General features: G+C 36.3%; 2 protein-coding genes across 6 annotated transcripts in view; one reads left to right on the top strand and one right to left on the bottom strand.

The window, feature by feature from the left end:
- Window positions 1-90,682: 90,682 nt before the first annotated feature.
- CNGB3 (cyclic nucleotide gated channel subunit beta 3) lies at window positions 90,683-238,749 on the top strand. The gene is made up of 18 exons (XM_025922889.2): window positions 90,683-90,861; window positions 94,384-94,465; window positions 103,746-103,872; window positions 148,342-148,487; window positions 150,504-150,656; window positions 151,720-151,928; window positions 158,144-158,194; window positions 160,966-161,052; window positions 164,565-164,629; window positions 165,614-165,736; window positions 179,083-179,224; window positions 183,692-183,851; window positions 185,098-185,195; window positions 200,260-200,343; window positions 211,883-212,001; window positions 235,374-235,520; window positions 235,959-236,133; window positions 238,432-238,749. Exons 1-18 carry the CDS (start codon window positions 90,751-90,753, stop codon window positions 238,690-238,692), a joined length of 2,340 nt encoding a protein of 779 aa, XP_025778674.1. The 5' UTR covers window positions 90,683-90,750; the 3' UTR covers window positions 238,693-238,749.
- Window positions 238,750-267,478: 28,729 nt separating this feature from the next.
- Window positions 267,479-288,358, bottom strand: part of CPNE3 (copine 3) — a 47,981-nt gene continuing 27,101 nt past the window's right edge. For all 5 annotated transcript variants that reach the window (XM_086695616.1, XM_025923039.2, XM_086695613.1 and 2 more), the window contains 9 exons: window positions 285,069-285,167; window positions 283,094-283,180; window positions 282,267-282,326; window positions 281,649-281,782; window positions 277,383-277,437; window positions 277,251-277,302; window positions 273,950-274,083; window positions 272,376-272,612; window positions 267,479-270,579 (listed from right to left, as the gene is read on the bottom strand). In XM_086695616.1, coding sequence (XP_086551742.1) covers window positions 270,469-270,579; window positions 272,376-272,612; window positions 273,950-274,083; window positions 277,251-277,302; window positions 277,383-277,437; window positions 281,649-281,782; window positions 282,267-282,326; window positions 283,094-283,180; window positions 285,069-285,167 — 969 coding nt within the window. In that variant the 3' untranslated portion in view covers window positions 267,479-270,468. The remainder of the gene's footprint in view (window positions 270,580-272,375; window positions 272,613-273,949; window positions 274,084-277,250; window positions 277,303-277,382; window positions 277,438-281,648; window positions 281,783-282,266; window positions 282,327-283,093; window positions 283,181-285,068; window positions 285,168-288,358) is intronic.

Below are 288,358 nucleotides of genomic sequence, written 5' to 3' on the forward strand. Positions count from 1 at the left end.
CATACTACCAAAGCAATCTACACATTTAATGCAATACCCATCAAAATACCACCAGCATTTTTCACAGAGCTAGAACAAACAGTCTTAAAATTTGTGTGAAGTCACAAAAGACCCCAAATATCCAAAGCAATCTTGAAAAAGAAAAGCAAATGTGGAGGCATCACAATTCGAGACTTCAAGCTATATTACAAAGCTGTAGTTATGAAGACAGTATGGTACAGGCACAAAAAACAGATACATATAGAAAACTCAGAAATGGACCCACAACTACATGGTCAACTACTCTTTCACAAAGCAGGAAAGAATATGCAATGGAAAAGACAGTCTCTTCAACAAATTGTATTGGGAAAACTGGACAGCAACCTGCAAAAGAATGAATCTGGAACACTATCTTACAGCATACACAAAAGTAAATTCAAAATAGATGTGAGACAGGAAACCATCAAAATCCTAGAGGAGAACACAGGCAGCACCTCTTTAACATCAGCCGTAGCAACTTGTTACCAGATATGCCTCTGAGGCAATAGAAACAAATAAAAACTGAACTATTGGGACTCGATCAAGAGAAAGCTTATCTTGAAGGGTAAGTAAAGGAAACAGTCAACAAAACTAAAAGGCAACCTTCAGAATGGAAGAAGGTATTTACAAATGACATGTCTGATAAAGGGTTACCGTCCAAAATATATAAAGAACTTATCAAACTCAACACCCAAAAAAAAATAATCCAGTTACAAATGGGCAGAAGACATGAATAGAAGACATTTTTAAAATTTTTTTTAATGTTTTATTTATTTTTGAGAGAGAGAGAGAGAGAGAGACAGAGCATGAGCAGGAGAGGGGTAGAGAGAGAGGGAGACACAGAATCCAAAGCAGGCTCCAGGCTCCGAACTGTCAGCACAGAGTCTGATGCAGGGCTCAAACTCACGAACAGTGAGATCATGACCTGAGCTGAAGTCAGATGCTTAACCAACTGAGCCACCCAGGCCTCCCCATGAATAGACATCTTTTCCAAAGAAGACCAGCAGATGGCCAACAGACACATGAAAAGATGCTCAACATCACTCATCATCAGGGAAGTACAAATCAAAACTACAATGAGATACCATCTCATACCTTCAGAATGGCTAAAATTAACATAGGACACAAAAGATGTTGGTGAGGATGTGGAGAAACTGGAACCCTCTAACACTGCTGCTAGGAATGCAAACTGGTGCAGCCACTCTGGAAAACAGTATAGAGTTTCCTCAGAAAGTTCAAAATAGAACTACCCTATGACCCAGTAACTGTATTACTAGATATTTACCCAAAGGATACATATTGGTTTGAAGGTGCACATACACCCCCAGTATTTATAACAGCATTATCAGCAATAGCCAAATTATGGAAAAAGCCCAAATGTCCATTCAACTGATGAATGTATAAAGAAGATGTGGCAGGGGCACCTGGGTGGCTCAGTCGGTTTAGCATCCGACTTCAGCTCAAGTCATGATCTCCTGGTTCGTGGGTTTGAGCCCCACATTGGGCTCTGCACCGTCAGGCTGACAGTGTGAAGCCTGCTTGGGATTTTCCCTCTTTCTCTCTCTCTGTCACAGCCCTTGCCCAACTCGTGCCTTCTCTCTCTTTCAAAATAAATAAACTGTCTTTAGAAAAGTTGATATTTAAAAGAAAAAGAAGATGTGGCATATATATACAATGGGATATTACTCAGTCATCAAAAGAATGAAATCTTGTCATTTGCAATGACATGGATGGAGCTAGAGTGTATTATGCTAAGCGAAATAAGTCAGAGAAAGACAAATATATGATTTCTCTAATGTGTTTAAGAAACAAAACAGGTGAACATAGAGGAAGAGAAAAAAGGGAGGGAGGGAAACCGTAAGAGACTATTAACCATAGAGAACAAACAAAGGGTTGCTGGAGGGGAGGTAGGTGGAAGATGGGCTAAATAGGTGATTGGTATTACCAAGGGCACTTGGAGGGTAGAGCACTGGTGTTATATGTAAGTGATGAATCACTAAATTCTACTCCTGAGACTAATATTACACATATGTTAACTTACTAGAATTTAAATTAAAACTTGAAATAGGGGCATCTGGGTGGCTCAGTCTGTTAAGCCTCTGACTTCAGCTCAGGTCATGATCACGGCTCGTGGGTTTGAGTCCCATGTCGGGCTCTGTGCTGAAAGCTCAGACCTTGGAGCCCACTTCAGATTCTGTGTCTCCCTCTCTTTCTGCACCTCCACTGCTCATACTCACTCTCTCTCTCAAAAATAAACATTAAAAAAAAACTTGAAACAAAAAAATAAATCTAAATAAAATAAAATAGTTCCAAGTATTAAGCCCCACCGCTCATGAAGTTAATTTCCTCTGGTTTTCAAAGCCAAATGTGAGAGATTTGTGTTCCCAGTGTGCATCCCCTGTGCCTGGGATGCCTGGTGTGGGATCTGTTCCTCTCCCCTGTCTGCGTATCACTCCCTCCTGCAGACTGTCCAGGGGATGAGATTGGCTCCCAGCCCTGACTCTGCGCTTTCTGATCTCTTTGTCATGGGCTCTTTTCTACATTTAGCTGTGGAGAATCTGTTAAACCAGTCTTCAGATCCTCTGTTTGGATTATTTACACTGATATGGGTGTTATCTAGGTATATCCTTGAGACAAAGTGAGCCTAGGATCCTCCTACTCCGCCATCTTCCCCAGAAGACCAAAGGGAACTTTTATTTTATTTTATTTTTTTTTTTAATTTTTTTAATGTTTATTCATTTTTGACAGAGAGAGAGAGCTCACACGCATGCACACACATGCACGTGCACAAGCAGGGGAGGGGCAGAGAGAGATGGAGACACAGAATCTGAACAGGCTCCAGGCTCTGAGCTGTCAGCATAGAGCCAGATGCAGGGCTCAAACTCATGAACTGTGAGATCATGACCTGAGCCGAAGGCAGACACTTAACTGACTGAGCCACCCAGGCACTCCGTAAAGGGAACTTATTTTTTTTTTTTATTTATATATGAAATTTATTGTCAAATTGGTTTCCATACAACACCCAGTGCTCATCCCAAAAGGTGCCCTCCTCAATACCCATCACCCACCCTCTCCTCCCTCCCACCCCCCATCAACCCTCAGTTTGTTCTCAGTTCTCAACAGTCTCTTATGCTTTGGCTCTCTCCCACTCTAACCTCTTTTTTTTTTTTTTCCTTCCCCTCCCCCATGGGTTCCTGTTAAGTTTCTCAGGATCCACATAAGAGTGAAACCATATGGTATCTGTCTTTCTCTGTATGGCTTATTTCACTTAGCATCACACTCTCCAGTTCCATCCACGTTGCTACAAAAGGCCATATTTCATTTCTTCTCATTGCCACGTAGTATTCCATTGTGTATATAAACCACAATTTCTTTATCCATTCATCAGTTGATGGACATTTAGGCTCTTTCCATAATTTGGCTATTGTTGAGAGTGCTGCTATGAACATTGGGGTACAAGTGCCCCTATGCATCAGTACTCCTGTGTCCCTTGGATAAATTCCTAGCAGTGCTATTGCTGGGTCATAGGGTAGGTCTATTTTTAATTTTCTGAGGAACCTCCACACTGCTTTCCAGAGCGGCTGCACCAATTTGCATTCCCACCAACAGTTGTTTTATGCAATTTAGTAACCAAAAATAATTTAAGTATACTACATCACTTCATCTTGACACTTTGGCTCCAAAGAAACACTCATGACAAAGTTATCAGCAATAAAATTATTAAGTAGGCAATATGCTATAATTGGACATTATATACAGTACTTAATTCTCCATATAGTTTTATCAAAGGAAAGTTCTGAAAATAATGTAAGTTTAAGCTGAAAACTTAAATTCACATTCAGATTTGTTGCCTCTGCCATTTGTTGTCCCATAATCTATTTTTAGCCTTTTCTGTCTGTCATTCTTGTTCATTTTCTCTCCAATGGGGTTACTTGGAGGGCATTTTCCCCCCATTTTGAAATAGGATTTTTCATTCCTGGCAACTTCATGGTGCTGTAGTGACAGGCATCAGTAGAGATCAGAATATGAGCTTGACCAGTTGATAAATCAGATAATGGATTTGAACCATCATGCTGTTATATTTTAAAAGCTGTGAAAAGAAAGTTAGCTTTTTCACAGATTGTTTTTCATGCACTGTTTTCACACTTAAGCATAAATTCACCTGGTAGTGGAAATGGATGTAATAAATTTGAGAGAACTAATTGTGATGATAGTGCAGTTACTGGCATTGAATTCACCTCCAACCCTCATTTCATCTGCAGAAAGATAGAGATGTTTATGTCATCTGTACAGCATTAAACTAAGGCAATTAGAAATGCATTCTGTTTAGCATGTGATTCCCTTTCCATGCCTTTTTTCTCACATGCTTTTCTATTTCATTATTGAATCCATAGTAACACTGTAAAGAATAATTAAGCAAAAACTTGCAAAATAACAGATGAAAAAACATGTCTTCCATTCCAAAATACCCTTGGAAATTTTATGAGTATAACTGATACTGGATGACATTGTATTTGAACAAGAAAAAATTGAGGTGCCAGGCAAGGTATAAACTCCTTTCTGGGAGATGGTGGCAAGCTGGAGCAAGGCAGAGGGAGCCTGCAAAGATTGTGTCCACCAGCCTCCATTCCCTAAGAGCACCTCTTTAGGCCCCTAGTTGAATGACAAACCAGAAATCTGCCCTCACGCCAAAGTTCTTCAATAAGCAAATAGGCCTCTTTCCTAGAAAGACAGGAGGTATGTTTCAGTCAGCTATCTGTGCAATGCCCTGCAGGTGGTAGTCTACCAAGAACCGTCTCTCCAACTATTACTGGCTCGTAGGATCCAGGATCCCAAGTTCCTCTGGCCTTTACAACTAGGTGATTAAGGGGTGTCCTCTGGGCAATAGCCACAAAGCCGAGGGCACAAGATGTATATAAAAGCTCCCCTCTGGAAGATACTGGTGCTCTGGAGCACTGCAGAGGGAGAGCTTAAAAATGGCACCCACCAACTAGAGTGAGGCAGAGAAAGAGCTTACAGATACCATCCACCCGGAGAAGGGAAAAATTTTTTTAATTTAAAAAAGAAGATGGCCCCTGCTGGCTAGAGCACAAAGATGACACACACCAGCCGGAAAGAGGCAGAGGGGGGAGTGTATAGATGGTGACCACAGGAAAAAAAAGAGGAAAACAGAGATGACACACACTGAGAGAGACAGAGAGAGAGCATGAGATGGTACCCACCAGCCAACATGCCCCTTGAATATGAGAATGTGTGCTAAATTAGATGCTTGCCTCCCACGCCAAACTTTAAGATTACCAAATGAGCCTCAATCACATAAAGTATGGGCATCTCTTGATCAGCTGTTTCTGTGCTGGGCCCTGAGGCAGGTGAGTCCAAGTACACAAACCCTTTAAAGAGTCATTTCTCAGGTTGTCATAACTTTGTGTGTCTCATGGATATGAGTCTAGTTGTTTTTCAAAGCTAGATGTTTTGGGTCTCATCTCTCAGGTGCTAGGTGTTAAAAATAGGATGCCCAGTGTGGGGTTCAAACTACTTCGATGTGGGCCTTCTCATTCTCTAGATGTTTATGGGTTGCTCAGACAGTTTTTAGGATTTTTCAGAGGAAGTTGTTCCATATATAGCAGCACATTCAGTGTGTTCATGGAAAGAGGTGTTCTCTGGACCCTCTACATCATCTTGAGCTGTAACCTCTCCAAATCCAAATGGTTCTGAAAGAAAAGGACAAACTTACTGTAATTATAAACTCCATGGAAAAATCTTTCTCTGACTTCTTCAAATGGTTTGAGAAACAGAAGGAAGTGATTAAAGGCTACCACATAAGTAATGAATCACTGAAGGTATGTACTGAGGATTAAATAATAATAATTGAAAAGGAAGGCCAGAAATACCAAGTGCTAAAGACCCACACAGAAAAGAAACTCACACTGCCAAATGAGGACATCACTCAGGTCTGGAGCAAGGCCCAAAATGAGGCCTTGGCTTCTCAGGTAAGCCTGAGGAAGGAGCAGATGCACATCCGTTCTCTAAAGAAGACCACTGAGGAGAAGACTAAAAAAAAATTGACCTCATTGTGGCAACCTCATTTCTAAGATGGAGAAGATCTGACACAGAAGTCTTTCCCCAGTGCTCATCCTCCCTCCTTTCTGTTTTTCTGTATGAGTTTGTCTGTTAGAATAGTTCATGTTCTTTCTTCTCAACCTCCACTCATTTTTAGACTAGATTGGTTTGAAAAGAAGACTAAATAAAGTTTACTTTAAGAGAGAAAGAAAGAGAGGGCACTTCTGTGCAAGTGCTCTGGTCAACAGCCTCAGCTGAGACCCACCTATATACATTCCAGACTAGGTTCCTGAAACATGAGTAAAGAAGTCTCCAGAAGATCTCAGTCCCTAGCCTTTCAAATATTCCCAGATAATACATTAGACCTTATGAAGACAAGCTGTTCTCACTCTGACTTCTCCACATTCCTCATACACAACCAGGGAGCATGATAAAATAATAGTTCCTTTAGGGGCGCCTGGGTGGGGCAGTCGGTTAAGCGTCCGACTTCAGCCAGGTCACGATCTCACGTCCATGAGTTCAAGCCCCGCGTCAGGCTCTGGGCTGATGGCTCAGAGCCTGGAGCCTGTTTCCGATTCTGTGTCTCCCTCTCTCTGCCCCTCCCCCGTTCATGCTCTGTCTCTCTCTGTCCCAAAAATAAATGTTGGAAAAAAAAATAATAGTTCCTTTAAACCACAGAATTTTGAGGCAGTTTGTTATGTAGTAAGAGATAACTGGAATGTTTCCCCATCTTTCCCATCCCATTTTCCATTTTCCAAATGTCCCCAGTTCATTTGGGGTCCATGTCATTTGAGACAACTAAATTCTCCCACAGCTCCAAGGGTGAAATACATTGATACAAGGTAATCCAATTGTCAGTGCTATTCCTCTAGCAACAAAGACTAGTACATGCAAGTGCACATGAACTAAGCCAGACTCTAGTATTCAGGTTGACCATTAAAAGCTATGCTTGGAATTTACTGTAACAGGTGTTTTTCTTTTCTCCTCTTTTCTTTTCTCTTTTCTTTTCTTTTCTTTTCTTTTCTTTTCTTTTCTTTTCTTTTCTTTTGCCTGAACAATTTAGACTTACAAGAATTATTTGTTTTAATCAGCAGGAAGCCAATCTGAAAATAAAGGCAACACATGGAGGAAAAGAGAGTTGAGAACCTCAAAAACTCATACCTGGGGCCCTGATGACATCATAAACTTTTTTTTAATGTTATTTTATTTTTGAGAGAGAGAGAGAGAGCGCGCATGAGTGGGGGAGGGACAGAGAGGGAGACACAGAATTCAAAGCAGGTTCCAGGCTCCAAGCTGTCAGCACAGAGCCCGACATGGGGCTTGAACTCATGGACTGTGAGATCATGACCTGAGCCAAAGTCAGACGCTCAACCGACTGAGCTACCCAGGCACCCCAACATCATAAACTTTTCAATTAAACTCTTCCCTTAAATTTGTTCTTCTGGATATTTTAGTTACATACTCTTCCTTTATTATTTAATCCAGTTTGTGTTGAGCTTTCTATTGCATCCAAAAGCATTATAAATTTTCTATGCATAAACCTAAAAACTTTCCGGAAAGACTCATATCAGTGGCTACCATGGATGAAAGAACTGAGAAGGAGGAAACCTTTTATTTTTCATCTTATAATTTTCTCTGTGTTTGAATTATCTAACAATATGGACCAATTACTTTTTTTCCACATTGACAGGAATCATCTCAGTGGTGAAATAGGCCATTTTTTGGTGTTGCTAATCATATTTTTCTGTATGATATCCAACCACTCTCACATGATCCATAAGTTACTCCTTCCTATAATACAAAAAGATATCAAGTAGTTAGTATGCTGGGTAATTTCACAGTAAGTCCAGTGTTTAACCCATGCTATCCCCGAGCAGAGTAGGAAAATAAAGCTGAGAGCTATTCAAGAATTTCCCAAAGGTGACAAAACAAGTTAAGTAGTCAAATTAGTATTTAACTAGTGGTAAATCAAAGTCTGCCTGATACCATAGTCAGTGCTCATAACTGTCTTACCATCAATTATTCAAGTGCTTGTCCAACTAGTATTTGAACATTCAATCCCATGATAAAGATAAGTCTGTCAACCTTTCTTTATGTTGAAAAACAACAAAAATTAGTTATCTCTCTGTTAATTCCACCTGAGAAAAGTTTTTTTTGTTTGTTTGTTTTTTGTTTCTTTTTTTTTCCTGACTATGCTGAACAACCTAATCTCTCATCCAGGTACTTTTCTTTTAAATATTTGAAGAAAGTTATGGCTCCCCCTTAGTAGCTCCCTACATGTACCCACCATATCCACTCTCACATGCAAATACATACGTACCCAACATACACACACACACACACACACGCACACACACACACTCACATACACAAAAACCATTCCTTTTCTAAATGTCTTTAAATCCTATAAAATAATCTATCAAACCTTCCTTAAAGCCACCTTGTCCATTTTCTCACTGTTGTGATCCCATTTTCTCACCACTATCTTGTACCTTCTCACCCTTTTAAAACTAAAGACTGCAAAGTGTAATTGATTTTCCCAAGGACACAATGCTAACTATTGATTGAATACAAGATGTCTGAATACTACTTTCTTATGCATCAATATCAAATACTCCTCATCAGGCATAGCCCACACAATTCTATGTAGTGGTATTTATGTGTTTATTCCCATTCAGACAGACAGACAGATAGGTAGATAGATAGGCAAACAGATCATTACTCTGATATACCACTAATACATTAACAACTTTGGATGAAAATCCAACTAGGAAAGGCAAGGCTGAATATTTCAGACCAGAGAGTAAGAATTTAGAATGCTTACCGATGTGATAGAATAAATAACAATTGAGATTTTTTAAGTGCTATGACAGACATTCAAAGAAGCAGTGTATCTAAATCAGCCTGTATTTAGTTGTGAGTTGGAAACAATTCCTGGCTAAGAACATATGCCCAGTTTAGAATTATGCATTTCTCTTCCAGAGAGAGCATTTCACAAGAAAGTTTTCTCATGCCCATCATCAGAGTCTATGAAAAAAATGGTATCTGGGAAAATTGCACAGATGCCAATAAAAAGGCAACAACATAAGCCCATATTCAGTCTCCGGCTCCATGCACAAAGAGGAATTTTGCATTGGAAAAAGAAAGATTAGGGGCGCCTGGGTGGCTCAGTCGGTTAAGCATCCGACTTCGGCTCAGGTTGTGATCTCCTGGTCCGTGAGTTCGAGCCCCGCGTTGGGCTCTGTGCGGACAGCTCAGAGCCTGGAGCCTGTTTCAGATTCTATGTCTCCCTCTCTCTGACCCTCCCCCGTTCATGCTCTGTCTCTCTCTGTCTCAAAAATAAATAAACGTTAAAAAAAAAAATTAAAAAAAAAAAAGAAAAAGAAAGATTATCACATAACATCTACCATAGCTCTCCTTTGCTTCCAGACAATGCGGATAACATATGTACCATAGTACCCACCTTCCAACCTCCATTCCCTGTTCCTTGTAATCCTCCAATTTCCTATATATACTATTGAACCCTATAGACACACCTTATATATAAACGTGTGGGAATTTTACCCATTCATCCACAACTATCTCTATGATTCCTAAGTACAAGTCTTCTCACAATTTGCATTGTGTTCATTAGGTGTGATAGGAGAGCATTAACCAATGAAAGGACCAGGCGACCCCCCTAAATTGTTTTTGCTTCTTTCTCTAGTCCTCCCTGAATTACTATCTTTAGGATAAGGTTGCAGGACAATGATATACATAATGCATTCCCTCAGGCCATCCCCCTTTAAACAGGCTTCCATTAAAGGGTTCTATCTTCCAGATTCCTTTAATCATCCCTACACCAATCTGTATTTCCTTACAAGGTCCCAAATCATTTCCCTTTAATTTTTTCCTTGATCACATTCTAGACTTCACTTCTAAAAAAACAGGTTATTATTCTGCTCCAATCTTAATGTCTTGATTATACTTAAAAAAATGCACTTAAAAATACTTTATTAGCATGTGCCATAAAGAGTAATGTTGCTGCTCTAATTGGTACTGCAGGGATTTTCCTCTTCCAGTCACTTAAAATATTACGTCTTAAACAGAAATATTCTTACTGTGACTCTGAGCAGAAAAACTGTTTCTTTATTTCCCAAAGATTATCCAGAGCCTACCTTATTTCCTACCTAAGTCCTTGAAAGACTTGTGAACTTTGTCATCTCATTAAGTATAAATTCTTTGTTTTATGAAAACATTTCCCTATAGTTGGTGATAGTAGCTTCCTTACGTAAAGTTCTGTAAGTTCTGTACATTACCTTGGAGTTATGCACAGCAACATAAAAGCCCAGACTGACTTGAACATACTGACTAATTTACTTGGTCTTATTCTGACTCACCACACGTCATTGTTTACGTCAAAGTTCATAAATCTTCACTTGAGGGGCGCCTGGGTGGCTTAGTCGGTTAAGCATTGGACTTCAGCTCGGGTCATGATCTCGCAGTCTGTGAGTTTGAGCCCTGTGTCAGACTCTGTGCTGACAGCTCATAGCCTGGAGCCTGCTTCAGATTCTGTGTCTCCCTCTCCCTCTCCGCCCCTTCCCACTTCCTCTCTCTCTCTCTCTCTCTCTCTCTCTCAAAAATAAATAAACATTAAAAATTTTTTTTCAATAAATAAACCTTCACTTGGAAAGGGTGATTCATATACAAGTCTCAACTGTTGAATAAAAACTAAGCTTGTGTACAATATAGTAAAGAACAAAAGTGCATGTGTTTTTGTTATATACATTTTCTTTTGATGGTAGTAAACTACTACAAGTGGGTTTTCATGTTTCAACTTAATAAATTCCGCAGCTCATTATTGTGTAAATTAAGACAAGGCCATTGTGAAAGAGCAGTTAAAACTACACTATGAAACAGCCCTATATTTTTGAGACCCCAAATACTCTGTGTTAAGTTTAAACTCAGGAGAGTAATATTTGCCCATCTTTAACCCTGAAGCTCAGAAAAACTTCATTTAGTTAAGCTTTAGGGTATATGCCTCATCAATAAAGTAAACCCAGGGGTGCCCGGGTGGCTCAGTCAGTTAAGCCTCCAGCTCTTGGTTTTGGCTCAGGTCATGATTTCATGGTTTTGTGAGTTCAAGCCCCGCATCAAGCTCTGCACTGTCAGCGTGGAGTCTGCTTGGGGTTCTCTGTCTCTCTATCTCTCTCTGCCCCCTCCCACACTTGCATTGTCTCTGCTGCTCTCAAAATAAATAAACTTAAAAAAAAAAGTAAATCCAAATCACCTAATGTACACTGAGTATGTACTATAAGACACCTATGTAGAACATCCAATCGTGATCTAAACAGACTGTTAAGACTGGCCAGGTAGTTTTTCTCACATGAACAGTCATTATTCCACTTTGCTTATGATTAGATCCTATCTGTTTGACCCTACATGTTTCTAGTTCTAGAATTGTCTCAATAATTGAAGTATTGTTAATTTGACAGAATAGCTTAAATTAGATTGAGTCTTCCAAGATGAGGAGTACATCATTAGTGTCAAGTATAGAAAAGTCTAGTGCTGGGGCGCCTGGGTGGCGCAGTCAGTTAAGCGTCCGACTTCAGCCAGGTCACGATCTCGCGGTCCGGGAGTTCGATCCCCGCGTCAGGCTCTGGGCTGATGGCTCAGAGCCTGGAGCCTGTTTCCGATTCTGTGTCTCCCTCTCTCTCTGCCCCTCCCCCGTTCATGCTCTGTCTCTCTCTGTCCCAAAAATAAATAAACATTGAAAAAAAAATTTAAAAAAAGAAAAGTCTAGTGCTGAATTGATTAAGAAAAACCTAAAACAAAGAATTTTAATCCATTAAAGTGAGGCCACAAGATTAAATAAAGAGAAATTCTCAGTACAGGTATAAACATATGTGACAATACTGGACAGATGTTTAAATGTTACGTGGCTTCCTTGAACAGATGCATCATTCACTGTTCTATTTCAGTAAGCAGGGAACATCATAATGAAATAAACAGACACATTTGGCAACAAGAGATCATCATTTTTATGAATTATATTTTTTGAAGATGGGACATTTTAAAGGATTTTGCTTCCATATATCATCATACCTGGTGTAAATTTATAATGTGTCCTGTTTTTCAAAACTAAATCAAATCAAGTTTCAGGGAGATGAAATGAACTGATGAAAAGCTGTTTTTGAATCTTTGACAGGGTTTCAGCTTTTTTTTTTATCAAGGCAAATCTGTCTTGTAGCATGTTAATGTAAATTATGGTAGTGAATGTCATATCTCCATCTGCTCCAACAATCTGTTAAAACACACAATTCTTTTCTAGGGAAGAGTTTATAATCTTCTAGCATATTGCTATCAATACCCCTCCTGAATAATCTGTGTCTTGGCAAAATCTATTCTTCACCAATGACCTAATTCCCTGCCCTGGCAGAATTTCTTGGTGATATCCCCAGAAGCATATAAATATTTCTTCTCTATTCCTAGAGAGAGTTTTATCAGCTCTTGATACCATCCTCTGTCCTGTGTGCATCTGTCCACATCAATGCAGCAGACACTTCATTTAGAAATCACTATGGGAGCTAGTTCTTCACATCAGAATATTCACTTTGGAAAACAGGGAAAGAAGTCAAAGGGAAAAACAGAGCTTTTAATTACAGCAAGTGTGGACTTAGAACATCCTTAGAGTTCAGTTTTCCAAATCACCAGCATTGATTTGATGGAAAGAGCCTATCCCAAGAATCAGGTTTGGTGGCTCTGATGTTTTGAGATCTTGTGCAAGTTACTTAACATTCAAAGTGTCATTCCCCTCGTGTATAACAATATCTACATCAATGAACAAGTGAAATCTTTTGTGAAAGTATCATAAAATTCTATAACTGTATTAGTTATTTAAGGTAAGACAGCCTTACTTCTCTTTTTCCTGTAAACATTAAGAATACAAATCTGTGTTGTAGACTCTTAAGTCTAAAGTTCTCTCTTGGCCAGCAAGATAGCGGGATGCAGGATTAAAGTGAGAGATGGCTAATATCCGGGAAAAGACAAGAGCCCAGAATAAGGATCATTGCCCCGTATTTATTAAGATCAGAAGGCTACAAATGTGATAGATGTGCACAAAGAGACAATGAATCTGTGGAAATTAACTCATGGGCATGAGGGAAAGGGGGTTTTGAAGATACACAATGTTCAGGGTTTGGGTCAATATAAAACAAAATCCTGGCACCAGGCAGATGGGCAGATGGTTGTTAGCAGCAGACAGGAGGCACCATGTCTGTTTATCTTGTTAGCCTAGGGGATAAGACAGATAGGGCAAATAACCTCAGGGTTAACAAGGCACCTTTTCTTTTGCTTGTCATTTCTGCTCTGGGCAGTATCACCCACAGTGCAGCGCGGTGGTCTGTAGCCCCATTTACCTGCTTACCTAATTTGGTCCTTACTTCCTGTGAAAGCAGCTTTCTGTTATAGTACTAAATTGGGGGGCGCCTGGGTGGCTCAGTCGGTTGGGCGTCCGTCTTTGGCTCAGGTCATGATCTCGCGGTCCGTGAGTTCGAGCCCCGCGTCGGGCTCTGTGCTGACAGCTCAGAGCCTGGAGCCTGTTTCAGATTCTCTGTCTCCCTCTCTCTCTGACCTTCCCCCATTCATGCTCTGTCTCTCTCTGTCTCAAAAATTAATAAACGTTAAAAAAATTTAAAAAAAAATAGTACTAAATTGGGGGGGGGGGGGCGTTTTGCCCTGAATGCCTTATCTTGCTTACTTCATATACCTATGTATTGGGGTCCTTTGCCCTCCTCTCTATTCTGGGTGCCTTTACACCCCCTCTCTATTCTGGGTGCCTCTACACCCCCTGTATATTCTGGGGGCATTTGCACTCCCCTCTCTATCATGGGTGCCTTTGCATCCCCCTCTCTCTTGGGGTCCTAATCTTGTTTACCCAAACTCGTGTGAGCATCCTATGGCTTTGTAATTCTCTGTCCCTTGTTAACCCATTGGTGTAAGCCCAGGAAATTTCTAAGCTTATTCCCCACAAATCTGTACATTATTTTCACATGCTGTGTTTTTAACTCCTAATTTAAGTTTCACAAAATAAATAAAACATGATAACTAGCATCTTAGAATATTAACTTGGAAGATATCTTAAATAGCATTTATTTTAATTCCCTCATCTTAAAGAACTTTTTAAAAATGATTATCAGAAAAGTTAAATGCTTTGACACTGATCTTAGTGCTGTGATTATTTAAAACTGTGCTAAAATATTTTATTATAAAACCATATTAAGGTCAGAATTTTTTGCTTTTAACAAAAGAACACTTTATTTTATACATATTTGTATATTGCATGTATACTTACATGTAATTTAAGATTTTACTGAGACAGTGTTGGGCTATTCAGGGTAAGACTCAGCTAGATGACATTAGGACAGGTACTGAGAAAAATAAGCACACTCTCTGTCTTCAAGGTACTATAATCTATAAAGGGAAGAAAACAAACAAAAAATTACTGGGTTTTTTATGTTTATTTATTTTTGACAGAGAGAGAGAGAGAGACAGAGCATGAGTGGGAGAGGGGCAGAGAGAGAGGGAGACACAGAATCCGAAGCAGGCTCCAGGCATCAGGCTCTAGGCTCTGAGCTGTCAGCACAGGACCCGAAGCGGGGCTCGAACTCACAGACTGCAAGATCATGACCTGAGCCAAAGTCGGATGCTCAACTGACTGAACCACCCAGGCACCCCCAAAAATTACTGTCTTTTATAAAACTAAACATACTCTTACCTAGTAGTCCAGCAATCACAATCCTTTTTAATTATTTGAAGGAGCTGAAAACTTATGTCCACACAAAAGCCTGCACACAAATGTTAATAGCAACTTTATTCAAATTACCAAAACTGGAAGCAACCAGTGGGTGAATGGATAAATAATGGCCCATCCAGACAATGGAATTTTATTAAGTACTGAATAGAAATGACCTATCAAGCCATGAAAACAACCCATGAAACATGGATGAAACGTAAAAGCATATTACCAAATGAAGCAAGTCAATCTGGAAAGGCTACATACTGTATGATTTTGATTATGTAACATTCTGTAAAAGGCAAGACTGTGGAGAGATGGAAAAGAGCAGTAGTTGATAGGTGTTAGGGAAAAGGGAGAGCTTATTAGGTAGAGCACAGAGAATTTTTAGGTCAGTGAAACTACCCTATGATATGGTACTGACATGATACCATAATGACATGATACAATGATATGATACTGCATGATATGATAATGATGTGTGCACATTTCTATACATTTGTCCAAACCTACAGAATGTATAACAGAAGTGAACCACAATGTAAACTATGGTGATAACAACATGTCAGTGTAGATTCATAAATTGTAACAAAGTACCACTCCGGTGGAGGATGCTAATAATGGAGGCGTATTTGCATGTGTGCGGGCAGTGCAATGTGGGAAATCTCTGTACCATTGTTGTATACCTAAAACTGCTATTAAAAAAATACTTTAAAAAATATTAAGTCATGGGCAAAGGCAAAGACCATAATAAATATGTATAACACACTAATGTTTACAAGAAGAGAAACAGCTCACATCCCAATCTATTATTTCTCAATTGTTAGTAGTAACCGTTGACAACCCATTCCTTGTAAATTTGAGTAGACCGTTTTGTATCTCCTCTCTTGTGGACCTAATTGGTCTTTGATTCACATTTAGTTAGTTAGTTAGTTAGTCAGTTAGTTAGTTAGTTAGTTAGTTTTCATGGCTATGAATTGCTAAGCCATTTCATGACACACACCTTCTTCCAGTCTCCGTTCATTATTTTTTAAATTTGTTTTAAGTTTATTTATGTATTTGAGAGAGAGAGCACGCATGCAACACATGCATTGGGGAGGGGCAGAGACAAAGGGAGAGAGAGAATCCCAAGCAGACTCTGTGCTGTCAGCACAGAGCCTGATGCAGGGCTCAATATCATGAACTGTGAAATCATGACCTGATCCGAAATCAAAAGTCAAGCTTAACCGACTGAGCTATCCAGGCGCCCCTGATTCACTTTTAAATGATTATGGATATACAACTTTTTCGGGACAAACTTCTTAAATGAATTCTCTCTTCTCTCCCCCAGGTAGAAGTCACTAATGGAATTCTGGGCATATTACTATTACAGCACTTATTACTGGGAGCATATGGCAACTCTTGGTTTATTCATGTCTCCCCTCTATAATCTGAGATCCATGAAAAGGGAAAAGATTGTCTTCTCCAGCTGAGGATTTCCTCATGCTGCCATCCCTTCCTTGCTCCCTATGCAAGTGGCATGGAGTCTGTAACCAAGAGACTCCAGGAAACGTTTGTCCAATCAGTGTAAGTGCTTTAAAGTGACAGTGAAACAAAAGGGTTGAAACTGCCTTCTACAAAGAAACACAATTTAATAATTAAAGTAGTCAAAGTTGCTCTGCTGTGGGAAGACAGTTTTGACTACATCAATCAAAGACTGTAGTAAGTTCCAAGCTTCCAATGCCCTCAAGCATTGTAGGAACAATGTCATAAACAGAGTACAAACCAAGTGAAAATGGAACCAAGGAACTTGAAAATTCAAAGTTAAAGTGAGGGGATGAAGAATTTGTTCTGCGTGGGAAAATTAAACATATAGGTCTATTTTTCCACATTGACTTAGTCAACAGTGTCACTTCCTATGTTAGATTATACATCTGTTCATTGATTGCTACATGCCAACAAAACCTTGAATTAAAAACAAAAAAATACCCTTGAATTTGCTTATTCAATGATGATTTTTAAAGATTGAAAATTTTAGACATGAACAGACATTTCTCCAGAGAAGGTATATAGATGACCAACAGACACCTGAAAGGATGCTCAACATCAGGGAAATTCAAATCAAAACCATGATGAAATATTACCTCACACCTATCAGAATGGCTAAAATCAAAAATTCAAGAAATAAGTGTTGGCAAGGATGAAGAGAAAAAGGAACCATTATGCATTGTTGGTGGGAATAAAAACTGGTGTAGCCACTGTGAAAGACAGTATGGTGATTCCTCAAAAAATTAACAGTAGAACTACCTTACCATCCAGGAATCGCACTACCAAGTATTTATCCAAAGAGTATTAAAACACTAATTTGAAGAGATATATGTACCCTTATTGCATTGTGAATGTACATTATTCACAATACCCAAACTATAAAAACAACCTAAATATCCATCAAGAGATGAATGGATAAAGATGTAGTATATATACAATGGAATATTATTCAGCCATAAAAAATAATGAAATCTTGCTATTTGCAACAACATGAATGGATCTAGAGAATATAATGCTGAGCTAAATAAACCAGTCACAGAAAGACAAATATCATTATTTCATTCATCTGTGGAATTAAAGAAGCAAAACAACAAAGAAAAAGAGACAAACCAAAAAAAAAAAAAAAAACAAAAAACAAAAAAGACTCTTAACTACAGAGAACAAATTATCTGTTTGTTCTCTGTAGCTAAGATGAGAGACGTGGGAGAGTGGGTGAAATGACTGAAGGGGACTAAGAGTACACTTACCTTGATAAGCATTGAGTAATATATGAAATTGTTGAATCACTATATTGTACATCTGAAACTGATATAACACTGTATGTTAACAACACTGGAATTTTTCTTTTAAGTTAAAAATAAATAAATAAATAAATAAATAAATAAATAAATAAATAAATAAATATTTTGGAAAAAATGAAATAAAAATTGAAAACTTTAAGAAGAAGCATTAAAACATTTTCATGCTCACATTTCTATTGATAAAAATTTTAAAGACACTATTATATCAAGACTTGAAAATATGCATTTTGGGAATTTGTTTACTCTTCATTTTAAGGACATTTTAAAGTGTATTTGCCCACAAATTTGCACTATACTTTAAGAATAGAGCTCACATGTAACATAAATATTGAAGATTTAAAAGAATATGTGTCACAAGAAAAATGACAATCATTACATATAAGCCAATGCAAGCTGTCATGAGGACGTATACATGGTTTTAGGTACATTACAGCAAGGTTTTACTCTGAAAACATGATGGATCTGCCTGCATTGCTGAGAACTGGTGTGTCAATGGGCATTAAGAGACACTTTTGGAGATTTGCTGCACAACAAAGCATGTAAGTGCACATTCAGAAAGAAAAGCTTTCTGGAAACATTATAAATCCTCTCCTAGAGTTTTGATGTTTTCAGAAATAGTATGGCTTTTTGATCTTTACCAAAAAAAGTGTATTTTGAATCTTTGCCCCTAAATCCACCTAACTTGTATAATAAACTCTATTCATTTTAAAAAAGCAAAAGAAAACACATTCTTGAAGCTTAGAATATTTCTCACCTTTTCCTAGTGATTTTGTGTTGTATATTCTTACAGAAACTCTTCCCAGGGAAAGAAATGCTAAGTTGGATTATTCAAATGTATTATTTAGAATTTTTAAGAAATATGTATCAGGGTCTTTGCTTAAACTTGAATACAAACTTCACTTTTTAAATTCACTATTGAAAGATTCCAGAAAAATTAAAAATCAAAAGAAATCATAAAATCTAAACACTAAATACATAACAGGATTTTAACCATGACTGAATACCATAGTGGAAAAAAAGGAATTACTGTGTTTTTCTCCATGTCCATAAGTTCATGAAGGGATATTTTAATTGAGATCAGAGAAAGTTTGACAGCTGTGGCCTGACTGCAGAAAGCCTATCTTTTTGGCTTCCTAAAATGTGAAACTGCAGCCATTAACTGCATAGACATTATCCTCCTTGCTTAGGTACACTTGGAGAGAAAGAGGAACTTTAGCATTAATAGGAGCCTCACTTTGAGCAGACCTTCATCAGCAAAATCCCAACACCCAATTAGGGTTCATGGTGTTTGCCTGATATTTAGGAACTGAAGATGTTCTCAAGATACATAACTCATACAAAAAAAATTCTTTGGACCACATACATACAATCTTAAGGAATCAAGATGATTTAAAGAAATCTGAACAGACTGTAGTCTTTAAAAACAACGCCTGTTTCATTACAGTTTTACAGAAGTGACCCAAATTATTCTGGATGGCTATTTGGAATAGCTGGTGCCAATATGGACTGCATATGTAAAAATGTTATAATGTGCTTCCTAAGTTATTTTCTTATTCCAAAGTTGCCAGGTTCCTTGATTAACAGAAGCTAAAAATGCTAATCAAAATAATATAAAATCTCCATTCAAAAAATACATATATATATAATAGACTTTTTTATGTTACATGAGCAAAGGATGGATATGAGAAGATGATAGGTTATATAGATAAATTAAACAGATAGATGAGAGAGAGAAAGAGACAAGACATGAGAGGTATATGTATCACTCATGAATTTATTTTTTTTCTCATTTCCATTTAAAAAAAATTTTAATTCCAGTATAGTTAACGTACAGTGTTATACTATTTTAAGGTGTACAATATAATGACTCAGCAATTCCATATATCACTCAGTGCTCATCAAGGTAAGTGTACTCTTAACCCTTTATTACTTCACCCCCTCCTCTGGAAATCCTTTGTTTTTATAGTTAAGAGGCTGGGTTTTGTTTTTGGGTTTTTTTGTCTCTTGTTTTTCCTTTGCTCATTTGTTTTGTTTCTTAAATTCCACATATGAGTGAAATCATATGGTGTTTGTCTTTCTCTGACTGACTTATTTTGCATAGCTTTATACTCTCCAGATCCATCCATGTTACAAATGGCAAGATTTCTTCTTTTTTATGGCTGAATAAATATCCCATTGTGTGTGTGTGTGTGTGTGTGTGTGTGTGTGTATACACCACATTTTCTATATGCATTCATGTATCAGTGGACACTTGGGATGGATTTAAATTTAAATATATATATACACACATATATCAAGAAATATAAATCAAGATATATATATCAAGAAATATGTAGTAGGATATGAACATTCATCTTATTCTAATATGTAAACTTAACTTTTAATTTTTCTTTTTATGTCTACTGCATTAGAAACATAAAGTACAATAATTTATCTTCACCTCCTGACAGAGTTGAAAGATTTTGCCCCTCTTGACCTCTAGTTTTCATTTGCTAATAATTCATAGTTAATGGATTCTCAGTATCCATTGGGAAAAAATGAAAAGAGTATGAAAGGATTGGAGTGACAGGTGGTTGGGGGAGGAAATAGAGTGATCAAGAAGGTTTAAGGGAAGAATTGAAGGAGAAAGGAACAAGTTTACTTTTAGGGTTTACCAAATAGTGTCTTGTAAATCACAGAACTCATCCCAGAGAACTTGTCCCAAAGGAAGAAGGCTTACTACCAAAGTAGAGTCTAATTTTTGGACCAAGAAACAGTCATCTTATTTTAATTGCTCAGTCTTTACCTGTTACCCCCTTCTTAGTCAGAACTTCCCACCACCTGCTCCCTCTGGATCTAGACCAGGATTTTCAACCATCAGTACTCGAGAGGACTTGCCTCTGTATGTAAGCATCACCTCACTTATTGGCTGCCCATCGGATAATACCATACATGACAAGACTTCATTTCATTTCATAATTATGCCATACGGACAGTCCTCATAATGCCCTAAAACATTGTTAAACCCAAAAGTGCAAGGCATCTGGAAACCTAGTCAAGTCCCCATGCAGGCACCAGAAGGGGCTTAACTTAAGTCCAGTTTCCCTAAGCTGAGACATGATTATTGTTGCTACCTTTATAAATATCAATGTGAAAATTAAATTAAATAGCCTTTAAACTTTCCTTAATGAGACAGATGACACTTCAGAAACTTCTAATCAACACTTCCACAAATATGTATTAACTACTTAGTTTCATTATGGCACCGTAGAAGATGCTGGATAATACAAACCCTCCTTTGAAAGATGAAAGACAACAAATACACTTGAGAATGTTAAACTGCTCCAACCAGTTTATTATGTGTTAATTGACCACCAACAAAAAAGTTTTTAAAGTCTAGAGAGCTTTAGGGATTAGAGTATTTAAGACAGACTTGAGGAAATGATGGAGTTTTAACTGGGCCTTGAAGAATTAACTCACATTTGAGAATGTAGTGAGAAGGAAAATGTTGTTAGAAGGTAAGAAAAGATGAGAATACTTTGTCTCATCATGAATCTAGATTGCATATCAAGGAAAGTATCTTAAATGAAGGCTTCAAGTTATAAGTCAAGTTGTATACCAGATGACTTCAAATGACTCTAATGAACTAGTAGTAATGGGTCATAATGATCATCTACTATGGGCAGGCATCATACAAGTCCCCTACTTTTTGCCAAGTACACTGCTCACCACTGTGAGCAAAACTGAAACTGTGAGCAAAAATGGCCGTATTTCCACTGTTGGCATAATGAAGACAACAAGCTTTAATCAGAGATACTCACAAGAATACAAGTTGATGCAGCCACTGTGGAAAACAGTATGGAGGTTCCTCAGGAAATTAAAAATAGAGGGGCATCTGTGTGGCTCACTCAGTTAAGCATCCAACTATGGCTCAGGTCATGATCTCACAGTTTGTGAGTTTGAGCCCCACGTTGGGCTCTGTGCTGTCAGCTCAGAGCCTGGAGCCTGCTTCAGATTCTGTGTCTCTCTTTCTCCCCTCCCTCCAACCCCCCATCTCTCTCACTCTCTTTCAAAAATAAACATTTAAAATTTTTTTAAGAAATTAAAAATAGAGGGGCACCTGGATGGCTCAGTCGGTTAAGCGTCTGTCTTCAGCTCAGGTCATGATCTCACGGTTTGTGAGTTAAAGCCCCACATTGGGCTCTGTGCTGATGGTTCAGAGCCTGGAGACTGCTTCAGATTCTGTGTCTCCTCCTCTCTCTGCCCCTCCCCTGCTCATCCTCTGTCTCTCTGTATCTCTCAATAATAATAAATAAACATTAAAAATGTAAAATAAAATAAAATTAAATAAAATTAAATTAAATTAAATTAAATTAAATTAAATTAAATTAAATTAAAAATAGAAATAACAGGGGTGCCTGGGTGGCTCAGTTGGTTAAGCATTGGACTCTTAATTTCAGCTCATGTCATGATCTCACAGTTTATGAGATCAAGCCCTGCATCTTGCTCTGCCTTGACATTGTGGAGCCTGCTTGGGATTCTCTCTCCCTTTCTCTGCCCCTCCCCTGTTCTTTCTCTATCTCTCTCTCTCAATATAAATAAATAACTTTTTTTAAAGAATATAAAAAAAAATAAATGCCATACTATCCAGTTAATTCCACAACTGGGTATTTACCCACAGTAAATGAAAACAATAATTGAAAAAGACATATGTACCCATGTGTTTATTGCAGCATTATTTACAATAGCCAAGATAGGGAAGCAACCTAACTGTGCACTGATAGATGAATGGAAAAAGAAGAAGTGGTATGGTGTATATACACAGTGGGATATTACTCAACTATAAAAAAAAGAATGAGATCTTGTATGTTGTTGCCAGATTTTGCAACAACATTTTTGGACCTAGAGAGTATTATGCTAAGTAAAATAAGTCAGACCAGAGACAGACACATACCATATTATATCACTTATATATGGAATCTAAAGAAAAAAACAAATGAACAAATAGACACACAAACAAAAGCAGAAACAGACCCATAAATACAGAGAACAAACTGGTGGTTTCCAGAGGAGAGGAGAATGGGGAATGGGAAAATGGGTGAAGAGGAGTGGGAGAAACAGGCTTTCAGTGATGGAATGAATAAGTTATGGGGATGAAAGAGAATAGAGTCATTGGTATTGTAATAGCATTGTATAGTGACAGATGGTAGCTATACTTCTGGTGAGAATAGCATAACATACAGATTTGTTGTATTCCTGACACTAATGTTAACATTATGTGTCAACTATACTTTAATAACAATAAGATACAGGTTCATATGAGACTGAGAAAGATCAACAACCTGTTATACCACAAGTGAACAGAGCAGAGAGTATATTAATTCAGGACCAGGTGACCCAAAGCTCATGTTCACTACACAACAATGTCTCTTGTGAAAGTGGAAAAGTGATTGTACTTGAGGTAGCAGAGGAGGAAAAGATTGGTTACAAATGTTTAATGAATATGGACATGAACTTTAGTTCAATGGGTTTCTATACAAATGCCCCAAATTAGCCTGACCTTCTTTTCAGTTGGAAATTTAATCAAAGACTGAATTGCTGCATACCTACAATAGTGTAAGGAGAATTCTTGCACTGGAAGTCCCTTTCAACTTTATATTTCTTTTTATTTTTCTTACTTTTTTATGAATATAATTTATTGTCAGATTGGCTTATATACAATACCCTGTGCTCATCCCAATAAGTGCCCTCCTCAATGCCCATCACCCATTTTCCCCTCTCCCCCAACCCCCATCCACCCTCAGTTTGTTCTCTGTATTTAAGAGTCTCTTGTACTTTGTCTCCCTCCCTCTCTGTAACTCTTTTTTTCCCCTTCTTTTCCCCCATGGCCTTCTGTTAAGTTTCTCAAGATTCACATATGAGTGAAAACATGGTATCTGTCCTCTGACTTATTTCACTCAGCATAATACCTTCCAGTTCCATCCACATTGCTACAAATGGCAAGGATTTCATTCTTTCTCATTGCCAACTAGTATTCCATTGTATATATAAACCACATCTTCTTTATCCATTCATCAGTTGATGGACATTTAGGCTCTTTCTGTAATTTGGCTATTGTTGAGAGCGCTGCTATAAACGTTGTTGTATACATGCCCCTATGCACCAGCACTCCTGTATCCCTTGGGTAAATTCCTAGTAGTGCTATTGCTGGGTCATAGGGTAGGTCTATTTTTAATTTTTTGAGGAACCTCCACACTGTTTTCCAGAGTGGCTGCACCAGTTCATGTTCCCACCAGTGATACAAGAGGGTTACTATTTCTCCACATCCTCTCCAGCATCTATAGTCTCCTGATTTGTTCATTTTGGCCACTCTGACTGGCGTGAAGTGATATCTCAGTGTGGTTTTGATTTGTATTTCCCTGATGATGAGTGATATTGAACATCTTTTCATGTGTCTGTTGACCTTCTGGATGTCTTCTTTGGAAAAGTGTCTATTCATGTCTTCTTCCCATTTCTTCACTGGATTATTTGTTTTTCAGGTGTGGAGTTTGGTGAGTTCTTTATCGATTTTGGATACTAGCCCTTTATTCGATATGTCATTTGCAAAGATCTTTTCCCATTGCGTTGGTTGCCATTTAGTTTTGTTGATTGTTTCCTTTGCAGTGCAGAAGCTTTTTATCTTGGTGAGGTCCCAGTATTTCATTTGTACTTTTAATTCCCTTGCCTTTGGAGATGTGTCCAGTAAGAAATTGCTGCGGCCAAGGTCAAAGAGGTTGTTGCCTTCTTTCTCCTCTAGGGTTTTGATGGTTTCCTGTCTCACATTTAGGTCTTTCATCCATTGTGAGTTTATTTTTGTGTATGGTGTAAGAAAAGTGGTCTGGTTTCATTCTTCTGCATGTTGCTGTCCAGTTCTCCCAACACCATTTGCTAAAGAGACTCTCTTTTTTCTATTGGATGCTCTTTCCTGCTTTGTCAAAGATTAGTTGGCTATACATTTGTGGGTCCAATTCTGGGTTCTCTATTCTATTCCATTGGTCTATGTGTTTGTTTTTGTGCCAATACCATACTGTCTTGATGATTACAGTTTTATAGTACAGGCTAAAGTCTGGGATTGTGATGCCTTATGCTTTGGTTTTCTTCTTCAATGTTACTTTGGCTAATTTGGGTTTTTTTGTGGTTCCATACAAATTTTATGATTGTTTGTTCTAGTTTTGAGAAGAATGCCAGAGCAATTTTGAAAACCATGATTTTCTTCTATATGTAATATAATTCCTGAACTAACAATAAACATTGATCATCCCTATACAAAGAGATGCATGATAATTTTTTTAATAATTATATCATCTCTAAAAGGATTGGATGTTCATCTAATATCATTGGTCTTTTCATTGATTATTATTTCTAAAGTCTTCCTACCAATTCTCACCTGAAAGCTTTTCTGTTGATTATTCCACTTCAACATTATCAAATCACAGGGAAATTTGAAACATTTGGCTTTCTTAAGCAGCTTTTAAATGCTTAGCATAGTCTATATCAAATTAGTATTCAACAGCATTTCTTCAAAACCTTAAATTAAGACTTGATTTTAATTACCTCTCAATTACATCTTGCACCACTCCTCTGAGTTAGCTACTTTGAAGGAAGTGAAGCTGCCTGTAAGAATTAGATTTTAAAATGCAATATGACTACTTTAGATTTAACTGCTGTTGCAATTATGAAATGGTTTTCCAAAACAAGGCAACTTCATGTATTTTTTTATTGCATACCTCTCACTTGTCACCTCAGATTTCCACATGTATCTGTGTCTTTTTCAAACACAATATGTAGAAGACAATAGGGAAACATTGACTGTCAGATATATGCCTCACATAGAACTAGACAAAGCCCAAGACACAAGGACCTCTGCATTACTGTGTATGCATAGTTGCAAAGAACTAAAAATAGAAAAAAAAATATTAACCATTTAGATATTTATTTAGATATTTTATTTTATTATTTTATTTTGTTTAGGTTTTCATGTAGATTTTTATGGATTTATAACCCCCTTTAACTGGCTTCAAAATTGTTCCCAGTAAACAGAGGTGTCTATTAAATTTAAACTTATTCTTAATGAAGTAAACATACATAACAATAGTGAAAATAATGATGACAATGGTGGTGGTGATAACAGCTACATTTATCAAATAACTTCTATGTTCCAAGCACAGTTATAAGTACTTTATATGTATTAGTTAATTTAATCTTCACAACAACTCTATAAGAAAGATTCTATTCTTTTTCACTATTTTATAGATGAGGAAACTGAGGTACATAGATTTCATAGCCAGACTATTAGATAAACTAATCAAGTAAGGAAAGAGAAAAAGGAGCACATAAAAGCACAAAATGAGAAATCATTAACAGGAAAAGACTCAAAGATGAGATGCTATTTCCCTTGTATGTATTTAAAATCCTGTACAAAGTGGATGATGTTCTAGGGAATTATAAATTAATGAAACTAATCTCAATGTGGTATCTTCAGGATATTGGCAGCTGAATGCATTCAACACCAAGTCACTAACAAGCCTCTCTTTAAAAAAAAAAAAAAAAAAAAAAAAAAAAACAACTAAAAATTTAATGCTACACATGTTACAAAGCCTGCATTCCAGAAATTTACAAAGTAACCAGTCTCCAACACCAGGCAGTTAGTTATCTCAGGCAAAATAATAATTCCAAGATAAAACCCTTAATTTTGTCAAACACCCCAGCAGACATTCAGGAGCATTTGAGGGAAGGTTAGCAGCTACAGATTATCTTGCTTTCCACCTTGCCAAAATGCCAATTGTTCAGAATCTAAGAACTGTGACTTAGATTCAACTGGGAGAAGCTCTCAGCAGTTTAATTTAGACCCTAAATATTTACCATGCTATATTCACTATGTGTATTGACACTTCTCTCAAAGACTGGTATTTGAAATATTAGCATCTTCTTATAACACTGGAGAAATTCACAGTGTTGTAATTCGTATATTTCATTACCTGCTCTTATTTGAGGTTCCTTTCTTTCATAGCCAGTATATCCAAAACAATCAATTCTACTACCCTTGGCAATAGGATTGTCAGGCACTGACAACTAAACCTAAAATCTCACTAGTGCTTGGTAAGGCATGAAAATTCAGCTGTCTTATGGGTTTGCAGTTGCACATTTGTTATTTTTCCTTTTGTCTGAATATGCTTTCCTAACCATTAGCAGAAATGGAAGGAGCTTATACTCTGGCAACCTGAACAGCTGAAGAGCAGACAGTAAGTAGATACTTCTGGTTTTACGAAAGAAACAAAATAGGGGTGCCTGGGTGGCGCAGTCGGTTAAGCGTCCGACTTCAGCCAGGTCACGATCTCGCGGTCCGTGAGTTCGAGCCCCGCGTCAGGCTCTGGGCTGATGGCTCGGAGCTTGGAGCCTGTTTCCGATGCTGTATCTCCCTCTCTCTCTGCCCCTCCCCCGTTTATGCTCTGTTTCTCTCTGTCCCAAAAATAAAATAAAAAACGTTGAAAAAAAAATAAAAAAAAAAAAAGAAACAAAATAATGTCCTTTAGTCATTTCTATATACTCAGCCTCCAGCATCCCACCAATTTGCTTGTCATTCATTCCTCACCTCCCTTCTCCTCACCTCTTTCCTACTCCTAAATTTGAGTTTTGTAAGTGTTAAGTGTGTTCAGATGAAGATAACATTGAAAAGAAGAGACTTGTGGGAAAGCAAAGAATGTAAGCTTCTGGAAGGTAGAGATCGTTGTCTGTTTTTTTTCACTGGATAGTTCACAATGCCATGCCTAGAACATCCCTGGTATATAGTAGGGGCTTAGTAAATATTTATTGGATTATGAATAAAATTGAGTGAGAAAGAGGTAGATGGTATAAATAAAGTGATTTCCAGTTCAACAAATTTCTCTCCAACTCCAAAGTAATCAAAGAGAGAAGGGAAATTATAAACATTTCAAATCCTAAATGGGGTATTTCTAAAAATATTCACATTTATAATATAAATCTTTGGTTTAACATTTTATGGTGTCATTGTAAGGCTGGTAGAAAAAATTCAAAAAGTATCCCACTGTAACCAATGTCCCAGTAAAATATGTTTGGATATTATTGAAAGCTCATTTTAAATTTTATGGACATTTAACATTCATCCCTTATAGATAACCACACTTATCAGTGATCATAGGTATTCCTTCAGCTTGCTCTTTTTTCCCCTCAAGAAAATACTCTTTTTTCTCTATGTAATGAATAGTACTCATGAAAGAAATGAACATAGATAAAAATGTAATCGTTTTCTGCCTATATAGTTTATCTTAAGCTGTTAATAAAATATAGCATCTTCATAATTTGTCCTTTAATACCATGTTGGACATTTGCAACCTCTTAACATGTTACTGAACATAATTTCAGACTTCAACTCATCCTATTTGATTACTACCAGGGAAAAATTTGTTGAGCTTACTACATATGAGTTAACTTTATTTTTTTCCACCAAATCTTAAGAGTTAACTTAAAAAGAGTTATTAATTATCTTGCTAGATATAAATATTTTGTGTATAAAAATTATAATTTATCTTAAAAAATATCAATAAAGGGAGTCTTGATAGCAATCTTCAATTGTTCTATATTAGTTTTAGTTGTAAATTACCTTTTTATGTACCTTTTTAAGATAGACTTAGAATTTCTTTTTATTTTAATTCCAGAATAGTTAACATAGTGTTATATTTGTTTCAGGTATAACTTAGAGTTTTTTTGAATGAAGCTTTAATCTTGAGCAAACCCCCTTCTATAGCATAAGAGATATCCTGTTCTTTCTTCAATAGACTTGGGAAGTACATTGTTTTAGGCATTTAAAAAGCGGGGGTGAGGGGGTGGTTCCTGGGTGGCTCAGTGGATTAAACATCCAACTCTTGATTTGGGCTTAGTTCATGATCTCACAGTTTGTGAGATCAAGCCCTCCATCAGGCCCCACGCTGACAGCACAGGACCTAGTTGGGATTCTCTTTCTCCCTTTCTCTCTCTGCCCCTCCCCTGCTCTTACTCTCTCTCTCTCAAATTAATTAAAAAAAAAAAAAAGAGTTTTCCCTTGTTTAATATTTGTCCTCATCTGCTCTCCAAAAACTTAATAAAAAAGATTTACTTTCATAGGCATAATGCTTTATGAATGATACAATTTAAAATTTTCCTAAATTTAAGACCATCAAATGTCTTAAAACAGTAGTCATTATTTCTTTGCCAACATAATAAAGTTTTTTTAAAGGTGTTTTCTTTCATCAGAGAAGCTTTCTCCAGCTAAGTCTGTCTAGCTATAGTTGCATCAAACCAAGGCTGAAACATTTGGTTTGTATGATTGCCATTATAATAAGACACATAAGGAACAATAGAAAATCAAAAAGGCCTCCTGTGTTCTTATTTGTGCCTGGTTATGCTCATCCATCTCAAGAAGCCTAAACTTGACCCATGACATAATCATTTTTCCTTAAAATAAATGTTCAATTAAATAATCTCTTTAATTGCTATTAATCTTTTTTTTCTATTTTTTAGTATCCATATTTCCAAATTTTTACAATGAATGTATATTATTTTTAATGAAAAAGTTTTAAGATCAATAAAGTTAATACTATGTGATTTATCTAATATGAATTAAAATATAATAGGTTTTAAATACCACTAAATTTCAAATCAGTTTTAAAGTTATAATTTCATGTGACATAAAATGAAAAATAAGGTAATTGGGATAAAGTGAAATGTTTCAAATGGATGCTAAGTTCTTTTCAAACAATTCTTTAGAAACTAAAATTTTCTTCCTTAAAGATGCAATGAAACAACTTATTTTTAAAGTGCTTATAAAGTTGGTTCACAATATATTCAAGATGTGGCCTTTGTAAATACCATAAATTTTAGAAAATGTTCATATTGTTTTGGTAACTAATTTTAAAGTACCTGAAATTGTGAAAATAAACAAACATTTCCAGAGGCAAAACAAGTAATGAAATAGAAGTTTCGAAAATATATTGGACACACAAACTGATTTATATCCAAATAAGAAAAAAAAATCTCTTACAGCACAGGCTCTGAAAAGCAGACTTTGTGATTATTTCTATTTTTTTTTCATCACGAGGCACATAAGGAGAAAATATTTTTGTAACTTCTTTGTATTGCTGCTAGTATATAAATTAAGGAATGGCTTAGAAAAAGGTAGATCCAAAATTGTTAAACCGGATCTATGATTATACAGACAAAACTGAAGAAATATGCATGAGACTTTTTTAAACAATCTAACTAGAAGTAAATTTTCAACTCAGTTATTTTAGAAGAGTTCTTCAAATTGGGTTCTTCTTAATTATAGAAATAGACTTTTACATCCATGTTGCAACATAATATGTCCATCCCAAAAATTACCTGTTAAAGCATGTAATGAAAAATATATACTTGCATAAGCAGTATATTTAGAGCTAAATAAGAATATTTTTGACTTCTAATAGTTTATGATATGATGTGTACATTACCAAATTATTGAAACTTTCAATATATCAGAAATATATATAGTAAATAATGTTCAATTAATAATGGTGAAAATATCTCATATATAAATATTCTTCTATTCAGAAGAAACTAACCAACCAGAAATCCCAATTTTCAAAAATTGTAATAATCAAAAGGAAACATATAATAATACTCCATAATTCCATGTAACTAGGATGTTAATAAATTAGATAAAACTAAAAGAAGACTTACTGAAAGTTTCTAGTCAATGGTAAAAATCACTCCATAAAATTTATGTTTCAAAAAAATGAGTACTGTTGATTTGGACAATGAAGACTAACAAGTTATTAATGATTAAAAAGAGTGTGATCAAAATCTATAATATCATAAAGGAAATGGGTAGAGTAATTGTTAACTTTTTCACCAGATTCAGATGTACTCCAACCCCAGTAAACTCTCCTCCCCTAGCCCCTACCCAAAGACTGGGAAAAATAAATAAATAAATAAAATAAATAAATAACTTTTGATAAAACTTAATCAAGTGAAACCATTTTTACCAAAATTTGATTCAATCTAAAAATTTACCAATAAGAATTTACAGGCTAAATCTTTGTGGATTATTAAGGAAAACAAGAAGTGTTTGGAGTCAAATCTTACCTTCCTACTGAAAAAAAAAATAAAAGATAAAAATTCCTCTCCAACAAAGTGTCTTTTGTAACAAACATCTCTCTTCTGTTAATAGTATCTTTTCTCCTCTAAGTCAGGGTTATCAAAGATGAAATCAAAATATATCACTAGTCACTGAATAGCCTTATCCAGGACTATTCAGTAAGGTTCATAATTTCAAAGTATCATTTAAAATAAACATTTAAACATTTCAAGCATAGGGTTTTTTTTAGGTTTATTTATTTATTGTTTTGAGAGAGAGACAGAGAGAGCGAGTGGGGGAGGGCAGAGAGGGAGGGAAAAAGAGAATCCCAAGCAGGCTCTGCACTGTCTTCACAGAGCCCCATGTGGGCCTCAAACTCGTTAACCATGAGATCATGACCTGAGCCAAAACCAAGTCAGACACTTAACTGACTGAGCCACCCAGGTGCCCCTCAACCATGTTTTTAAAGGTTAGGGATCATGTACTTGGCACAGAGAAAGAGCTAAAGTTTTATTATAAGAGATCTTATAAACCTATAGTTTCATTTCCCCATCCAAAACATCTAGACTTAAAATAATTTCTGCATAGCACTTTTATATTATAAATTATTCTAAGTCTGTATTCTAAAATATCTTTAATCTTAGACTAAAAATATTTTTATGTAAATCTACCTCCTTTTTTAGTGTGCTTAAAAGGGAAATCTGATTCTGTTTACATAAATTCTCTCAGAGTCTGTTCTTCCAAGAAGGGCATCCCTACACAGACTATACATTTTTTTTTCCTCATCAGATGTGAGGTAGGAAAAAAAAACGTGAGGTGGGTATGCAAAGTATTATAATACTTGCTTCCTCATTTGTATCTCCATTTTTATTTAGGTACAATGAAATATAGATAATTTCTATTTCCATGTGATTCTTTTAACAAATGGATCTCCTACTATTTAGAAACAACTTATTAATACAAGCTCAGTTATCCAAACTAATATATTTCTGGAACAAATAGAGTCAAATTTTGGCCTTAACAGTTAAATCCACATTTTTCCTGCTGTTTCTAAAAATTAAACAACTAAAGATTTTCATTCACGACTCTTCAATCATAAAATTTCTGTGCCAATCATGAAAAGGCTGAACTCTCTTTTTTTAAAAGATGCTCTTTGCTAATGGAAATCTGTAGAAAAAGATAGCGGTTCCCAACTTATACTTCTTGGGACTCCTCTGACAATGAATAGAGCTAGTATTTTTTCCATCTAATCTCTGCTTATTACTACTTTAACTATTAATGAATTCGCTATTAAAATAGGGGTTTAAAATTTTAATTAGAAGTTAACACTTGTATCTTTCCTCATTTTATCTATTATTTTTTCTTTTCTATCTCTCTCTTTTCTGTTCCCTCCTTAATCTTCTTTTCAATATGACATATTGGTAAGAAATAATTAAGTGATTAAATTGTAAAAGGCCACAGCCTTCAATTGGTTTACAGAAAAGTTAATCATCATCATTTTCCTCTCTCTCTTTTTTTTCTCTGAAATACACACAATGTATGGGTTAAGGCCTTAGCAGGAGGCAGATGATACATTCAGAAAGTATAAATAATTCTCAAAGGAACTCACTGCCATATTGTAATAGTGATGTATTGGGACAGATGGTAGCTACACTAGTGGTGAACATAGCATAATGTATAAACTTGTCAAATCAGTGTGTTGTGCACCTGAAACTAGTATAACATTGTGTGTTAACTATATTCAAATAAGAAGAAAAGGGAGGGACTCATTGACAGTATGTAGGCAGGGTTAGGGAACCCAAGGACCAGCAACAGAAAAAAGCCATTATCCAGAGTCCTGAAGGAGCAAAAAGAGAATTCATGTTATTTGAAGTGGATGAGATCCATTACCATACATATGAGACTAATAGAAGCAATGTCCCAGAAGTAAAGGAAGAAAGCCACAGAGACTACAGGATGAGAATAGAGTGAAGAAGAAATTAATACTTCAAACTTTCTCTTTTTCCATTCTTCCAGTCTTGCCAGTGGAAGACCCTTGGCTGAACCAAATAAAAGCTACAGGGCAAAAGAGCTCAGGAGAGGTGGTGCTTGAGGTTTAGGCTACACAGATTCTATATCAGTCAGGAAAAGAGTAGAAAATCCTTAGAGGAGAGGGCAATGGCCAAACTGAGAAATTCTAACACTCACAGACATGCACATAAACTCACACACTCTTTTTTCCCGTTCATATAGTTCATACATTCAATTTGTAAGTTACCACAGATTGGTGGAGTCACTGAACTGGCTAGATATTTTAGAGAAAAGAAAGTGCAGCTTTGTTTCAAATAACATACTGACATCAAATTCCATTTCCATGGTCTTTGTTCATAATCTAGGGATGTAAAATACCTTCCTTCTTGCATACAGAGATGACCTGTGTTGTAGAAGTGTTTCCTTTGCCTAAAAGTTTATTTTTTATTTTTTTTAATTTTTCTTTTTAATTTACATCCAAGTTAGTTAGCATATAGTGCAACAATGACTTCAGGAGTAGATTCCTTTGTGCCCCTTACCCATTTAGCCCATCCCTCATCCCACAACCCCTCCAGTAACCCTCTGTTTGTTCTCTTTGCCTAGCAGTTTTTAAAATATTATTCTATATTGATGATTTAGTATCCCAGTGTCCAGGAAAATGTCAGAACTTTGCCAGTTGTTCTTTATGTCATTGTTACTGTATTAATAACTACAATTTTATTAACTATCTTCTTTCCCAGGCAGCATATTTCTAAATTTGCATGTTTTACCTAATACAGAATTTAAGCAGTTCTACAAGGGAAAGAGGAATTTTTAGGATTTTTTTTCTTCTAGAGAGAGAGAGAAAAAACCAAAAGCATGCACGCATGGGATGAGGGTCAGAGGGAGAGGGAGAGAGAAATCCTTAAGCAGACTCCACGCCCAGCGCAGAGCCCAATGTGGGACCCAATTCTGCAACCATGAGATGGTGACCTGACCTGAAGTCTAAAGTAGATGCTCAACTGACTGAGCCACCGAGGTGCCCCAGGACATATTTTTAGGAAAAAAAAGTTTGGGTGGAAGAATCGACATTCAAAAGTTAAGTAATTCTTCCCAGGTCATTGTGCTAATAATGGTGGAGCAGGTGATTCAAACTCCAGTCTTTCCAAACCCAAAGCCTGTTTGCTTCTTACTATAGCGTACTGTCTCTTTCTTCTTGGATCTCAACTTATCTTCTTAGTTTATATCTTAATTTAAGAGACCTAACATTCAAGCAACACCCAAAGTGCTCTGGGGCGAAGTGAAGGGGATGTTCTTAATGTTAGAACTCTTATTTAGAGTAATCTCCATTTATATGCTTTTGCACATACTTACCAATTTACACAGAAAGTCATTCATTCTAAATTCTTCACCAGCACATTAGCAAATTAATATTTAACTTATTTTTACCAAAGCAATCATTCACACAGTTATTCTTAGTAACTCACATTACTAAGGCTCCTTATTTTATCTTATTGGAATGTCCATTAGTAGTTATGCTAATAATCATCCACTGATATTAATGACAAATGATGTACACCATAGAGAAGAGAAGAATATGATGGAAGGGAAGCCTAGTAGAAGGCTACTGCAAGGGTCTGGATAAGAAAGATGCCAATAATTGCAGTAGAAAGAAAGGATGGATATAAGCAGGGCTGGGGGACATCCCAGTGTAAATAGAAAATGTGGGGCCAACTTGTTCAAAAAAGCAGGGGGAAATGTTAATAAAGTATATTTAAGGTGCTAAAACATAAAACTTTCTTTTCTTCCATAGTTTCTCTTTGATTCTGTCATAGTTGGTTTTATTGTATGTACCATCACTTTACATGCATTTAATATCCACAGTAACTGCATAACTTAGGTAAACTATGATTATTCCAAATTTTTTTTGCCTTTTGCAAAAGAGAACCTACTGAGGCTTTGGTCTGATGCAGAGGTCAATGCTATTTGCAACTTCTGATTCCAATAGCCATTTGGAAACTCTTACCGCTTTCCATGAAAATTCTCTTTTTTTTTTTTCAACGTTTATTTATTTTTGGGGGGACAGAGAGAGACAGAGCATGAACGGGGGAGGGGCAGAGAGAGAGGGAGACACAGAATCGGAAACAGGCTCCAGGCTCTGAGCTGTCACCACAGAGCCCGACGCGGGGCTCGAACTCACGGACTGCAAGATCGTGACCTGGCTGAAGTCGGACGCTTAACCGACTGCGCCACCCAGGCGCCCCGAAAATTCTCTTTTAATATATATTTCTTCTATGTAATACCACTTAGTATTGCTATTTCTCAAAGGATTGTGGGTTATTTTATTCAAAGTAAAGGATAGATAGATTCAAAGTAAATGAAAGGTGTATTGAAAGAATGATAGAGAAGGTAGGGGTTGCATGTGTATGTATTTCAAATATAAACTTAGTACATTTTGCTTTCCTTATAAAACACTTCATAAATAATAAGTGAGAATTTCACAAGTATGTCTCATGAGCGAAATGAATTAGGAGAACTCTACACTTCACAGTTGAAAAACCCCAGCTTATCTTACTGCACACTCTAATGAAGCTGATTTGAGTGGGGAGTTGTTTTTGAAGTTCATGGAAATATTTAGGGCAGAATGCCAATTATAAAATCTGTCCTAAGTTTAGTCATTGGAGTCTAGACAATCAGACTAAAAATATTGGCAATTAATTACTTATTTGTAGGGTACCAGTGACTTTTCTATATCCATGATTACAAACTTGAACGCAATTTCCCAATCCATTAGTAGAGAGCCAATTTGCTCTCTTATGGAATATGGATTGGGACAGCAGAGGGATTGAGATAAAAGTGTTTCCCTCTCATGCAGTGGTTTCTAAAACTTCTTCGATGATCATAGTAACATGAGTGGGTTGTAGGGAGAGGTTCATAGTAACAACTATAATGTTTCTGCCCAGATGTTTTCCCAGTTACAGAGCCACATCAGTGGCAACCTAAGCCATTCTAAAAGCTGGGTAAATCTAAAAGCACATAGATAGAATTCTGGAAGACCTATTGTCACCTTCAGTTTATATGTGTGTGTGTGTGTGTATATATGTTTTAATTTTAGAGAGACAGCATGTGAGCAGGGGAGAGGCAGAGGGAGGGAAAGAGAGAATCTCAAGCAGGCTCAATGCTCAGCACAGAGCCCTATACGGGGCTTGATCCCACGACCCTGGAACCATGACCTGAGCCAAAATCAAGAGCCAGATGCTCAACCGACTGAGCCACCCAGGCTCCCCTGTGTTTTTATTTTTCTAATAATAATGGTGATGAAGATGATGTGAGCAGTCATTTACTAAACACCCATTATGTGCTAGAGACCCTGCTAGGTGTTTTATTACTTTATTTAATTTACATAACAATATTAAAAATCATATCTTTCATTCTGCAATGAAGACAGGGATGCCAAGGCTTAGAAAGGTTAAGTAAATTTTCAAAGTTGTGAAATGGAAGAGAAAGAAGAGAGTCAGCAAAGTAAATCTTTGCAACCCAGGAAACATATTGGAAAATTCTTATCCTCTCTTTGGCTGCTGAAATTTTGTACACTGTCCCCTCAGCCTAAAATGTTCTCCAACTAGCTTTTCCTACAGAGGAGTCTTTCTCATTGTTGAGAAATGTCTTTCTGCACAGAGTTCTTTCTTTTCCTGTAGTGTCCTCTTCTGCTGTATCTAATCACCTTGCTTATCGCCCATAGTGTACTTATCAGAGTCTGTGATTATCTCAGTGCTTTTTACTTGTGAAATATCTATTTCTCCCTCTTGAATTAAAGCTTCATGAAGCCTGGGACATTATGTTTCTTTTTTTCTATTGTATTTCCAGAACTGAGTATACTTCTTGATACATAATCAATGCTCAATAAATGTTTCTTAAATGAATGACTGAGTCCTGACAGAAAAATATCTAAGAGTACATATGGCCTTTAAAGCTAAGACAATGAGAGCCTTTACCCAGGATTTCAAACTCATTCGTTATTCACAGACAAGTTGAAACATACAAAGTAAAGAAGATGGCTGAACAAAAAGCTGGGTTTTTTGAGAGAAAGAGAGTGTGAGAATGAGTGGGGGAGAGGGGTAAAGGGAGAGAGAGAACCCCAAGCAGGCTCCACACTCAGCACAGAGCCAGAAGCGGGGCTCAAACCCACAAACCCTGAGATCATGACCCGAGCTGAAATCAAGAGTCAGATGCTCAACCAGTTGAGCCACACAGGCACCCCAAAAGCTGGTTTTCTGAAACTACCTGATCAACTAGCTTGATGTTCATGGAAGGCAATCTCTTGTTTGTAGGACTATCTAACCATGTAAACATGAGATGAGCAGCCCCTAAAATTTTCATGCCACAAGAAAGACTTGTTCATTGCATGAACATTTATTCCCCCAAATTAAGCCCACATGTCAAGATAAATAGCAGTTGAGCAGATGAGTGAGTAGCAAGCAAAAATTCTCTTACTCTCCCAGGCTCATTCCTACCTGTATTTTATCTCCCAATTACAAGCTTCATGAGCTCACCTGTTTGAGCCATCACCCATGTGGTTCAATTCAGGAGCATTGAGCAGTACAGTACAGGGGCACCTGGATGGCTCAGTTGGTTAAGTGCCCTATTCTTGATTTCAGCTCAAGTCATGATCTCACAGTTTGTGGATTCAAGTCCCGTGTTGGGCTCTGCACTGACTGCATGGAGCCTGCTTGGGATTCTCTCTCTCCCTCTCTCTCTGCCCCACCTTTTTGTGCTCTCTCAAAAATAAATAAATAAGCATTTTTGAAAAACCATATAAAGAAGTACAGTCTAAACAGGCAAATAATAATATGCTAATATTAATAAAGCAGAATTTCAGTCTTTTTACTCATGTCTTTCAAATGACACTAAAGGAATGCAGGTCATATCTCACACTAATCCTTTTTATTCTCCCCTTTTTCACCCTCCCCACACACTGTTCAGTTTATCAATTCCTCTCCCTCCCAAACATTTTCCTACTCTGCCTAGACCACCTATGTAGTATTTACGAATACCTTCTCCCTATCCTGTAGCTAACAATATGGGTCAGTGAAGGCAGTAGACTATGATCAGCATAGCATCAATAAATTGTATCCTATTACACCACAAAAGTACAATTTTTCCCTCCCACGGCAACAGTGGAAGAATATTGTTTTTTTATTTCCCTCACTATTTATAGATAGCTATATATGTAATCTATCAGTTTTTTTCTTCTCTCTTCCTAAATCCACTAAGAAATGATATTTTCTCTGCAAAATTAAACATGTTTAACTTTCACATGTTGATAGCTTTGAAATGTGTAGATTGTTAAATATTTGCAAATGAAGGTAATGATCAAAGGCAAGAAAATAGTATTATTTATACAAAAAGAAATTTTACTTTCCCTCAAGTGTCAGTAGTTCCGTATTTGCTACCATAAAGATTTTTGAGGTGTGTGTTCTATTTAGATAACTATCATTGGCACAAGCAAAGAAAAATCATACATCTGTAAGTTACATGAGTAAGCTATTTCAAAGTTCTGATCCCTAAATTTAATTAGTCTCTTCCCAAAGCAAATGGAATAGTTTTTTTAAATGATTTGCATTCATCATACTTCCCTTGCAAAAATAAAACTCTTTCAAGCCAAAATATTTCCCTGAGGTGGGTTTTTGTCAGAGTATAGCCATAGCATTTCTTTATTTGAATAATTTTTTCAATGGTCCAAATACCATGTTCTCTCCTACAAGATATTCTGATGAATAATTCCTCAAACTACTCTTGTTGGAAAAATCAAAACTGTATTTTGCATATATGAGTTACATACCCAAACCACCAGATAAATAAATGAATAAAAGACTCAGGATGATTTTATTAAATTAACAGAATCTAAAATAATTGGTGAAAGCAAAGGAATTTAAAGCTTTGGAAATTGTTATGTACTAGATTGCCTTTAGAATCTTGGCACCATTTCTACCTACCTGCCCCATGCTGTCCTTGCTATTGCAGAAGCTAGAAGCCTGGAAGCTACATTCCTAAAAATTTCTATCAGCAGGATTCCAGGTTAGAATGTGCCAGCCAGAAGGCACTTATCTGAGATTTGAAAGGAAAACAGATGCAGAAACCATACTATAATTTCTCCATTGGAGACAGACAAAACCACAGATGTATGCTATGAGCTTCAGAAAAAGGGATGTTTTGCATGTGCCTCTGAGTGTTTCACCTAGCTCAGTTTTGGAGGCAGCTATGAACATAGCCAGAATTTCCTATACTCTAGAGACTTTGAAAACTACAATACCTGAGAGTAAATGGCACTATTTTGACTTTCATTTTTCCAACCCTGCCAATGGTTTCATAAGCATCTCATTATCTTATTAACTAATTTGTTGAATTAGTCATCTAATTTATTGAATCCTTTTCTTCTTTTTTTTTTTTAATTTTTTTTTTCAACGTTTATTTTTGGGACAGAGAGAGACAGAGCATGAACGGGGGAGGGCCAGAGAGAGAGGGAGACACAGAATCGGAAACAGGCTCCAGGCTCTGAGCCATCAGCCCAGAGCCTGACGCGGGGCTCGAACTCATGGACCGCGAGATCGTGATCTGAGCTGAAGTCGGACGCTTAACCGACTGCGCCACCCAGGCGCCCCGAATCCTTTTCTTCTTGATAGTTCTTGAGTGGTTTTGTTTTCCTGACCAAACTTTGGACAATACATGCTGTAATTTCTTATGATGGCATGTAGCTTTTAGCAGATTTTATAACATTGAAGAAAACTTAATGGAAATGTGTCCTTAATTTTATGACTTGGTTAGGTCACAGAATTGTGCTAAGCTTGGGTAGCAGTATTATGTGTTCTGCTTCTTGTTCAATTGAAATGCTACTCAAATATGATATATTGGCACTTTTTATATTCATTATGCTCTTCTTTTTCTGCCAAATAAACAGAAAAAGGAGAAAATGTCATGGTCCTTGCCCTCCAGATGCACAAAACCTAATAAAGGAAGTAATAGAAATATACATTAAAAATATTAACCAAAACAAGACAGAACATCCCATTTCAGAGAAAATTTGATTTACCTTTCCTCCTTTTCACCCATCTATCCCATCTTATACCATCCTGTTTATTAGTAAATGAGCTAGGTGGCAGTCTGTAAGGAAAGCTTTTAGTGGGATAGCAGTTTTTCTAAAGGCAAAGAGGAACAAGCCAAAGCACAAGGAACATGGTAAGAAAGTGGATGGGGGGGGGGGGGGGAAGCCAACAGGAAAAGCCAGATATGTGGATTGAAACTTTTATCCTTGATGTCTAAAAAAGCCCCAGTATTGCAAAATATCAGAAATGGCATTAACCTGGGACTCTGGAAGCCTGATTTTTATATCATTTCTGCTACTAAATCTGACTTTTTATCTCTTCCCCTCATTGAGCCTTCAATTTTTTGTTAGTAAAATTATGGCATGGGTTTGATTATCTCAAGATCCATTCCAGCTCTAACATTGAGCCATTAGAACAACAACCCATCCAGGGTGTGTAGGATCTTTCTGCCACTTCTACCAATACATTCCAGGCAGTCCCAGAATTCCCCTGGCACCTAGCAATGTCCCATCAGGCATTGATTTTTAAAGGCTAAATAGACATGTCAATTTTCATAATTCAGATATTCAACATTTGAATTATCATGTGCAATCAAAAAGAATAAATTATTTTTGTGCATCTGAGGCAAAAATCATCCTAATCCACACTCCATCTGACTTAAGAGAAAACTCCCTCACCGTTAACTTACTATCTTTTAAATGTACAGAAAGCAGGAAAGACATCTTTCATAGCTCTCTCAGAGCTCCACCATGGGGATAAGGATTAACTGTATCTCCTTATAAAAAATATGAACATACCCTTATCTTTAAATATGCAACCATCTAAATTTGGGGACTTTTTCTCATGAATATTTAAGTAATCAGTAAGTAGTAGTAATCATTTTCATTTTATAATTAAGGTAGATGGGTCTTGTTTTTAATTTAGGGTGCCTTTTTTTCCTCCTCTGTTAGGCAATCACAGAAATTCTTGATGAATGCGTGCTTTATCTGGTAAGAAATGTCTACTAAAATAAGAAGTCACTCTGCTTTAGGGAAAAAAAATAGTGGATTAAATTATGCAAAAATTTTTGACTGGTATAATTAAGATGATGTATAATTTTTTTAAATTTCTGTACTACAGATATACAAGCCAAAATATGTAATATTAGCATACACACCTGCATGAATTCAATTAAGTGAAAATATAAATATTAAATTGTCTTGCATTCATGAAAGAACCCATTCCTGAATCCAAGTCTACCTTGACTTTCACTGCATTTCCCACTCACTCCAAATCTTGTTCTTAGGCACTCTACCTGCACATTGAACATTTAAATGAATATACACTCTTTTCTATATGCATCCATTCTAACCTGCAACAGGAAGGGCAGAGATTTACATTAATTTATATTTATCTTTTAAGCACTTGAGCAGATGAACTAGTAATGACTTTTTTCTGTTCTAAACCGACTATTTTAAAATCCAGGAAAATGGCCTCTTGGGTAAGCTGTACTTGATACTTAGAAGCAGATGATTGGTAGAGGGAACATCAGTCCTTCCTACTCTTTGATTCTGTGCCTGTTGGCTTGGCATCAAGGGACGACTTCTTTCAGCACATCTTTAATATTAAGTTCCATCATTTACTTTGTCTGCTATTCAGTGCTTAGCATACCATATTGTACTTAAATACCTGACTCTCCCACAAGGTGTTGTCCTTGAGAACAGACACCATACCTAACACATTTGTCTCCTCAACACTAGTATAGCTCTTTGCACATGGTGGTATTCTAGAATAAATAACTTTTCTTTATCAATACAAAGATTGCCTAAAATTTGGCTCAAAATAAACCACCCCATCTGCCACTGCTTTTTCTCTGCTTCCCTGAATTTCTCAGATATACCATTTAAAATGAAGCATTTGTCAGGTCTTCCAGGCACAGGAGATGAATTGTTTTTGTTAACCATCTCCTTGTCATTAACAGTTACTGGATGGCATGGAATAGTTATGTTGGAGAGTTAAGGGACATGTAGCTGAAAAGGTATATTGGAGTGAATACAAGTTAAAAGCAATGATAAAGCCATGTTCCCCCTAATCCTTTGGTTGGTTTTGTCAAGTAGTTTCCTTGAAATATGTTGTATGATTTGTTTCTTTTTCAATTATTTCTCCAATTCTTTTGGTCTCATAAATATATTCTGAATGTAAAGTGCCATCGTAAAAATGTCCCGGATTTCACATTCCAAAATGCCTTGGATCAACTCAATCTCAGCCACTTACATCCATTCATTAAATATACCTCCTTTGACTATCTGCTAGGAGCTTGGCCCTGAGCTAATCATCAGGCAAACAATCATCATTAGAACACAATTCTTGTCTTCAAGAAGCTTGAAATCTAGAAAGGATGGAAGAGGCATAAAAATGTAAAAGCAATACATAAGTGCTACAAAGGGAAAGGACATGAAAATGTAGAAACATATAGGAGATGCATTAAATATGTGGGGATTCAATGACGCAATATATGGGATGTGCTTTGTAAACTAAAAGTTTCATACAAAGATGAGTCATTGTAGTTCTATCCGTAGTTTAATAACATAGGACATGGTATAAAGTGGAGGTAACCAGAGGAAGAATCTGGAGATGGTGCAAATATCTTCCTTGTACCCAAATAATATTTTTTAAATTTTTTTAATGTTTACTTTTGAGAGAGAGAGAACATGGGGGAAGAGCAGAGAGAGAGGGAGACACAGAATCTGAAGCAGGCTCCAGGCTTTGAGGTGTCAGCACAGAGCCCAACCCATGAGATCGAACGCATGAACCATGTGATCATGACCTGAGCTGAAGTGCTTAAGCTCAGATGCTTAACCAACTGAGCCACCCAGGTGCCCCACTGTATCCAAATAATGTTGAAGAGTATTTGAAAGACTCTTACACTTTGTTTACAAAATCTGCCAGTGCTTACCAACTAGGAATCTTTGACTTTATTCAGAAACTATGAGTACTAAATACACTATGAATATCATACCTAATATAAATCATTGAATAATTGATTTATTTGTCTTAGCTACCCAAATAAAATGTTTTAAGACAATAATTGACGCTAATGTTTCCATTTGTTTTCCAACAATTTTTTTTAAATATCTGTGGAGGAAAACAAATTATAAAACATGTATTAAATAAAATATTCTTCCCAAGAAAATGTTGGGTATAGCAATCAGGAGTCAGGTCAGAAATACAGAAGTCAGTGTAGGTAGTACATGCAGAAATAAATTTAATAAAATGAATAAGAGGCCAAAAAATCCAGTTTGAGGTGTGGGGCAACACACGTCAGGGCAAGATTCTGCTGGTTTTGGGGAAATCATGAAGTACAAGCTTACAGACTACCACCACCACCACCACCAGTGAGCTCAGCTGCCTACAGCCTCGAAGTGGGTGATTCACAAGAGGATGCTGGGAAATTGCTGGCAGCATTTCACATGTGCCCATCTGCTGAAGCCCATGAACCTGCCTGCAGGAGCAATAATGGCTTCTGCTTCTCTTCTGCCTTCCAAATCTTGCACAAGAGCCTCTCCTGGGTGAAATCTAATCCAGAACCCTGCTGGCACAGATTCGGAAAAATGTTGTTACCAAGAATTCAGGGAAAAGCAGAGGAGGGGGAAACTAGTGCTGAGTTTCCATCAGACCATCTGGCACACATCTCTTAAATTTCAACACTCTCACTTATTAAGAATAATTTTCCCAAGTTCATATTTTTAGTAATTTATAAAATTAGCCCTTGCCCTGTTTCTCATTCCATGACACCCTATGAAGCCTAGGCACATAAGCTACTCCTTTCTTTTCTCTCATTATTTGGGGGAAAAAAAGAATAGTCAAGTTAAAAATACATTTCCAATGAATGCACCAGAATGGATTTTTAACTGCTCTAACAACCTGACCTAGACAAATTAATAAATGCTCAGTAAATTTGCCCTTTCCAATAATTTTATCCAAAAACTCCTAATAAAGCTTTCAATAATATTAAAATTAATTTAAGTAAATAATTTGTTATGTTTTGTACAAATTTTAAAAGTCAAATTTTAAAAGTTAATAGCCAATTGTAATATATATTATTTTTTAACATCCTACAGTAATATTGAAAAATAAAAATACAATGTGACACATGGATAAGAACTGCTTTCTAAAGTCACATTTTTGGGGCGCCTGGGTGGCTCAGTTGGTTAAGCATCCGACTTCGACTCAGGTCATGATCTCGTGGTTTGTGAGTTCAAGCCCTGCATCAGGCTCTGTGCTGACAGCTCAGAGCCTGGAGCCTGTTTCAGATTCTGTGTCTCCCTCTCTCTCTCTCTGACCCTCCCCCGTTCATGCTCTGTCTCTCTCTGTCTCAAAAATAAATAAACGTTTAAAAAAAAAATAAAGCCACATTATCTAGTTTCAGACCCATTTCTAATACTACTAGTTGTGTGAGATTGGCAAGTTACCTGTCCTCTCCATGCCTTAGTTTTCTCATCTGTAATATTGAAAGGATGAAATAAATTAATATATTTAGAGTTTTCAGAACAGTGTGTGGCTCATAGAAAGCATTCAATAAATACTTCCTATGTGATTCACAGAAGCATATTTGCCATATCATTTCTTAGATCCTTTCATTTAACAAATGTTTATTGAGATTTCTATATGCCAGACACTGTTGTAATGATAAGATGGAATTGAAGACAAAGACTCTACCATTCTAGTAGAAACAAATTGAAAAAAAAAAAAAAAACAACAATAATATGATGTCAAGAACAGTAAGCACTAGTTGGAAAAAATAAAACAGGGTAAGGAAGTAAAAAATGATGGAGGATGCCACTTCAAATAGAATCATCAAGAAGGCTTTTCAGAGGTGATATTTGACCATGATTTAAATGAAGTTGGGAATTATGTCATTCCAACATATAGGGGAAGAATATTCCAGAGCTCTGAAGCAATAGCAAATGCAAAGTCACTGAAGCAGGAATGTGCTCAGCATGCTCAAGAAGCAACTATCAGTCAGGTTAGAGTAGTGTGAGAACTAGAGAAAGACCTAGCAGATTGAGTTTGGAGACACACTGGAAAGAGCCGGTCAAGGATGAGGCAAGTGAGGCTTCAGAATTCAGGAACCTAAGAGTAAATGCCTAAATGTGTCCCTAATCTCCCTCTAGTCCCTGCCCTAAACCTGAGAGGCCCGATCATGAAGAATCTTCTAAGCCATTTTAAGACTTTCAAACTTTAAGTTCAAAGCCTTTACCATGCCTGCAGTTTACTGCGTGATCTGGCTACTCCTCCAAAGGTATCTTCTGCTGCTTTTCTTTTTTTTTATTTTTTTAAAAATCTTTATTTTTGAGAGAGAGAGAGAGAGAGAGAGCACAAGCAGGGGAGGGGCAGAAAGATAGCAATCTGAAGCAGGCTCCAGGCTCTGAGCTGTCAGCACAGAGCCCAACATGGGGCTCGAACCCATGAACTGTAAGATCATGACCTGAGCCGAAAGCTGAACACTTAACTGTCTGAGCCACCCAGGCACCTCTCTTCTGCTGCTTTTCTTCTCTCACTTCATTCCAATCACCCTGGCCTTCCTCCAGATTTTCAAACATACCAACCAAACTCATCTGCACTTGCTACTTCTACATGAAGAGAGCCACAGGGCTCACCTTCTCTCTTCCCTCAGGTCTCATTTCAAATGCTATCTTCAGAGAAATCTTCCCACCATTCCATCTAAAATAGCAGTCTCTTGCTTCTACTTTCATTCTCTATCCACTCTTCTGGTCTATTTTTCTCCATGGCAGTTACTATCATTCAATATTCTATTGTATTTTTAATTTGTTTTCTGAATCCCTGAACCCCCAATGTTAGCTTGTGGTGACACCTGGTCTGTTTTGTTCCCTGTGGTATCCTCAGTGCTCAGCACCTCCCTAGCACTTAGCAAGTATACCATATTTGTGCAGTGAAGCAATGTGAAAAGAGGAGCTAAGTGACTATTTTGAAGCATAAAAAGATAATCAGTCTGGCTATAATCACTAAGAAGACATGTTTGCTGAGATTAAGAGATACAGCCAACATAATTTGTTGAGGTGCCCAATGGATTCAATTGATAAGTTTATTTCAAGTCAGAATTAGTCTCAGACTTTCAGAATAAGGTCAAGTCAGTAATATACTATGTTCCAGACATACACAGATATACTACATTAGGCATATGTGGAAATAAGGAGTCAGCTCACATCACCCCCCACCCAGACCCATAAATGGCTTATGCAGACCTTGCTGTTTGGACTAGAAAACAAATAACATACTGGAGACAGCAATCGTTGCAGTTGAAATATTTAGATTTCAACTTGAATTCTGCCATATCCTACCTGTGTGGTCAGCTAGGACAACCTCCCTTCCTTCCTCCTCTCCTTGTTTTTCTTCCCTTCCTTCATTTGACTTATATTTATGGAATTCTCACTTTGAACCAGGAGCCAGGAGCAAAGAGGGTGCACAGAGTGAAGAAGGGAAGGAACACTGAGCAAAGGGTTTTGAAGGGAAGGGCATTACATGCTGAGAGAGGATAAACAATGTTAGGAAAGCGAGAAAGAACAGAGCCTCTGAGAAGTATAACTACCAGATCTCTATATCTTGCCAAGAACTAGTACTTCAGGAGTATATGTTCAAGTCCAAAAGGAGAACATTAAGAGTGAGAAAAGAGGAAATAATGCTAACAGTTAAGGTAAAGGAATAGCAGGGGATGTCCCCAAGAGAAACGAGTAAGCAACACTCAGAGAGCAGTGAGGAAAACTAGGAGTTCATGGTGTCAAAGAGCAAGCAATTAGAGGGGGAAAGGAGAGACAAAAGAGTACAAATATACCTAGTAACAGTTGGACTGAAAAATATCCACCAGATAAGATAACTAAGAACTACAGAAGAATAAAGGAAGCAGAAGTATGATTGCATTAAGGTGAAGGAGAAAGACACAAGATTTCCTTGAGCAACAGTTATTCATCTATTAAATATGAAAGAAGAATACTCTTCATGTAGGGATTCTGTGGTTCTTGGAGTATAAATAGATGATTATTAGATAGATAGATAGGTAGATAGATAGATAGATAGATAGATAGATAGATAGATAAGGGAAGGGAAAGGAGGAGGGAAGGAAGGAAGGAAGGAAGGAAGGAAGGAAGGAAGGAAGGAAGGAAAGAAGGAAGGAGAAAAAGAAAGAAAGAGAAAGAAAGAAAGAAAAAGAAAGAAAGAAAAAGATTGTAGAGACATACAGACTTAGTACACAAACATCTAATATATAGAAATATTAAAAATATTATCCCTTTTATGGAGATTGAATTCATTTTAAACATGCCATTGTTCTGACTCCATGCTTACCAAGTAACTTGTTTAACCCTCAGCTCATTTATACATTGGTCTGAGCAAGGTCCCTCTTTATTCTTGCTGTATTTATTAGCTTTAGTTTTCGTTCCTATTGCCCTCATTTTTCATAGGTATACAATCTAATATGCTTGATGCTTATCTTTTTATTTGGCTATGTAAAACATGCAGTACCCCTTCCCTTTTCTCTTTCACAGTTGGCTTTCTTATTCCTAAATCTTATTGTTGCATGTAAATTTGAGAATATGATTATCTTGTTCCTCAAAAAAAAAGATCAATTTTGATTAGGATTGCATTCAATGTATACTTTAACAAGAAAATATGTATCTTTCTAATATTGAGCCACCCCACTAAGGATATAAAAACCTTTCTTTTTATTCAGGTCTTTTTAATATAGTTTAATACTACATTTAAATCCCCTTCATAGATGTCTTGTGAATTTCTTGATATATTTATTCCTATAAACTTTATGGATTTTGTTTCTGTTGTGAATATTTTATCTGTGATTTTATTTTCTAGATACAGTGTAGAGAAATGTTATTGATGGTTAAATGTTGATTTATGTTTATGATTATGTTGATTTATTGATTGTTAAGTATTGACAATCTTGCTGAAATTTCATATTCATTCTGATTTTACCTTGTGATTTTGTTGGAGTATTGATTCTACACAGATGTAGTGCATTAAATAGTATCCCCCCAAAATTTATGTCTATCCAGAATCATAAGACCTTATTTAGAAATAGGGTCTTTACATTAATTAAAAGAGGTCATACTGGATTAAGATGTGCCCCAAATCCAATGACTAGTGTTGTTATATGAAGGCCATGTGAATACGTGCTGATGAAGAAAAAGGCCATGGAAACCAAAATTGGAGCAATGCAACTATAAGCCCAGGTATGTCAGGGATTTCTGGCAGTCACCAGAAGCTAGGAGAGAGACATGGAACAGATTCTCCCTCAAATTATCTAGAGAGAACCATGTTGTTGATTTTGGACTTGATTTTGGATTTCTGGACTGCTGAACTGTAATAGAATAAGTTTCTGCTGTTTTAAGTCACCCAGTTTGTATAGTTTTGCCAGCCCTAAGGAAATAATACAGTAGATAATCATAATTTCTATAAATGATGACAGATGCATTTCTCTCCTACCAATCTTTTAACTAATTTATTTTGCTTTTGCTTTATTTATGGTATTTGTCAGAGTATCCAATATTGTTTAAGTAGCAACAGTTATAATAGGAATTTTCATTTTGTTCCTGATTTTTAAAAGAATATGTTTATTTTTTTCCATCAAGTATGCTTACAATAAGAATTTGGTATATAACCTCTCCAAATTAAAAAAAAAATTCTCTTTGGGGCACATAGGTGGTTCAGTAGGTTGAGTGACTAACTCTTGATTTCAGCTCAGACCATGATTCATGGTTCATAGGACTGAGCCCCACTGTCAGTGCAGAACCTGCTTGGGATTTTCTCTCTCCCTCTCTCTCTGCCCTTCCTTTGCTCACACTCTCTCTCTGTCTCTCTCAAAAAAAATAAATAAACTTTAAAAATCGTTTTTGTTTTCTATTCCTTGTCTTTTAAGGATATTATAATAGAATTTATCAATATGTCTTTCTGCAATTTTAAGATTACTGTGATTTGTTACATTTTATCAAGTAATGGGTAAATTAAATTTTTAGGTTTTTTGTATGTTGAGACATTCATGTGTTCCTAGATAAATTTTGCTTAATAATGTATTATTTTTATATACTTTTGAGTTCAGATGGCTAATGTTTTATTAAGGAGTTTTGTATCTGTATTTGTAAGTAAAGTGGACATCTGTCATTACCCAATTTTAGAATCAAGCTGAGTAAGTATATAAAATAGATTTGGCAGATTTTGCTACTTTTTATATTTTCAAAAAAAAAATTATAAGTTTGGAATTAACAGCTTCTTGGAAGATTGGTACAGTTTTGGTCCAGGAGTCTTTGAATACCATTTCAATTTTGTTATAGGTTTATTAGTTTATTCAGTTTTTATTTCTTCTACTTGTGTGCCCTTCTATGTTTTTTCAAATATATATTTGAAATCCAGTATTTAAATATTATATTTAAAATCCAGCATGAAATATTGAAATATGTTTTATATTGGATTTTAAATTGGAATATAGCTATTTTAATGTTCTTTAATTTTTAATTTGTTGGGATTATAACTTTTCCCTTTTCATTCTGTATTTTATTTGCATGTCATTTTCTTTCTTTCCTCTTTTTTTCCTGTATCAGTCTAGCCAGAGGTCTTCATATCTTATTAATCATTTCAAAAGCCTGTTTTGGATTTAGTTAATCTTCACTGTTGTTCTTGCTGGTGTTATTTTTGTACTGTATTTCATGGATCTCTGCCCTTTATTATTTATTTCCTTCTTGCATATTCAAGTTTACTATATTGCTCTATTTCTAACTTCATGAGTTGAACACTTAACTGGTTTGTTTGTAATCTTTCTCATTTTCTGGTAAAATTTTTAAAGCTATAAATCTCTCACTCTCCACTGCTGCTTTAGCTATTTCTTACAAGGGCGGGTGGCAGGGGAATGGTGTAATGTAAAGCTCTATGTGGAGCTTGCCTCTGGGCAGAGGATGTGCCAGTGAGGGGCTGACAGTATGCAAGACACCTCCCAGACCACTCATCAATTATCAAATATCATTAATGTAAGTTATAGGAGAACATGAACTAGAGAATGGAAAAGTGAAAATGATTAGGTTTACCCATCTAGGTTGGTGGATAAATGGGGAAAAAAGCAAGCCAGAGACAAATCTAATAAGTATCAGATCAGTTTTCCATTCTGTATCAGCATCAGTATTCTGTCTTCTAGATACTAGGATTTTGGTCAATGGGACACCTAGCTCTTATGGTATAGTTCTTCTTTTTGCTATAGGTTCAGTTAGTTGTTTCATTGGTCTATCTACTTTCTTTTCCTCCCATTCCATGATCACCAAGTGTCTTCTGATTCCTAATGTAATTCAGTGAGCCTTTCCTTTATGCCAGGCATTGTGTTGGGCACTGGGGAAATAATAGTGTAAAAAGATTAATAGAGTCCTTGCCCTCAAATTGTTCAGTCATCTTAAAGCACCAGCTATCCTTTCTTAAATATCTTATTTCTGATAAAACATTTGAATTCTTGTTAATCTTCCATATTAAAAAAAAAAAAAAAAAAAAAACCCTCTCTCTGGTTCTTACAATAAGCCCCAAAAGGTTTTAACACTACATTGTGTGGGATTCCGTCCCTCAAAACCAAGTGAATGGTTAGGTGTTTTAGTAGGGTGGGAAGTGCTAACTTTCTGACTCAGGCAACAGGTGGATCAGGGTGCCAGTCACTGCAAAAGAAAATATATAAAAAGGAGTGATTTGGGGGAAGAAAACAGGTTTTTACACTTGAGTTTGTGATTTTATAAGATGAAATCCAAATAGAATATAAAAGAATAGGTCACTAGACATATAGGTCTGAACCTCAGAGGAAATTTTTAAGCTGGAGAAAAAGACTTTGTAGTCACATTCCAATAGACATCCATTAAGGACATAGGAATTAATCCTCTCACCCAGGAGAACTATAGAGAATAAGAGCACAATGCTAACACTCTCTGCTCTTCCAAGGTAACGATACTAGTAGTCACTTTCCATTTCCTACAAATTTGGTAGATGATTAGACAGTACTTGTTTATTCTGTCTCATCTCTTTCTATACTTCCTTCTGCCTTAAGCTAATTAAAATTGATGTATTGAAAGATCATCAGTGTTTTAATCTCCAATTAAAGTGACCATATTGTTTAACTTCTTTTTAGTGTACAAACTAATCATTCTTTCTTGGTATTCCAAAATCTGCAATCCCTTGGCTTTTGTTTATTTATTTTTATAGTGAGTCTTTACTGAGGCCTCACTATATGCCTAGCACTATTCTAGATATTAGAAATACAGCAGCAAAAAGAAAAAAGAAAAACAGGTAATGTCTCTGCCCTAGTGGAGCTTACTATCTCCCTACTTTCTGATCTCTCCTCCATTTAGTCTCTGGATTTGCTTCATCATCAAAATGTAGATGTAATACATAGATCTTTTATCCTTTTTTTTCTTCTAACAACTTCTGTTGATAAACCAACTGTCATTATATATTCCCAAATCTTCCTCTAGTTTTCACCTTGTTTCAAAAATCTCTGGACCGAAGTCAAGCAAAAGCATTAACTCTAATTCTGTGAAGCATTTCACTGTTTACAAAAAAAAAAAAAAATGAAAACAAAAACACCGACACAAATTTTATGAATATGATCATCTTTATTTTAAAATTAAGAAACTGGGGTTTTAAGAGGTTTGTAACTTCCATAAAATAACACTTATGTTAACTAGAAGAGCCAAGTAATAAGCATAAGTTTTCTGTCTTTAAAATCGGTGTTAGTACCATTATTCTGTGGTAAAAAGATTGCCCCATAGGAGTATAAAACTATGACATTTATGTATCTATCTATCTATCTATCTATCTATCTATCTATCTATCTATGATATTTAAACCACATGTATTGAGTCCACCCTTTGTAATGTTTCTCCTATGAACATCAGAGCCATTTTCATACTTTCCCCTCCCTCACACTACATCAAACTATATAAAATTCTTTAAATGTTCTACAGTCTCATATCTATGCCCTCCATCTGACTTCACTGGTATTGTCCTAGCTCATGCCCTCATTATCTTTCTTGGTGCCACCCACTCATAGAAACAAACCCATCTGATCAACACCTATCACTGATTGCCTAATGAACAATCCCACAAACTTTGTCACCATTTTCCTAGCTTGCCTAGCATACACACCTCTATATCTTTGTCCAAGTTGACCTTTCTTTCATTTCTTCCACGTATTCACTGAAGGCCTATAATGTTCCAAGCCCTGCATCCTAGGTGCTGGAGTTTGGATTGTAGTAATAGTCATTGTTGAAATTTCCCAAATGTTTGTCTGGCACAAATGTTATCCCACTAATCTTCCCCAAATCCTGTAAGTTAGATAGTATTAGTACTATTCTTCTATTCTTTAGATAAAGAGACTGACATTTTGAGAATTTATGGACTTGGACCATGATCAGAACAGAAAAAGCCCAAATCTGAACCAAGTCTGTCTAAATCCAACATCCTCACTCTTAATCTTATGCTATAAAACCTCTCCTGATACTTCTTTTATCTGTTACTAGAGTCTTATTCTTCCTTTATAGCTCAAATCTTGACTTATCCAAGAAATCTTTCTTAATCAAAACTAAATTCATCTTATCCCATCAGTACTTCCAGAACACTTTCTTAAATTTTTCTCCATTATAAACTGCTTTTTATTAGTGTTTTGTTATATCCACATGACTATAACCTTATTGCATAAATGATAAGACTCTGCAGAAAAATGACCATGTTCTGTTTATATTTATACTAAAGCAACAAGTTGAAAAATGTATATATAGTACCAGCTAAATAGGTGGAAGGGTTATACACACACACATACACACACATTCACACACACTCATAAAGAACATGCAAGAAGAATCCATACACCTTTAGATGGGGAAATATTTCACAGTATACTTAAATCCAGTCATTTCAAAATGTGTTATTAAAATAACAAATGTAGGATATTTGTTAAAACTGGAAATTATTATCTTGAGAAAAATAATATCCTTCAATGAGTACAGAAGTTCAGAATGAAAAAAAAAGCATTTTACCATTGACTTATGCCATACCACAATTGCTATGGTATGAACCAGATATTTGTCAATAATTCCATACGATTATATAGTTTCAAGATTGAACAACTTTTAAAATCTTATCTTTATTCTTTGGTCCTAACACAACCTTTTCAAGTTTAAACATCAAGTTTAGAATGGTTAATAGCTCCACATTACCAAATATACACAGCAGGTATGTTTCAGAATCCTGTCCAATTGAGAATTTCAGCTTTGTGGCAAGAGTCTTTGGGTCACTTTCCTTAAATCTGTATTAGTGGTGAAGAAGACTGTATCCCATTTTATATTATTATTACTGTCATCACACTTTAACCTAAAAGTTGAACGTAATTTATTTTCTACCATGTCTTGCATACAGGCAACCACAATTCATCCCTGAACGCTTTTTTTCTCCACACTTTTTAATCCCTCATTTGTGCTCACACAATCCAATAATCAAAGTTCAAGATGTCTAGGACTTGTTTTTTTTACTTTAAATTTTTTTTTATGTTTTTATTTTTATTTTTGAGAGACAGACAGAGTGTGAGTGGGGGAGGGGCAGAGAGAGAGGGACACACAGAATCTGAAGCTGGCTCCAGGTTCTGAGCTGTCAGCAAGAGCCCAATGTGGGGCTTGAACTCACAGACTGTGAGATCATGACCCGAGCTGAAGTCAGTCGTCCAACCGACTGAGCCACCCAGGTGCCCCTGTCTAGGACTTGTTTTAGTAAGTTTCCATTTCATGGGAAATTGTGTAAAATTAAGAAATTTATTTAATTAATTTGTTAAATCCACACAATAAATAGAGCATTAGAAATAAGGTTATAGACACAGAATTCCTGACATGTTATTACTAAATAAAAAAGCAGTAAAGCATGGACACTGGGATCTCAAGTATTATAGCTATATCTCAATAGATATCTATATTCATATCTATTCATATGGGGAGAGGGAGATTTAAAACTAAAGTTTGTACAGCAATTGTCTCTATTCTTTCTTTTGGGGTGAATTCCTTCATTTTGTCATTTTGGAGGAAGAAAAAAATAAAATAAAAACTAAAAATTAAAAATTAAAAACAAAAAAAATCAAAGAAAGCTAGATTCTAGGTGTGTTTTGGTCTGGTTGTTGAAAGAAACTTGATAGAATAGAGAAAAAAGGAAAGAACAGAAAAGAAAAAAAGTAAGAAAACATTTAAAAATTAAAACAAATGTGTACAATAAAATACAATAAAATGAAATGAAGAAAGTAAAATAGAATAAAAAATTTACAAAAAAAATAAAAATATAGTAAAATTTTTTAATTTTTATATAAAAACAAAATAAAAAGTATTTCTCTTTCTGTATCCAAGAATAAGAAAAGAAAAAGAAATGAATAGATGGACCAGCAAATAGGGTGAAATCCGAATGAAATTATATCCAAATGAAATTTTCCCCTAGAACTCAAAACTATGAAGCACTTTACAGGGTGCCTGGGTGACTCAGTCGGTTAAGCATCCAACTTTAGCTCAGGTCATGATCTCACAGTCCATGAGTTCAAGCCCCACGTCAGGCTCTGCACAGACAGCTCAGAGCCTGGAGCCTGCTTCAGATTCTGTCTCTCTCTCTCTCTTTTTCTCTCTCTGTCTCTCTTCTCTTCTGCTTGCACTCTCTCTCTCAAAAATAAAAAAAATAAAAATAAAAACATAAAAAATTTTTTTTTTTTATTTATATATGAAATTTATTGTCAAATTGGTTTCCATACAACACCCAGTGCTCATCCCAAAAGGTGCCCTCCTCAATACCCATCACCCACCCTCTCCTCCCTCCCACCCCCCATCAACCCTTAGTTTGTTCTCAGTTCTCAACAGTCTCTTATGCTTTGGCTCTCTCCCACTCTAACCTCTTTTTTTTTTTTTTTTTTTTTGTTCCCCTCCCCCATGGGTTTCTCTTAAGTTTCTCAGGATCCACATAAGAGTGAAACCATATGGTATCTGTCTTTCTCTGTATGGCTTATTTCACTTAGCATCACACTCTCCAGTTCCATCCACGTTGCTACAAAAGGCCCTATTTCATTTTTTCTCATTGCCACGTTGTACTCCATTGTGTATATAAACCACAATTTCTTTATCCATTCATCAGTTGATGGACATTTAGGCTCTTTCCATAATTTGGCTATTGTTGAGAGTGCTGCTATGAACATTGGGGTACAAGTGCCCCTATGCATCAGTACTCCTGTGTCCCTTGGATAAATTCCTAGCAGTGCTATTGCTGGGTCATAGGGTAGGTCTATTTTTAATTTTCTGAGGAACCTCCACACTGCTTTCCAGAGCGGCTGCACAATTTGCATTTTTTTTAACTATTAAGCGCTTTATAGTCCATACACTAAACACAACACTTGTGGTGGTCCTCTATGGCTTGGTTGGTGCAGTTGGACGTGGCCCCTCCTATACAGCAATTGTTTCTAAAGAGTAGAAGCAAAGTTAGTTATAGCCCTTTCTATTTGTCTGTGTTTCTAATATTCACATGTATTTCTGTACTAAACACCTTACATACTGTTCACTTAAAAAGTCCTGTTGCACTTTGTACCTTGTGAACAACTATCATTTTTTGAATATTACTTTAATTCCAAAATACAGCATTGAAACAGAAGTAAAAGTGTATTTTTGGCATTATGCCAAAATCTCAGAAAGGCTTGGTGTCCTGTAACTTGTACAACAGACACATTTCACAGACACATTTCCAGAGAATCAGGTGAATGCAATAGTGTAACATTACACTACATTAAGGTAAGCAAATTACATCCAAAAAGGAATCCTGTGATACTCAGATATCTAAGATTTCATACAAATATTTCAAAAGAATAATGATTTGGACTAAAATAATGCTGCCTAACTCTTTAATGAATATAATTACAATAAATCCATACTTTTCAAATTATGAATTTCACATATGACTACATGATTGTTTTGTTTTTTTAATTTTTAACTATTCCAGTTCTGCCCTCTAAAATATTTGATATTCAAGTTGTACCTAGAAATACCTAATATGATTTTTATAGTGACAGGCTTTAAATATTCATGATAAAAGAACAGGAGTCTCAGGGCGCCTGGGTGGCTCAATCGGTTGAGCATCTGACTCTTGATTTTGGCTGGATCTCATGGTTCCTGAAAGTGAGCCCTGCGTCAGGCTCTGTGCTGACAGTGCAGAGCCTGCTTGAGATTCCCTCTCTCCCTCTATCTCTGCTGCTCCCCCTGCTCAAAATAAATAAATAAACATTAAATTAAAAAAAAAAAAAAAAACAGCAGGAGTATCAGTGCCAATGCAGAATAAAGGAGTATTGGCAAAATCCAAACAATGTGAGGGCTTAAAGGCATACATCTCTTTGATATCATGGCACATTTTAGCTTCCCAAGGAGGTATAGGTTACTCACGGTAGATGCAAGCAACTTTACTCTCTACTGAAAGAAAAAACACACTCTTTCTTTGATGTGTAAGAGCCCTGAGGCTTATAGGACCTTGTACATAAAATGGGTGTAGATTCCCCCCCTCCCCAGTAATTGATTACTTTAAAAATAAAAATATCTGAAGAGATGGGGCACCTGGGTGGCTCAGTCAGTTGAGCATCTGACTTCGGCTCAAGTCAAGATCTCTCAGTTTGTGAGTTTGAGCCCCACGTTGGGCTCTGTGCTAACAGCTCAGAGCCTGGAGCCTGTTTCAGATTCTGTGTCTCCCTCTCTCTACCCCTTTCCCGCTCATGCTCTGTCTCTCTCTGCCTCTCAAAAATGAATAAACGTTAAATAAAAAAAAATTTTTAATCTGAAGAGCAAAATTAATTATCAGGAATTATACATTCAATTCAGGAAAAATAAATCTGGTAAATAGTACAGGCATACTTTGGAGATATTGCAGGTTCAGTTCCAGACCACTGCAGTAAAATGATTAAAATAAGACAACAATGGGGGCACCTGTGTGGCTCAGTCATTTAAGCATCTGACTCTTGGTTTTGGCTCAGGTCAGGATCTCATGGTTCGTGAGTCCAAGCCCCATGTTAGGCTCTGTACTCAGCACAGAGCCTGCTTGTGATTCTCTGTCTCCCTCTCTCTCTGCCCCTCCCTTCCTTGCTCTCTTTCTCTCTCCCTCTCAAAAATAAATAAATAAATGTTAAAAAAAAAAAAAAGGACCACAATGAAGTTCGCTACATTCTACCCACAGTAGAACTTCTTTCAAAATTGAAGCCTATCTTCTCAAACCCTGCCATTGCTTTATCAACTAAGCTTATGTAATATTCTAAATCCTTTATTTTTGTTTCAATAATCTTCACAGCACCTTCACCAGAAGTAGATTCCATTTCAAGAAACCACTTTCTCTGTTCATCCATAAGAAGCAACTCTTCATCCATTTAGTTTATCATGATATTCCACCAATTCAGTCACATCTTCAGGCTCTACTCCTCATTCTGGTTCTTTTTCTATTTCTACCACATCTACAGTTACTTCCTCTACTGAACTTTTGAACCCCTCAAAGTCATCCATAATGTTCGGAATCAACTTCTTCCAAACTCCTGTTTGTGTTGATATTTTTACTTCTTCCCATGAATCCGGAATGTTTTTAGGGACACCTGAGTGCTCAGTGGGTTAAGCATCAGACTCTTGATTTCAGCTCAGGTCATGATCTCATGGTTCATGGGTTTGAGCCCCACATCTCTGTGCTGACATTGTGGAACCTGCTCAGGATTCTCTCTCTCTCCCTCTCTCTCTGCCCTGCCCCACTGGCTTGTGCTCTCTCTCTCTTTCTCTCTCTCTCTCTCAAAATAAATAAAACTTAACAAAAGAATGTTTTTCATGGGATCTAGAATGGTGACTCATTTCCAGAAGGTTTTCAGTTTACTGTGCCCAGATCCATCAGAAGAATAATTAGCTATAGCAACTATATAGCCTTATGAAATGTATATCTCAAATAATAACTCTAATAATAATCATTATAATAATAAATAATGCAAAGTCAAAGTTACTCCTTGTTCCATGGGCTGCAGAATGGATGTTGCTAGGCATAAAAACAACATCAATCTTGAGGCGCCTGGTGGCTCAATCAGTTAAGTGTCTGACTCTTGATTTTGGCTCAAGTCATGATCTCACAGTTCATGAGATCAGGTCCTGTTTCAAGCTCTATCCTGACAGCATGGGCTCTGTGCTGACAGCAAGAGTCTGCTTGAGATTCTCTCTCTCCCTCTTTCTGTGCCACTCCTCCACACATGTTCTCTCTCTCTCTCATGCTTTCTCTCTTTCTCTCTCTCAAAATAAATAAATAAACTTTTTTTAAAAAGGGAAAAAAGGGGCACCTGGGTGGCTCAGTCAGTTAAGCAACTGACTTTGGCTCAGGTCATGATCTCATGGTTCGTGGGTTCAAGCCCTCCGTCGGGCTCTGTGCTGACAGCTCAGAGCCTGGAGCCTGCTTCAGATTCTGTGTCTCCCTCTCTCTCTGTTCCTTCCCTGCTTGTTCATTCTCTGTCTCTTTGTCTCTCAAAAATAAATAAACATTGAAAAAGGGGGTAAAGGGGGCGCCTGTGTAGCTCAGTTGGTTAAGTGTCAGACTTTGGCTCAGGTCATGATTTCACGGTTTGTGAGTTCAAGCCCCACATGGGGCTCTGTGCTAACAGCTCAGAGCCTGGACCCTGCTTCGGATTCTGTGTCTCCTCCTCTCTCTCTGTCCTTCCCATGCTCATGCTCTGTCTCTGTCTCTTAATAATAAATAAACGTTAAAAAAAATTTAATAAGAAAAAAAGGGAAAAAAACATCAGTCTCCTTCTACTTCATCAGAGCTCTTGGATGACCAGGCACATTGTCAATGAGCATTAATATTTTGAAAGGAATCATTTTTTTCTATATGGAAGGACTCAACATGGGCAAACCCATGTTGTAAAAAGATGTGCTGCCATCCAGGCTTTGTTGTTCCATTTATAGTGCACAGGCAGTGTAGATCTAGCATAATTCTTCAGGGCCCTAGGATTTTCAGAATGGTCAATGAGCAATGGCTTCAACTTAAAGTCATCAGCTACATTAGCCCCCAACAAGAGAGTCAGCCTATCCTTTGACACTTTAAAACTAGGCATTGACTTCTCCTACATAGCTATGAAAATCCTAGATGGGATCTTCTTCCAATATTTGGCTGTTTCATCTAAAATTGAAAATATGTTGCTTAATGTAGCCACTTTCATTAATTATCTTAGCTAGATCTTCTGGATAATTTACTGTAGCTTCTATATTAGCACTTGCTGCTTCACCTTGCACTTTTATGTTATGGAGATGGCTTCTTTCTTTAAACCTCACAAATCAACTTCTGTTAGTTTCACACTTTTCTTCTACAACTTCCTCACCTCTCTCAGCCTTCTTAGAATTGAAGAGAGTTAGAGCTTGCTCTGAATTAGGCTTTGGTTTAAGGGAAGGTTTTGTGTTTTGCTTTCTCATCATTTGTGTGTTCACTGGAGTAGCATTTTTAATTTCCTTCAAGAATTTTTCTTTTGCATTCACATCTTGGCTAACTGTTTGGCACAAGATGCCTACCATTCTCTTTATCTCAGTTTTCAACATGCCTTTTTCATTGAGATTAATCATTCCTAGCTTTTATTTTAAGTGAAAGACATTCAACTCTTCCCTTCACTTGAACACTTAGAGGCCATTGTTAGGTTACTAATTGGCCTGATTTCAATATTGTTGTGTCTCAATAGACACAATAGGGAGGCCCTGAGAGAGAAAGAGAGATAGAGAATGGGTGGTCTATGCAGCAGTCAGAACACACTCAATATTTATTAAGTTTGCCACCTTATATGGGCCCAGTTCATAGCACCCCAAAACAATTAAAATAGTAACATCAAAGATTACTGATCACAAATCACCATAACCAATATAATAATAATGAAATATTTTCAATATTGTGAGAATTACCAAAATGTGACACAGAGACATGAAATGAGCAAATGCTTTTGGAAAAATGGCACCTATAGACTTGTCCTAAATAAGGTTGCCACAACCTTCAATTTGTAAAGAAAGGAGTATGTATGAAGTACAGTAATGCAAAGCTCAATAAAATGAGCTATGGTTATATATGGGTTGTTTTTCAGCATGAATATTATCCTAAAGATTTTGAAAGACATACTAAAGTTCAGAAGGGTATATTTCTCATCAATGAATGACTATAGGTTAAGTTTTCCCAGGAATATTACAGAATTTCAATGAGCAAGGCATTTGGTAAGACAGGGGGGAAAATGACTATATTAAAATTAAATATGGGGGCATTTAATATCTGAAAGCTTTCATGTGGATCAACTTGGGTTGCCCTATACTTAATATTCCAGCTCTTTAATGCCTCGACTGTACAACAGCCCCAGACCATTTGAGAATTTACCAAGAAAAACAAAATGCAATAGAGTGAGAAATGCAATAGTTCTGGACTAGGCTAAATTCATATCCCTATTTACTCCAGCCATATTAATTTAACCAGGTTTTTATCTCTGGCCATAGACCCTGAGTCACTCTATGGGACAAGCACCTGACAATACCTGATAGAATTGATGACAATGCAAATAACAAATGTAAGAAGCTCACCCAAGAAGCCATGGAGATTCTAGAGGAGTAAGATGTATGACTACAGAAAAGTAGGGGAACTTGTTATTGCTGTGTTGAGGATGAATTACTAAAAGAGATACCTTTACAAAATGAGATCGCTTGCTCTGAAGACATAGTCTTGGTCTGTTATCCTGAAGTCTCCTCTCCAGTTCTGTTCCCTATTCCTACCTCTGCAGAGTTCAAGAGCTCTCATCCTCTAAACATAAGTCTAAATTTGTAATCTCAACCCCATTCCCATCTCCTTTGTTTCAGGACAGAAGGAATGGAGAAGCAAAGGGTAGGAAAGAGCCTAGTGTTTAACAAAATCCTCTATTTCATTAATCCTAAAGCACACTTATCTTGATCATATTTTGTATCTCTGAAAGTGAGATATGTCATTTTATAATCAATATAGGTCAGGGAACATGAACATAATTGTTCATTTGTTCGTACAGTTATTGCTTCAATTGAATTATGTGTACTATTGGTAGCAGAAGTATAAAGTGTCTTCAAAAAATTAGACTATAATTCATCCTTGAAACTAAGTTATTATGTGAATAGAAAGAGTAATTAGGGAAAATGATTAAGTAAATAATCATTGTTGGAGAAATGATTTCAAGTCCATATTTTCTTGCAAAAGAGCAACCAACAACAGTATAACAATTAAAAAAGGAAAAATCCCACAAGTGGATAAAGCCATGATGCACGGTAATGCCTCCCTAACTTGAATCACCTAGGGATCTTGTTAAACATGCAGACTCTGATTCAGTGAAGCTGGGGTGGGGTGAGATACCTTGCATTTCTAACAGTCTCCCAGATGATACTATCGTATGCTGAAGAATTACCTCTACTTGCCACAAGCAATGCAACCAAAGGTGGGATAAATTGCCAAATAAGTGGAAAAAAACTCAAAGCAATTAGAGGCCGGCATGATCAATCTGTATGTTGCATACAACTACCATTAGTCAGAAACTTCTTGCTGACTTTAAAGAGAAGCCCTTACCTTCCAGCTACCTGTGATTCAATGGAGGAAAGTATGAGTATAGTCAATTAGGAAAAGACTAGAATCAAAACTTATAAAATGGCTATCAATAGAGCACTTTTATAAAAACACTGCATCCTCAATGCTTTTGATGGCACTAATGGTGATATTATATTGAAAACATGCCTGTTAATGGCTCTAAGTTGAAAAATGATTTAAGAGAATAGGATTCTATATATGAAGACATTTAAAATATTTTAATCAGTTTATGTTTCTTATTATTTCCTTTTTAGGTATGGATAAGAATGATTTAATTTTTTTTTAATTTGGGGCGCCTGGGAGGCGCAGTCACTTAAACATCCAACTCTTGATCTCAGCTCAGGTCATGATCTCACAGTTCATGGGATCAAGCCCTAAGTGAGGCTCTGCACTGAGAGCACAGAACCTATTTGGGATTCTCTTCCTCTCTCTTTCATTAACATGTAATAAATTAGAATGATTTTCTATAAAAACAATAATAATTTACCCTAAAAATCTATAAACTGGTGCCTGGGGAGTCTGATAAATTTTAGATTGCATTCACTAAGATTATATAGCCTCTGCAGACAAGGACTACTAGAATATATAATTAAATAAATTTCATTGTCTCTAACATGGTGGAAAAAAAATATATGAACAAAAAAGGAATGACCTAGAGAAAGGATAGTCAGGGTTCTCTAACAAGAAAGCATCCAAGACAGTCCAGAGGAGGGCATATCCTAATTTTAGAAATAAGTATCCAATCTCTTTCACAAATACTCCCCAAGTGAAGATCAATGTAATAGACATTTTAATCATTTATTTTATTTCCCCTGACTGGCTCCATGTTCACCAAACATCCTTGTGTTTATAATTTGTCTTTCTTTTGCTGAGAGGAAAGAGAGTTCACCCATACCAGTACAAACATTCCACTCTACCTAAAAGTTAAATATTTAAAATGATGAGTTAATAAGTTAGAACTCTGGACAACACATTAGTCTCTTAGAGATTTGGTCTGGTAAGAATGCCCACAGGATGTCACCTAAGGGCAAGCTTGAAAAATTAATTTCTGGGCCTGCAGAGCTGAGAACCAGACTCAGTAACGTGATGACCTTATCAAATAATGATTCTGACCTTGTCTAAGCTGCCAGCTGGCTTCCCAAGTGTTTACTTCCCTAACTGCAACAATTACTATAATTCACATAACAAAAAAAAAATTCAGAAAAGTAATAGGAGACTAGATTTTATATACACCACATTTTAACTCCTGATTTATTCCCCAAGAATATTTTATTAATCAAAATCTATTCTGTTTTCCAACATTTTAGGTTTATTAACCAAAATACTGGATGCATATTGGTAGATGATAAATTATTCATAATTTCCATGTGAATTTCATTGAAAGAAAATGCAGCATAAAGCTTTACTATGCAGCTTATCTGAACCAAATCCATTAGTGTGGATTTACAAGAGACATATTGAGAATTTATCTAATAATGTTGGCCTAAGTAAAACAGGGAAATATAAAGTATAGCATACCAATACTAGTTTTCAAAACAGGTAAGAAAACATTTAGGCAATCTAATATTTAACCACAATGACTTCAAGGGGACATACCCCAAACTAATTAAATCAGAATTTCTAAGGGGTAGAGCGCCATATTTCGTGCTTTAAAAAAATTGATTAGGGGCACCTGGGTGGCTCAGTTGGTTAAGCTTCCGATTCTTGATTTCAGCTCAGGTCATGATCTGACAGTTTGTGGGATCCAGCCCATGTCAGGTGCCAAGTTGATAGTGCAGAGCCTGCTTGAGATTTTCTCTCTCCCTCGCTTTCTGCCTCTCTCACTCTCTCAAAATAAATAGACCTAAAAAATTTTTAATAAAAGCTCAGTTTGCAGGGTTTAAGTAAAAGTGATGGGTATACTCCAGACCTGAGTCCATCATTGGATGCTACATTGTCACTGCAACACAGGAATTAACAGCACAGACATGGGGTCACAGTGCCTTGATTCAGACCTCACTTCACCCTTCTGTGCCTCAGACGTACTTCATCTGTAAAATAATAATACCTACCTTATAAAGTGGTATGGAAATTAAATGACTATATATATATATATATATATATATACATATATATATATCTACACACACACACACACACACACACACACACACACACACACACACACATATATGATCTAGCAAAGTCCCTGGCATGTGGTAAATGCCAAATAAATATTTGCTATTATTATCTTCTCAACTGTGTGTAACTCTCAAGAGCCCTCTCTAGTGTCACAGCAGCATCTTGGCCTAGCTCAAAGTGCCTCCACCAATCTCTAATTGTCCCAAAAGTAGCACATCATAATCAATGCTGTTAGCACAGCTAGTTCACCCTACTTCCCCCTTGTAAGTTATCCCCTGCTCTGGCTTCCTCTTTGTCCATGTGTACTACCCTCAGTACTGCTTATTTCTTATTACTGCCTCACTCTGCTGTTGCAGTTCTTGACAACTGCACTGTCCATGCCCCAGACATGGGTGGACTGTGGATTCTCAAGGTAAGCAAATTCATATGTGGAGTCATGTAGACTTTATTCCATGGATCCCAGCATAGCCCTGTTTGTTTCAGAGTCTGACAGAGCATCCTGCACAGAGTAGATTCTGTCCCTCCCAGTCAACAGATGATCACTTCCGCTCTATAGGGCCAGACCAAGAGGCATTTGAATATCTTCCCCATTTTCCTTTCTCTTTTTCCTTTATTACTGGGGAGATTTCCTTCAACCAAAATCTCTTTTTATTCAGTGAAAAAATAAAACCTCTCATGCATCCTCTTATGCATCTGAATAAGTTAGCTAACTCTTGGCAAGGGTTATGGTTGGGGATGGGGATTGACATGATGTCTACATGAGTTAAAGTTAGTCTCAGAGCTTGATAACTTTTCTTTTGTTAACTGTTATTTCATAATCATTATAAGATTATAAATAATACTTAATAATAATATCTACCTTGGGGCACTTGGGTGGCTTAGTCATTTAAGTGTTGGACTCTTGATTTCGTCTCGGGTCATGACCTCATGGTTGTAAGATCGAGCCTCCCATATGCTGTCAGTGCAGAGCTTGCTTGGGATTTTCTCTCTCCCTTTCTCTCTGCCCCTTCCCGTTCTCTCTCTCTCTCTCTCTTTCTCTTTCTCTCTCTCAAAATAAATAAATGAACATGTGAAAAATAATAATAATACCTACCTTTTTATTATCTAGTTCCCATTTTATGAGAGCTGAGGGTAAGCAAACAAACCCTACCAAAGGAATTTGACTAGGAATGGTGACTAAGGTATTGAAAGTACTTCCTTGGAAGTACTGAAAAATAGCTGACAAATGACAAGAAATTACAGACCAAGGTTGAAGAGAAAATAGGATTGTGAAAGAGTAAACACACTCAGAAGATACGATTGCCTTAGAAGCATTTGTTGGTATCAGAAAACTTGAAATTTCATTTTGATGGCTTCTATAAGCAGTCAAGGTCAGAACCCAGGAACCACACAGGATTTAGTCATGTAGGAGCCACAATAAACTGGTATACAAGGAAACTGTGCCCTTGGTATAAGGGTGCACTGTTAGGGAAGAAATTCTAACACTTCAGAACAGTAAGGCAGATGTTATTCAGGGGGGCTATCATAATAGGCATAGGTTTTGCAGTAATGGAAAAAGATTGGGCTCAACTCCAAATACAACAAGAAAAAATGGGATTTTATACCCAAGGAGCAGAGTAGGGTCTTGATGAACAGAGAATTACTGAGAGTGTAGGATAATTCTTGCTAACTGACCTAACAGGAGTATTGCCAAAGGCAGGCAAGAATGATCAGATATTTCCCGGGAAACAGTGAGAGATGAAAAAGATAATCAGTTATACAGGGTGGGGGATTCTGACTACTCTGACTTTGAGCTCTTGCTGAAACTGGGTTCTTGAAAACATGCCTAAGAATAGCCTAGTTGAAAAAGAGCTCAGAGGAGCCTAAAATTTGGTCAGGAGAGAGTCTTTGTCAGTCTCAGAAGTGGAGCCGCTCATGTCCAGAATTTTAGCTCAGGCTCCAATCATTAGAGTCATCCAAAAAACCCAAGCTTTGAGCTCAGTTAGAGATGGTCCAGGACAGCATGCAAAGCAAGAGCAAATCCTTTCTAAAAGAATGTAACTTCATCAGGTGCTGAAATTATTCCTGCAAAGTATTGTTCAAATACAGTGAACAGCATACAGGTAACCAAGAATAGCACAAAGATAATGATAAAACTAGATTCCATGAGCAAGAAGTAGCAAAAATCAAGAAACAACAAACAGACCCACAAAGACTTCAGGCATGGACTATGTGTAGAAGGTAGTTAACAGAAGGCCTGACTGCTATTCTTTGAAAGGCCTGCTTACTGGGTTGGTTCTTGGCTAGTTTCTGGGAATTTGAATTTCAGAAGGGTTCCCACCAACAGTAATTGATAAGAGTGCCTTCTTTGCTACACTGTGCAAACAATATGGTTTATGCTAAACTCTTGTTCCTTCTGGGAGTCTGGGTATGTGCCTGGCACAGAGAGTGTCCATGTGATCAGCACTCAATAAAAGCCCTAAACACTTAATCTCTAATGAGCCTCTCTGGTTGGCAATATTCCATATGTTGTCATAACTCATTGCTGGGGGAATTAAGCTCATCTTGTGTTTCTCTGGAAGCTTATTTTCCTCTGGACTACCTCTATGCACCTTTTCCTTTTGCTAATGTTGCTCTCAAAAATTTCACTGTAATAAAGCTTAGCCATGAATACAAGTAAGTGATGAAATCTGAGAGTCCTCCTAGGAAATCACTGACCCAGAGGGTGGTCTTGGGGAACTTCCAACACAGACTATAAAACACTTGTGCTTGTCCATTGTGTATATAAACCACAATTTCTTTATCCATTCATCAGTTGATGGACATTTAGGCTCTTTCCATAATTTGGCTATTGTTGAGAGTGCTACATGGCAATGAGAAAGAACGAAATATGGCCCTTTGTAGCAACGTGGATGGAACTGGAGAGTGTGATGCTAAGTGAAATAAGCCATACAGAGAAAGACAGATACCATATGTTTTCACTCTTATGTGGATCCTGAGAAACTTAACAGAAACCCATGGAGGAGGGGAAGGAAAAAAAAAAAAGAGGTTAGAGTGGGAGAGAGCCAAAGCATAAGAGACTCTTAAAAACTGAGAACAAATTGAGGGTTGATGGGGGGTGGGAGGGAGGGGAGGGTGGGTGATGGATATTGAGGAGGGCACCTTTTGGGATTAGCACTGGGTGTTGTATGGAAACCAATTTGACAATAAATTTCATATATTGAAAAAAAAACACTTGTGCTTGTAATGATAACATAAATACAAATTTTAAGACATCTACAGAGAAAAGGAAAATATAAAAAGTGATCTTAGGAGGCTTGAAAAAATAATTTTGAACTTCTTAAATTAAAATTCAGTAAGCAAAATTAAAATGGTGGTGGTTCACTTTAAACACAGAAAAGACACAGCTGAAAATGGAATTTACAAACTGATGATGCCACACTTAATTGGTTTTAAAACAAATATTTTCCACTTTAGTATCTTCTGAAATTGTATTCATTTTACATCAATATGATAAGAAAAAATTTTGTCATAATTTATTTCTTTTAAAAATCAATGGTGTCAGCCTGAAACTAATGTTAAATGTCATTCGTATCTCAATAAAAAAAATCAGTGGTGTCAGATTTGATGAGATACAGTATATCAGAAGAAATGATCTAGAATGCAATATAAGACAAAATGAAATGGAAAATACAGAGGTAAGGAAACTTTGATTTTTTTTAATGAGAAGGATCAAAAGAGGTAAAAGAATAGAGCAAAACAGAGACAATATTAGAAATTATATGGTTGGGAGTTTTCCAGACATGATGAAAATCACTATATTAATTACATAGTGCTGCATAAAAAATTACCCTAAAACATGGCTTAAACAACAAAATCCACTGTTTTACAAAAACAAGATCAGGAATCCAGAAGTGACTTAGTTGGGTAGTTCTAGCACAGAGCTTTACATGAGGTTGCAATTAAGACATCTGCTGGGACTGGAATCATCTGAAAGCTTGATGGGGCTGGAGTATCTCCTTCCAAGATCAGTTGCACGGCTGCACGGCTGTTGGCAGGAAGTTTCTGTTCCTCATTACATGGGCCTATCAAAAGGGCTGCTCACAATACAGCCCAATATGGCATTTTCCCCAGAGAAAATGATTCAAGAGAGAAAATGGGTGATGGAGAGAGGAGCCAAGACCCAGGCTTGGAAGTGGCATACAGTCACTTCTGCCATGTTCTACTGGCTTCATGAACCAACCCTGGTAAATGTGGGAGAAGACTACATAAGGACATGAATGCCAGGAGGCAGCAATCACTGGGAGCTAGTCTGTCACCGACACTAATTCAGATTCAAAATACCCAACAAATCTCAAACAAATAAATGAAAAAAAGTACACACCTAAGCACCCAATGGTAATGTTACAGAAAACCAGTGGAAGATAGGAGATCTTTAAAACATGCAAAGAGAAAAGATTATCTTCAAAGGAGCAAGCTTTTTAGATTGAGAGCTAACTTTTCAACAGCAATATTAGAATCCAGAAGATGATGATCTTTCAATCCACTGAAAGAATATACCTAGAAAAACTTCTCAAGAATGAAAGTGAAATAAAGACATTTTCAAATAAAAAATGAGAGGATTTTCTCAGTACTTCTCATAACTCTCAATAAAGGTACTTCAGGCAAAGAGAAAATTATGTCAGATGACAGTTTTAAGATGCAGGAAGAAATGAAGGGCCAAATATGATGAACTATGCCTGTAAACCAAAAAGAACTTTGATTATATAAAATAAAAATGAGACTAACGTTTCATTGGGTTTTTGTAAGAAGATAAGAGATCAAACAATAATAACTTTTATGTCAAGAAGAGGGTAATTGAAGGTAAGTGCTCTGAAGTCTTTGTGTTGTCTTAGAGAGGAGTGAAGGTATAGTGTATCAAAGTTTTACAGATTAAAGGTAAATGTAGGGATTATTAGAGTAACCACAAATGAATAGAAACAAAGGAGATATCATCCGAATCATTTGTGGGAAACAAAGGAAGTAATAAAAAACAGTATTAAAGAAGATAAGAAGGTATATGATTGTAATAAGGAGGAAGTGGTGATAGGAGTAGTCAGACCCTTATAGGTAATAAGACAGGTACATTGTCTTTAGAGAATTAAAAATAATAATAAGGAAGATTAACCCACCACTCTCCTTCTTCTTGGCCAAAAATTAATAAATGAATAAACAGAACAAGCACTAAAAACAGAAAGCACAAAGTAAGATGACACATTTAAACCTAATATAGTGATAAAATTTTTTAATGTTTATTTTTAAAATAGAGACAGAGCATGAGCAGGGGAGGGGCAGAGAGAGGGACACACAGAATCTGAAGCAGGCTCCAGGCTCTGAATTGTCAGCACAGAGACCGACACAGGGCTCGAACCCACAAACTGTGAGATTATGACTTGAGCTGAAGTCAGATGCTTAACTGACTGAGCCACCCAGATGCCCCTAAACCTAGTATGTTGATAATTTATGTTAAATAAAATGCACTAAATGGTACAGGTGAAAATTGTTGGACTGACTAAAAAATAATACTCAACTACTGTATATGCTGTTTATAGGAGATACATCTAAAACATAATGATACAGATAGTTGGAAGTATAAAAAAGGAAAATATATACTATGCAAAGGAAAAAACAGAAAAGAAAGCTAGTGTAGCAATGTTAATATCAGACAAAATATACTTTAAAGCAAAAGCATTAGCAGAAATAGATAGATACTAAGGAAAATTTTTTAATTCACCATAAGATAAAATTTTAATATGTCCATACCTAATTAATATTAGATCAAAATACAGAAACCATAAATTAACAGGCCTACAATGGCTAATAACCAAAATAACAGACCTACAATGACTAATAAGAATCATAGTGGGAGGTTTTATGTATTTGTTTTTTTTTAATGGTAAGATATAGAAGATTTGAACATGAGTAAAGTTGACCTAATAGATGTATAGAATACTATGCTCAATAAATGAATATATGGTTTCATACAACATACCATGTTGTTTATATAATGTTCAAATATAGCAAAATTATGATTTAGAAATTCATACAAATGTGGGAAAACTGAAAAAAATTAGAAAAGGATTGTGACAAGTCAGGTAAAATGGTGGAGGAGTAGAGGGGTATCTAGAAGGGACAAATGGGTAAGATCTGGGTTCTGCAGTATTGTATTCAGAACATTGTCGATGTTGATCTTGGTAGTGGTTTTCATAGATGTTTATAATTATGTGCCAGATTTTTTATGCATTTTATATATATTTCACATATATGTGTGATTTACATTAAAGAAGACAAGGAAATATGGAGGCCAAGAAAATAAAAGTAATTTGCTAAAGACCAATGCTTATTGAATTAGGATTTTAACCTAGACATTCTCATTCTCAAACTCCTTTTTTTACACTTTTTCCTGAAGTAAAACCATAAAAATATTTCCCGTAGGGCCAAACTTTTTTTTAACAGTCTCTGCCAGTCATTTTGCCCAAAGTAGCCATATGAAAACGTGCCTGCCTTCTCCTTGTTTGGCTTGAAGCAATTAATGAAATTCAAAGCACAACTAAAGCAACTTCTCTGTAGACACCAAGGGGCAGACTGTGCAAAGGCAATTGTCTCCCTTCTCCTGTATATTTCTTTAGTCTTTGTTTTATAATGAAGTATAGTTGACATATTTGTTTCATGTGTACAGCACAGTCAGTGGACACTTATATACATTACAAAATGCTCACCTCAATAAGTGTAGTTACCATTTGTCAACATACAGAGTCCCCTCTCCCATATAGATTCCAAATTCCTTCTATTTCTCAGACCAACCTGCACTCACAAAGTCAAAGTACCATATTAAAACAAGATCAACCAGTTGGAAAAGTGATTAAAGTTGTTCTTTTTGCGACAGATTAGTGACTATGTTTTAGATGTACAAAGGGTTAAAATAATCTGCCAGCATAAAATCAGACTGAGGGGCAGAAGATCATTGTAGCAAATTAAAATTTTCTCTTTCTATGGAGCATAAGACTATGATGAAATAAAGAGGCTGAGTGAATAAGGTTGCTGGTCAAATTGTATTGAATAATTTTGATGTTGGTACATATAAAAAATAGCTCATCTATATATAGAGCATTTTATCTGAGAATTATTATATAGGTGTATATACCCCCTTGTAGATGGTTCTTTCTCTTATTATAACTAGAAGTGGTTGTTGTTTTTTTAATAGACCATTTAGGGATATAGAGAACCACTGCTCATTGTAGAACTGTAATTAATTGTTAGTAATCTTATGTTTCTTAAAATAATCATGCCAGGGATGGCAAATTCTGGGCACTGAAGCCACAACCCCTCTCTTTCCAAACACAAGACATACGTCACTCATCTGCGCCAGAATCCTCAAACAAGTACTCTGAGCAGCCACCATCCATCTATTGGAGTTGGCACAAGAGTTAAAATCTATTCAACAACTATTCGAACTGTTTCTTAAAGAACATGCCGTGCACAATAATGTGTGGAGATACAGGATACGACTTTATTAAAATATAGTATAAGGGTATAGAAGAAAAAGAAGGGGCTTCGGAGTCTAAGAGCCCTGGATGTGAATCCTGGCTCTGTCTTTAATTTACCCTGTGGCTTTGGCAAACCACACCTCCTTTTCAAAAAAGTAGTGATCACTGTCTTTGTAAAAAAAAAAAAAAAAAAAAAAAATAGAAATAATTTTTATTTGTTTGTAGAGAAACTTTAAGTTTATTTATTCATTTTGATAGAGAGAGAGAGAGTGCAAACAGGGAAGGGGCAGAGAGAGAGGGAGAGAGAGAATCCCAAGCAGAATTCACACTGTCGGCACAGAGCTTGACACAGGGATCTGTGCCGTGAGATCATGATCTGAGCCAAAGTCAAAAGTCGGTCGCTTAACCAAATGAGCCACTCAGGTGACTCAGTAATAATTTTTAAGTGCAGACACGTAATAGGGGTCCTTCACATGGTGACTATTAACTCTTATAGTGAAAAGAGCACAGGTTTTGAATCAGGCAGACTTAAATTCAAATTCTGACTCCTCCTTTACTGTGACTTTAGATAAATTATTTACTCTTAGCCTGTTTTTTTCCTCAGGCAAAAACAGAAATAATAACTGCCTTGATGAGTTTTTTTTTTAAGAATCAGTGCTAATATGTGGAAATTGCCTCAAAATTGATCAAAATGGAATGATGGCTTTTATTTTTCTAACACCACAGTTGCTATTATTCTTCCCTCCCCTCCAAAACAAACTATGTAAAATAATTGAGGGAAAGGGTACCAAACTGTTGATAGGGTGAGGATGAAGATGGGGAGGAAGAGAATTTAGAAAGCTCTGAATATCTATAATTTATACATTGTTTGAATTTTCCAGCTCTTAATTTCTATCCGAAATGAAAAAAAAAAACAGTATAATATTAAAACTTTTAAAAATGTGAAATGCTTATTAACTGTCCATACAGAATTTTCAAATACTGATTCAACCATAATAAAATATAGCTCCAAATGATTGGGACACAGCTATAATATTTGCCATCATTGTATAGTTTTCATGTTACATTATTAGGTAAGTTTAAACCTCAACAAAGTACACACACACACACACACACACACACACACACACATACACACACACACACGCAGTTTACCTAGATTGAGATAGGAACCTTTCTTTACTCCCTCTTTCCTCCTAAATTTAGAATAAAATGTGATCTATATTTTGCTTATTTTAAATGTATTTTTTAAAGCGTCAAGATAGATAACTAATCATCATTTTCATATGATAGAGCATATGTTAGACAAAACTTTGAGACCTTCCTCATTATTCCTCAGCATTTCATTAAAGAAAATTTAATTAATTAGTTTAATTTAATTGTAGCCCCAAACTGACCTATCTTTACAACTATTGAAACTGGGTTGAACATATGACTTGCACAATGCAATATTACCAAAAGTGTTGCAAAAGACAGAGAAAAGCTTGCATATAGAGGCTTGATTTCTTGCTGCACTTGGTATCCTGAGACCATCATGTAAAAGAGCCTAAACAAGGTGGAGAATGAGAGGCCAAATGAAAGAAAATCAGGAAATCTAGATCAACATCCTACCAACAACAAGACTGAGTGGGGGCATTCAGAATTGACTGGCTACTAGTATTAGCTGCCGGGCCTGCTGACAACGGATCATGAGAGAGCCCAGAGATCAGCCAACCTGCTCCACAGAATTGTGAGATAAATTAAGTGGGTGTGGTTTTAAGGCACTAACTGTTAAGGTAATTTTTTAATGCAGGAATAGATAACTAATGCAGAGATTTAAGCTGCATTAATTATTATTATTTTAGACAGAGAGAGAGTGAAAGTGGGGAAGAGGGGCAGAGGGAGAGAGAGCTGTTTTCTTTAATTTGACCAAAAAACAAACATAAAACAGTGCAAAAGAGCAAATTCTAAAGGATAAACCAAGCTTCATTTAAATTCAGCTCAGTCTCGGGGGGCGCCTGGGTGGCTCAGCCGGTTAAGTGGCCGACTTCGGCTCGGGTCATGATCTCGCGGTCCGTGAGTTCGAGACCCGTGTAGGTCTCTGTGCTGACAGCTCGGAGCCTGGAGCCTGTTTCGGATTCTGTGTCTCCCTCTCTCTGACCCTCCCCTGTTCATGCTCTGTCTCTCTCTGTCTCAAAAATGAATAAACGTTAAAAATTTTTTTTAAATAAATTAAATAAATAAATAAATAAATTCAGCTCAGTCTCTTAAAATTTACAATCATCTTTCCACTGCCTAGAATGCTTCTGCTGAACACCCTCATGCACATGAGCCCCTCCATCGTTTGTATTTGATTTCCCCACAAGTGTCTACTTAGCCTTCAAAAATCAGCTTCTGGGAAGACTTCTGAAAACATCATGCAACAAATAAATAAATTTTTCCATCCCTTGTGCTATTCCTTTACAGTGTACATACCTCTATCATAGTATTAGTGTAATTGTCTATCTATTCCAACTTTCTTACTCTTCACCTCCATTAGGATGTGATCCTGTCAAGTCCAGGACTTATCTGATTAATCCAGATATAGAATGATGCCTTAAAGTAGAAAGCACTCAAGATACATATGGCTCACAGTACTTTATTGAATTATAATTAATATACAATAAAATACATAAAGTAATGTTAACTGCATTAAATTTTAATAAATATAATACAGACACGGAAGCATCACCAAGATCAAGATATAGTACGTAGAGTATTTCCATCATTTCAGAAAGCTCCCTCCTGATCCTTTGCAGTCAACTCTTCCCATACTTTCAAACCCACCCCACCACCTAGAGGCAATGATATTCCATTTTTTTAAAATTTTTAATGTTTATTTATGTTTTTTTAATATGAAATTTATTGTCAAATTGGTTTCCATACAACACCCAGTTCTCATCCCAACAGGCGCCCTCCTCAATGCCCATCACCCACTATCCCCTCCCTCCCACCCCCCATCAATCCTCAGTTTATTCTCAGTTTTTAAGAGTCTCTTATGGTTTGCCTCCTTCCCTCTCTATAACTTTTTTCCCCCTCCCTTCTCCCTCCCCCATGGTCTTCTGTTAAGTTTCTAAACATCCACATAAGAGTGAAAACATACAGTATCTCTCTTTCTCTGTATGACTTATTTCACTTAGCATAACACTCTCCAGTTCCATCCACATTGCTACAAAAGGCCATATTTCATTCTTTCTCATTGCCAAGTAGTATTCCATTGTATATATAAACCACAACTTCTTTATCCATTCATCAATTGATGGACATTTAGGCTCTTTCCATAATTTGGCTATTGTTGAAAGTGCTGCTATAAACATTGGGGTACAGGTTCCCCTATGCATCAGCACTCCTGTATCCCTTGGGTAAATTCCTAGTAGTGCTGTTGCTGGAACATAGGGTAGATCTGTTTGCTCATGGATGGGAAAAATAAATATTGTTAAATGGCAATACTACCCAAAGCAATCTACACATTCAATGAAATCCCAATCAAAATTGCACCAGCATTCTTCTTGAAGCTAGAACAAGCAATCCTAAAATTTGTATGGAACCACAAAAGACCCCGAACAGCCAAAGTAATATTGAAGAAGACCAAAGCAGGAGGCATCACAATCGCAGACTTTAGCTTCTACTACAAAGCTGCAATCATCAAGACAGCATGGTATTGGCACAAAAACAGACACACAGACCCATGGAATAGAATAGCGACTCCAGAATTGGACCCACAAATGTATGGCCAACTGATCTTTGACAAAGCAGGAAAGACTATCCGATGAAAAAAAAGACAGTCTCTTTAACAAATGGTGCTGGGAGAACTGGACAGCAACATGCAGAAGAATGAAACTAGACCACTTTCTTACACCGTTCACAAAAATAAACTCAAGATGGATGAAGGACCTGAATGTGAGACAGGAAACCATCAAAACCCTAGAGGAGAAAGCAAGGAAAAACCTCTCTGACCTCAGCTGCAGCAATTTCTTACTGGACACATCTCCAAAGGCAAGGGAATTAAAAGCAAAAATGAACTATTAGGACTACATCAAGATAAAAAGCTTCTGCACTGCAAAGGAAACAATCAACAAAACTAAAAGGCAACCGACAGAATGGGAAAAGATCTTTGCAAATGACATATCGGTCAAAGGGCTAGTATCCAAAACCGATAAAGAACTCACCAAACTTCACACCCAAAAAAACACAAATACTCCAGTGAAGAAATGGGCAGAAAACATGAATAGCCACTTTTTTAAAGAAGACATCCAGATGGCCAATAGGCACATGAAAAGATGCTCAACGACACTTCTCATCAGGGAAATACAAATCAAAACCACACCGAGATACCACCTCACGCCAGTCAGAGTGGCTAAAATGAACAAATCAGGAGACTATAGATGTTGGAGAGGATGTGGAGAAACGGGAACCCTCTTGCACTGTTGGGTGGGAATTCAAACTGGTGTAGCCACTCTGGAAAACAGTGTGGACGTTCTTCAAAAGGTATTCCAATTTTTATCAACATACATTAGTTTTTTCTGTTTTATCACTTCATACATATAAAATTTTTGTGTCTGGCTCCTTTCTCTCAATTCAATGCTTTTGTTTTTGTTTTAGAGAGAGAGAATGCACAAGCAGGGGAGAGGGGGAAAGGGAGAGAGAGTCTTAAGCAGGCACCACACTCCTCACAGAGCCCTATGGGGGGGCTCAATCCTATGACTTTGGGATCTTGACCTGAGTCAAAATGAAAAGTCAGACACTCAACCAACCGAGCCACCCAGGTGCACCGCAATACAATTTTTCATGTGTCAGTTATCTGTTCCTTTTGACTGCTTCCAGGTATTCCTTTGTATGAATATGACACCATTTTAACTATTTTTTAAGTTTTTATTTAAATTCCAGTTAGTTAATGTACAGTGTAGTATTAGTTTCAAGTTTACAATATAGTGATCCAACACTTCCATACAATACCTGGTGCTCATCACAAGCGTACTCCTTTGTTCCCATCACCTGTATAACCCATCCTCCCACCAACCTGCAGTCTGGTAATGATCAGTGTGTTCTCTGTAGTTAAGAGTCTGTTTCTTGGTTTCCCTCTCTCTCTCTCTTTTTCCCTATGATCATTTGTTTTGTTTCTTAAATTCCACATGAGTGAAACCACATGGTATTTATTTTTCTCTGCCTGACTTATTTCACTTAGCATTTACTCTCTAGCTCCATCCATGTTATGGCAAATGGCAAGATTTCATTGTCTTTTATTTCTGAGTAATATTCTATTATATGTCTGGAGATATATATATATATATATATATATATATATATCACATCTTCTTTATACATTCATCACTAGAAGGACTTTTGGGATGTTTCCATAATCTCGCTGCTATAAACATTGGAGTGCATGTATCCCTTGGAATTAGAATTTTTGTATTCTTTGGGTATATACCTAGTAGTGCAATTGCTGGATCATAGGGTAGTTCCATTTTTAACTTTTTGAGGAACCTCCATACTGTTTTCCAGAGTTGCTACACCAGTTTGCATTCCCTCCAATGGTGCAAGAGGGTTCTCTTTTCTCCACATTCTCACAACACCTGTGATTTCTTGTGTTGTTAATTTTAGCCATTCTGACAGGGGCGAGGTGCTATCTCCTTGTAGTTTTGATATGCATTTACCTGATGATAAATGATGTTGAGTATCTTTTCATGTGTCTTTTGGCCATCTGGATGTCTTCTTTGGAAAAATGTCTATTCATGTCTTCTGCCCATTTTTTAACTGAATTATTTGGTTTTTAGGATGTTGAGTTTTATTAGTTCTTTATTTTAGATGCTAACCCTTTATCAGATATGTCATTTATAAATACCTTCTCCCATTCCATAGGTTGCCTGTTAGTTGTGTTGATTGTTTCCTTAACTTTGCAGAAACTTTTTATTTTGGTGTAATTCCAGTAGTTTATTTTTGCTTTTATTTGCCTTGCCTATGGAGATACATCTAGAAAAAAATATTGATACAGCCAATGTTAAAGAAGTTACTGCCTGTGCTCTCTTGTAAGATCTTTTATGGTTTCAGGTCTCACAATCAGGTCTTTAATCCACTTTGAATTTATTTTTGTGCATGGTATAAGAAAAGTGGTCCAGTTTCATTCTTTTCATGCTGCTGTCTAGTTTTCCCAGCACCATTTGTTCAAGAGACACTCTTTTTCTCATTGGATATTCTTTTCTGCTTTATGGAAGATTAATTGTCCATATAGTTATGGGTTTATTTCTGGGTTTTCTATCTTGTTCTATTGATCTATGTGTCTATTTTTCTACCAGTATGATATGTTTTGATGACTACGGCTCTGTAATATCACTTGAAATCTGGAAATGTGATGCCTCCAGTGTTTCTATTCTTTTTCAAGGTTGCTTTGGATATTTTGGGGTCTTTTATGATTCCATACAAATTTTAGGATTGTTTATTCTAGCTCTGTGAAAAATGCTGTCAGTATTTTGATAGGAATTACATTAAATGGGTAGATTGTTTTAAGTTGTATAATTTTAACTATCTTCTTGATAATCAACATTTGGGTTGTTTCCAGTTTTGAGCTAATTATGAATAAAGCTGCTATAAACATTACCATACAAGTCTTTATGTGGACATAAGCATTCATTTCTCTTGGGTCTGTTTCTAGAGTGGAACTGTGGAGCCACAGAGTAGATACGTGTTTAGCTACGTTAGAAACTGACAAATGGTTTTCTAAAGTTGGTGTAATATTTATACCTCAATCAGTAATGTGTAAGAGTGTCCATTGTTCCATAACAATTCTGGTGAGTAGGCAGTGCTATTTCATTGTGGTCTCAATATGTGTTTACAGAATAAGTTACTGGTCCTCTATAATAAATACTAAATAAATCTTGATGAAAATAATGTTAAAATAGTTATCCTGTTGTATTATAACAAGGGTTAACGTGAGATAGATATACATATGTATATGTATATCTATCTCAACATAAACTATTTTTAACATTCCTGTTGTAAGGTGCTCAGAATGTGCTAATATTTATTTTTATCCTATTATTTATAATTATCATTAAAAGTTCTGTTGTCAAATACTTTTCAAAGCTATAGATCATTATCACAAGTTATAGATCATTTAATTTAATTAAATATAGAAAGATTTTTATGGAAGGGGATACTATAAAGGAGTCATGCTTATCTCTTTTTAACATGTAAGTTGTGAGTTGCTAAAATCCACACAGTTAAGTGCTGGAATTGAATCTTCAGTTCACATTCTCTAATTTCAAATACTCCATTTTCCCTGGTAAGTAACTATGCCTCTTTCTAATGACTCATGTTGACATTTTAGCTTTATTCAAATAATAAATATATTAAATATCAAAATGTTAAGAAGACAAAGTGAGCTCATTTTACAGATTTCCATAATAATCCAAGTAAGTTCCTTTCTGGGACACCACTTAGGTACAGAGAAATGGACTAGTTCACATTTGTAAATACTTTAGTTACAATTATTCTGTGAAATCAGGAATGGGAATAACAGAAACTTTACATAAGTGAAATTACATAGCTGGTAGTACATTATAGAAATAGAGTGAGGTGGAGAATTTAGAAAGTGTGTTATGAATTAAGTGCAGTAATTTAACTCAGGTAATATAGGCCCCACAAGAAGATTCATTTAATAATTTATCATACACATTTACCAGTAACTATCAAAATTTTCTATATTTGACTATACAGAGTTTGCAACCACTTGTAAAAGTATCAATTGTTTAAAATTACATACAGTTTTCAATGTAGGCTATTTTCACTGAATATTCAAATTAAAATAGACTTAAAATACATTTGCAAATCTTAGGTATAATTCATTAATCAGGGTGTTTTTTAACCCTTATGCATTAATACATTTATTTGTTTAACAGGACATATTGGATGCCTATGTATTACAAAGCACTGCCAGGACTCAAAATCAGGGAATTATATTGCGTACATCTAGATACTTAATACTATTCATCCGCATGCCCATATTCTCCACAAAGCTGTGAGTTTTTATAGAACAAGAAGTCTCAATTTCTTTATCTCCAGTGCTCAGTAGATAAGTTCACAAAACACTATAGCTTTGGTACTAGAGTCCTACCTTTACAGTTTATTAACTGCAACTTTGGGCAAATTACTTGACTCCTTTAATAAGTTTCAGATTTTTTATCTTAATATTGAGGCCAGTAATGAAACCTGTCTCATAAGGAATTGTGAGCATTAGGAGAAATAATGCATATAATGTGACTGGCCTTTAATGTCTGTATTATGCTTAATAAATTATCTAATTACTGAATAAATGAACCCATGAATCAACAAATAAATGATCACAAGCATAGTATGTGGCAATATCTAATAAATGATATAGGAGTGACAAAACAATATTTGGAAACTTCTTGACCTCCAAACTCACCAGTAACCATAAGAAGTTAGACGTACTATCTGAGAGATTTGATTAAACTTTTCAGAAATATTAATTTGACAAGGATGTATAAAATAGACAATGTCATCTTATGGAAAGATAGGCTGGTACTTTTTTAAACTGTCGAGGTTATGAAAGACAGGAAAAGACAGAGGACTCATTCCAGACTAAAACACACTGAAAGAGTCATGACAATTAAATGCAATGTGTGATTCTGTATTGAATCCTGGATCAGAAAGGGAAAAGTGATGTGGCTGAGAAAATTTAAAGAGACTGTGGATTGAATGGTAGTGTTATATCAATGTTGAGTCCCTGACTTGGAGGTTTGAATGGCGGTCATATCAGAGAGTGTCCTTGTTTGAGAAACGCACATTGGAATACTTAAGAATGATGGCACATCATGTTTGCAGCTTGCTCTCAAATGGTTCAGGAAATGACTAATGATACTTAGTGTATGTACAGAGAGACAGTGAGAGAGGGAACAAATGTGGTAAAATATGAAATGTGATCCTACTGTGGAATCTTCATGAAGCAGACACTGATTTCTTTACAGAGTTTTTGTAACTTTTCTGTAAATTTTAAATTGTTTCAAAATAAGTCAGTTTTTAAAAAATTTTCCAACAAGTACATTGGGAAATTCAACATTAGATATATTTATAAATCAATCTCAGAACTTACATTCAATGAAACCAGAACCTCTTTGATATTACAGAAAAATATGGACAACATTACTCAAAACAACTGCTCTGCTGAACTCATTTCAGGGGTTGGTTTCTATCTCCCACATGCAAGCTAGGCATCTGGACTCCAAATGCCTTGCTCACAGCTTCTTCAGGCCAACCCAGAAGTTATTACAATAGTAAAGCATTCTCTAAGTATTTAGATATGGTGGTGAAATGAGGTTGAACAAAAGAATAAGGAGCAGATATTTTAAAGAATGAATCCCAGAAACAAGCAACTAATTCATATAATAAGTATAAGGGAGGAATTAAAGGAATGCTAATTACTCCAGCAAAAACAGCAAGTCAGAAGGAACTACTAGATTGATACTAAAGAAGATAAATTTGTTTTTAAGCAGGTTGATCATAAAGCAATTACAAGACATTCCAAATTAAACATCCAGCAGACTGTAGGAACCATGAGGCTAAAACCCAAGGATGAAATGGATTCTGTCTTCTAAATAAAGAACTAATAATATTTCTCCTAAGATTTTCAACTGCTATATATTACATTCATCTCTCAACCTGCAAGATCAACAAAGTTTTCACCATTGGTAAATTTGAGTGTTAAAAAGTAATAATGTTCTCATGTTGGGTCAAAGATTAATATATTTGCCTTGTACATGCATTGGTTTTTATTACCGAGGTAACCAACAGCTGTTAATCATAAACCAAAAACCACTTTCACTAGTTGGATGTACTTTTTTATTAGAAATAAGAACATCCTATAATAGCTCAAAAATTCCCAGAACATTAGGTTCAGATTATCAATAAATTTAGAATATAGAAAAAAAAGTTAAAAGTGGCTTAACTAGAGACCTGATTGTATATAGACAATCTTCTTTACGAATCATACTGTTAATCTCCTTATATAACAGTAGATCATGATGTTTAATTAACTGAAGTGCTTTCAGTTAGCTCACTAGATGATAAAAATAAATGAACAATGATAGTCCATAATTGGAAACAAATACCGCAGCAGACTAATCAACTTTTCAAAATAATGTAAATAAGAATGAGGAAACTTCACATAGTTACCCCGTCCGTATTCACATAACAGATCCATCACGACCTGATTACTGTTTATAAAATACTAACATAAGGATTTTTTTTAAAACATTTATTCTATTAGTCACAGTCTAAACCAATATAGCATTCATTAGTCACAGATGCCACTAGTTATTAACAATTTCCTGAAGGCATTTTTACCCTTAATATCTGTTACATTTGCTGTTCATGCATTTTAATTATAAATTAAAAGCAATGCAAATGTTATAATCAGAGAAACATAGAATATTTCTAAATGAAACACTATATTTAAAATCACTTTAGTTTTAGAAATTCTTCGTATTACCTGAGCTGCATTACATCTAGTCACGTTACACCTGCAGGTGACTGAAAAAAATCTAAATACTCTAAATTTGTCATCACATAAAATCACGTTGGCAAATATTTCTAGTGTGTTATACATATTGTATGATGGAAAATTTCCTCTAAGTATACATTGCTATAAATCTACTTTATAAGATCATTAAATATTCAATGTCATCAACTCAAGAAAAAATGAATATATTTGGAAGTTTCTTTTAATTTTTTTTTGAACTTAGGTTTTGATAACCCTTCATAAATGAAAGAATATAAAATCACTGTCTTTGGTCCCTTTTGTAAATGATATATGGACTATGACATACTTAGTATAAAGAAAATTGTTTATATACTTCATATTTATTGTTAATATTAAACAGTAGTTTAAGAAATCTTTGTTACATGGCTACTAAGGGCACTGTGCTGGCCATATTAACTGTAACTTACTGTAATACCTTAATTAATCGGATGCCATTTCTGTGTCTAGAATGCCCTACCTTTTTATGTCTGCTCAGTGAATTCCTTGTCCTATCATGAGCATTAACTCCTCTCTATTTACTGCCCACCCACACCTAGATACTCAGTCACCTGCTCTCTGGTGCTAATATAATGTTACTCACTTCCATTTCAGAAGTTGAACTGTAATTGTTTATACATCTTCTCTCTCTCAAGAATGTGAATGTGTCCCGAGTAGTCACCATGTGTTGGTCATCTCTGCATACCCCATAGCAGCAAGACAAGCACCTGAAACACAGGAAGAGATCAAATGTTTACTGCTGCATAAAATTATGCACGTTAGTTAGCAGAGTATTTTAAATTTTAGTGCTCTCCAGAAACGCAACTTATTTTATTCGATTAATTAACAAATATTTGTGGAGCACTTAATTTACACAAATACTTTTTATATGTCGTCATGTTCCATTGCTTGTGAGTTGTCCCCAAATCCTTAAGAGCCTGTTACTCTAGCTTCCATTTTATAGATGAGAACCAAAACTGGGTTCACGGGTAACCTGACAACATGCCCAGTGCTTTTTCCTCTAAAGTCTTACAGTTGAAAAAACTCCTAAATTATCTGCTTTCCTGCCTTACTGAATATAATGTGTTCAGTATAGTGAATTCTTCAGGAATTGGCCAATGTTCAGGCTTATTATCAGTTTATTATCTTCTCCAAAAATAGAACTCCCCCCCACAAACCCTGGGGGAAAAAAACAACTTCTGGTTGTTTCATCTTATTGTTTGAGGTTATCTACTACAAACTAATTGTTCTTTTTATAACTTAGTAGTTTCTCTTATTGAAATAATGTAATAGACTGCATTTAATTCAGAGGGATCTCAGAGAATTATTTAAATGTTACTTTCTTTAGCAGATGTAGGAAGAAATATAGCTTTAGTTTGTTTCCAGTAGTCTGTCAGACAAAAAGACAGTTTCAACTGATGCCCCCTCCCAGAGGCAGAGAAGACTGTAATTTGAGAACTGCTAGAAAGTCTTCCGTATCCAAAATCATCTTCCAAAGGCAGTGTCTGAAATCCCATCAATAAAGTTCCTTCAAAGGAAGTTAGCATTTCTTAAACTTAATTTCTATTAAGTATAAACTTTATTATAGATCCTTCAGCAGTGATTTGAGTGATTTTATAGGAATGATGTAAAAATATGTTCAAGCCTGAGACTAGATATATAAACTTTGTTGCTTATATCTTTTATATAACTATAAAACTGAAACCTATTTGTAAACTTAAAATAAAACTTAAAACTCAACAAGATTAAAGCAAACAACATTGATATGATGGATAATACTATGCTGAAACTAAATTACTAGTCCCAGTAGGAATTTGATACGATTTGCTAATCATGATTCTTTTTCTTATGACCATCTGCACGTGTATAATAACATGTATGTAATATTACTCTGTGCCATTTCTAAACCATATTCACTGACTCTAAAACACCAATTGTTGTGAAATACACCATTACAGTATTTTATGCATATTTCTCCTAGTCTACCTCACTCCCAGCCTAAAACAAAGTGATGCATACAATGAATACTGATAAAAAAAAAAAAAAAAAGTAATGAAGCCATAACATTTCTGTTCCTTCAAGGAGGTTTTCTCCACTTCTTACGTTCTGCCTCTACCACAGAGGACCTCTTTACTCTTAATCCAGAGCTAATCCAGGATGATGGTCTAAACCATCATCCTCTTGTAATTCATTCAGCAAACATTCATGGAGTAACTAGAATATACCGAGCACTGATTCAGACACAAGGGATATGAAAGTGTCCAGAGGATAGTCTCTGCTTGGTGGAGCTTCTTACACTCTGAAAGGAAAAACAGATCTAAAAATGGTTGTAAAATGAGAAATAATAAAATGGAGATGTGTGTATGACACAAGGTATAACAGAAGCAAAAAAGAAGGGAGAAGATATTTGCAAATATCCAATAAAGAGTGTCCAAAATATATAAAGACCTTATACAACTTCACACCAAAGAAATAAATAATCCAATTGAAAAAAGAGCAGAAGACATAAACAGATATTTCTCCAAAGAAGATATACAGATGGCCAATATACACATGAAACGATGCTCAACATCACTATATATATGTATATATATACATACATATGTAATATTATATATTATTTATTATATATTATATATACCTTTTGAGAGGAGGAGAAAAAAGGCAGGAGAAGGAAATACCCAGTTGAAGTAAATAGACAAGGAGTGTAATACTCATGACAACATTGTGTATTCTAAGAGGACATTGAATACTGACTGTCCAACTGGGTCTTTGAGATATTGGTAAAGAAGAACCTATTGACACAAAGAATTGGTTGTTCATGGGGCCTCTGGGTGGCTCAGTCAGTTAAGCATCCAACTCTTGGTTTCTGCTCAGGTCACGGTCTCACAATTCCTGAGATCTAACCCCACATCGGGTTCCGCACTGTTATTCCGGAGCCTGCTTGGAATTCCTCCCCTCCCCCCCCTTCCCCGCTCTCTCTCTCTCAGAATAAATAAAATAACTTAAAAAATATTGGTCATTCATAGATATTTGTATGTTTAAACCTAGTATACCAGGAGATTAATTTGAAGAAAAACTTAGTTTATGATGAAAAGTAGTCATTTCAATGATCTTATTGCTATTGTTGGATGGCATATAGAATAAAAGTGTGCAGACCACCAGTAGTTATCTCAGTTCTTCATCCCCCCAATGGAATAACTCTCCATATCATAATAATCAAAATGCTGTAAAGGGCTTACATTGGGGTATCCATGCATCTAGTAGATATGTCAGTACCAAGATGGAAATGAGAGTTCCATGACTATCCTAGGGACTATGATTCCTACCTTCCTCTTCTATTCCCTGCTTTTTTTAAATCTCCATATGTACTTTATTATTATTATTATTATTATTATTATTATTTTATTTTTATATATATAATTTATTGTCAGGTTGGTTTCCATACAACACCCAGTGCTCACCCCAACAGGTGCCCTCCTCAATGCCCATCATGCACTTTCCCCTCTCCCCTACCCCCATCAATCCTCAGTTTGTTCTCAGTAGTTAAGAGTATCATATGGCTTGCCTTCTTCCCTCTCTGTAACTTTTTTTTCTTCCCCCCTTCCCCTCCCTGCTGATCTTCTGTTATGTTTCTCAGGATCCACATAAGAGTGAAAACATATAGTATCTGTCTTTCTGTGCCTGACTTATTTCACTTAGCATAATACTATCCAGTTCCATCCACATTGCTACAAATGGCCAGATTTCATTCTTTCTCATTGTCAAGTAGTATTCCATTGTATTTATCAACCACATCTTCTTTATACATCTGTCAGTTGATGGACATTTAGGTTCTTTCCATAATTTGTCTATTGTTGAAAGTGCTGCTCTAAACATTGGGATACAAGTGCCCCTATGCATCAGCACTCCTGTATCACTTGGGTAAATTCCTAGCAATGCTATTACTGGGTCATAGGGTAGATCTATTTTTAATTTTTTGAGGAACCTCCACACTGTTTTCAAGAGTGGCTACACGAGTTTGCATTCCCACCAACAGTGCAAGAGGATTCCCGTTTCTCCACATCCTCTCCAGCATCTATAGTCTCCTGATTTGTTCATTTTAGCCACTCTGAGTGTGAGGTGGTATCTCGGTGTGGTTGTGATTTGTATTTCCTTGATAAGGAGTGACGTTGAGCATCTTTTCATGTGCCTATTGGCCATCTGGATGTCTTCTTTAAAGAAGTAGCTATTCATGTTTTCTGCCCATTTCTTCACTGGAGTATGTGTTTTTTCGGGTGTGGAGTTTGGTGAGTTCTTTATCGGTTTTGGATACTAGCCCTTTGACCGATATGTCATTTGCAAAGATCTTTTCCCATTCTGTCGGTTGCCTTTTAGTTTTGTTGATTGTTTCCTTTGCAGTGCAGAAGCTTTTTATCTTGATGTAGTCCTAATAGTTCATTTTTGCTTTTAATTCCCTTGCCTTTGGAGATGTGTCCAGTAAGAAATTGCTGCAGCTGAGGTCAGAGAGGTTTTTCCTTGCTTTCTCCTCTAGGGTTTTGATGGTTTCCTGTCTCACATTCAGGTCCTTCATCCATCTTGAGTTTATTTTTGTGAACGGTGTAAGAAAGTGGTCTAGTTTCATTCTTCTGCATGTTGCTGTCCAGTTCTCCCAGCACCATTTGTTAAAGAGACTGTCTTTTTTTTCATCGGATAGTCTTTCCTGCTTTGTCAAAGATCAGTTGGCCATACATTTGTGGGTCCAATTCTGGAGTCGCTATTCTATTCCATGGGTCTGTGTGTCTGTTTTTGTGCCAATACCATGCTGTCTTGATGATTGCAGCTTTGTAGTAGAGGCTAAAGTCTGCGATTGTGATGCCTCCTGCTTTGGTTTTCTTCAATATTACTTTGGCTGTTCGGGGTCTTTTGTGGTTCCATACAAATTTTAGGATTGCTTGTTCTAGCTTCAAGAAGAATGCTGGTGCAATTTTGATTGGGATTTCATTGAATGTGTAGATTTCTTTGGGTAGTATTGACATTTTAACAATATCTATTCTTCCCATCCATGAGCACAGAATATTTTTCCATTTCTTTATATCTTCTTCAATTTCCTTCATAAGCTTTCTATAGTTTTCAACATACAGATCTTTTACATCTTTGGTTAGGTTTATTCGTAGGTATTTTATGATTCTTGGTGCAATTGTGAATGGGATCAGTTTCTTTATTTGTCTTTCTGTTACTTCATTATTGGTGTATAAAAATGCAACTCATTTCTGTACATTAATTTTGTATCCTACAACTTTGCTGAATTCATGTATCAGTTCTAGCAGACTCTTGGTGGAGTCTGTTGGGTTTTCCGTGTATAGTATCATGTCATCTGCAAAAAATGAAATCTTGACTTCATCTTTGCCAATTTTGATGCCTTTGATTTTATTTTGTTGTCTGATTGCTGATGCTAGAACTTCCAACACTATGTTAAACAACAGCGGTGAGAGTGGACATCCCCTGTCGTGTTCCTGATCTCAGGGGGAAAGCTCTCGGTTTTTCCACATTGAGGATGATATTAGCTGTGGGCTTCTCATAAATGGCTTTTATGATGTTTAACTATGTTCCTTCTATCCCGACTTTCTAGAGGGTCTTTATTAAGAAAGGATGCTGTATTTTGTCAAGTGCTTTTTCTGCAATAATTGACAGGATCATATGGTTCTTTTCTTTTATTAATGTGACGTATCACATTTATTGATATTGAATATTGAATATTGAATATTGAATATTGAATATTGAATAGCGAATATTGAACCAGCCCTGCATCCCAGGAATGAATCCCACTTGATCATGGTGAATAATTCTTTTTATATACTGTTGAATTCTATTTGCTAGTATCTTATTGAGAATTTTTGCATCCATATTCATCAGGGATATTGGCCTGTAGTTCTCTTTTTTTGCTGGTTTGGGAATCAAAGTAATGCTTGCTTCATAGAATGAGTTCTGTTCCCTGCTTTGATCTTAGACTTCCAAACAGGAAAAGATGAGATCTTCAGTGGAATTTCATAGACCTCCAATGTAGGCATTGGTGAAGTGGCCCTTAAACATATTTTGAGTTTTTCAGAAAGTGATTTTGGTTAACAATCAAATTGTGAAAGAAACAGTAGGATATTGTACATATTTGGTTAAAATGCAATAGATGCAGTGAAAAGATCACATTAGGTGACAAGGTGATATCAGAAGTCGCACAACAAAGGATTCTGATGTTAGAGGCCTTTCCATCAATTCAGGGGAAAAAAACAGATGCAGGAAAACATTAGTGAATAAAACAGCATATTGTTATGGTAGGTATTGAAGAAATTGTGTAAATTTATATACTGCAAGTATAATATATTTAATTAGTTCTGACTTAAAATGGATACAAGTGAGGACTAAATTGTCAGATATCTTAAAGGGCTTTCAATTAAATACTATTCAGTAGATATTCCTGAAACCATTATTATACTGTATGTTAACTCACTTGGATTTAAATAAATTTTTTTTTTTAATTTTATTCAGCAGAGGAGGCATCACAGTTCTGGACTTCAAGTGATATTATAAACTGTAATCATCAAAACAGCATGAGACTAGCACAAAAATAGACACATAGATCAATAGAACATAATAGAAAACCCAGAAATGTATCCATAACTATATAGTCAGTTAATCTTCAAAAAATCAAGAAAGAATATCCAATGGGAAAAAGAATGTCTCTTGAGCAAATGGTATTGGGAAAACTGGACAGCAACATGCAAAAGAATGAAACTGGACCACTTTCTTACACTATACACAAAAATAAATTCAAAGTGGATTAAAGACTAATTGTGAGAACTGAAACCATAAAAATCCTACAAGAGAGCAGAGACAGTAACTACTTTGATGTTGGCTGTAGCAACATTTTTCTAGATATGTCTCCTTAGGCAACAGAAATAAAAGCAAAAATAACTATTGGGGCTACATGAAAATAAAAAGCACACAGCTAAGGAAACTATCAACAAACTAAAAGGCAACCTATGGAATGGGAGAAGATATTTGCAAATGACATATCTGTTAAAGGGTTAGCATCTAAGGTATATAAAGAGCTAATAAAACTCAGCACCCCAAAAACTGAATAATCCAGTTAAAAAATTGGCATAAGACATGAACAGACATTTTTCCAAAGAAGACATCCAGATGACCAAAAGACACATGAAAATATAGTCAACATCATTCATCATCAGGGAAATGCAAATCAAAACTACAAGGAGATAGCACCTCACCCTTGTCAAAATAGCTAAAATTAACAACACAAGAAATCACAGATGTTGGTGAGAATGTGGAGAAAAGGGAACCCTCTTGCACTGTGGTGGGAATGCAAACTGCTGCAGCCACTCTGGAAAACAGTATGGAGGTTCTTCAAAAAGTTAAAAATGGAACTACCCTATGATCCAGCAATTGCACTCCTAGGTATATATCCCAGAATACAAAAATTCTAATTCAGAGGGATACATGCATCCTGATGTTTATAGCAGCATTATCTACAATAGACAAATTATTGAAATAGCCTAAGTATCCATCAACTGATGAATGGATAAAGAAGATGTAGTGTACACATCTTGAGTTTCTATTCTATATAAAGGTATTTTGGGGATAAAATAAGTGTCCTCCTTCAAAAAATCTAACTTTATTGGTTAAATGATGAATCAGGGAAAAAAATCCATGCTGTGGTAAAATACATATTTTTTATAATTTATGAAATTAATAATCCAACAGAATTCTCTAGGCTTCTAAAGCTAGGAATCACTTATATTGCTTTTATGATATTCCAAAGATTTGTAACAAAATTGTAAACTTGTAAGAAGTTTTGGAACCAATTGTTTCAGAGCAATGAAATACATATCCTCTAAACTGGTATTTATCAAGTATACTCTCTCTGTGTTGCAGTCTGAATTATATTTTCTCAAAAATTCATATTGAAGTCCTAATCCCCAGGACCTCAGAATGTGACTGTATTTGAGTTGGGGTCTTTAAACAGGTAATTAAGTTATAATGAGATTACTTGAGTGGGCCTTAATCCAATGACTGGCATCCTTGAAGAGGGAATTTGGAATCAAACATGAACAGGGTGAAAACAATATGAAGACACAGGGAAAAGATAGTTATCCAAATGCCAAAGAGAGAGACCTAGAATACTTCCCTCCCTTTTAGCCCCCAGAAGAAACCAACCTCACTGACACTTTGACCTAGGATATCTAGCTTCCAAAACTGTGATAAATATGTTTCTGAAAAACAAATAATAAAATAAATAAATAAACTTCTGTTGCTTAAGTCACCCAGTCTGTGGTAGTGGCTGTGGTAGCCCTAGCAAACTAACATACTCTTTGCTTAATTCTAATATAATCATCGTTATGAATCTGAGAACATTTAGGCTATTGGGAATGCAAAGCAATATGTCTTGTTTTCCACTGTAGTTTCTAAGAGTTCCACTAATCTGATCAATTAATAAAATACTCATAAAAAAAAAGACACCCGAAGAACAGAAAAAGGAAAAAGTAGTTATCTCATGGTGTAGAACTAGAGATGGAGGAATGATCTGTTGTTTTTATTATAAGCCCTTATGCACATATTATTTTTTAATAATGTTTATGTTACTTTGATTAAATTAGATGGATGAAGATAGGTAGGTGGGTAATTAGAAAAGGAAAATAAACAAAACAATGGGCAATGTGATCACATCTGAACAATTCAAATCAACAATGAAATTTTGTTTACTTCTCCACCTGTAAACTATTCTCAAGGGCATTTTGGCTCTTTGAAGTTCATAAACAGAATTCAGATCACCCAAGCAGAAATAATTTGCTGCTTTTAAGCCCTTACTAGCTACAGAGTTGCCTCTAGGAATTAGCCAGAACAAAATCCCGATTAAACAACTAATTGGCTTGTCTACTAATGAAAGGAAAAGCAAAGTGCATTTCTCTACCTCAAGACAGAGTCATAAAAACAGAAGCTTTCAGAACCATCTCAGAGAAGATGTTTAAATCTCTGATGATAAAATCCAACAAGGTGAAGCCTAAAGAGGAGAACAATGAGAGTAAACAAGGTCCTGATCCAAGCAATCAGCCTCAACAATCCACAAGACAGGTATGATACTTACATACCTAAATCAATCTTGATTGTCATCATTTTTTGTCTAGTGATGGATATTTGTCCAGTGTTTTAATATACTGTGATGTGTAAGGTTGCTTTGCTGTTTCACCTCTACCATTTGGGTCATGCACTTGTTTTTCTTTGGGGTTTTATATATACTATTTATATTTGCTTTAAAACAGATTGATAAATGTTTAGAAGACTACATTAGGAGTTGGAAAAAGCTAAATAAGACTTCTCATTGCAGATTTATATTTCTACCATAATCCCAAATGAAATCATTTCTCAAATATTAAATGGGCTATGTGAATTAGTTTCAACAAAGAATGTCGAAGATCGTGGCCATGGTAAACTACAATTTAACAGTAATTGCTCTGGACCAGGACCTCTTTATAGGAAACAGTTTTGCCGCTCAGGACAACTGGCAATGTATGGAGTTATTTTTGGTTGTCATATCTCAGGGGTAGAGATGGTACTTGCATCTAGGGAGTAAAGACCAAAAATGCTGCTAGACATTGTAGAATCCACAGGACAGCCCTTCACAACATAGAATTATCCAATTCAGAATTTCAATACCACCTAAGTGGAGGAACCCTGTTCTAGAGAAATATTTTTCATAAGTTCTAGGTCTACACACCTGTAAAATGAAAATGCTTTGTAGCCTTATTGTATAAACTAGAGGCAGTGTATATAAAGCACATAGTAGGGACTTACCAAATGGCAATTTTTATTATCATTATTATGAGTAATTTATGCTTATATGACACAATAAAGTCCAAAGGGATAATTATATAATCAGTATTCACTTACAACTGTCCAAAGAACCATTTTCATAAATTACTGACTAAATTTATCTAAAAGTGCTATGTAAGGTTTTTAGAGCAATAATTATTTTCCCATCAAAAGAATTGGATGAAAGATGTCAAGTACAAGCAGGAGTGTACCTCAGGGACTCAAATAGCATGGTCCAGTGATTCAGGTTTAAATGAGCCTAGAGTACAGAAAATACCGAGATGACTTAGCATTGGCCCTGGAAAATTTGCCTTTCATTTCTGATTAACATTGACTATGTTTGCAATGGAGAACAGATATGAAGGAGGATGTGCTTAGCATTGCTTCATGAGAGTGCCCTTGACTTCTTTCTAATTCTTATGTTAAAATAAATAATTCCACACTTTTAAAATTATTTATATGTTTAAAAGCTCGTGGAATATCACAAATGTTGAGCTGGGTACTTTCCTTCAGGTAGTCTTGTTGTGTTTCTCCCTAGGAAAATCACTACAATGATATTTAACCTTTGTCTATCATGATTCTTTTTCCATAGAACACATAAAAATAACTAATATATTATTCTCTTGGAGAACATAATAGCTAACAATAATTACTATGTGCCAGGCAAGGTGCTATCCTCTTCCAAGAACTATTATATTAAATCTTCAGAATAACCATGAGTCCTGTTACAATTTGCTGCTTGCACACAACTGATAATGGCAAAGCTTGGATTGGAGCCCTGTTCCATCTGACTTCAGCACCTGAGAGCTAAATATCTAGGCTATGCTTCTGAAGAAGTATGAATGAATGATGAATATTAGTTGAATCAACTAATCAATAAGAAGTATGAATGATGAAGGATGAATATTAGTTTAATCAACTTTCTAAATATTCTACTCACAAGATAAAAGGATGTTAGAGAGAAGGCAAAAAGAACAGAAACTCTAAAGGAATTGCCTTTCCTTCAGAAACAGTAATACTGGAGAAGTACTTAGATTAGACACAGGTAGAACAACTCTGGTGTATATCCCATGACATTCCCATGATATAACACTTAGGGATGTTGATCATGAAGTCTGCTGACATCACATTATATCTTAAAAGTCATACTTAAGGAAATTATTTGCATCTACTCTTTAGAGATCATAACATGTTGGCAGAGGCAATAGTTCTTCTCCAGTTTCAAATACACTAAATGTTAAAAATGACAGAAAGTTAAAACCATGTTTTTATCCATAGAATATAACCTTTTAAAATGGCATTTAAATAGTAACGTTCTGAAGTACAAATAGATTATTTGAGGCCTATAAGAAGATATTTAGAAATAAAAAATCAATTTACATTCTTCTTTTAAATAAAGAGTTCTCAAAAAATAAAAATATTAAAAAAAATACTTAGTTCTCAAACCAAAATAACTTAGGTGACTTCCATTTGTCAATAACCAATAAATCAAGATCTGCAAATTCAGGCTAATCCAGACTTTCATGCTACAGAATAAGACATCATTCACATAAATCTACACATGTATACATGAAAAGACTATGATTAAAATGTTTATGAATAGCATCATAACATGTAAAAGTACTTGATTGAAATCAGAAGGCTTTACCACTACTTCATAAATATATCCAGAGATCCATACATTTTTAGCCACCTTATCAATTTCCTACTCAATAACATAAGAATAATAATAGCTGTCTTGCCTAATACATATGGTTACTGTGACACTTAAATTAAAGCATCTGATTAATTTACTTCCTAGCTTAAAATGTTTCTGACATACAGTGCTGTTAAATAATGTCAAACTCCACATCAAGGCTAATGGGATTCTCAAGGCCCTTGTCCTTGCCTATTTAGCTAGGCTTAATTTCTCACACTCTTTCCCATCCAACCACTTCTACTTTAGTTTCTCACAGCCTGTATACAATCACACTTTAGACTTTTGCTGAACAGGTATCCACTACCTGGAATATTTTCCATGCCTTGTTCATCTGGAAAAAAAATTCATCTTGATTTGTAAAATTCAGAGTTACTTCCTTTTTGATAGTCTCCTCCCTTTCCTTCTACTGCAGTAGAAATGACCATCCCACATTTATGCCCTATCTCTATCCTCTACAGACATTCATTACTTATAACATTTCCTTGCACTTACATTTGTGTGTGTATGTTTCCCCTACCACTCTGTAAATAGCTTGGGAGCCAACATTTCTGTGTTCTAACCTTATATCTTGTTTCACTTTGTTCCCATAGGACCATCCTCAGACACACACTGGCCACATCCAGTGAGACATACCTACATTTCAAAGGAAAGCTTAGATTCTCAGACAAATGACAAGGTAGAGGCAAATGAAATCACAAAGAGAAGAGAGCTCTGAATTAAGAAACTAGACTACTTTTTTCTATCACTTTAAGTTCTACTACAAAAGACCTAGACCAGGACCAACACTAGAACTGTGGGGAATGAGGACTGGAATTGGGAGGAACATGTGCCAGGTAGATGTAGCAACCACAGTGACAAAAAGAGAGTGCCTAAGGCCAACAAGCTGTGAAAGTCAAAGCTGATTATTCAATAGTAGAGCCGAGAATTTCTATTTAAGTGAAAGAATTATCATTTGTAGTACATCATAAACAAATGATAAGCTTTAATGATTGGCTTGCTCATTGAATGAAAAACTCCATATTATATTTTACATTTAACTTTATTTTTTGTGTAAATTAATTGTGTACAATCTTTGTTTCTCAAAGGGACAAAACAAAAATGAAAAGAAATCTCTCCAAACCAAGATGACTCCAGTCACATTTGAAGAGTCACACACCAAAATACAAGGTCAGAACTCAAATCTGTAGGAAAAAATAAAATGCATATCTCTCTGAAATGTGTTACCTGATGAAACACTTGACCTTGACTAGGTAAATCATCTAGGGTAAATCACACTTGAGACACTTTAAAGATCTGAGTGTTTATAAAAACATAATTTCTTCATTCAGTCACTTATTCAATAGATGCTTTTTTATTACCTGCTATGTGCCAGGTCTATGGGCTAGAAATGTAGTGGTGAACAATATGGCCAAGTCTGTGTTAACATATGCATATAATGAACAATATAATTTTAAGTAAGGGTTATAAAATGATAAAATAGATGTGGATTGTACATATTTAAAGGTTCAACACTCATACCTCTGCTCTTCTTTCTTTAAATTCTCTCCATTAGAAATCTCATCTACTCCTAAGGTTACCATAACTCATTTCTATATCAGTGATTCCATAGCAGACCCAATTCCTTTTTTAAGACCCTGTCCAATATTTTCTTTTTTTGTCTCTTCTTTTCAGGTATATTCTGCCAGAAAGATTCTTTTTTTAATAATTTTTTTATTCTTTTAATTTGAATCCCAGCTAGTTAACATATAGTGTAATAATGATTTCAGGAATAGAATTTAGTGATTCATCACTTACATATAACACCCAGTGTTCATCCCAACAAGTGTCCTCCCTTTTGCAATATTTTCTAAGTAACCACTGGACATATACACCTGTATGTTCTGCTGCCATTCTGTTTTACTATGAGTCATTTTATAATAGTGATAGTTTCCAATTTGCAGTTCTTCTGACATAAAAATACAACCTTTTTTAAAGTATTTTTTCTCTTTTTTTTAAGTTTATTTATTTTGAGAGAGAGAGAGCAGGGCTCGAACTCACGAACCATGAGCTCATGACATGAACCAAAATCGGACACTTAACCAACTGAGCTACCCAGGCGCCCCATAAAAACCTTATGGTACGAAACCTTAATGGTACGAAACCAAGGATCACATCTTTGGGATGACAAGTTTTGTCCTACTCTTGTTATACTTTTTTCAAAGTATATTTGTAAGCTTAATTTTTCATAGCTGGTAATAAAAACTCTTGTGGAAGTTTCATTTAACATAGAAGCTGTTTGAGTGGAAAGGAAAAAAATAGTTTCATTTAAATTTGCAGACTTAGCATGTCTTCAAAGGCTTTAATAGGAAAAGCAGTTATATTTAAGATATTTTGTTTTGAAAAAGCAAAATTATTAGTGTTTAAAGATAGCCTCTTATATGTGCTTGGTATTTTTATATTCTTCCCTTCAAAACATGCAGGTGCAATGTCACAATATCTGCAGATGTTGATTTCTGATTATAGAACTCTTATCTTCTGCAGAGCATGGTTTAATTTTTATCTGCCATGGAAATGAAGAATGTAATACATTTTGGATTCAAATAAAGATAACTTTCTAAGGTTCTCTTTTGATTACAATCATCTTTCATAGGCTTCCACTTCACTTATAGTACATTAAATCCTTCTGTAAAAAATGTTTTGCTACCAGTAGAGGATATTTAAATGACTTCCCTAATAGTTTATCATGATATAAGGTGACTTTGTGTGGAAATGGATCAAAGTTAGGTGCCCATGGGTAGCTAGTATGGTATGGTGGGTTGAATAATGGCCTCTCAAAAACATCCACACCCTGCTCCCTAAAAACTATGAATTTTTACATGAAGGGGAACAAAATGCTGATGTTACTAAGTTAAGGATCTTGAGATGGGAAGATTATCCAGAAGGCTTCAATGTAATTAAGGGATTCTCATAAGAAGAAGGCAGAAGGGTCAAAGATAAAAGAAGATGGGATGATAGAAGCAGAGGTCACATTGATGCAATCTGAAAATGGAAGAAGGGACCACAAACCAAGGAACACAGGCAACCTCTACAGGCTAGGAAAGAATAAACCTGTGTTATTCTAGGCATTTAAGCTTGTTTCCTACAACAATAGAAAACTAATGTGTATGACTTTAAAATACTCCCTACTTAAGTAACAAAAAAAGAAACAAGAAATTGAGTTTTGCTCTAATCAGTAATATAAATTCAGTATATTGGCAGTATATTATACTATAAAGAGCACTGCTTTGGAGTTTGGCATGTCTCAATTCAAATTGTAACTCTACTACTTAATAACTTTGTCTGGCTTTAGTCAAGATAGTTGACATCTCTAAGTATCAGTTTGCTCATGTACAAAATAAGGATAATACTGTCATTAATCTTCTAAGTTGTAGATACAGATTAAACTAGTTAATATATATAAAGCATTTAGCATTGAGATTGATAAATTCCAATGTTGATGGGGGTCAGGTAGCATAAATGAGGATCATGCATGCCCTGTCTAAAGAGGCCAGAGGCCACTCAGCTCCAACCAGTCACTGTCATGTGGAGATGAGAGGCAAGTGCTGCCAGATAGTCCATCTTCAGTCTAGAGAGACTGTAAATACAAATTTTAATTTTAATTTTAATTCTCTCAGTTTTTAAATGTCAACTTTTTAAAATGTTTAAATATTCTCTTTTTAAATCATTGAAATAAAAACTGAAATCTTGGGGCTCCTGTGTGGCTCAGTTGGTTAGGTGTCGGACTTCAGTTCAGGTCATGATCTCATAGTTCCTGAGTGCTGGGCTCTGTGCTGGGCTCTGTGCTGACAACTCAGAGCCTGGAGCCTGCTTCAAATTCTGTGTCTCCCTCTCTCTCTGCCCCTCCCCTACTCAGGTCCTCTCTCTCTCTGTCAAAAATAAATAAAACATTTTTAAAAAACAAAATGTGATCATTTTGTGACTTCTAACCAACCACATGGTAGGTACTCTATGTTGCTCATGCCTATGAACAATGACAACCTGGACAAGATTCTGAATCCAGCAATGTTTTTATTTATCCTCTTCCTCTTCCCTTTCTCTTCCTTTGTGCCCTCCATCCCAGGTTTGTGTTGCAAACCAACTGCAAATGTCATGTCCTCCCTGGGCCTCCTGTGCCAAATAGCTATCTATAACCAAGACCTAGGTTCCAAGTCTAACACATTTCTAGGTCTTCAGAGGTGTCCCAGGCCTTGCCAGTCTCCCACCACTATCCAAACTGACCTAGCCTGCATCTCAGCCAACTCAGTTTGGACAGAAATAAGGAAGGCTAAAAACTACTCTAGAACTTAAAACTACTATAAGACATAAAGTATACTAATTTTCTAAATATTACAGGAAAAAGAAAGAGGGAAAACCCTAACTCATTTAAGCCGGAAACCACTCTTTAGTCCTTGGCAGGACTTATACAAATTTAATTTGTCTTGTATGGAATAGGAAAATAGCCAGACTATATACAGAAATTTAATGTCTAAATCAATAAAGGCTTCCCTATATAAGACCAATGAGTTTGATTATCATGCATGGGAGGTACTATGGTTAATTTTAGTAGTATAGTTCACTTTCTGTAACTGTCAACACTATTCATCAGACAAAGGATAAGGTAGGAATATAGAAACAATGACAACAAAATGAGAGAAACTTTTCAAAAACTATTAAAGCATGTTTTTCTGCTTCATCCAAAAGAAAAAGGGGAAAAAACACCTTATATAGTAAATAATTACAGCTATTGAACTTAAACATTCCTTCAAAATGATATCTGATATGAACAAAAGAAATGAGAAATGAGTGCTGATTTGGCAAGGCACAGAGACATAATCAGGACACCTTCAGTGGCAAGGGCTCAAGGCTAAGGAAACCTCTGGATAACTGGAACTGGAAAACCATTTAAGGGACAGAGCCAGCCCTGGGAGCTGATTGCTTTCTCTGCCTTTCACTCATAGTCAACAAAGCTTTGCATTTCTCTCTGCATATCTACTTTGGGCTGCTCTTACTCCCATCCTATCATTTCGCAGTCTAAATTCCAGAGAGAGCAGGCTGACTGATTTAGATAGCAATCATTGTTCCCACTGGGCAGAGTCCATGGGAACCACCCGGTTCACCACCCAGATCACCAGCCAGCTGTGATCTGGCCATATTCTTCAGGTCAGGTGCCCAGCTATGTGCACAACCAATAACCATTCCTGTGTATTATACAGAACAGAGCTGCCTTGCTGAAGATGGAGAGGTAACGAGAGCTGATCAGCTAGAAGGAAAAGTTAGGCATAGAAATTATACTTTGTTTTAAATATCAAATAGAAGGCCAAACTCTGATAAAATTCCTTAGTTTCCACCTGATTAATAAGCTAAAAACTTAAGAGACACTAACCAATGTGGATGGGATGAATTTTTTTTTATAAAATACCATATATTTTATAGTTTGCATGATTTAAATATATTTGTATAATTCAGTTAAATCAAACTATGTTTTTAGCTTTTTTCTCTGCTAAAGAATATAGCTAATTCTGCTTTCCTGATTCCTGAAACACTCTTAAGTAAATAAAAGCTTCAGCATGCCTCATATATATCAATGTTATGCATACCTGAAATAGTTAATATTTTTTTTTAAAGAAGATAATTTACCCTAGTCAAGCCGGTGGAACACTTTGTGTTTATACTGCATTTTTCTTGAATGGAGTCTTTATCTAATCCTCACAGAAATCCCCATGACAAAAGTATTTCTCATTTTATGGATGACGAAACTGTTATAGAAAAGTAACTTATCTAGAGTCACCCAGAGAATTAGTGATGTAAGGATTACAGCTCTGTGTTTCGTACCCGGCACCGGTAACTCACCACACTCCTTAAACCTGCACATAAAATGTATTTTCTAGATGAATTAATCCCAGTACAAAAGTCCCTGAAACAAAGCATGACATTGAGAGAGAACAGGATCTCTCATCCTGACACAGTACCAAAGCTACCTTAGATGGATCTGTATTCTTTTTTGTTTGTTGATTTGTTCATTTATTCACTTGTGATGATGTATCTTAAAGTTAAAAAAAACTGCCTAAATATAAAAATCCTTTCAGGACTTTTTGGCACATTAAGGCTGACTAGAAGACTTCTAACCTCTGACCCAATGCAAGGACCCCATCTGGGTCCTTCATATGGGCTCCAGCTTCTGCCTGTATACCTCCAGCAACAGGGCTTTCATTGCCTCACAAAGCCATATGTTTCACTATTAGACAAGTTTAATTGTTAGAATGTTTGGGATTTTATTTGTTTTGGAAATCCCAATGATGGATATTTCTTCTGCCTTCTGGTATACACTAAATAAGTCTTTTCTATACAGCAGCCCTTCAAAGAATTTGAAATAACTGCTAGGTCACTAGTTAGTCTTTAGCTATTTTAGACCCAAAGTTTCTCCACAATTCTTCATATGAGATGGTTTCCAGAACTCTCAGTTACTCTGACTCCTTCGCCTCTGGATTTTTTATAGATTTCTTCAACACTTCTAAGGTAAAGTATTACATTTTTCAAATCTGTTACATTTTAGGACTCTCCTTCAGGTTCTATTCTATACTCATTGCAATAATGTTTATCAGCTTCCTCCATGTCATTTGACAATCCACAAAGATATAATAAAATTTCAAGTATGATCAACATGTTGTAATTAAAATTATTCTAAGAGCACTATATATTCTGGCAACTATAAAACACAAGCTGAGTCAAAAATACCATCTTAGATACCAGAAGATAATCATTAATTATACATTTCTTAAAACTGTGTTATTATTTTATTCCAAACGTTCATTCATTAAGATGAAATTGATAGTATCATTTATGCATCTAATCAAGGTACTCAGGCTTAGTTTTTGTTAATTCACCTTCCATCTAATTACTCAGATATTGTTGGTGTCCAATAAAAGGAAATTTGTTTTTGAGATAGAGCTCACAATGTATTTGGTGTTACAAGAGTTAGAAATTCAACCAAGTGATATCTCACCCACATCAAATATTCCAACCAATGAGAGCATTTTCAAGTCTTCCCCTTTTTACATCCATAAAAAAAAACCAATTGAATCAACACCTGTCTAATTCACAACCTTATTCCCAAATCAGTTTCTTTCTTTGGATTCCTCCTTTTCCAGCAATTATTTAGTGCCACTGATAAAATGTGTAAGGTTAATGGCTTTCTGCATCACTTATTTCCTCACTTGAAGACAGAAGCAGCTGTTTCACACCTGCACAGCTCTCCACAATGCTCTCCACAATGTGCTACTACAAGGGGACAAAGCAGTTTAGAAGTGTATTACAGAGGCCCAGTGTGAGATGCTGCCAGGCCGAAGACAAAATCAGCCAGGTGTGTGGAGGGCAAACTCTACTCATTCTTGCACATTCAATAAAAGCAACCATATCAGAACACTTTGACTCCAGATTTTACTATCTGCCATGGGCACACATTCCAGGGCAGAACTTGACCAAGTGTACTGATGAGATCTGGCAATTTCAGAGCACAGTTGGCAGAAAGACTTACACTATTCATTTGGGCAGCTACAAACGAGGGGATCCTGCTTTCCATGTGTGAAGCTGGGTAAAACTACAATGTGAGGTTGACAAAACTTCACCCAGATGCCAGAGCAAGATTTGCCGTGTATTTTAGATTTCTTCCATGATGAGGATGATGCGAGCAATCTGACCATCTGTTCCCACAAACAAATAACATGCTGCATGGATAAAAAGACACCCACACTGAGTATAGTTGACAGGGATTCTTTTGTTTTAAGTCCTCATGAGTATGTTTAAAGTTGTTCTGCTTTGAATCCAAGAACGGGCAATAACTGGTTTCTCATCTTCATCGACAAACTGTGATTAAGGACTTATTTTGTAATTAAAATGTTTATCCACAAAGCAAATTAGGTTGTAATAAATTTCTGAATAACCTAGACTTGTATTAGAGGCAGCGTCATTTTAAAAATTTTTTTTTTCAACGTTTATTTATTTTTGGGACAGAGAGAGACAGAGCATGAACGGGGGAGGGGCAGAGAGAGAAAGGGAGACACAGAGTCGGAAACAGGCTCCAGGCTCTGAGCCATCAGCCCAGAGCCTGACGCGGCTGCCATCAGCCCAGAGCCTGACGCGGGGCTCGAACTCACAGACCGCGAGATCGTGACCTGGCTGAAGTCGGACGCTTAACCGACTGCGCCACCCAGGCGCCCCAGAGGCAGCATCATTTTAGAAGGGGTTGGTAATGTCTAGAGGAGACCTGGTAAGGTACAACGATCTACTTAGAGTTACTTTAATCCAAATGTTATTATGATAAACAAAAATTCCTTATCAGAAGAGGAGAAAAGAACTGTTGCAGAACAGTCAGTCATTAATTGGTGCTAGCAGAAAAGTAATAGTGTAAATGTAATGCATATGCTGTAACCTGAATGACTGATGGAAGTATGTGATGCAGCTTATATTCACATGCCTTTCTAAGAAATAGTCAATAAAAGCCCCTTAAGAAAGACTGTTTTACATATTCTACTTGTTATATATTCAGGAGGGGTTTTTATGATTATTTTACTCACATTTCATGCTCTATTTTCACTCCTAATTTGGGGGCAGGGATGTGGGCACTCCCAGAAAAATATATGGACACAATGGTTCATAACTCTTTTTTTGGCCCAGACTTCTTGGAAGAGCTCATGTTAATCTTAAATCCTCTCCATGCAAAATTTGCATAGGTAACACAGAGTCTCAAAAGTTCCAATCCATGAGTTCACTAGATCTCTGTGGCCAGAGGTTAAGAACTTTGCTCTCAAATATCTTACCATAATTAACCCAAGTGTTTGTGGATATAGGAAAAAGATTTTGCTGTCATTTTCCTAGGCAGAAATATGTAGCATAATGTTAGAGATCTGAAAAATGATTTATTTTTTGGTTGGATAAAGAGAAATGGGAAAATATGGCTTGACCCAAATACATAGGGAAAATAGATATTTCTCTCTTATTTCTACCAAAAGCCTCTTAGTACAAAATGACATATTGAAAGTGCAATTTTTTTTAACTCTGAAATCTGTTCAATACTGATAAGCTCACTAGTGTACCACATGTGCTTGTATAAAAAGGACCCTATCCTGCACTCTCAGTAAGATTCCATACACGTGGAAACATTTCATCTGGAATATAGTCTTTAGACAGAGACTCCAAGGACATGATTATAGTAACGATCCTTTGTATCCTAAGTAAAGTCAGGAATTCAGAGGGTTTTCATTTAAACATTATGCTGTGGTTTCCATCTTCTAGCCAAAATTACTAGAATTCCAAAATAAATGTAGGTAGGAGATACATAATGAAGAAATCTGTTTGGGGAAATCCAGGGGTTTAAGCTTTCTTAGTCATAAACCTTTCAAAACTCTAAGTACTGAGTCAATTTTATGATTGCCTTTATTCCGAAAACATGTTCCTGAAAAATTTCATATATTGGCAGGTTTTAGGCAGATCACAGGAATTTTCATATTAAAGGGCTTGTATGATAAGAGCTTTTGTGAAAGTAAATGATCGCCCTATGATTTATCATTTTTGTGAATTCAGATTTTCAATACTGGATTGGCTTAAGTTTTTTCAATTATAATTTATTACAAAAAATAAGAGTTATCATTTGGGCATTGATTCTAATTTTCTAAGCACAGTACATCCATTTAAAAATAAGTTAGAAACTGTGGACAATGAATAACCATTGAATTGTGTTCATTCTATTTCTTTGCTCCTTCTATATTTTCTTTTTACATTAAGCAATTTACTTAAATTTTCTCTATAATCCACATATTTATCAATGAATTGATTATTCTCTTGGTACACTACAATTTAAACTATATTGTAAATTGTTTTTATAAGCTTGAAGGAAAAATTTTAATTTTTGGACTGAAAATGAAGCTAGTACATATTAGTTTGCACTGCTTATTCAGAAAAAGATACCATAACTAAAGATGATCAAACCAAAAACAAAGATTTTATTTAATTAAAAAAAGTTAGAATGCAAAATTCTGAAATAATGTCAGTGACATCACTTCTGTCTATTTTATTTTTCTGAATTTTATGAGGCTTCAATTTCAGCCACAAATTATGAATAATACTTTAGCAGAACCGAAATACCTTTTGAATGGATTACTCCTTACTAATCTCAGCTTTGCTAGTTTCAAAAAGTAATATACTATGAACTTTTTGTTTCATAATACAACTTAAATATACTTTTCATCAGCCTGAACGTGTCTACAAGCTAACTTCTCCTGCATAAGATCCTACTTTGTTTAGCAGGAATCCTAGGGGAGGCATTCCTAAGACTGTTTTGGAGAAAAAAACATCCCTGTAACTTACACTGTCCAATATAATTTATCAACAGTGGCATATATTCTTCTGTCTATATGTTGTTTCCTTTCCATAGATAAAATCTCTGAGAAAAATTCACTCAAAGATCTGACCACAACCCCTGACCATCAAAATCCAACAGAATCAAAGGGAACGATGCCAGAGCAAAAGGAAATGGAAACTGGGAAAGAAGGTCTAGTCAGGTAAGAAGTCAATAAAATACATAATACCTGTTAGAGATATTGCTCAGCCTTCACTGAAAAATTCAAACACCTGTTACCCACTTTAGCTGAGCAAAGGCCAGGGCAACAATAGTCACATAACACAGGGGAACTGGTTAAAACTAAAAGATTGTTTCTGTCTAGTTCATTGTCCCTTACTAGCTAGTCCTGGCCACTAACCAGAGGATTCCTAGGCAACCATGTGGCTATAGGCCAAATCACACCAACAAAAACATTGCAGTCACATGACTGAGTCATTAATATCATCATGGAAACAGCCTACATATTTACTAGGCATGAATTTTAAAAAGAAGGAATTGAAGAGATTGTACGATTCTTCTTTGAGTTCCCAAAGAAATAACTATTTCATTTTGTAAATATTTTATTGTTTGATTATTATTTCCGTTTATCAGCTAAAGAAAGTGTGGCATGATAACCAAGAATAATTACAGAAACAGGTAATCTTTATGCCAATGAAGGAATACAATTTTATAAATACTTCCTACAGAATTATTGGAAATATCCCAAAAGAGATGACAATTTCAATGTGAATCAGTGAATCCACAATAAAACACAACTAGGAGCCCCTTCATTTTGCCACTTCTTGGCATGCTATTATGTGCCTGCTCATCCAATTTGAATTGCTTAATTATAGTTAATATAATTGCAATAGGCTTATGAAACAATAAAGCATACTCTTCTTATTTAACAGGCAAGAAGAGTTGTCATTTAAAAAGAAATTAGGAGTATCTATTCCTGCCCCCAGCTCCCCCTCCCTACCTCTGTCCCAGCAGCTCTTCCACTGTGTTAAACCTTGTGCTGCCAATAAGAGTTACAGTGATAATCTAGGACCCAGTGTGTTGCAGACTGAACAGTAGGCATCAGAAAGAGAAAGTGCATTTTCAATAAATACAAATTTCGCTGTAGATGAGATTAAACACAAGTTCACTCTACCACGTGCACACACACACACACACACACACGTACACACACACACACACACTGTATGACAAAAATTAAACCTGGCATATTATTTAGGCAGAGAGATGTTTAAACTCTGGGTAAAGACTAAAATCTTATAATTGGGGTAATTATTTATATTATTTTTATAACGTTGGTGTTTACAGAATGATTTGCAGTCTTTTAGTGGGTCATTGTTATCTTCACTCTACAGATAAGCTGCCAAGGCACAAGGAGGTTAATTAGTTTGCCTATAGTAATAGGGTCAGCTCAGCCAAGATTAGACTGCACAGGACTCAAATTCCTGAGTGGAACTTGTTCCTCCCTCTCACCAGTACACTTACTTTAATCAACAGCTTAACCTCTGAACCAGTCTCCTTCTACTGTTTCTTTTAGTATATTTAGTTTTTTGTAATAACCAGTGGTGATAGGTAGGTTTTCAAAGGACTGAAGTAGAAGCCATAACTAATGTGTTTAGGGATATATTCCTTTTAACCCAAATCCATTGCCAGTATTGTACTTTTACTCTTCTGAGATATGAAAATGGAAAACTTTCAGTTACCCATAAATTGGGTCAATCAGCATATCTCAAAACCATAAAACTCCTTGACATGACCTCTAAGACCATGCCTGGTTCATCTCTTCCCCTACTTTCCTATCCCTCTACTCCAGCCACATTGTTCCTATTTCAGTCTCTTGTACTTGTGAATTGATTATTCTCTGGAATAATTTATTATTCCTTCTGCAATTTAGGCAGCAAAGTAGCTTGAAAATTATTGACAAACTGAGTAAATCCAAGTTAGCTTAAAACTCTTACTTTTTATTGTGAGATGTCCAGTCACACTTTTCCTCAGGATTGAGTGAAAACCACCCTCACTGAAGGAATAACTTTAAAGGTCACTAGAAGTTCTGGTGTCACTTTTGACTAATATTACAGGAATCCTAATGTTCCAGTACCATGTACAACTTAACCAAAACCTTCCTGTTTTAATTTCATAGGCATCAATGGTACCATATCTAGAATCCTAACTAGCAGAGCTTTTATACATCATTAGGAAATATCAATGATAAAATAACTTCAAATTGGAAGTGTTATTTTACAGTACTTTAAGTGATTAAAGATCATTTTGGTATTGCAGTTATTAAAAATCAACAACTTCAACCTTGAGCAATGCCAGGTTTTAAAAAGTTTTTTTTCCTAGAAAAACACTAAAGATTTGATTGATTGAAGGCAATACATGCTTGTGAGTGACTGATTCCCACCTCAATTTTTTGAATTTGCAAAAAGTTATATTATTAATAAATAAAGTTTAAAAGCATATTTTTTACTCTAAGTGTGTTTCATTACCTTCTGGTTTAGGTCCTGGATTGAATAGGGATTGTGTGTCTAGGCTGATCAATAATTATTAAGGAGAATGCATGTTATGGATTTCCCTGTCTCTGTGTGTGAAGTGCAGTTTGATATTATTGGTTACACTCTTAATTTCTGTCACACTCAGAAGATGCACAGAGCTGGATAACAAGAGAACTAACTAACTAACTAACTATAGATATAGTACCTATATACACTGCATAGTCTGTATATATATTATTTAACAGATATTAGGAATTGGATCACATGATTATGGAGGCTGAGTAGTCCCAATATCTTCAGTCAGCAAGCTAGAGGACCAGGAGAGACAATGGTGTAGTTCCAGTCTAAGTATGAAGGCTTATGAACCAGAACTACTGGTGTAGTCCCAGTCCAAAAGCTGGCAGACTTAAGACACAGGAAGAACCAGTGTTTCAGTTTGAGTCTGAGGGCAAGAAGTTATGTCCCAGCTTGCAAACTGGAAGAAAGTTCTAACCAGAACCCAACTATTCTAGCAAGCTGTTCTTGGACTTCCAGTCTTTAGATCTGCAAGAAATAAGTTTCTGTTGTTTATACACCACCCAGTCCATAGTACTTTGTTACAGTAGCCTGAACTAAGAAAGACATCACCCAACCCAGCCCTGAACTCTTTAACATAGAGCCTTTGTAATGTTTCCGTATGACAAGGGTCTCAAATATTGTTTTGTAAGGATAAAACAGTATAGATATATGTTTAAGCTAAATTTGGATATTGTGTCTATTTACCTATGTATATAAACACAAAAAGGTGAGTAAAATTTATATTATTATTATAATGATGTAAATTCCTAAAATAAAAATCACTTCTGTGATTTTTTTCATCCAGCCTTCAATAAGATTCTAAATAAAGCCTAAAACTAATTTTATAGCCACAGTAATAATATTTATCACAAATACATGTCAGCCCAGAAGGAGATATTTTTCAAGATATCCAAGTATTACATGTCCACAGTTCTGACTGGAATCCATTTGTATTAAACCAGCTTTCTTTCTTTATTCTTTCTTTTTATATCCTTTCACAACATTTTCTAAATTGTCTAACCAGGGAAAAGAAATTCTTTGCAAATCTTCCCTGAAAAAAGCAACCAATTCATTATCTTGTCAGATGAATCATTTAGCTTCTGAAAGACATGGAGTTCACCCCTGGAAAGTCCCATTGATGCCATTTGTCCATTACCAAGGAAAACGGCCTGTTTCTGGCATTCCATCTCAGCACATTCTTATTTTTTAATATAAAAAACTATATTTTGATGGACACTAATGAATAGCAAGCAAAAGAAGATGTGTTTTGCCTGGATACATCAAATAGCTATGTCTGGAAAAGGAGACAGAGTTGAATGGTTGATAGGTTAAGTGGTTAAATGATGAACAAGCAAGTGAGTGAAACGTTCAGTGCCCGTGACTGGGGTGCACTGCAAGACTGACTTTTACAGTATAGTATATGACTTTCCATCACCATCACTACCCATAATGCCAAGAAGGAAGGTTATTTCTATGAATAGTCTTCTTTGTTCATAATAGCAATCAGTCTCTATTTGGGTGGTTTTAAAATAGGCAATCATTTCACAGCAGGAACAATGAGAACAGAATAGAATTCAGAATCTTATCAGCACTCATAAACACTGCCGTTTATTGTCTTGTAGCTAGAAAAAGCAAGAGTCACTGCAGTAAAGATGCTTAAAAATCCATATGTGATTTTATAGTTGAAATAGAAAAGGAATGTTAGCTATCAGGTTTTCCAAAATAAAATACAATTTATACTTGAATGATTTAAAAGCTTGTAAAAAAAATGAAAATCAGTTACATATTTACCAATTTTATGTAATGCATAAGAAAACTATGCACTATTACTTTTAGCCCCAAATTTAAATTTTCCTCTGTGGTAAGCGATATCTTTATAATCAGGCATTGCAAACACTTTAACAACAAATTGGCATCTGTTTTTAATAATGGCATCATTTTTAATAATGACTGCTAAGTGCTATTTCTAATAATATGGCAGACTAAAGGTTTATAGAAAATTATTTGAGGAGAATGTAATTAAAATACTAGATAAAATATGAAACCTACATTTGAATGCATGCCTGAGCTGATAGAAAATAAAATCTGTTGTTAGAAGCTGTCATGAATTGGTGTTTACTCTGAGAATTTATTCCAAACTTTGTGGCCTAGATTTGAGTTAAAATGTGTCATCAATGAGAAAAAACCTGGGGTTAAACTGCATATTAGGACAGGTTGGGGACTCCTCCATAAAACTAGGATTCTGAAGGGTAACTCACTGGAAAGTAAACTGTCTTCCAGAGAGAAATAGTCAAAATAATATTTGTCTCTGTCTGGCCTTCAGTGGAAAAAAAAGAAAGAAAGAAATTTGAAATGGGGGAAAGGGAAGAGAAGAGAAAAGAAGAGGAGAGGAGGGGAGGGAGGGATGAGGACACACAGGAAGGAAAGGAAGAGAAAGGAAGGGAAGGAAAGAAAAATAATTCTTATCATAAGCATTATTCAAAGAGATCTGGAACCAGAATTCCTATGACATCTGTATCCTAGAAAAAAAGAATGAGGCTAAAATAAAATATTTAAAATGGTTAAGTTTAAAAACTCAGACATCTGCCCAAAACAACAAAATTTGGAAGGAAACAGTCTTTTAAAACTATGTCTCAAAGTATCCCCATAGATAAAGTTCTAATAAACATGAAATCACAATCAAAAATTACTAAACACTGGGGCACCTGGGTGGCTCAGTCAAGTAAGCATCTAACTCTTGATTTTAGCTCAGGTCATGATTTTGTGGTTAGTAAGATTGAGCCCCATGTCGGGCTCTTCACTGACAGTGTGGAGCCTGCTTGGGATTCTCTCTCTCCCTCTCTCTCTGCCCCTCCCAATAAAAATAAATAAATAAACTAAAAAAAAATGACTATACACAAGAGGAAACAATAAACTACAGCATCAGACTCTCAATGGTAAAATTATCAAAAACAGAACATCAAATAAGTATATTAAGTATATGTAAAGAAATGAAAGAAAAGATTTAAAATAAGCCAAGGGAACAAGAAGTTGTCAGAAAAGACAAGGCATTTTTGCAGTTGAACTAATTAGAACATCTAGAAATGAAAAATATAATCCCTGGGGCTCCTGGGAGGCTTGGTCAATTAAGCGTCTGACTTCGGCTCAGGTCATGATCACGCGTTCATGAGTTCGAGCCCCACGTTGTGCTCTGTGCTGACAGCTTAGAGCTTGGAGCCTGCTTCATATTCTGTGTTTCCCTCTATCTCTGCCCCTCCTCCATTCTTGCGCTGTCTCCAAGAATAAACATTTTTTAAAAAGAAAACTATAACCCCTAAAATTAGGAAGTCAGTGAGCTAGACAGAAGATTAGATAGAGTTGAAGAGTCAGTAAAGTGAATGACAGATCTTAAGAAACCACCCAGAATTCTACCATGGAGAAAAATAATGGGAAAAATATGAGATTCAGAAGCTGGGAGGAGAGTATGAAAAGCACAAAATGCATATAATCAGAATTCTAGAAGGAGATATTAAATAGAATGGTGGAGAATCAGTATTCAAGAAGAGAATATAATTGATGAAAAATAGTAATGCTCAAATTCAGTAAGCCAAATGAATACAAAATGAATTAGTCCTAAATATATTCTAATAAAGTTTAAAAGTGCAAAGGACAAAATAAAACCCAAAGATCTTTAAATTATCTGGAAAGAAAATACAGACTACCTAATATAAGAGAAATGAACCAATATGTGACTAACAGTAACAATGGAAACTAGTAGATAGTAGAATTGCTTTACCAAGATTCTAAAAGTAATAGTCAACCTAGAATTCTATACCTGGCAAACTATTCAAAACTAAGGGCAAAATATAGACATTTGCAGTCCAACAAAAATGAAGGGAGTTTAGACAAATCTTAATACATACTGCAGAGAAATAAAAATGATCTGAGAATGAAAGACTTAAATTGGATTAGTCAAGGATCAGTCAGGAAAAATGATTTGTTCTAAATATTTCAAAAGAAAGTAATTAAATACAAGGAATATGGTAGTATAAAAATTGTTGTAAGTAAGGGGTGAGACAGCAAAGTTCAGGGATAGAGATTGCAACCCATTAATTAGGTGAGCTCAGAAAATAGCTACCAAAGCCACATCTATCCCTTAACTCCAAAACTGGAGCCTGGTAATAGAATATGGAGTCTGAAGAGTGTTCAAGAAGCAGCTGCTGCTTCTGAGGAAGTATGCTGTGGTTTTCTGCCAGGTGAAAACTGAATTGTGCCTTCCTTTCAACTTCCAAATCTCCTACAAATGTCTTTCATTGGTGGAATCTACATCAGAACCTTCCTGGCAAGATATTCTCAAAAAGAAAGTTTTCAGGCTTTTGGCCACTATAATAACATGGGAGAGTGTAAAAAGGAACAGAAAGGCTCTTGATCACAAATAGACAATCCAGCATACGGAGAAGTGAGCAAAGAAACTTCAAGAAGTGAACAAAGAAAATGCAAGCATGTGGATAAAATAGAAAAATGATAATAATAATAATTACATTGACACCATAAAGCAATAACAATAATGTCCAAAGTGGGGATAAAAATTTGAGATAGAATTAACTATCCTCTCTACAGCAAAGTGATTGGCATACAAAAGAATTAAGAGTTTGATTAATTTTAGAACTTCTTAATTAAACATACATGTTAGGGGTGCCTGGATGGCTCAGTTGGTTAAGCATCTGACTTTGGATCAGGTCGTGATCTCACGGTTCATGAGTTCAAATCCTGCATCAGGCCCTGCACTGACAGCACAGAACCTGCTTCAGATCCTCTGTCTCACTCTCTCTTTCTGCCCCTCCCCAGCTTGCATTCTCTCTCTCTCAAAAATAAATAAACATTAAAAAAATTTTAAACGTACATGTTAAAATATATTTGAAAAGCACTAAATTAATTAAAGCAAAGTATTTATCTCCATCTGCTAAACTTAATGGTTTTAGTACCACAAGATAGTAGATGACAGAGAGAGAAAGCATATAAGCAATTCTGCCAATTACAAAATGAAATTGGTAATTCCATACTCCTAAAGAGAGTGATTTGAAAATACTTCTGTTTATTAATAAAGCAAATATTTTAAAAGTCGTTAAAGATATACTATCTTTGAACAACACAATTAACAAAGTAAATCTAAAGGACATTTGGAGGGGTGCCTGGGTGACTCAGTCGGTTGAGCATCTGACTTCAGCTCAGGTCATGACCCATGGTTTGTGGGTTTGAGCCCCACATCAGGCTCTGTGCTGACAGCTCAGAGCCTGGAGCCTGCTTCAGTTTCTGTGTCTCCCTCTGTCTCTCCCCCTCCCCCACTCTCTGTCTCTCTCTTTCTCTGTCTCTCTCTCTCTCAAAAATAAACATTTAAAAAAATAAAATAAAACAAAATAGAATAAAATTAAAATAAAATAAAATAAAATAAAATAAAATAAAATAAAATAAAATAAAATAAAAAAGGACACTTGGAGAACCCTTATGTCCATTCTTCACTAATGGTATTTCTTCAGTAACTGAAGAATATACAGTTGCTTCAAGCTTATGTAGAACATTATAAAAACCCATGATATACTGTGCCAAAGAACACTGTCAAAACTCCCAGGAGCTCTTTAAAAATACAAATGTTTGTATTCTACCCTCAGTAATTCTGATTTCATTGGTCTGGAGTGCATCCCAGACATTAGTATGTCTGAAAACCTCCTCAGGTGATTCTTCTGTACATCCAGGATGGAGAAACATTTCACTAGACTATAAAGTAAGTGTCAACAAATTTTAAGGATTTTATGTCATATTAAGTATATGCAACCACTATGCAATAAAATTAGAAGTTAATTTTTTTTAAAAACCTAAAATTTGGAGAAATTTTTCACATAATTAAGATTTAAAATACACTTTCAAGTGACCTTTGGGTCAACAAATAAGTCAACAATAAAATAAGAAAATACTCAGGAACAACGATGAAAGTACTGCATATCAAATTTATAGAATAATATCCATCAGGTATTTTTGTTTTGCTTTTCTGTTTTGGGTTTTTTTCCTTTTTCTTTTTTTTTTTTAACTCTAAAATTTGATTATAAAGTTTGCTTGGAAGAATAAGCAAAAATGGCCAGGAAAACCCCAAAAAATAATAGTAGAGGTGATGGTAGTCCTACCAGATATTAAAACCTATTTGAAATCTCTGCAATTAAAGAAAAAAGTGTGGTATTGCCACATGAATATATAAACCAATAGAATAGAATATATAGAAATAGCTCTAACTGCATATAAAAATGTAGTGTATGATAAAGTTGGCATCTAAAATCAATACAAAAACTGTAGATTTAAATAAGGGGTATTAGAGTAACTGGATAGCCTTACAGAAAAAAAAGAAAAAACTAACATTGGATCTGTTCCTCATGTTCTACATGAGGATAAATACCCAATAAATCAGAGATTTAAATGTGAAATAAACTATACAAGTACTAGGCAAAAAAGTTACAAATTTCTGTATACTGTGGAAACATACATTAAGTTCTAAGATTAAAAATTCAAAAACAATAGAAGTGCTTAATCATTTTACCATATTAAAAACTGCATTTAAAAAATCAGAAACAAAAGAAAAAATCAAAATACCCAAATATGAAAATTCTCGTTGCTACTTTCTTGGAGAATTAATCATTTTATTTTAAGGCTGATGGCCAGCATTTAAATTTTGTTTTGCATTAAGATACTTGAAAATTGTTAATGACTCAATCAACTTGATATCTTTGTGATACGTCACTACCACAATTTCATTTTCTTCTTTTCAAAATTTAATACCAGAAGCACAATGTACTTAATTAATAACAGAGTAAACCAATATATAATTTAATCCCAGGAGTAAAACAATGATCCTGATTCTCAATACAGTGCAATATGAAGGTCCATCTTTCCCTCAAAAATAAAAGTAACTATCAGTAGTGAATATATAAGCATATATTATAAATAATATTCATATATTATGAATATATTATCCATATACATATAAGTGTATATCTGATGGCAAATTACTTGCTAGAGCTTCCATCTGAGCTTTCTACTCTAAAGTCATTAATAATGCTGCCAGGAATGAAATGTATAGAAAGATAAAATAGGCTAGTATCAGAAACAACAAGAGTAGTTTACTAGTAGGTGATTAGACATGAGTCAGCAGACAAAAGACAAAAATTTTGTGAGTATGCATAGTACGTAGCCTTGAGAGAGGAACAAGGCTACAGACAGTTTGTTGTCCCATTTTAAATCGTTTCACTATTGATTATGGAGAGGCAATGAATCAGTTGCCTGTTGCCATAAAAATAGTGAGCAGATAAAACTTGTATCTACTTTGTTTCTCTTAGCATAGAAAGAAGGAAATTAGACACTTTTTATATTTTTTATGACACCTAAGTCTGACTTTTTAAAAATGGGTCTTCTGGGGCACCTGGGTGGTTCAGTCAGTTGAGTGTCAGACTCCTGATTTCAGCTCACGTCATGATCTCTTGGTTCGAGGGATTGAGCCCCATGTACGTTTCTGTGCTAACAGTGCACAGCCTGCTTGGAATTCTCTCTCTCCTTCTCTCTCTCTCTGTCCCTGTCCTGCGCTCTCTCTCTCTCTCTCTCTCTCTGTCTCTCAAAAGGAATAAACATTTTAAAAAATTAGTTTTAAAAAATGGGTCTTCATGTTACCTAGCAAAATGAAGGGAACCATAAGATGATTGATGGGTTGAAAAATTTGAAAATTTGCAAGTGGAATAATTCTGATTATTATGAAGCAGGCAAGACCCATGAATAAAGTATACTGGGGATATGGGAACAATAGAACAAGCCTAATGAGAAGAGAGGACAGAAGGGGCTAGTGAGGTGAACTTGAGTACACCTAAGGAAGGAACTTGAGTTCCTTTCTTACGGCAAAGAGCCAGTCGGAGAGTTGCTGTATGGAAAAGTGGATCCAATGATGCCAGTATCATCTGATTTTTTTTCCAGGAAAACCCCAAATTCTATAAGTCCATATTTTGAATATTGCCAAGATAAATTGAAATTATTTTAAATTACAAGCCATAAAAATACAGCAATAGGTCATCAGTTTACCATCTCTGCCTTGAAATAATAGATAGGTTCTAAACAAGTTCATTGTCAAAAAATACAATTCCATTATAGAATTAGAGGTGTACCCTACAAGAAAATCATTCATTGTTAATTGACTGATGGAGATTGGAAGGTCTGCTTAAAATAGGTAAAATGGAAGCTCCCTGTCATGAGAGGATAGATGGAAGATTCACTATGTTTCTTAAAATCTTTATCTCCTTGGGAAGAAGAAAGTGACTGGTCTGCCTGGGACTGGCATTAGCAGGAGACAAGAACAAAACAAGGGAAAGAAGTAGAGACTGGGGGGCGGGGGAGGACACCTCCCTACCAGGTGATAGATAGCAGCAGGCAAAAATGTTAAGTCATTTGAGAAAGAAAAGAGATTTTCACCTAGTGAAAGACCATTTCAAGCATGGTAAATGGCAAAACTGGCACATTGATTTGCAGCACATAGATTTTCAAGAAGCAGCAAAAATGCTCTGCAGCTAAGTAAAGAGAAGCAACCCCATAAGCAACCTAAAAGTAAGCTAGCTTGTAGGGGTCAGGATGGGGAAGCTTATCAGACACTCCCATATTCTCTCCTCCCTCTCTGAGCAAGGAAGAGACTTGAATGTTTCCCCAAGTCTGCAAACAAAGGTAATGGGGTATTATTCATTTGCTAGAGTGAGGCAATTGCCAGAGGGACAATTTTATCTCAAAATTTTATCTCAAATGTTTAGCTCAGGGTCTGGCACCTACTCTATGCAGTCAAATATAAGCACTTTCTGAATAAAACGTTGTGTGTTTTACTCTACTCCAAGTAGATTTCTAAAAGGGGAATCACAAAGTAAAATACATACGTACTTTTTAATTCTGATAGAACTTTTATGAGTATAGTTTTGGCATTGAATATTGTCCTCATTTTAAATATAGGAATCTTTTCAAATAGGTCTCTCTTTACTAGACATGAAATGCTTGGGGAAAAAGAAGTTTTTCCTTTATATGGAAAGTGATGTTTTTATTTATTGTTACCTTCTTCTAGCATCCCATAGTACCTGGACAGTTTGTTTTAAAATGTAGTAAAACATGCAACTGAGAACTTAAATGTCTAATAATTCTATAGCAATAAATGTTCACTCTAATTCTGCTGAGGCAAATAATAGTCTAGCAACTAGTTTGTGTGCCAGCAGTCAGCTAGGTAAATTGGTTCTACCCAGCCTAATGATTCATTTCATTGTAGTTGTTCATATGCAACTGTTCACCAGTGCCTTTATTTGGGCATCCAGCTCACAGAAACAGGGTTGTTTGAGCACAGCCAAGTCCTTGTTATTGTAAGATATTGGCAGACAATAGAGTACCTACTATGTTTGATAGGAAAAAGCAGCAAGGGGATAAGTTGACAAAACAAGAGCAATCAGAAGAGAAATTCCATATCCTTCCACCACCAAGTATAACACGTGTCAGTTTTTGTATCTGTAGCCATTTAATCAGCCTTTACTCTTATCACAACAGATGAGCTGAACATATTTGTATCTAAGGCCAACTCCTCCACTTTGTACTCATCCCCTTGTCCTCTACTCACTGACATTTCTCTGACAATTATTTTCTTTCTCTTCTGCAACATCTAATTTTTTCTCTTCCTGGTGGATTTTTCTACAAGCATATGAACATGTTGTAGCATTTATCACATTTAAACAATAGCAATAAAAATGCTTCCCTTAGCTACGCATAAGTGGCCAGCTATTGTTCTATTTCTCTTCTCTCCTTTACAGCAAACCTCAGTTATCCCTATTCAATTTTTTTGTACTTCCTGCCCTTTCATGTTCTCCTGAACCCGTAATCAGAATTTGATTCCTTCATTCCAATAGCTTTTATCTACTTCTATAAAAGTTGTTATTGGTTTTGTCCACCCTTACCAAAGTCAACAATGACATTTACACTGCCAACTGCCAATGGCCAGTTGTTAGTTCTACTTTTTTCCAACCATCAGCAGTAATTCACAGTTAATCCCTCACTCCCTCCTTGAAACACTTATTCATTTGGCTTCTCAGATACCACTACTCTGACTGATGCCCTACTTCACTGGCTTCTTTTCTCATCTCTCAACCTCTAAACTTTGAAGAGCACAACCCCACTCTTCAAGCCCCTACTCTGTTCTACCTGTGTCCTCTTCGTATGTGATTTTATCTGGTCCAATGGCTTTAAGCAATATTGACACCCTAATGACTCCCAAATTCTCTCTACAGAAGCCCAGTTTGAATTACCAGTTGTTTACTTAATATCTCCATGTTGGTGTCTATTTAGACGTGTCAAAATGTACACATCCAAAATCCACTCTTAATTTCTTTCACCTCCTCAGAACGTGTTCCTCATGCAGGCTTCACCATCTAAGTATAAGACATCTTCATTCTTCCATTTGCTCAGACCAAAAATTCACCTGTTCTTTCTCTCATACAGTATAGCCAATCCAGTAACAAATTGTATTAGCTATTCCTTTGGGATATAATCAGAATTGTATCACATCTCAGCACCTCCACTGCTATTACCCTAGTCCATTATTTCTCAGCTATTACAACATCTTCCTAGTAATTCACCCAGCTTCCATTCTTTGCCCCTCTATGGTTAATATTCAACACAGTAGTCCAGGTGATCATGATGAAATGTAAATTATCCCTTTCTACCAGATCCTCTAATGATTTCCCATCCCATGTTGAGTAAAAGCTGAAGTTCCCACAATGGCCCACAGGGCTCAACAGTATCTGCCCCCACTCTGCCTCTGCTTCTCTGACCCTAGCTCCCACCATTTTACCTTCTCACTGTGACCCAGCCACACCAGAAGCAATCTTCCCTCAGTTATCTACATAACTTCCTCCTCACTCTTTTCAGTGTCTCTACTTGAGTATCATTTTACTTAGAGGAGTCACCCCTAGCCACTCTATAGAAAATAGTAGTGTCTGTCACTCTCCATCTCCCTTACCCTGATTTGTCTTTCTTTGTAGCATTTATCATCACCTGACAGTTTGTGTTTCTAAAATGTATATATTTTTATCTCTCCCTACTAGAAGGTTGTAAGGTACTTGAGGGAAGGGCTTCATTATGTTTACTTCTAAATTTATAAATAAATGCTGAATGAATTAATGGAATCTCCAAATTATATAATTTTGAAGGGAAGCTAAGGTTTTTCCCATAAATTTGTGACTTCATTCTTAAGTTCATAAATTTAAAATATTATAAAGTTAATTTCTTTTAAGCAACTGCACATCTTTTTCTATGAATATATTTGATTAAATTCCATGTTTTACTTCACATTTTTATCACAAAATACCACCAAGTCTTTTCCAGTGGCTCATAGCAGTCACAATTTAATGTGCTTTTAAGCTCTTTGGGGCCAATAAGAAAATTGAACCCTCATGCTTTAATTCCACAAGTATAAGTGTAAGAAGTAGAAGTTTCTCATTTGATTTCCTCTCTACAATTGTTGGTTCTAGTTGCAATCATTCTAATGACTCATGCGATAACCAGATTTGGAGAAATCACTGTAATCAGGAAGTGATTGCAGTAGATATTTACCTCAGACTCTAGGACATGATTTAAGACTCAAATGAAAGGAAAACGATGGTTAAAATCTAGACTTCAGTAGGCATCAGTCCACATAACAAAAGCACCAGACTGTGGGACACAGTAAGCCTTCTATTCAGGGCAAAGCTAACTGAAGAAAGGTTTTGCTTCCCCCCAAAATTAAGATACAAATGTTGGCCACATGAAAGGGCTCTCAAGGCTTTTGCACTTTTACCTACTTGGAACTCCATGCAGGGCTTTTCTCACACTAATGAGCAATGCATTTACTCACATGCTTTTAAAATTAGAATCAGAGGTATTTTTTAAAGTAATGAATGTTTTGCTTAAACCATACCAACATGTGTTTTGAAAGGAACTGGAAATGTAACATATGGTTCACGTAGACTTAAATAGGCCTGTTCAGACATTAATCTGAGAAGAGGGGCTGTTTGCCTAGTCGGCCTCCTTAGGCACAGGGGTCTTTACTCAATCACCAATCTAATCTCCTTAGATCACATATTTGGTTTTCGTGAGACCTAAAAAAGGACTTCACTCCCTGCTTTATGAAGACAATTTAAAATAAATTCATTGAGGAATCTAAACTGCAACATGAAAAGAACTTCATATTCTATTAACAACTAATTTTACAAGGAACTACAATTAAATTAACAAAGTTAGCTCACTATTAGTGTAGGATCTCAATAAAGAAAATGCTCAAGTTAACAATCTTCTACATCAGTGACTTGGTGAAAATGTAGCCAAGTGTAACAGTAAGTCTGTCTTGGTTTCTGTGATCAGCATCTGGTTCTGCATCAGCCACTATTCCTATTCCCTGTCTCACTGTGTCCATACCATTTGGATCAACTCTATGCATAGGGGCAAATACAAATTTAGCAGCCCCAGCAACTGACCTTCTCATTGCCCACCTGAGGCCAAAGCCTCTGGTGCCATATGTAAACCATTCGTGACTACACCGTAGAAACTGAAGGTATAACTCTTCTCTGAGTCCTCATATATTCACACTGGGTGTGTCCCTGATATCCAGTCTTTCCTTGGGATTTGGATTGGACTATTTTGTGTATGCAGCACCTCTTCTGCTTGTGACCAGAGGTTTTCTGCTTTAAAGGGCTTACATGATGGGCCCCACTAGGATAACCACCCCATTTTAAAGTCTGTAACCTACAAAGTTCTTTTTGTCATTAACATAACATATTCACAGGTTCCAAGGATAAGAGTGTGAACATCTTTGGAGGGGCCACCTTTTACTTTTATTTGTACCTGAAATTTATTCAATCTGAAAATTTTAAATAGTTTACTGACCCATAGTATAATTTTGGCAAATAAATATAGCCAAAGACTGAATGAAACTTAAACAATGAAAATAAAAACTTCCCAAGACTTGAGTTTTAATTGGCCAAAGGGAAAAGCTGCCTACTCACTGACATAAATACATATGAGAATTCTACTCCAAGTGAAATTTTGGCAAAGGGCTTCAGCAGATAATTAGAATTCTTAGGCAATTTGCTCCGTCCAAGATGCTTTTTGAAAGGTGTGGGGAGGGGTTTATTGCCTGTGGATAGCTTTAAATGCTTGGACATGGGCTAGTTTAATTAATTCCAAAAATAATTTTTAACTCTAATCTGTCCTTAAATGTAGCTGCTAACACCACATTCTGGTTCCAGAGCTGCTAGTGACCCCTGAATGAAGGACACCTACTACCACTCTGTCATTCTCTCATACAGATGACTCCCCCATATTAACAAATAAAATAGATGGTGTTTTGAAAGTCGCTGATGGTTTGAAACTCCTAATGCATTTTTCCATTGGAACAATATTAAATATAGCAATTAGATGCTGAGGTAGGCCTATGGAATACAATTTAGATTATAATTTACTTAAGACTAGAGCTGCGCAAAAAGAGCTATAGAACTAATCTATGAAAAATTGTGTTCCCAGTTCCAGTTTGGAACACATCACTGCTGTAGTGCTTCTGACGTGGAGTTCGCTTTGTCAGCTCCCACAGTGGTTCAAATCAACTAGAGATCAGTCTGCTAGAGAGAAACCTCCAAGTCCTTGATGTGGTTTCCAAAGCCTGGCCACAAAGTCTTTCAGAGCAATGCCTGCAAGGAAGTGGCAAAAGCTACAAGGCTTTGGAGATGAGGAGCTGCATGAGGCAAAACTTGTCACATAGGCAGCCTAGTCTCTCCAGTGATTCACATCTTTCTTTTCTTCTCAACCAGCACTTTCCACTGGCTCCAGCAATGCCTTATAGTTAAGTTTTCAGCATCCCTTGCTAACAGTATAGAAAAATACAGTCTAATATATTTTTCCTCCTCTTCTGTCCCTATCATAAGCACAATTTGTTAATAATTTTCAATAGCTTTTGACTGCTAGAAATAACAAAAAATAATATTTTATAGCATTTTTTTGTATTTTATAGTATATTTTACACACATCCATTGTTAGAAAATTTGAGCAAAGAGCACAAAAGGAAAGTAAAAATCACTCATACTCTCAACACTCATAGCTACTCACTCTTTGTTGAAAAATATGAGTGAATGAATGAATGAATGAACAACTTCTTAGTGTAAGACCAAAACAAGGCCTTACTTGGTCATACAAGCTCCCAGCAGTATGCAATAGTCTACTCAGCACTGGCTCCTACTGTGCAGTACACTGCTGAACCAAAGCATGGATTAAGTTAAGAAAAAGAGGCACTGCAGCAATCAGTCACAACAAAGCTTGAACTTGATTTAGAACTACCTTTCATTGGTGTCAAGTTTTGCACCCATAAACATGCACTTGCACTGCCCTCTAGTGTCCATCCACTAGATGTAATGCAGCAGCATACATTATACGAATAATTGCAAAGCCAAAAAGAGATCAAAGGAAATCAATGACCAAGGAGTAGAAGAAATTATTAGAAAAGAAATTCAGTTGTGTACACTCAATTAATGCCAATTATAGAAAAATAAACTATTAGAAAGCTCTTATTTTCTTCTCCTTCGCAGCCCATCCCCATCTCTCTATCAATACAATGCACACATTTTTCATTCTTTTTTAAAAATTTTTTAAATGTTTTATTTATTTTTGAGAGAGAGACAGAGTGTGAGCGGCGGAGGGGCAGAGAGAGGGAGACACAAAATCTGAAGCAGGCTCCAGGCTCTGAGCTGTCAGCACATAGCCCAACTTGGGGCTCAAACTCACAAACCGTGAGATTATGACCTGAGCTGAAGTTGGACGCTTAAACGACTGAGCCACCCAGGCGCCCCAACACACGTTTTCCATTCTGACCATGCCTGTAAGTGGAAAGCAAAGAATCCCTGTAATACAGCTATGAATTAATAATTATATGTTATTTATAAATAATGGGATATATGTGACAGATTAATTAGCCTTGTTTGAAATAGGAATCTGATGTTTTTTTTTATTTTTATTTTTTTAATTTTTGATAGAGAAAGAGCACAGTGGGGATGGGGCAGAGAGAGGGAGACACAGAATCTGAAGCAGGATCCAGGCTCTGAGCTGTTGTCACAGAGCCTGACATGGGGCTTGAACTCACATACTGTGAGATCATGACCTGAGCCAAAGTTGGACGCTTAACGGACTGAGCCACCCAAGCACCCTGGAATCTGATTAATAGAAAAAGAATAATATAGTAAAAGGAAAATGAAAATGATATCATAAATCACAAGAAAATGAAAGATCATTCAAAGAATTGTATTAGGTGGTGAACTATTTGGAGAAAAGGGAGGTGTGTTTAGATCCTCCTATCAGACCAAGGAGCTAAATAGATTTCAGACAAATGAAACTTCAAACAAAATTAATTTTCAAAAATTCAAGTTAATCTTTATTAAATATATGGAAAACTCTCTAAGCTGGAAAATGACAAAGGAAACTGTGGTAATTCAACTAAACCAAAATTAAAACTTCCCTATGTTAAATAAACAAAAAATACATACATATATATATATATATATATATATATATATATATATATGTATATAAAACATTACCAAATTACCAGAAATGTTTTTAAATGAATTTCCAATGTGGAAACGAGAGGATAAAATAGACATTCTCAAATTTTTATGGTGCATCTTTAGAAAAACAATCGACATGTATCAGAATTCTTAGAAATAGCCATACCCAAAAATATTCAGTGCTGCCATTTTTGAGAATTTACTTTAAGGAAATATCCTTAAATGGGTAAAATTCTTCATGGTCCAAGATCATATTGCAAGATTATCTGTAATAATACAAAATGTATAAACATCTTAAATGTTCAATGATAGAACAATACAGAAGAGCCTTACCAATTGCACCACTGATGACTTCTACCACACTGCAGACGGGATTACAGAATCAGTGATTTTCTCAATCCTCAAAGGTAACAGGGTCTGTCTACATGGCCAGACCCCCAGGGCAGTTGCCACTGGCCTCAAGCTTCATCTGGTCACCTCAGAGTATCTTAAAAATATTCATGTTCTAGTATGCCATGATATGAAAAAAGATTAGGAAGCATTTTACAGTATATACATTAAATGTGGTTATTATATAACCAGTAAAATGTTTACAAGGAAACTCTAATTTTAAAAATGTTTCATTATTAATAAGAAAAAGGAGAATAGAGATTTGTGCATATCACCTAATCTTAAATATATTTTCAACATGTATATAGAACAAAAACTTAAAGAATACACCAAAATGCTAATGATTTTCTTTGCCTAGTATACCTAAAATGCCAGTTGTTTTCTTTCTTCATTTTTCTGTGTTTTCTGAGTCCTCAATGATGGCAATAGTCATTTTTAATAATTAAAAAATAATTTAAAGTCTTGAACTGCAAAATATATAACAAAAGAGTGACTATTCCCAGCTAATAATCTATTGAATTTTTTTTTAATCTACCATGAAATGGCATGACTGTGTTTGGCCAGTAAGAGAGATATTTCAGATAATACACTATTACACTGTGGTCTTATTTTTCCAATCTTTTAAATTACTCAAGAACTCCACAGAGGATCTATCCTGAAAGACTGAAAAATTATATGTCTAAACACAATGTAGATAGAATTCTTGTTTAAGTAGAATTGGATTAGGAGACTTCTGAGATGTCCTTCAAAGCTTGCTTTCTGCACCCCAATTCATAAAAATTATGGATTATTCTTAGTGTTAGAGCCCTATGCGTATTTTAGGAAATGCTTCAACATTGAAAGCAATGAAATCTCGTGGATTCTGTAACATTACCAATGTTGACATATTTTAACTTGAAAATTTGAAGTTCCAATCTGTACTCTGTTTCCTTATGCTTGCCAGAGATTTTTCTATATCCAATGAACATCTGAATCTAAAAGATAAAACGAATAAATACTCTGTACATAAACTTTGATTTAGATAATCTCTAGTTCATAGCTAGTAAAATAGGAGAAAAAATCATTTTCATAGATTTTCAAAGTATAAAAAAAATGAAGCATTCTTTCCAGGCTGAAGAGGTATGGATTTTAGTAGAGCCTAGGATTCAATATTTGCAATATTTTTTTATATTTTAAATTACACTGAAAATGACAGAAGCTAATAATCCAGATTTGGAAATATCCCAAAACACTCCTTTACTTTTAGGCTACCAGTCCATCTACTTTGAGGTTCTACTGAAGGTATTGGAGGTGGGGAGAGAAAAAGAATTAGAGGGGCACCTGGGTGGCTCAGTCGGTTGGGCATTCGACTTTGGCTCAGGTCATGATCTCACAGTTTGTGAGTTTGAGCCCCGTGTCAGCCTCTGTGCTGACCACTCAGAGCCTGGATCCTGCTTCAGATTCTGTGTGTCCCTCTCTCTCTGCCCCTTCCCTGCTCACGCTTTCTGTCTCAAAAATAAATAAATGTTAAAAAATTTTTTAAATGAATTAGAATGTAAACAACTTAATCTTGTTAATTGTAGTGGGGAGATTTTTTTTTGTAAATAGAAAATAGCATAAGATCATAAGTCCTACATTAAGAAAAATTTCCAGAATTTTTACTATGCTTAGCTTTTAATACAACTAGCTAAAAATACTTATTCAGGGAAATTCCCTAGTGGTAAATTTCCGTATGGTCAATTAAATGGTGCTGAGTATATAAGTGTTTGAAAGTGGCAAACAATATACTTTAATAATTTCCAAGATTATATATATCTTTAGATAGATAGATAGATTGATTGATTCTCATAGAATATATAGAATATTGCTCTTGGGGTGCCTGGTGCAGCCACTTAGGCGTTTGACTCTTGATTTCAGTTCAGGTCATGATCTCATGGTCGTGGAAACAAGCCCGGCATCATGCTCTGTGCTGAGCATGGAGCCTGCTTAGGATTATCTCTCTCTCTGCCTCTACCACTCTCTCTCACTCTCTCTCTCTCTCTCTCTCTCTCTCTCTCTCTTTCAATAAATGAACATCTAAAAATAGAATATTGCTCTTATTATGTAGTAATTAGTTATGGAAATGCTTAGGCCTCCTTTTTTTGAAGTTAAAATAAAAATTTATAACTAATGTATCACAAAAACAAGAAATTTGAACATGTCAAAAAATTTTGTGAATGTCTTGCTATTTTATTGGGCTTTTTTTTTTTGGATTGAAAGGAAAAGGGAAGGGAGGAATGACAGAAGGAACGAGGGAGGGAGGGAGAAAGAAAGGAAGTGAGGGAGGAAAGGCATTGTACAAAAAACCCAAGAAACAGAAAAACTCGAACAACCCTACAAATTTAGCAAAAGAGATTTAACACAATGAGATTTGAAAATATGGGAAATTAAACTTGTATCCAAACTCACTGCAGTTTTCAAACAATGAAAAGTCTTGAAAGCTCTTAGTAGTTTTTCCTTTTATTGATTATTATGGAAGTGAGGGCATTATGTGTCCTGTCAGCATCATATATAATATTCAACAAGAATCCATAAATATTAATAAATGGTCCATCAAAAATGGTACTCATATGTAATATTTTGACATCTAGTAGTCTTAATTCTGTTGTTTACTTGTAAAATAAGAGCCAATTAACTTACAAGTAAATCATTAATCATCACACCAATATAAGATGATTTTTAAAATCTGTTATAACTTCTAACATGATACTAAGGTGCAATAGATGGAGTAGGAAAGATATTCAAATTGAGAGTAAGTTAAAACTTATGCTTTCAGAAGAAAAATAAATTGGGAAGGCATTCTGCTTCACTAACCTTCAAAAGTAAAGGTGTAGGCAAATGATCACCTCCCTGGTCATTTATTACTAATTTTAAGAAAACCAGTACTAGCTGAGTAAAATAAAACCAGCACCTAGGACAGTAAATTATATGCCCAAGTAGATGAGGGGCCAGTAAATAAGGACCATTTAGCAGGGTAGGAGAGTGGGACAAGGGGAGTCCAGAATGAGAAAGTTCCAGAGAAGAAAAGGAGAGAAGAGGGCAGTATTTCCAATGACAAACTATTTTCATTGCCTTAATTGTACACTTGCTGTGGTCTAGATTGATCCGGTGTTAAACTGTGAAGTAGTTAACATGTAGCATCATAGCCCACAGAGGGCCTTGACTTCACTTTTTTAGTGCTTTCCTTTTTTTCTTTTTTTTTTTTGTAATTGAAAATGACTTTATTTCTTTTCTGTTGTTGTTGGTAGCCATTCTTTTTTGTTTTTTTTAATTAATTTATTTTTTAATTTACATCCAAGTTAATTAGCATTAGTGCAACAATGATTTCAGGATAGATTCCTCTATGCCCCTTAACCATTTAGCCCATTCCCCGCCCACACCCCTCCAGCAACCCTGTTTGTTCTCCATATTTAAGAGTCTCTTATGTTTTGTCCCCCTCCCTGTTTTTATATTATTTTTGCTTCCATTCCCTTATGTTCATCTATTTTGTATCTTAAATTCCTCGTATGAGTGAAGTCATATGATATTTGTCTTTCTCTGACTGACTAATTTCACTTAGCATAATACCCTCTAGTTCCATCCACATAGTTGCAAATGGCAAGATTTCATTTTTTTGATTGCTGAGTAATACTCCATTGTATATATGTACCACATCTTATTTACATATATACAATGTATATATTGTATATATATGGCTTTCAGCCATATACAATATATGTCAACAATATGAATTGTCAGCCATTGATGCATATTTGGGCTCTTTCCATACTTTGGCTATTGTCAATAGCACTGCTATAAACATTGGGGTGCATTTATTCTATTGGATAATATTCTTTCCTGCTTTGTCAAAGATTAGTTGGCCATATGTTTGTGGGTTCATTTCTGGGTTCTCTATTCTGTTCCATTGATCTGAGTGTCTGTTTTTGTGCTAATACCATACTGTCTTGATGATTACAGCTTTGTAATACAACTTGAAGTCTGGGATTGTGATGCCTCCAGCTTTGGTTTTGTTTTTCAAGATTGCTTTGGCTATTTGGGGTCTTTTCTGGTTCCATGCAAATTTTAGGATTGTTTGTTCCAGCTCTGTGAAGAATGCTGGTGTTATTTTAATAGGGATTGCTCTTTTAGTGCTTTCTAAATTATTTTCACCCTCTTCATCTGTCCCACATTGAAAATCCCAAGCTCTTAGTCCTCCTTCTCTAAAACCCTACCCCTCTCCACTAACCTTCAACCTCCTCCATCATCTACATCCCTACTCCCATCACCTAAATCTACTTGAGGAAATAAAACAACCTTTGTAGTTTTTTCCAGTTTTATTGAGAAATAGTTGACATATATCACTATATAAGTCTAAAGTGTACGGCATGGTGGTCTGATTTGCATACATTGTGAAATGATTACAATAGGTTTAATTAACATCCATCATCTCATACAGATACAATAAAAAGAATAGAAAAAAATGTCCCCTTGTGATGAGAACTCAGGATCTATTCTCTTAACAACTTTCCTATATATTTTTTTAAGTTTATTTATTTGTTTTGAGAGACAGAGCACAAGGCCGAGGGGCAGAGAGATAAGGAGAGAGAATTCCAAGCAGGCTCAGTGTAGAGCTGATGCAGGACTCAAACTCATGATCTAAAACATGAGATCATGACCTGAGCTGAAATCAGGAGTCCAATGCTTAACTGACTCAGCCACCCAGGTGCCCCAACAAATTTCCTATATATTATACATCAGTATTAGCTATAGTCATCATGTTGTATATTTCATCCTTAGTAATTATTTATCTCATAACTGGAAGTTTGTACTTTTTGACTACCTAACTCCAACTCCCCCTCCCTCATGCTCTACCCCCCTGCATCTGGTAACCATAAGTCTGATCTTTTTCTATGAATTTGCTTGGTAATTTATATCTAACTTTATGCAGCACCTCTCCAAAAAGCAAGTCAAGCCTAATTCTAATTGTGGAATGGAAAGTTTTTCCCCTATTAAGAAATTTTGACTGTCATCAAGCATAGGGGGAAGTGTGTGGGAAGGAATGGAGCAAAGGAAACAAACAATAGGCAATTGTTTTCTCTCTTTGTGTAAAGATGTCTGTGCCCCAATCAAAGTTGTCACCCAGTACAAGTTTGAAATATGCTCCCTATTCTACACATTAAAAAGAATTACTTATCCTTGACTATAAGGTCATAATAATACTCACATCCAGGTAGATTCAGAAGTGTCACTTTTCCCTGATGAAAATGATATTTATATTTAGTTTCCCAGGAACATCTAAATAACAAATAACATTTAGAACAATCTTCATTTGCAAATTTTTTGGGTGTACTATATAAAAATGAGAAAATTATTAATCTTCAAAGAGGAGTATGGTGTAGAATTTGGAAACTGTAGTTTTATGTTAATCTCTGGCAGAACTCCCAAGTGAATTGTTAAACATGATTTTTGAGCACTTAGAAAATAAAATGGTGGACTCTACATAGCAAATGAGGGGTGTAATAAAGTCCAGTTAACCACATTCTAGAAAAGAATTTGACTATCTCTTATTGTATCTTTTTAAATAAGATGTAAAGATGTGCTCAGTGAATTCAAAGCTGAAAAAAATACCTACCAAAATGTAATAAACAAACCAGTGTGAACTTGATCACTATTGAGATAACTACAGACTATATTTTATATTGTGCAACTCAACGTTTTTTTGAGTTACTAGGATAAAGCCATAGATGATAGAAGTCCCATATCTATAAATAAAACAAGATAAGAAAGCTAATATATTTGTGATGGGGTAAAAAGAATAACAGATTGGAATAATAGATTAATGGCACTAACAAATGACACTAAAAGAACCTGATTCTATTCTTAATTCTTCCACTTACTGTTCTTTTAGACTTGGACAAATCTCTTAATTTGCTAGAACCTCAATGTCCTCACTGAAAAGGAGGATAATTACATTAGAGCAGCCTTATTCATGGGGTTGTAGGAGGCAAATGGGATGAGAAAATTACAGCATAGGGAATATAGTCAGTAATATTGTATGATGACAGATGGTGACTACACTAATTGTGGTGAGCACTGAGTACTATAGAGAATTGTCAAATCACTATGTTGTACACCTGAAACTAGTATAACATTTTATGTCAACTATTCTTCAATAACCAAAAAAATGGTGAAAACTTTTTAAATTACGAAGTGCAATCAGATATTTTTAAATGTGCCAGAAAGAGATGTAGAGTTCCAAATACAAGGTTAAAATATTAAATCACTGGAATACAGACTGAGAGAGAGCCACATAGAAATTTCTGGGAGACTCAGTTGAGGAAAAAGACTCAATATGAGTCAATATTGGGATGTAACTATTTTAAAACAAAAGCAATAATAACAGTAACATAATAAGAGAATGTGTAGTACCACTCTATCTGTGTTAATCAAAACATATCTATTCTGTTTGCTTCTTGGCATCACTTCTTAAAAGGAATTATGACAAAATGGAGTGCTTCCCAAGAAAGGCACCTACAATGATGATGACGGGGTCTCAATATCATGCCACATAAAAAAATCCTCAATAATATGGTATCCCAGCAAATTAAGACTCCTAATGGGAAGTAAATTATTATTGTCTTCAGATATATTTGTCTACTGTATGGAAGAGGGTTTATATGTGTTCTGTGTAGTTTCAGAAAATAAATTGAGGGTCAGTGTATGAAATTTGCCTTACTTTAGTTCACAATAAAATTTTCCCAGTTAAGAGAATGAAAAGACAAGCCACAGCTGGAAGAAAATATTTCCAGACACATATCTGATAAAAAATATTATGCAAAATATACAAAGAACTCCTAAACCTCAATAACAACAAAACAAACAACCCCATTATCTAAAACAAAAAAAGGGGGGAAATAAAAGATCTGAGCAGACACCTCACCAAATAAGATATACAGATGGAAAGTAAGCATATGCCTAACATCATCTGTCATTGGGAAATGGAAACGAAAACAACAAAGAGATACCACTATACATCTTTTGAATGGCTAGAATTCAAAATACAACACCAGTGCTTGCAAGGATGTAAAGCAACAGGAACTCTCAATCACTGCTGACAGGACTACAAAATGGTACAGGCACTATGGAAGAACGTACGGAAGTTTCTTACGAAGCTAATCATACTCTGACCGTATAATCCAGCAAGCACACTCCTAAGTATTTACTCAAATGAGTTGAAACCTTACGTCCACACAAAATCCTGCACACAGATATTTGTGGTAGCTTTATCCATAACTGCCAAAAATTGGAAGCAACCAAAATGTCTTTCAACAGATGAATGGAAAAATAAACTATGTGTATCTACACAATTGAATATTATTCAGTGATTGGAAGAAGATATCAAGCCACAAAAAAGCATAGAGAAAACTTTAATGCGTATTGCTAAGTAAAAGAAGCCAGTCTGAAAACCACTACAGACTGTATAATTCCAACTATATAACGTTCTAGAAGGCAAACTATAGATATCTTAAAAAAGATCAGTGGTCGCCAAATGTTCGGGAGAAGAAGGGAGGGATGAATAGGTGGCACATGGAAGACAATGAACCTATTCTGTTTGATATTGTAATGGTGGTTTCATGTCATTATACATTTGTCAAAACCCACAGAACTGTATAACACAAAAAGAAAATCCTAATGTGAACTGTGGACTTCAGTTAATAATAATGAATCACTATTCATTTATCGATTGTAGCAAATGTACCACACGAATGTTAATGCACACTAATAAAGGAATCTTTGGTGGGGTGGGTGTAGATATATGGGAGAAGCTCTCTGTTCTTTCGGTTCAGTTTGCCTCTAAACCTAGAACTCCTCTAAAAAATAAAGTCATTTGGAAAAATTAATAAAATTTATACATTTTTTACTTAAATCCTAATCATGAAAGCAATTCATATATGAAATGGGCTGCTTGCGATGACAACTGCTATACTTGAGGAAGTTCAAAGAGAGATCAAATGACCATCCTTTCTGGATGAGGTAGATGTAGAGACTTCTTTCTTAGAGTGGAATGTTATACAGCATGACCCCTAAAAGATCTGTTATACCTCTTTAATCCATTAGAAATGGTCAAGGTGCTGCTCTAATCAAATTACTTCATTTTGCTTCTTACTGCTTCTAAGGCCATCAGGAATGCCTGTATTTCCACCACAGTCTCTCATTCATAATTCTAACAGTGGTAAAAGGGAAGAGTTGTTTGTGTATTTGTTGAAGCAAAACTATGCTCCCCTTCCAGGCACACCACAAACTGCCTTGTTTTTAGCCACAAGTACAAATCACTCATATTCTAGTGGAATTGCTCTATTTGGTTAGGATACCATGCTTTCTTTCTTTTTTTAGATAAAAATTACCTTAAAGATTGATTCATAAATAAGACATTTCTTTTCATATTTCATACCCAAAGCTAAGCATCTGGTTCTATGAAGAGCAAGAGTTCCTAAGATGCAAAAATAATAATAGTATTTTCTAGCTATGTTCTCCCAGCAATATGTGAACTTTGCTATATCTTAACAGGTGAGGTGTTACCCTTTGAAAATCTGCTAAACATATACAGACATTTTCTTGAAAAAAATGTGTATGCACATTTTTAAAAATGCAGCAATTTCAGAGGTTCATGGAATTTCTGAAACCAGTATAAGAACTGTTAGGTAGCCCATGAACCTTAAGTCAAGAAACCCCTACGGGAGCATATTCAACACATAACTTGATAGTTCCCACCTCTATACCTTTGCTCACACTGTTTCTTCTACTAATATGCCCTTTCACCTGCCTTCTTCTGGGCCACCAAGTCTACTATCTGACCTCATTATAACTTCCCAACTTTATATCCAAATATCAACCAAAACATTTCTCTACTGGTCCTCTCTTTAACTCCCATGAGACACATACTCATTCCTATCCCCATGTCCCTGCTCCCTTTTTTACTGCCATACTTTCCTCCATTATTTAAACCCACACACCCATCACAATAATCTCAAACCTATTTGCTTTTTGAAGCCTTATCTGACAAGTCCTTCCTTATCACTCATTGTGAATATCACACAATTCTGTAAATGCATTAACATTCATAAGATTTTTTAAATTTTGATAATAAATTATTAAGAACAAGTAATACTACTTACTTTCTTAGTACATTCAGGTACCTGTCTCATAACAGGTACTCCATAAAAACTTCTCCTTGGAATTTGGCACACTATAATTTAATATTGTAATGTTAGTAATAATTAATTACTAAGTGAGTAAATGAATCGATGGTGGGGTTTTTTAAAAAAAAATAATTGATTGAAGTGAAATTAATCCACATAACATAAAATTAACCATTTTAAAGTGAACAATTTAGAAGCATTTAGTATATTTGCAGTGTTATTCAGCTGCTGTCTCTATCTACTCCCAAAACATTTCTATCACTAAAGTAAAATCTTTTACCCATTAAACAGTTTCTCCCCATTCACTCCTTCTACAAGCTCCTAGCATCCACCAATCAGTGTTCTGTCTCTGTAACTTCATCTATTCTGGATATTTCATCTAAATGGAATCATGCAATATGTGACTTTTCATGACTGGCTTCTTTCACTTAGCATAATATTTTCAAGGTTCACCCATGTTGTGGCATGTATCAGTACTTCCTTTTTTTACAGGTGAATAATATTCTGTTGTATGTATATACTATATTTGTTTATCCATTCATCCACTGATGGACATTTTGGCTGTTTACACCTTTGGACTATTGTAAATAGCTTATACATGAACTTGTTTAAATACCTGCTTTCCATTATTTCAGGTATATACCTAAGAGTGGAACTGTAGGATCATATAAAAATTCTGTAGTTAACTTTTTGGGGACCTGCCAGAGTGTTTTCCAAACCCCTGAACCACCTTATATTCCCAATAACGTACAAAGTATAAGGGTTCTATTTCTCCACAACCTTGCCAACACTTATTTTCTACTTTTTTTTATTATGTACATCCAACTGGGTAGTAAGTGGTACCTTTGGATGGTGACTTTTAAAACATTGGACTGTTTTGTACACATCTGTAATATGTAAAGAGGTGAATTTACTATGGAGCTAAGAAGCCTGTTTCAGAGTCCTTCAATTGAAGACTCTGTGTTGAAATTAGAAGTCATATTTTTTATTCTTTTTTCTTTAAAAGATCCCTATAAATTATAAAAGCTTCCAGCCCCACAAAACTTGAATTTCCCCTACATGCAAGTAAATATTTACTGTTCATAACAGAAATATACCTATCCCCAGCTATGGTGGTGTATTCTTTTGCTTCCAACATCACCATACTTAAAGGCTTTATGACAAATGTCACCTGAGTAACAAATTTAAGGTATTCCAGGTAGCATGGCAGGAACCTTAATAATCCCAGCCACTTATTAATTGCAGAATCGTCTGTGTCCAGGTTATTGCTAGAAAGCCAAACATAAATTTCTGTTTCCATAAGGATACATTCATAATTCTTCTAATTATTACCTCTCATCCTCAAATATCAAATTAAAAAGAACAGAGAACAGAGCCATAGGGTCTCTGCAATATTTTAAAGTAATAATGTCTTTTACTTTACTTTTTCAGTTTGCTTGTAGCAGATAGGATGATTCTGTCACATTCACTAACAGAAATCAAGTTGTAAATGCAAATTTATGTGACTATTGATGTCTCTGATTTACATAAAAATCTGTGATGCACATTCAAGATCTGTACTGACTATAGACAGATCAAATAGTGAGCTCCCTCAACCATACCCATATGATTTATGAGTAAGTTTTACCACTATATGCTGTTATGCCCTTCAGAAACTAGGTTCTTCAAATTGAATATTCAGCGTAATACAGTATGTGACAGACTATACAAATTATTTGCACAAGACATGGTAAGTACTTTTGACCATAAAATTTGATGATAATGTTCATCAGGAGAGTGGCCTGAAAAGGCTTGAAAATTTATGTTATAGTACCATATGGTGTTCTTGGCTTTCCCCATTTTCCTCTTGAAGATTCAAGTGTTTTTCCATCTTTTATTATAATTTTATCCTGTACAAAATATTAGCTTTACCTTGCATGTGAGCAAACTGAGTCTAAGTTAATGTCATTCAATTTTAACAAATTCACCTTCCAACACATATTACTAAAGTAGGACCCAAATGACTAGATTCTCACTCAATTGTGCTACATGTACTCTAAATGTTCTCTACTTCTTAAGAGAAGATATGCACTGTCAGACTAGTTTGGCTTTTTTAAAATCAAAATACTCACCTTTTTTTTTTTTTTAATTTATTTTTGGGACAGAGAGAGACAGAGCATGAACGGGGGAGGGGCAGAGAGAGAGGGAGACACAGTATCGGAAACAGGCTCCAGACTCCGAGCCATCAGCCCAGAGCCTGACGCGGGGCTCGAACTCCCGGACCGCGAGATCGTGACCTGGCTGAAGTCGGACGCTTAACCGACTGCGCCACCCAGGCGCCCCAATACTCACCTTTTAAAGATCACAAAACATTGAGTTCTAATTAGTTCCAGTTTCCTCTTGTATAGCTTTGTCATAATTTGTTTATAACCTTCCATCACCTATTTTCATGCATGACTTTTCAATCAGACAGGTTTTCACTTCATCTGAAAGAGATATAATAAAGCCCATCTCATTGAGTTTTGTAAGAATCATGTGTGATATTGACACAGCTAGCATTCAAGAAAAATGAGAACTTTCTACCCTTCCTTCAAGAAGAGAAAAAAGGGACCTAAGCCAAGGAAAAAGTGTGGTTCCTACCAACATTTTACAGATTTAAGCTTGCACATTCAATTTTAATGGAACAGTGTTTCTCAAATTTTAATGCCCATACAAATGATCTGAAGAGCTTGTCAAAATGCAAATTCTGTTTTAAAAGATATAGGGCCTGATACTCTGCATTTCTGACAAGCTCTCAGGGATGCTGATACTACAGGTCTGCAGACCAGTCTTTTGAATAGCGAGGTTGTAGAACGCCATATTTCTACCTCAGTATGCTGAACTTAATAGGTATAATGGTGTTTTTCAGGTTAGTGATGGTAGGGTTTTTTTTTTTTTTTTTAATTTGGGATACTCATTGGTTTATATTCAATTGTAAGAAATTATATAGAAAGCTCCCACATATCCTTTAACCAATGGTAATATCTTACAAGGGTATATATAGTACAGTGCTACAACCAGGATATTGAGTTATAATCCACTGATCTTATTCGGATTTCCCCAGTTTTATTTGTATTCATCTATGTATTTGTGTGTGTGTGTGTGTGTTTTATGTAATTTTATTGTGTGTGTAAATTCATATTACCACCATCAAAATACAAAATAGTTCCATCAAGGATCTTTCCTATTGCCCTTTTATAACCACACGCATCTCACTCCCTATCCCATTCTTTAGCCCCTCCCTGCTTCCTGACAATCACTAATGTGTTCTCCATCTCTACAATTTTGTCATTTTAAGAATATCGTATAAATGGAATCACAAATGGTATTTAACCTCTGGCTATTGACTTTTAAGTCATATAATTTCCTAGAGATTCATTCTAGTTGTGTGCATCATTAATCATTCCTTTTTTAAAATTTTTTCTGAGTAGTATTCCATTATATGGCTGAACTACAGTTTAGTCACTGAAGGACATCTGAGTTGGTTCCAATATTGGGTTATTAATAACAAAGCTCCTATGAATATCTGTGAACAGGTTTTTGTGTGAACACAGCTTCTTAGTTCTCTGGGATAAATGTCCAACATATCATGTGATAATTGGATCATACAATAATTACATGTTTAGTTTTATAAGAAACTGCCAAACTGTTTTCCAGAGTGTCTGTACCATTTTGCATCCTAACCAGCAAAGTATGAGTGATCCAGTTTCTTCGTATCTTTGCCAGCATTTGGTGGTGTCACCATTTTTTATTTTAGCCATTCTGATTGATGCGGTAATATTTTATTATGCTTTTAATTAGCATTTCCTAATGGCCAGTGACACTATACATCTTTTCATGAGCTCATTTGCCATTTGCATATCCTCATCCATGAAATGACTGTTCATGTCTTTTGCTCCCTTTATAATCAAATTGTTTTAAATTTTTGCTGCTAAGCTGTAGTGTTGTTTATATATTCTAGGTACTAGATCTTTATTGGATATGTTGTTTGAAAATATTTTCTCCCGTGGTGTTGCATATCTTTTCATCCTCCTAATAGGATCTTTTAATAGAACAAATGTTTTTAATTTTGATTAGGTATAATTTTTTCAGTTTTTCCTTTTGTAGATTATGCTTTTGATATCAAATTTAAGAACTCTTTGCTTAGCCCCAGACCCAGAAAATTTTCTTTCACTTTTTCTAAAAAATTTTATACTATTTTGTTTTACACTTAAACTTATGATCCATTTTGAGTTAATTTTTGTATGAAGTATGAGGTTTAGGTTGAAGTTCACTTTTTTGCCTTAGATGTCCAGTTACTCTAGCACCATATGTGTCAAAGCGGCTATCCTTCCTCCTTAGAACTGCTTTTGCACTTTTGTCAAAAGTCAGTTGGTGTGTTTTTCATAATGGCATAAATGTCCTACAGTCTGTCCCCAGAAATAGATAACTGACAGCAATCAAGACTATGGGAGTGTCCCAGTCAGCACAGATTTCTTTATGAAAATATAATTACTAACAGAGAAGAAAAGCTATTATGGTCTACTTCTATCTTAAGGAAAGTTTTAGTGTAGAGCCAAGCTACTAGCACTATTCTCTCACCGAATTTCAGCAGTTATCGGCAACTTGTAATTTCATCTTGCTTTTTTTTAACGTTTATTTATTTTTGAGACAGAGCGTGCATGCACACAAGAGCAGGTGAAGGGCAGAGAGAGAGGGAGATGGGATCCAAGCAGGCTCCGTGCTATCAGCGCAGAGCCCATCCTGGGGCTCCAGCACACAAACTGTGAGACCATGACCTGAGCCAAAGTCTGACGCTCAGCCAACCGAGCCACCCAGGTGCCACTCATCTTGCTTTTTACTAACCTACTTCTAACAGACACTTCATCCTTCCTTTTAGTAGTTTAAAAGCCAGAATTATTTAAATTTTACCCACGTGCCTAGCCAACTTCTTTAACAGGTTTAATTTGATTCTTCAGTGCTTCAGATCATTTTTCTCTCTCTTCCCAACATTTAGAAGAAGGAAAGAAGCCATGAATTTGGCACTCAGAGTATCCCTTAAATATATGCATTGCCCTCTCCTTTATCTCAACATCAAACTGAATATTCATTTGCCATTATTTCTTTATTAGACACTGTTAATTATCTAGCTGGAATATACATGATGTCTCTCTAGGCTTTCACAGAAAAGAATCTGTGCAAATATTTTCCCGTCAAGGAAATGTATCCCTGCTAACCCTTTACTATGCACTCACACTTAAGGAAGAATCTACTCAAGAATTTTGCCCCATCAGAAACTGAAACTCCTAATTTCTAGATGGGCAGGGACTGGGAACTTGGTTCTCTAGGACTCTAGAAGCTGACCACAATCACATACAGACCATCGGAGTTTAGACTTCTATTCAGCAGTCCTGTTCCCATTGTGCAGAACTGTGATCTGACTCTAAGTGCTTATCATCAGCACTGACTTCTCCTCCCTTTCCTAGTGTAATTTCCTTACGTGCTATATCTGGTTTCTGTAAGGATCTCCTGTGATTTTGCTTCATCAACTCAGACAGTCTTGGTTTCCCTTTTCTACAGATTGCCTCACTTCACATTTAAATTATTGAATTAATCCAAATGGAACCCCTTCCTGTGAAGAGTTTTCCACATACATTTATTTCCATTGGCATCTGTTTGAAAGAAGCCAATCTCTGCTCTGAATCATAAGATTCTGTTTCTGTCTCCAGGCCACAGCCACACATACTGCTGCCAAGGCAATGACAAATCTGCCTCAGGGTAATTGGCATTTGTTTAGGGGAGTTAAAATAGTTCCACATTCCCTTTGTCACATCTGCTTCTTGCTGTTCACTGTCTCATTCCCAGTTTACTCATAGCAAGAGAAATTGCTAATGTAGTTAGAACCCAAAACATTGATCTGCTGTGTTTTAGTAGTGATTGGGATTCCTGTGCCTTGAAGGCAAGAAACCAGGCCCTCACCCTTTCTCTAGGGTTTTTTCCTCTGCTATGCAGTAAACCCATCTGGGCATGGATTACTTCTTAGGGAATATTTCCACTCAAGGTGGGTAGGTGGATAAGTAGACCCACAATCTGACCTACAGAAATAGCATATTTCTCTTCAGCATGTGGTTCCCAAATTTAGATTCAGGGAAAGATTGTAGAATCTACTTTAGCTTCAAGGCCTAAACTGAATTTCTCAATATAGATTTTGCCAGAGCTCTACATTCTCTGCTAACTAAAATCCCAACTCCTTCATCTGTTTCGTCTTTTTAAACCCTTTTACCTTTTAAATTATATTCCTAGTGTCAAAGGAAGAGGCCACCATGTAACACCTGACACAAAAATTGAATTTGTTGCTTGCTAAGCCAGGCAGAGCTGTACTTGGAAGGTAAAGTCTCCCTGAACAAAGTGAAGAGCTGATTTTATATAGGGTTTGGCAGGTGGAGTTCAAGGAAAATTCATTTTCCCTTAGAAATTTTGAGATGCTGCTTTATTAGTTTCTAGTATCCAGTAGTGTCAGTGAGAAATCTGGTGCCGATCTAATGCTCCTTTATTTATAGGGATTTTTTTTTTCCACCTCTAGAAGCTCTTAACACTTTTCTCTTTAATTTTAGTGTTCTGAGATTTATATTGGTGTGCTAAGTTTGAGTTTTCTAGTATTCATCTCACTTACATTTGGTGGCCTTTTTGAATCTGAAGGCTTGCATATTTCTTCAATTGTGAAATAAGATTTCTCTATAGTATCTTTCTTCATTTTTATTGTTGTTTTTATTTTTGTTTTTTAAATGATCAAACTTTTTATCTCCAAGTTTTGAATTGATTCTCTTTCACAATAACCTATTCTGATTAATATAAAATAAATATCCTCTCATAACTCTATTTTTAATTATTGTCTGTTTTGTTCATTTCCTTGGGTATTAGTTTTTCTATTTGTTTACATTAGTGTTTCTGATAATGTTGATGTTGCACAATTGTTTGGTAATTCTTGGCTTATGTGATCGTCTTTGTACTTGAAATTCCCCATAACTTGTGTAGATCAGTGGTGTACAAAACGGGAACAATAGGGAGGCTGGGTAGCTCAGTCGGTTGAGCATCTGACTCTTGATATCGGCTCAGGTCGTGATTTCCTGGTGGTGAAATGGAGCCCCTCATTGGGCTCTGCACTGAGTGTGGAGCCTGCTTGGGATTCTCTCTCCCTCTCTCTCCATCCCTCCTCTACTCATGCTCACACACTCTCTCTCAAAATAAGTAAACATTTAAAAAGGAGCACTGAGTGGTCTACCTTGAGGCTGTAGAAGTATTTTATTATCGACATTGTTCAGAATTATCAGCACACAGTGATGATTAAAAAAGAGACCAACTTTCAGTCATTTATAGCTTTTATTAAACTGGCTACAGACATTGCCTCCCTTTACTGCCTGCACGTGGGGAAAATCATTTCCACTGAACTCCCTCTTATTCCACCTCCTCACCTCACTCCACCATGTGGTAAACCATTGCTGTAGATTCTGTTCCATTTATTATATTCTTTCTATGGTGATTGTGGGAAAGAACACATTGCCAAGAAGTGTAACACTAACTCATCGTCTGGTCATAGAGCCCCCCATTTATTCTGATTCTTACCAGTCACCTGGGAGACAGCCCTGCTTTTCCAGCCCAAAACCCATCTCACTGCAACATCCTGGAGGCAATGGCTCCTGCTTCTATCCACTCAGTGAAGGTTAGGTGAGAAAGAAAGTAACCTACTTCACTACTCTGTGTAATCATCCCAACGATTGGCCATGGCCCCCTTAAGGCCCCCTGATGTCCACTCCTCCCAAAAAAGGTAAAACACTTCCAGAACCTCTGCCACTTTTTTTTTTAGTTTATTTATTTTGAGAGGGGAGGAAGGGCAGAGAAAGATGGAGAGAGAGAATTCCAAGCAGGCTCCATTCTGCCAGCACAGAACCCAACATAGGGCTCCATCTCACAAACTGTGAGATCATGACCATAGCTGAGATCAAAAGTCAGACGCTTAACCAACTGAGCCACCCAGATCCCCCCAAAACCCTCTCTCATTTTGCAACAATATCTTCTGTGAGTGTTTTTGGCAGTGTTTTTCTTCATTAGTAATAACAAGAGCAGCGCTGTTCTAAGCATGTCATAATTTGGGAGAATTAAACAAGTTAACATATGAACCCATGAGCTTTCTGTCTTTAAGAAATTTCTCAAATCCCTTGTGTTCTGACTAGAAGTTTCCTATTTGTTTTCCGGTACTATACATTTTTTAAATCTTTTGTCATTTTTAGAGATTTATGGCATTCAGCCTATTATCTTGATTTACTTTTTCATCTGCTTCTTAAAATAGCTTTACCCTTTTTTTTCTAGACCTGTGTACATTCTGTAATAGTCTGCTCAGGCTGCCATAACAAAATACCACAAACTGAGTGGCTTAAACAACAGAATATTGTTTTCTCTCAGTTGTAGAAACTGGAAATCCACATCAAAGTGCTGTCAGAGTTTCTGGTTAAACCTCTCCTCCTGGCTTAAAGATGGCTGCCTTCTTGCTATGTTCTAACATTAGATGCCTTTCTTCTGTGCATGCACACAGAGAGAACCCTATGGTGTCCCTTCCTCTTCTTCTAAGGACACCAATCCTATTGGATTAAGGACTAAACCTTATGACTCCATTCTACCTTAATTACCTTCCTAAGGACCCTATCTCCAAATACAGTCACACTGGGGGATAGGGCATCAATGTATAAATTACGGGGGGTGGGATACATGTTTCAGTCCATGGTGCATTCTAATCAGTCAGTTTTTAAATTTAAAAACCCCAGCAATTTACTCAGAAGAGCCTAATAAGTAAGAATAAACATAATGACATATGTAAAATGAAAGAAAGGACTCTTAACTAAGAAATCTTCAAAGTCAGGGAGCCTGGCTGGTTCAGTCAGTAGAGCATGTGACTCTTGATCTCAGGGTCATGAGTCTGAGCCCCACGTTGGGCAAGATATAACTTTGAAAAAATGTTTTTTAAGATTCTTCAAAGTCAATATAGAACATGTTATCTTTCCTCATGCAAAGTAAGTACTATAAATATCTGTTAAATAAATGAATGAGACACTCAAAATGCACCAATTTTCAGGAACATTTTGTGAGCAGATAGTTTGACTCTTGCAGGCTGCTACTATATGGAAAAAAATGATAAAAAACATAGCTGTTGTTCACCTTAATCTCAAAAAATACCTGACACCATTAGAGAATTTAATGTCTATTGACATGAAACATATTAGTATTATGATTATTTTATGTTTTTATATTTATATGTATATTCATTCTCTTTCCAATTGGGCTAAGATTTTGGAAGGATTGCTATTAGTAGGTGTGTATGTATGTTGATGTGTACATATGGGTCTTAGGTTATAAATTTGTAACCTATGTGACACTATTTTTATAACTTTTTTGTTCCTTTAGTCTTAAAATGTTGTTTAACTATTAACAAAGTTAGGCACCGCTACATTTGTAGGCCATTACAATGTGATTCAATAACAATAGCAATAAATATCTTGGACACAACCTCCAACACTTATAGGTTAACAGAAGGAAAAATCTAGAGAGTGAACTGCTGGCCAGAGTTCAGAAACAAGTTCTGGAATCACAAATGCATTGTAGCACATTCTAGACAGATCAAGAATTTAGGTTAGGAAACTGCATCATAATATCCATATGTACATTTCCATTTGTACAAACTAATGTGTACAAACTATACCATATGCACAAGAAAAATGTGATAAACAACTCAAAATCTTCACAGCATTTAGAGGTGAATATGAAAGGGAAACCAAGTGAGGCTTGGTTGAGTTACAACTACACTAGCCCATATTTCCTTAAAATTTGTAGGTTTTATGGTCAACCACCAGATACATTGGTAAGAATCAGAATTTTGTACTAATTTCAAGTATTTTCTTTCAGAAATTTATGCCTACAAAAATTTTCACTTATTCAAAGCAGGTTTCTTTTCTTTAAATGTAACCTTTGAGAACAACTGTCTGAATTTATCATTAATTATTGAGAAAACACAACAAACAAAAAAGACCTGCTCCTCTCTCCCCTCAAAGTTTTCCCAAATAGGAATATAATATTCTTTGTCCAATCCCTGTCTGTTATTCAACATATCTTGAATAGGAGATTTTAAAGGACTTTGATCAACTTGAATTTTTAAAAAGCATTAAGTCTTTAACGAAAAAAGGAATTTAATTCTTACTTAAACATTAATAAGAATCAGATAAAGTTTGCAAAAGCCAAAGTTTATTCAAGATTTTACTAAAGGGAATAAATACCACTTTTAACTGAGTTCAGGAAATAATCAATGGAAATTCAAAATCACTTCGAGAACAGAGTCTTTGTACTTTTTTACAAAATACTTGTCAAGACAAAAATGACAAAATTTGCACAGTTTGTGTGCAGCATGAGACATGACTGATCTTCTTTTCCAAACTCTTAGTTTCCCTGATTTTTGTGACATTTTTCTGTCTCAGATCTACCTCTCTAATTGCTACTTCTCAATTCCTTATCTTACGCTACACCTTAAATGTCAGCAAATTACAAGGTTTGACCTCCCAATCTTTTCTTGTTCTATGCAGGCTCTTACCAGCAATCTCATCCACTATATAATTCCCACCATAGCCTCTAGAAAGGTGATCTTAGTTCAACATCTCCATCCAGCTTAATCCTCCCTGTTTGAATTCCAAACACAAATTCTCAACTGCCTGCTATACATATTTTAAAAAGACCTTGATTCTTCATTCACACTTCAAGTTTAACGTATACTGAATTGAGTGCATTTACAGTTATCTTACAACTTATGCCTCCATCTGAGTTACATGGCATCACAGTCATCCAGTTTGCTAACTAACTTTGTCACATTTGTCACAACAAATTTGTCACAACAAATTACCATAAACTGAGTGGCTTCAAACAACAGAAATTTATCCTCTCACAGTTCTAGAGGCTAGAAGCCTGAAATCAAGGTGCCTGCAAGTTTGGTCCTTCTGAAAGCCCGAGGGAGAATCTGGTCCACATCCCTATCCCAGCCTCTGCTGGTTGCCAGCAGTCTGTGGTGTTTCTTGACTTGTGGATACATCACTCCAATTTCTACCTCCATTGTCACATGGTGTTTTCCCTGTGTGTCTCCTCCCTGTCTTCACTTGGCCTTCCAATAAAGACACCAGTCATTAGATTAAAGGCCCACCCAACTCCAGTATGACTTCATCTTCACTTAGCTACTTACATTTGTAAAGATCTTATTTTCAAGTAAGGTCACATTCTGAGGTTCCAGTTGGACATGAATTTTGGCAGAACACTGTTCAATGTAGTACACCGACCAAACTTGAAATTTCACTGTTACATTAACCCACATATTTTAACTCAACTTTCTCCCTTCTTCCAGTTATACTTCTTCCACACCACAACTAATTATCTTTATTTTTCTCAATTATTTTTCCAAAATATAGCTAATAATGTCCCTCTTCTGCTTAGAATCCTGCTATGCTTCCCCATTGGTCTCAACTGACCTTTCAAACCAAATCATAGGTGATTTGGGATTTTACATTAAATGTTTGAGTTTTTATTATTCTCCACAGAGCAGCAACTGATACACTTTTTCTCAGGCTGTATCCTTTGCCTTGAATATTTTCCCTCTACATTATCAATCAAAGTGCCATTCGTCCTTCACTGCAAACTCATTTTTAAATGCCACCATCCATTTCACCTCATCAAAAGTAGTCACCCCTTTGCATTATACTAAAGCAACAACCTTAATGGGAGAATGGAGAATGGGTATCACTGGGTGTACATAAAAACTTTCCAAGAGTCTCAGTAAACACAAATAGTTTTGAAAGAATCAGTTTCAAGATCCACATCTTACGTATGTACTCTTTCTTAAAATTGATATCCTAGGGTACCTCAGTGGATCAGGTATCAGACTTCAGCTCAGGTCATAATCTCACGGTTCATGAGTTCAAGCCCCCTTCAGGGTCTCTGATGTCAGCACAGAGTCCGCTTTAGATCCTCTGTCCCCTTCTCTCTCTGCAGCCCCCCAACTCATGTGCACATGCACGTGCTCTCTTGCTCTCAAAAATAACAATAAATAAACAAATATAAATAAATAAAAATGGTCTCTTGAATACTCCCACAGACCACAAGTTTCTCTTTTCTGCCTCCCCTTTCACGATGGCTTTTTTCTCCCTTTGCAAAAGAAAGGCCTACTTCTAACCCATCTCGTTATTACTATGATGCATTCACCCTGGAGTGAGAAAGCTTCTGCAACCCCAAATGCAAGAACAATTGTCAAATATATGATTTTTTTTTTGCTTATATCTCTGATTGAATTTAAAGAAATGAAGACTACCACTATAATTTGATTTTTTCATCAGCTTTTATTTTAAATGAGTGTTCTCTATACCCTTATCAAAAAAATTAAAACAGGAATAAATGTCACTCTAACAACTAATTTTTTATTCTCCCATAGATACATATACAAATTTTAACAGCCTCACTCATCTCAATAAGAGTTTTAATAAGACTTTCCTTCTATTTCTTTACTAAAATTTGTAAAATGTTTACATATTTATGTAAGATATGGTTCATCAAGGAATTATGAGGAATAATTCTTTTAAAAATATACATCTAGTAATATGAACAAGAAATATCAAATATCACTTAAATGAAGCATAGTTACCTAAGGCATATCCATTGCTTCTCTCTCTACACCCGTTTGATTTTGTGTTTATCTCATGAAAATACATGACTTTTTATTCAGTCACAAAATTACCTAAAGAAAAATACATTCGTAGCTTCTGCATATATGTCAGTAAGGGAGAAGATGAACAAGGATTACTCTTTAAGAGAGCTGGGGAAAAAAGAAAAGATGAAATAAATGGACATAAAACACTCAACTAATACAAAAAGAAAAATATTTCGTAGTTGAAATATAGACATGCATTTGAAATGCTGGCATGCTTTCTAATATAATTTTCAGCACTTTAATCATGAGGTAGGTTTGCACAATAAAAACCAGTGTGATTAAGTGGCAATTATATGGTCAATTAGGGCTTATCGATGATTCAGGAAAAGAGAAAAAACACTCTCCTTAGGTCTTAAGGTTTGGATTAGATATTTTGACAGTTCGAATACCTGCCTTTACAGTTAATGATCCAGCAAGTCTCAACTTCACTTTTTATAGATTTTTTTTAGTGCACTGAGGCACATCACATAAGGTCAAACAAAAGGTTGGAAGTAGTGAGTTTATTTATTCAATAAGCATTTATTGAAAACTTACCTTGTCCTAGGTCTTGTGGAATATAAAGAAAACATGGTTTCTGACCTTGAGAACTTCAGTCTATAATGATATCATCTACATACATCTCTTTACACATCCCATATACACTGATGACCACCAAGGTCTTATCCCCAGAAAATGTCTTCTGGGAGGCACAAAATCCTATCACACAAGGTCCTACAAACATCTTAAATTGAACATGCACACACACACACACAAACTCATTTTTCCACACACCCTCTATATACAAACATCTTTGTGAGTTCCTCATTATATTAATGGCATCTTCATGAAGCTAGACTCTTGTAATCCAAACTTAGAAGTTATTCTTGATTTCTTATTTGGATTATTCAGAAGATCCAGAAAGATCAAATCCTTTTCTTTCTGGCTCTAAATTATTTCTTTAATCCTTCTCTTTTCCCGTAACAGTTCTAACCTAACCCATTCACTTGTTTCCTTGCGTCCATCCATTTACACTGCTCCTCTTCAACTCTGCCACTATTTCTGGGTCTCTAAAACTTCTATCTGCTCATACACCTCATTTGCTTAATACTCTACACTGGCTCCCATTAACCTATAGATTAATGTCCAAACTCATAATAAATCACGTAGGAACCATCATAATCTGACCCCACTCACCTTTCAGGACCTAACCACCACCACTCCTACCACCCCTGCCACCTGGCCTCCTCCATATACTTACTCTGTTCCAGTCACCCCCACAATACTTGCTGAATGTGTTATGTTTTTTCACATTTCTGAACGTATTATTCTCAATGCCTCGAAGGTCCTTCTTTCATTTCTCTGTCAAAGGCCTTCTAAACATTTCAGACTTAAGATGCTTTCTCTGTGAAACCCTTCCTTGATTCCCCAGGCCAAGTTTAGTATGAACATAGCACTTTGTACATATCTTTGTTATTTATTAAGTACTCATTTACATCCTTACTTCCCCCATTAAACTATGAACATCCGTAGGTTTACAGTCTAATTCATCTTTTTATTCCATTACATAAAGTAGAAACTCAACAGTCTGATGGATGAATAAACTCCTAGGCATACTAAGATGAAATCTGTGAAATGATATATATAACACTTCTTAATCAGAAGAAAAAATTCTAGTTTTGTAGACCTAATATCCCCTACTTCTATATTGTCTAAGATGTACCAGTCTTCCACTGTATCTCAGTCTTCGCCATTCTTGAGAAGGCTTTTAGAGCTTTTAGTGTGACACACTTAAAGAATCTTGATGCTGAGGGGTGCCTGGGTGGTTCAGTTGGTTAAGCATCTGACTTCGAATCAGGTCATGAGCTCACAGTTCGTGGGTTCGAGCCCCGTGTCGGGCTCTGTGCTGACAGCCTGAGCCTGTTTCAGATTCTGTGTCTCCCTCTCTCTCTCTGCCCCTCCCCTGTTTATGCTCTGTCTCTGTCTCAAAAATAAATAAACATTAAAAAAAATTTTTTTAAAAAGAATGTTGATGCTGAGGCAGGACTTTTGACATATAAAAGAGGCATAAATTATACTATGATAATAAGAAAGAAAGAAAGACACACCGATGGTCTGGGAATCTGTAAACAATTATAGATATGATATATTTCTGTTCGTGATAAAGAATGGAGATTAGTAGAGAGGGGCTCATACTAGGGTTCTTTTTAAATAGAATCCACAGTGGGTGGTGCCTGGTGGCTCAGTCAGTTAAGCGTCCGACCTCAGCTCAGGTCATGATCTCATGGTTTGTGAGTTTGAGCCCTGCAGGCTCTGTGCTGACAGCTGGGAGCCTGGAGGCTGCTTAAGATTCTGTGTCTCCCTCTGTCTCTTTCCCTCCTCCACTCACACTGCCTCTCTCTCTCTCTCTCTCTCTCTCTCCCTCTCCCTCTCCCTCTCTCAAGAATAAATAAAGATTAATTTTTTAATAGAATCCACAGATTACCCAGCTCCAATATGAACCCCATCAGTTCCAGTTTGGAAGTGAGATGGAAAGGGGAGATATGGATGTGAAGAGGTGAGAATGCATAGAACCTATATGGGTCTGCGTAGACACAGTGTCAGACTTCAGAAGGAAGGTAGAGAGAACGAGTTAGAAGTCTGAGGAAAATCTGTCAAGGAACTCAGATCTTTATGAAGTATACTAATTCATATCTTATACCCTGTACTTATTTTTTTTGTTTGTTTTCTTAGAAAGGAAGTGCATTAACACACACTAGATATATTCACTTCACTGCTGCATAAGAAATTATTACAAACTAGGTAACTTAAAACAATACCATTTAATAGCTCACAATGCCATAAGTCAAAAATCTGGGTGAGGCTAGGTTCTCTGTTTAAGGTCTCTCAAAGCTGAAATGAAGGTGTCAGCCAGGCTTGGCTAGTCTCTTACCTGGAGGCACCAGAAAAGAATCTACTTCCAAGCTCATTCAAATTATTGGCAGAATTCAGCTCCATGCGGTTGTAGGACTGAGGTCCTTGTTTTCTTGTTATCAGCTAGCCTGAGACAGTCTCTGCTCCTAGAAGCTTCATGTAATTCTCATGAGGGGGCCCCTTTATTCTTCAAAGCCAAAAATTGATAATTTCTCTCAAGTAGAATTGCCCTTATGCTTCAAACCTGTAACTTTCTGCTCTATCACCAGCTACAGAAACTCTCTGCTTTTAAAGGGCTTATTTGATTACATCAGGCCCATTTGTATAAATTTCTTACCTTTAAGTCAATTAAGCTATATAGCACACACTGATTATGAGAGCAAAATCCACCATATTTATTGTCTCCAGGATTTGCAGGACAAGGACACCAGGGGGCCATCTTAGAATTCTGCCTACATCATGATCTCACAGTTTGTGAGATCAAGCCTGCTTCAGGCACCATGCTATCAGGCCTGATCCTCTCTCTCCTTCTCTCTCTCTTTCTCTGCCCTTCTCTCTCTCTCTCTCTCTCTCTCTCTCTCTCTCTCTCTCTCTCTTTCTTTCTCTCTCTCTCTCTCACTCTTGCTCTCAAAATAAATAAATAAACCTTTAAAAAAAATAGAATTCTACCTACAATTCCAGGTAATGTTTCTTTTGTTTTTTTCTTCTAATGATGCAATTAAATGTCAGAATCACAGTCCTCAAGATCTAATAGAGTCAAGAATGGACATTTGTTATTTGTGGATTCCAATATTTCATTGGTAAATCTGTATTCCACCAGCACTGTTCCATCAAACTTAATTTTTTTTAATATTTATTTATTTTTGAGAGAGACAGAGACAGAATGTGAGTGAGTGAGGGGCAGAGAGAGAGGGAGACACAGAAGCAAAAGCAGACTCCAGGCTCTGAGCTATCAGCATAGAGCCCGACACGGGGCTCGAACTCACAAGCTGTGAGATCATGACCTGAGCCAAAGCTGGACGCTCAACCCACTGAGCCACGCAGGCACCCCCCATCAAACTTAAGTTTTAAATTGTTCTATTCACTTGTAGAAAGGAGCAAATAATTGTCTGAGATCTATAAGGAGTGTGAAAAAACTTAATTTCTCCCTTGTATGTACTTCTTCATGGGTCCATCTCTATCACCATTTTTTTCCTCATTTTGTCCAAAAAGCAAACCACATGAAGCCCCTGTTATAAATGAGTATGCTGATGCCCAGCTACACAACTTGGTGAGAAGGATGCGTCAAAGAACAATCCTCTACAAGAAAAAGTTGGCAGAAGGAGATATATCCTCACCTGAAGCCAGCCCCCAAACTGGTAAGCATTGTTACTCAAAGTACTGGAAAGAAAATAGTATGAAGGGGCATGTATTTTCAAATATCTTAGCTTGGGTTCCCCCAAAAGCAGACCCTGCGACAATGATTTAAGTACAGATAGTTTGTATTGAAGGTGATCCAGGAAGGTGAGAGCAGATAAGAGAGATGGAGATATGAGTTAAGACAATAAAGATGTATTGATGAGATGGCTTCTTCTGTAGGCCCTAGGACTTGATCCAGCTGAAAAACTATGTGGATCACACTTAAGAATTCTCCTGAGAAACCTCCACACTGTTTTCCAGTGGTTGCATCAATACATATATTCCCACCAACAATGCGCAGGATCCCCCCTTCTCCACATCCTCACAAACACTTGTTATTTCTTGTCCTTTTGATACTAGCTTTTCTGACTGGTGTGAGGTGATATCTCATTGTGGTTTAGAATTGCATTGGCGTGATGCTGAGTGAGGTTAAGCATCTTTTCGTGTGTCTGTTGGCCATCTGTATGTCTTCTTTGGGAAAAAATGTCTATTCAGGTCCTCTGCCCATTTTTTAATCAGATTGTGTGGAAGGTTTTTTGGTGTTGAGTTGTATAAGTACTTTATATATTTTGGAGAAAGAAGCTGGGGTATCAATCCACCAACTGTTTTACATTGGCTGAAGGTTGTTGCTGGGGCATGTTGCTAAGTCTCCAACACTTTAAGTAAGCCAGCTCAGAGAAAACCCTGAAGAAGAGAGACACAGGGAGCCCTCTGCACATGACCTCTGGACCTACCGTATATGAACAAGCCAACAGCAATATCCACAATAGCAAGTTTTATTGTAAATATTAATTAAGAATACCCTTTATACACAAAGCATTTATTATAAAAATATAAGAACACTATCTGAATATACAACATAGTAGTAGAGAACATCAATAAACTAATCACATGGGGGGCAATCATCAGCTTCCCTAATAATTTCAGAAATGTGTTTATGAAAAATTAATAAATACAATAAAGTAGAGCACAAAAGTGATATATATTATGAATACATCTTTATAAAAATATTTATGTATATATATAGAGAGAGAGACAAAAATAGAAAAAGGTTGTTTAATAACAGTTCAATAAAAGTTAAACTGTTAACATATAGAGTTAAGGGTTTCCTTTATAAGGAAAATTCTGTATAAGGTAAATTGGATTTTTAAAATAAACTACAGGGGATCCTGGATGGCTCAGTCAGCTAAGTGTCTCACTCTTGATTTCAGCTCTGGTCATGATCTCAGGGTCAGGAGACCGAGCCCCACATTGGGCTCTGCACTGAATGCAGAGCCTGCTTTGGATTCTCTCTCTGCCCCTTCTCTGCTCATACATGTTCTCTCTCTCTCTCAAAATAAACAAATTAACATTTTTTAAATAAGTAAAAAATAAACTACATATTGTATAGTAATTTCTTTTTGAAAAGAAAAGACAGTCATTGTATTTTGATAAACATATGTTGAAAAAATATTTTGAGCTTTATTTATTCATAACTTGAAAGATATATGCAAAACCCAAGAAGCATGAAACTAAAACCTTTAGAATGATGTAAATTTTTAATTTTCTTTTCAATGTAAACCTAAGGACTGACTTTATGCTACAAAATATGTAAGAATTAAGCTTGTACTTAAAATATCCTATTTGTGGTGTGCCTGGCTGGCTCAGTCAGTAGATCATGTGACTCTTGATCTCAAGGTTGTGAGTTTGAGTCCCACATTGTGTGTGGAGATTACAGTAAATAAATAAAATAATATATCCCATTTGTAACACCTGTAGGATAATTTACTAGTAAGCTTTACATCTGTTTATTTCCAAATTCCAGTATTTTCCTTACATGGATATTGTCATTAATGTCACTGTTTTCAATGTCAAAACATGCCTATATTGAGAAGGAAAAATTCTGAAATGTTCTGACTTTGAGAAATCCAAGCTTTTTCTCATTTAGCTAACCTGACTTCTTAAAAATGTGTTTATCTCTTTTTTCCCCTATAAAGCAAAGCCCACAGCTGTACCATCAACACAAGAAAGCAGTGCTAAGCTGAAAGAAGAACATTACTATCACATATTGTGTTTTAAATTCCAGAAGATGCCTCTGACAGAGTATCTAAAGCAAATTAGACTTCCAAGAAGCATAGATTCATACACAGGTACCATCAAAGGGTGAAATTCTCAGTGGGAGGGCTGGCTATTATCAAGAACTCATGTAACCCAAAGTCACCAATGACTTCTTTTTTTCCCTAGCCCACATTCTAAATCTGTCTAGAAAGCAGAACATAAACTATATCAAATATGCAATGGACTGTTTGGGCCTCTCTGGTGAAAGCAAGAGATAAAATATTCCTGCCTATTTTTAAAATGTATGCCAGAATAATGTGAAGTAAAGTAAATGTATAACCACCAAAATAAATAGATGATAGATAGATACATAGATAGATACATAGATAGATACATAGATAGATAGATAGATAGATAGATAGATAGATAGATAGATTGATAGATAGATAGATAGATAGATAGATAGATAGATAGATAGATAGATAGATATAAAAAGCAGTCCGGGGTCTATTCTGCCAGTAATTACTTCTGAAAAGAAAGCTCCAAAGTATTCAGCTATATGTACACCCACACCCCTCCCTAAAAAAGTAATTATAAAGTATCTATCTTCTTCCATCCTTTCACATTGTTAATTATTCTAACTGAACAAATCCCTTCCTGTGGCCTCCCTCCAGCAGAAGAAAGCAATTGTGAAAGGACATGGACTGTGTTAATGGACCGATTCTCTGCCCTCTCACATCAGCCATACTCATTCAGGCAAGATGTGGCCTTTTTGTCTACCTGCCCTGGGTGATCCTGAAGTTTAACTCCTGATGCAGAAAAGGCTTACTGCCGCAGTTATCCAAACAAGGCACCTCTGACTTCCCCTGAGTCTCCTCTTCCTTGATCCATATAGCACACTTACCTGTGGGGACAGACTTAGCATGGCCACTTCTTGGCAAAGAAGAAGGCCTTTCTCCAATGTTAGAAGAGCTGATAAGATCACTCAATATCCCTTGTAAAACCCAGTGCTTTAGACTCTAAAGGCAGAATTGTACTGAATGTTAATAGAACCTTTTACAGTAATTTTCTTATCTCCAGAGGACATTGCTCCAACATTACCATTACAAGAGAGTCTTTTTTAATGCTTATTACATGCCATTTGGATTTTTCTAGATCGACTCTATCTCCTGTGGCTCTTGCTTGTCACCATTGCCTATAACTGGAACTGCTGGCTTATACCACTGCGCCTTGTCTTTCCGTATCAAACACCAGACAACACACGCTACTGGTTTATTACAGACATCATATGTGATATCATCTACCTTTGTGATATGCTATTAATCCAGCCCAGACTCCAGTTTATAAAAGGAGGAAACATAATAGTAAGTGGGGCTGGGGAGAAGCAGAAACTGACAAATGAATATCAGATTGGACAACAAAAAAATAAATTAACAACATTGTTTATTTAATATCTGACTGTTTCTGTCTGTATGAGTCTTTAACCACTAAAAACCACCAGTATAACAACAACAATAACAACAACAACACAATCCTTGAGGATTCACTGTGTTCTGGGGACCATGCATCTCCCTGTGCTTTAGTTTCCTCATCTTAAAAATAGTAATAACAATAGTACCTTCACAATGTTGATGGAAAGACTAAATGAAATGATGCATGTAAAGTGCCTCGAGCTATGTCTGATGCCTCATGAGTGCATTTATTTACGCTGCCTCACCTAATCCTTCCAGTCACCCTATAAAGAAGATGTTATTGTCAACCCCATATACAGGAGATGAAACTGAGGTTTGGAGAGGGTAGATGATTGCTCAAGGCACAAAGCTAAGAAAGTAGTTGAGACAAGATTTGAACCTAGACCTTTACTCCAAAACCCATGTTCATTACAACTGCACCATGTTGGTTCATGTTGGTAAGTTTTTCAGACTTTGATAATATGTGACGATAGAAAGATAATACCAGGTCTGAAATGTCAAAAACATACAAGTACTTTACCTAAATAATGAAAAAAAAATAAAGTATGAATTATCAATGCAAAAAGAAGTAATTTAATATATATTTCTCTAGTAATCAAGCTTCATATAGTCCACGAGGCAGGTACTTTCTACCACATTGGAATCTACCATTCACCTCAATATTTTTTTAAATAAGGCAGGTATTATTTCACACATAAAAGTCTACTCAACCTCCTCAGGAGATAGCCTGATGTTGTTCGAAAGCACTAGTGTATAAGATTTTTAGGACACAGACTGTATCCTGTTTTTATAACTGTATAGTCAGCACTGAGCACAGCACCTGTACATAGTACAAAAAAACAAATCTAAAGTGTTAGGCCTTGACACTTTGGGAAAACCTAACTTAAAAAGAAGAGAAAAGCTGTCATGACCCTTTAAATCAGTGTAGATTCACTGCAATGTCCAATATAGTGGCCACTAGCCAGATGTGTCTGTTCAAATTTCAATTTCAATTAATTAAGATTAAATAACATTAAAAATTCATGTATCCTAGCCACACTATCCATATTTTCAGTGCCCAATTTTCATTTGGCTAGAGGCTACCATATCCGAGAACACAGAATATTCCCACCATTGCAGAATGTGCTATTAGATGGTACTATAACAATAAGCCATCAAGTTCTTCATCAAAAGAGCCAGACTGTAAGTAGGAAGCCACACAGCCTACAGACAGGTACAAATCACAAGCACAAAAGACACACCAGTTGTTTTGTGATTTTTTTTTTTAATTAATATGGCATCTACTGGCTTATATTCTTTTCACTCTTCCACTTTCCAGACTCATCACATCCCAGTTCTCATCATCAAATGCAGTGGCTTACCTCAGAAACTAGCATTGTTACCCTTAGGAGAAATTATCTTCTCTTAGATTTATCCTCAGTATTGTGGGAATTTCATAAGCAATCCTGTCAGTCTAAGACAGAAACAGAAGAATATGTTTTCACAAGCACATACCCAAATCTTAAAGCCTCTACTCTCCAGCCCCTTCCTCAACTAACTAGAAGGATGCCTCCTTTCCAACTGGTGTCCATGTCACAATCTCTGTGAGGGTGGCACAGAACAGATCCTCCAGTGGATCTGTCACAGTAGGAAGAGCAGACCAGTGGAATATATGGCACCATGGTTGAAACATATTTTTTAAAGAACAGAGGTGGGTTCCTTCATCTCCCAAATGTTTTCTTTTGAATCTCCAGACAATCTTAAATTATCAAAAAGCTAAAAGGAGTAATTTTGGTTATTGTTGTTTTATTTTAGAAAAAATTTTATTTGCTGAAGAAATCCTCCTATTATTTGAAAGTTTTCATAGAAAGAAATTCTGAAGGCAAGAGCTAAAGCTGTTACAAAAATCTATTCAAAATATTCCTTGTGTGGACTTCAGAGCACTAGTCAGCTCACCAGCACTATCCCCAGAGCTCACTGGCAGTTTGATGAATGATGATGATGGTGTACAAATAAGAAGTAAACAACACACAAAAAAAGAGTGCTAATTTCAACCTCCATTAGATGCACAAGGGGGGAGAAAATCAATGTTTGACAAATGGAAAATGACAAAATCAGTAAGGGGAGACTTATTTTCAATTTTCTAAAAGGGCTTTACACACAATGGAGTGTTAAAAACAAGAAAAATAACCAATAAAAACACACTCAACGGACTCTATTTAAAATGCATTATCACAAACTACAAATACAGAGCAGGAACTAATTGCTTTGTTTAGTTTAATGGTTTCTTTAATTTAGGATAGGTAGTGTTAGCCTTTGAAACTTGATTACATTTTGGTAAGAAGACTATGCAAGTTGAGAACCCAAACTAAAGATCTAACTACATTTAGCTATCTCTGCTACCTTTGGTGTACAGAGACAAATTATTCATTCACTCATTCATTCATTCAACAAACATTAAATACTTACAGTTTCCAGGTATTTCAGGGCTGGAGAATGGGAATATTAGTTCCCCAAGGCCTTGAAAAGTAGGTAACGAACAGATTGAAGTGCTAAAGGCCACAATATAGGGAATTGAAGGGTTTACAAGTTTTTCACAGCATTTATTTGCAATATCTTTATTCTGAAAATTGTGCTATTCAAATAGAGAACAAAATTTTGTATCAAAGAACAACTCTCTTGCTGTTACTTTCCTTTATAGACTGCAGAAATAGAGCTGGAAATGGCAATGAGGATTACTGAGATAGGAGACTCTCATACACACAACAATGCTAAACCTACCAATCACAACAATCCATGGAAATGCTCAGCGCCATCTAGTGACAATGCCAATCAGGCCTGCCATTATTGTCAACCACTTTTGGCACTTCATCTTCTCAGTTACTCTTTATAAAGTGACCTAAAGAAAATTAATCACTCCCTTCTCTGCGCTCTGTACACTTTATTCATAATTCTGTTATTTAATTGTTAAGTAAAAATTGGGTTAATTATAATATAGTAGAAACAAGCAGACCAGGGTCAAATTCCATCTCTGAAATTTAGTAATAGCATTATTTAAAGAAAATGCATTTACCTTTCATCCATAAAATGGGAATTATAATACCCACCTCATAAACCTATTGTGAAGAATAAGACAATGTGTACACTGAGGCCAGACTCTGGAGTCTAAAAGATATACAGTAAGTTGTTGAATGAATCAAATGAATGAATATCCACACATTTAACTTCCCTTATTGTCTCCTATTTTTATATGTAGCTCTCTTTCTTACCTGATAATAAGTTTCTTGAGAATAAGGACAGTATTCAATTCATTTGCCTATTTTAGGAACTCAGAGAGTATATCCAAGAAATGTTTGAAGGAGTGAATGAATGGCAAACTTGGTTCAAGAATCTTCTTTCCTTGAATAATTATTTAATCTGCATTGTAGTTGTTTCAGATGATATTACTATTTTTTGAAACATTTCTATCTGTTCTATGTGAAATTATGGAGTTTCTATGAATTATTTATCAGAAGAAGTAAATATAATCATACCTGGGTAAAGCTTCTTCACAAACTATCTGTTGGAAGAGGATTTAGGTGCAGTCAGCATATCTATCCTTCATAAAGTAAGCCTCCCCTGAAAAAAATGTTGCCGGCATAATGACAAGGCTTAAAAGAGAGAAAGAGAATTAAATAGGGCAACATTTTTTAAATAAGTGCCTAATTGTTAGCAGTAAGCATGCAGATCCTCATACAACTAATAATACCTAATTTATTTAGTGCTCCAAAGAAAATTTTAGAATCACTAGATGGCATTTCCTCTACTATAACAAGTTTTAGTTTCATTTACATTTATTCAATTATAGGATCATAAACAAGCCTAAAAGTAAAGGGATAAAAGTGCTAAAATCATTCTTCCAGGGTTGGAGGAGAGGGTGGTATTTTATCCTCATAGCACTTGAAATTTATCTGTCAGTCCCAGATGAGCTTTGAAAGAGCTGACTGATTTTACTCAAGCTCAGTACATGATTCAACTTAAACTACTGTCTAGGTCTTCCAGTGGCTAAATAAGTCATTGTGTTTCACAGTCAAATCATTAGATGAGCATGTCTTATATTTTTTCTAATATATTTCTGTAAGATACAGTATATGTGCATGGGTAAAAATTATAGCCAAAAAATGTGAGGGGAACAGGAATTGGTGAGTTGGCTAACCAGTATTTAACATTGCTTGGCAGTAGTTTAAAACTTCTGAGCTTGCACAGTCTGGATGATAACTGTTAGAAGACACTGCTTCCATGTGTCCAAATTACAATACTTTGGTCAGATCATCAGTAATACATAGACAATTCCTCCCTACCTATAACTAAAATATAAGAGTATAAATCCAGTATTAGCATTAATTCTTTTAGATCTGAAGAGTGACAAATGCTTCTTCATCTATCGCTTATCATATATTTATTGGGCACCTACTATGTGCTAAATGTTGCATTAGAAACTGGAAAAAGAAGACAAAGATATGGACCCCCTTAAGTAACTCACCCTATGAAGGACAGACAAAAGGAAAATGGTGAGGTTTTGTAATGTGAGTCATGACAGAGGTGAGCCCTAGGGGTTATGAGGTACAGAGAAAACCATGTGAAGGAGAGGACACCTGGTCCAAATCTTGATGAATGAATTTCCATTATCTGCACATCTCCATCCCACAAAAAAGGGGGAAAAGATAAGTTCCAAGCTCTGAGAATAGCATAGGCAAAGTCATGAAAGTGAGAAACTGGTGCATCCGAGGAACTGCTGAATAAAGTGGATATGGGATGCTACAGGAGGTGAGTGAGACAAAGTAGAGCCTTATAGACTATGGAAGGGAGTTTTTTTTTTTTTAAGTCATGTAGAAACAGAGGATTTCACATAAATGGTGATTGTTAAGTAATCTGATTTACTGAGATCATCTAGCTGCAATTATAGAATGGATCAAGGGGAACAAGACTAAGGCAAAGAGACCCATGCCAAAAGAAGAGAATGGACATCAGAAAAGTGTAGGAAGAAGAATCATAGAATTGGTTTCTGGTTGGATGAGGACGGAGGGAAAATGAGTGGTCTAGGATCACTGACCAATATAGATGAGGATGCTCATAGGATACTCAAGAGGAGGAGGTGGGAGGATGATTAGGCTTGAGGGGAATGAAGAATCATGATGAATTCAGGTCTGGTATAAATTAAATTTGAGATAAGCAGAATTGCTAAGTGAAGAAGACAATAGGCAGTTGTTTGTGTGGGTCTATAGCTCCAGAAAGTGATATTAGATGGCAGTAGATCTTTGTTAGCATCAATGTACATGGGTATATTTGAAACCATTTAAGTGGGTGAAGTTTTCTAGGAAGCAAGTATAAAGAGGAGAAGAAGAGAGCTAAGTCCTGGGGAATGTTGCCATTTAAATGGCTAGCCCTGGAATTAAAGGGAAAAAAAAGTCACCAAATAGAACTGAAGACGTAAATGAAAAATGGCATTACAGATTCTTTGGAAAGAAAAAGTTTCAAAGACAAACATCAAATTTTTTAGTCATCTCTTCATTCCTTGATCTGTTTATCCACCTAATAAGTATTTATTGGATTCCTAGTATATTCTAGTCACTAACTATATACAGTTGCTAAACAAAGTCAACCCTGTCCTAAGATAGATTATCATTTAATGGAATACACTGATTTTAAATAAATGAGCCAAGAAATATGTGTGATTTCAAAACATGGTGAATGCCATAGAAGAATACAAGGATTCCCTTGGTGTGATCATTAGGACGTTGTTGGTGGCATTCATATTGGTCGTCTTAATGGGAAGAGAAAAATGAGAGCAAGTCAAATTCTCACCAAATTGCCATGGATCAAGGAGGAAATTTGAGGGAAGGATGCAAAATAAAGCAATGTAGGCAACTTCTTTAGAAGCTTGAGTGTGACAAATAATAGATCAATAGCAAAAACAAAACAAACACCAAAGAAGATTTTTATTCTGTTTTAAGAGATAAGAGAATAGAGCATATTTATGGGCTGAAGTTACAAGGAACCAGGAAAGAGAAATAGGTATATATATTTATCACAGTGAGAAAAATAATTGATGAAATTGGGTAAAATTAATCCAAAATATCACATTTCAGGTGGATTCAAATGAGTTAAAGACACACTACAGGAGTTCTACAAAATTTCAGGTAGGTGACTTACAATTTCAAAACTGTGCAAGTTATCCATTGCCATTTTGATTTTAAGTCCCATATACAAATTTCTTTTTTCAAAATCTGCTTCTTTTTGAATTGTAGCTTTTGTAACAAAGTTTATACAGATGAAGTTCTATTAAGCAAAGGCAAACCTGAAGTTTTTGCTTCTCAATAATTACATGGTATACTTCCTTGAATGTGCAGTTCTTTATATGCATCTTTATCAAGCACAACAAAATGTTAGTGCTCACATTTAAATTCTGAATAAAATATCAGTAAAGAAGTATGGAGTGTACAGTAAAATTTTGGATCATGAGTAACTTGTTCTGTGAGTGTTCCGCAAGATGAGCAAACATTTCTAATAAATTTTAACTTGATAAACGGGCAGTATCTTGCAATATGAGTAGTACATGATCCAAATGTCACATGATCACAACTGAACCAATGGTTCTTGAAATTCGCTTTGATATACAAGTGCTTGGGATTGCAAGCGTGTTTCCAGAATGAATTGTGCTCACAAACCAAGGTTATACTGTACTTTGTCTTATTCATATAGAATGCTAGCTTCCAATTCACATACCATGTTGTAAAAGTCTGTCAAATTGTTCTACTCCTATTTCTTTGTTGTTCATATAAACAAAATAGAAAAGAAGCAATTATTTATATAATATGGCACCCTCTTTCCTCAAATAACAATATAATTGTATGTTTTTTCACTCATGATTATTTACACCCAAATACTTTGTTATCTTTTATTTGTCCCTCCTACCTTTGAGAAATATAGATTTGGGAGATATCCAAGCTTACCTAACTTGTGTAAGTCCAACCTCCCATTTCAAGAACACTTCTGTGGCCTCGAATTTTGTATAAAAATACAAATCTGGGTTTAGGAACCCTATTGTCCCCATTGGCAGTCTATGGTGATTAAAATCTCTTTCAATTTGTTTTTATCTCCAACTAATTTTCTTTGTAAAAATTTGCCACATACTTAGACATATTCATAATCTATGCTACTTTGATGAACTCCACAAGAGGATGTATATTCTTTTTAAGTGTCACAAAACTTATTCTAAACTCTTAATCACTGTCTTGAATTTGAATAAAGGCAAATTAACTCATACATTTAATGTGGGTTTACAAATGTAAAATTTTACATTTATTCAATTGTGGTCACTCATTTTGAATTCTCTTAGCACATCCTGCTTGTCTAGTTATTTTCGTGATTCATTATTCCACTATTAGATTGTTAATTTCTTGTGGACAGAAACAATATTTTACTCCTATTTCAATCCCAAAATGTTTTGTAAAGTGCCTTGTACAGAGTTCAGTATTGGTCAATTCTTACTCTATTCAATTTTCTACAATTCAATGAGAAATAAATCATCTTTATCTAACACTAGCGTGTTAATATCAAACACAGCTAATGACTACATAGAGAATTAAAGTGGGCAGTTGAGCAGTTGGATAGACAGCAAGTAAAAAGACCATAATTCTGACATATTAGTTCTAATAAATTTATTTTAAAGAATTTAAAAAGATTATTATGATTTGAGCCAGAAAACATGAGTGCTGCAATAACACTAGACAAGTTAACAATTCTATGCTCCTGCTTTTATACTTATATGACATTATTTTAATAGCTGTTCTGTATTCGTCTCAACTTGCTACAAGGCTCAATATCTGTAGGGTAAAATTAATGAGGTTTGAGGATATGATATAATTTATAAACCAATACTATCTGTAAAGAATTTGTTTGTAATAGCCAGTCTGATTAATTTAAACTAAAAGTTTCATTTCTCTTTAGTAACACTAAGTTATTGTGAAATTCTGGTATGCAATTAATTACCTCAACTTTCCATTTCATATGCCTTACAAAAAGCCCTTAACTACTCTTAAATGTTTTAAATAAATTAAATGTTTTTTAAATTACTCTATTTTTCAAAACTGTATAAAAATTAATGAAAATGAATATATCTTACTAAAAGAATTTCCTATTGTTATCATTGCAATCAGGAAAGTATGCAAGTGATGTTGCCATTTTGCAACTGCCAGGATAATAGAAGACGAGAATAATTAAATACATGACATATTTTAATATATATATTTTTTGAGCTATAATAATACTTTTAATACTTTCAACTCTTATTGGAGTTACTGATTAATTGTAAATGGGACTGGTTCCTTTCCTCTATCTCAGCCTGCACAGTGTCTAAGAGATAGATTTCATAGCAGTTTATTGTTAGCAATACCATCCCGAAGAGAGAGCAATAGAGAGAACTGAGGTATCTGGAAGAACCACCAACAGTATAATCAGGCCTGAATACTGGAGTATTGGCTGAAACATAAAAATATGCAACTGTGTTTAATGTTCAATGGTTTCTAATAAAATCAAGAATTGACTTGACTTTCAGTCCAAATCCCCATGTTTAAAACACTATTAAAATGTATTTTAACATTAGCAACCATGCCATCTCTGAAGTATATGTGACAGCTCAACAGAAATTACAGAAAATGCAGAGCCTAAGGAGAGCTCAGATGCATGAAAGTGGAAATGAAAAACATTGGAAGTAGACTACAAAATAGTGTTGTTATTTTCATGGTGCTAATATACCTTTCAGTGACACCGGCATACTTAACTGAAGGCAGTTTTGTATTAAACAACAAATAATTCATGGTACCCAGTCAGCTCTTACATATTGGTATAAATCAATCCATGTCCAAAAAAGCACATAAATACAATGATTGTGAATATGTTTTTCCAACAGCTGGATGTTGCATCAATAATGCCATTTGATGTTTTCTACGTCTTCTTTGGGTTTAATCCAATATTTAGGGCAAATAGGATATTAAAGGTAAGATAACTATATTTAATTTCTTTTTATAATCTTGAAATGATTTAAAATGTCCTAAAAGTATATTTTTAATTTTTCCCAAACTGTCCATTTTTCTGCCCTTATCAATGCTATGAATTTTAAAACTGAATGAAGGAAAAACATCATTGTTTCTACTAATGGAAGTTGTTTTTGATTATTCTATGTCTCACAAGAGGTATTTTTATAATCTAAGATAGGAATGCCTTTGTACTTCTACATACAACTATAACTACAAATGAATCTTTCATAATTATATTCTTTCCCATTTGTCCTTTTTCATTAGATGGTCACTGAATACCAGGAACACAGGCAGTAAAATGATAGATTAGATTACCTTTAAGTTATGTTACTCATCTGTAATTCTAGAAGAAAACTGCAAATGCTTTTTGCATAACAGAATTGTTTACATATTTAGATATAACTCAAATATCCACCAACAGGGAACTAGTTAAATACGTTGTAGGACACCTATATAATAGAATACTTTGTAACACAAGAAAGAAATAAATAAAAAGAAAGTTTTGTATGAACTTATACAGGAAGACCTTAAGGATAATTTTTTTAAAAGCTAGTTACGGAATAGTTTATAGAACATTACTAACTTTTCTATAACAGAAAGAAGAAAATATTCCATTTCTTTGTATTTATATAAACAGTGAAAAACTACCAAATGAATTTAATAAAAATGGTTAGCTGGGGTGGGGATGGAAGGCAGGAGGGAAAATTAGAATGAATAGGGACAGGAATGGGAGCAAGACTTTGAAAGGCATATGTTTCCTATTGTTTTTAAAGTGTGGGAATGCATTACCTATTCAAAAAGAATCTAAGATATAAACATTTTATAACTCAGCTTCATCAGGCACCTAAAACAAATCTGAGGAGAGTCAGGACGTGAAATTTCATGTAAATCTTTAAAAATAGCAACAATAATGTGTTCCCAAAAACAACCTTTATAAAAGGAACACCAAAGATTTTATAAATTTTAAGTGGTTATCTCTCTCACATCTTGGGAAGACAATACAGCATAATCTGGGGACATGGTGGAGCCTGACAACAGCAGCAATAGCAGCAAAAAAAAAAAAAAAAAAAAAAAAAAAAAAGCAGCTGCTCTTTGTTGAATACATGCTTGGGGCTGCAAACTTTGTCAAACTTAATATTCGTGACACCATTTATTCCTCGAATAACTTCATTTTAGAGATGAGGATTAGCAGGGTGAAAAAATGTAGATTCTATCACATGTTTTTGACTCCAAATTTTTTACTGTAATCAAATTGGCAAATAAACCTCAACCTGAAAGGGCTTTCCTTCCATGCCCATAATTTTTGGTTTTTTTTTTTTAATTTTTTTCAATGTTTATTTATTTTTGAGAGAGAGAGAGAGAGCCAGGAAGGGGCAGAGAGAGAGGAAGACCCAGAATCTGAAGCAGGCTCCAGGCCCTGAGCTGTCAGCACAGAACCCAATGCAGGGCTTAACTCACAAACTAAGAGATCATGACCTTAGCCAAGTCAGATGCTTAACCAATTGAGCCACCCAGGCACCCCACCCATAATTTTTTTCAAGTTGAAAGGGACTTTCCTTTATATTTTAACACATTTAAGACAACTCTAGAGATTTCTGGTTTCACCTTGGAATGTGGGTCTAGATTGGAGCAAAACTTAACCTTTCCAAACAACTTAGCAGGCAGGCCATCCCTCATCAAATGTCTAATCACACATGAAAGTTGCCAGAGATTCCTGCTCAGAGATAACCAACTTTCCAGGAAGACTCAGGTTCCTATGGATTTGGGAGTTTGTCTGGCATTATAATAAAAACTTATAAAAAGCCAACTCTTTACACCTCATCTCTGTATCTCTGAAGTGTCCAAAGACTCTCTATATTCAATAGCCTTTTTAAATATAGAATACCCTGAAAGTCAACATTGATCTTGTTTTCATAGCCCAATAGTCTAGTCATTTCACAAATAAGTGTGTCATTTTAATGCACAATTCCCTAGGAAAAATTTCATTTCTCAGTCTCCAAATTATATATGAGAATACAAATTAAAAATATAAATTTTCTCTACAGTGAACACTGAAGCTAAACTTAAAAACACCTTTGTGCAAATTTCTATTAAGAGCACAATAAACAAGTTACCACAAATTGAAATTATCTCAACTGAATGAGGGATTTTTCCTACTTAGGATTCTGGAAAAACAAGTCATTTGTGTGTATTTCTAGGTAAACAGTGATTCCTATTATATCTGTTTTGTAATTTTAAATGTTCTATTGCAGTCATATTTACATCAGATCAATTTTGAACTAAATAAACCATGAACTAAGTAATATTCAATAATCCCTTATATCTGTAAGATTCTGTGAGTCTTAAATTAATAATTAAATAATTAAATACACTAACTCTTGGGGCGCCTGGGTGGCGCAGTCGGTTAAGCGTCCGACTTCAGCCAGGTCACGATCTCGCGGTCCGTGAGTTCGAGCCCCGCGTCGGGCTCTGGGCTGATGGCTCAGAGCCTGGAGCCTGTTTCCGATTCTGTGTCTCCCTCTCTCTCTGCCCCTCCCCCGTTCATGCTCTGTCTCTCTCTGTCCCAAAAATAAATAAACGTTGAAAAAAAAAAAATTAAAAAAAAATAAATAAATAAATAAATAAATAAATACACTAACTCTTGTATGGATGCAACTGCTTCAGGAGATATGTTGTCTTACTGTTCCCATTTTACAGATGAGGAAACCAAGATACAGAAATATTTAGTGACTTTTCCAATGTTGCATAGTTGGTAAATGGCAGAGGTGAGATTGGAGTTTGGCTCTGGATTTCATGCTCTTCCTCTTGCCTTATACTGCATATAGTAATGAAAGAGGAGTTCATGTAGGGTGTATGAGTTAAGATAGAAGAAGATGTAAGCAGGAAGAGACCTTGAGGGAAATAGCAACTCTGGGTTACATGCATGTAAACTCACTGTACCTCTTTGAACAATGTCAAGAATAGCTAACCAATGCTACTGTTACTGGACTTTAAATTTTGTTGAAGTAAATGCTCATTTAATGCAACTTGCTTAAAAATAATGCTAGTGTTAAGGAACTGGACTTAACACCTATTTATGACTTCAATATATTATATTAAACTTTTCCTATTTTAGTTGTGTCTTAGGGTGAGTGTGATTTTAATTATTGTAAAATAGAGTTCTGTTAGATGCTTTAAAAAGAAAAGGGAAAGAAATGTTTTTAAGCTTGATTTTCAAAGACATTACAAACAAAACTGTAACTAGAGACTAGAAATAAAATAAAGCAAGAAGCACTGGGAGTTTGCACCATTCTAAAATGTACTGACCAGAGGAAGGTACAAGTAAATAGACCCTTGTTGTTTGTTTGTTTTGAAGACTTATGAATGGAATTATTTTAAGTAACAAATAAAATTTATTTTACATAGTTTGATTTAAATATATGTATTTAAGACTAACACACTTTGGGATTTCTTTTGTTCATTTTCCACGTAGTACACTTCATTTTTCGAGTTTAATCATCACCTAGAGTCTATAATGGACAAGGCATATATCTACAGGTAAAGTATGACTCAGTATACTTCCAGGGGTGGCAGAGAAAGCAATGGCACAACAGTTTAGCCAGCATTTGGAAAGAATATGATATCCCTGTGAAAGAAACAGAATAATCTCAAATTTTTGGTTATATAAAATATAGGGTTATGTTCTAAAACAGACTTGAATATTTTGAAGTGAGATAAAAGCATGAAAATCATATTAGATTTTATAAGAATATAGGACTAAAAATAGAATGTATTACCTGCTTCAGTCATAACAAGTACAGATAAATGTGTTCCTTCACAAATTGATTCTGCATCTTTCTCATGACAATTCATCTTTTTTAAATGTTTATTTTTGAAACACAGAGAGAGAGAAAGACAGAGTGTGAGCAGGGAGGGCCAGAGAGAGAGGGAGACAGAATCTGAAGCAGGCTCCAAGCTCAGAGCTCTGAGCTGTCAGCACAGAGCCCCACGTGGGGCTCAAACCCGTGAACCCTGAGATCATGACCTGAGCAGAAGCTGGACACTTAACCGACTGGGCCACCCAGGCACCCCAACATGACAATTCATTTTAATCTGAATTTCATTCATTTGCTGTCCTGAACTTCACTTGCACAGAAGACTTCTAGTCACTATTAATCGTAGCGTAAAGTCCCACGAGCTTTTCAGAGATATCCAGTTAAATCAGCGTGGCGTATTTTATGGGACTCAAAGTGGAGAGGTGACCCTCGAGGCATGTCTTTCAGGGAGTTGATTCATACCATCTGTGAAAAGAGACGAAGGGTTTTGGTTTTTTTTTTTTTACACTCTGTCAGTCCCAGTGAAGACATTGCAGTTAGAAAACATGCAATGGCACCATCATTTTATACTGTACTAACGAGAGTTAACAGTTCACAAATTTAAAGCAAGGAGATTCAGTGGAGACTTTAAGAAAAAGAAAATGTTAAAATAGGCTGTATTCCAGAAACAACATGAGCGTCTCTTTGCATTTATTCTCCTTGGCAGAGTCATTCGAACAACTGGATACTTGCTGTTTACTCTGCACATTAATGCCTGTATTTATTACTGGGCATCAGACTATGAAGGAATTGGAACTACTAAATGGGTGTATGATGGTGAAGGAAACAAGTAAGTTTTAATTTGAAGGAAACATGGATTCTTAACTTTCTGTTTCAGTGTACATGTTTCCTTAAGCTAGTGTTTTTGAAACTGTAAGTCACAATCCATTAATAGGCAGTATGTTTCTAAGTGAAAGAAAATAAAGCAGAGGAGAATAAAATAGAAAATATCAGTCTGTCATACCTAGTAGATGTGTGTGTGTGTGTGTGTGTGTGTGTGTGTGTGTGCGCGCGCGCGCGCGCGCGTGCATCCTGGGTTGACCTGGGAAATGCATTTCTTGCTCTGGATTATGATCAGAAAAGTTTGAAAGCCTCTGCTTTAGACAACTGAGTGATAAGATAACTTTTAATAACTCCAGTGCTGATTGTTAGTAATGAACAATGTTAATTATTTGGAGGTCAGGTGAGGTAGCTAATTAGTTTACCACTGAAGGGTTTTATGGGTTTATGAGTCAGCTATAACAACTAACTCAATTAAATACTTACAGAGTAACAAGGACCATAAATTAAACTTGACAATTAGATATGCAAGTATCACAGGAATAAAAGAGATCATTTGAAAAATTTAGGGCAGTAGAATCAGGACTCAGGAATGGCAACTAGGTTATTTAATAGTGAGATTTCCTTTTGGTAGATACAAGAACCTGGCATAAAGTAGACTCCCCTAACTTTCTGCTCCAATGAAGTGACATTGAGCATATTATAAGGCAATGTCCTTAATGGAAAAGGGCAGGTCCCAGCATGACTTTGAAGAGCAACTCACAGCAGCCTTGGGAAAGAAAGCAATTATAGGAGTGAAGATACCTCACAAAATTACACACTACCTAGAGTGAGCGGAATATGTGTGAGGGATTAAAACAACATTTTTTTGAACTTTTAACCAGAACTGATGTTAGAAATTTAAAGTCAGAAGGCTCACTGACTGGGAAAACATATCACACACACACACACACACACACACACACACACACACGCACACACACACACTCACACACAGAATATCTATTCCTGGAAAGTTTATAACAAAATCTACAAGTAATTTCCTTTAGAATGTGGATTAAGTATATATTTAGTTTAATATAAATGATGAATTTATATAGAAAAATGAGTAAGGCACCAACTGTATTAAATAATGCCTAAAAGTGAGTGTGTAATCTAACATTATTAGCAGCCTCAGTCTGATAACACTACTTATCAAATCAGCAAGATAATAGAGATGCATCAAAATGCCTTCCAGAAAAAGTGGAACTAATTCTCTTTTCACACCTGGATGTCTCTCTGCAGCATTTCTAGAGACTATATCTTGTTCCCAGGCCTAGAACACTGTTAAGTATATTAAAACACTTACTATATGTTAAGTACTTAAAGAAGGCAGGGAAGAAGAAAGGAAGTAAGCAAAAAGAGGTAATGATCAGATCTGTGTTATAACAAGAAAAAAGAAACCAGCTTCAACCCATAAGAAATTTAAGCTAATGTTTGCTAACATTTTAGACTTATAATTCCCACTCTAGTGCAGACCAGATATCCAAAGCACCTCTTCTCTAAAAGACAAAATATATTATTTATAATTTTTGTCATAAAATTACTTGTTATAATATACATTTCTAAATAAATTACAGTAAAGTAGTTTTCAATAATTATTGAATTCTCTACAAAGTAAAAAGAGTCTCCAAAGTCTAAAAAATAAATGTGTATAATAACTTGGAGCAGAATGGTGAGATAGCCACTGTGGAACAGAAATAAAGAACATAACTTCTTACTCAGTAGAAGGGGGAAAAAGGAATGAAAAAACTAAAAAAAAAAAAAATTTTAACAAGTCCAAAAAATAAAAAAAAAAGGCAAAAACAAAGTAAGGAAGTTCTGGGGAGAAATATAGAAAATAGAAAAGCAGAAAGGCAAAACAACACAAAATAAGATAGTAGAAACAACTTAAAATATACCAATAAGCACAGTAAATTAATATGGACTAAATTCACTAACTTAAAGAGATTGCCAATTAATAATAGTCAGAATAGACTTTAAAACAAAAATTATTCTAGGGGCGCCTGGGTGGCTTAGTCGGTTAAGAGTCTGACTTCGGCTCAAGGTCATGATCTCGCGGTTTGTGAGTTTGAGCCCCGCGTCAGTCTCTGTGCTGACAGCTCAGAGCCTGGAGCCTACTTCGGAATCTGTGACTCCCTCTCTCTCTGTCCCCTATCCGCTCATGCTCTGTCTCTGTCTCTCAAAAAATAAATAAATGTTAAAAAAATTTTTTTTAATTATTGTATATAAAAATATTACCATAAAATGGTATAAATTTCAATTCACCATCAGTATATCCCAATTCTAAATGTGTATATGCTAATAAAATACTTACAATAAATCAAAGAAAGTCATAGAGCAAAAATTAATAGAAGGAAGAGAAATTGGCAAATGTGCCATCAAAGTGTGCGGTATCAACACACAACTATTTATTGACCAAGCAACCAAAACAATTAGTAAAGATATAAAAGATTTGAGAACCCACTTACCAAGCTTGATTTTTTTTTATGCTTCTAGTTTTACTTAAATTCTAGTTACTTAACATATAATGTAACATTAGTTTCAGGAGTAGAATTTAGTGATTCATCACTTATATACAACATTCAGTGCTCATCACAACAAATGCCTTCCTTAATATCCATCACTCATTTAACCCTTCCCCCCACCCACCTCCCTTCCAGCAACCCTCAGTTTTTTCTCTATAGTTAAGAGTCTCTTTTATGGTTTGCCTCCCTCTTTTTTTCTTTCCCCTAATGTTCATCTATTTTGTTTCTTAAATTCCACATGAGTGAAATCATATGGTATTGGTCTTTCTCTGACTAACTTATTTTGTTTAGCATAATACACTCCAGCTCCATCCACTTCACTGCAAATGGCAAGATTTCATTCTTTTTCATGGCTGAATAATATTACATTATACATATATATATTACATCTTTATCCATTCATCAGTCACAACTTATTTATCCATTCATCAGTCAATGGACATTTGCGCTCTTTCCATATTTTTGGCTATTATTGATAATGCTGCTATATAAACATCAGAGTGCATGCACCCCTTCAAATCAGCACTTTTGTATCCTTTTGTATAAATACCTAGTAGTGCAATTGCTCAGTTGTAGGGTAGTTCTATTTTTAAATTTTTGAGGAACTTCCATACTGTTTTCCAGTGTGGCTGAACCAATTTGCATTCCCACCAACAGTGCAAAAGGGGTCTCCTTTCTCCACATCCTTGCCAACATCTGTTGTTTCCTGAGTTGTTAATTCTAGCCATCCTGACAGGTGTGAGGTGGCATCTCATTGTGGTTTTGATTTGTATTTCCCTATGATAAGTGGTGTTGAGCATCTTTTCATGTGTCTGTTAGCCATCTGGATGTCTTCTTTTGGAAAAGTGTCTGTTCATGTCTTCTACCCATTTCTTCACTGGATTTTTTTGGGTTTTGGGTGTTGAGTTTTATAAGTTCTTTATAGGTTTTGGATACTAACCCTTTATCAGATATGTCACTTGCAAATATCTCTTCCTGTTCCAAAGATTGCCTTTTAGTTTTGTTGATTGTTTCCTTCACCCTGTGCAGAAGCTTTTTAAAACAAGCTTAATTTAACAGATAAAAATAGCTCTTTGCACCCAAGAATTAGAAAACACCCATTCTTTTTAATCATTCATGGAAAATTACAAAAAGTGGTAGTTTTCTTGCCAATAGGCAATTTTCACTACATTTCACAGCATTGGTATCATACAGCCCACATTCTCTGATTATCAAGATAAGAATTACTTCATAGGCTCTGCTCTGCTCATTGAAGGGTTCTTACTCAAAACCTAAGCTCTAATAATCCTATTACCAGCTGTCAGGGGCACATGTATTTTGTATATGTTTTATATGTATTTATAATATATAAATGCTGCTGCATTTTTATATATTGTAAGATTGCATATGGTAGTTATTAACATACTTACATTTTCCTTGAAGTTTTTAAACATCACCATCCACTACTATGCCCCTTCTATCTCTTCATAATACTCTTGGCTTTGTAAGCCCAAAACATTTCTTACTTAACCCTTGTGATAGTTTCTGATGACCTATAAAGTGAAGGTTGTTCATGAGGCCACTGGACTCATATCCTTTGCCCTCATTAGAATTAGGCAGCAAATTGTGGATCATAAGTACAACATTGTGAACAATTAAAAGAAGAGTCAAGTTTAATTCTATTCCATTAATCCTTACCAGAATAATAATGTCTGTTCATTTCAATAGAAGACAAGGAGTCATTTTCATTCATATTGAATAGATGGCATCCTTCATTCAACTGTGAAATTTGACAAAGAAGGAAAAGGCTTAGCTCAAAAAGAAAACGTAAGTAGTTAAGGTTATTTGGAACACAGAAATATCCCCAATGTACCTTTGTCCTTTGTCCATGTATACCACAGTTTAGTCATTTACTGGCATAAATTTCCCAGTGTCCACAAATGTCTTAAATGCCTAACCCCAATCCTTAAAATATATACCTTCAAATGCAAGAGTAGAAACCATGCAAAGCTGTCATGGGAATCATGATTTTCGACAGGGTAAGGAAGGAATGAATTTACTATACCATAGTGCTAGGGAAATTTAGGGCAACTTACCACCCTTCATTCTACACATAAAGATGATGAGACTGAGATAGATGAAGGTAATTATTCAGGATCTCCTATACTTCAGTTCAGAAACCGACAGGGAAGGAAGGAAGGAAGGAAGGAAGGAAGGAAGGAAGGAAGGAAGGAAGGAAGGAAGGAAAGGAAGGAGGGGAGGGGGAGGGGAGGGGAGGGAAAAGAAAAAAGAAAAGAAGAGAAAAGAAAAAAGAAAAGTCTTCACACTAGACACTACACACCCTTTGGATGTAACAGAAACATACCAGAACAGCAACGAGTTTAGTGGACCAGAAAGGAGAGGAAAGGCAGCTGGCAGCATGACAGGGAGGAGTCTGGAAGGAGATTTCACAGATGTGCTCACAGATGTAGTTTTCCCATGTTTTTATTTCAATAAGTCTAGGTGTGCATAACCATTCACTTATTCTTTCATATCATTCAACAAATATTATTAAACTCTTATTGTGCTAAGTCCATAAATAGCTGTCTTTTTGGAACTTACCTTCTAATGTGAACATGTTCCCTCATACTCAGTGCCTCCAGTGATAAATTTACAGAAATTTGGGACTAAGATGGATAGCAGCAATTAAGAAAATACACACATAAAGTATTAAATTAGATCCTGTTAAAAATTGCATTTACCCAGGGTGCCTGGGTGGCTCAGTCATTTAAGTGTCAGACTCTTGATCTCAGCTCAAGTCTTGATCTCAAGGTCATCAGTTCAGGCCCCACACTAGGCTTGTGCTGGGTGTGAAACCTACTTAAAAAAAAAAAAGTTACATGTCCCACTACACATCCACCACAATAGCCAAAAATAAAAAGACTGTAAATACCAAGTGTTAGGTTAAGAACGTGAAGCAAATGAAACCCTCATACATTGTTGAAGGGAACGCAAAATGGCAACCACTTTGGGAAACGATTTGACGATTTCTTTTACAATTCAATGTACACCTTACATGTTGTATGTAAGTGATGAATCACTAGATTCTACATTGAAATTAATGTTACACAGTATGTTAACTAACTGGAGTTTAAATAAAAATGAGGAAAAAATATATACCTTACAAACAAAAATTCAAACATAAATACCCAAAATAAAAAGATATATCTATTAAAAACTCATATAAGTACATTCAAGAATGTTTATTCATAACAACCAAAAACTTGAGACAGCCTAGGTGTTCATACACAGGAGAATAAACAAACTGTGCTATGTTCATGCAATGCATAATACTCAGCAATTAAAAAGCATAAACTATTGATACACACAACATGAATAAATTTCAAAATCATTATTCTGAGTGAAAGACATCTTACAGAAAAGCATACATGTGATGTGATTTCATTTGTGTGAAATTCTAAAACAGGCAAAACTTCATCTCTGGTAGAAAACATTAGAAGACTGGTTGCCTCTGGGAAAAGGAATGAGGGAGCTTTCTGGAGAGATAGAATGTTCTAGGTCTTGATCGGTGTTTGGGTTACACAAGTGTATACATTTGTCAAAATTCATCAAATAATATACTTAAGATGTATTGTATTTTCAAAATTTTAAAATAACTCTACATAAATATCAAACTCTGGTTAATATATATATTCTAAAGCACAGTATTTAGAAGGAAGTGTCTATGGTTGGCAAATTACTTTGAAATGCATCCAAAAAGTAAGATGGATTCCTGAATGAAAAAGTGGAAGGATATGTGACAAAGCAGGTAGAATAAAATGTTCATAGCAGAATCTAGGTGTTCACTATAAAAAGTGGGTACTCACTGTAAAATTCTTGTGATTCTTCTGTTTATTTGAATTTTTTTATAATGAAATCTTGGGGGGAAAGTTTCATATCATGTTTGTTTCACAGAAGAATTTCTGTTTTCAACACTAAATGTTTTTTTATGGTTTTATGTCAAATTCTGCCTTAGTGTTCTAACTTGGAACGCTATATATACAGCCTGTTAGATAGTTCATGTATTAAATCAGCCAGATAGAATCTCCTTGAAAAGATCTATCTGCCTGGCATGTTAATATTAGAGGTGGACACACTTGACTAATTAAGCTAATCCTAGAAAAATCAATAAGATGCCATCTAATTAAATTACAAATCTTACCTTTGGTTGTGCATGTCTGAGTGCATGAGACATGACTGAGAAAAGAATCCAAACATAAACTTCAAAGCATTAAGGCAGAAAACTTCCAATTAACATAGCAGACTAATTCGTAAACAACAAAAAATAGTTCAAGGCTAACTCTTCAGATTTGGAAAATCAATGCCTAAGTTTCACATTTGATTGTTATCTCCTGGCATTCACAAATAAGAAAATTAGAGAAAGTAATTCATGTATTTGTTCCTGCTAACATTGCAGTGACTTTGAAGAAGACAGTAATCCCAACACTTGTAAGGGAGATGGCCGTGTAGGGAGAGAATCTAGTCCCTGTCCCATTCTGGATAGTATTGGGTTCAATATATTTCCTTAATTTAAAAAGACCCACAGGTCCTAGGTCGGTGACCAAACTAAATCAGGTAATAGGACATTATAAATTGGAATTTGAAAAGTTAAAATGCAATCCATAAAATTAATTCTGTACTTCTTCAAGGTGGCTCTCTTTGACATCCAGTTCACTGTAATATTAGTAAGTCCAAAGAAACTTGCTAGAAAAAATTGCAAAGTGGTAATATTTTTATTCTCTTGGCACACTGGTTTCATACCCTCCAAAGAGTTAATTATTTTTCTGTTCCGCCAGGTTTTAAAAAAAATACAAACTCATATCCTTCAAAAGGTATTGAATTTCAAAATGAATGATTTCTTTCTAGATCTGTTTTTGAATATTGACTTTAACTGCACTTTGATTCTTTGTAAACCTCCAACTCCCTGCTGCTTGAAGATCTGAAAACTGTAAACTTTTTCATAAGAAAATGACCACCCTTGCTCAAAGACTGAAACACGATTACCTGAAGTACAAATATTTATGTGGCACACCTAGACAAAAAAAAACAAAAGCCAACTAGGTCTAGGATTCTGTAAACAGTACTGCTTTTCTGTGTCTACCCTAGAAACTAGAATTGCTAGATGGGACCCACTAAATCCAGTGCCTCTCTGCAATAATATATGGAGATGTTGTATATATATAGCACATTTTTCTTTAGGAATTCAGTGGTATATGGAATATACCAAGTAGTATATCTAATCATGCACAAAGTTTACAATAAATATACAATGAGACTAATACCAACTTTCATTCCCACTTCACTATAGACTCCATGAAACCCTTAGCCAAATGTAATTAAGTGAATCTTTTTTTTTCAATATATGAAATTTATTCTCAAATTGGTTTCCATACAACACTCAGTGCTCATTCCAAAAGATGCCCTCTTCAATACCCATCACCCACCCTCCCACCCCTCCCACCCCCCATCAACCCTCAGTTTGTTCTCAGTTTTTAAGACTCTCTTATGCTTTGGCTCTCTCCCACTGTAACCTCTTTTTTTTTTTTACCTTCCCCTCCCCCATGGGTTTCTGTTAAGTTTCTCAGGATCCACATAAGAGTGAAAGCATATGGTATCTGTCTTTCTCTGTATGGCTTATTTCACTTAGCATCACACTCTCCAGTTCCATCCACGTTGCTACAAAGGGCCATATTTCATTCTTTCTCATTGCCATGTAGTATTTCATTGTGTATATAAACCACAATTTCTTCATCCATTCTTCAGTTAATGGACATTTAGGCTCTTTCCATAATTTGGCTATTGTTGAGAGTGCTGCTATAAACATTGGGGTACAAGTGCCCCTATGCATCAGTACTCCTGTATCCCTTGAGTAAATTCCTAGCAGTGCTACTGCTGGGTCATAGGGTAGGTCTATTTTTAATTTTTTGAGGAACCTCCACACTATTTTCCAGAGTGGCTGCACCAGTTTGCATTCCCACCAACAGTGCAAGAGGGTTCCCGTTTCTCCACATCCTCTCCAGCATCTATAGTCTCCTGATTTGTTCATTTTGGCCACTCTGACTGGCATGAGGTGATATCTGAGTGTGGTTTTGATTTGCATTTCCCTGATGAGGAGCAACGTTGAGCATCTTTTCATGTGCCTGTTGGCCATCTGGATGTCTTCTTTAGAGAAGTGTCTATTCATGTTTTCTGCCCATTTCCTCACTGGATTATTTGTTTTTCGGGTGTGGAGTTTGGTGAGCTCTTTATAGATTTTTGGATACTAGCCCTTTGTCCGATATGTCATTTGCAAATATCTTTTCCCATTCTGTAGGTTGCCTTTTACTTTTGTTGGTTGTTTCCTTTGCTGTGCAGAAGCTTTTTATCTTGATGAGGTCCCAAGAGTTCATTTTTGCTTTTAATTCCCTTGCCTTTGGGGATGTGTCAAGTAAGAAATTGCTACGGCTGAGGTCAGAGAGGTCTTTTCCTGCTTTCTCCTCTAGGGTTTTGATGGTTTCCTGTCTCACATTCAGGTCCTTTATCCATTTTGAGTTTATTTTTGTGAATGGTGTGAGAAAGTGGTCTAGTTTCAGTCTTCTGCATGTTGCTGTCCAGTTCTCCCAGCACCATTTGTTAAAGAGACTGTCTTTTTTCCATTGGATGTTCTTTCCTGCTTTGTCAAAGATCAGTTGGCCATATGTTTGTGGGTCTAGTTCTGGGGTTTCTATTTTATTCCATTGGTCTATGTGTCTGTTTTTGTGCCAATACCATGCTGTCTTGATGATTACAGCTTTGTAGTAGAGGCTAAAGTCTGGAATTGTGATGCCTCCTGCTTTGGTCTTCTTCTTCAAAATTACTTTGGCTATTTGGGGCCGTTTGTGGTTCCATATGAATTTTAGGATTGCTTGTTCTAGTTTCAAAAAGAATGCTGGTGCAATTTTGAATGTGTAGATAGCTTTGGGTAGTATTGACATTTTGACAATATTTATTCTTCCAACCCATGAGCACAGAATGTTTTTCCATTTCTTTGTATCTTCTTCAATTTCCTTCATTAGCTTTCTATACTTTTCAGCATACAGATCTTTTACATCTTTGGTTAGATTTATCCCTAAGTATTTTATGTTTCTTGGTGCAATTGTGAATGGGATCCGTTTCTTTATTTGTCTTTCTGTTGCTTCATTATTAGTGTATAAGAATGCAACTGATTTCTGTACATTGATTTTGTATCCTGCGACTTTGCTGAATTCATGTATCAGTTCTAGCAGACTTTTGGTGGAGTCTATTGGATTTTCCATGTATAATATCGTGTCATCTGCAAAAAGTGAAAGCTTAACTTCATCTTTGCCAATATTGATGCCTTTGATTTCCTTTTGTTGTCCGATTGCTGATGCTAGAACTTCCAACACTATGTTAAACAACAGCAGTGAGAGTGGACATCCCTGTTGTGTTCCTGATCTCAGGGGAAAAGCTCTCAGTTTTTCCCCATTGAGGATGATGTTAGCTGTGGGCTTTTCATAAATGGCTTTTATGATGTTTAACTATGTTCCTTCTATCCCGACTTTCTCGAGGGTTTTTATTAATAAAGGATGCTGAGGGGCGCCTGGGTGGCTCGGTCGGATGGGCATCCGACTTCGGCTCAGGTCATGATCTCACGGTCTGTGAGTTCGAGCCCCGCGTCAGGCTCTGTGCTGACAGCTCAGAGCCTGGAGCCTGTTTCAGATTCTGTGTCTCCCTCTCTCCCTGCTCCTTCCCAGTTCATGCTCTGTCTCTCTCTGTCTCAAAAATAAATAAAAGTTAAAAAATTTTTTTTTAAAAAAAAGAAAGGATGCTGAATTTTGTCAAATGCTTTTTCTGCATTGACTGACAGGATCATATGGTTCTTATCTTTTCTTTTATTAATGTGATGTATCACATTGATTGATTTGCGAATGTTGAACCAGCCCTGCATCCCAGCAATGAATCCCACTTGATCATGGTGAATAATTCTTTTTATATACTATTGAATTCGATTTGCTAGTATCTTATTGAGAATTTTTGCATCCATATTCATCAGGGATATTGGCCTGTAGTTCTCTTTTTTTACTGGGTCTCTGTCTGGTTTAGGAATCAAAGTAATACTGGCTTCATAGAATGAGTCTGGAAGTTTTCCTTCCCTTTCTATTTCTTGGAATAGCTTGAGAAGGATAGGTATTATCTCTGCTTTAAATGTCTGGTAGAACTCCCCTGGGAAGCCATCTGGTCCTGGACTCTTATTTATTGGGAGATTTTTGATAACTGATCCAATTTCTTCGCTGGTTATGGGTCTGTTCAAGCTTTCTATTTCCTCCTGATTGAGTTTTGGAAGTATGTGGGTGTTTAGGAATTTGTCCATTTCTTTCAGGTTGTCCAGTTTGTTGGCATATAATTTTTCATAGTATTCCCTGATAATTGCTTGTATTTCTGAGGGATTGCTTTTAATAATTCCATTTTCTTTTGTGATGTTATCTATTTGGATCATCTCCCTTTACTTTTTGAGAAGCCTGGCTAGAGGTTTATCAATCTTGTTTATTTTTTCAAATAACCAACACCTGGTTTCATTGATCTGCTCTACAGTTTTTTAAATTCTATATTGTTTGTTTCTGCCCTGATCTTTATTATTTCTCTTCTTCTGCTGGGTTTAGGCTGCCTTTGCTGTTCTGCTTCTATTTCCTTTAGGTGTGCTGTTAGATTTTGTATTTGGGATTTTTCTTGTTTCTTGAGATAGGCCTGGATTACAATGTATTTTCCTCTCAAGACTGCCTTCGCTGCGTCCCAAAGCATTTGGATTGTTGTATTTTCATTTTTGTTTGTTTCCATATATTTTTTAATTTCTTCTCTAATTGCCTGGTTGACCCACTCATTCTTTAGTAAGGTGTTCTTTAACCTCCATGCTTTTGGAGGTTTTCCAGACTTTTCCCTGTGGTTGATTTCAAGCTTCATAGCATTGTGGTCTGAAAGTATGCATGGTATGATCTCAATTCTTGTATACTTATGAAGGGCTGTTTTGTGACCCAGTATGTGATCTATCTTGAAGAATGTTCCACATGCACTCGAGAAGAAAGTATATTCTGTTACTTTGGGATGCAGAGTTCTAAATATATCTGTCAAGTCCATCTGATCCAATGTATCATTCAGGGCCCTTGTTTCTTTATTGACCGTGTGTCTAGATGATCTATCCATTGTTGTAAGTGGGGTATTAAAGTCCCCTGCAGGGGCGCCTGGGTGGCGCAGTCGGTTAAGCGTCCGACTTCAGCCAGGTCACGATCTCGCGGTCCGGGAGTTCGAGCCCCGCGTCGGGCTCTGGGCTGATGGCTCAGAGCCTGGAGCCTGTTTCCGATTCTGTGTCTCCCTCTCTCTCTGCCCCTCCCCTGTTCATGCTCTGTCTCTCTCTGTCCCAAAAATAAATAAACGTTCAAAAAAAATAAAAAATAAATAAATAAATAAAGTCCCCTGCAATTACCACATTCTTATCAATAAGGTTGCTTATGTTTATGAGTAATTGTTTTATATATTTGGGGCTCCCGTATTCAGCGCATAGACATTTGTAGTTAAGTGAATCTTATATGTTCTGTCCTAATCTTTATTATATTCTTTTCTGTTGCTTTGATTCCTGATTTTCTTCCTATCTGGGCTCTTAGGATACCAGTCTCTCCACTTTCAATTGTTCAAGTTAAGTACAGAATCTTTATCAACTATATTTCTAAACTTGACTATTATATTAATCAAGTATATTATTATACTTGATTTTCTTCAATACTAAATTTCTAGATAAATTACCTGTTGTACCCAAGAGAAATTTCCCTTTTAAGATTGAGGTCCGTACGTCTCTGTCCCTGTCATGGTTTATATAATGAATACTGTAATAAGATGTAAGTAGAGAAGAGAGAGGAGGAACATATCTGCTATATTTTCTATAAGTAATAAAATAACTGTATCTACACTATAAAAGGCTCTCCAATCTTTATAAATATCCTTGATCTCACAAATCACTAGTGTGGTACTTTAAAGATGCCCTCAAATTCTTTGCTGCTCCTCTCATTGTAAGGTGGATCCAAATATCCCTTTCCTCAACTTCTGAATTATAAGAAACTGTATAGCTACTGTCAGGACTACTATGGCTCTGGAAGAAACCAGCCACCAGGTAAGAAGCCCATCTACTCTGACACTGCCATGGTATGAGGAAGCTCAAGCTTGTCATATTGAGAAGCTGCTTGAAAAAAGGATACCCAGCCAGCCCCAGCTATTCCAACTATGCCAGCCCAGGTTCAGACACATGAGAGAAGACATCTTGGGCATTCCAAGAAGATATAATGTGGAGAACAGAGAAACCCAGTCAACAGATTCAAGTTCCCAGACATTTGGCCTCAATAAGTCTGCCCAGTGACCACCAGTCATTCAAGTCACACCAGCTGAGGGTCCACTCATCTTGCTGGGCCATCTCTGCTGGGCTTTACACAAATACCCAACCCAAAGGTTTATGAGCCCTAATTAAATAGTTGTTTTATACCACTAAATTTTGAGGTTATCTGTTTTGCAGCAAGAGATAAGCAGAACACCTAGTAAACACCCTCCTTAGGACTAATTATTTAGTCATTTCACTATGTTTAGTGAGAAGTTTATGTTGGTACACATGGTATTTGCTAATGTTCCCTATAGAAGGAAAATCTTGATTAGGAGGAAATGTGTTATAATTTAGTAGTGATCTGTACTCCCAAACATAGTGCTATTTTAATGTGCTAATAAAAGGCAAAATGGATATATTTTCTTTTCACAGGTACCTGAGATGCTATTACTGGGCCGTTCGAACTTTAATTACTATTGGGGGCCTTCCAGAACCACAAACATCATTTGAAATTGTTTTTCAACTGGTGAATTTTTTTTCTGGAGTTTTTGTGTTCTCCAGCTTAATTGGTCAGGTAAATGGAGATATGAATCGCTAAATACATAATACTGCTATTTTTGAAAGGCTAATAAGTCTTTATAAATTTACAGAAGAAAAAAATCAGTCTTTCATCTATTTTAATGAATTGGAGGAGGATGTGAATGAGCCAACATTGCCTTTGAATTTTTAAACCATTAAATCTATCAGAAGACCTGTCCACAATGTCAGGTTAGACTCCCAGAGAAAGTCAAGTTTCTAAATTGACTTATTAACTTGGAATTTCCTGAAAAACCTTTAAAATCTCCCTTCTTTAATTAAACTTCAAACATTTTCATAAAATCCCTGGATTAAAATCAACTTCAGAAGTCATTTAAACCATAGGCTCCCAAATGCCATTTAAATAAATTTAATTAATAAGTCATTGGTTCATAAATGTTTACTATGGCATCTCTTTGTCCTTATTCTCAAGGAATCACAGTCTAGTAAGAAAGCTAAACAAACACAAATAACTACTGCAAGGTAGTTGGCATTTGCAAGGCATAGAACCCAGTATCTTTGTGCATTCCCAGATTCATAAGAAAAAAAAGCTGGACAACATAGCTTTTTAGAAGTTATACTTCCTTGGAAGGTACTTCATATGCCATATGTTTGAGAACAAAAAAGCCCCATGTTGAGATTTGTATGCTGGGTAGAGTTAGACAAATTCACAAAATGACTATTTGACTATTCCCACTAGATAAACTATTCTTTCTCATTCACCACACTCACAGTGGTATGAATAAATTTCATGCTTTAACAATATTTTGCAATAAAAGCTATTTTAATAACATTTGAAGCTGACCACAAGTAGTCAAAACTCAAATCGTACATCAGTGAATATCAGGACCTGCTATCCATGGTAAGTACCAGAGGAAAGTTTGAAAGCTGTATTATATTAGTTAAGAAAAGGGAAGTTTTCCAGGAGTTTTCCTGGAGAAGAATGTATTTGCAACATCTTAATAAAACAGATAGGATTCAGTCATTATAGACAGATAGTCCAGTCCATCAGAAATAGTGTGTGAAAGATAGCAACAATATAAAACAAGTATGTTTGAGGAAATAGAAGGAGTACCAGCATGACTGGAGTGAAGGATGCTTGTAAATAAGGTTAGAGATGTACATAAAGACAAAATATTTTAGGGCTCTGAGTGTTAAAGATGTTGAACTTTATCTTAAAAGGCAGTGGGAAGTCAGCCAAGGGGGAATTTTGAACAAAGGAGAAATTCAGGAAGATTATCAAAATATAATATGAATTGGAGGAGGTGATACTGTCTTTAAAAGTAGATTTTATTGGGCAGCTGGGTGGCTTAGTCAGTTAAGTGTTGGACTCTTAATTTCAGCTCAGGTCATGATATCATGCGTTCTTGAGATCATGCCCCGTGTCAGACTCTGCACTGAAAGCACAAAGTCTACTTGGCATTCTGTCTCTCCCTTTCTCTCTGCCCTTCCCCTACTTGCATGCACTTGCTCGCTCTCTCAAAATAAATAAGTAAACACTTTAAAAAGTAATAGAAAATAAAAAGGAGGTTTTATTATTATTTAGGTATGGTGAAGCCAACAAATCAAGAGACAATTGGCATTGATAAGATAGTTTGTTAGACAAACAGACTCAAAAAGAAGGGTCACAATATGCCAAGGGAGACACATGGGAAGCACCACGGAAGGAGCAGGTGAAGCAGGGTAACAGATTTAAGATTGGCTAGTTTGGATAATTTTAGCAGGTTCTGGGATTTAGGAACTGTCTCTGTCTGGTACTTGGCTCTGGAGTGTCGGTGGATCAGGTGGATAGTAGCCTGGAATATGAGAGCCCAATAAAGAAGGCTGTTGGGAGTATGGCCTCTACATTGATTACTTTGCCTATAAAAGCCCACTCACAGTGGAGTTGTTTGCGATCTCTCGGAATCAGCTAACTCTGGACAGGGTAGTACCAGATATCAAAGCATCAAAATACAGAAAATAAAAAAACATGGTTAATACCATGATATATAGGGATATATAGGGATATGGCAACTCCAGCCTGAATATGGTAACATCATGGGGAGAGAGACTGTAAAGGAAACTCTAGAAAATATTCAGGTTTGGGAAGAATACACAAACAGTTAAAAATTGTAAGTATAGGGGCACCTGGGTGGCTCAGTCAGTTAAGCGTCCAAATCCTGATCTCAGCACAGGTCTTGATCTCAGAGTCATGAGTTCAAACCCTACATTGGGCTCCACACTTGGCATGAAGCCTGCTTAAAAAAAAACTGTAAGTATAAAATATCATAATCTTAGTGGCTTAGTCACTGCATCAATGACTGAAAATGGAAAGCTGGTTAATGCAATTAATTTGAACTTAAATAGCAAAAATAAAATTATTTCATAATTTCTCCTAAAATTTTCTGTGAGGTAGCCACATCCCCTTCATTGCTATCTCACTTTTATAGATGAGGCAACTCCAGTGTAAAGAGATTAAGAGGCATACCTAATTCATACATGTAATTCACACAGTGAAATGATACAGCCATGAAATGTTGATAGTAATAGTAAAATCTAACACGTATTTAGCACTTACTGTGTCCAAGTCAATGTCTACAAGATTAAAAAATTATATCTAGTTTGAGTTCAGTTCTTTTGCTATATAGTATGTGGTCTTCGGACTAGCAGCAGAAGCATCACTTGGGAAATTCAGATTTCAGACCTTACCCTAGAACTAAGGAATCAGAATCTACAGTTTAACAATATTTTCAGGTGATTTATATGCACATGAAAGTTTGAGAAGTGTTGCTTTACACACCACACCACACCACATCTGCCTTTACACTGAATTCAAGGTTCCAACAGGAACAGGAAGAAATATCAAGCCACTGAAAATGTAATACTAGAGCCTGTCACCCCCTCCTGTCACAAAAAAAATAAGATTGAGACAGGAGGTACAGATTTGTGGTTAAACTTTCACAGTGACTAAAAAATGCTGAGGAAAACAGTTAAAAACAAAAGAGAGACTGGGACAAAATCCCCATTTATTCAAAATTCCCATATATAACCACACCAAGAACTACACCCTGGATGTGATCATCACATTTTAACTACAATACTCTAGTCTCTGATACAATTAATAAAGACTGGCATTTTCTTCACCTAATGTGGAACACATCATGAAATACATGTATTCTTCACCTCACTACCAAAACCATCATTGCTGAAGGATAGCACATAAAACCATTCAGATTCCTGTCACTATAAATTCTGGGCCTTCAACATTGATCAATAATGCTTTTAATTATCCTCGGCTCCCAATTTAAACTTTATTAAATTTCCCAACCCAACCCCTAACGTCCCAATTCTCACGGCCTTAGGTGAGTTGGTAATGTTCTCCATCTGTCAAGAATGGCTTGTAAAAAGGAGATCTAGTAACTGAGGTTGCAGAAGAACATTTGGAATAGCTCCCAAGGAGGAAGTCAGAGACTGAAATAGATGTATCTAGTTTGACTATCTGCATAGCTCCTCAGCAGATACTTTTGATAAGAAGAACTTATTGACTCTAAAAATGGAAACTGAGGAAGGCACCACAATAAGAGCCATTTGAGGTAGACTTCAAAGAATGAGTAGTTATTCCATAAGCAGAAAAGGCTCAGCTACTAGAATGAATGAGCAAAGTCTTGAGAATATAAAAGCAAGACTCTGGTTTTCCTCTGTATTATAAACCTACAGTCAAAGCAAATTTACAACCACTTGCTTCCCTCTATGTGAGAGGAAGAGTCAAGCTATATATCTTTTTTGTGCTGAGACCTTAAAGATCAGCTTTTAACCTAGAGTGGGTTTTTATGGCTGAGTTATAAACATCCAAGAACTAAAACTTGACAGTTCCTTAAGTATTGTCACAGCAGTAGATGATGCTTCAGTAATTTCAGCACATTTCAACTTCTACTGAATACTGTGCCTTAAGCATGATGAGATTTGATTTTATCTGTCTAAACAACACAAAGGGAAGTACAGAGGTTGCAATTTCATGATGAATTGAGTCTGTATAGCCAGCCACACTGGATAGTCTTGAAAGATTCTTTCAAAGTGAGACTCACCAAAATGGACTAAACATTTTGCCAGGTAATTGCTCAACTTCCCTTGAATAAGCATAAGCTGTATAATTTTTAAAATATCAACTAACATCTTTTCAGTAATATACAAGTTTGCAAAGAAGATTGTGTGCAGATGCATGCATTATGTGACTGAATCCTCCCCAAAACTTCACATGGTGAGACGGGTCCTATTGTTGTATGTATGGGGTCAAAAGGAGGATATGATTTACCCATTGTTTTATGTGAATGATTGAAATTAAGACCCAATATCAGTGTGTTAAAAATCTAGTAGTTAGTGCATTAGAATGGAATGTACCTCATACACACTCTTAATTCACCTGGGTTTGTAAAAAACTCTTTCAGTTCCTCTGCCAGGTGTGGAGTGACCATATTTGTGGTTTCAGATGCAAGATGTAATTGGAGCAGCTACAGCCAATCAGAGCAACTTCCGAAACAGCATGGATCATACCATTTCCTACATGAATACTTATTCCATTCCTAAGAGTGTGCAGAAGCGGGTTCGGACTTGGTATGAATATACATGGGATTCTCAAAGAATGCTAGGTAAGTAAGGCAGATTACTGATTAAATCCCTGTATAGCATGTCATATAATGGAAGTTCTGTAAGTTAGAAGCAGACACTAATTGGACTTGAACAAAAGACTGGAAAACAACTAAATGTTCTTCAAAGTATTAATTTAATACAATGAGATTTTTTTTTTCCTTAAATGCCCAGACATTACTTACTGGTTATGCAAATCCTGGAAGATCATCCACAGCTATTCCTGAGGACATGACAAGTGAGGAAGGGCAGCAAAAGGAGCAGTAACAGGTTCCTTCTTTCTCTCCAACTATAAATACTACTCCATCACCTTGGTTTACGAGGGAACTAAGGACAAATAACCCTTGGAAACAAGGAGTTATGTTTTTATAGAAAGGATTTTCAGATTTAGAATGAATATTGGAATCAAAATAAGGATATAATGTATCAATTCTTTTTTTCTAAATGGATGTAAGAAAACATAAAAATAATCAACTCTCAGAAATTTGTCCTATACTAGAGACTAAGAATGGGCAGATTTATTTATGGAACATTTTATCAGCCTGAAGGCCTATCATTTCATTCACATACAGACAAATCTTTAATGTATTCACATTCTTCATTGAGTTAATAAGCAATAAATAACAATAATTTGAATTTACTCAGCAATTTCTCTTTTAGATTCCATTCCAAGCTGGGCCACCTACCAATTATTCACAATTGAACAAGTCACTTACAGCCTGTCTGAGCTTCAGTTTTTCTGTTTCTTCTTTCTGCAAAGCAGGAATGAGAACACTTACCTTAGGGTTGTCACAAAGGTCACCTAAGATAGTGACAGAGCTCAGTAAGCTTTCAAATGCCACATGGTGGTACTCATTATTACTTGTCATCCCCAGGATGTTAGGGCTGAAATGTGTAGATCAAAAGACAAGAACTGGATCCTTTTTCCATCCAGGTAGTTCACTAGCCATTGTCCCATGATCACTAAACTTTATATCTAAAGTTTCAATAAACACAATGTTCTGAAACTATTCAGAACTGTTATGTCATTTGTAGTTAAAATACTATACTTCTTTTCTCTCATTAAAGTGATAGTGCTATTGTGATATGTATGTATGTCCAATAGAAGTAATAAAAATATAGAATTTGATGCAGCTGTTTATAAAAAGAGTTGGCATTTTGTTTCCTTAATTTAAAAAATTTTTCTTATACTTTGGTGACTTTTTTTAATTATTCTGCTTGTGGGTTTATGTTTTTGTCTTTGCAAAGATGAGTCAGATCTGATCAGTACACTGCCTGTCACCATGCAGTTAGCCCTCACCGTGGATATGAACCTCAGCATCATCAGCAAAGTTGACTTGTTCAAGGCAAGTGCTTTTATAATTAAGAGAAAAACACCATATCAATTTCTCTGTAAAGTCTAAGCTCTTACTGTATACAGATTTATTATTTTTATTGCCTTATGTTTTAGCAAAATCAGCAATCTGGAGAATTTACGTGAAGTTAGAGTCAAATAAACTGGGTCTGTCTTTGACAGATGACTTCTTTATTTTTTTTATTTTATTTTTTATTTTTTAAAATTTATATCCAAATTAGCATACAGTGCAACAATGATTTCAGGAGTAGATTCCTTAGTGCCCCTTACCCATTTAGCCCATCCCCTCTCACACAACCCCTCCAGTAACCCTCAGTTTGTTCTCCATATTTATGAGTCTCTTATGTTTTGTCCCCCTCCCCGTTTTTATATTATTTTTGTTTCCCTTCCCTTATGTTCATCTGTTTTGTCTCTTAAAGTCCTCATATGAGTAAAGTCATATATTTGCTTTCTCTGACTAATTTCACTTAGCATAATACCCTCCAGTTCCATCCACGTAGTTGCAAATGGCAAGATTTCATTCTTTTTGATTGCTGAGTAAGACTCCATTGTCTATATATACCACATCTTCTTTATCCAGTCATCCATCGATGGACCTTTGGTCTCTTTCCATACTTTGGCTATTGTTGATAGTGCTGCTATAAACATGGGGGTGCATGTGTCCCTTCGAAACAGCACACCTGTATCCCTTAGATAAATGCCTAGTAGTGCAATGCTGGGTCATAGGGTAGTTCTATTTTTAGTTTTTTTTGAGGAACCTCCATAGTGTTTTCCAGAGTGGCTGCACCAGCTTGCATTCCCACCAACAATGCAAAAGAGATCCTCTTTCTCCACATCCTCGCCAATATCTGTTGTTGCCTGAGTTGGTAATGTTAGCCATTCTGACAGGTGTAAGGTGGTATCTCATTGTAGTTTTGATTTGTATTTCCCTGATGATGAGTGATGTTGAGCATTTTTTCATGTGTTGGCTATCTGGATGTCTTCTTTGGAGAAGTGTCTATTCATGTCTTTTGCCCATTTCTTCACTGGATTATTTGTTTTTTGGATGTTGAGTTTGATGAGTTCTTTATAGATTTTGGATACTAACCCTTTATGTGATATGTCATTTGCAAATATCTTCTCCCATCTGTCGGTTGCCTTTTAGTTTTGCTGCTTGTTTCCTTCACTGTGCAGAAGCTTTTTATTTTGATGAGGTCCCAGTAGTTCATTTTTGCTTTTGTTTCCCTTACCTCCAGAGATGTGTTGAGTAAGAAGTTGCTGCGGGCAAGATCAGAGAGGTTTTTGCCTGCTTGCTTCTCGAGGATTTTTATGGCTTCCTGTCTTACATTGAGGTCTTTCACCCATTTTGAGTTTATTTTTGTGTATGGTGTAAGAAAGTGGTCCAGGTTCATTCTTCTGCATGTTGCTGTCCAGTTTTCCCAGCACCACTTGCTGAAGAGACTGTCTTTATTCCATTGGATATTCTTTCCTGCTTTGTCAAAGATTAGTTGGCCATATGTTTGTGGGTCCATTACTGGGTTCTCTATTCTGTTCTGAGTGTCTGTTCTTGTGCCAGTACCATACAGTCTTGATGATTACAGCTTTGTAGTATAGCTTGAAATCTGGGATTGTGATGCCTCCTGCTTTGGTTTTCTTTTTCAAGATTGCTTTAACTATTCGGGGTCTTTTGTGGTTCCATACAAATATTAGGATTATTTGTTCTAGCTCTGTGAAAAATGCTGGCATTATTTTGATAGGGATTGCATTGAATATGTAGATTGCTTTGGGTAGTATTGACATTTTAACAATATTTGTTCTTCCTATACAGGAGCATGGAATCTTTTCCCATTTTTTTGTGTCTTCTTCAATTTCTTTCATAAGTTTTCTATAATTTTCAGGGTATAGATTTTTCACCTCTTTGGTTAGATTTATTCCTAGGTATTTTATGGTTTTTGGTGCAACTGTAAATGGGATCGATTCCTTGATTTCTCTTTCTGTCACTTCATTGTTGGTGTATAGGAATGCAACCGATTTCTGTGCATTGATTTTATATCCTGCCACTTTGCTGAGTTCATGAATCAATTCTAGCAGTTTTTTGGTGGAACCTTTTGGGTTTTCCATATAGAGTATCATGAGATGACTTCTTCTTTAGAAGCCACTCTCTCCTAATTGCGGTCAGAAAAGAGTTTTTCAGGCTCTTCTTGAATTAATTTAAATGTAATTAAGCTCTATAGCTTTATGTCTTTGCTACTATGCACACAATTTCCCATTTATGAATGTACCTTGGCAATGAGTGACAGACAAGACCCAAATTAGCTCTGGATTGGTCTGACAATCAGAGAATTGTGCCTAACCATGTTTTCTGTCACAAATGCTTTGGATTTAGAGTTTTTAGATGGCCAAATTCAAATTTAGAAGCTTTTTGGTGGGGGGGGGGGAATGAATAACAAAGAAATTTTTAACTTTTTGAGCGTCTTTAATTTTACTACTTTCTCCTCTTCTTAATGCAATGTACTGCATGTAAACTTTTCTCATTAACATTTAATTCTGTGTGTGGCATGGCACTGATTTATCTATTTGATTATCTGTTCATTCAGCAGATATTTGTTAAGTTCCTACCATGTTCCAGGCATCATTTTAGCCACTTTGTTGAAAATAAATACTTGCTACATGGAGCCTAAATCCCAAAGAGGAAAATAAAAAATAAATATGAAATATGTTTTGAGGTGATAATTCTATGAACAAAATTAAGCAGACTAAGGCGGATGAGGAGGGTACTGGTCAATAAAGGCTGCTCTGATAAAGTACAATGGAGTATTTAAGCAAAGGACTACAGGAGGCAAGGAAATGAGCCATGCAGATATTGGAGGAGGGAAAGGAGGGATGGGCAGAAAGGCAATATTACAGGAGAATAGACAAGATGAAGCCCTGAGCCAGCAACATCCTGAAAGGGGGCCAGGGTAGCTGAAGCAAGGGCACAGTGATAGAAAGCAAGAATAGTCCGAGGAGAATAAAAGAAAGGGAGGTCAAGGGGGACGGTAAGTTAATAGAGGATCTTGGAAGCTGTAGAATAGACCTTGGATTATACTGTGAGATGCAAAAACCACTGAAGACCTTAGGCAGAAAGTGACCTATTTAAGATCAGTTTGAAGGGATCGTCTCTCCTATAATGTGGATAATAGACCATGGAAGCAAATGTGGAAGCAGGGAGGCCACATAGGGTTTACTGCAACCATCCATAGAAGACAGGATAGAGACCAGATCCAGAGTAGTAGGAGTAGAATTGTTAGGAAGTGGCCAAATATTGGATATATTCAAAGGAAGAGGCCCAAGTTTTTGCTGTTGATTGTGTGAAGGGAGAGAGAGACAGAGACAGGGAGAGAAAGGAAGCAAAGCTGACTCCATGGATTTAAGCCTGAGGAACATGAAGAACAAATATATCATTTGCAAAATAAGAAATTTTGGAGTAATTGAAGGGTGAGGGGGTTAGAAATGGCCTCTGTTTTGGGATGTGTTTGTTTGAGGTGGGAGTTAGACCTCCAGATGAAATGTCATGTAGGCAGTTTGATAAATAAATCCGAGTTCAGGGGAGATATCCAAGCTGAAGTAATAAATTTGTGCATATTAACATATTGATGTATTTCAAGCCATGGGCCTGGATGTGATCCCCTAGGTTGAAAAGTGTAGACAGAAAAGAAGATGTAATCCAGACAGAAACATATGCCTTGAAAATACATAATCAACACCATTGGGGACAAAATGAAGAAGCAGAAGCTGTATGGTAAAATGGTTGGGCAGAGTCACTCCCAGTGTTAGGCTCACCTCGGCTCCATAGGATACTAGAGTTAAGTCTGTATCCTAGGACTCTTTTCTTGGTATATCCTTCTAGATTTCCATCCAGATTTTGGTGAAGATATAAACCATGTGATTTTAAAATTGGCAGATGACACAAAGTAAGAAGGAACAGTTTAAAATGTGTTAGATTATAGGGGCGTCTGGGTGGCTCCATCAGTTAAGCATCCTGCTTCAGCACAGGTCATGATCTTGCAGTTCTTGGGTTTGAGCCCCACATCAGGCTTTACACTGATAATGCAGAGCCTGCTTCAGATTCTTTTTCTCTCCCTCTCTCTGCCCCTTCAGCTCTCTCTCTCTCTCTCAAAATAAATAAATAAACTTTAATAAAATAAAATAAAATGTGTTATAGTAAAAAACTAAAAATTAACTGAATACTTTGAAACAATGAGCAAAACCAAGATTAACTTCAACAGCATAAAAGTAAAGTTCCAAATTTAGACTGAAAATTGAAATATTACACATATAAAAGAGCCATAGCTAGTTTCACAACATTTTTTTTACACCTGGGCATTTTTGCTGACCTCAAACTCTGTATAAATCAACAGAGTTATGTATTATAATGTTATAATACATGTTTGTATTTGGTATAATGCTATACCAAACAGAATTTGGTTTTCTTGATTATTGTAACTACATCTGGATTAACCTATCACATTGCAAATAACCCGTTTTAAGAACTTTTACAAGGTAGATAAGCTAAGAGTTACTGGTAAGAGGTAGGAGTTGAATAGTGAACCAAGGAAATAGTGAGAAGATGATCTTAAAAATAATATTATTTTATGATAATACAAATCAAATCAACAGTTGCTTCTAGTGGGGAGCAGGGATGAAGATACTGACTAGGAAGAGGCATAAGGGGACCTTGTGGGGTGAAATTTTTTGTCTTGCTATGGAAGCTACAGTGTGTTCATTTGTCAAAACTGATTCAACTGTCTCTTAAAATGTGTATATTTTACTTCTTATACATATACTTCCATTAAAAAAAGAAGAATGGCCTCAAACAAAAATGTTTAGTTATGGGATGTTTAGTTATGGGAAAAAAATAAATTCAAGAGGAGCAGAGGTTACATATATTAAAGTCACTTATATGGATAAGGAATGAGACTTACTCTATATTGTTTAGCAAAATAACACTCAACTGTAAACTCCATTTCTGAGCAACAGGCCCTGTACAGAGAAGGAAAACCTCTTGGAGACCAAGCTTGGTCCTAATAGTCTTGATACTCACTGGACACAGCACAGTTTTAGACAGAGAATAGCTACTTAGCAAGGAAGGGAGGGAGGGGCAGTGGGGAGAGAGAAGGGGTGTGGGGAGGAGAAGAAGCACTGGGGCCAACTACTGAGATTATATGAAAGTAGTTTTCTAGTTGGAAAGTAATTTCTAATTTCTAGTGAGACTCCCACAGTGGAAGCTCCAGTGAAGTAGAAGCATCATGGAATGTGTACAAACAGAGTGTTCTGATCTTCTATCAGGGAAACTGGGAGAGAGATTCCTCCATTGGTTAGCAGGTTCAACTAAATAAATGGTTTTCATGCTGCAGATTACAATCCACTGGGGGGATCATGAATTCAGTTAAGGGGGTCACAACAAGCATGTAAAATAGAAGAGAAAATATCAGAGTACTTCACACATAAGTAAGGGTAGGTATTATATTATGAAATGTTTGTTTCTTTTATTTAGCTTTAAATGCACATATATATGGGGTCCTGGGTGGTTCAGTCAGTTAAGCATCCAACTCTTAATATCAGCTCAGGTCTTGATCTCAGGGTTGTGAGTTCAAACCCCACACCTGTGCTGGACATGATGCCTACTTTAAAAATAAAAGAAAATAGGGATACCTGGGTGGCTCAGTCAGTTAAGTGTCTTAGTTTCAGCTCAAGTCATGATTTCATGGTTCATGGAATCAAGACCTGCATCGGGCCCCTCACTGGCAGCATGCAGTCTGCTTAAGATTCTCTCTCTCCCTCTCTCTGCGCCTCCCCTGCTCATGCTCTCTCTCTCAAAACAAATAAACTTTTTTAATAAAATAAATTAAAGTAAATTAAATTAAAGCACATATAAATATGTGTATACTAAGCTCAACATAAATATCTGTGTTACTGTAGGGTATGGTCAAAAAAGATATGAAAGCCATGAAGCTAAATTATTTTAATAGCATTTTAAAATGTTATAAAACTCTCAGGGCACCTGGGTGGCTCAGTTGGATAAGCCTCTCACTTCAGCTCAGGTCATAATCTCACAGTTCATGAGTTCAAGCCCCACATCGGGCTTTCTACTGTCAGCGCAAAGCTCACTTTAGATCTTCTGTCTCCCTCTCTCTCTGCCCCTCCTCTCCAAAAAATAAATAAACATTTCTTAAATGTTATAAAATTCTCTATACCTTAATGACTAGCTTAATTGAGAATAAGTAACATAATTGTCTCTCTTTTAAAAACAAAACAAAACCTTTAAATTATGTACCAATGACTTTTATGGGATTATCTCTAATTTGGAAAATTATCAGTTTTTAGCCTCAGAGTTTTTTCTGAGGCTAACATATATTTTTTTTAATCCATAAAATCAGCAAAATCTGATCGAGAAAAAAATGTTAAATCTTCACATCTTACTAATGTTGTATATAAACTTAGATTCATTCTTTCCTGACATTTCCATTAAAAATTCATTTTCTTCCAGAAAGAACCCATTTCCACTTATATTTCTGTTAAGTAAAAAAGGTTATTTTTTTCTAAAGCTAAATGAAGTAGAAAATGAATAGGTATGGGATTTTTCTGAATTTATTTTCGTGAAGGCAGTCTTAGTAGTTTATACAAATTTGTTATTTTTCTTAAGGTGAAAATAGGCTGAATGGTAATCCTACACCCTTACCTCATGTTATACCCAACTGACTCTGGTGTTGCTTCTATCAGTTACATACATTCGCAGAGTATCACCTATGCTCTCTGGCTGAGTGCACAATGGAGAGAACATTTGAAGTATGTGTGTGCAAAAGATGCTTAGGAGTCTACAGGGTGAGGAAGTGGAAGCTCCTGGGCAGGAGCCTTCTTATTATCACAAGCATGAGAAATTATAACCTGTTTACAGAATAAGAAGTTACGGCCAGTGCATAGGATGATAATGAAAGATGAATCTGGAAAGGTCAGTGAAGCCTGTAGATAGTGTGGGCCCAATCCTATAAGGAAAGAAAGCTAGAAAGCAGGAAACTGACAGTGTAGATTTCAGTTTTACAAAGACAAGAAATGGAACTACACTGAATAGACCAGGATATCCAAGAGTAACAAAGAAAGATGACTGTCAACTGTTGAAAACCTCCATACCTTGAATTCTTCCTGAAAGTGAATTTTCCATATCTTTAAAAGGCAGGCCAACAGAAAGAGAGAGAAAAAGAGACAGAGAAAAAAGAGAGAGAGATCTGGCACCAAGATTGGAGGCTAGCAGGCATGTTTTGTGTCTTTTCAATCTTCCAGATTAGGGGAAATAAAAAGTATTTGAAAATCATTTAACTTACGAAGATTTATTTTAAGATGCCTTCAGGGATATTTTAAGTTTGTTTCTTGGGCCTTCAGTCAAAATTTTCATATGGACTTTTCTCCATTTTGTACATTTGACAATGGATACAGATCTAGTAGAATTTGTTTGCAGGGAATGATTCTATGCTAAATAACCTTGCTTCGAGTTTTTTCAAAAGACATGTATCTGTTGCTTTAATTTTATGTTATATTCAAATTTCTTTAAAACTGCAAAAAGCACAAATGTGCTTATATTCCTTTCCTTTTAGCCTTGTGAAATTTGTTTACATATTAGTGGAACAGTGAGTGTTGTAATGCTTTAGCAAAAGTAATATAATAATGGAGTATTATAAATCATAATATGAACAACATTACATGAAAATTGTCCATACTGTTTTTGATCCTTCAATCTCATTACTGTTACCATAAACCTTGCTATACCCAATTCTTTCATGGCCTCTACATTAGTCAGGATATTCCAGAGAAATAGAAACAATAAGATATGCAGAGAGAGAGAGAGAGAGGGAGAGAGAGAGACAGATTTATTGTAAGAAACTGGCTAATATAATCATCAGGGTTGGTAACTTCAAAACCTGCAGGGCAAGCTAGCAGGCTGGAGACCATGAGAAGAGTTAATGTTGCAGCTCAAGTCCAAAAATAGTCTGGAAACACAATTCTGTCTTCCTCAGAAGACTTCAGTCTTTTTTTTCTCTTAACGCCTTCAACTGATTGAATAAGTCACACCCATATAATGGAGTATACCACACTTTACTCATAACCTAATGATTTAAATATTAATCTCATCCAAAAAATATCTTCACAGTAACATTTGGTGTTTGACTATATATCTGAGAAGTCCATGGCCTAGCCAAATTGACACATAAAATTAACCATCAGGGTCCCCAAGCACTGTCAGAACTATATGTAATATAATCAAGTCAAAGATAAGAAACCAAGCTATTGCTAATGCCAAATTTGAAAATTGATACATGTGTCTTCTCAAAAATAATAATAGCTGCTGTTTATTGAGTTCTGACTGTGTACTACACTGTATTATCTGCTTCTGTCAGTTAATTCTCACAACACACCTCTAACAAATGTTTTATTAGTATCTCCATTTTACAGAAAGTGCAAATTACTTACCTGACTGAGGCCATAGATCTCAAAACAATGAGAGAGGGTTTGAACACAGATTTTTCTTACCCCACAGTCTATGAACTTAACCCATTTATGATGCTGGTTTTCAATTCCCCAGCAACCTTAGTTGGATAAGTGATAAGATGCTGAGGAACCAGAGAAATTTTTCCTAGGGGCAAAAAACAATGCTAGCTCATGACAATTCTTCAGCAATTTCACAGAATTAGTATTAACACATCAATTTCACACCCAGATACCTAAATTCACACACACTTTCCTATGCTCCTAAGAAAAAACCCTGAATCTCATGTGGTTCTTTTTTCTCTCAGTCAAGGCAAATAGAATGAGAGTAACAGGATTTTACTAAAACTTTGCTTCAATCAGTTGTGGCTAATTAGTAAGATTTGCTTCTTCTACATGGTGTTTTCAGAGTTTCTAAAGAGCTTAGAGATGAATAGTCATAATATTTTTTTTAATTTTTTCACAAAAATGGCTCTCTTCCCTGCAGATTTCATGTTATTACAGCCCAAGCTCAAGTATTAAGCTAATAAGGAACACATCATTTCTATAAGGTTGGGCAGTTTTCTCTACTTGCTTATGATCTATTATTTTGATTACGATTTTTAAATATATTTTATCAAATAAAATGCTAGGGAAATCACATTTTGCCTCTAACTCTAAATTACCATCAATCAGAGAGAATTTAATAAAAGTTCTATTGCTCCACCTAGTGGTCAGAATTTAAATCTTATCTCTTTGAAACAGAGCTTAACAGTAAGAAATCAGGGATCCAGAGATACCAAAATGAGAATGTAGGCACCACCAGTCTGTCAAGGAAAGCACACCGTTTCTCACTATTTGCTGCTAAAGTAAAACTGCAGAACTGATCCCAAACAGGACACTTCACTGGGACCCATGACTCATTGTGATTATGAGGCAAGCGAGGCCTGGAAAGGCTTTGGCTTCAGGGGTAGGAAAGATGCAGGGGAAGAGTTTTCTATGAGAGTGACAGACTGAGTCAGGAACAGAATGGAAATGACACCATTATTTCTACCAATCACACGGACCCCACAGTAGTAACATCCTAAGCAGTTACGCCACCACATATTTTTTCTGAAGGGTTTCAAATCAGAGCATTACAATTAGACTTACTACATTTCATTTTTTTTAGCTATATTTTTACCCTGGTGGTATCAGTAATAAGGTATTGTTGCTAGACTTTTTAAAGTATTTTCAACAATGAGATTATGACCCAGATGAATTCCATTCAACTATACACCCTGAACAGTTACTCTGTCTAAAACATTAGTGGGGCACTCCAGATACTATACCCCTATATTCCTTAGTCTCCAGTGACTCTCAATAAGGTGGGGAAATTCTAAATAATAACGCCCTTGGTTGTGCAATGATGAAGTGACTCAAAACATGAAATGCTTATATCAATTCCTGCCACATAGTAAATTATTCTATGTTATTATTACCATATTACTAACTGAAAAATAAAACTGATTCAATCACACATGAGTTTCTACACTGGTAAAATCATCTTCTTCATGTGGCCCTGCTTGAACATAGGAAGATGGATTGGATTTATCCACAGGGTTTCACTCAACTTGTGACTTTCCCACTTTGACTATGTGATACTGAAGCTCAGAAAAAATATAATTATTGTCAGTTCTCAAGGAACACTTGATGGACGTGACCTTTACAAGTGTTTGCAAATATTGAGCATAGGGTTGGGTCCAACATGACTTAGAACTCAAAAAGTTATGACATAGTAACTTGCAAATTATTATCACATTTGACTTCATTGCTTCCAACAGCTGCCAATAAGTACATGACTGGCATAGTCAATAGCATGGGCAACTGGATTTAGAACTCCCTGCTCTACACATATCACCCATCACTTGCTTAATAAGAATGGAGTTTAAGATGGGACAAAGCATTTCCTTTTATAATAAATAAGTCTGAGCTGAGAAAAGCCCAAGGAAGACTATTGTTTATACTTAAGGATGACTTAAAGTCACAGTGAGTTATAAATTACTGATAACATCTTAAGTTCTGTTTCAAAGAACTTAAGCAGGAATAAGCCCAGAACTGGAGGCATCCTACAGGACTGAGAAAGTAGTCATTCCAAAAATAAATGTTACCAGCTTTTCAGTTGTGTTCAGAGCTTACCATTATTAAAAGAACTTTCTGGGTACAGGAACCACCATCTAATCTAGATGTTATATTTTGAATAAAATAAAAATAGAATTTCTCCTAACTCTGTCCAGATCTCCAGAATATTTATTCAAATCTGTGGCACATATTCATATAGCACTGAATTTCCCATTGTTGCAAATGGAATAATCTCTAACAACTTCATTTTATACATCAGCCCATGTGTATTTAGTGCTTAGCATGCCCCAAATACTGGTGAGACATTGGGGGTACAAAAGTGAATAATACACATATCCAGTCCTCAGTTGCTCAGAAGATATATTTAAAAGACAACAACAACACACACACACACTGGTGATTCTCTTTCTCTGACATCTATTGCATGTGTGACCTTAGGGAAATAGTCAATAGACTTCCTGAGCCTCCGTCCCTTCATCAATAACCAGGAGTAATAACAAATTAATTAATGCCAGGCATCACAGGAAGGTTGAAAGAATAAAACCAGTAAAGATAAGAAAATAGTAAAATTTGGGGCGCCTGGGTGGCGCAGTCGGTTAAGCGTCCGACTTCAGCCAGGTCACGATCTCGCGGTCCCTGAGTTCGAGCCCCGCGTCAGACTCTGGGCTGATGGCTCAGAGCCTGGAGCCTGTTTCCGATTCTGTGTCTCCCTCTCTCTCTGCCCCTCCCCTGTTCATGCTCTGTCTCTCTCTGTCCCAAAAATAAATAAACGTTGAAAAAGAAATTAAAAAAAAAATAGTAAAATTTAATACAAACGTTATTAATATAATGTTAATGTTGATACTTATACAGGTACTCTTACTTTATAGAAAAAAGTACATTTATGAAACAATGACTGTGCTCTCACTTCCAGTAAATCAGAAAATTTCCTAATGGCTTCTATAAAAGAAATGGAGCTGCCATTACAAAGAAAGAAAACAGTAGCCCTGGGATGTAACTCTTTTTATACACAATAGTGGAACAAAGTGTATCCCAAGAATATAATCATTTTCAAAGGGTGGGGATAATTGTTCTCATATACATAAACTATAACAACTTCATAATGCAAATTTCATTAGCTACGTCTAAGTACAGATGAGAAGGACCTAGTTCTAGATCACAGCGGCCCCAAGGCCAGTGGCACCTGTCCATGAAGCATTTAGGAAACAGAATCACTTCATTGATAAAATGTAAACTGTAAGTTTTTATTACATACAGCTGCTATGTTCCGTTTACATAAATTGATACATATTCTATGCAAATGTGTTAATAAAAATTCATATTTATAACAGTTCAGATGTTTTTCTTTGAGGAAATCGAAACTATAAGCTAAAAGTTATTCTTGTAAGCACTTGCACATTTCGACTGAGGAAAACAATAATTGTTTGCTTATCTATTTTAGAGCTTATCTCCTAGTTTGGTCTAACACTTTCATGGATTGGGTTTCCTTTATTAGTGCTTTCTGCCTGTGAGCTAACCTGAAGGATAGAAAGAAAAGATGAAACGTATTCCTCCTCAAAGGACATTCTGTTCCTACAAACGATCTCAGGATGTGTGTTTTACTTTATTTTCATTAAAATTAATAAAAGTCAAGCTGACATCTCATCCATTCTTCTCCCCAATTCCATTCTCCTCCCCTTCCCAGAGGTGGCCATTAGGATGATTTCAAGGGTATCCATCTAATCCTCATTTTTATAATTTTACTTTATATAAACATCAAGGTCTATTTTGTGTAACTTTCTCAGAGCTGGAGTCATATTGAATATATTCTACACCTTACTTTTGTGTGCAGCTCACATTTTTTGTCGAGTTCAATCATATCTGTATATACAGAGATCTGAATTATTTATTTTAACCACTGTATGGTAATCCAACTTACAAATCTTCAACATTTTTATCTGTCCACAGATTGGCATTATATTGTTTCCAATTTTTCCAGTACTGAAAAAAATACTGCACACACATCTCTGTGCATTTATAGAACAAGAATTATGGTTATAGGAAAACATTTAAAATCATTAATAACTCCTATGAATATTATTTAGTACAGCTGGGAATTTTCATCAAAGTTCATTCCAGTAGGAATTTCTCAAGGAATGAAAACTTAATTTTGGCCTAAAATTATAATTAGGATTGTAAAACTTAATGCCAAAATATTCAAATTGCACATATGAAAATAAATGTAAGTGGGTTTGTTTAGATCTTCTATTTCTGATTATTTACAGTGTTATTCTTATCCATGAATATGAATAATTGAGAGTTAGCTCCATTGCAATGATACTCCAAACATGTTTAAGCTTAAGAACTTTGAAATATATTTCTAATGAATTTTCTCTAAAACATCAAGAACATGAACTTTCTTTAGTGGGAGAGATCCTAAGATGAATCCAAAGTTTGTATGTGTTTTTAAGAGTTCTGAGTGATCAGAACACCAGTTTACAAAATGAAATTACTCTGAACCAATGACAGCTTTAAAAGAAATCAGGTATATGAGCCATATATTTAGATAATTTTTACTAAAAACAAAATAAGCACAATATTTAGAAAGAAATTCATGTTTGTCATTTGCTTTAGTAAATATGATAACCTATGAGACATGGTAGGAATAAAACAAATATAAATAAAAATCATATATGTTGCACAAAAAAATACATAACATGGTAAGAAAAGGCAAATTTTCCTTTACATATAAAAACCTTTCTGTGTTTTTGCAAATACAAATTATACTCCTCTTCAACTGACTCAAATTGTGCTATCCATATGAGCAACTTCTTGATGCTTCCCTACCCTCTTATCCCCACTCCCGGGAAGTTGTAATTGCCCCTCCTTTTAAAAGTTTTATAGATATTTAACTGGAATGTCTTATAACATGATTCACTTCGATCATCAATAACAGCTTTTCTGTTTACTTAAAACATCATCCCAACTAGCTTACTCTCTTTCATCTTTCATAGCTCCAAGGGCATGTAAAAAAGCTTGCTCATAGCAGCTTTCCATCAATTTTTGTTGGGCTGTATTAAGGTATTCTTGTCGGCCTTGGCCTTTTTTTCTATCCTGGATAACCAAAAGCTATACTTTCTCACATAAGTTTTTAAAATTCTAACTTCACATTCATTTGAATGCTCCTCACCAATGGCTACGTGAAGATACTTCAATCATAAATTATTAATTTTCCTTATCATTCAGCAAACCCGATGTCTAAATTTCAGATGGATCTAGGTCAAGTGTTTGCTAAAAGACTCGTGTCATTATGGAAAACTCGTGATTGCTAAAAGAATGATCATCCAATCCACAAATTGGGAGTACGCCCTTTGTGTCTCCTCCTCATTCCTCTGCTACTGACTATGACTAGTTTTCTGCAAAATAATAGTTTCCCTAAGGGATGGGCAGGACCAATCACAAAAGGAAAGCAGCTATGAGAGAAAAATAAGTAACAATATTTGGCGAAAGCAAAAGATTCAAAATCACTATGTAAAAACATTTTTGAAGCATCTGTCAATTCTTCTTTGCCGTATCATAATAGATAAATTATAATTCTTTTTTTAATGTTTATTTATTTTGAGAAAAAGCACAAGTGGCAGAGAGGGAGAGAGAATCCTAAGCAGGCTCCACATTGTTAATGCACAGCCTGGTTGTGGGGCTCAGTCTCACAAACTGTGCAATCATGACCTGAGCTGATATCAAGAGTCAGATGCTTAAACCGATTGAGCCACCCAAGTGTCCCAATAAATTATAATTCTTTGGGCACACCACAAATCTAGACACATATCCTAACAAATCAAATTCGTCTCTTACACTGTTAAAGTGGATATGAACATCATTCACTCAACAGGTACTGCTTTTGTATCTATTATATACAGATACTGTGCCTTTAAGAAGATAAATAAGTTGGTAAAGACAGACATAGAAGCCTTGACGGTTAAATAATAATACTTAACAAAAGTATTAAAGATGTTATAAAAAATAAAAATATTCAGATTTTGATTTTTATCTGTCAATCTTAATATTAACCAATTATTATCGCTTATATTATCTTAATCATTAATATCCATCATTAGTTAATCATTATGTTAAGTTTTACATGACTAAAATTTTATCATTGTGAATTAGTATCCATTTAACAGGTTAGGAAACTGAGGACATTAGAGATTCCATAGCAATAGGTAGTGGAGACAGGATTAGAACCCAAATCTATCTGACCAGGGATCCAAAGTCTTGCATTCAAACTATTGGGTTGGTTTTTTTTTCTAAATTTTAGGTCAAAACAAATCCATATTCATTGGCAATTAATGTTTTAGTGTTAACACAGACGATCTTTATTACTATTTATTTTCATATCCTTTTAAAGTTATTTGGAATGTTGTCTTTGTAGCTGTGTCTGTAAAAATTATTTTTCTTTTTGTTATTTTTTTCTTTAGGGTTGTGATACACAAATGATATATGACATGTTGCTAAGATTGAAATCCACTGTTTATTTACCTGGTGACTTTGTCTGCAAAAAGGTGAGTGCATGCTGTCTTTCAAATGCACAAATAGTAAATAAGTGCATTTAAGGGGTTCAGACATAGGTCAAAAACTTAGTTTAAACAGAATTTCCAGGCTGAATTCCATAGTATAGGAATAATTATGATACACAGTTTTATAAAAGAAGAATGTTCTCTCAGAGTTCAAAATGGAACAAGACAATATGGATTTCATTACTTATAGGGTATAAGTGTGGGTAGTGTGAAAAGTTGCTTTGTATAAATGTAAATCAATAGCCACACCCCGTTAATGCCAAATATTTAAAGTGGAGAAAAAAGCTATAGAAGTGAAAGGTGATTCTGCCTTTTTTATGTCTTCAGCAAGATATCAGTTACCTCCATTTCGCTCACCCAATTAATGGATAATTAATGCCACATTCTTTTCAATTTTACTATGATTTTTATGATTGCAAAAGTAATACGTGCTATTATTTTTAAAATGGAAAACACATAAAAACATAAAGACAAAAATTCCACCACCCAGAAATAACCACTATTCATATATTCCAACCTATCTTTTTATACTGATTGATGTAGATAAATATTCTGTTATAAAATTGACATCATACAGGGGCGCCTGGGTGGCTCAGTTGGTTAAGCGTCCGACTTCAGCTCAGGTCTTGATCTCACGGTCAGGTCCATGGGTTCGAGCCCCACGTCGGGCTCTGTGCTGTCAGTTCAGAGCCTGGAGCTTGCTTCAGATTTTGCGTCTCCCTCTCTCTCTGCCCCTCCCCCACTCATGCTGTCTCTATCAAAAAATGAATAATTGTTAAAAAAAATTTTTTTAAAGATCTTCTTTAATTGACATCATGCTGCATTTATGTTTTGTCATGTAATTGTATATCATATGAACATTTTTTTTTTTAATTTTTTTTTTTCAACGTTTATTTATTTTTGGGACAGAGAGAGACAGAGCATGAACGGGGGAGGGGCAGAGAGAGAGGGAGACACAGAATCGGAAACAGGCTCCAGGCTCTGAGCCATCAGCCCAGAGCCCGACGCGGGGCTCGAACTCACGGAGCGCGAGATCGTGACCTGGCTGAAGTCGGACGCTTAACCGACTGCGCCACCCAGGCGCCCCATATCATATGAACATTTTATTTACTATTCAGTAATCTTCTACAACCTCATTTTTAAAGCTACATAATATTATACTCTATGAATATATTCTAATCAACTTTCAAATGTTTGCTATTATAAATAACTCTACAGTGAACATTTTTGCACGTCCCTTATTTCTAACTTAAGGGAGAAGAGAAGGAATGCTGGCTTTGGATTTTATATCTTGAGAGACTAAATCAGTGGTGAAATCGATAATAAATATAAAAAGTAGAGAAGGATGAGCAGTTTAAAGAAATGAGAAATGATCCAAAACCCTGGACAGTTCACAAGCAAGTGAGAGTGAGAAGCATTTATGTCATTCTAAAATAATTTATTAAGTGCTATAGTAGACATAAGCACAAAGTGTTATAGGACACAGAGTAGGGACACTGGTCCCACTAAGATACTGACAACATTTCCTGGAGAAGATGGTATTTAAGCCAATTCCTAAAAAAATGAATTTACATAAACCAAGAGAAAGAAGAAATAAGCATTCCAGATAAAGGAAAGAATTATCATGAGCTAAGGCAGAAAGAAAAAAACCTCTCTACCGAGGAAGTGCAGAGAACTACAATAAGTCAAAAGTTAGAACACATTAGTATCATTTATTCAAAAAACTCAAAAACTGTTTTTTAGCACTATGAGCCAGGCACCATGCTGATTACTGGGTATAATCAACAGCAAGAAAGATGGTTCTTGTTCTCCAGGGGCTTAGAGTCTAGTGCAGGGCTTTTCAATTCAGTATACATCAGAATTTACTGAAATTAGAAGTCTGGGCTCTATACCAAACAATTCAGTGTATCAGAATGGAACCCACATATCAGTATTTTTTTAAAAGCTCCCAGATGATTCTAAAATGCAGCCAAAGTTGAGAATCACTGGCCTGATGGAAGATATAAACAATGAACAAGTGAAATAAAATTAAATGTATAACGGTGAAATGTGCTCACTTCAGTGGAGAAGTTAAGATGGCAGAGCAGTAGGAGGACCTTATGCCTGCCTCATCCCTCAAACACAGCTACTTAATTATCAAATCATTCTGAACACCGAGGAAATTGATCTGAGGACTGAGAACAAACTGCACAACTAGAGAGAGAAAAGAGGCCACATCGTGGAAGGTAGGAGGTGCAGTGATGTGATTTGGAAGAGAAAACAATTGCAGATGTGCAGAGGGAAAACAGCCCTGATCACAGAGAGAGGAGAGAGAGAGAGAGAGAGAGAGAGAGAGAGAGAGAGAGAGAGAGGAAGAGAAAGCAGCACACAGGGGTTGCACAGAAAAAAAAAACTTCCCCAAAACCACTGACTAGGCTGATTATCACAAGTTTTTATAAGCAGTAGACCTGAAAGTCTAAAGTTTTAGAAATCTGCACCATTGCTAGGGTCAAGCCTGGCAGGTGTAGTGGTGCTCCTGTGGACAAGGAGAGAAGAGTCCTGGGAGTGGACAGCGTGCTCTGAGGATCCCCTAGGTCACACTGGAATAGACAGTTCCCCTCCCTGGAATGCATTTGGGACAGGCGGTACTGCCTGTCAGGGGACAAAAGAGCTGGTGGGTGCCATTGAGTTACTCCATTCATTAGCATACAAGCAGAGACTCCTCTGTTGACAGCTAACCCGGATGCCAGTTTTATACTTTACCATAAAATCCAAACCCCTGCACAGTCATGCGACTGCTTTTCTGGGACAAACTGCACCAGCCAAAGCATGGTGAGACCATCCCCCAAGGGATCAGTGCAGGCCCATGCTGCACTGGGTCCCTAAAATGGTGTTTTGAAACTCAGCCACGCACCTGAGATAAAACACAGGAGCATTGCACTACCAGGCAGGCAGAAGGCACAGACACAGACAGGATGAAGACAGGGATCAGACAGAAGCCTCAGACTCAAGAAGGGAGATTGTTCACTCTTCTGTGAGGGTTGTCTGAGGAGCAATGGGCACAAACTCTGCTCTCTGGGGAAAAGAGTGGGCTGATGCCATTTTTCACACCTCCTATCATCACAGAGCACACAACAGAGGCTTGAGCCTCTTACACCAAGCTCTGTCCCCCTGTGCTCTGCAACTCCTTTATTTTTAAGTTTATTTACTTATTTTTATAGAGAGACAGAGAGAGCAAGCAAGGGAGGGACAAAGAGAGGAAAAGAGAGAATCTCAGCAGTCTCTCCACTGTCAATGAGAAGCTGGACTCAGGGCTTGAACTCATCAACCATGAAATCATGACCTGAGCCAAATGCAGGTGGCTTTTTTAATCAGTCAAGGAAGGAACAACAGCAAAGAAAACACAACCTCCATCCCCCATTATCCTCCTCCATGCATGCACTAGCTCTATTGATCATACAGTGCTGCACAGCTTCAGCTCTAGTGGAAATAGGACCAGAAAAAGGCTTTTCTAATACACAAAACATGGAGATGTAGACAAAATGCCAAGATGGAGGAATTCATCCTGAAGGAAGGAACAAAAAGAGTCAAAGCCAGGGAGCTAATCAAAATAGACATAATAAGTAATATGCCTGAACAAGAATTTAAACAACAATCATAAGGATACTAGCTGGGCTTGAGAAAAGGATAGAATAAATCAGAGAGACCCTTACTGCAGAGATAAAAGACCTAAAAACTAATCAGGTCAAAAGGAAAAATGTTATAACCAAGATGCAAAACTGACTGGAGGTAATGACAAGGATGGAATAAGTAGAGGAATGAATAAGTGATTTCTATAAAATTATGGAAAATAATGTACCTGAAAAGAAGAGGGAAAGAAAAATATTAGATCACAAATGTAGTCTTAGAGAACTCAGCAACTTCATTAAGCATAGTAACATTCTCACCATAGTAGTCCCAGAAAAAGAAGAGAGGGAAGGGGGGCAGAAAGGTTTATTTGAGCAAATTATAGCTGAAAAATTCCCTAATATGGGGAAAGAAATAGACATTCAAATCCAGGAGGCCCAGAGAACTCCCATAAAAATCAACAAAAGCTGACCAACACCAAGATATATCATAGTAAAATTTGCAAAATACAGAGATAAGGAAAGAATCCTGAGAGCAATAAGGGAATAGAAATTCCAAACCTACGAGGGAAGACAGATCAGGTCCACACTAGATCTCTTCACAGAAACCTGGCAGGCCAGAAGAGAGCAACATGATATATTCAACATGCTGAATGGGAAAAATATGCAGCCAAGAATACTTTATCCAGCAAGGCTGTCATTCAGAATAGAAGGAGAGATAAAGAGTTTCCTAGACAAAAACTAAAGGAGTTCATGACCACTAAACCAGCCCTGCAAGAAATATTAAAGGGGACTCTTTGAATGGGAAAGAACAAAAGCTACAAAGACTAGAAAGGAACAGAGAAAATCTCCAGAAATAATGACTTTACAGGTTACATTCATATTTATCAATAATTATATGGAGTGAATTAGACATCAAGACAAAGATTGTAACAAGAGATGAAGAATGGCACTATACCATAATAAAGGGGACAATCCAACAAGAAGACATAACAATTGTAAATATTTATGCCCCCTACTGGAAAGAACCAAAATCAATCAATCAATAAATAACAAACATAAGGAAACTTACTGAAAATAATACAATAATAGTGGGGGACTTTAACACCCGCCCTTTCAGCAACGGACAGATCATCTAAGCAGAAAATCAACAAGGAACAATGGATTTGAATGACACACTGGACCAGATGGATTTAGCAGATATATTCAGAATACTAAAATAGCAGAATACACATTCTTGTTGTGTGCACATGGAACATTCTCCAGAATAGATCACATACTGGATCACAAATCAGGCTTCAGCAAGTACAAAAATATCAGGATCATACCATGCATATTTTCAGACCACAACACTGAAACTAGAAGGCAATCACAAGAAAAATTTGGAAAGACCACAAATACATGGAGGTTAAAGAACATCCTACTAAAGAATGAATGGGTTAACTGGGAAACTAAAGAAGAAATAAAAAATACATGGAAGCAACTGAAAATGAAACCATGACAATCTAAAACCTTCAGGATGGAGCAAAGGCACAGCTAAGAGAGAAGTATATTGCAATATAGGCCTACCTCAAAAGCAAGAAATGTCTCAAATACACAACCTAACCTTACATCTAAAGGAGACAGAAAAGGAACACCAAATAAAGCCTAACGCCAGCAGAAGGGAAATAATAAAGGTTAGAGCAGAAATAAATGATATAGAAACAAACCGGCAAACAAAAAAACAGTGGAACAGATCAATGAAATTAAGAGCTAGTTCTTTGAAAGAATTATTAAAATTGATAAACCCCTAGCCAGACTTATCAAAAAGAAAAAAGACCAAAATAAATAAAATCACAAATGAAAAAGGAGAGATCACAACCCACACCACAGAAATACAAACAGTTACAAGAGATTATCATGAAAAATCATATGCCAATAATTTGGGTAATCTGGAATAAATTGATAAATTCCTAGAAACATACAAATTACCAAAACTGAAACAGGGAGAAATAGAAAATGTGAACAGACCAACAACCAGCAAAGAAATTGTACTCAAAAATCTCCCAACAAACAAAAATCCAAAGCCAGATGGCTTCCCAAGGGAATTCTACCAAACATTTAAAGATTTAATACCTATTATTCTCAAACTTCTCAAATTTAATACCTATTCTTCTCAAGAAAATGGAAATGAATGAAAACTCCCAAACTCATTCTACAAAGCCAACATTACCTTCATTCCAAAACCAAAGTCCCCACTAAAAAGGAGAATTTCCTTTCTCCTTTTGCATCCATGATGATAAATCAATAAATTTTATTGATCCATGATGATGCAAAAATTGTCAACAATATACTAGCAAATTGAATCCAACAGTACATTAGAGGAATTAACTATTCACCACAACCAAGTGGGATTTGCTCCTGGGCTGCAGGTGTGGTTGAACGTTGCAAATAGATCAATGTGATATACTACACTAATAATAATTTTTTTTAAAAAAGGATAAGAACCATATGATTCTCTCAATAGATACAGAAAAAGCATTTGACAAAATACAGCATCCATTCTTGATAGAAACCCTCCACCAAATAGGGTTACAGGGAACATACCTCAAGATCATAAAGGTTATATATGAAAGACCTATAGCTAATATCATCCTCAATGGAAAAACTGAGAGCTTTTCCTCTACTGTCAGGAACAAGACAAGGATGTCCACTCTTACCACTGTTGTTAAACATAGTACTGGAAGTCCTAGCTTCAGCAATCAGATAACAAATGGAAATAAGATGCGTCCACATCAGCAAGGAAGAAATCACACTTTCACTATTCACAAATGATATGATACTCCATGTGGAAAACCCAAAAAGACTCCACCAAAAAATTTCTAGAACCAATACACGAATTCAGAAAAGTCGCAGGATACAAAACCAATATACAGAAATCTGTTGCTTTTCTATACACCAATAATGAAGAAGCAGAAAGAGAAATCAAGCCATCAACCCCATTTACAACTACACAAAAACCATAAGTTACCTAGGAATAAACCTCACCAAAGAGGTAAAAGATATGTACTCTGAAAATTAGAGAACACTTATAAAAGAAATTGAAGATGACACAAAGAAATGGAAAAACATTCCATGCTCATGGGTCAGAAGAACAAATGTTAAAATATCGATACTACCCAAAGCAATCTACATATTTAATGCAATCCCTGTACAAATACCACCAGCATTTCTCACAGAGCTAGAACAAACAATCCTAAAATTTGTATGGAACCACAAAACAGCCAAAGCAATTTTGAAAAACAAAGCTGAAGGCATCACAAGTTCAGACTTCAAGCTATGTTACAAAACTGTAGTCATCAAGACAGTATGGTACTGGCACAAAAACAGACACATAAATCCATGGAACAGAATAGAAAACCCAGAAATGTACCCTCAACTACATGGTCAACTAGTATTTGACAAAACAGGAAAGAATATCCAATGAAAAAAAGACAGTCTCTTCAACAAATAGTGTTGGGAAAATTGGACAGCAATATACAGAAGACTGAAACTAGACCAATTTCTTACACCATACACAAAAATAAACTCAAAATGGATAAAAGACCTAAATGTGAGGCAGGAAACCATCAAAATCCTAAAGGACAACACAGGTAGCAACCTCTTTGTCATCAGCTATAGCAAATTCTTACTAGACACATATATGGAGGCAAGAAAAGAAAGCCTAAATGAACCATTGGGATTTCATCAAGATAAATAACAGCACAGTGAAGAAAACAATCCACAAAACTAAAAGGCAGCCTATAGAATGGGAGAAGATGTTTGCAAATGACATATCTGATAAAGGGTTAGTTCTAAAATCTATAAAGAACTTATCAAACTCAACACCCAAAAAATAAATAATCCTGTTAAGAAATGGGCAAAAGACATGAATAGACATTTTTCCAAAGAAGACATACAGATGGCCAACAGACACAAAAACAGATGTTCAACATCATTCATCATCAGGGAAATACAAATCAAAACTACAATGAGATACCACCTCACACCTGTCAGAATGGCTAAATTTAACAACTCAGGAAACAAAAGATGTTGGCAAGGATGTAGAGAAAGGGAGCCCTCTTCCACTGTTGGTGGGAAAGCCAACTGGTACAGCCACTGGGGAAAAACAGTATGGAGGTTCCTCAAAAAGTTTGAAATAGAACTACCCTAAAATCCAACAATTACACTATCAGGTATTTACCCAAAGGATAAAAAATACTGATTCAAAAAAGGCACATGCACCCCTGTGTTTATAGTAGCATTATCAACAATAGCCAGTGAGCCCACATGTCCATCGACTAATGAATGGATAAAGATGTGGTGTATGTGTGTGTGTGTGTGTGTGTGTGTGTGTTTGTGTGTGTATCTATGTGTGTGTGTGTGCAATCCCACACAAATTAGTCCAAGTTAAAAGTAGGCACCCTGGTGATATGAAATCATTTTTATTGAAATGGGAAATACAAACCACAGCTCAGTTTAAGGACCCCTTTAGGGCAGTGGTACATTTGGAATGACATGGCCTTAATGCACCAAAATGGCCTTTCAATTTGTTCCAATAGCACCAGGGACTGGAAATTGAGATAACTCATAGAAACTTTAGTACCCATGCCCCTAAGCAGTGCAAATTTGCTTAACAAAGTGTGAAATGCAGAGTAGATACAGCTTTCTCATTTCTAATTCCTTCCTCACATACATTCATCACTCAATAATAAAAACAGATCAGTGAACACAAATGAGGGAAAGAAAGGAATAAATAGGGGAAATGGCAGAAACGAGAAGACAGAAATGAGACTACCTGCCACATTTCTTTGTTTTTGTTTTTAAGAGAGGAGGATTTAATCATAGTAGATATTGACAGAGATGAAAAGTTGTTGAATTCAGCTTTGTTTTTGCTTATCATTTTCACACATCATTGTAGGAAACAGGAAGGAAAAAAACTCATTCTATTGTCAGTTGCCTTAACAATTGAAGAAATGTCAGGGTTTGGGACTAAGTTTGTTGACCTGCCTAATCCTCAAGATGACTCCTAAACATATTGAGTGGGTAGCTTGAACTGTTTCAAAGATTATTTGGGAATTTTCCCAGAATTAATTGTAAGAATTAATTTGAGTGTCAGAATGTCTCTAATAGCCTTGGATATATTCTTCTACACAGGAACTCTGAAAATTTGAAGTGCTCTCTCACTAAGGGTTACCTTACTCTACATGAAGCTCTTGCATTTCTACACTTCCAAATTAGCACATAAACCAACCACAAAAGCTTGGTTTGATCTTATTTTGCACATGCTGTCAGACCTTGTTCTCTGAGGAAAGTCTACTTCATTTGAATGCTAATTAAACTTGCACGAAAAGCTTAAATTAGTCTAGAAATATGCAAGAAATCGTGGAAGTTTTGGTTCGTTGATTATGCCAGATCTCCTTGGAAAATTATTGAAATGATCATTAAAAAATAATTAAAAGTGCTGAGCTATATTTAAGTGCCCATTATGTACTTCTACCTCCAGTCAGTTGTAATAACTGCCTTTGAAAAATCATTCCAGTTCCTTGAGAATTACTTCATGCAAAGAATAAGGAATATGACCCCATCATAATCATTACTTCCTATTTTGTGGAATAGTAATATGCAGACACTTTTCCTTTTTAAAAAATAATTCATAGCTATTTTATTGGTTTGTAAGAGATTGGTGTTGATACTGGATTTATCAATGATCTAACTGTATATATTCTACAGTCAGGTGACATAGGTGCTGCTAGTTCTAATGCTATTATTGGCCAGCCTTGTAAATTTGCTCAAGACACTTAACTTTTCAAGCCTCTACTATCAATTTGTAAATATCTTTAACCTCACTGAGATTTTTGCAAGAATTGAATGAGTTACTATCGATGAAAATGCTTTGGAATTACAAAGTAGTATGTTCTGATATAACAAATATAGGTATTAAAATAAGGAGCAATGTAAATATCAGATATTATGGTTTTTAAAAGTACTATGCAAATGCAACATGTTGTTATTAGCATTGATATTATGGAAATAACTGTAATAAGATCCATCTGTATTGTAATTTCTTCTTTTATCTATGTTTGAGAATAAATACATGCTTAATATTCCACACAATGCAAAATTTAAAAATATTTCTTGCATTGCTCAGTTAGGAGATCCATGTTCTAGGCTTCCTTTTGCTTCTAATTACTGTCATGGAACTTTGGCTAGTCAAGTGGGCCAATCTGTGCCTTTATTTTTCTTTCTGTACAGTGGAAGTAATAGTGCTTACTCTACCTTCCTCATAAAAATAATGGGGAGATAAAATGAGAATTTCAATGTCACAGATATTAACTGAAAGAATCTGAAAACTTTAAATTCTACTTAATGATTATAATACAAAAACTCTTGGTATTAAAAGACTTCAAAACTCCCTAGAAAATGGTTAAACTATATTTCCCTCATTCATAAATGAGTGCTTATATCATAAGCCCTATGCTCAGCACTGGAACAAAGTAAACATTGTCTCAGCCATCACAGAGCATGAACTATAATCAACACTGTTTAATCCTGAGTTAATTTTAATGTATCCTAATCTTTTGAAAATATGGCAACAAGAATATTTAATGAATTCAAATAACCCAGTCCCTTCCTGAACCAAGTAAGTAAATTTGTTGTTTTCATGCTATTATTTTATAGCTCAGCATGATCAAGACCCAATTCACTAAGACTTATAGGTGCTATTATCCAAATAGTTTGCCTGGTAATAGGCAAACTGGCTTATTTAGAATAGAACAGCTTTTCTTGACCCAATTGCAATTTAGATCTCATGTAAAACATATTTATTCTTTTTGCATTTGGGAGTGAGAAGAGATGTTCCAAGGATCCCATAACCACCCATTAGTTTGGTGATTTGCATGATTCAACATAAAGTTATATTCATGGCTTAAGATTTATTACAGCAAAGAATACAGTGCAGGAACAGGAAGGGAAATTTATACATAGGCAAAGACCAGAAAAATCAGGTGCAGGTTTCCTAAGTCCTACTTCTGAAATGGTCATAACAGTACTTTCTCCTCAGTTGTGGACCTAGAGAGACAAGAACAAAATGTCTCCACTGGAACACCCATCAGAGTTTGGTGTCAGAAGTTCTTAAATGGGGCTGGTCACGTAGCTACATGACTAGCCATGGTTCAGACTCCAAACTAGATACCAAATATACATCATAAATCTTTGTGCTTACCTTAAACAGTGCTGAAATCCTGGTACATCCTGCCACACTGCCCCAGAAATAGAGAATAAAATTATTAACCAGTAACTATGTGAACATTGCAGGAGTTTAGTTCTCAGTGCTTTGAACAAGGGTCATTGCCCTGGCTCCAACAGTCCTCAGAGATAAGCAAGACTGAGTAAAACAACCTGTTGCATTAACACTTTCCTTTCAATATGAAACAAGAATAATACCTTAAAGGTCTCCTGTGCTCCAATTACTAAACTCAGACATCAGTGCTATAGGCAGAAGAATAGAGTTGACGTTTGCATGGCTGTAGCCCATGCTCTTTTGATAGACCAAGCACCTTCTTCAAAGCATAGCAGTGGTCACCAAAGTCAGGATGATTATGCTTACAACCCGCTATTTCCTCTACCCATACCCATTCCTAAAACAATGTGCTGAGTGATACCTGCCCAGTGGTGGCATACAGTGCTCACATGTTGGGAACCAGAACTTTCCTAATAATTTCCTTTCATGTCTGTCGAACCAATGTCTATAACTACCTCAGGTCTTAAGACAATTACTTTTACATTGATATTTCTTGCTTTATTTATAATTATTCCTCTAGAAGAGTTTGTTTCTTAATTTGGGGCATACTTGTCAAGAATAAAATTACTATCATTTCCTGTTTATATTTGGCATGCAGGGAGAAATTGGCAAGGAAATGTATATCATCAAGCAAGGAGAAGTCCAAGTTCTTGGAGGCTCTGATGGTGCTCAAGTTCTGGTTACTCTGAAAGCTGGAGCAGTGTTTGGAGAAATCAGGTATTTTAAAGACAGATCATAAATATCGAAGTCTACCATCTGTCATAAAAGAAAAATCTTAGGTCATAAAATAACTAAGGTTCCTTCTCAAATTCGGCAAAAGTTTGGTTGTTCTGAGAGCATTGGTAAAATAAGGATTTTCACATTTCTATTTATCCCTTCTTCCCCTAAAGACCTAGCTCATTCAGCTCTTTAGTCCCAGGACCTAGGTCAGTGAGTGCCTGACCTAGAATAGATGCTCAGTATGTGTTGAATGAATATGTGAATAAATGAATTATGGAAGAAGAGGTTGGTAGAGTTAGTTGTCAAATTGTTGGAAAACTTAAATGTCAGGCTAAGATAGCAGTTTTGAGTAGGCCAAGGAAGTGAACAACAACCAGATTTTACCGATCTTTTAGGCAATGATAAGTAATTTGTATTTTATTCTGAATATAAATGGATACCAGTGGAGGATTTTAGGCAAAAGAATCATACAGTTTGAAATCTGATTTTAAATGACCATTCCAACAGCTATGTGGAGGAGTGACAGTAGAGAAGCAAGAATAAAATAGAGGAAACCAATTGAAAGTCAGTTATAGTGGTTCAAGTGAAAGATGATGGAGTCTTAAACTAGGATTCTGGCTCTTAAGGTGAAGAGAAGAGTGCACTGTCAGGCAGGTAATGATATATCAATTTCAGGCGTGAGAAAATGGCAGTTGCAAGGTGTAAATTATCTTGTCCAGGATAACATAGCTAAGAAGTGAAAGGGACAATATTCAAAACTGAGCTTTATGGCTTAGGGTCCAGTGATCGTCCCACCACACTACATAAGAAAGATGTTCATCCAAACTCTGATTTCATACCTACTAAGAAGTTACATATTCAGGGTTCCAGAGATGTGGATAATTTCAGATGACTTCATGTTATGTGGGGTTACCTTGGAATGTTGAAGTATGTTATTTCTCTGTTGATAATGTGGCTTCTCTTTTTTTATTTTTTCTCCTTGCTTAAAACAGAGTGAACACTTCTGTGAGGGTCCTGTTTTAGGGCAGTGATGAACATACTTCTCAGAATATCCAGGATTTGAGTTCTTTGCATGTTTCCTATTTCTTCCTTACTGTGAATCCTTTGAAAAGTGATTTAATATTTTAGTGACTTAATAACCACTGTAATCTTCAGGGTCATAAAACATGCAGCAGTCTAATCTGAAACACTGCAGAAATTAATTAGCTGACCCCTCCCAAAGGTTGAGTACTCCCTAAAGAATAAAATCTTATAAATAAAAGTATGTTAATTGCTGATATTATCATCACAGGAGGAAATACTCTAGGAATAGAATCCAGGTGCTGCTGAGCTACAATTGAAAAGAATCTTAGATTCTTGACGGGAGCTTCTCAAATACAGCTCCTATTACCCATTTGGTTTCTAAGGCCAACTTGAAACCAGCAGAACAGACAAGCTCTAAACTTGTTCAATAGTCTGGTTGATTCAAGCAAAAGGGAGCTTTTTTGCCTTGATTCTCCTCTTGGCTATAGTTGAGGAGAAACAGGATGCATCTGGCTCTTTCCAGATACCCACAGGCTTCACAGGCCCACAGCTGTCATATGCCCCTGGAACTCTAGTTATTTATTCCAGTGATGGAGGCATGCCTGCCAAACATCTATATACTGGAAAGATCCGGTAATCGTGTTTACTACTCAAAAATGCTGTGACCTTTGTTAAAATGAGCTACATCCAACACTATCATGTAGCTATTTAAAGATGGTTCTTTTTTCTGAGGAAAAAAATAAGAAAGAAAAGAATTGAGGGCTTTCAAGGACATTATATATTAATCTAAAAGAGGAAATCCATGACTAAAATATAGATTTACAGCCTCTCATGGAGAAAATGCAGGCCACACTTCCAATTAATATCTGAAGAGTGAAGACACCCCAATTTTAATAGAGAGACGTAGGGTCTGCCAATGGATGGTCTTGTATTAGTTCTGACTCCATTGTTTTCCTTACATATACACTAAGTGCCAAGTCTTATTCACCAAATGTATTTAACCACTTCCTATCCTCCCTCTATATCTCACCATTCTTGAAACACATCTGGACTTTTACCATTGGTATTGCTATTGTGATTTCAGTAGAATTCCCTACTGGTTTCATATCTCTTTGTAATGTCCACCTTCTGAAAAATACCCATTCACTCTTCAGGACTCAATTTGTGCCCCTTCCCCATGTGCATGTGCTCTCTCTCTCTCTGTCTCTCTCTCTCTCTCTCTCTCTTAACAAACTTAACTCTCTCTCTCTTTAAACAAACTTAAAAAAAAATACAGGGGCTCTTGGCTGGCTCAGTTGGTTAAAGTATCCTACTTGGGCTCAGGTCATGATATCGCAGTTCATGAGTTCAAGCCTCACATCAGGCTCTGTGCTGACAGCTCAGAGTCTGGAGCCTTCTTTGGATTCTGTCTCCCTCTCTCTCTGCCCCTCCCCTGCTCACACTCTGTCTCTCCTCTCTCTTTCAAAAATAAATAAACATTAAAAAAATTTTTTTAATTCAATAAGCCAATGACATCACCAAGATGGCAACATAAGTTCTTCCTGATTTGCTTCCCCTCACAAGAACAACTAACAACTATTTAAAAACAAAACATCACTGGGGCGCCTGGGTGGCTCAGTCAGTTGAGCGACCAACTTCGGCTCAGGTCATGATCTTGCAGTTTGTGAGTTCAAGCCCCACGTTGGGCTCTGTGCTGACGGCTCAGAGCCTGGAGCCTGCCTTGGATTCTGTGTCTCCCTCTCTCTGCCCTTCCCCGCTCATGGTCTGTCTCTGTCTCTCAAAAATGAATAAATATTTTTTTTAATTTAATAAATAAAAAAAATCACTGAGAGAATCCTAGAACACAAGGATAAGTCTGCAACACAGAGACCAAAAGCCTGAATTAGAAAGGTAAGAGAAATGACTACACAGTGACCACATTGCCCCTACCTGAGGCTAGCATAGCACCAAGCAAAGTGGTCTCCCCTGAGCCTCCAGTTCCTCCATTGTGAAAAGAGAACCCAAGGAGGACAACCATCCCCAGCCCCCAAGCATTGTGGGAGCCCATACTCTGATCTTTCAACATGGGGATTGCAGGAAAATCCGTGAGAATCTGTGGGTCTCAACCACTAGGAATCTGACTGTGATGGAGAAGATGGGGGAGGTTTGCAATAGCCAGTAAGTGGATCTTGGCAGACTAAGTTCATACCTCCCGTGCTCAAGTAGTAATCCCAACCAGTGGGTTTACTCTTCTGCAGAAACAAATCAGGAATGCATTCTGACCAGGGAACTCAATGAAGTACAGATCTGTCTGATTCAGATCCCCAAACAAGGAAGTTGCAGACCCTAGAGCCCCATTTGCCTTTGCCCAGGCAAGGAGCTTATTCACAGTCCCACCCACTGTGGAGAGTCTTCTGGCCCCATCTGGCCAGAAGGGCTAGTGACAACTCCTGGAAGCAGTGTGGGCCAGTGGCAGGCAGAGTCGGGCAGGCAGAACTGAATGCCTGCAGAAAAGCCAGTACCAGGCATGGAGCATTCTCATAATATGCACAGGCAGAGGGATTGATTCTTAGCCAAGGCTAAGGGTAGCCCCCCTCAAGTACAGAACCTGTTTGGGAAATTTTGAGTAGCTTAGAGCAGTCCCTTCTCCTCCCACTCAGGCAAGGGAGCTAAGACATAGCCCCAGCTGCTGTGGAGAGTGTCATCTGGCCCCATCTGACCATTAAGGGCTGGAGACAACTCCTGGAAACTATATTCAAGTCACTCAGTCAAGGAGAACAGGTATTGCTGACAGTTTACAAAGCAAAGCCAGTGGGCCTGTTTGATCAGGGAATTTGGGGTTCAGGTTGGCTTGAGTTAACAAACAATGAACCCTACCTGCTTCTAAAGCTGCTTTTCCTGCTGTACCCAGATTGGGAATCTAACTCACATCCCTGATATTGGTGACTACAGCCTTCAGCCTGTCCAATTAGGGAACCTAACCAGAGCACACAGGAAGCTCCATAGCCCATTCAACTGTCCTATGTACAGTAGCACATGAACAGAGAGTAGAGCCTACAACTTCCCCCATCTACAGAGAAAAACCAGAGGCTTCACCTAACCAAGGAATTCAGTACACACTCTGGTCTGATTCAGGTACACAAACAACGACTGGGTCCCATCCCACTGCCCTGCTACATCAGAGAAGCTAATTTATAGTCCCACCTACTACTGAATATAGTACCTACTCCAGACCATCTAGTAAGCCTGAACAGAGAATCCAGGCAATCATGGAACCCACCCTACAGCCTCACTTGGATAGGAGTCGTATCCAACTGTTCTCAGCCAATGGCAGAGTCCCTCATCTCTATCCTTACAGTTTGAACGGTTGCATCACACAAAAATTGACTGTAATAACATGACTCACTTGCCCAAGGACATAACCAGCAGACACCCAGAAACCCAAACTGAATTGGTTGGTGAAGAACTCTCTCTGCCAAACCAAACTGTGAAGTCTGAAAGTGGAGCCCAATTATTCAGATGTGCAGACAATAATATAAAAAATCAAGGATCAGGAAAAATAAGGTAAATATGACACCACCAAAGGAAACTAATAAAACTAACTGACCCTAAGGAAATAGAGATCCATGAGCTGTTAGACAAAGAATTCAGAATAATCCACCTAAGGAAGTTCAGTGAACTACAAAGAAACACAGACAGACGGAAAACAATGCATAAACAAAATGAGAAGTTCAGTAAAGAAACAGAATGATCAAACAAAAAAGCAAACAAATATACAAGAGTTGAAAAATGCAACAATTGAACTGAAGAATTCAAAAATGGTTTCAAAAGTAGATCCAACCACAACAGAAGAATTCACGATCTGTAGGATAGGACTTTGGAAATTACCAAGTCAGAGAAGCAAAAAGGAAAATGAAAAAATGAAAAAAGTAAAAAAGGCCTACAGGAATTATGGAACGCAATGATGTTTTGATGCTTTAACCCTTTATCATTATATAATGACCTTCTTTGTCTCTTCTTACCATTTTTAGCTTAAAGTCTATTTTGTCTGATACAAATATAGCTACACTAACTCAAAAAGATATCTGCAACCCCATGTTCATAGCAGCATTATTTACCATACCCAAGACATGCAAATAACCTAAGTATCCATCAATGGATGAATCGATAAAGAAGTTTTGTTCGTATATATATGAATGTTATTCAGCCATAAGAAATTCTGCTCTTTGCAACAACAAGGTTGGACCCTGTGGGCATTATACGAAGCCAAGTAGGTCAGACAAAAAGAAAAATAGTGTATGATCTCAGTAAGAGAAAGAAAGAAGGAAAGAAAGAAAATGTTCATAGAAAAGACTTGTGAAGGGTGCCTGAGTGGCTCAATTACGCGTCCTACTTGGTCTCTGGTCATGATCACGTGGTTCATGAGTTCGAGCCCCGCATTGGGCTCTCTGCTATCAGCATGGAGCCTGCTTTGGATCCTCTGTCTCCCTCTCTCTGGCCCTCCCCAACACATTCATCCTCTCTCTCTCTCTCTCTCTCTCTCTCTCTCTCTCTCTCTCTCTCTCTCAAAAATAAAACATTTAAAAAAAGAAAGAAAGAAAAGAAAAGACCTGTGATTACCAGAAGCAGAGGGGAGGGGGATTTGGAAAAAGGTGGTCAAAAGGTACAAACTTCCAGTTACTAATAGGTACTAGGGTTGTAATGTACAAAATGATGACTATAGTTGACACTGCTGTATGATAGATAGGAAAGTTGTTAAGAGAGTAAATCTTAAGAGTTCCCATCACAAGAAAAATTTTTCATTTTTTTCTTTGTTTCTTTTTATTGAACCTATATGAGCAGATGAATGTTAGTTAAACCTAATGCGGTAATCATTTTATGATATATGTAAATCAAATCATCATGCTGTATGCCTTAAATTTATACAGTGATACATGTCAATTGTTTCTCAATTAAACTGGAATTTTAAAAACTATACAATAATTATTGATTTTCATTGATATCCTGAAATATTAAAAAATAATTTTAGGTGTATTCAGTAATTTTTAGTTAATTAATTATGATGTTTAAAAACAACAGAAAATTACACCCAGGACCCCCCTACAGCATAATGTGAAGTACCTGAAAGAAGGCCATGCATGACATGGTAAACAACAGTGGCAAACAAGAAACAAATTGCTTCCTTGAAGAGCTTTACAAACCAATGAGACAGGGCAATAAAAGATTCCAATACCAGGTGATAAAATGTATGGATTGCATCCAATGATGAAATATACACAGGACGTTATGGAGTACAAAGGCTTCACAAGGACCAATGTATCCCTTGGATTTGGCAATTACTTGAGTTTATTTGAGAACTTAAAGAGAACATTTCAGTGCTCCTCAAATGGCAAATACAGACAATAATGCGTGTACAAAGGTCAATCCTGGTAGTCCCTGCTGTAGGATACATAAAGGATTATTCACATAATGCCTGTAGTGGGTTGCATGGTGGCCCACACAAAGATGCATCCATGCCCTAAACCCTGGAACCTATGAATGTGACCTTACTTGGAAAAAAAAAAGGGGGGGGGGTAGCTCTTTGCAGATATAATTAAGCTAAGGATCTCAATATAAGATCATTCTCAATTATCTGGATGGGCTCTAAGTCCAATGACAAGTGTCCTCACATGAGACAGAAGAGGAGAAGACATACAGACACAGGAGGAAGAGGGGAAGGCCATCTGAAGACTGAGGTGGAAGTTGGAGTTAATGCAGCCACAACCAAGGAAATCCTAGAACTACCAGAAGCTGAGAGGCAAGAAAGGATTCCTCCCTCAAGTCTTTGGAGGGAGACCAGCCTTGACAACACCTTGATTTTGGACTTCAGGCCTCCGGAATTGTAAGAGAATGCATTTCTATTGTGGTAAGTCACTGGTTTTGTGGCAGTTTGTTAAAGTAGCCCTAGGAAACAAATACTAAACTCTCTAAATTGTTAACTTTAAAATATTTTACTGGAAAAAAAAAGGGCATGCTTGTCACCTCCCTCTACTCACCCTACATGGCCAGTGTACCTCCAAGACCTGTCGATCTCATCTCCTCAGTATGTCTCCAATAATTTGCATTTTACCATCTCCACCGATGGTACCTTGGTCCAACAACCTCCACATCTCCTGGACAACTGCAATGGCTTACTCTGCATCTTTCACTCCAATACCATCATCCTCTACAATCCATCATCCACTTTGTAGCCAGAGAGATCTTTTAGAAACACAGATATGATCATACCCCTGCTCTTCTTATTAAAACAATTTAGTGCTTTTATAATTTTATAATTTAATTTTATAAATTAAAACAATTTATACTGTTTTTAGGAATAAGAACAAATTTCTACCCTGACCTACAAGGTCCTACAGAGCATAGCCCCTGCCCACCTCTCTACTTCACCTTGCACCCCACCCCCTCGGCCCTCTTTAATTCAAACTTCAGTTCCCTGAATATGCCACATGCTGTACAGCCATGGGGAGTTTTATGCACATCCTGTTACCTTTGTCTGGACACTTTTCCCACCTCCTTTACTTAGTCTCAACTTCTTTCCAAACTTCCTAGATTCCCCATAATAGAGACTTTCCAGTTCTCCTTGCTATATGCTCTGGTCAGGCTATATTCCTCTCTTCTGAGAAGTTATCTTTGTAATTATGTCCTCATTGGTGCATTTATTTCTTTGATGTCTTTCTTCCTCACTGACTTGTAAGCACCAGGACTGCTATGCACGGCTATGCCTGTTGTGCTCTGCATCAAGATGTCCAGTGAGGGACCATAGTCCACTCCCAACAAATGATCCCTGCTATTGTGCTCTTCCTCATGCATGGATACCCGTTACTTTGCAAATGGGGGCATTTTTCTGGCAAACCTTTGCACCCATAGGACTTCATGTTCCCAGAGAAGCTACATTTTTCTAAATTGCACAAAGGCATAGGGATATCCCAGGAATAATAGTATACACCACATTTGTTTTGCTCTGTACTCAATTCCCAGCCTTTAGGGCAGTTCCTGGCCCACATAGTACCTAATAAATAGTTATTCAATAAATAAGTGAATGTAATTATCTATCTTTGCAAATGTACTAATACACATCCATTTTTGTCATGAATATGCATATTCAGCCTTGTACCCTTTTAGTCAGTTTTTATTATTAAGAATAGCACTGCTATGTTTATCTTTATAAAATTACTTTGCTTTTATTTCTTTGAGGTTTATTCCCAAAAGTGAGATAACTAGGTCAAAACGTAGAAACATTTCTATAACTCTTCTAATATATGAGCAGATTATTTTCCAGAAAAATTGAATCAATTTACAATTCAACATGAAGTGTATAGCTATTTTTCCGTAGCATCCCTGACGTTACTTTATTATTCTCATTGGTTTGGCATTTTAATAGGTTGTTTTAATTTGCATTTCTCTAAATAGTGCCTGGAAAATAATAGGTCCATAAGAAATATTTTCTAAATGAATTAATTTTCTATGGACCTATTTATTTTCATAAATATGGTCATTTATTTACCTTCCATATTTCTTTTTTTCTTCACTATCCTTTTTCCATCATTGAGTTATTGAGTAGAATTTAGGCATTGATACATTCTTATATATTTTAGATAGTGTGGTTTTCATTTAAAATATGTAAATTCTGATGTTTCACTAGTTTTATTAGTCAAATCACCCATTCTGAGGACTCCTTTTTGATATTTATATCATTGTGAAAAAGCCAAAAAATTTGAAAAATAATTTTAAGCCTCTTTTTCCCTGTAAACCATGTTTGCCTCTTTCTCCTGAACACTCAGTTTTTAAATCTATTTATTTATTTTGAGAGAGAGAGACGGCATGCAAGTGGGGGAGGGGCAGAGAGACAGGGAGAGAGAGAGAATCCCAAGCAGGCTTCACACTGTCAGTACAGAGCCTGATGTGGGGCTCGAATTCACAAACCACAAGATCATGACCTGAGCTGAAGTTGGACACAACCGACTGGGCCACTCAGGTGCCCCTGAACATTCAGTATTTTAAATGGGAATACCAAGGGAGACTCCTAGTTCTTTTGGACTATGTTAATTCCATATTCTTACTTTTCATGAGAATAATTTTGTTATGCCTTCCCCCTCCCTCAACCCCTTTCCTAAAGACAGAAAGAGTTAGTTACATTAGACTTATGAGCAAGGGTAAGAAATCTTGATTAATTGAGAAAAAAATTCTTCATTTCCATATTTTTCCTATCTCAAACTTGTAAACACAACCTGTGTTAAAAATACATATTTGTGGGGCACCTGGGTGGCTGTCAGTCAAGCATCTGACTTTGACTCAGGTCATGATCTCACGACTCATGAGTTCAAGCCCCGAGTCTGGCTTTGTGCTGACAGCTCAGATCCTGGAGCCTGCTTCAGATTCTGTGTCTCCTTCTCTCTCTTCCCCTCTCCTGCTCTCTCTCTCTCTCTCTCAAAAATAAATAAGCATTAAAAAAAATTTTTAAATATATATTTGAATTTTCATTATATCCTTTTGTAGATCATCTCTTTTGATTGTGTAATACCTTTTTGCTTATAGCAAAAAGAAAACCTCATGTAAGTTTCACAATATTCCTGTGAACAACTATATTATCAGTACCATTATTTAAAAATGTATTCAAATATCATAAGGATGCCTCTTAAAGAAACTTTGTCCCATGTCTTTAATTCTATGAAAATCGAGGTTCCTTACCACCATTTGGAACAGTAGGAAAAGAATAAAGATTCTGATAGTCAGACTTTGGCACATAGCTTATAATGCCAGCCTGATTGGCTTCTTCTCTTATTTTTCCTAATGTCCATGGGAAAATATGTGTCATTAAAATAATGAAGACTTCATTAGCAGCACTAGAGTTCATGTATAAAGAAAAGGTCTCTTGATTAAAGTCAGCTCTAGTCTTACATTTGAGTTTCAATAATGAAACTCATATTTGTTTTTGAATAAGTCACTTCATTGATTCTGGACCTAAGTTTCTATGTCAGGAAGTAGAAGTAAGAATGTGCTTCACCAGATTGACATGGTCATGAATATATGTCATTGTTAGCTATTTTGACTTCAAAGAAACCCTTAAACAAGCTACTTTCTAGTTTGTTTGATAGGGTGTTTTTGAGTTAGAGTATCAATGCAGAGTATTACCCTAGGCACTTGAACAGATATAAAAGTAAACAGGGTATGGAATAAAATGTACATGTTATTCTTTCTTTCCTCCCCACATCCTTAGGATTTTTACCTAGATTCTTCATTGTTCATCCACTTCCTCTGAGGCCAGTTCAACTCTATTATCAACACCTTCTGGGGTAGAAGAGACTACCTGTTTTCTATCTGTGAAATCTAAACTCTCTAACTCTGATGAAAATCCACACACACAGATTTTTCTCAAAGTATTTTACAAAAGAAAAAAAAATTCTAGGTTAACATGTGTTTGCCTTGCAGTAGTTTTATGAAGATCAAAGTAGCCACAAAGAGCAAGCAGCCTGGGCAGAGGTGATACTAGAACATCTTCTGATATTTGCGCACCTACAAAAGTTTTGTTAGAATTTATTTTTAGTGAAGTCATAAAAATGTTCAAGCAACAAAGTGTTTTCCAATGACACTGAAAAGGATAAAAGAGTATCTCAGAAAAAGGCTACATGGGTGATCTAACCTCCTACCCTCTAAATATAATCCACTTGGAAATTTGCTTAATGAGAACAGATATTTGAAATTTTAATCTCTTACTCAGCATTGGATGTGGTACTCTTTCCATTGACAGTAGTCAGAGTTAGTTTTATTTCTATTCTATGAAATTATTATATATGGGAAAAAATGCTCTTAAACTAGAAATATTTTTATTTTAGGAATCATTCTCATTTTTTACATTTAAAGCATTTGTCATTTTGAATTGCATATATCTGTTTTAAAAAAATCTGTGTGGGGGATGCCTGGGTGGCTTAGTTAAGTGTCCAGCTCTTGATTTTGGCTCAGGTCATGATCTCACTATGGGATCAAGCTCTGCGCTCACTGTCAGCATGGAGTCTGCTTGGGATTCTCTCTCTCCTCATTCTCTGCCCCTCCCCCACTCACACATGTGCTCTCCCTCACTCTCTCTCAAAATACATAAACATTGAAAAAAAAAAAGAAATATGTCTGGGTTTGCATCCCAACTCCACAACTTATGAGCTGTGTGACTCTGAGGAAGGTACTCAGCTGAGATTTCATTTCTTCATCAGTCAAAACAGATTAATAATGATATATAACTATCCATTACATTGGAAAGCATTATATGCATTAATACATAAAAAAAGAACTTAGAAAAATACCTGACTCATAGTAAGCACTCAAAAACATTAGCTAGTAATATTATTATTAATATTTGCTAGTCTGACAACCCTCACTCATACTTATCCCACTTCTAGATTATAAACATTTTATGGGCAGATGTTAATCATCTTTATAGCCCCCGAACTTAGTTTAGTATCCAGCTCATTATGGAGTATACTATTTTTACACACTCCTAATTTATCTCTAATTTCTTTTTTTTTCTTTTCAATTTATACAATGATTCCTTACATTCTCCTGCATGATTGGCCTCCCAAGCTCATACAAAAACACTATTTATCAAAAGCCCAGCTGAGAAAGGCAATGTTTAAGAGGGATTATTTGTTCTCTGGATATCATAGGTACAACAAAGAGAAAGCAGGGTATCTGCATGCCCCTTTCCCTGCTACAGAATTATTCTTACTGAACTGGACTTTGGAGTGACATGGCCTTATTGAGGACTGTATCACAGTTTAACAAACTTGTATTTGCATCTATCATTAAGAAAATGAAGATGGTGTCCACCATTTTCAAGTGGTCTCTCTACTAAGCCCTTCAGGAGATATTTTTATCTGTCCTAAAGCTAAAAATTAATCCACTTTTATGGTATAAAAGACTTAAAGTCAAGTTTGAAGCACTGTTATAGCAAAGTTTACATTTTTGTATGAATCCCATTTTATGTCTCCATTCTTGTTTTTCTTTTGTTCTTCCATTCAATTTATGCTCAATTTATGTGTTCTCCTTATCTGTGTGAGGGCTTTCTTGATACACTAACTCTGCTAAAAAGGGCTGTGCAGGCTGTGAACTACACAACTCCAGGGAGTTCCAGTCACATAGTCTATGTATGCAGAGCACAATTTATGATGCCATATGTGGCAACCCTGGAAAACAACTGAGAATGATTGACTGACTAGGGACCATATGAATATTCTAGCTCTTTGTGATTTATACATATCACATATATATGTATTACATATATGTATATTATATGTGCATAATGTGCATATATGTATATGCATATGTACACACATATGTACACACATATATTATCTCCATGTTGCTATTTATTCCTGACATTTAAGGGTTTTGCACATATAGGTCCTCTCATCCTGAATATACATTGTCTCCCTGACATTCACACAACTGATTTCACTCACTTATCCACACACTAGAACTATATATAGTACTTCTAGTACTGTGGTGGTTAATTTTATGTATCAACTTGACTGGACTAAGGGATGCCCAGATAGCTCATAAGACATTACTTCTGAAGGTATTTGGGAAAGAAATTAGCATTGAATAGACTGAGTAAAGAAGGTCAGCCTCACCAATGCAGGTGAGATCATCCCATCAGTTGAGGTACTAAATAGAACAAAAAGATGAATAAAAGGCTAATTTGCACTCTCTTCTTGAGCTGACACATCCAACTTCTCCTGCCCTAGACATCAGCTATCAACACCCTTGGTTCTTGGGCTTTCAGATCCAGACCTGGATTTACGCAATAGGCTTCCTTCTCCCTTCTCCCCTTCTCAGTCCATTGGACTCGGATGGAATTACACCACCAACTTTCCTTGTTCTCCAGCTTGCAGATGGCAGATTGTAGGACTTGTCAGCCTTCATTAACAATTCCTATAATAAATATCCTTTTATATATATCTGTAAATATTCTATTTGTTCTGTGTTTTTTTCTGGAGAACTCCAAGTAATAAAATGTTATTATTACTTTTTACAGTTACATACCACAAATCAGGGTTTAAAATTTCTCAGCCAGGAATTTTACCTAATAGCAGCTTCTTATAATTAAATACCAGGAGTCTATAAGTACCTATTTCTCCTTGAAAATAATCATATACCTATACTGGGTAATAAAAGATGGCCTTGTTTCCTAAAAGAGTGATTAAGTAAACTGCTTAGAAATACATGCAATAAATGCTAACATTATCTGGTTCCAAAGTCTATATTCTTTCCACAAATACCAGGTTTTAATAATTCTTCTTTTGCTCTACTTTATCTCACTGTACTGAATACGTGGTACATGCTTAATAGTTACATTTATTGGAGTGAAAATCAAAAAGGTCCTTAAGTTATTTTCTAAGGTCACAGCACACAGAGGTGGATCTAGAATTAGAATCCATTTCTTTCTTTCCTGAGCCATTGCTCTGTTCGCTATTTTTTTTTTTTACCTGTGGACATCTACCATTAACCTCAACTATTTGTCCTATAGCACATGCTTCCAGAAACTCTGTATGGGGTCAGGAATATTTAGGTATCTTCTTACTAAGCTATTTAATGCATGAAACTTTCCATTGGTGGAATGCTAGAGAAGCATTTTGTGGACAGAAGAGGAAAAAAAAAAGATGCTATTTTAAACGTTGCTGAGAGAGTTTGGGCAAAATCCATCTGGCAAACAGACTATTTCTTCCGTTCAAAAACTCATCAAGCACTCTAAACGTGTAACCTGTAGGCAAGTTTAATTAAAGCTTGAGAAATCTCAAAATAACCTGACATTTAAATATGTTATTTCCGTTCTGCTCTCATTGTCTGACACACACAGAGCCATTCTCAGAACCAAATTAAGCTCCCCAGTGCCATCTCGCCCTGCCTAACTACTGGATTACCCTGTACACAAGGAGACAGGAACATGAATGAAACAGGCTCATTCTCTCATTGTCCTTCAAATACCAACATTCATTTCATAGAGAGACAGGTAAGAAGATAAAATATGAAATTGGATGAATAGATAGATAGATAGATAGATAGATAGATAGATAGATAGACAGGCAGACAAAGGTAAAATTCATCTCTCTTCCTTAAAAAAAAAAAGATGAAGGCAGAGTTTGTCTTGGGGAGAGCCTCAGGAAAGGACTAAAGAAAGTGTTTTTTGCCGTGGAACAAGAAATTTTTTAAAAATTGGACAAAGTAAGTAGGCATTAACATAGGCAACATTTATGGATTCCAAATATATACTTTGGGTCTTGGGGGAATGATTCCAGTTCTGTATCTAAGTTTTAATAAGTTCAGGTAACAGACCCTGTTTGATGCCTTAAGGTGGCCTAGCATTAGGTTTTCTTCCTCTTCTTTTTCTGCCTTCTCTGGTTTTATTTTTGGTTTTATTTTTTTGTTTTGTTTTTCTCTGACTTCATTTATTTCTTTTTAATATATGAAATTTATTGTCAAATTGGCTTCCATACAACACCCAGTGCTCATCCCAAAAGATGCCATCTTCAATACCCATCACCCACCCTCCCACCCCTCCCACCCCCCATCAACCCTCAGTTTGTTGTCAGTTTTTAAGAGTCTTTTATGCCCTGGCTCTCTTCCACTCTAACCTCTTTTTTTTCCTTCCCCTCCCCCATGGGTTTCTGTTAAGTTTCTCAGGATCCACATAAGAGTGAAAACATATGGTATCTGTCTTTCTCTGTATGGCTTATTTCACTTAGCATCACACTCTCCAGTTCCATCCACGTTGCTACAAAGGTCCATATTTCATTCTTTCTCATTGCCACGTAGTATTTCATTGTGTATATAAACCACAATTTCTTTTTCCATTCATCAGTTAATGGACATTTAGGCTCTTTCCATAATTTGGCTATTGTTGAGAGTGCTGCTATAAACATTGGGGTACAAGTGCCCCTATGCATCAGCACTCCTGTATCCCTTGGGTAAATTCCTAGCATGCTACTGCTGGGTCATAGGGGAGGTCTATTTTTAATTTTTTGAGGAACCTCCGCACTGTTTTCCAGAGCGGCTGCACCAGTTTGCATTCCCACCAACAGTGCAAGAGGGTTCCCATTTCTCCACATCCTCTCCAGCATCTACAGTCTCCTGATTTGTTCATTTTGGCCACTCTGACTGGCATGAGGTGATATCTGAGTATGGTTTGATTTGTATTTCCCTGATGAGGAGAGACGTTGAGCATCTTTTCATGTGATTGTTGGCCATCTGGATGTCTTCTTTAGAGAAGTGTCTATTCATGTTTTCTCCCCATTTCTTCACTGGATTATTTGTTTTTCGGGTGTGGAGTTTGGTGAGCTCTTTATAGATTTTGGATACTAGCCCTTTGTCCAATATGTCATTTGCAAATATCTTTTCCCATTCCGTTGGTTGCCTTTTAGTTTTATTGATTGTTTCCTTTGCTGTGCAGAAGCTTTTCATCTTCATGAGGTCCCAAGAGTTCATTTTTGCTTTTAATTCCCTTGCCTTTGGGGATGTGTCAAGTAAGAAATTGCTACGGCTGAGGTCAGAGAGGTCTTTTCCTGCTTTCTCTTCTAGGGTTTTGATGGTTTCCTGTCTCACATTCAGGTCCTTTATCCATTTTGAGTTTATTTTTGTGAATGGTGTGAGAAAGTGGTCTAGTTTCAATCTTCTGCATGTTGCTGTCCAGTTCTCCCAGCACCATTTGTTAAAGAGACTGTCTTTTTTCCATTGGATATTCTTTCCTGCTTTGTCAAAGATGAGTTGGCCATACTTTTGTGGGTTTGGTTCTGGGGTTTCTATTCTAGTCCATTGGTCTATGTGTCTGTTTTTGTGCCAATACCATGCTGTCTTGATGATGACAGCTTTGTAGTAGAGGCTAAAGTCTGGGATTGTGATGCCTCCTGCTTTGGTCTTCTTCTTCAATATTCCTTTGGCTATTTGGGGCTTTTTGTGGTTCCATATGAATTTTAGGATTGCTTGTTCTAGCTTCGAGAAGAATGCTGGTGCAATTTTGATTGGGATTGCATTGAATGTGTAGATAGCTTTGGGTAGTATTGACATTTTGACAATATGTATTCTTCCAACCCATGAGCACAGAATGTTTTTCCATTTCTTTATATCTTCTTCAATTACCTTCATAAGCTTTCTATACTTTTCAGCATACAGATCTTGTACATCTTTAGTTAGATTTATCCCTAGGTATTTTATGCTTCGTGGTGCAATTGTGAATGGGATCAGTTACTTTATTTGTCTTTCTGTTGCTTCATTGTTAGTGTATAAGAATGCAACTGATTTCTGTACATTGATTTTGTATCCTGTGACTTTGCTGAATTCATGTATCAGTTCTAGCAGACTTTTGGTGGAGTCTATTGGATTTTCCATGCATAATGTCATGTCATCTGCAAAAAGTGAAAGCTTAACTTCATCTGTGCCAATTTTGATGCCTTTGATTTCCTTTTGTTGTCTGATTGCTGATGCTAGAACTTCCAACACTATGTTAAACAACAGCGGTGAGAATGGACATCCTTGTCGTGTTCTTGATCTCAGGGAGAAAGCTCTCAGTTTTTCCCCATTGAGGATGATGTTAGCTGTGGGATTTTCATAAATGGCTTTTATGATGTTTAACTATGTTCCTTCTATCCCGACTTTCTCGAGGGTTTTTATTAAGAAAGGATGCTGAATTTTGTCAAATGCTTTTTCTGCATTTCATGATTCTACAGGATCATATGGTTCTTATCTTTTCTTTTATTAATGTGATGTATCACGTTGATTGATTTGCGAATGTTGAACCAGCCCTGCATCCCAGGAATGAATCCTACTTGATCATGGTGAATAATTCTTTTTATATGCTGTTGAATTCGATTTGCTAGTATCTTATTGAGAATTTTTGCATCCATATTCATCAGGGATTTTGGCCTGTAGTTCTCTTTTTTTACTGGGTCTCTGTCTGGTTTAGGAATCAAAGTAATACTGGCTTCATAGAATGAGTCTGGAAGTTTTCCTTCCCTTTCTATTTTTTGGAATAGCTTGAGATTGCCTTCTCTGGGTTTAAGTGAGCTTTTTTCATGATTTGATTTTCTCTCCTTTCTTAGTATATCAATTATACTTCTTTTCAATATACAGCTTGCAATATACAATTTAAACTAATCTAAGTCTCCCTTCACAGAACACTAACTGCAGAGCAGGAACCTTACACAATATCCCCAATTCTTCCCTACCAGTCCTTAAGGCATTAATGTCATTCATTTCACTTATCCATATACTATAATCACCTAATGCATCATTATTTCATTATTTAAAGTTATCTTTTAGATCAATTAATAATAAGAAAAACTAAGATTTTAGTTTGATTTTACCTCTATTCTTTTCCCAGTGTCCTTCCAGTTTTGATGTAGACCTGAGTTTCTAACTATATCATTTTCTTTCTTCCTGCAGAACTTCTTTTTAACATTTTTTTTGCAGAGTAGGTGAACTAATGTTGAAGCCCCTCTGCTTTTGATTTTCTAAGAAAATCTTTGTCTCTTTTTCACTTTGGAAGGATAATTTCCATGTACATAGAATTCTAAGTTGCTGCTTTTGCTTCTTTCTTTTTTATTACTGTTTTTATTTTTATTGAGATATAATTGGCATTTAATGTTGTGTAAGTTTTAGGGATAAAACATATTGGTTTTAAAAATTCATTTATGTTGCAATATGATAACCACTATTGCATTAGCTAACCTATATCATGTCACATAATTATAATTTCTTCTTTGTGGTAAAAACAATTATGATCTAATCTGTTAGGAACTTCAACACTGTATTTCACTCTCTCTTTTTATTTGTGTGGCTTCTCATGAAAAGTCTGCTGGTTCTTATCCTTGTTCCTCTTATAGGGGTTTTGTGCCTGTCTAAACCTATGAATAACCAATGTGGCTGGACTGGCCCTTGTAGTTTTTATTAAGATTGTAAGATGCAGGGCATCTGGGTGGTTCAGTCAGTTAAGCACCTGACTCTTGATTTTGGCTCAAGTCATGATTTCACAGTGCCCTGTCTCTCTCAAAATAAATAAATAAACAAAAACTTTTAAAACTTTTTAAAAAGCTCCCCAGGGGAGCCTGGTTGGTTCAATTGGTTAAAGCATCCAACTTCGGCTAAGGTCATGATATCACAGTTCATGAGTTCGAGCCCCACATGGGGCTTTGTGCTGACACCTCAAAGCCTGGTGCCTGCTTCAGATTTTATGTCTCCCTCTCTCTACCTCTCCCCCACTCTCTGTCTCGGTCCATCTCCAAAAATAAATAAACTTTTTTTTTTTTTTTAATATTGTGAGTGGCTCCTGAGTGGCTCAGTTGGATAGGCATCCACCTTTGGCTCAGGTCATGATATCATGGTTCATGGGTTTGAGCCCCACGTGGGCTTAGAGATACCAGTTTAGAGCCTGGAACCTGCTTCGGATTCTGTGTTTCTGTCTCTCTCTGCCCCTCCCCCACTTGAGTGCTCTCAGTCTCTCTCTCTCTCTCTCTCTCAAAAATAAATAAACATTAAAAAAAAAAAAGACTGTAAGTGCTCTTCAACAACAACTAGAGGAAACTTTGAAAAAATAAGATTTATTACTTACAAGACCTGGAAAATTACACAGCACACCTGGGGCCACACAGTGAGGTTACAGATAGAGAGAGGGAGAGTGTATGGGCCTGAGGTTCTACTTTTATTGGGGTTGAGAATGGAGGCCTAGGATTTTGTGAGCTCACTAATGGTGAATTTAAGACATAAGAGCAGGAAAATAAACTCAAAATGGATGAAAGACGTAAATATAAAACAGGAAGCCATGAAAATCCTCGTGGAGCAAGCAGGCAAAAGCCTTTTTGACCTGTGCTGCAGGAACTTCTTACTCAACACGTCTCCAGAGGCAAGGGAAACAAAAGCAAAGATGAACTACTGGGACCTCATCAAAATAAAAAGCTTCTGCACAGCGAAGGACACAATCAGCAAAACTAAAACGTGACCAACAGAATAGGAGAAGATATTTGCAATGACATATCACATAAAGGGTTAGTATCCAAAATCTATAAAGAACTTACCAAACTCAACACCCAAAAAACAAATAATCCAGTGAAGAAATGGGCAAAAGACATGATTAGACACTTCTCCAAAGAAGACATCCGATGGCCAACCGACACATGAAAAAATGCTCAATATCACTCATCATCAGGGAAATACATATCAAAACCACAATGAGATACCACCTCACACCTGTCACAATGGCTAACATTAACAACTCAGGCAACAACAGGTGTTGGCGAGGATGCAGAGGAAGAGGATCTCTTTTGCACTGCTGGTGGGAATGCAAACTGGTACAGCCACTCTGGAAAACGGCATGGAGGTTCCTCAAAAAATTTAAAATAGAACTACCCCACATTGTACTACCTGGTATTTATCCAGGGGATACAGGTATGCTGTTTTGAACAGGCACATGCACCCCAATGTTTATAGCAGCACTATCGACCATAGCCCAAGTAAGGAAAGAGCCCAAATGTCCAACAACGGATGAATGGATAAAAAAGATGTGGTATATATATACAATGGAGTATTACTCAGCAATCAAAAAGAATGAAATCTTGCCATTTGCAACTACGTGGATGGAACTAGAGGGTATTATGCTAAACGAAATTAGTCAGAGAAAGATAAATATCATATGACTTCACTCAAATGAGGACTTTAAGAGACAAAACAGATGAACATAAAGGAAGGGAAGAAAAAATAAATATAAAAACAGGGAGGAGGACAAAACATAAGAGAGTCTTAAATATAAAGAACAAACAGAGGGTTGCTAGAGGGGTGTGGGAGGGGGGATGGGCTCAATGCGTAAGGGACATTAAGGAATCTACTCCTGAAATCATTGTTGCACTATATGATAACTAACTTGGATGTAAATTAAAAAAAAAAAGAAATGAAGTATAAAAAGAAATAATAAATAAATAAATACATACATACATACATACATACATATATACATACACAAGACCAGGAATTTAAAGTGTGGGAAGAGAAAGAAACAAGTGGCCCAATTGTCAGTTATCAAAATTCACCAAGATCTCTAAAACAAAGGAACCTCAGTGAGGGAAGGCAGTCTGACTCTATATAGTTGGGTGGCTGGCAATGTGTTTGAGATCATCATTGAAATACCAATCAAGCTTAGGTCAAGCACTTGCATTACAAAATAAGGAATAAAACACAACTATCAGGGTTTATACTACAATAGGCAGGATGTTTTCCCCCTCTGTCTCTTTTCAAGATTTTCTCTTTATCTTTGGTTTATCACAATTTGAATTTGATATGTGTAGGATGTAAGGAGGGTGGTATTTATCATGCTTGTTATTCTCTGAGCTTTCTGGATCTGCATTTTGGTGTCTGTACTTAATTTTGGAAACTTCTTGGCCATAATTACTTCAAATATTTTTTCTAATATTAGAGGATGGTGCATGCTTTTGTATATATCTTATGTATATGTATACACAAAAGATACATATATATTTATACTTTTTGAAATTATCCTACAGTTTTTGATGTTCAGGGCGGGGGGGGGGGGAGCTTGTTTTTTTTTCTTTTTTTTTTTCTCTTTGCATTTTTGTTTGGGAACTTTCTACTGATCTATCTTCAAACTCATCTGTTCTTTTCTTGGCCCCATGCAGTCCACTAGTGAGCCCATCAAAGTCATTCTTCATTTATGTTACAGTGTTTTTGATTTCTAATATTTCCTTTGAATTTATCTTATAATTTCCATCTCTCTGCTTACATTTCCCATCTATTCTTAAATGATGTCTAATTTTTCCATTAGATCCCTTAACATATTAATCATAGTCATTTTAAATTTTCTGAGAATTCCAGTATCCTTGTCATATCCCACTCTGGTCCTCATGCTTTCTTTGTCTCTTTAGGCTGTGGTTTTCTTGTGTTCTTAGTGTGGTTTATAATTTTTTGTTGGAAGCTGTACATGATGTAATTAGTAATTGGAACTGAAGTAGATATGTCTTTAGCATGATGTTTTATGTTAATCTGACTAGGAGTTGGACTGTATTTAATATTTGCTGTAGCTCTAAGTGCCAGAGCTACCAAATTTTTCTAAAATGCCCTTGTTTCCATCCCCACCTTTTGACTTTGGCCTTCCCTAAGTACACCTCCTCAGAGAAAGTCTGCATCCTGCAGCTATAATCCACTGTTAATATACAAGAGCCCCATTAGTACAATGATAAGATATGGGGGGAATCTATAATCTTATAATTAAATCTCAGTCTTGTAGTGGATCTATGTTCCCGGGATGTGACCTTTACAAGTGTTTCTTAGCTTGCTACCCACCTTAGGTAATAAGACAGGAAGGCTAGAGGGGTCTGGGGTGGGAGAAACACTTTTCCTTTGGGTGGGATAAGGCTCTGGTAGTCTTTTCCCCTAGATAGCAGCCCTTTGTTGTAGAGAACAAATGAGCTCTGGGTATATTTTAAGATGATTAATCATCCTCTTCTACTGCCGGAGCCACAAGCAGATCTTTCTTGGCTCTTAACCATGAGAACATGGTGGGGTTCCTCAAGGATTAAACCCAGGTATTACTCCCCATAATTGTGACCCCCAAGAGTTTCTTGATTATCCACTCTCAACCTAGCAGTTTATAAAAAGTACCATTTAAATTTTTGTAGCAGTTTCAGTTCCAGGACTTCTGTTCCAGGTAAGTAGATCTGGCTGTGGCTGTCTGGATTCACCTATCTCTCCAGATTTGGAGGAGAATTTACCCTGCAACCTCAGTTCTCCGATAGATCCAAGAAATGTTATTGGTTTCCAATTTCTTCAGCTTTTTTTTTTATAGTAAGAATAAAAGTGACAACTTCTGAAACCTATGTTAGTTTTTTATCTTATTAACAGGCAATGGAATGTTCCTTTTTCTGCAATAGTCAGAGAATCACACATTATCTAATACAAATCTTCAGACATAGGACCCATGCAAGTTCTCATGCATTATTGCCCCCAAAGGCAGGGCTGTGAAAATATGAATATTTTTATTGCCACGTTGCTTTCTCTGTCCTTTCTACCCCTAAAGATTGTGTTTTTATTAATGTGAGCCTTCTCTCTCTGTCTCTCTCTCACACACACACACAAATGATAAAACCACAACTATTTTTTCCTAACTGATTGACTCCAAGAGATTAAATCTATTGTGTTATCTTTGCAGTGCAAAGCCTGTAGTGTGTTTAAAGCATTTAAATGTGTTTTTTCTTGTCTTGTTTTAAATACCAACCCTTATTTTCCAGATTATTGGTGAATGATATAATTTTACCCATTTATTTATTCATTCATGTATTCTTTTATTCACCGACTATTTGTTCATCACTTCTCAAATACAAAATGCCCAGCTATGTCTCTGAGAGATATAAAGCCCAGAATTCACTGACACTCCTAATGGGAAGTTATATGTGAAGGACTATACTACAGAGAGGTTACAATACTGAGAACCAAGACAATTAACTAGGAGAAGAGATTGGATTTACCAGATATAACCAGGGCACCATTAAGATTTGATGTCAGATCTATATCAGACAGAACCCAGGCAGAAAACAGAAAGTACACTCAAACAAGGTAATGAAGAAGACTTTAAAAAGGAACTATTGACAAAAGTCAATAGAAGGAAATTGGGAGAAACATCAGTATATCCAACAAGGGATGGTGATGCATCCTGGAGCTAGCAACAGCAAAGAAGTTTTTCTGCAGCTAGGCCTGAAGGGGGCAAGAGGAGGGTACGTTACCAGAACCAAGACAGAGCTATAGAGAATCATACTTCTAGAAGATGGCCACATGTCAGGAGCTGTGGATGTTGGTGGAGAACTATAGTTACTGCTAACCTAAGCTCTGGCAAGGAATGAACAGTGGAATAAATGCTCCAACACCACACTCCTCCTGTTCTCCATCTTCCTACTGCTATTTCCCATTGGCTGAACTCAGATGCAAGTCAGAGGGCAGACCTCCAGAGGTCAGCTTTCTGGCGAGCAGAGAGGATTGGGAAGGATGAAAAGTGAATCTGGAGGAGCAAACAGAAGATACCCAGTTCAACAGGAGTTTGTGCCTCTGGAATCTGGGAGGGAGAATCTCACGGGGCACTGATGGCTACAAATCCTTCATTTGAAGTGGGAGGTATAGACAAAACATGTTGAAAACCGTTGCCACTTCCATCACCACCACATCTTACTTCTTCCACACAAACACCTGAACTCTCACCTTCACCTCTCTGAAGCAGTGTAAATCCATTTTTTAAAAGATCTTGGTGAAAGGAGAGTGAAACTGGTGGCAAACATTCACCTTTCTATCTACAGCCTTCTAGCAGCAAGAGGAGGAAACCGTCGAACTGCCAATGTGATAGCCCATGGGTTTGCCAATCTTTTAACTCTGGACAAAAAGACCCTCCAAGAAATTCTAGTGCATTATCCAGATTCTGAAAAGCTCCTCATGAAGAAAGCCAGGTACAACCTTTAAAACCTCATTAGAAGGGCACCTGGGTGGTTCAGTAGGTCCAGCATCTCTTGATTTCAGCTCAGTTCACAGTCTCACAGGTTCATGGGATTGAGCCTCATGTTGGGCTCTGCACTGACAGCACAGGGCCTGCTTAGGATTCTCTCTCTCTCTCTCTCTCTCTCTCTCTCTCTCCCTTGCCCGTCCCCCCCCCCATTCAAAATAAATAAGCTTAAAAAAAATTAGAGTTGGTTTTACACTGTAATATCTAAGAGGAGAACTATATTATGATGGCAGTGATCAACTTTCTCCATAAGAAACATTCAACAAACAATTGTTATGCAGATATCCATTGAAAACTTCACAGATTAGGAGACAAGACAGTGTCTGGTAGGTTTTTCCAGAACTTTTACGGTACTATCTAAAATAGCCTTTCTCTTCCATCCAAGTGTGCTTCTAAAGAAGAAGGCTCCAGGCACAGAGGAATCCCCTCCAAGAAAAGGACTTGCTTTTCTCTTCCAACCAAAACAAAAGACACCCAAAATGTTTAAAGCTCTCCTGGGAGGCACAGGAAAAGCAGGTCTTACAAGACTACTCAAAATGAAGAGGGAACAAACCATCCAGGTAATGAGGCAGAGTGAATTGAGGGCTGTAACAGATCATTGAACTAAGTATACCCAGACAAGCTCCTACTCTAATTCCATTTCAAATACTGGGACAGTTTGGATGCATCTAATGTGAATAATTACTACTTTATTTATAGCACTTATTATTGTCTAAACTATATCCTCATATTTCATTACATTTAATCCTCACAGTTTATTATAGATGGTTTTAATATATATGTATATACAAACATTCAACTCTCATTATCTATATATTCTATATATTCGCAAATCTGCCTATTTGCTGAAATTTCTTTGTAATCCCAAAATCAATACTCCATGTGGTCATTTGCAAACATACATATGTGCAGAGCAGTGAAAAATTTAAGTTGCCCAATGCACATGTCCCCAGCTGAAGTTGAGCAAGAAGACAACTCTACCTTCTTATTTCAGTTCTCACACAGTAAACAAGTGATTTTCATGATCTATTTAAGTGCTATGTTTTCCTCATTTTTGCGGTGCATAGTGCTGAAGTTCTGTCTAGTGATCCTAAGCACAAAAATTTCTGATATGCCTTACAGACAAAGGACATGTGTTAGATAAGCTTCATTCAAGCATGAGTTATAGTGCTGTTGGGCATGAGTTCAATAAAATGAATCAACAATATATATTAAATAAATGTCCCTAAACAGAAATACTCATAAAACAAGGTTATGTATTGATTTTTTGACAAAAATGTGGCCAGAACCTCATACGAACCAAATCCTGCATTACCCCTAGGAGCAATGGTTCAGTATTTGCTAATTCTGTGTTTGTGGCAGCTGTATAGAACAAAACTACCAGGAATAATGAGAATCAATTGTTTATGTATAAACATACATATACACCTATAAATATATAGCACATTTTACCAATGAGCCACTTTCACAAATATTCAATCACTTATATATCACAAATGTTTAAACCCAGAAATAATTTCACAGATTTGACCCAAACCCTTCATGTTATAGATGAAGAAACAGCTCAATTTATTTGGATAAGTTCACAAAAACTGACAGAGCGAAAACTATTACTCAGGTATTCACACTTGTAGTCCTATACTGAGCTGCCTCCCAATTCCTAGAAATGTCAAGATACTCAAATGTTACAGTTTTTCTGTCTTTATTTTCATATTTCTTTGATTCTTATAATAAGTCTATGGGGCAGCTATTGAAAAACAGAGCAGGGATGCAGGTTTTCTGAATCTAGTCATGTTATCTCTTAAACTGTAAGAAATGGCTGACTGGATCTTTCAGAAAATTGGTAAAGCAAATATTATAAACCAGTCACACTCAAGAGACTAAAACTTGCCTCTTCCTTTTCACAGAGAAGCACTATGGTGAAAATTAGGGATACAGTGTAAGCCAAATCAGCATAGAAATAATAATCTCTGTAAAGGTTCATGAGTTCCAACCCTGCATCTGGCTCTGCACTGACAGTGCAGAGCCTCTTGGGATTCTCTCTCTCTCCCTCTCTCTCTGTCCCTCTCTTTGCCCTTACCCTGCTCATGTGCTTGTGCTCTCACTCTCTCAAAATAAATAAAACTTTTTTAAAAATTAAAAAACATAATAATCTGGGTAAAAGACTTAAAAGGTAAAGAAATATGTGTCAACATGTTAAGTAAGTTTCTCAACTTTATATGTGCCATTCATACCTAGTAAGAGCCTCTCTTAAACTGACCCCAAATATCATCAGCACAGAGCATAGTATGTTTTTTTACTATGAAACTTCTACAGATGATACTAAGCATAATAGTTTCTAAAACCATATAGCTCAACCACCCGTGGGACAAATAAGACTGTATGGGGAAAGAGATATGAGTTTCTCCCTGAGGTTCTCCCATGAGCTTATGCAACAGGAAAACCATACTTTCTGTAGTATTTTTATGGCATTTGGTTAATACTTTTTTATTAGAAAATAAATATTTAAAATTTCATCTTCATAAAATAAATAAGTACATATTTTTAAAGCAAAGAGTCCTAAGCACTAAGTCTAATAGTTCAGCGAGCATGAGGACCAATAGGAAGAGAATTCCTTTTCAGGGACAAAAATGCAGTCCAGAATTACACTGTCAAATGTGACAGCTCAGCCTCCTTCTTCAGCACATCACAAAGCTGTCAAATGATAGTAGAATGCAAGGCAGACATGATTCCCACATTAACTTAATTCAGACAGTCTTTGTCTTGGTGGTGATCCTTAGCCATTGAATATTAATCATAAGACTCCAATGTCCTTGATTATGATTTCAAAACCAACTTTTTGTAACTACTTCTTCCAGGAAAAAAGTGAAAACTCCAAAGAAGGAGAGGGTAAAGGAAGAGAATATGAAGATAAACGAAGAGAACCAGTAGAGAAAACACAGGACAGCTCCGAATGTAGAGCAAATTCTGTTACAGCAGAGGAAATGCCCCCGTCAATTAGAAGGGCAGCTTTACCCAGAGGAACTACTCGTCAATCACTTATCATCAGTATGGCTCCTTCTACAGAGGCTGGGGAAGAAGTTCTGATGATTGAAGTTAAAGAAAAGGCTAAACAATAAGTGTTTGATTATCTTTAGATGTAATCTAGCTAATTCCCAAAGAGATTGTACCCAGGATTGTAGCTTAAATTAATGAGGGGAAAAGACCTTGCCAGGACCCCTGAGAATCCATAGACAAATCCCTGGCTTAGTTTCTAGAACTTATGTGAGAGTGTGATCTTATGCAGTAGTAATAAGAAGATTATTTCAAAACCATCCCTATTCTCCATTGTCATTAGCTTTGTGCAATTGGTATTTCTCCTAATTTTATGTAGTAAGGTTTTTTTCTCTTCCATTCTTTCTTGATGATGTTTCTTCCTCCATTTTGATTAGCTTGGGATTGGCCCTGAAGTGATTCACTTACCTTTTCTCTTCAGTGTGTGTGTGTGTGTGTGTGTGTGTGTGTGTGTGTGTGTGAAAGTCTTGCATGGTACTGTTATTTCTCACTTGTAGGGGATTATGAGATTTCAATAAAATGTCGAAAATAAAACATCAGGTGATTTCCATTCAAGCAAGGATGATGAGTCATTCAAATATCATATCAATCCAGCAGTTGGAATTGAAGGGAAGCAGAGATAACGGAATCTGTGGATGTGAAATCTGACTTGCAGAAAAGTCCCCTGAGGAGCAATATTGGTCAGTAGTACTAACAAACCCGCAGGGAAATATCATATTGTAGCGACATGTTGGAAAACTCATTCCCTTTGCTAAAGAAACAAACTTGAATGTTTTTCCTCATACCAATTTAAAAGGCAACAGTCTGCCTAACTCATCTGGCTCCACAGACTCAGACTGGAGGAATCCAATCATCCCCATCTTCAGGTAGGCTAAAATGATGTTTCTCAGAATCTTCCTCAAGCGTTTGCTTCTAAAGGTGCCAGATCTCGAGGCGCCTGGGTGGCTCAGTCGGTTGAGCATCTGATTTCGGCTCAGGTCATGATCTCATGGTCCATGAGTGTGAGCCCCGCATCGGGCTCTGTGCTGACAGCTCAGAGCCTGGAGCCTGCTTCAGATTCTGTGTCTCCCTCTCTCTCTGACCCTCCCCCGTTCATGCTTTGTCTCTCTCTGTCTCAAAAATGAACATTAAAAAAATTAAAAAAAAAAATAAAGGTGCCAGATCTCAGCTTCTCATTGTTTTCAGCTTTAGTAAAAAGTGATGAGGTTAGGAAGACAGACTGTACACATGTCAGATTGACATATCCCTACAATTTGCAGAACCTACATGTACAGCTGTTTACAAAATCTCCAAGTTAATTAAGTGCACTTTAGGAAGTTGTCCTCATGAATCAGCTAACATTAGCATAATTACTAAAGTCTCATGCTGTGAGGAGACTAAAAAAGCCAGGCTGATGTCGGAAGTAATAATATATATAGAATTCCATTCTAATAAATGCCATTAGTGTATAACATTAAGTTCTGTATAATAAGGCTATTCCCAAGTCCCAGAGGATGGTCATTGTAACAGCACTTTGCTGAGAGGATTTTAACAAATCATGTTGGCCAAAATGCCTACAACATAGATACATTCAGCAAACCATGTATAAATCGATCACTATAATAAAATGTACCATTTGGTTGAGTCACCATTTTTGAACACAGTGTTTGAGTATCATAAACACATGGCAAGCTTTACAAAAGGTTGGTTGATGTTTTTCAGGAGTTGAGGGAATGGAGAGAAATTGTTAAATAGCACTTGCTTGATTGATGGAAGTTCACGTGTAGAAACAATGATTAGAAAAGGAAGAAACAAAATGTGGAAATAGAGCTTGAAAAAAGTCTAGTAATAGGGAAAAAATTCTGAATTTGTGAATAATATGTTCTCCCCTTACATCCTATAAATAAATTAAAATATATAACACCTTTTCAATTTATGTTCTTCCCTGCTGCTTATTTTCCCTCACAAACTATCCCATTTAAAATTTTTTATTTATTTATTTTTTAGAGAGACAGAGACAGAGAGTGAGTGGGGGAGAGGCAGAGAGAGAGGGAGACATAGAATCTGCAGGAGGCTCCAGGCTCAGAGCTATCAGCACAGAGCCCAACATGGGGCTCGAACACATGAACCATGAGATCATGACCTGAACCAAAGTCAGACACTTAACCGACTAATCCACCCAGGCACCCCCAAACTATCCTATTTTAGATAATATCATCTTCATTTTTCCTATCCCTCAAACTAAAATATAAGAGTAATCAGTAGCCCTTCCATTGTTTATATAGTATCACCAAATCTTTTTTCTTTCTTAAATATTTCTAATTATCCTCTTTTTAAGTTCCAGTGCTAACATCTCAGTACATATTTTTCTGCTCAATTCAAATAAACATAACACTTTTTACTTACAATCTCTTCTAATCACTGATCTACCTTCTCAGCCCTTTAAAGGGAAAAATCAGATCTTTCTAAAATACTACTGTCAGTCCATTCAGGCTATTATAACAAAATACCACAGTTTGGGTAGTTTATACACAACAGAAATTTGTGTCTCATAGTTCTGGAGGCTTGGAAGTCCAGGACCATGGCGCAGCATTGTAAAGTGAGGGCCCTCTTACTGGTTCATAGCAGACTCCTTCTCACCGGGTCTTCACAAGGTGGAAGAGGCAAGGGATGCTTCTGGAGCTTCTTTTACAAAGGCACTGATCCTATTCATGAGGAAAAAGCACCTCCCAAAGGCCCAACCTCCTAATATTTTCACCTTTGAGGTTAGAATTTCAACATGTCAGTTTGGCAGGCAGGGGACACCACGTTCAAATCGTAGCAACCCCTTTTGACTATGTTATTTCCCTGCTCAGGAACCTACTAGTCCGTCCTAAATCTTACTTATCCAAATTTAATTACCACTTCCCCAAACATACCCCTCACTGACACTCATCTTCCTGCTTTTTCTGGACTATGACCTAGCTTTCTTCCTCTGGCATTTGTCCATGCTGCCTGCCACAGTACAGGATGTTGTCTCTCCATCGCTTTCCTCTTCCCTATACAGCAAAACCTTGGATTGCGAATAACTTGTTCTGCGAGTGTTCCGCAAGACAAGCAAACATTTCTAATAAATTTTAACTTAAAAAACAAGTGATGTCTTACAATAAAAGTAGTACATGACGCCAAACATCACATGATCACAACTGAACCAATTGTTCTGTCTGGCGTGCATGCACACGCTGCAGGATTGTGGGGTGATAGTCTCCCAAGCTCACTGTTTGCTCTCAGACCATGGCGTTTGGCAGAAAGTGATTTTTGGGATGTTTGAAGGTCCCCACAACTGCCACTAGCATATTTTTTGTCACTTCAAAGCACGTGTGGACAGTACTTTGCTTTTCCATACAGGAGTAAACTTAGGAATGCCTTGCTTCAATCTAGATCATTGCATAGGATCCGTTAAAGTTTCATGGAAAAAAAAAAGATTCCATTAAGCCAATAGATAGCAGTGATTCCATTATGATAGTGGAAGTCATCCTACACAATAATGTTCCTCTCTCTTGTCTCCATCACACCAGCCATGAAGGTTTTCAAAAGAAAGTGCAGGATATTAGTTTAGTTTTTTTATATTTTGTATTTTCATTACTACTTTGTATTATATTACAGTATTGTAATCATTTTTTTACCATTGTATTTAATTTATTTTTTAAATTTACATCCAAATCAGTTATCATATAGTGCAACAATGATTTCAGGAATAGATTCCTTAACGCCCCTTACCCATTTAGCCCATCCCCCCCCCACAACCCCTCCAGTAACCCTCTATTTGTTCTCCATATTTATGAGTCTCTTATGTTTTGTCCTCCTCCCTGTTTTTATATTATTTTTGCTTCCCTGCCCTTATGTTCATCTGTTTTGTATCTTAAAGTCCTCATATGAGTGAAATCATATGATATTTGTCTTCCTCTGACTAATTTCGCTTAGCATAATATCCTCTAGTTCCATCCATGTAGTTGCAAATGGCCAGATTTCATTCTTTTTGATTGCTGAGTAATACTCCATATATATATATCCCCCAAATACTCCATGTATGTATGTATGTGTGTGTGTGTATATATATATATATATATGTGCCCCAAATCTTCTTCATCCATTCATCCATCGATGGACATTTGGGCTCGTTCCATACTTTGGCTATTGTTGATAGTGCTGCTATAAACATTGGGGTTCATGGGCCCATTCAAAACAGCACACCTGTATCCCTTGGATAAATACCTAGTAGTGCAATTGCCTGGTCATAGGGTAGTTCTATTTTTAATTTTTGAGGAACCTCCATGCTGTTTTCCAGAGTGGCTGTACCAGTTTGCATTCCCACCAGCAGTGCAAAAGAGATCCTCTTCCCCTGCATCCTTGCCAACACCTATTGTTGCCTGAGTTGTTAATGTTAGCCATTCTGACAGGTGTGAGGTGGTATCTCATTGTGGTTTTGATTTGTATTTTCCTGATGATGAGTGATATTGAGCATTTTTTCATGTGTAGGTTGGCCATCTGGATGTCTTCTTTGGAGAAGTGTCTATTCATGTCTTTTGCCCATTTCTTCACTGGATTATTTGTTTTTTGGGTGTTGAGTTTGGTAAGTTCTTTATAGATTTTGGATACTAACCCTTTATGTGATATGTCATTGCAAATATCTTCTCCTATTCTGTTGGTCACGTTTTAGTTTTGCTGATTGTGTCCTTCACTGTGCAGAAGCTTTTTATTTTGATGAGGTCCCAGTAGTTCATTTTTGCTTTTGTTTCCCTTGCCTCTGGAGACGTGTTGAGTAAGAAGTTGCTGCAGCACAGGTCAAAAAGGCTTTTGCCTGCTTGCTTCACAAGGATTTTCATGGCTTCCTGTCTTACATTTAGGTCTTTCACCCATGTTGAGTTTATTTTTGTGTATGGTATAACAAAGTGGTTCAGGTTTATTTTTCTGAATGTTGCTGTCCAGTTTTCCCAGTACCACTTGCTGAAGAGACTGTCTTTATTCCATTGGATATTCTTATCTGCTTTGTCAAAGATTAGTTGGCCATATGTTTGTGGGTCCATTTCTGGGTTCTCTATTCTGTTCCATTGATCTGAGTGTCTGTTCTTGTGCCAGTAACATACTGTCTTGATGATTATGGCTTTGTAATACATCTTGAAGTCTGGTATTGTGATGTCTTCTGCTTTGGTTTTCTTTTTAAAGATTGCTTTGGCTATTTGGGGTCTTTTCTAGTTCCATACAAATTTTAGGATTTTTTGTTCTAGCTCTGTGAAGAATGCTGACATTATTTTGATAGGTATTGCATTGAATATGTAGATTACTTTGGGTAGTATTGACATTTTAACAATATTTGTTCTTCCTATCCAGGAGCATGGAATCTTCTTCCATTTTTTTGTGTCCTCTTCAATTTCTTTCATAAGCTTTCTATAGTTTTCAGTGTATAGGTTGTTTTTGTTTAGATTTTGGGAGGTTTTTTTGTTAATATTTATTCCTAGGTACTTTATGTTTTTTGGTTCAATTATAAATGGGATTAATTCCTTGATTGCTCTTTCTGTTGCTTCAATATTGGTGTATAGGAATGCAACCGATTTCTGTGCACTAATTTTAAATCTTGTGACTTTGCTGAATTCATGGATCAGTTCTCGCAGGTTTTGGTGGAATCTTTTGGGTTTTCCATATGGAGTATCATGTCATCTGCGAAGAGTGAAAGTTTGACCTCCTCCTGGCCAGTTTGGATGCCTTTTATTTCTTTGTGTTGGTTGTGTGGTGGGAGTGGACCTCCCTGTCTTGTTCCTGACCTTAGGGGGAAAGCTCTCAGTTTTTCCCCATTGAGGATGATATTAGTATTGGGTCTTTTATATATGGCTTTTATGATCTGGAGGTATGATCCTTCTATCCCTACTTTCTTGAAGGTTTTTATAAAGAAAGGATGCTGTACTTTGTCAAATGCTCTCTCTGCACCTATTGAGAGGATCATGTGGTTCTTGTCCTTTCTTTTATTGATATGATGAATCACATTGATTGTTTTGCTGATACTGAACCAGCCCTGCCTCCCAGGTATAAATCCCACTTGGTCGTGGTGAATAATTTTTTAATGTATTGTTGGATATGGTTGGCTAATATCTTGTTGAGGACTTTCACATCTATGTTCATCAGAGAAATAGGTCTATAGTTCTCCTTTTTAGTGGGGTCTTTGTCTGGGTTTGTAATCAAGGTACTGTTGGCTTCATAGAAAGTTTGGAAGCTTTCCTTACATTTCTATTTTTTGGAACAGCTTCAAGAGAATAGGTGTTAACTCTTCCTTAAATGTTTGGTAGAATTCCCTTGGAAATCCATCTGGCCCTAGACTCTTGTTTTTGGGAGATTTTGATTACTAATTCGATTTCCTTACTGGTTAGGGGTCTGTTCAAATTTTCTATCTCTTCCTATTTCAGTTTTAGTAGTGTATATGTTTCTAGGAATTTGTCCATTTCTTCCAGATTGCCCATTTTATTGGCATATAATTGCTCATAATATTCTCTTATTATTGTTTGTATTTCTGCTGTGTTGGTTGTGATCTCTCCTCTTTCATTCTTGATTTCATTTATTTGGGTCCTTACCTTTTTCTTTTTGATAAAACTGGCTAGGGGGTTATCAATTTTGTTAATTCTTTCAAAGAACCAGCTTCTGGTTTCATTGATCTGTTCTACTGGTTTTTTATTGTTGTTTTTGTTGTTGTTGTTTGTTTGTTTTGGTTTCAATTCATTAATTTCTGCTCTGATCTTTGTTATTTCCTGTCTTCTGCTGGATTGGGGTTTTATTTGCTGTTCTTTTTCTAGCTCTTTAACATGTAAGATTGGGTTGTGTATCTGAGACCTTTTTCCCGTCTTTAGGAAGGCCTGGATTGCTATATACTATATGCCTATATATTTATATATTATAAATATATATATTATATATTTATATATATGCATATGCATATATACATATGCATATAATATGTATATATATGTATATAATATATATATATATATATATATATATATATATATATATATATGTGACTTTGCTGTGTCCCAGAGGTTTTGGGCTGTGGTATTATCATTTTCATTGGCTTCCATGTACTTTTTAATTTCCTCTTTAATTTCTTGGTTAACCCAGTCATTTTTTTAGTAGGATGTTCTTTACTCTCTAAATATTTTTACCTTTCCAAATTTTTTCTTGTGGTTGATTTCGTGTTTCATACCATTGTCATCTGAAAATATGCATGGATGATCTTGTCTTTTTGTACTTGTTGAGGGTTGATATGTGTCCCACTGTGTGATCTACTCTGGAGAACGTTTCATGTGCCCTGGAGAAGAATGTATATTCCGCTGCTTTCGGATGAAATGTTCTGAATATATCTGTTAAGTCCATCTGGTCCAGTGTGTCATTCAAAGCCATTGTTCCCTTGTTTATTTTCTGTTTAGATGATCTGTCTATTGCTGTAAGTGGGTTGTTGAAGTCCCCTACTATTATGTATTATTATCAATGAGTTTCTTTATGTTTGTGATGAATCGGTTAATATATTTGGGTGCTTCACATTTGGAGCATAAATGTTTACAATTGTTGGGTCATCTTGGTGGATAGACCCCTTAATTATGATATAATGCCCTTCTTCATCTCTTGTTACAGTCTTTATTTTAAAGTCTAGATTCTCTGATATAAGTATGGCTACTCGGGCTTTCTTTTGTTGACCATTAGGATAGATGGCTCTCCATCCACTTACTTTCAATCTGAAGGTGTCTTTCGGTCTAAAATGGGTCTCTTGTAAGCAGCATATAGATGGATCTTGCTTTCTTATCCATTCTGTTACCCTATCTCTTTTGATTGGAGCATTTAGTCCTTTGACATTTAGAGTGAGTACTGACAGGTATGAATTTATTGCCATTATGTTTCTTGTAGAGTTGGAGTTTCTGGTGGTGTTCTCTGGTCCTTTCTAGTCTTTGTTTCTTTTGGTCTTTTTTTTGCCATCTTTTCTTCCCTCAGAGAGTCCCCCTTAAAATTTCTTGCAGGGCTGGTTTAATGGTCATGAACTCCTTTAATTTTTGTTTGGGAAACTTTTAATCTCTCCTTCTATTTTGAATGACAGCCTTACTGGATAAAGAATTCTTGGCTGCATATTTTTCTGCTTCAACACATTGAATATATCCTGCCACTCCTTTCTGGCCTGCCAAGTTTCTGTAGATAGGTCTGCTGCAAACCTGATCTGTCTTCCCTTGTAGGTTAAGGACTTTTCTCCCTTGCTGCTTTCATGATTTTTTCCTTGCCTGAATATTTTGTGAATTTGATTATAATATGCCTTGTCGATGGTCGGTTTTTGTTGAATCTAATGGGAGTCCTCTGTGCTTCCTGGATTTTGATATCTTTGTCTTTCCCCAGGTTAGGAAAGTTTCCTGCTATGATTTGCTCACCTAACCCTTCTACCCTTTTTCTCTGTCTTCTGGGACCCCTATGATTCTGATTTTGTTCCTTTTTAATAGGTCACTGATTTCTTTAATTCTTAAATTGTGCTCTTTTGCCTTAGTCTCCCTCTTTTTTCCTGTTTCATTTGTCTCCATAAGTTTGTCCTCTATATCACCGATTTGTTGCTCTGATTCATCCCTCCTTGCCACTGTGGCATCCATTAGAGATTGCAGCTCATTTATAGCATTTTTTATTTCATCCTACTACCTTTTACTTCTTTTATCTCCACAGAAAGGTATTCTAATCTATTTTCGACCCCAGCTAGTATTCTTATTATCATGATTCTAAATTATGGTTCAGACATCTTTCTTGTATCTGTGTTGATTAAGTCCCTGGTTCTCCTTTCTTCCTTCTCTTTTTTGTGGGGTGAATTCCTTCATTTTGTCATTTTGAAGGAAGAAAGGGAATTAATAAGGTTAAAAAAATAAAATTAAAAAATTAAAAACACATCCCCCAAAAAATCAAATAAATGCTGCTAGATCCTAGATGTGTTTTGGTCTGGGTGTTGAAAGGAGCTTGATAGATTAGAGAACAAAGAGAATTTAAAAAAAGGAAAAAAAGGATAAAGGAAAACATTTGAAAATCTGAAAAATGAATACAGTGAAATAGAATAAAATGAAATGATGGAAATAAAATAGAAGTTGAAAAAAATTACACACAAGTAAAAAATATAGTAGAAAAAAATTTAAAATATTTTTTTTAAATTTTTTTTTCAACATTTATTTATTTTTCGGACAGAGAGAGACAGAGCATGAACGGGGGAGGGGCAGAGAGAGAGGGAGACACAGAATCGGAAACAGGCTCCAGGCTCTGAGCCATCAGCCCAGAGCCTGACGCAGGGCTCGAACTCACGGACCGTGAGATCGTGACCTGGCTGAAGTCGGACGCTCAACCGACTGCGCCACCCAGGTGCCCCTAAAATATTTTTAATAAAAATTAAAACCAAAAATAAATTTTCTCTCTTTCTGTATTCAAGAAAAAGAAAAGAAATGAAAAAGAAAAAAGAAAATGGAATAGATAGACCAGCAAACAGACTAAAATATGGTTGAAATTACATCGTTTTCCTCTAAAAGTCAAACTGTGAACACTTATAGTTCATAAGCTAAGCAGGTGGAGAGGCTTGTGGTGTTCCTGAAGTGCCAGGTTGGCCCATTTGGGCGGGTCTTAGTGTAACAGCTCCGTTCTCCACTAGATGGCACTGCTTAGCTTATTGGGTGGATTGATGTGGGGCTTGTCGGTGTGTATGCACATGCGTGGGAGGGGTGAAAATGGCATCACCCAGCTACCCAGGCTGTAGTATCGGAACTCTATTCTCCCTGATCAGCAATTGTGCACCTGTCCTTTGTCTCCAGCTTCCATCCACTCCCCGCTTTTACACTGTCCATGACCAAGCTGTCAGGTTTCCAGGCAGCACTTCCCTCCTGAGTTTTATCTCAGATGCAGCTGTATTTCCTGACCCCTCACTTCTGAGCAACTTTGGCTTTAACCACTTCTGACTCTCTGTGGGAGTGTCTCACTGAGCAATGGCCGGGTGCCAGCCCAACCGCAGGAACATTTGCGGGACCGTGCTGCTGCCAATGCGCAGAGACTACAGCTGGGTGCCAGCCCGCCCCAGAAAAAGTTCACCTGATTGTGTAGCAGTAGCATTTCAGGGATTATGGCAAATCACAACACACATTTGGTGCCAGGCTTCACCCTTAACATCCTCGCTCCAACGCCAGTGGATGTGGCTGTTCTCTGGGGTCTGCTGGCACCTTTGCCCATGGGGAGGCCACACCACCTCTACCAAATGTCTTCCCAAAAGGGGAACTGCCTCTCCCCATGTGGCCTGAGGACCCCCCAGACTTCACTCTGCTCCTGAGGATTCACCTTTCCCAGCAGAGCACCACCAGGTATTGAGCTATGGAGTTTCAGATTCTGTGCTCCCCCTGTTTATAGAGTCTTAATGGAATTTAAACCCTCTCCTTTCTTCTCTCTCTCTTCTTAGTTCAGTCCCTGTAGCTGATTCCACTCTTCCACTTTCTCTCCAGCTGCTTTGTGGGGGGGGGTGTTTTCCCGTTCTCTCCCCAAGTTTCCATCCTTTCTCTGCAAGCAAAAACTGCTCCCTGCCCTCCATGGCTTCTCTCTATCCCAGTTCACTTCACACTGTGTACCTGCTGAGTTCTGTTGTTCAGTTTGAGCAGATTGTTTTGTTTATCCTCAAATCAGTTTTCTAGGTGTGCAGGATGGTTTAGTGTTGATCTGGCTGTATTTCATGGACATGAGATGCAAAAATAAACTTCCATGCTGTTCCGCTATCTTGGTTCCTCCTATTGTAATCATTTTATATGAATATTTTTGGTTGTGGAACAAATCATCTGAGTTTCCATTATTTCTTATGGGGAAATTTGCTTTGATATACAAGTGTTTTAGATTACAAGCATGTTTCCAGAAAGAATTATGCTCACAAACCAAGGTTTTACTGTAGTTCCAAATGTCTCCCAGTTGCCTCTAGAAACACCCCATGATGGTTCTAGTCTCAAGGGATGATCTTTTGCATTTTCAGGAAGTACCACATAGTACAGCACTCCATTATTCTCTATTTTCTGCTTAAATATAAGGTATTTCTGCTTACCTGTAAAGTATAACAAGTTAAAGACTAGCTCTTATGTTTTATTTGTATAAAGACAGAAAGCTCAGTTTTTTTAAAGGGAGAGAGAATATTAATAAGCAAATCATGGAAGCAAAATAATTAGGTAATCAACATAGAAAAGATGCTTGCCTTGCTTGTGCTCAAAGAAATACAAATCAGAACAAAAATGGAGTAATCACTTTATACCCATCAAATTGGAAAGTATTTGAAAGCAGATAATAATTCCAAGTGCTGGCAAATATATAGACTGGAGCTACTGAGGCACCTGGGTGGCTCAATCTGTTAAACATCTGACTTCAGCTCAGGTCATGATCTTACAGTCCATGAGTTTGAGCCCCATGTCAGGCTCTGTGCTGATAGCTCAGAGTCTGGAGCCTGCTTCGGATTCTGTGTCTCACTCCCTCTCTGCACCTCCTCTGCTCACGCTCTGTCTCTCTGAAAAATAAGTAAACATTAAAAAAATAATTTTTTTTATACATAAATACATAAATAAATTGGAGCTACTATTCTGGCAGTACACCTTAGAGCTCAGCAGTACTGCTTCAGAAAATATATCCCAAAAAATTCTCAGGCAGTTTCATCAGAGAAAATTCAAGAGGAAATGCCTTGTGTGTAGTACAAAAGGACTGGTGTCTAAATTGGGAAATAGATAAAATAAATATGGCATGTGAGAGTGTGGATGTGTTTTTAAGATGAAATTCTATCCAGCTATTAGAAGTAATGAATTAGACTTACACATAACAACATGGATACATCTTTTCTTTAAAAAAAATTGTTTTTTAAAAGAATGAGATTGTCAGTAATACTGTGCATGTGTATTTTTATAAAGTCTATCTGTTAAAGCCTGTCAGGGACAAACCCATTGCCCAATAAAGCCAAATCAACATGCTGCAACAAGGGAAACCATTGACCAGAGGAAACATGGGTGTCCATCCAAACACAGGAAAGGACAGGATTATTATAAGATGTTGGGGAAAAGTAGAGGTTATGTAAAGTTTAAATGAAACAATGTTTCAAGAGGCTCAAATTAAAACAAAACTGTATGTAAAGGGGTTAACATCAGGCCTGGGCCACAAGCAGACTCACGGTCCTGTTTCCTTGGAAACTACTACTACTCAGTTAAAATAAATATAGACTGTTGTTTCCAGAAAACTCTTATCTGAAGTTATATGCCTAGCTGCTTCTCTGCATTGGAATTACTGAGATCCTTCAGGCAAAAGTAGAATGTTTCAGTCTTATTGATAAGATTTCAAACAACAAGGTTTCTGTCAATCTTTGATTTTGGAGAACAGCGTTTCTCAACACCATGTCCTTTTGTTGATTAACAAAGACAGTGGTCACAGGATCCAATTTTAAAACATACACAAAACACTATAGGTCTTCCAAAAGTATATACATATCTAAGGAACCATGTTAAATTCATTAAAGATAGTAACTATTGAAGGGATAGGAATAAAAGATGTCAAAAAATAATAAATCAAGAGTATCAACTAATAAGGGTAGTGTACAGTGAACTGAGAATCATGATTAACTCAATTCTATGCATGTAAGTTTCAGTGTTGTGTCTAGTAACAAGCTAGCAGAGAAGTGAGACCCCATCAACACCAGGATCTTTCCTTTAGCTTTGGTCATTCCTGAGCCACACAGGTAGCTGCTGTAGACACAGCCACTACTTCATTTGCTTAACTAGTGCTTGACCTACCAATGAGGCTTTTCTCCTGCATGTAAGCAGGTCTCCACTGACTACTGCAAAGACTACTTAGAAGAAAAGGGAGAGATACCAGAGATGTTCATGCACAGAGAAAAGGCCCTGTGAGGACACAGTGAGAAGACAGCTATCTACAAACCAATGAGAGAAGCCTCAGGAGAAACCAACCCTTCAGACATCTTGATCTTTGACTTCCAGGCTCCAGACCTGTGAGAAAACACATTTCTGTTGCTAAATACCCATTCTGTAGTATTTTGTTATGGCAACTCTAGCATACTAATACTGTACACATAGTTTCATGAACTATGGTGGGAAATAGCTGTTTGAGAAGTTGAAAAGGACAGTGAAACAGAGATGAAGTGTACATTGAAGCGTACATAATGGGTACGTAGGGAACAACTGTAAGGGAACACACTAAGTTCCAGCCTTAAATTTTATCAGCTAATTTTTTTAGGCACATCACAAACAAGGAGTTCCTAGCATGGGGAAGAACAATAGTTGAAATCTGGATTTATAACCTCCATAGATGTTGACAACACTTCTCTTGACAAGTCTTAATGAATTCATTTTTCTTCATAAAACCCCAGAGTATTATCATCTAGTACCTCATAGAACCCAGGCCCAGAACTTTTGATAATATAAATTCCATACTTGGTTGAAATATGTGAAATATGTGAGGGAGAAGGTAGACATGGTAAAACATGGATGCGGGAGACATTTTTTCCTATGAATTTCAAAAACATCTTTTAGTTTAAAAAAATTTTAAGGTGTTTTTCTTTTCCAGGTTAGCAAAACTAACAGAACATATTCAATGAAGATTAGCTTAGTGAATGGAATCTCCAAATTAAATGTGAGATTCCCTCTGTCCATGCTGGAGCAAGACCCCAGCCTTATTGAGCCTACTTTTATCACTCTGACAGACTTCAGAGTTACTGCTGAGATTTTTGCTGAAATAGTCTGGCTTTGCAATGCATAGAGCCCTTCAGGTATTTTTCTTTTTCTTTTTGTATTTTTTTTTTGTTTGTTTTTTTAAGTAGGTTTCATGCCCAGCATGGAGTCCAATGCAGGGCTTGAACTCACAACCCCAAGATCAAGACCTAAGCTGAGATCAAGAGTTGGACACTTAACTGACTGAACCACCTAGGTGCCCCTAGTTTTTTTTATTATTATTACTATTCCAGTATTGTTAACATACTGTGTTCTATTAGTTCCAGGTGTATAGTATGGTGATTCAGCACTTCCATACACCACTTGAGCTCATCACAAAAAGTACATTCCTGAATCCCCACCATCTGATGATGTCTCTCATTCTGTCCCTCCCCCCCAACTCCCCTCTGGTAACCATCAGCTTGTTATCCATAGTTAAAAGTCTGTTTTTTTGGTTTGTCTCTTTCTCTCTTTTCTTTTTTTCCTTTGTTCATTTGTGTTGTTTCTTAAGTTCCACGTATGAGTGAAATCATATGGTATTTGTCTTTCTCTGACTGACTTAATTTGCTTAGCATAATACTATCTAGTTCCAATCATGTTGTTGCAAATGGCAACTTTCATTCTTTTTTATGACTGTGTAATTTTCATATATATATATATATTCCAAATCTTTATCTACACATCTATTGATGGACTCTTGGGATGCTTCCATAATTTGGCTATTACAAATAATGCTGCAATAAACATAGGGTGCAAGTATCCCTTTGAATTTGCATTTTTGTATTTTTTGGGTAAATAATAATGTGATTGCTGCATCATAATATAATTTTATTTTTAACTTTTTGAGGGAACTCCATACTGTTTTCCAGAGTGACTGCAACAGTGCAAGAGAGTTCCTTTTTTCTCCACATCTTCACCAACTCTTGTTGTTTCTTGTGTTATTGATTTTAGTCATTTTGACGAGTGCGAAGTGATATCTCATTGTAGTTTTGATTTGCATTTCCCTGATGCTGAGTAATGTTGTGCATGTTTTCACATGTCTGTTGGCCATCTGTGTGTCTTTGGAGAAATGTCTGTTCATGTCTTCTGTACAATTTTTAATTGGCTTATTTTTTATTTTTGGTGTTGGGTTGTATCAGTTCTTTATATATTTTGGATACTAAACTTTTATCAGATATATCATTTGAAAATATCTTCTCCCATTCCATAGGTTGCCTTTTAGTTTTGTTGATTGTTTCCTTTGCTGTGCAGAGCTTTTTAATTTGATGAAGTCCTAGTAGTTTATTTTTGCTTTTATTTCCCTTGCTTCAAGAGACGTATCTAGATAAATGTTGCTAAAGCCAATGTCAGAGATATTACTGACTATGCTCTCTTCTAGAATTTTTATAGCTTCAGGTCTCACATTTAGGTCATTGATCCATTTTGAGTTTATTTTTGTGTATGGTGTAAGAAAGTGGTGCAGTTTCATTCTTTTGCATGTAGCTGTCCAGCTTTCCCAACACCATTTGTTGAAGAGACTGTCCTTTTACCACTGTATATTCTTTCTTCCTTTGCCAGAGATTAATTGACTGTACAATTGTGTCTTTATTTCTGGGCTCTCTATTCTGTTCCATTGATCTGTGTGTCTATTTTTGTGGCAGTACCATACTGTTTTGATTACTATGGCTTTGTAATATAATTTGAAGTCTGGAATTTTGGTACTTCCAGTTTTGATTTTTTTTTTCAAGTTTCCTTTGGCTATTTGAGGTCTTTTTGGTTCCATACAAATTTTAGGATTGTTTGTTCTAGTTCTGGGGAAATGTTGTTGATATTTTGTTAAGGATTGCATTAAATCTATAGATTACCTTGGGTAGTATAGACATTGTTTTTTAATGTTTATTTTTTATTTTGAGAGATGGGGGGGGGGTTTGGGAAGGGAAGAGAGACAGGTAGAGAGAGAATGCCAGGCAGGCTCTACACTGTTAGCTCAGAGCCTGACATGGGGCTCAATCTTACCAACCATGAGATCATGACCTGAGTCAATATAAAGAGTTGGACGCTTAACCAACTGAGTCACCCAGGTGCCCTGGGTAATATAGACATTTTAACAATATTTATTCTTCCAATCCATGAGCATGAAATGTCTTTCCATTTCTTTGTGTCATCATCAATTTCTTTCATCAATATTTTATGGTTTTTCAGACTGCAGGTCTTTCCTTGGTTAAGTTTATTCCTAACTATTTTATTATATTTGGTAGTTTTAAATGGGATTGTTTTCTTAATTTCTCTTTCTCTGGCTTATTACTACTATAATAATGAGTGGATGTCCTTGTCTTATACCTGATCTTAGAGGGAAAGTTCTCAGTTTTTCCCCATTGAGTATGATGTTCACTGTGGATTCTTCATATATGGTCTTTATTATGTTGAGGTATGTTCCCTCTAAACCTAATTTGTTTAGGGCTTTTATCATGAATAAATGTACTTTGTCAAATGTTTTTCTGCATCCGTTGAAATGATCATATGGTTTTTATCCTTTCATTTCTTGATGTGATGTATCACTTTGATTTGCAAATATTGAACCACCCTTGTGTCCTGGAAATAAATTTCACTTAATTAATCATGGTGAATAAATTTTTTTTCATTTTTTTAATGTCTATTTATTTTTGAGAGAGAGAGAGACAGATAGAGTGTGAGCAAGGGAGGGCAGAGAGAGAGGGAGACACAGAGTCTGAAGCAGGCTCCAGGCTCCGAGCTATCAGCACAGAGCTCAATGGGCTCGAACTCATGAACCACAAGATCATGACCTGAGCCAAAGTCAGACACTTAACCAACTGAGCCACACAGTCACCCCCCTTTTTTAAATTTTTTTTTCATGGTGAATAATTTTTTTAATGTATTGTTGGATTTGGTTTGTTCGTATTTTGTTGAGGATTTTTGCATCTATGTTCATCAGAAATATTGGCCTGTAGTCCTCTTTTTGTGTTGTTTTTATCTGGTTTTGGTATCAAGATATTTGGGTATTTGAAAGTTTTCCTTTCTCTTCTATTTTTTGGAATAATTGAGAAGAATAGGTATTAATTCTTCTTTAAATGTTTGGTAGAATTTGCTTGTGAAGCCATCTGGTCTTGGACTTTTGTTTGTTAGGAGTTGTTGTTGTTGTTGTTGTTGTTGTTGTTGTTGTTCAGTTTCATTGCTGGTAATTGGTCTGCTCAAATTTTCTATTTCTTCCTGTTCGGTTTTGGTAGGTCATATGTTTCTAGGAATTTATCCATTTCTTCTAGGTTGTCCAATTTACTGGCATATTATTTTTCATAATATTCTCTTACAATCAATTGTGTTTCTGTGGTGTTGGTTGGTTTTTATTTCTCCTGTTTCATTAGTAATTTTGCTTATTTGAGTCCTCTCTCTCTCTCTCTCTCTTTTATTTTTGGTGAGTCTGGCTGGAGGTTTATCAATTTTGTTGATGTTTTCAAGGAATCAACTCCGAGATACATAGATCTGTTCTATTGTTTTTAGTTTCTATGTAATTTATTTCTGGTCTAATTATTATTTCCTTTCTTCTGCTGTTGTTAGGTTTTGTTTTTTCTTTTTCTATTTCCTTTGGGTGTGAGGTTAGGATGTTTATTTAAGATTTTTCTTGCTTCTTGAGGTAGGCCTGTTTTAGAGTAAACTTTTCTCTTAGAACCATTTTTGCTGCATCCCAACGATTTTGGACTGTTGTGTTTTTATTTTCATTTGTTTCTATGTAATTTTTATCTCTTCATTGATTTCCTGCTTGACCCATTCATTATTTAGTAGCATCTTATTTAACCTTCATGTATTTGTGTTCTTTCCAGATTTTTTTCTTGTGGTTGATTTCTACTTTCCTAACATTGTGGTCAAAAAAGATGCATGTCATGACTTCAATCTTTTTGAACTTATTGAGACTTGTTTTGTGACCTAATATTTGATCTATTCTGGATAATGTCCCACGTACACTTAAAAAGAATGTGTATTCTGCTGTTTTAGGATGGAATGTTCTGAATATATCTGTTAAATCTATGTGTCCACTGTTTCATTCAAAGTCATTATTTCCCTGTTTCCTTGTTTCCTTTCTGTTAGGATGATCTGTCCATTGATGTAAGTGGAGTGTTAAAGACCCCTACTATTATTGTATTACTATTGATTAGGTCATTTGGATTTGTTATTAACTGTTTTGTGTATTTGGATGCTCCCATTTTTAGTGCACAAATATTTACAATTGTTGTTATTTTTTTTTTTAATTTTTTTTTTCAACGTTTATTTATTTTTGGGACAGAGAGACAGAGCATGAACGGGGGAGGGGCAGAGAGAGAGGGAGACACAGAATCGGAAACAGGCTCCAGGCTCTGAGCTGTCAGCCCAGAACCTGACGCGGGGCTCGAACTCACGGACCGCGAGATCGTGACCTGGCTGAAGTCGGACGCTCAACCGACTGCGCCACCCAGGCGCCCCTTGTTGTTATTTTTTAATTGTTGGATTGTCTCCTTTAGTATTATATAGTGTCCTTTTTTATCTCTTATCATAGTCTTTGTTTTAAACTCTATTTTGTCCAACATAAGTATTGCTACCCTAGCTTTCTTTTGACATCCATTTTCATTATTAGTGTTTCTCCATCCCCTCACTTTCTTTTCTTTTTTTTTTAATGTTTACTTATTTATTTTTAGAGAGAGTGTGTGCATGCATGTGAGCAGGGGAGGGACAGAGAGAGAGGAAAAGAGAATCCCAAGCAAGCTCTGCATTGTCAGCACAGATCCTGATGCAGGGTTCAATCTCATGAACTGTGAGATCATGACCTGAGTGGAAACCCAAGAGTTGGATGCTTAACTGACTGAGCCCACCCAGCCGCCCCCCCATCCCCTCACTTTCAATCTGCATTTGTCTTTAGGTCTGAAATGAATCCCTTCTAAGCAGCATGTAGATGGGTCTGTTTTTTGTTTTGTTTTGTTTTGTTCCCCCTCTGTCACCCTCATGTCTTTCAATTGGAGCATCCAGGCCTTTACATTCAAAGTAATTATTAATAGCTATGTATTTATTGCCCTTTTGATACTTGTTTTGTGGTTGTTTTTTGTAATTTTTCTCTGATCCTTTCTTCTCTTCCTCTCTTTTATGGTTTGCTGGCTTTCTTTAGTGATATATTTTACATATACTTTATACTTTTTATTTTTTACATAGCAGTTACTGGCTTTTGATTTGTGATTACTACTATGTTTGTGTATAACATCTTCAGCATGTAGCAGTCTATATGAAGTTGATAATCACTCAAGTGTGAACCTATTCTTTACTCCTCTTTCCCTCATGTTTTAGGTATATGGTGTCATATTTGGCATTATTTTATTTTGTGAATCCCTTGGTTAATTTTTACAGATATACTTATTTTTGCTGCTTTTGTGATTCCTATTTTTCATACTCTCATTTATTATCTTTCCTTTCCACTCAAGGAGTCCACTTTAATACTTCTTGTAGGCCTGGCTTAGTGGTCATGAATTCCTTCAGTGTTTGTCTGAGAAGCCCCTTATCTCTACTTCTATTCTGAATGATAGTCTTGATGGATAGAGTATTCTTGGCTGCAGATTGTTTTTCCTCTCAGCACTTTGAATATATCATACCACTCCCTTCTGGCCTGCAAAATTTCTGCTGAAAAATCCCCTGATAGCCTTAGGGGGTTTCCCTTATATGTAACTGTCTTCCTTTTCTCTTGCTACTTTAATTTTTTCTTTATCACTACTTGTTAATTTTTTGTGTCTTAGTGTGGACATCCTTAAGTTGAGTTTGTGGGGACATCTCTGTGCCTCCTGGATCTGGATATCTGTTTTCTTCTTCAGAATAGGGAATAGGCAAGTTTTCAACTATTATTTCTTCAAATAAATGTTATGCACCCTTTATTCTCTCTTCTTCTTCTGGGATCCCTATAATGCAGATGCTATTATGCCTGATGGAGTCACTGAGTTCTCTAAGTCTACTCTTAGTTTGCATAATTTTTTCTCACTTGCTCAACTTCATTGCTTCCCATCACTGTGTCTTCCAGGTCATTAATTCATTCCTCTGCCTCATCTAGCCTGCTAGTTATTTCTTCAAGTGTATTTTTAATTTCACTTATTGTGTTCTTCATCCCTGATTTGTTCTTTTTTATCTCTTTGTTACAGTCTCATTGATGTGCTCCACTCTTTTCTCAAGTCCTGTGAGTATCATTATGATTGTTACTTTCTCTATCAAGTATATTACTTATATCAGTTTCACTTAGGTCTCTTGTGGTTTTGTCCTGTTCTTTCACTTGGGACATATTCCTCTGTCTCCTCATTTTGTCTAACTTTCTGTGTCTGTTTCTCTGTGTTAGGAAAGTCAACTACATCTCCTGCTCTTGAAGGTAATGGCCTTATGAAAAAGAGGTCCTAAATGTCCTGTAGTGCAGTGTTTCTTGTTCCCCAGGGCCTGACACTTCAGGCTACGTCTCCTATGTGTGTTGCCTAGGCTCTTTTGTTGTATACTGGCCACTTTTTCCTTCAGTCCAGTTGTCTTCATAGGTTCTCTTTGCCCATTGTGGGCAGTGTTTGGTTCCGGCTGGAGTGGGGCACATATTAACAAGGTTCCCACTGGTCTGCTTGGAAAATGAGGCCTGCTGCCACTGTCACCTGAACCAAGACCCCACAAAATGCATGGGTCAGAGACATGGTGTGGCAGGGTTTGTGTCCATCTTCTGGGGGAGTGGACCAGCAATACAGGGAATGAGGTAAACATGATTGGGATTCAGGGCTTGGTGTAAGCAAGTTCAGTAACAAATATTGGCACTGTGCTGATTCCTGCAGGTGGCTCTGTGTTTATATTAGGGGGTGAGGGAGGGAATTGTGCCTGCTGTCTGTCTCCCTGTGATCTCTGTCTCTTTAGGGCATGCTTTGAGATGAGTAAATAACTCTCCTTCCTGCATGCCCCAGACATATTTTATCTTGCTGCTTCTATGTTGTATCCCTGTGGGCTGCTTTTTGTACTGTTTCTTTAAAAAAAAAATTAATGTTTATTTATTTTTGAAGAGACAGGAAACAAGTGGGGGGAGGAGCAGGGGTGGGGGACAGAGGATCCAAAGTGGGTTCTGTGCTGCCAGCAGAGAGCTCAATGCGGGACTCAAATTCATGAACTGCAAGATCATTATCTGAGCCGAAGTCAGATGCTTAACTGACTGAGCCACCCAGGCACCCCTGGGCTGTCCCTTTAAGGGCAGAACCTCCACTTTCTTTTTTTTTTTTTTTTTTAATTTTTTTTTTTTCAACGTTTATTTATTTTTGGGACAGAGAGAGACAGAGCATGAACGGGGGAGGGGCAGAGAGAGAGGGAGACACAGAATTGGAAAGAGGCTCCAGGCTCTGAGACATCAGCCCAGAGCCTGACGCGGGGCTCGAACTCACGGACCGCGAGATTGTGACCTGGCTAAAGTCGGACGCTTAACCGACTGCGCCACCCAGGCGCCCCAAGAACCTCCACTTTCTAACACCCTCCAGGTTCTCTCAGAGCTGAGCCCATTGATTTTTTTTTTTAATCCCAGGCTTTAAGTCCCATTGGTTGTAAGAACTCATGAAATTTGGCCCCTCTTGCTTTCAAAGCCAGTGTTACAGGGGTTTGTCTTCCCTGTGCAGGCTCCCTGATGTGATAGTGTTTTCCTTGCCCTCCTCTGTGCCACCAACTCCCTCACAACCATGGATGGCCACAGTCCACTTTGTTCCCAAAACATGCCCAGTCCTTCCTACCTTCTTCAACATAGCCTCTTTTCTACGTTTAGCTGTGGAGTTTGTTCTTGCCAGTCTTTGTGTCATTTTCTGAGTTGTTTATGCTAATCTGAGTGCTATCTAGTTGTACCCATGGGACAGGGTGAGCTTAGGGTCCTACTCCACCATCTTCCCTGCCTCCTGGACCTTCAGGTCTTCTATATTCTTTTCACTTGTCTCAGCAGAGCATTTATAAATTCCTAGGAAGCGCTCATTCAGGGTTTTTTTTTCACATCCAGATCCCCTCAAGATATCAGGGTTTATTCTCCATTTTTCTATACTCTATTTCAAGTCACATTAAGTCTCACTGCTATTGACAAAATCTTCCAAATGTTATTGGTGCAGAACAACCACTCAACCTCATCCTTGATCTCTCCAAGGGCATGCTGTCTCCCTCAAGCTATCTGCATTCGTAACACAGCCCAGTTTCCACTTGCCATGATGTGGGTTAGCATTGACATCCTTCCCTGGAGGACCTCTCTACCCCACCCATCCCCTCTCCTATACAGTATGCTCTCCAACAAATGCAAACTAAATCCAGCATTAGCTTAAACCAAACATCATTAAGAACACAAAACAGATGCCCTGCTACTATTTTCTGAACACACACGAGGGCATTTGAATGTCCCCCAATAAAAATTCAAATGTTGAATTACAAACAATAAATACTTTTTAATTTTATGTGCCCCACCATAGGGTGACTTATTTAATATGAAAAGTTAGAAACCAATTATTTTAAAACAAGGTATTTTTCTTAATAATAGGTGAGTGAACAAGAAACAATTATCATACATAAACATACCTCCTGCCCAAAAAAAAACAAGAAGTTGAGGCAAATGTCCCCCTGTGCTGAGGTTTCAGATAAGCCCCAAATACTAATAGGCTATTAGAAAGGAATCACCACATTCCAGAGAGCCTATTCATACTCACATATTCATATTCATATTCATATTCACACTCATACTCACTGTTTTTATTTAAAGGCAAGGGATACGATGCAGCAAGAGAAAGAGCCCACCCAGGCAAGCATTGAGAGGTCTGGTTGACATCCTATAAACAAACTCCCAGCATCCTTAGTCACACAAGGATCTGGCCTCTTTCTGTTTCAGGATTGAACCATCATATCTATGCAAAGAATCTAGGTTACAAGAGAGCTCAAAGCTGTATTTCACAGTCAGGGTCATAAACCCTTCTAGCTGCATAATGAAGGCAGACTAATCAGGCCACTAGAAAACCTTCAGCAAAGACTAACTCCACTGGTGAGTCACCAGAGTTTAGCACTTGAAATACCACTTTGTAGATCCCACCACCTTTATCTTAGCCAAAAGTCAAAACCCAGACATCCAAGGATCTCCAGAGATAAGGACTGAGTTTTCCCCTACGACTTTTTCTTTCTTCCCCTACCACTACTAACCCACATATCTCTCTTCTCTGGATCCCTGATAGAATCATGTTAACTAGTCATTTGACTAGTCAACAAGTAGTCTATTGACTAACTGGCTAATTGATGGTGCATAGATACATGAAAATTCTTCACCAAGTCTCATGTGGGTCTGATCTATCAATTGCCAAAGATACAGTGCAGAGTGGACTGGTTAAAAGGGATGTATCCTGAAAAGATTCCCAGAGAAAGAAGAAAGCAAGGAGTCACTCAGCAGAAATTCTACACTTTATAAACATTACATTGTTATAGAAGTAAAGCAACATCTCTATACAAAGAGATTTTTTTCTATGGGCCCAAGTGTTTATTCAAGAAACAATTTCCTCTGGTTCCCTGAAGCCATCTTCAAGTATTATTTGCTCAAGGCTGATTACACAAATTACCTGTTATATTACTTTCATCTGTGGTCCTCAAAACTTTGCACAATCTGTAAGCTGTTGACTAGTCTTGAAAAATGCCCAGCTCTGCTTTAAATTGTTAGACTATATCAACTTGCTTTTGCTAACTAAAACTAAGTGACCTAAAATAATAATCATGTAGGTTGCCAATTTGGGCTGGGTTCAACCAGTGGGTTCTTCTGGTCTTAGCTGGGCTAGTCCATTCTCTATAGTCATCTGCTGAATTGGCTGGAGGCTGCTGTTCTAGAAGTCTCAGACGGACTGGCTTTTGTCATCCATGTAGTCTCCTATCCTCCAAAAGTCCAGTCTGGACTTGGAAGCTGCACAGAGTTCCAAGAGAAAGAAGGCAGAAGTGATCACAGTTCTTGAGGTCTAGGCTTAGAATTGGCACTTCTCCTACATTCTATCAGCTAAGTCACAAGACCAGACTAGGTGAAAAGGGCAGAGAAATAAAATCTGAGAAAAATAGAAAAAAATAGAAAAGTGTACCTCTTGGGAGGACTGCAAAGTAACCTTGCAAAAGAGGTAGGTACAGAGAGGGAAGGATTATGGCCATTTTTGCAATCACCCAGAGGACATTGCCAGATAAAATACAGGACATTCAATCAATGAGTAATATTTTAGTATAGGTATGTCCCATGCCATATTTGGGACCTATCTATACTAAAATTTTATTTATTATTTGTATGAAATTCAAATTTAATTTGATGCCTGTATTTCTGTTTGCTAAATCTGGCAATCCTACACACAGACCATGTCAGAAATAAACAAAACCTTTATTTATCTAAAAGAAAGAACTTTGGTGTGCCTGGCTGGCTCATATGGTACAGCATGTGACTCTTAATCTCAGGGCCATAAATTCAAGCTTCATGTTGGGTATGGAGTCTACTTAAAAGAGAGAGAAAGAGAGACAGAGAGAACTTGAAATTACTGTTAAAGTGTACAACTATGACAAATGTTGTATTAGAAGGAAAGGAGTAATTTGCCCCTTCCCCATATTCTAGAAACCATCTTTGGTGAAACACTGCTAATAAAAAACCCTAAAATAATATGTAACAAACTGTTTCATTTCAGCTATGCATTAGATGATAAATTGCTACATAGAACACCAACAAGAGAAGAAAGAATCTGTACTTTCTGTAATTCTGGCCTATTCTATACTTATAATAATGCTTTTACCTTCCTATAAGGAATTTTATAAATCTCTGGAAGATATTAATCATCGTGCTGTTTTGGAATTCATTGTATCTAATCAAAGCAAAGATACTTGAAATTCACATTTTAAGTACCTTATCCATACACTGTAGCAAAATTTGATGTTTTCCTCCATGAGTTTTTATGACTGGCTGTATTTCTCCTACTATAACTTTTGTGACTAGAAATGACAGTGCAAAGGTCAAATAAATGTGCATCATTAAGCAATACAACCTGACATTTCTAGACAATAACTCCTTCAGATGAGGAAAGGGAAGCCTACCTGAAAGGTCACAGCCCTTCTTACTGTCCCTTTGCAGCCCTAGTAATCTCTGCCAACTGCACACAATGACTTTGCTACAAATTTACGAGGACCCTATCTGCTGGAAACTCTAACTAATATGAAATTCATCACACAGTGCATGCTAAGGGTTATTAAGCAGGCTTGTGATGCAGTTTCTTGCATCCAGCTTTAAATAAATCAAGCTCTGTTGTTTATGCCAGAATCTTAGACTTAAAAGGGAATTTAGAGATTATTACTCCAAGGCCCCATTATACAACACTAAAACCAAATCCTTTGTCCAGGATCACACCACAGAATCCAAGGACAAAGATACCACATTGTTTTTCAAACATGAAGATTATAGACTAACTTGATAAAAGTAGCATCCACCTGAAGAAGGACTTTTTCAGATAAACAAATATATTTCCCAAAATGTCATGGGGCAAAATGATAATAAAGTCTGACATGAAAGGACCATATTTATATTCCAAATCTGAGAGGAAATTTTCATACTTAGCCTGTACTTCAGAAGGGACTAACCACAGATTTCACTAAAATAAGAATGTGAATACAGAGTTGGAATTTTGAATTCCCATTTGTAAAAGTGAGTAAAGAGAAGCGGTTATGAAATGCAAGGATTATTACAAACACATATTCCTCTCCCTGTACCAACAATGTTCCCAACCCACCCTACTTTCTGACTTCAATCCACAGACAGTGTCAATTTCTATATCTGCAGGCTCTGCTGCTTTCTCTACATTATAAAACTTTAACCTGCAAATCTCAGATGAAATACTAAACCACCTGTGAAGCTCTCCAATATCTCCCCAGTGTTCTGACTGCTCCCCACTCTAAACTTCAACATTTTCTCATATAAACTAATTTCTTTCCTTACATATGCTCTAGCACATATCTTATTCATTCAGTTTTTTCCCACGTCTATTAGGGAGCACCTACTAAATGCCAAGCTCTCATCTGGGCTCAGGATAAAGCAATGGATAAAATCATAATAAACAAAACCCCCTGATTTCTTGGAACAGACATGACAGTGAGTAAAGGGGACAGGAAACAAGATAACTAAAACTTAAGCAGGGAAGAAGGATAGACGGTACTGGGGAAACAGGTACAATTTTTTTTTCCCAATATATGAAATTTATTGTCAAATTGGTTTCCATACAACACCCAGTGCTCATCCCAAAAGGTGCCCTCCTCAATAACCATCACCCACCCTCCCCTCCCTCCCACCCCCCATCAACCTTCAGTTTGTTCTCAGTTTTTAAGAGTCTCTTACGCTTTGGCTCTCTCCCACTCTAACCTCTTTTTTTTTCTCCTTCCCCTCCCCCATGGGTTTCAAACAGGTACAATTTTAAACAGAGTGATCAGCATATACCTCACTGGGTGATACTTGAAAGAAGACCTGAAGGAGGCAATGGAACAAAGCTCACAAGTGCTTTGTTCTTCAGGAAGAGGGAGAGAGTTCTTCAAGAAGGCGCAACAGCCAGGTGTATGCCAGGCACATTCACATAAAAGTGAGAAAGCCCATATGGTTGGAACAGAGTGGCCAAGGCAAAGATCAGTAGAAAAGAATTCTAGAGAAGGAGAAGCAGTCTTTGAAGAGTTGGCAGGATTAGTAACTTGAAGGTAGTGATGGAGAATAATTTGTTGAAGTTGTGGTACTAGAGAAAATGAGCTACAAAGTGGGTTGTTATTGGACAATGGGATCCTTGAGATTAAGAAAGGTTTTGCTATGGGTAGTAAGAAGGTCCAGAAAATGACTTTAAGAGTGAGGGCTGAGGTAAGGTCGAGAACAAGATTATTACAAAGAGGAATAGAAAGTGGTATAATCTAATGATAAGAGATTCAGAGATCCAAAGCCAAAGGTTTTAAAGAGGAGACAAAGGTTATCTAAGGTAGAAGGGAGGACCAAGGGCACTTAACCCATCCTCCAATCCCAATGGTAGATCAGGAAGAGAAAATAACTAGAGAGGACTACAGAGGAAGGGATTGTTCAAAAAAAGTACTGATATAAGGGATTACGCTAATGAATGACCCAGTTCCTAAGGGCGGAGTGGAGGGTTTGGGCAGTGGCAGAGAAATGGGGTGTGGTCAGGATATGGATTGTACAGAGCCAGAGGTGGGTTTGAATGAGGAAGTTCATGATCTGAACTTCTTGTGAGAACTGGCAGGATCAGTCCTGACAATCTTAGGACAGTGGTGGGGAGAAAGGAGTGCTGGAAAGAGGGGAGAAAGGAACATCTTGCCAGCAGTGTTCACGGGTTCCTTCTGTACTCGGGACTACAGATGCCTGAAGGCGTAAGAAGGGATAGTCGTACTTAAGCACGAAGGGCTTACTAATTCTTTTTTTTTTATTATTTCATTCACTTTATTTTTTTATTTTAGCATCATATACTATCTTCTTTCCCATATTAGATTATAGGCTCTTTGAAGAAATTTTACTCATTTTGACATTGCCTGTTGATTGCCAATACTAAGCTACTCAATAAATATATGCTCAAAGTGAATACCTCTTACTGGATAGAATAACTGGTTAAAAAGAGAAATTATTTCCTCTTCAGTCATCTTTCTGAGAACTCTCTTGAGCTCCCCAATTCCTGATATTCTTCTGAGTCTGGTCCTAGACCAGGTGCTATTAGAAAACCTGGTATGTTGAATCTGCTTGTGAAAAGGCCAAAGATATCATGGCCTCCCTTTCTATTGTAAGAAGTAAAAATTCTGCTGATAATATTTGTCTCACTCATCACGTCTTCTTGGGGAGGAGAGAATCAATAGCCAAGCCAGAATAAAATTCTCCAAGGACACTGCAACTTGCTGTGAGTTTTCTGGGGAATGTGGCTGAATATGGCCATGCTTGGTGACAAGTGACAAAGGTCATGATCTTGCTACAAGCAAGGGTTTGACAATCCTGGGGATCTGTGTTGCCATCAGGTGTGAGCCAGCCTCTGGACCACTATGGAATTGATAAGATATGGGCCTAACAGATGATTTGATGTCGAGTCAGGGTTGTGGCAGGAAAAGCACAGAATTCAGAAACTAACCTAAAATCAAGCACTTAGCAAGTGACCAGACAGCTGAGTTTCTACCAGAAGGTAACCACCACTGACTCCCTCCTCAAGGCCTCAGGAAGGCAAAGCCATTGGCAATAGGCATCCATCATCTAACCTAAAATCTGAAGCCCTCCAGTTTTTCAAAAACATGAGCCTGATCACACCATTCTTTTCTGTAAGTTGATTCAGTGGCATCCCAGTAACTTTAGTCTAAGCCCGAACTCTCTTGCATGCCCCTGAGGTCTCGCAGAATGTAAACGACACCAACCGCTCCATTTTCTCTCTCCTCCCTCCTACCACTTTCCCACCCACACTTTATATTTCAGCACACCTTAAGTTCTTTCCATTCCTAAAAGTCTAAACTTGCTGTTGACCTAACCCCATATAAATGCTTTTAACCCTCTTCACCCAGCTAACGTTAGCTGGTCTTAGCTTAAACGGCACATCCTTAGGGAACTGCTCTTTGCCAGATGGACGGGTCAAGTCTCCTGCTACAATATGTTACATCATACACTGATCTCATGTTTCTGTAATTACTCATTTAATGTTTTCTCTCTCCCCCAGTCCATTATTTCTATGAAGGGAGCAGCTGCAGCCCCTAGGTCACCACTGTATCCCCAAGGCCCTGCCCGATGACTGCAACATAACAGAAGCAATTAAAACAAAAAACAAAAAACAAAAAAGTAAGGTGGGTATACTGCCCTGCTTAACACAACTGATTCAATGTGAGCACCATATTGTTTAGGCCATCCAGCTATAAGCTGAGAACCTATCCCTTGCACCCAGAAATGTATCTTCAATGCATTCATTATATTTTAAATGAATAACTCCTATAAAATAATAAAAAGCCCCAAACTGCTCAGTGCAGCAATACATGAATACAGGCCACCCTAAATACTATATTCACTTTATTTCTAATTTTTCTACTGGTTTTGATAACAATTTAGAGAAAGAATAAATGAAAACAAGGCACCATTATTGAATCACATCAAGAAATAACTTTATCCAAAGGGAATTCAAATGGAAGATATATTTAACATGAATTCATACATTAGTAACTTACACACTTGTTATCAAGTACAACATCATTAAAGCACAAGATAGTCTCTTGCCAATCATAACCAAACCTCTGGCTTCCCTTATGTGTCACTCCCATGACTATCAACTGCACACAGAAAGAGACTAGAAGAAATTTATTGAAGATGGTTTTCCTGGAAATTTATAAAATGAAAAAGGCAAAATATGTCAAATAAAGCATAGACAGCAATGGGGCCCAGAACTTTTTCTGGAAAGGGTGCCTAAGGCACTACCAAAATGAACAGTTGTAAATTCCTGATCTGACTTTGAAATTTTATGATCTTAAAAATTTCAATTCAAAGCACAAGGTGACATAACCATGCTAATTGGTATATATTATTTTCTCAGTACAGGCATATGTGAGAAATATTACGTTTGCCCAGGGCACTGTCACCCCAATACGTGTTTGTAAGACAGATGATCATATGAGACGGGAAAGTCAACTTGGTTATTTTTTTTAATGCATTTTAAGAACTGGTGACAGTGCAGTGCATGGTGGCACAATAGGGAAAAGGACTATTTTTATACAAAACAATATTAAATCAGTATGTGATGAGGTGAAATGGTGAAATAGTAAGAATTTTACCAAATGATAATTTAGAAACTGTAAATGCTTTTATTCAGAACTGCAAAAAGGCATCAATTATCCTCATTTGCTGGAATCATAGTTCCTATGAATAATAGCATCTACTGATGAACCTGATCAAGAATGAATTTTTAAAAAGCAATTTAAAAATTGGAATGATTCTGGTTAAAACCAGCATATAAAATTATGAAGACCAAATCAGACAGTGGTGACAGAAGTACCAGTATTTGGCTAATGAAAACAATGAATGCTCACGACCAGTGGTTCCCAGGTGCCCAGTGCTGGTGACTCAGGGCTGCCAGCAGCTGGTTAAGGGGAGGGAGGAGGAGGACCAGTGAGAGGGACTCTGGACCCTGCTCCAGCGTAGAGAAGCTCCACTTCTATCTGTTTCATCATACATTGAGGATGTGTGTATATCATTTTTTTTTAAGGCTTCAAAAAAAAAATCCTGAAAACCACAGCAATATATATATGCTGTTTCCAAGCACACAAAGAGAACTGAAATCAGGACATCTGAGACAACAAAGGCTCCAAACTACTGGAAGAATTATCAGTTTTTTTCTCACTTAACTAATGCTAAAATGATTTGTCAACTGAGATATGCCATAGAGTAACAGCCTATTAGTTAGGCACCTTCAAGTTAACAGCACGTATGCAGACGCTAGCTAGCTAAGTGGGAAGGCAGGAACTGCTCGCGTGAGTTAGGCAACCACAAGCACAAGCAGGTCTCCTCTTAGCCTGACCTTGACAACATGCGACTTCTGAGAAGCCAAAGTTCTTCATGGCTGAGAGCTCATCTCCCTTCGACATTTCAGAGAATGAGAGATCTGAGCTGCGATGCAAGTTTCAGTAAGAAGGAAAGGCATGTCAGCAAGGCACCGGGTGCATCCACTTAAGGACATATGATAAACACACAATTTTTAACATTAAATTATTAGAGATGATTGGCCAACATATGAATATGCATAGTACTTGGCACACAGGTCCTTTAATAAAATGTTACTGAATCTATTCTGAAAATGTCTGAATATGTTCTAAAGGGTAAAAAACAGAGAAAAAAATAATTCTACTCTAAAAAAAAAAAAAGCATGTAAAGTCCACCCTATCCTAATGCAGCAGCAGTGGGAAATTTTTTTTTAAGTTACAACAGGTTTTATGCTGAATACATACATTCTGGACTTAGGAAATAACACATTATTAAAATGCAAAATTTGATTTTGATTAATACATGACCACTATCATGAGTTTAAAAATCAGACTAAAATGTTACTAAAAAAACGGAGCAAATGTCTAAATGAATCTGTACAAATGTACAAATCAATGTATGAGATCTTAGCAAGGAAAATATAAAAATTGTCTTTTTTTAATAACTAAAGTATTTCATTAGTTAAAAGGGAATGGAATTCTGAATTTCCTCTTATATGTTTGGTCCTCATAGCTTCCGTGGACAAAGCAGTCCTAACCATTTTAGCAAATTCCAATTAAAATACCCTAATAATGTTGAATCTAGGATAAACTATCATCTATGCAGATACAGAATCCTGAATGTCCCACATAGTAAATGAAAAGGTCGAATCTGACCATGTTTACAGTATTCCACAATAGAAATAAAAGATCCAGAAGGGCAAATAAAAATGGCTTACTTACATGAGGTTCCTTTTACCTACTGATTGTACATTTTAAGAATTGAATATGTACCTTCCCTTCGAATGATTCAGTATTATTTATGAAGTCCTAAGCGAATGCATACTGTTTTGTAAACTGCAATGTCTAAACTGCAGCAATTTTGAGGCAAAAGTGAATGAAGTTTTATCCCATGGAAAAGCACTGAATACAGTTATAGGAACAAATTCAAAACCATGTAATTTAAGAAGTTCTTGTCATCAGGTATGGACATTGGTTTATAAAACATATATTGCCTAGAACAAAGTACAGCAACCTGTAAATCACATCCTAGCAATTTTCCATTCTTTCTAGGGACATTCAAAAAACAGCATTTTCACAATATGTAAATAAACAACCACAACCACCAAATCAGCTCTTCTCACGCGAGTTTCTAATCCTGATAGTGTCACTGCAAGTCACTAGCAATCACAGCACTGATTGAGCAGAGATTAACTTAGCACTTTCCTCCAAAAAAAGTATAAAAAGAATGCTTTAAATAGATATAATCTGTAGAGAACTAGGTTTACATCATAAATGCTAGGGATGAAAAGCATGTAAAATAACAGATTCGTGATTTGGGGTGGGAGAGGAATCCATTGCTCCATACAGCACAAAAGAATTCTGCTCCTGCGGCCATGGCGCCTTTCATTTCTTAGCTGGGTTCTTGGGAGGAAGGAGTTTGTATGTGTTGAAGTAGCCCACCACCTGCTGGGGGATCTCTGCCAAGACACACTGAGCAAGCGCTTCTTTTGGAGCCTTATGAAAAACAAAATCAAAGTGACGTTATTAGTAACCAAATTACTGGCATTTTGATAACAGACTAGGAATACCTCACCAGTCAGTAAGAAACAGTAATTCCCAATTCCTAGACCTGTATCTTGTCTTAGGAATGGTCTATGAAGCATGGAATAAGCTAAGTAACTAATGTTACTTAGGAGTGTTTTATTACCCCCACTAACATTTATCAAGTCCTTTTTTGGTACCAACATTTTGGCATTTGACAATTTTTTTTGTTCCTTAGCTTTTAAATGTGGGTCTTTCATTTACTTAGTGTTAATTTTTTTAACTTTATATTTTGAAATACAGATTCATAGGAAGTTGCAAAAATAATACAGAGAGTATTCACCCAGTTTCTTCCAAAGGTAATATCTTATGTAACTATAGTGTAATATCAAAACCAGGAAACTAGTAATGGTACATTTCACAGACCTTACTCAGATTTTACCAGTTTTATTTTACATGTGTTCATTTACATGTGTGTTTGCATTATTCTGTGTAATTTTATCATCTGGGTAGATCTGCATAACCATAACCACAATAGAGATACACAATGGTTTTGGGTGCCTCAGGGGCTCAGGTCATGATCTCATGGATCGTGAGTTCAAATCCTACATCTGGTGAAATCGAGCCCTGCTTGGGGTGAGCTCCTGTCCGGCTTCGGGTGAATCCCACTTCTCTCCATCTTTCTTTCTCTCTCTCTCTCTCTCCCCCCTCCCCCGGTAGTATTCTCTCTCTCCTTCTCTCTCGCCCCTCGTTCACTTGCACCCTCTCTTTATAAAAAAAAAAAAAAAACAACAACAACAACAAAAAAAGATACACAACAGTTTCATCACCACAAGGATCCCTAACATTACTGCTTTTAATCACCTCCCCCTACACTGACACACTGGCTGGTGGGAATGTAAAAGAGCATAGTTTCTTTCATAATTAAACATGCAGTAATCATACAACCTAGGAACTGCACTTCTGGGTATTTATCCCAGAGAAATAAAAACTCATGTTCACACAAACACCTGTACATGAATGTTTATAGCATGTTGGCATATAATAGACAAAATATGGAAACAATTAAAGATGTCCTTCAATGAGTGAATGGTTAAATAAACCAGTATACCTATACCATGGAATACACCTCACCGATCAAAATAAACAGAAGCAACAACAATGCAGAATACTATGCTGAGTGAAAAAAAGCCAATCCCAACATTTCTGTAACATTCTTGAAATGACAAAATTATAGAAACGGAGAACAGATTAGTGGTTGCCAGGGGTTAAGGCAGGGTGGAGGTGCAAGGGAAGTGGGTGTGGCTCTAAAAGGGCCACAAGAGGGGTCCCACAGGTGATGGGCCTTGTTTACATCAATGTCTACATCCCAGCTGTGATTCTGTGCTGCAGTTTTACAAGACGTTACCACTGGAGTAAACTGGGTAAAACAGGGTCCTGAGAGATTTTCATCAAGTCAACTTCCAGTTTGACAAATTCATCATACACTTGTACAGAATTTTTCTGTTGTTACATACATAGGTAAAGATAAAATAGATCTTAAAACATTCACAGCAACACCACTTATAACAATTTATCATATAGACTGCAAGAAACACACAAGTACACAACTTGAAGCAAAACTGCTGAATCTAATCAGCACTCTTCAAACCAAAAATCCACACATCCTCTAACCCCAGACTCCCACTCAACCACTTGGTTATGGATTGGTGAAGGTCTGTGGTCAAACTCCTTAGTGTATATGAAGAATAAGGAGGAGTGGTACTCACATTCTGGAACTGTCTGAAAGGCACAAACTGGACGATATCTCGGATGGCTACCTCGCCTGATGGGGACCGCAGACTTCCACCGTCACCATCCAGAAACTCCATGGCACTGAAGTCAGCACCTCCCACTCCAACAATGATGATGGACATAGGAAGCTTGGCAGCATTAACTATAGCTTGTCTGGTCTCATCAAGGTCTGTTATCACACCATCAGTAATGATTAAGAGCACAAAATATTGCTGCCAAAAAAGAAAATTATATCCACTGGGCACAGGAGCTCCCAAACAATAAAAGCAACAGTTAAAAACATCTCCAGCTTGATGAGTCTTTCAGTCTTTCTTATTCATTTTCCTTTCCAGTCCCTACCTAGGATACCATCTACATAAAATATTCTAAGACTCTCTAATGACAAGGAAATTTATTTATACAAAAATTGCAGGTTCATTAAAAATGCAACAGACCACAAAATACAGTTGGTATAAATATACAGAAGCAAGACATCTAAATGTCAGACATTAAACTTTTAGTGAGCATTGGAATAAACACTTTGATGTAACATAAGTATTAAATATGTTAAAGTATCGATCAAGAGAGTAAGTGGCAACTCTGTTTCTAAAAGGTCAAATATGAAAGAAGCAGAATTGTTTATCAAACTAAAGTGCACTTTTTGAAAAATGGATATGGTTTGGGGAGGAATCTTTCTCTCAATACTGTCATCTCTGATAAACATTTTTAGAGAATGGTAAAATGTTACATAAAGTTGTTACCCCATCTTTTGGATCATTTAAGTCTAGAATGGAAATAAGTTTTATAACAGAGCAATCACGTGCTAAGTGTTCACTCTGCCCCAGGCACTGTGCACTTTATATGAATTATATTATTTCGGGGCGCCTGGGTGGCGCAGTCGGTTAAGCGTCCGACTTCAGCCAGGTCACGATCTCGCAGTCCGTGAGTTCGAGCCCCGCGTCAGGCTCTGGGCTGATGGCTCAGAGCCTGGAGCCTGTTTCCGATTCTGTGTCTCCCTCTCTCTCTGCCCCTCCCCCGTTCATGCTCTGTCTCTCTCTCTCCCAAAAATAAATAAAAACGTTGAAAAAAAAATGAATTATATTATTTCACTTTTCAGCAGTTGTATGAGGTAGTTATCCCTGCCTTACTTTTGGGTATAAAAAACTATGAAACTAAGAGAGATTTGGTATCAAAATCCAACAGATAATGGTTGTCTAATTCAGACCCTTTTAGGACAGTAAGTAATTTTTCATCACTAACTGAAACAGTAAATTTCCTCAAGCCTTAATTTGTTAAGTCTACCTTTGAAAAGGTAGGTATTAGCCATTTCTTTTTAGTAGAACCTATCTAAGAAAATTAATTCAAATGGAATAGAAAAGACTCATGAGTATAAGGGTTATTTTTTTGTTGTCCTGCTTTTAATGATCACTAATTTAAAAATAACAGATGTTACTCCGAAACCAAGGACAGCTATCTTACTATTTCATGCTCTTTGTATCTTGATGGATCTCGGTACCAAAGGCAACTACCAACCCATATTCTCCCTGTCCCCTGGCACTACGATACTTACAGAAGCTGTCTGTTGTTGTGTTGCTGCAGCAGCAAACCTGGCCACATGATTTATGATTGGAGAAAAATTAGTTGGTCCATAGAGTTTTATCTGAGGAAGGCAGGCCCGATATGCCTCTACAATGCCTTGGATTCCTAGGCCAAGAAAAGCAGTATTAAAAATTGTCAAGCACAATTTAATTGTTCATTGTTCACTACACCTGTTAATTTAATTAATATACACGTATAATTATATATATGTATATATATATATATATACACACACTATATTGCTTTAAATAGTTAAAAATTCTATATTCAAGAGTTTCTCTTCAGCCATATATTACAAAACTTCATAGTTATGCTCTATTGCAAAAACCTAAATGCTTCCCTCCTCCAACCAAAGGCATTTATTTTCATCGCAGCCAAATTATTCATTAATCTATAGTAGGACTGTTATATTGCTTAATTTTTGTTGTTTTAGGACTAAGACTCTAATGAAAAAAGAATGAAAAAGGTGCTATATCATACAATTGACGATAAGGCGTAAGTAAAAGTTATTGATTAAAATGGAAAAACTTTTGCATAGATGGCCAAAGATTCTCTGGACTCAGACGGCTATAATCCTAATGTTAATTCTAGTCAAGGGTTTATTCAGTAACTTAAAGATTAAGCATGGTATGATAAACTGTATAGTTCTAAAAACTCATTTCCAGCTTGTGTATTACATTTTGCTGCAGAAATACTAATGTGTTTGTTGATGCAGTACCGCCCAGGCCTGCCGAGATGTTGCATAGTAGAAGACGGGGCAGGGCCATTTGACTAGCTTTGACCACGCATGTAGATGGACATGACATTCATGTCTAAGTAGATATTTTAAGAACCACTGCCTATTTTCACCAGCAATCTTGCTTTTTCCTTCTGCAAAGAGAGCAGAACATCTCAGTCAAGGTTCTGAGTCCCAGAAAGAGAAGAAATAACGAGCAGACTAGCCACATGTAAAGGGATATATAAAGTGAGCAAGAAATAAACTATTTTTATTATAAATTACTGAGAGATTGGTTATTATAACAGCACAACTTAGTGGAATTTGAATGGCATTCCTGGTAAAAACACTCCTGATGAAGTTTTAATGTGACATACATGCCTGTTGAATCTACCCCTAACATTAGAGTGTCAAGGATGCAGGTAAGATACTAGAAATCCTCAAGAAATTCCCCCACTATACTTGTTGAGATCATTAAGGAAATCTGCCTGAAAAAATTTTACATGTAAACTAAAACAGGTGTCTTGCTTTAAACATGTCCAACAGGGGGTGCCTGGGTGGCTCAGTCAGTTAAACCTCCGACGTTGGCTCAGGTCATGATCTCATGGCTCATGAGTTCAAGCTCTGCATTGGGGTCTGTGCTGACAGCTCAGAGCCTGGAGCCTGCTTCAGATTCTGTGTCTCCCTCTCTCTCTGCCCCTCCCCTGCTCGCACTCTCTCTCTCTCCCTCTCTGTCAAAAAAATAATAAATAATTTTTAAAAGTTCTATTAAAAATGTCCAACAGAACAGAGATCAACAAGGAAAAGAAGTATATACTTGATTTAAAAGCTTCACAAGACCAGTGCTCTCCTCTTAACATTTAAGAGTTCTAATTAGCTCCTATTAGTCACTTTGAAGTTAGGAATAAGTCTCATGAACATCCTTTGAGAAAGTGACTAATTCATATGTACAGGTGATTTTACATGCACAAGGTGAAGCTGTAACTAGTGGTCAGTCAGTTCAGTGCTAACAAAAATAATATTAACATAGGCCAGCAGCAGGATCTTACTGCAATGATACATGCTATAGAAAATTTGAGTCCTCACAGCAATAATATTCTTTTTCATTTTTATCATTTCAGTTTGCTTTTCAATATGAAGATATATAAGCTGTTAATTAAATTTCTTCACAAATATCCATTGCCTTCAGTTCCTCCACTAAAATTAAATTATGCCAAAATCCTTCCTTTGCATTAAAGGAACAAGCAAGACATATTATTTCTGGGCACCTAAGTTCAATGATTAATCAAGAAAAGGGAATTCAACTCCCTTGCTTTAAAATAAGGCGTATTTTTTTTTTCAGTACAGTATGTCCTCTGTCTAAAACCAAATGGATTATTTTTTTCAGACTATAAACCAAAAATAGAAAAGCTATGCTTGGTGACAGCCCAAAGATGGGCTCATTTTACTCAGAGTAAATGAACTTCTAAAATGAACTTTCACATGATGTAAGTCATCCATATTTATTGGCAAGAAATAAAACCTAATTAACACCAAATTCCAAAAATTGTTCCAATTTCATCATAAGCATGAAACACAGTTCTTGACAAGAATTGCTATTCCCGATTTCAAATGACTAGGGATAAAAAGGTCACAACCAGCCACTGAAAGTACATCAAAGGAACACTGAATTAGTATGGAAAATGTGTCCTAGAAAAAAACAAGAAAACCCTAATACAAACTGTTCCCAACAAAATGTTCATGCTCTTCTGCTCTATGAATATTGTTCATGAAAACTGAAGATAAGGAAAGAACGACCTCTTCTGTTAGAAATCTAAATATTCTGTAATTGTCAAAAGGACCCTTTGCAGAAAATTAGCTTATTGGCTACAATTTTATGCTTTTTTCCCTACCTCCTTTTCCTCCTACAAACAGTTCAGACTTGTATCATATTGTGGGACATTTGGCATTTTAGGTGGATTGTTCACTGGGGTAAAAAGAAGGAAACACTTGGATACGTGAGGTATAAAGAAGAAAATGAAATGAGACAGATGTTGGTTTTCTGCTGTCTATGTAGAGGAGAGCCACTGTGGGAGCTTAATTCTTTGTTCCGTTGGTAGCCCACTCAGATGTAATCTGAGTAACAAGTAATTTGATGCTGGACATGTTTTCCTTGTAGAGAGTGGCTGCTACTCTGAGAAAAGCTTCACAAATCTATATATATTCAATTACTTGTTTTATTAAAGGTTTGTTTTTAAAACCAACCTGTATGTGAAAATAATATGATTACGAGTATTGATCTGTTCTCAAGACTGAGAATCTTGTTTTTCTATTGAACCTCTCAAGCTAGAACTTACCCAACAATCATCTTCATAATAGATTTGCACCATTATTATCTTTACCACTTGAACCAACAACCTGGTGTAATTCTTCCATTTTATACAACAGAATGTTAAATATGTCACGAAAAGAAAACGAGGAAGGGAATTTGAGTAGTATTGAATCACAAGAAAACAACAAGTAACAAACACTAGTGAGGCTTTCTGTGTAAAATCTTCCTGTTAACTTTTTAGCTTACCGTTGCAGTAGGGATTGGATGGATTAAAGTTCATTGGAAATTCATGCGAAACCTGTCAAAAGATGAAAGGACTCATTAGACCCTGTTTTGCTTTTGTTGGAGGGAAATATTTAAAATAGGATTTCCTCTCACCTGCCACTGAGGAGGTATCTGAGCTCCAAAACCAAATGCTGGAAACATTTTATCACTAAAAAGAAAATTTGAAAAAACTGAAAGGTAACTTTTTTCTCAAAATAGAAAATTTTATCTTTGCTCATAATAAAACCAATAGAGCTTGTTTTAAAAAAATTCAAAATCTAAGGCAAATACAAAGATTAAACCCATAATAACCACTAGAGAACCAATGTTAATATTTGGCAACAATCACTCTAAGTATTTTTCTGTGTAACAAGGGTGAAAAATGTCTCTGTCTATATATATATTTATAAAACTGGAGTTTATATTCATATTTTATAACATACTCTTTTCTACTTAAATACTGTATATCATTTTGCTGAATAAATATGTAGATAAATCCATAAAGCCCTAAAAAACAAAAGTTCATTCGCTTATAGCAAACTCATTTGGCAGCAAAACCTGACCTCAACTGATATGAGGTTATTTATAGCTTTTATTCATACTACTGAATATGAATATTCATACATTTGGCCACAGAAACATGGTGCAAAGTCACATATAAAATTCTCACATTTCTGTAGCAAAATGTATGAATATTTGGCCCCAGTGGTGTAGGGATAAGGGATTATGGACCTGAATATATAACATCATGTGAATGGCTAAATATTCCACTGTATGGATATTCTCCCACAACCAATAAACATCCAATGCTTTGCTCTTATAAAACACTGTAATGAACATACTAATTTTTCTGCTGGGATATTCTTTTTATATTAATTCTTAATTGTTCTTTTTGCGTTTAGGATAGAACCTAAGGTAGACACATTCTACACTTGCAACATGAAAAAGAAGTAAACACCTATTTTGGTAAATGTACGTTATTTGGGGGGTGTCTATTTCAGCAGTTTGTCTATATTCTATACAAAATAGTATGCTAACAGGGGCACCTGGCTGCCTCAGTCGGTGGAGCATGTGACTCTTGATCTCAGGATTGTGAGTTCAAGCCCCATGTTGGTGTAGAGATTACTTAAAAATCCACCTGGAAGGCTCAGTTGGTTAAGCATCTGACTTCGGCTCAGGTCATGATCCCACGGTTCGTGGGTTCAAGCCCCGTGTCAGGCTCTGTGTTCACAGCTCAGAGCCTGGAGCCTGCTTCAGATTCTCTGTCTCCCTCTCTCTCTGCCCCTCCCCTACTCTGTCTCTCTCTTTCAAAATCAAATAAATATTAAAATAAATCAAATCAAATCTTAAAAAAAAATAGTGTCCTAACATATATAGGTATGATTTTAGAAATACAAATTCAGTTCTTGTCTAGTTTAGCAGCTGTAACAACCCCTTTCCCTAAAATGTCATCTCTATCACATCTCTATATTAAGTTCAAGTACACCCTAGGCTCTATTTCAAGACTTGTTTTGTTCCACTGTCATGTACTAGTTCTGTAATATTAATTAATACACCTTTTTTTACAGTTTATTTATTTTGAGAGAAAGAGATCAAGCATGTGGTGGGGAGGGGCAGAGAGAGAAGGAGAGAGAATTTCAAGCAGGGTTCAGGCTGTCTGCACAGAGCCCGATGAGAGCCCACGAACCATGAGATCATGACCTGAGCAGAAGTCAGATGCTTAACTGAGTGACCCAGGTGCCTCTAATTAATACAGCATTAAAATAAGTTTTAATATCTGCTAAAACAAAACTCCCCTTCATTTCTTTTTTTTCCCCCCTTAAAAATTTCTTGGATTCATTTTTCCCACTAGGAAATTTTAAAAATCATTTTATCAGGGTTCTATTGCAATTTTGATTAGAATTGCTTAATTCTGGGATAATTTTTATATATTACATCATTATGACATCTGCCTATCTAGAATCATGGTATAGCTCTCCATTTAAACAAGTTTCCTTCTTTGTCTCTCAGTACAATTTTGTAGTTTTCCCTCACTAAAGATCCTAGAACTCTCTAAATTCATGCTTATTTTTTATTGCATCATGAACTGTGATCTTGTATCTGCTATAATTTCTTCAATTGGTTATTGCTGGCTACTGAGAAGTTACTGATTTTTTTAATTTTATGTTGTATCTGACCACCTTTCTGAACTCTCACTGATTTCTATTATTTTTTTACTTGATTCTCTTAGGTTTAAATTTATTCCTTACAGGTTTGGTAGAATTTATGTATGAAACTGTCTTGGCCTGGTTCTCTTGTGAGGAGTGGCTCTTTGGACTATACCATTCCTTCCATGGTTCTAGTCTCTTCAGGCTTCCTGCCTCTTTGAGTCAACTTTGCTAATTTAAAGCTTCCCCCCAAAATCTTCCTTTAATCCAGATGTTCCAGTGTAATAAGTTTTATTGAGTATTAACTTACAATTGTTAATTTTTTGGGGATCTATGCTTATAATCTCTGTCTCATTACTAATATTCTATGCATGTTGTTGGCAAGATTTGCCTATGTTTTGTTGAACTTGCAAAGAATCATCTTGTCATTTAATTTATTCATTTAGTGGTGGTTTTAAAACTTTCCAAGTCCCTTACTTTTGGTGCTTAGAGGACATACAGCAAAGTACACAATATAGCCTGGAGAGCATGTCTCTGGAGCAGACAGCCCAGGCTCAATTCTGTTTCTGCCAGTTACCAATTGAGTCACTCTGGACAAGCTATTTAACTCCCTATGCCTCAATTTTCTCATCTACACAATGCAGATAATAATGGATGATAATAGTACATATGTCACAGCAAATTATAAAGATTAGATGAGCATCACATAGAAACTACATTAAATTGTGCCTGACACATGATGGCTCATACACAGATAGAATCTGCTATTATCATCATATCTTTTTCTTCCTATTCTTTAATTTTATTTTGTTGAAACTCTATTTCATTTATATTTGATTTTTCTTCTTTAAAAAATAAAAGCACGTAAAGCCAAAAATTTTCCTCTATTAAAGATAGGACCATGTATAGTCTTCTTGTTTCCTTCTATTTCTAGATAGTCTGTTATTATAGTTTGATTTCCTCTTTCATCTAACAACTACTTAAGATTTTTTTAAATTTCCTTATGGTAAATTCTTTTTAGTTATCCTTTTGTATTAACTTCCAGGTGGCAGTCTGAGAAAGAAACCTTATAAATTTTTTATTGTTTATATAAACTCCATTTTAATTGTGTTGCTTTAAAAGTTTTATTATAGGAGAGCCTGGGTGCCTCAGTCAGTTAAGTGTCCAACTCTTGATTTCGGCTTTAGCTGTGATCTTGTGGCTCGTGAGTTCAAGCCTCACATGAGGTTCCATGCTGACAGTGCTGAGGGGCTCCATGCTGAAAGTGTGGAGCATGCTTGGGATTCTCTCTCTCCCCCTCTCTCTCTGTCCCTTCCCCATTTGTGCTCTCTCTCTCTCTCTCAAAATAAATAAATAAATACTTTAAAAAAATTTTTTAATTATTTCTAACTATTTTCAGTTGAAATGCTTTCATACTCTTTTATCAAATATGTCCATGGTTATATTTCCATTTTGGATTATATAACAAAGTATTCTATAAAATAATTTTTTATTACATTTAATGAGTTTTGACTTAAATCATACTAGGTTGATATTGGAATTGCCACCTTTGCTTTAGATTAGTTTTCATTTGCCTGAAAAGATTACCTCTTTAAATGTTGTAACAGATTAATAAAAAGCTCCATCAATTTGTGTAAGGGCTTTTATCATAAAATAATAGGCAAAGGCAAGTGAAAATTTATACTGTGCTCTAAGAGATCCAGAACAAAAATGTATTAATGTAGATTGCTTTCTATTGTTTGAAATCTATATATTGAGAATCTATTCAAAATATTTTATAACAGTTAAGTCAAGTTATCTCTTGGCACTTGTTCAAGGTTGCCATTAAGAAAATAATTTGACAGCCACTGGCAAGAAACAGACATGTTAGTAAATAGTGTCTGTGAATGTTTACAGAATGTGTCATCTGAACTTCAATCACACAGGTAACTTATCCCTAATGAGTAAACCCCAAGGAAACCAGATCAAAGAAACAAGCTTGTGAGCTCTTTATAACTGATCACAGCCAGAGATTAGAGGTCAAAAGTAAACACTAAGACTGTCAGCAAGAGAAAACTAGAAAAGACAACAGGAAAGAAATTTTAGGGATAAAGCTACCCCTACCATGCCCCTTCCCCTCCCCCCGTCAACCCCAGCAGTCTTGTCACCAACAACTATATCCAAGTACTAGCAGATGAAACAGAAACTGCCCCTTCTGGGGAATTATAAAAACAAATATTTTATTCATACTCACGCATCATAATCTTGAATGACCAGTCCCACAGACCAGATAGCAGTCAGATACTCATTAACACCATTGGGGCTGATGTAATGAAGGGAATCAGGAGACCTTGGGTCGCCATTCGAGCCAGTGAAGTCCACTCCCACCTGCCAAATAATAATCGCAGCCCTTAATAAGGAAAAGCCTACACTCGATGTCCAGGAGATGAAACAAATATTCATCCCAGAGCCTGCTGCTACCATTTTCTAACAAATGCCTGGGCCTACCAGTTTTTCCACAGACAAACAATTAAAGCTTCAGCATGAAACAATCTGTTATTCCTATTTTTTCTAGATGCCTCAAATCCATGACTTTAGATGTAGGGCTTATTTTTGTATGTTGTTTGACTAATGCTTCTATAATTTTAAATTGCTATAGGACATATTTGCTTTCCATCAGAAGAAACAGATCTGACCAACAAAGTTGAAAGCTTGTGGATGAGTTTATTAGACAACCTGTCTGAGGAGATCATACTAAACAGCTGTATAAATTTCATCACTAAGTCAGTTTTACAGGCAAGGATAGAACACTGCAAAATGGTAGGAAAAAGTAATATGTTACATGACTTTTGAAAAAGTCAGTGTTACTTACAGTAAAATTCAGCTGACATCCTCCCATGATATAGTCAAGGAATGTGCATTCCACTGTAATCTAAAAACAGACAGCACTGTTAAAATTAAAACTCTTTTACTATACAAGAGATACAAAGAGCTCTCTGGCATACGTTTTTAACAGTTTAGAAACTGAACAAAACATGATATAAGCATGTGGAAACCACCCCAGCATTTGAGTTTAAGGTACCGCTGCCCCTACTTGTCATGAATTTGTATGATTTTAATTTGAGATAATTAAATCAATGTTAAGATTAGAATATTAATGGCCAAAGATGAAATCACTTTAGCTTTTAAGAAACTGGCAATGAATCTAATATGTTGAGACCTTTAATAAGCATAATAATTGAATTTTTTTAATAAAAAACAAAACCAGAAAAACCTCATTTGTTTGTTGTAAGAAATCTCTTGAATTTTTCCCTCTGTTTACAATATCTCAACTCGAAATTATGACCAGGATAGATGCACTGGGTCAGGTCGTTTCTGCTAATGCTCTGGGAAAATACCATGATGCTTCATATTTCTTACAATAAGGAAAAAACTTTAATAATCTTTTCTTTTGCTAAAAAGTTGTCAAACCTTGGAACCAAATTTACTTGAAAGATTTCTTTACTATTTCCTACTCTCTTCTTTTCCTTAAGGGTATCCAGATGCTCATGTGATTTTCAATTGCCCAAAATTCAATTCACATTTCTTAAGAAAAAACTTTAATATTCTTTGTCTGTTTGCTTAATATATACCATATTGAAAAAAGAACTTGAAATGGGATCTCATTACACTTACTATAAATGGTCAATATCAACTAACCTCACAATGTTTCACACTGATAACACCTGAATTCTTGTAGCTTTTCTTCTTTTGCCTCTTTTTTTCATTTATGCATTCAAATTCCACCTATAGGAAGAAAAGACAAAATGTTAATTCTTTCTAGCAATACTAAAAATGCCAATGTGGGCCGCCTGGGTAGCTCAGTTGGTTAAGCATTCGACTCTTGGTTTCGGCTCAGGTCATAATCTCACAGTGCTTGAGTTCAAGCCCCACATCGGGCTCTGTGCTGACAGTGCAAAGCCTGTTTGGGATTCTCTGTCTCCCTCTCTCTCTGCAAAGTGTCTACCAAGTGGCAGGCACTATTCCAGGCACTGAAAACAGAGATGGTAAGATATGGCCTTGCCTTTGAAGAATAAGAGTAGGTAAACCTTGCCATGGCAGCAACATTAAAAGCCTCATTCTGTCATGGAGGAGGGAAGGATCAAGATAGTTGGATTTAGGAAAACTCTACATGATCCATAAAGTATTACAGAGTTGGTTGTTCATTCAATATCTTCTAAAAGTAGTTCATTTACTGATTCTGAAGGATAGTGACAACAATCCAGATCACTCTTCATATTTAGTTCTTTTAGGTAGCTTGCTTTTTTTGAATTGTTCAGATGTTTAGCATTTGCCATTAGTTCTGCTTTAAAAAAATTCTTTAGGATATTTACAGCTGAATTTTGCTGTTTTAATTAAACTACTAGGTATGATTTTTTAAAGTTTATTTATGTATTTTGAGAGAGAGAGCATGAGAGCATGTGAGTGAGGGGGAGGGACAGAGAGAGAGAACCCCTAGCAGGCTCTGTGCTTGGGGCTCAATCTCATGAACCATGAGATCATGACCTGAGCTGAAATCAAGAGTTGTAGGCCTAACTGACTGAGCAACCCAGATGCCCCTAACCCATTAGGAATGATTTTAAAAGCCTTTCATACTTCACACAAACATTTTTGTATAGTCTACTTCTAGTACCTGGCCTTTGTGACCAGGGAGTAGGGACAGGGCAATAGATCTCTATGCGACCAACTAAAAATTCTAGTCTCATTATGTTTGTTTAAAACTCATTTCTCCCCATTACTTAAACCAAATGGCTCATAAGTGTTATTTATTTATTTTGTAGTTACGTCTTGATCTAAAACTATCAGTATCTTTTAGATCACCTCACTTACATGACTAGGTAAAAAAGACCTCATCTAACCATAACCTCTTATGTTTTCAAAATCAAAGGCTATATGCATGAACATTATGCAGGTAATAAACAATTCATATTATTCTATTTTAAGTAAGCTATAAAGAGAATTAATAGCTTATCTCATTCAAACTAGAAAGGAAATAAGATGGGAGCAATTGATAAATTTTACTTATAAAATGCTCTGGAATAATTTTTAGGCACCTCGGCTTTAGAGACAGGAAAGTTTCAGAAGCACTTTTAGCAATATGTTGGGATGCTAAATAATAAACTGGATGTAGTTAAAGCACATTAATGATCTTGACAAAATTAGTGCCATTAGATGGAGGCTTAATATTACATAATTTGAAATACCATAATTATCCTTTTATCCTTCCCTTCAGTGAAGAAAAGTCGGAGAGAAGAATGAGAGGCATATTGTAAAAGCGGGTCCAAAAGGAACATAAATGTACACAGATCAAGCCCAGGTATTTATCTAGTGTTGTAGAACTTAATTATTATGACTAATGAAATACCAAATGCTTTAAAACTAGGGTTTTCCAATCAAACCACATATGTTGTCTGAAGCCAAAGGAAACCAAACCTCTAAATACAAATGTAAACTTATACTCCAAGATGAATTTTGGATCATCCAATTACTACACAAATAAAATCCACAGATTTCATAGCATTTTATAATACAGAGTAAAACCATGGCAAACTGTTTGCTATACCAAGGGGAAAAAAATAATAATAAATACATGGCCAACCATAAAGTACATTCAAATGACAAAGATGTAACTTACAGGTGAGTTTCTGGAGGCTTCTTTCAGTTTTGTCATGGTGGTTTGAAATGTTCCAATGAGATCATGTGACCCGTCATTATCATAATCATAGCACTCTACCTAGAATTAAGTATAATAAGAATATATAAAAATCAACAAAATTTTGTTTAAAAGGATTGGCTGCAATAATTGAGACTTACCAGGAAGTGCCCTTTCAATTAAAATAAGTGAAAATGTTTATTATGCAGCTCTACTTAGAGAAGTAGGAAGTAACTTCCTGGAGGAGTAATACTGAAACACTTCAAACCCCAGCTATCCTTGGAATGGGGCTCTAGGATAGATCATAGGCAGACAAAAAGTACAAATATTGTTTAAATTCCATATTAAGCAGTTCCCAGTTCACCATCATGCTCTTTATAAGAGCTGATAAAATCAAAATGAAATTACGTCTTCTTTCTCATCCACTTCTTTACTTTGTTATCACTATACAATGACTAAAAGCCATCATCTGCAGGAAGAAAAGAAGTCAGATCCTAGACAGCTAAAAATTGTATAATTAAAACCTAGATGATTTAGAAATATGGAATGTTTTTCATCAGCTGCAATCTGGTAAGGCTAGGTTTGTATTCAGAGTTAGATATGATGAAGTCATATCTGCATCCTTCTGAGAATCACAAGTCTTACAATAAAAAAGAAAATTCAAGGGAAAGAGTACTTGATCCATTGAGGAACTATCTATTCTAGGTCATATTGACTCTATTTCCATGTAAGACAGGGTGAATTCTAGTCTTACCAATGCCTCTGGCCAAATGTTTGCTCTTTCTTACAGCAGGCAGAAGAGAGCTGAGAGTATATTTGTTTATATTTTTGTTTTTGTTTTTATTTTTAAGTAGGCTCCACCCCCAGCATGGAGCCCAATGTGGGGTTTGAACCCACAATGCTGAGATTAACACCTGAGCTGAGATCAAGAGTCTGATGCTCAACTGAATGAGCCATCGAGGCACCCCAAGAACTGCATGTAATTTTGTGCCAAGTTGACAGAGTAACCAGAGGGTAAATATTCACAAGAATACCTGATTATTCATTGTAATGAAAAAATTAATGTGGTGTGAACTGTTAGCAAGGAGAGGTGTCCATTGTGATCACTGGATAACTAACATTTTTAGAGTGCTTTATAATTTCAGAACAGATTATCTCATTTCTGCAAACATTTTTATGTGCACTGCACACATTCTCTACTTAGGCTTGTGAAGTAGGCAAAGGAATTAAATAGTCGTAGAAGATGGTATGTTTTATTTGGTAAGCAATATAGGTAAAGCTATGCTGAGGGCACTTTTGAATTCTTCAAGAGCCTATGATTTAAAATAAAAGCCTATAAGAAGTGATCTGCCAAGAAAGCATCCTTTACAAAGTTATATTCATTGCCAAGCTAAAATGCTTAGGGATTCTATATGTTCAGCCAGCAAAATGATTTACCTTCTTCTCAGTTCTATGAGAAGTGAACTAAGTGCCTATAACAAGGAGTCTTTCATTCCTTACTAATATTTTCATTAGTATTCAGGAAGACTAAAAACCAATCAATAAAAACAAGGCCCAGAATTGCAATTTTGAGTAACAGTAAAGGGTTTTTATTTTTAGAAACACTTTGGTCATGTACCAATTATGACAGTTTGATTCTTGCCTTATGTATCTTGTATTTAATTTTTAAACCAAAGCCCTTTATCTGACTCTTCAAAGTATCAGGAGAAAAGAAAATTAATGATCTTACTATTTTTTTCTAGAGAAATAAAATTAAGATAAAGCCAAAACACTTAATATTTTCACGCATTTTTAATGCATTTCTTTAAATTATGGAAAATAGAACTGGACCTTTTTTTTTTTAGGCAAGCTCTATACCCAATGTGGGGCTTGAACTCACCACCCCATGATCAAGAGTAGCATGCTCTATGGACTGAGCCAGCCAGGTGCCCCCAAATTTTGCATTTTAGATTTGCATTCAGCAAACTCCAATTTATATATAAGATCAAGCTTTGATAAGGCCAATTTTATTTTTAAGAAGCTTATGAACACCTAAAACTCTTCATATGTTTAGCCTGCCTGAGACTTCAGGGAATGTTAAAATATTTTTAAACTGTAATTTCTGATAGCACACTATAATAAATATACAGGAAAACCTCACTGTTGCCCCACTGAAGGCAAATGTTTGGCGCTAAAGAAAGATGTAACATTTATAATACTGGCATATGGTCAGATATAGTTTGAGGTAAACGATATAATAATTTAATCGTTTAATTTCTCCATTTAATTTGGCCATTTAATTTCTCGTCTCAAAAATACAAAAACTAGTACTATTGGCTGTTTTAAACAACAGTATCAGCAGTGCTTATGAAATTGAAATATATGCATATATACATATGCACATATGTATATATGTAAAAGAATGTACACACCACACAATACTACATTCACTAAGGCATTCCCATTTTAGGCAAGGTGGTAGCATGCATGATTATTTCTTTTATTCATTTGATATTATGAAAATAATAATACATGCTGGAGTGATAACACTGGCACGTTCACACAGCAAATTACCAATTATTCTGACTCTATTCTGTGCTCTAATGCTCTTTGCTACACCTCTAAACAGTTTCCAAACACCACAAGAATCACAGATGTATGACTTTGTGATATTGCAAAGAAATAGAGAACTAAAGAAAGACAGTCATGATATGGCAAACCAAATTGTGTACAGTTAAAACAAACTGAGAAACTTTTAAGAACGGAAGACATTCATCAGAGAAAGCTCATAAAATCAGTTTACTTACTATAATAAAATAGCCCTGTAAGCATGCCACTGTGTGCAAAAGAAAGTTTAAAAAACATTGTTTCATTGTTAACATATTATTATAAGCAACCGGTTATGTTTTAGGCATTTTTCCCCCAGCCTTTCCTGTTTCTCAGAGCTAATAAAGTATCAACTTACTATTTTTTTTAATCTTTATTTATTTTTGAGAGAGACAGAGAGAGAGAGTATAAGCAGGGGAGGCGCAGAGAGAGAAAGGGAGATACAGAATCCAAGGCAGGCTCCAGGCTCTGAGCTGTCAGCACAGATCCAGATGCGGGGCTCGAACTCACGGACCACAAGATCATGACCTGAGCTGAAGTTGGACACTCAATCGACTAAGCCACCCAGGTGGGTGCCCCTCAACTTACTATTTTTAATGTGAAATGCAAAAGTTTAATATGACAATAGAAAGTAATTTTTAAAACTACTGTTCCATGTATTTGTTACCTAAATTTTCACTGCTGTT

This window comes from Puma concolor, chromosome F2 (assembly GCF_028749965.1).
Source record: "Puma concolor isolate L17-30 chromosome F2, mPumCon1.1.hap2, whole genome shotgun sequence".
NCBI lineage: Eukaryota > Metazoa > Chordata > Mammalia > Carnivora > Felidae > Puma > Puma concolor.

What these genes read in the sequence shown, in the direction of transcription:
- CNGB3 (XM_025922889.2), top strand. Translation starts at nt 90,751, where the DNA reads ATGTTTAAATCTCTGATGATAAAATCCAACAAGGTGAAGCCTAAAGAG. An exon ending in TGAAGCCAGCCCCCAAACTG is followed by an intron (nt 148,488 to 150,503) that starts GTAAGCATTGTT and finishes TCCCCTATAAAG; the next exon opens with CAAAGCCCACAGCTGTACCA. An exon ending in GGAGTTCTACAAAATTTCAG is followed by an intron (nt 158,195 to 160,965) that starts GTAGGTGACTTA and finishes TTTTTCCAACAG; the next exon opens with CTGGATGTTGCATCAATAAT.